At 32.7% G+C, this 288358-nt stretch overlaps 1 long non-coding RNA gene and 1 other non-coding gene across 4 annotated transcripts; both read right to left on the minus strand.

The window, feature by feature from the left end:
* Positions 1-33868: 33868 nt before the first annotated feature.
* On the minus strand, positions 33869-33941 carry TRNAA-GGC (transfer RNA alanine (anticodon GGC)). Its single transcript has one exon. It is a non-coding gene; the product is annotated as a tRNA-Ala (tRNA).
* Positions 33942-44805: 10864 nt separating this feature from the next.
* On the minus strand, positions 44806-173896 carry LOC146993069 (uncharacterized). Of its 3 annotated transcripts, XR_015038472.1 has the most exons (5): positions 173836-173896; positions 172514-172630; positions 170164-170281; positions 47416-47532; positions 44806-45022 (listed from the first exon to the last, which is right to left on the minus strand). It is a non-coding gene; the product is annotated as an uncharacterized LOC146993069 (long non-coding RNA). The 3 variants fall into 3 exon arrangements; XR_015038474.1 differs by lacking the exon at positions 170164-170281; XR_015038473.1 differs by lacking the exons at positions 170164-170281; positions 172514-172630; positions 173836-173896 and adding exons at positions 49792-49909; positions 54544-54656.
* Between the last annotated feature and the right edge of the window lie 114462 nt (positions 173897-288358).

Raw genomic sequence — 288358 nt, forward strand, 5'->3', positions numbered from 1 at the left:
CGATTTGGCAAAAAAATTCGGAGCATAAAAATAATAGCCAAAATATTTTCTGCTAAGTTGATGAAAAATCCAAACGAAAAATAATAGAACAGATATTCATAAATTTAGAAATTTTTATTGTAAATTAAATAACTTCCCAAAGTAGTCGGGGAGAAAAAATCGGTTAACGAAGAAACTGCGAATATCATTTAAAATGTCTGATTGGTTTGGTTTGGTTTATTTAATTACGGCAAAGCACACTAGGGCCATCTGCCTAAGGGGAGGGATGCCTTCGTGAAGGACTTTTTAAGGGAAACTGGCTCGTATACACGTTACTTAATCCCTGATAAGAACTTGGAAACTTACCTAAACGAAATGTGTAGTATTTATTTGTTCGAAGACCACTCAAAGGAATCTCAGAAAAATCCCTATTGAACAGACGCGTAAAGTAAAATAAAGGAATACTTTCTGTGCATTTTAAATTTCGTTTCAAATCATTGTCTTCCCCACAGCACATAGAGAAACAAGCTTAATCGGAAAGAATTCCATTTCATGCCCCTACATTTCTCCTTTCAGCGTCTTCACATTTTCATTCGATCTCGCGAGGCGAAAGCATTTCAAAACACAAATTTCGGTAACGTTGCTTATGGTTCTGTTTTTACGCACCCAATTGAATGGAAGCTTCCAACGATTCCAAGAATTCTTCTCAGCAGGATCGAAAACCAATTTTTTTTTCGCTCATTCTTTGAATAAAAGTCAGACTTTTTCCTAAATAAAAAAAGGTTTTCTGCAAAGTCTTCTTGAATTCTAGGCGTCGTATTTTTAAAATCTCGTAATATGGACTTCTTAAATTAAACCCTGTCTCAACAACACATTGTGGCTTATTCCAGCAATTTTTCTCAAAGAGAAAATATTCGAATATACCAAAGTGCCTGACTGGGTATATCGTTGAGATCTTAACCCATTTTTTATTGATAAAAGAAGTTCAGAAAATTACATCCAAGACAACTGCGTGCCTTCGATAAGGTGAAAATCGGATGAAATACTGGTTTTAATTTCACATTTTCATAGTCTTCCATGGAAAGCCTTAAAATAATGGACAAAATTTATACCTTTACTTTTCTTCCTCTAAAATGATTGAAATAATGAGCAAAATCTTTATATTTACATTTCCCAGCAATGTTAAAGACGCTGAACATAGGTAGTTCGGTCCGATGTTCAAATCCCGCTAACGGACTGGTTGCACGGCGTTTTTGTGGTTTTCTCCATGTGTAACGTGCATACGAGAAAGTTTTCCTTAAAACGTTCTCCAAGCAGTTTCTCACTAGATGAAAGCAAACTGCTTCTATCTGTAAGTAACAAATTACGGCTAATCTTTAGAATATGGTAACAGGTAGTTTGGCGACATTTTGGTAAGGCGACAAAGGTTACTAGGTAGGACTTTAGCAATAATCTGAGAAATACACAGTTCGAATCACAGATTATTTTGTCTCAGAGAAACGAGAGATCATGAGACATGTAATGTGACATTTTCCGGAAAATTCCGATCGTGATTTTAGCTAATAAGCGCTTGGAAACAATTTCGCTGCTAAATTGCAGAATCGCCCATTTATTTGTTTGTTTGGCGCTTTTTACAAAAGTAAGAAGAATTGGATTTTTGTCAATTTTCTTTGACTTTTTAAGTGAAAATAGGTCGATGTGTAAATGGATAAAATCAAGCGTGTGCACAATCCCATTTTTGTGCAATTCTGGGTCTTTTCTTAAGTGAAAATAGGTCGACGTGTACATGGATACCGCGTATGTGCAACTCTTAAAAATGCGCGAAGCAGTGCGTGATTCTGCACTTTCGCCCAATTTCGCACCTAATCTTCGTCATGATTAAGCATTTTTGTTCCATAAAAGTGCTAGTATAAGCGTAATTCGCCTAGCAGATTGTTGGAAAAAAATGTTGAGTAAAAAAAAAAAACATGCCTTTACTTCGTGAAAACAAAATGGAGTCCAAAACAAAACTAGCAGGTTGCTGTAGCAGGGTTGGTCGCCAATTTTCGCCAAGTTACCATAATGTAAAGATTCATCAAGGTTTTTTTTTGGGGGGGGGCTTATTATGTGCTCTGCACTTAGGCACTACACGGAAAGGGAGGGATGACCCGTGGAGGCCTTTTTAAGGTAAACTGGCTTGTATCCACGTTACACATGGGAAAACCACGAAAACGCCCATGCAGCCAGCCCGTTCGCCGGGACTCGAACTACCAGTGTTCAGCGGCTTTCACCGCTCGGCCGCTGGTGGGCCTCTGTTCTAGGTTGCAGTATAATTATTAAAATATAACACAGTATAAAAACAAGAAGTAACTTACATTGTGACGTTAGATGTATTTTTTCTTCCTGCATCGTAATTCACCAATATGTCGATGACTTTTCGAAAAATTACCATTTGTACAGGTGAACAAACTCCAGAAATCATTGCAACACATGTAGCGAATATGATCAAAACTTTGTCCCCGTGGCTTGCATACCTAAACTGAGTAAATAAATATGAAATGTTAATTCGTATATGTTTTTCGCAGCATAAAATAAACAACTGACAACTTCAAAAAGACTAAATATTATTATTATTAAAAAATAAATTGTAAATTATAAACGCATAGTTACACTTCCCTGAATGAATCAAATAATGATGTGGCAATTTTGATCATACAAATACATTTCATTTAAAAAATAGGAAATTTAAACTTCAACAGGATTTTTGGGAAAAAAGTTAAAGGTAGCAATTTATTCCTTACCACGCTAAAGCATCTTTTAGAAGGGGAAATGATCCATCATAGCCAAACTGGCTTTGAAAGAAAATTGTCAAAATTATATGACTTAAACCGCTTTTACCTAACGTGAAGAAAGCGCATTCTGAAGGTGGCATGCATAGCAAAAATGCCCATTTTAAAGTTTGAAATTTATGATATATTTAGCATATATGATATGATATATTTAGCATATATGATATGTTGATATGACTCAAATTTATGAGTACGTGAACTAAATAAAACATAATGCAAATCTTTTGAGAACATGAACTACCTGAATTGAATGCTAATATGACACAATACAAATGACTATCATTGTAAATAAATTCCCATCCATTACAATTATATTAGAGTTAGAAAGCCAGCGTCAGAGCAATGGCTGTCTTCTTTGACCCTTGAAGGTCGAGCTGTTGTTGTTTACTTACATGTAGCAATGGCTGGCCACTGAGCTGAAATACGATGACGCACAAATAAGTCACACCCTATGAGACACAAGGAATATTTATAATTAACTGTACCAATATTCAATCGATACGAAAAAGATTCCTTACCTTGCTGTTGTTGCGTTTTCGACGAATTGAAGAGTATTCAAGTTTTACAAGCACAAATCACAAGTTTCGGAACTTTGAGAAACCAAATGAGATACACTCTTAATCCAATGGGACAAATGGCGAAAAACACAGCACAATACTACATAAAGTCATGCCCAGGAAAACTGTTGTTACTCAAGCACTACTTGTCGCACCCACAAAACATTTGATATCACACGAACCACGAATAATTCCCTGTATCCAAACCCAGGCAGCACGTCTCCAAAAATATACGTATAATTTTGGTGAAATAAGGGTATGGTATTTTTTGCACGTTACTTTTACGAAATTTATACGAATGAAAAAGGCTGAAGTTACTGTTAACTCTTGATCGTTATTTTCCACACGTTATTTTTACGAAAATTATACGAATCCGAATGTACTGATAAAACTACCGCCATGATGGTATATTTTATTCGTCACTTTTACGCATATTATACGAATCCTAATGTTCTGAAAGAAACTACTGCTTTTATGGTATATTTCATTCGTCACTTTTACGGATATTATACGAAGTCTAAAAAGATTGAAAATGAAGTTTATTAATTCAAAATATTTAGTGTATTTCTGGCATTTCACTTTGTTTTCCTCGTCCACGAACATGAAAAAAGGGGCATTCATATATGAGGCTAAAATTTTTCTATAAATTTTAACATGTGAGCTAAATCTTTACGTGCATTTTTGCAAAAAATTATATTTTCTTAATTCAAACATCTTCAAAATAACTTATTTATTTTCTTATATCAAATTTGTTACTTTTATTCATATCAACACTTAATGTAATTTAAGCAATTTCGTTTATTATTTCTTAAACTTTTGCCCAGCAAAAAAATATTATATATATATTTTTTTTTATAATCGCATATTTGAAAATATTAAGCAGTTGTATTTAATGTAATTTAAGCAATTTCGTTTATTATTTCTTAAACTTTTGCCCAGCAAAAAAATATTATATATATATATTTTTTATAATTTGCATTTCTGCTAAGCAGTTGTATTTAATGTAATTTAAACAATTTCATTTAATATTTCTTAAACTTGTGCTCAGCAAAAAAATATTATATTTTGTTTTTCTTATTATTTGCAGGTATCCTGATAGATATCTGAAGGAACAGCGATGAGTAGCCTTCAGGATGGCATCATAAATTCGGTAAGTTCGTTTTTTCTTGTTCTTTCCAGGTTTGGTAGGTCAGAGTTGTTTTCCCTGTCCGATTTCCCTCGGACAGGGAAAACAATTTTGGCCGCCATCTTGGATTTCAAAAACGCGCCTCTTGGCGCGTTTTTGAAATCCAGACAGACAGACAAAGTAGACAGATGTCTTGTTTTGCACCCGCTAAGTCTTTCTGCACCGATGGGCGAAAAATCAAGCATAGGTGCGAAGGAAAGGTATATAGAAAGAGGGCAATTTCGAGATTTAGAGGATAGTAAAAAGGAACTTCGTATTGTTTTATACGAGTTCAAAAGGCCCGAAAGAAAAGTTGGGACAAAATAAATTAAAAAATAAATGGCCCATAGTGAAATCGAGAGGACAGAGATTTATAAAGATATGTATATATATATTTATTAAAAAAAAAGGGCCAATAGAGGAAAAGGAAGAGAAGAAAAACCTAATTTGCTAATACGTATGAGTATGATGACGCTGAAACTATGTGATGAGTGTAGGTAAGAAAATTTGGTAGATATTATTATTTTAAGATAGTTGTGTCCACAGTCAGTGAATGTTTGCATCGAGGAGGCACTAAATATTTAACATATTTAAAAAAAAAAAAAACTGGTGAAAACAAAGTATATTATGCAGTAATAGAGCATGTCGACTTGTGAAGTTTAATAAGTAGTTTAATTTTCACGTTGTATTCTTTCATATATACTGTACAATAGAATATACGGTAGATTCCATCAGGTTGAACGTAGAGGAAGAAAAGCAATTTATAAATAAATAAATATATAGATAAATAAATAAATATATTTTTAAGTATATAAGCAAGTAAATACAGCATATAGTCATGGTAAGGAGAACTTAACAACATAGAATAGTTATATTTAGTTGCGCAAAGAAATTATAGTATCATATAATAACTTCAGTAGGATTGAGTAATTACACATTTGATAGAAATGCAAAAAAGGGGGAAAAATTAATAAAAAGAGAAGAAAAATTTAGACTAATTTTAATTCATAAATATAAGATGAAAGGGTAATTATTGAAAAAAAAAATTGGGGGGGGATAACGTAAAAAGGAAAGTTCTTACAGTTTTGGAGGAGTGTCTCAAACCAATTTCCTTGTTTTGGTTCTTCTTGTGTCGCTAGGCGTCTCGATTTCGATGTCCTGATCGGCTCCCGAGAACTTGACGATGCCAGAGAACTATGACTTTCAGTACACTGGAATCTAGATATCAGTCTAGAATGGTTAGTGCATGGATTTTCAGAAATCTTTGGGACAGAGTCTAAATCCAAGTGGATAAAAGGAATGGACGGAGAATTTTATTTAGTAGGGAAAGGGGGAGATAGAGTGGCCCCTTTCGGGTTATTAGAGAGAAGAGGAATATATAAGGTAAATAATTATAATAGAGAGGAGAGAGACCGGGAAAACGAAGGATGGAAGGTCAGGAAAATTCAGGTAATGTAGCATTAATTTATATATTCGTGCAAACTTGCCCATGTAAGGTGATTGATAAGATTTCTAAGAGTAAGGACAGATATATGTGAAAAGATGTATAGGTAAGTGCATCTTGAGGAGGAATATTTAGAGAGCAGGATTTTGGAGATGGAGGTAATATGGAAGTAGAATGAGGGAGCAGAAGAGCCGGAGATGAAAATGTGCATGACCTATTTCAGAATAGGGAGATAGAGCAGGTGATGAGCTGGCATGGTGAAGTGAAGACATAAATTAGAACAGGAACAGAGACATAAATTTGGATACTTACTTATTTCGGAGGTTTGTCGGTGCTGGTTGTAGGGTATTGGAGGTGGCTAGGAGAAGAGTTTCTCGGTTGAGGAACATTAGTCGAGTAGTATTTTTGTCTCTTACAGAAGTAAGTGCTTTGGACTCTCGGTCTGGTAGTAATGCGTAGTAGGGAGAGAAGAGGAAGAAGAAAGTTGAGTATAGTGGACAGATGTTAATGAAGGAGGAAAGCCAGCAGGCATGTAGAGCTCTAGAAAAGGTTGGTGAAGAAGTAGTGGTTGAGGGAGACAGAGGGCTGGAGGTAGAAGGGATTAAGAGGTGATTTAAAGCATATTTATGAAATTGCAGTCTTTGACGAAGTCTCCTAGGAGTTTGAGGATGGTAGAGGAAGTGGAGTAGAGTGCAGCAAGGATAGAGGGTGATTCAGAAAGTGTAAGAAGATGCGTCTGTAGGAAGTTCCTGGGCACGGAGTAGAGAGAGCAATAAAGTAGGAGGTGTTCGAGGGTGTCAGGGACCTTTCAGAATAGGCAAAGGGGGGAGTCAATTTTATTAAATTTAAATAGTAATTCGCGGGTGAGGATAGCGCCAGTTCTCAGACGGCGCAGGCAAATGTCAACTTTTTTTTGGGGATGAGAAAGTAGCTTATTGGAGAGAGTGATTGAAGAGAGGGGGCGCCAAGGGTTGGCAGAATGATTTTGTAGATAGGAGGTGAAGTCAGTGTTGAGAGAGAGTATAAGAGATTTTTTAGTTTGGAGGGCGGAAGGTGGAAGAGAAATTGGAGTACCTGTGGGAAGTTTAGCGAGACGATCCGCCTCTTCATTTCCAGCAAGGCCAATGTGGGAGGGGATCCATTGAAATTTAACTGATTTATTGAGCGAGATGCAAGTCTTATAAAGGGAATAAATTTCTGAAAGAAGCGTGTGAAGGGAAGTAGTAGAAGGGAGCTTTTGAAGGGCCAGTAGGCCAGATTTGCTATCGGTGAGAATAAAGCTATGGGGATGATTAGAAGAAGAGAACCAAGAGAGTGCCTCACGTATGGCAAGGAGTTCCAGCTCCATAATGGTACATTTGTCTTGAAGGGTGAAGTTTTGTTGAATGCCCAATTTTGGGATAACATATGCTGCACCATTGTGGGTAGGAGTAAGGGAGCCATCAGTAAAAATGAAAATGGAATTAGGAGGAAGATTAGTAAGAGTGTCCAGGCAGAGAGACTGAATAGCTGATGAAGGAAGGGAGGATTTAGAGGGAAGGGAAGGTATATAGCATCGAGAGGGTGCTGGAGAGAAGTCCCAGGGGGCTGGGGAGTTGATAGGAGAGTCAGGGAGGGTTGTAAGAAAGGAAAGATTTGGAATTTTAATTTTGAGGAAATCCATTATATTGCCTGAACGCATAGGTGAGAGTAGCAGAGGAGCTAAGGGATGATTATTTGCTGAGATGCACACTCTGTGAAGAAGATGGAGGAGTTGGTGTTGGGCTTCAAGGAATATGGGTTTTAGTTGGGATTCGATGTACACCTCAGAGGTGGGGGTAAATCGGAGAAGTCCGAGAGCTCTCTTAATAGCCATTTTGTGGGCAATCTCCAGGGGTTTGAGCTTATTTGTGGATATATTACATAGCACGGGGAGGCTGTAAATAGAGATAGAGCGGACAGTAGAGATATAAAGGAGGAGCTGCGAGTGTGGGTTTGGGCCGATAGAAGTGCCCGTACAGGATTTGAGAATGTTAGATGTAGACTTTGTTTTAGAGGTTAGTTGTTTGATATGTGGAATAAAGGATAGTCTGTTGTCAAGAGTGACTCCTAAGAATTTGTGAGAAGAGGTGAGAGGAATGGGGAGGTCATAGATTAAGAGAGTGGGGGGGGCATGGATGTCGTTTTTTGGAAAAGAATAGATGGCGGCATTTCTCTGGGGCTAGGGAGAAACCCCATTCTGTGCAATAGTCACAGACTTGGTCTATTGCATATTGTAAGTTAACATCCTTGTCCAAGATGGACCAAATCGCAATATCATCGGCGAAAATGGCGATGCGGATGTTGCTATTGATGAGGGAGGGGAGGTCATTGAGCATAAGATTAAAGAGAAGGGGAGAAAGTACTCCTCCTTGTGGGGTGCCGTGATCCATGGAGAAAGGGCTGGAAAGATGGGAGCCGAGTTTAATACTGGAATCACGGGGAGAAAGAAAGAATTGGATATATTCATTAATAATTTTACCAAATCCTAGTTTAAGAAATTTGCAGAGGAGTGCTTTTGGGTTTATAGAGTCGAATGCACTTTTGAGGTCGAAGAAGACAACAGAAGTCTCTTTTTTGTGATGAAAAGCATCTTGGATGTCGAGGGTAAGTAGTAGGACGATGTCGATAGTAGATCTATTTGATCTGAATCCATACAGATGAGGATTATAAATATTGAAGTTTTCGAAGGCCCAAGAGAGTCTATTCTTAACAAGTTTTTCAAAGAGTTTTCCGAGACAGGAGCTGAGACAGATGGGACGATAGGAAGAAGGGGATGAGAGGTCTTTCCCCGGTTTAGGGATTGGGATGATGAGAGATTGTTTCCAGGAAGAGGGGAATTTCGAGTTAGTCCACATGAAATTGAAGGTTGAGAGAAGTAGGCTAAGTTTTTTGTGAGGAAAGAGTTTCAGTATTTTATTGGAAATGCCGTCTGGCCCTTCTGAGGAGTTTGTGCGGAGGGTACGAATTGCGGTACGCAGTTCGCAGGGGAGAGTCAAGGGCATGATTGAGAGGAGGTTTATGAAAGAAAATATAGGCCTCAATGAGTTGGAAAGGAAAGGATGGGATAGGATTTATAGGGGGGTTAAATTCTGAGGAGAAGAGGGTGCAGACAGAATTTAGGTCTCGGTTTTCAAGAGCGAGAATGGTATGCCAAGCAGGATTTGGGATAGGCGAGGAGGAGAGAGATTTAATAATTTTCCAAATTTTAGATTTTGGAATTTTGGGATCGAAAGAGAGACTTGCATGTTCCCATTTTTTTTTTTTTTTTGCAAGATATTTGGTTTGTCGGTTAATTTTAGCATTTATCCTACGATATGATATAAGATCTTTAGGATCTTTAGTACGATACGCAATCCTTTTGTATCGCGTTCTGATTGCGCATAATTTGTTAAAAGAGGTAAGGTTTTTCTTCCAAACAGGTACTGTAATTTTATGGGAGCTCTCGCGGGTGACGTTTTGAATGTGAGAGAAAAAAGTCTCACAGTCAGATAGGGAATAGAAGGAAGTGTGGTGAGATAGTTTAGCAAATTTAGAGACAACCTTAGAGTGGTCAAGAATCTTTCTCTTGACCGTCTGAGGAGGAGAGGAAGAGGGAAAGTGAAGATAAATAGGAACATGGTCGCTGCCGTAGGAGTGGGGGTGTGCATGCCATGCAAGACGGTGTGCGAAGTGTGATGAGATTAGAGAAAGGTCTAGAGTGCTGGTAGTGCCTGAGTGGTGAAAGTAAGTGGGAGCAGGATAGTTCGTCAGGGTAAATTGGGACTGGAGAAGAAATTTTTCGAATGAGGCCCCACTAGCCTTTGTGCTAGAGGAACCTCATAAGGGTGAGTGAGCGTTGAAATCACCTTGGATAATAGTAGGGATAGAGGAAAAGGTGCTGAGAGACCAAAGGAAGTTTTCAGAGAGCACATGCTGAGGGGGATTGTAAACTTCAATCAGGAGAAGGGGGTTTTTTTTAAGGTGATTTTAACAGCGATCGCTTCCGTGCGGGAGTCATGCAGGAGGTGGTCTAGGGAGACTTCGCATTGAGGGAGATCTCGGTGAACAAGGATGGCGACTCCGCCTGCGCAAGTATCTCTGTCTCTGCGATAGAAGATGAATTTATTTAGTTTTGGAGATTTTTTCTTTCCCAGTCTTGTTTCGCTTAGGAAGATAGCATGCGCATTTGTGAAAAGGTTGCTATTTCGCATGGCAGTAAGGCGACCGTTGAGTCCATTGCAATTAAAGTGAACGAACATTGTGGCAGGGTAGCTTGCTGGGACACAGTTTTAAGAGATGCTCATCAGGTACTGTAGAAAGGAGGTGGCTGAAAAACAGAATTTACGTGAGAAAAGTCTCAAAGTTGGGTGAGAGGAAGGACCTGGAGAGAGGGAAGTATAGATGATGAAAGGGTGAAGGAAGAATAGGGTGGGAGAGGGAAGTGGAAGAGTCAGGTTGTCAAGGAGACTAGATACGTTAAGGATGGGAGTGTTAGGCAGGGTGGATTGGTAAAGGATAATAACGGATATTTGATATAAGTGAATTTTATAAGAGGAAGTATATAAAAAAATTGTTAATAAGTGTAGTATATAAGATTAATGAGTAGTGTACATTTTGGGAGCATAATCACGCATTTACACGTACATACACACACTTATACATACATAAGTAAATAAGAAGGAAAGAAAGAAAAAAAATAGGAGGGGAAAATTACGGAGAGGGAGGTGAGAGATCAGGATCCAGTGGGTAGGCCGAGATGGGGTGGAACTTCGGAGGTAGTAAAAGCTTGAAAAATGGGATAAAAGCTCGTAACCATATAGAGAGGATAGAAGAATAGATATCCGTGGCATGCTAGATAAGTAAATGTATGTATAAAGACCGAATTTAATGAGTGCATTTCGACATCACTTCCATATCTAGTGATAAGAAAGAAAGAAAAAAAAATTTAACTTCTACTGGTGGAAGGTATACGCAAAGTCAGTCCATGTGTAGAAGAATATGTGGGAGGTGCGGTGGGTGGAGCTGAAAGAGGATTTAAGGGGGTGTGAGAGTGGTATGTAGATGTTTTAGCAAGTTAAGACATGAGAAGAGTTTATCAAGGGCGGAATGGACAGTGAGGTGTCTAGAGGATCGAAACGAAAAGATAGTAAGTGATAATTTATCGCACAGTGTGTGACGAAACCAGCTTTACTGAAGATGTGCCTTGAGAATTTTATTATAGAGAAGCTACGTGAAGGGTGTAGTGTCTGTATGTGTGGAGGATGAGAAATATGGAAGGGGTGGCAGGCCAGCCCAGTGGGCGGAGCGAGCAACACCCACGCATCCGCGGAAGGAGAAGGGAGATTTGGTGTTTTTATATACGGAAATGTAGGACATATGTTTCATAAAGCTGAATTTGATAGCTCAAAGTGATGCGAAGTAAATGTGAAAGGATAATGAAGACATAGGCGTTGTAAGTAGGAATAAATTAAATCTCCTAGTAGCGTTTGTTGTTGAATTTGGCGCATATTTATTATTATTATTATTATTATTATTTTTGGAAGGTAATTTGTATCTTCATTTTAGTGAGAGTATGTAGATTTTGAATAAGACGCATAAGTGCGTGCAATGTAAAAGTCTTAATGTTGAAGGGTAATTAACAGAAGGATGCACATAAATGCGTGATGTATTGGAATTCGTAAGGTAAATATATGTCAGGATCTGAGGGGATATTTAGGAACGTATAGAGTAAGTAGTATTTGGATTTAGGGTAGGACATTTATGTATTCGATAGAATGATCATAATATGTTAAATTTATCCGAGGATTTCAAGAGTGTGAAGGGCGAAGAAATCAGAACATAAATATTTCTGAGTAAGATGAGGAAAATATGGAGGCCAAAAAATAGCCAAGGGCCGGTTACGGAAAATTTCCCTAACTTTCATTTATTTATGAAATTCAAAATTTTTTATTTGCTTAGTGTTTTCCCTAAAAATAATTTAATTTCTTATTTTTGATTTTAGTTTTATAAATTTGCTTTAATATATAATCTTTAACTCAAAGATATTGTGCTATTAAAAAAGGAAACTTTGTGCCATAGAGACACAGGTACTTTGTTCCAAATCTGTGTTCATTTTTTTTATATATATACTGAATTTTTATGCACTTGTAATTACTGAAATATATCCTTTCATGAATAATAAGTAAGTCCTAAGTCCTTTCATGAATGCATTTCTTTTTTGTTTGTTTGATTTTGTTGTTTTAAAAGATCTGCCATAGTTAAAGAAAGAAAATAAAGTAAGAATGCTTTACTTTCAGTTTTGAATAAATTTATTACTATTTACTGCAGCTTCAAGTTTCTCTAAACATAATTTTCGAAGTCAAAACTTGATAGTTATGTTGATTATTAGACTTGCATGAAAAAATTTACTGAAAAATTAGTGTTTGATCTAAAATACCTTAAATTATTTGAATTATATTTTACTAAATCATGTATTTTGATATAACTAGATAGTTAAAAAAATTTTAATTGTAAATGTGCAGAAATGCTTATATAAAACCAAGAAATTGTTTATATTTTTGTTGCTTTTTCCCTTGTAAATTAATTATATATATATATATATTACAGTCTGGGGAGTCAGCACCCTGCTGAATTGTAGTAAACGAGACGTCCAATCTACTAGACCATCAAAGATGCAGATTTGGATTTTCTATTTCATAGTTATTGAAATCATAATGGTATGTTTGTTTAAATTAGTACTGTTTATGAATGTGATAAAAATAAATTCTGATAAGATAAGAAATGATTTATTTTCTATTAATTATGAACTGTAAATAATGTAACCAATTTTCTTCATAGTATTTACTAAACATTTTTTTTTTATAAAAGGGAGGTAGTCTTATTTATACAATTCTTGCAGAGATACCAAGAAATAAAACATTTCAGGAATTTTCACTCAGTATATCTTGATGTGTAAAATCGTGTTGTTCAATGCCATATTACTTTTTCACAGGAAAGTAATTTTATTGATCTAACATCTGCATAAATCAAACTTTTTTAAGAATGATTACAGTTTCTAAGCTTAAAATTTTCAGATTTAGAAAATGTATGTTTAATGTAGCATTAGTTTTCCATGGAATAGAAAAGGTTTTCAAAATGTTCAGTTGTTAGAGGGAAATAATATAAATGAGATTGTCATGATACAGTTTCAGCTGGAAATGAAACTGAATTTTCGGATAATGAAGATTTCATTTAAGATTTCTAATAAAACTGATTAATGAATATCCTCTGCATTTAAAAATTCTAATAAAACTGATTAATGTAAATCCTCTGCATTTAAGAATTCTAATAAAACTGATTAATGTAAATCCTCTGCATTTAAGAATTCTAATGAAACTGAATAATGTAAATCCTATGATTCATGTAGCTATTTTTCTGCTATCAGGAGATTCAGAAATGTGTGTTTATATGCATGCATTTTTAAATGTAGGTGCTCGTGTGTGCATGTGTATATTCTTTATGTATGTATGTGTATACTTATACACATATATGTGCATACATGCATATACACATGCTTGCATATCTACAGTGGAACCCCGAGATACGAGTTTAATTCGTTCCAGCATTCAACTGGTATAGCGAATTTCTCGTATCTAGAAACAAGCTTCCCCATTGAAAATAATGGAAATTCAGTTAACCTGTTCCACACCCCAAAAAATATCAACATTTTAATATCAAGTCAATTTTTCCTAATAAATAACACTGGTAAATAATATAACAATAGTTTAACTTTGTTACCAACATTTTAACTCATTCTCATTAATCCACACCAACAACAGCTTCTCAACATCTAGGAGTACTTTTATGGTGCTTGGAAGCAACGATAATTCCTTGGCTACATCAGGTTTCTTAATTTCTTCCTTCTTCAGAATAGTATAGATTTTCGATGTTGAAAGGCCGCAAGTCTTCGCCAATTCCGTCACCATGCTTATGTTTATCTACGATTTCTTTCTTGATATCAACTTCCATGGCCTTCTTATTTTCCTTTGCAGCACTATCTGAGGCAACAATCTTCTTGCGAGGCATCTTGAAATAATTATTTTCACGTTAAATGTCAAAACAATTAACTTGCAAGTGCACAAACACGTATATAAAAGAACACTGAGTGATCTGACGAGGGGATTCCCCGAGTTGAGCTGGATAGGGAAAAGGCACCACTCATACCAACAGCCTGGCTCATTGCTCGTTACTCAAATTAATGCTCGTATTTTGCTCATACTTTCCTCGTATCTCGAGGTTTCATTGTACATTTCTGAATCCCATCCTAAATAACGGAGGAGTACCTTTGCCAGTATTGCAACAGAGCTAGAATGAATTATTGTGTTAAATATGTGGAAAATGCATGCTTAAAGTACTGTTATTTTCTAAAAATATTATGTATGTCTATTTTTTACAAGAAGAAAAAATAGCTAAAAGCTGTTAATTTACTCGTATTTATTAGTCCAAAGGGGCTTTGTCCCTAAAGAACTATTGTTTTTGTTTTGCATTGGTTCACTATAAATATCTGTTTCACTTTTCAAACTGTTCCTACCAAATGTTAGAGTCCCTAGTGTGGGATTAATACTCTCTATCTTAGTGCCCTCTATAACCTATGTTAGGGTTAACCTGTATAACCTACAAGGATTGCCAGTTTAGGCAAGATATCTAGGTAGTCATCATAATACGTACCTTATTTTTTATTATTTTAAAATTAAATTGAAAGTAATAAACTAATTTTCAAGAATGGAGTTAAACTAGATTTGCATTCAACTCTGGTTTATTGTGTTAATGATGTTTTGCTGTAACAAATATGAATTTTTTGTTTAAGTATAATAATTTAAAATGTTTTTTCTAGAGAATGAAGTACTGCCACTAAGGTAAAGGTGCTAACTTGCAAGGTAATTTTCTATTCTACGTTAACTCAATCTTTATGTCCTGTTACAGATATATTGGCAGAAATAATGAAAACCTGACATTCAAAAAGAAAAATAATAATGTTGCATGTAGTATATTAGATGGTTAACTGAGGTTTGGCAACTCATTAATAATCTTACACATATTGAGTACGAATAACTTTGACAATTACCGGTATTTTCAGTAGTATAAAATTAGGCAAGAAAGCAGTTTTAGCTTAGCACCGAGTACAACTCTCTTACCAATATTGGTTTGACGAAGGTAAAATATAATTGAATTTAATAAGTTGGAAATACTGTCTGTCTTTCCATGAGTTAAAAAATAATTTCAAATAAAATTTCTTTTTTCAGTTTTTCATGTTATTTGTTTAATGTTATTGTAATCTGATTTATCATATTTAGTCACATATTCCATCCCTCTTTGCACTAACTATAGTATATAATTCAAAGGACTTATCAGTTTCAGCAATATTTTTTTTACCAGTATACATTTTTACCAAAACTCTGTTTCTAAATCATATCCTGAAAAATTAAGGAGTAAAGTACACAAAGAAGGAAAATATGCAAATAAATAATGGCATTTAGTGTTGTTTATGTGTCTAATATTTGTACTAGATTGTAAAAGTTATAAAATTCTATTAGCTTTTTTAAATTATTCTTTTTTAAATTGAGGTGCTTCTTTGCACCCAAATGGTTAAAGCCCTAGTGTGACTTTGGTACTTTGATCTTCTATTCCTAATAAATAATCCAGCTGCATACAGTTTACTCAATTTCTGCCATGTGTAAGGTAAACAATATTAGCTTTTTTTAAATATATCTTTTACAACTATTCCATCAGGTAGATTTCTTTCATATTTTGCCTTAATTGAGTTATCCTGCTAATTAAGAATTTATTAAAGTTAATATGTTAAGTTTTTGTGTGTATAATTCATTTTAAGTATGTGCAAGCAAATGCATACATTAACAGTTACATAGAATTATATTTTGGGTATCAAATTCAGAAATTTTGGGGCTGTTTTTAGAAGATTTATTAATGATTTATACTATATTAATATTGGTAAAAAAATTCTGTGGCTTTTATATGAGAGTATATATTTTAAAATAGCTGCATGATATGGTAGAGGTAAAAAGCTTCATGTGGATCATAAATTAATATTATGTGGCAATTTTTCATTTATTTAATAAAGAAAATATTCAAGCCACAACTGAAATTTTTTCACTGGATTATTTGCATACAAAGTTTGCAGCAAATATTTCCTGCAACAGAAGTGACAATTTTTATTTTGCCAAGACAGGAAATTTAGTTAGTGAAAGCAGTAACCCTATTTTGAGATGTTAAACAGGAAGGCAAATTTTTGAATTTAAATTGATTTTTGAAGGAAGACTTCATTTAGTCTTGCTATCATTCTACGTGGCTCTTAACTTTTTATGGTATTTATAATTTTATTGTTATTCAGCATTCTGTTTGCTTAGAATGCACATGAATGTAGACTTGAAATATTTTATATTGCAAACTGATATGCCATTGTTATCATAATTAAAGATTTTTGCTCTGATTTTGGAGAAATTTACTGATAATACTTTTGATTGTGCATTGGTTTCTGGTTTATTGAAATGTGTAAAATAGCCTGTTGATGCATATACGTATGTTAATGATATGTATATGTTTATGGAGTATTCTGTTATATGTATATAGTGTTGTGATTAGTTTTCTGCTTACTCTTTATTTAAGAAAATGTTATCTGTAAGAAAGCGAATATTCTTTACTATATGTAGGAGTAAAATTGAAAATGCTAATGCAATATAATTAATGCAAAATTTTTTTCTCATGTACTTAAATACAAACATAGCCATTAAAGACTTTCTCAACCTTGCAGTTCTAAACAAATCTTAAGTGTTTTTTACTTGAAATTATAGGCATTGTGTAAGGTATATAATTGAAGCTTACTGTGATAGTATGAAATTAAATTTTTAATTACTGAAATGTAAATTTTTAAATATGAAATACTCACTGCATTTTATGTGCATCTTTTAATACTTCAACTATATTTAAACACTGAAAACATCTGAAGTGTGAAATTATTACAAATTTTTCTTTTTCTTGTTTAGGAGCTGTTCTTCAAAACATTGGGTGACAAAGAATTCACTTTTACAAAAATCGAGCAGGATATTAAAGACAGCGAACTATAGAACAAATATGGCGAAGCTGCATGAAGTCTATGTTGAATTTTATTATTGAAAAAAAAATATGCTCTTCAGATTTAATGTTAGTTTTTATTGTTTAACAGTAATTGCAGTTTTTGAATACCTGTAAAATAAACCTAATTCTTAAATTAATTTCATGTGTATTTCTTTTGCAAGTATTACAGTTCATAATACTTCAAACAACTTGAAATTTTATACTTGTTAATTTATGTGGGATATGTTCATAATAATTTTATAATTTAAATAACTCATTGTCATCATATGAGCATAATCTAAAATGCACAGCATTTGACAACAAATTAATAAAAAAATTAGCCAACTTCTAATTGCTTTCTTTTGTCCAGTTGCCTCTTTTTAAATCATTTAATACCATAAAGCTATTTGATGAAAAAAAATAATTGGTATGTCCACATCAACATGCACATTTATAATGATGTTATAGAAAGTCACATGAGATAAATATTAAAAAATTCAATATTCCTAAACAAATTAACTTTTTGAAATTTTATCTGGTATATAAGATAAAATAAAGAACATATTTAGGTAATTTTGAATTTGCATAATTTTATGAACTTATTTATGAAATTAACAGTTACATTGTAAAAGGGAACTTTTTAAAAATACCTCAATAAAGCATTTCTTTTGTAGAGGTTAACTTTTAGTACTGATCTAATATATTTATAAGATTTTAAACCGAGGAAGACAACAATAATAGATTACAATACATTGCAAGATTAACTGATAAATGTAAAATTTTTACATATCATAATTATGTGTGTAATTAAAACAGAAGCTACTCGATTAACTTGCATGCAAATTAATATTTTCTTTAACATGTTTAGGATAAACTGAATTTTAATAAATAAATATGTATATATTTGTGTATTATCTGAAAATATGAATGAAATATTTGTGACATTAAACATTCATCTTCAAGGAAAATAACAGAGTCAACTTGGTAAACTATTGGAAAAGGTAAGTTTTATACAATTTCCTGGTCTATATTTAACAATTTTAAAATTTAGCACACTCATTCAAATAATCTAAACGTATGATGTTTTCTTTTGTGCTACATTCGTTTACTGAATTTGTTAATTAACTATATTGTACTTTAGATAGAAATTAACGTAGATATTCCTTGTATTTTACGGTATAAAAACTTATATATTTGATAATAATTGACCTAAATCTTCCCTATGTTTTCTTTGCATATACAAATGACTTTGGTAAAAATTTAGTCTGATGTCTTCTCCTCTTTACTGTGTATAAGTGCACATTTTTGGTAAAAAATTTGCATAAATCTCCAATTACCTATTTACTGCATTTTTCGTAAAATGTGCTTATTTTAATCTCTTATTTTTTATATAAATCTATGCAAAAATGTTCTGCATATTATGATTAAAAGATAAAATTAATTTAATATCAAATTTTTACATATCCACCTTTTAGGTATGTACAGCAATATGGAATATATATAACTGGAAAATTTAAATGCAAAAAAATTAATTTCTATTCAAAAATTACATAACACTAAAAGGCTGAAAATCACTTTTAATATTTCATTTAAAAGTGACTACAAAATATGCAATAAATTTTGTAAACCTGAGTTCTATGTTTTAAATCAATTAATGCTATCGTTCATTTACATGGCATAAGAAAATGTCCTTCGGAAAAGCAAATAATTTATTTAAAGTGTTATTTAGTAAACAACTGTTTGCTACAGTTTTTTACTAAATTTAAATTTATGAAATGAATTTAGTAAACAAAAATGCAAATGAACGATAGCATTAATAAACACAGAATTGATGTTCATGAAATTTATTGCATATTTTGTAGTCACTTTGAAATGAAATATTAAAAGTCATTTTCAGCCTTTAAGTGTTACGTAATTTTTTAATAGAATTTTTTTTTTTTTGGCATTTACTAGTGCATTTAAATTTTCCAGTTATATATATTCCATATTGCTGTACATAACTAAAAGGCAGATATGTAAGAATTTGATATAAAAATTATTTTACCTTTTAATCATAGCATACAGAAAGTTTTTGCATAGATTTATATAAAAAATATGAGATTAAAATAAGTACATTTTATGAAAAATGCAGTGAAAAGGTAATTGGAGATTTATGCAAATTTTTTACCAAAAAATGTGCATTTATACACAGTAAAGTGGAGAATACATCGGATTAAATTTTTACGTCATTCGCATATGCAAAGAAAACATAGGGAATATTTAGGTCAATTACTATCAAATATATACGTTTTTGTACCGTAAATTACGGGAAATATATACGTTAATTCCTATCAAATATATACGTTTTTGTACCGTAAAATACGGGGAATATCTACCTTAATTTTACCTAATATATACGTTTATATACAGTAAAAAATCGGGAAAATTTACGTAAATTTTTACTAAATATATACGCATACGTGAAGCAAAAAATTGAGATTTACGTATATGCGATAAATATACGTAAATTTTTACTAAAAATATACGTAAATCCCTGAAATTTACGTACATTATACGTAAAAGTAGCGAATGAACAGTAGTCTCGCGTAAATATACCTAAATTTTACGTAAAAGTTACGTATAGTATAACGTAAAAATATACGTAAATATTTAGTAATTGCCACTGGACACTTTTTATGATATTTTTACGTTCAACTTGAACGTTTTTTATACGAAAGGCCATTCGTAAATTGCACGTATTTTTCTCGTGCAATTTACGAATGCATGCTGCCTGGGAAGATATATCACACTTGATGTGGTTTCCTGATACACACTGGTAAAACTGATGATCGAAGAAGTGGTGTAGAATTTCTTCACTTCATTTGTAATTGAGATGAAGCTGTATTTTGAAGACAGCGTGTTGGTAAAACACTTATTCTTTAATAACTCGAGAACCACTTATCGTGCAGGGATAAATTTGATATAACTGCATTTGCCTTTCGATGGCGCAAAGGATGATGTAAACTTTAAAAATCAGGACTTCCGCATTTTAACTTATTCGCCTCGGAATTTCACAAACAACATCCGCAGCATTGCTGAAGCACAAATTTCATCAGAAAAAAGCAAATTTAGACTTATACTTGCGCCATTCACGAGTACTCAGGAGGCAATGGGGTGTTAATAAAACACAGGAAAGGCGTCGCTTCAATTTCTGCCAAAACCCTCGAAAAATGGGTTAGTCTATGTGATGAAGGGAAAACCTCAAGCGTTATCTGCCAAAGAGAAGGGATGCTTACGTGGAGGACTTTCTAAGGAAAAGTGGCTCGTATACACGTTACACATGGGGAAAACACGAAAGCGCCTATGCCGCCAGCCCTTTCGAATAATTCGAACCTCGAAACGAACTAACAGTATTCAGCCAGTTTACTACTCTGCCGCAGGTGGATTGGATTGGATTATTTAGTTACAGCAAAGCACATGAGGGCTATCTGCCTGAAGGGAGGGATACCTTCGTGGAGGACTTTCTAAGGGAAACTGGCTCGTATGCACGTTACACATGGGGAAAACCACGAAAACGCCCATGTAGCCAGCCCGTTTGCGGGATTCGAACCTCGGACCCAACTACCAGTGTTCAGGGTCTTTACCGCTCGGCCGCTGGTGGGCGCCTGCCGCAGGTGGAATTTATCTTTTTTTTTTTTTTTTTTTTTTTTGTCTTTTTCATATTTTATAAATTTTAACGAATGTTTGATTAACATACTCAACGATTTTAAAGCGAGCAATGGAAACACGGTACAAAGAAAGGAAAAAAAAAATATTTTCGTCTCCAGTCGGAGAGACTGTTTATTGGAAATTCAAAAGATATGCTGTTTTCAAGTATTTTTAGTCCAAAGGGGCGTTAGCCCAAATGCTCTCGAAACGTATATTTATGTGTAAATGAAAAAAAAAAAAAAAAGCCGCCTCTTTGAGCGTAATGTAAAATCTAAAACCCTTTTAATTTTTTTTTTATGTGTGTGTGTGTGCAGGAAAATTAACAAATACAAATTATTATGATGATGTTTTATGTCCAAAAATATTTCGTGGCCTTTACTGCATAGTAAATTTCTTAAACAAACTGTTGTTTACGTTTGAAAAGGCCCATAAATATCATCAAAGACCCTTTTTTCAAAGCAAAATATATCTTTATGCAAACATAAAATTTAGGACACACGCATTTTTAAAAGTTAAACTGTGATTTGTCAAGATCTACATTGTAATTGTCACTAGTGAGTTTACGGTTTTCTTAGCTTATAAATCTGCGATTAGAAATCGCTCATAAATTAGGTTTGTTTGTTAGTTATTTAAATATAACCAAACACATGGAGCCTATCAGCCTAAGGGAAAGAATGCCTTCATGGAGGACTATTTGAAGTAAAAGTTACCAGTATTCACGTTGCATACGGGGAAAATTATGCAACTCGTGAGCCTGGGTTGTTTTCCAGCACAAACAATCTGCAGTATTTAACCGCTCTACCACTAGTGAGACCCCTTAAATCAAGAGTCAGGCTGTTAGATTTGTAAAGCATGTTACGCTAATTTCCCAGTTATTATGATTAGTATTTTAACTAATTCTGCTTAAAAATTATGCTGTCATAAGAAAACTTGCAAAACGTTTCTTGCTTTCGAAGTGAAGCAGCGAAAGACTGTGCCGATAACAATACTTACTGTGCCGCCCAGACGGTATAGTGATTAGGGATTGGGATTATTCAACTATGGCAAAGCACACGAGGGCTGTCTGCCTAAAGGGAGGTATGCCTTCGTGGAGAATTTTCTAAGGGAAACTGGCTCGTATACACGTTACACAAGGGGAAAACCACGAAAACGCATATGCAGCCAGCCCGTTCGCGGGATTCAAACCTCGGACCGAACTACCAGTGTTCAGCGTCTTTACCGCTCGGCCGCTGGTGGGCTCGTATAGTGATTAGGGAAGGTAAACCGCTGAGTTGGCTTCCGACCCAGGTATAGATATATCCATGCAGAACTGGTTACCAACTCGGCGGGAGTCAACCACTAGCTACCAGGCCGCCGCCCTGGGCAGCCCCGGCTGAGCAGACGACATTTATAAAATGCAAAAAAGAGATATACATATGCATACAAGGCACTTGAAGAAGAGTACAACAATGTACAAAGAAATATATACATGTGCACACAAGGCACATAAGAGTATGATTAAAACATATGTATATGCATATAAATACAAACTCATATACAGATATATAGTACACATTTACATACATAGATATTCCTAAACAAATAAAAGTATACATACTCTCACTCATATTGATATATACACCCATACATATACGTTATCATGACAGTTAAAGTTTACAAGAAGCATGCCATTGAGGTACGCGTGATCCTTAGTATAAATTAGGTACCATAAATAAAAGATATAAACATGTACAGATACATTACAGCATTCATATACAGTACGAACTTTATGTATGAGAACCTGGCACTGCATTAACACAAAATTACATATTGAACATACATATCACATACTCTGTTGCTGACATATTGAACTAGCTTATATAGACTTTTATGACTACTATCCTCCAGTGTCAGAAGAGTAATTGCTAGTACAGTAGTCAATTATTGTTTTCAGTTTCCGCTGGGCAACTCTATTACTTTGTAGATTCTGGAACCAATTTGGCCAGAATCTGGCTCCTGGTTGCTTGAGGCTGTTAAGTGCTGTGAGTGAGCAGGAGAACACAAAATGATCTGGATGACCCTTCCTCCCCACATTCACAGTTACCATTCTCTCTCAAGCCAAAGCGGCAGAGGTATGAAGGAAAGGGCCCATGACCAGTGAGGAAATACGTCATGTAATTGCTATTAGTTTGGATTGTTGTCTTGACCTTGGGGATGAGATTGTAAACACGTCTCTCTGTGGAGGCTTGATCCCAACGTTCTTGCCATATTCTTAGAAGCTGATGGAATGTCCGACTCTTTAGGTCCCAGACTGGCCTAAGGGTCGGGACTTCTTGCAAAGTGGATGAATCCGCTGCTTCCTTTGCGACAACATCTGCTCTCTCATTTCCTTCTATTCACGTATGAGCGGGCATCCAGATGAGCGAGGGTCTTTGAGAAGCAGGTATGTGTGTTAGAATGCTGCTGACGATAGGACTGCTAATGCTGCTGACGATAGGACTGCGAGAACGAATTCCAGCTATCGCAGCGAGGCTTGAGGCTGAGTCTGTGTAGATGATATTGGGCACTGTGGGATTATTCTTCAGGTGGAGAAGAGTTACTCTGATTGCAATGAGCTTCGCCTGAAAGACAGAGTTTTCAGAAGCGAGTTTTCTTTTCCACTCATACGTTAAAGCTCCTCCAGAAAGTATACAGAATCCGCTTCTTGTGCCCCCTGGAGTTTTAGAGCCATCAGTGAAAACACCATTTGCAATCCCAAGTCCTGTGTTCTATTAAAGTAGATATGTCTACAAGGTTATTTATAGCAGGGTGGCAGGGAGCTTGCGGTATGTGATGCTCATAATCAGTATGGATATAAATTTGTCCCCAGAGACTCATGGTGTGTCGTAGTCTGCTTACGTTAACCACTGCAGCCTCTCGTTCAATTAACAAGTCCAGAGGCGGCGTGCCTGCGATAATTTGTAAGGCTGCCGTGGACGTGGTACGATAAACCTTGAAAATGAGAAGAAGCTGGTGTCGCTGTATAGAGAGTAATGAACGTCTCATTTGGGAAGAGATGTTAGTTCCCCAAATAGCAGCGGAATACAGAATAATTCTTTCTACTACTGTCTTGTACCATATTCTAAGCAAGTGACATCGGATACCCCATCTTAACGAGGTTGTTGATCGCATGGAAGTAGTCAGTCTATTGATTCTTAACTTAAAGAAGAGATGAGTGATTGCCAGGAAAGTCTATTATCTATTACTACTCCTAGGTACTTAAGTTGTTTAACACATTTAATGGAGGACCCCAAGAGTTTAAGACAGGGGTTTCTACGTAATGGAGAGCCTCGACTAATTATGAGTGCTTGTGTTTTAGGCACCGAGAGTTTCAGTTTATGCTCTCTCACCCAGTCAGCAAATAAATTAAGGCTATTCTGAATTCGCGTTTCAAGGTCGCTTCGGCCTGCTACAATGAGTAAAAAGTCGTCTGCGTATGCTAAAAGCCTTACTCCTTCTTTGTTTTCAAAGACTGAAAAAACTGAGTTAGGAACTATGTTCCAAAGAACGGGTGCAAGACAGGAACCTTGCGGACATCCCCTCTTAAGGCCCTTCCTTACCAATTCTCTGTCTAACGTCATTAAAACTTGTCTTTTGTCAAGATAGCTGCGAATCAGGTGTGTTATAGAAGCAGAGCATTTGAGGGAATCCAAACTGTTCATGATGTCGGGCCACCACAGCGAGTCGAAAGCTCCTTGAATATCGAGGTATACGACTGCTGTGTGCCTATCTTCCATTTTGTTAGTGAGTATTATATCCGACAGCTGACTCAATGCGTGCTCCGTGGACATACCTGGTTTGAAACCGAATTGATTCTGATGAAAGCTTTTAGATCGTTCAATGAAGTACACGAGTCTGCCGAGTACAACTCGCTCAAGTAACTTACCCAGAGCAGGCAGGAGACAAACTGGCCTATATGAGGATGGAAGGAAAGAGTCTTTTCCTGGTTTTAGAAAAAGGGCCAGCTCAGCCGTCTTAGTACCAGCGGGAAAAAACCGGAGACGCCAGCATGCAGTCAGAAAAGCCAAGATTAAGACTGGGAATTTTTGGAAGATGATTTTAATCACTTGATTATCGACTCCAGCCGGACCTGGTGCTTTACGGGGTGAGAGTGGGGCCCAGGTTTGAATCCCGAAGAAGGCATGGATTTTTGTAAATGTATAGCGTCTTTGCATCATGGAGGCACTCTAAATATATGGCAAACCGAATGGCCTCTCATGTGGTTTGGTGGTAGAGAAAAGAGGTGGGAGACCCTCGACCCCTCCCTAGGAGCTTTCCTGTCTCAGACCCGGAGCAACGGGTGCTGTCCCTCAAAACTGAGGTGGAAGTAGAAGTCTAACCTACTTGAGGCTCTGGCAACCATTCTTCCATGAAATTCATGGACAAGACAACAACAATTACAGTAGACATGCAAGAAATAAATTATCATGCGATTTCGAAAAAATTAACAGCAAATTTATCATGAATTTACGTAGTTTTGAGAAATATTCAGATTTAATCATAGGCCCTTATTCAAGTTTAGTGATGTATAAGTATTTATTTATTTTTATTCGGTATGACTGGCAGATTTCTTTTAAAAGAATGTTAATACCTAGAATTATTCCCAGCATGAATTAGGTGCAACTATTATTTATCTTGATGATATTTTGGCTTATGAAAGTTTTCCCAATAGCATATTAGTTTCCTACAACGGAATTTGGAAAATTTTGCAAGTTTGTTTGCGAATCTTTTAAAAGTAAATTATAATAAAAAATTGCAACAAACATTAGTACAGTGTTAATGAAACGGCGTTTTTTGCAAATTCTTGGAACTTTTTTTTTTTTTTTTTCATACAAAACAAAATGCAGATTGCAAACTAAATAGCAAATACCCCAGAAGTTATCAAAGTAATTCAACTTATCGGGCAAACAGAGAAACGCTCTTGCAGTACATATGAAAAGATAATAATTCGATCAGTGTATAAATAATTATATCGCCTTTTCCGTGTGGGCTTTCGTGGTGTAATTATTAACACGCCCATCAAGCACTCGGTTGTTTTTTTTTTTCATTTATTACAAAATTAAATTTGCTTTCGATATGTTACAAACAATATAATTCAACCATTAAAAATGAATTTTATAATTAAATTAAAATGAATATTATAATATTGTAAAAATAAAATTTTAAATCTAATACTTTTCACTAAAGACAGAGACTTTATTTTGACGTAGTTTGAAAGTAACTTCCTTTACAAAATACTATTAAGTGCCCTTTATTCCATTAGCACTTCCTTTGCTGAAAGGAAGTCCGGCAACGCTTATTGTTGAAAGCCATACGTTAGAAGTTCAGTAGACGGAAAACACTTTTTAAAGTGGACAACCTAACTGAAAAGTGCATCTCAGGAAGTTAAAAAGGTTTCTTAATAAATAAATACTGAAAGAGATTTTTATCTGTTTGGAAGTTAATTATTGACAAAATTCCACAGTGATGATATAAATCATTAATTCCTCGTTTCGTCCTGTCGTAGGTTATTTGCATTGTATTAAATACACTCATGTCCATAAATTAAGGATAATTCGGAGTTACGCGGAAATCGAACTCTAAAATAAATATATCACCTGTAAAATCACTACACACATCTTCAAGAATCATATGCAAATTTCAGGAACTAACCAGATGACACCGATGGTACGTCACAATGACGAGAGTGTAAGAGAGTGATATATAAGGAATACAGGCAAAGAAGTAAAATTGTTCGCAGGCGCTTTATAAACATTTCAGTGCAATAACCGAATAGTTATGACACAAAGGACGCATTTAGATGATTTTTTACGTGATAGAATTATCGGCCGTCTGGAATGTGGGCGCACCCAACTGGAAGTATAAGACGAACTTGGAATTGCCCAGAGTGTCATCTCCAGACAGGCAACGATTCCAAGATGATGGTAATGTGAGTAGACGTTACAGCACAGATCGCCCCAGAGTTACAAAGCCGAATGAGGACCGGTATTTGGCAGTTACTGCCAAAAGAAACAGGCGGAGCACAGCCTCAGACCTGTCTCGTCAGCTCTCTTCAGCCACTGGTACGACAATTTCAAGGCAGACCGTGTACAGACGCTTAGGGCAGATTGGTCTATATGCTCGTAGACCTGTCAGATGCGTTCCCCTTACTGCAACTCACTGTCGCCTGCGTTTAGCCTGGAGTAGAGAGCATGCATTGTGGACACTGCAACAGTTGGCTTGTGGGATGTTTTCCGACGAGTCCAGGTTTAGCTTGCAGTCTGATTCTTGCTAGACTTTCATATGAAGAGCTCCAGGTACCCGTTACCACCAAGAAAACATCATTGAACGACACCGTTACGGTGGTGCAGGAGTGCTCGTTTGGGGTGGAATTATTCTGGTTTCCAGAACTGACCTGCATGTTCAAATTGGAACCATGACAATCCAAATCTATCGGGACGTCATTCTGGAACAACATGTATGTTTGTTTCGGGGCGGCATGGGCGCACAACTTGTGTTTATGGATGACAACGCCCGTCCTCATCGTGCAAACATCGTAAGCGAATGCCTTCAATCGGAGGATATCAACCGTATGGACTGGCCAGCATTCTCACCGGTCGTAAGCGAATGCCTTCAATCGGAGGATATCACCCGTATGGACTGGCCAGCATTCTCACCAGACTTGAATCCAGTAGAGTACGTGTGGGGACATGCTTGGCCGACGAGTTGCAGCCCGTCAACCTCCTCCTACATGTCTACCGGAACTTCGGAGAGCATTGCTTTTTGAGTGGTGTAATATCCCCCAAGATCAGATCGATAATTTGATACTCAACATGCCTAGGCGTTGTACGGACTGTACTGCATCGTCTGCGAGACATACAATGTAATTATAATCATACCAACCATGTAATATTGCGTTTTTGTAAATAGTTTTTTTTTTTTTTTTTTTGTAATTTGCTCCAGGGAGAAAAAATCGCTAAGTTTTTTAATAATATCAAACATATAGCATCTTTTTTTTGCTCTTTACCTTTTGTTTAATAAATAAGCTTTACAAATAAGTCAAATTTGGTTTGCTTCTAACACTTCCTTTGCCTGATTTTGCATTATCCTTAATTTAAGGACATGAGTGTATTAACTGCAAAATACGTTATATTAATGTAACTATAGAAATTATTGTTAAAAAGTACTCTGCACTATTATAAACTTTTAATCATACTAATGATTTAGGTCCTACATCTCTGAATATAAGAACACTACATCTGCATCATGGAAAACAGTAGCTAGCCTGCATTTTAATTAAGAAATGAAAAAACTACCTTTTTTAAACATTCTGCATTTATCTTATATACAGTTCGTACTAATAAATAAAATCGCATTCTATATCCTTTCAAATACACAGCAATGTTTTGCATATTTATGTTTTTTTTAGCTCAAATGGGTGTTAGGTCAGAAGGGTTATTGGTCCCAAAACAGGATTATGCGTGGAATTACTCTAAACGGCTGTATCAGTTTTCAGATTGTTGCCGACAAACATTAATCGCCCTGTGTTATATTTAAAGAAATTAAATAATGAAGAGCCTGCATGAATGTATGCGTGTTTACGCACTGTGAAAAAAATGACAGCACCTACAGCCATCCAATTTTAAATAACGTAGTCCTGCACCCTAACATGGACACCAGGAAGCCCGAATTTAGAATTAGGAGTTTGTTTTACTGTCTGTTTCATATTTTGGAAAACTTCAACTAATTTTTAGTTAAAGAACTCAACAATTTCGACTCGAGTATTGGCAACAGTGTAGGGTACAAGACAGTTTTATCTTTAGCGCGCCAGTCTGTCTATGGAAAAATATGCTGTTTTCAAATATTTTTAGTCCTATGTGATGTTAGCTCAAATGCTCTCGAAACGTGTATATGTCTGTAAATGAACAAAATGTCCGCTTGGAAATAATATAAAATTTGATTTTTTTTTGTGTGTGTGTGTGTGCATTTTATTTTGCCATTAAAATTTTTTCAGAACTTCATATTTTTTATTCTAATAAAAGTTACCTTATGAACATGCGGTTGGCTCATATATAATCAGCAAGAAACAGGACTTTTTATCAAGAAAACAAATAGCCCGCTAAATAGGCAACTCTATTTTATATTAACATCTATAAATAGGAAAACTTCACTTTAGGTAAAAGCCCCTCACAGTCGCAGTAACCTAAATTCCCACATTACCAATTAGCTAGTAATTTTTCACTATTAATTAAAATTTAGCTACCGGAGATTTCTTTACACTGCTATCACTGAAACTGTTTTACGTCCAGTATGTGGTACTTCGCGAGGGATCCTCATTACTGCTAAAAAATTAAATATTGGAAATATTTTAGGCCAAATAATCCATATATCATTTACATTCTCGGGTTTCAGCTAATATAAATGCCTTTTTACAGCTAAGCACTAACTGTAAAAAGGCATTTATTTCGGTTATAAATTTACAGGCAATGAGAAAGACGCAGCGGGATTAAATATTCAGTGTAGGGACTATCACAGTTAACTAAATATTTAGGCAAATTTATAGCGCACAGAAACCATCGAACAACAAAATCCTGCCACGTACACAGATGAATGACAGTAGGCAGTCTGAAGTCGAGAGGAAAGAGAAGACGGCAGATTTCATTCGTCGGTTGGCTCTCCATTCACCACGTCTAATTTTTTACTTCCTCGTACGAAGGAAATATTGTAATAGCGAAAATTTTCGGGTGCCATATTTCAACGGAAACGGCCATTTTGACCGCTATCGAATGCAATTTAACGATGTTTTTGCGTGACATCTGTATGTAAGAATAGAATAAAAGACTCTTCCAAAACGGTTTGCAAAAAGGATTTATAAGAGATATACATACACGTACGTACGTATGTATGTATCTAGCATAACTCAAAAAGAGTAGCCTCAGAACGCTGAAAATTTCTATATAGGACTGCTATAACATGTAGATGTGCACCTCCTTTTTTGGTTGCAATCGGCCGCATCATCCCAAAAAAGTATATATATATATATATATATAATATACTTTTTGGGGGTTCTCACTCGGTTCCTCGGCTCCGTGAGCTGAGCTTTTTATTCTTATATGGTGGTAAACTGTCCATTTTTTGCTTTAAAAATGTTTGAAGTAAGTTGTTCTTATCTTCCGATTAAGGTTTTTATACTTTAGTTAATCTGCATGCAACAGTTGTAGAATTATCACCAATTTAAAAGTTGTTTAAATGCAGACAAGCCTATTTTTTATCATAACAGCTGCATTTGCTTACAGAAGCTTAGCAGAATAGTGAATAAAGTCAGTTTCTGCACCTTCAATGTCTCTTTTCGCCGAGTGGGACCAAAAGTGAACTTTCAGTTTTGTGCACCGAAATCTCTGCCTTTTTTCCCGTTCTCTGAATTGTTTTTGAGTAGAAGCACTTAATTTGAATTGTAAAAATTGTTTTTTTTTATTATTGTATGTATTTTTGCTTTGTCGGGAACCGAATTAATTTAATGAGAAATACATCTCTAATGAAAACGCGAGGAAATAAGTTTAAATGAATTAGAGGAAAAAACGCGTATAATGTAATATTCCGTACAAGGAACTCGTGTGGCGTACACATCACATTTTTATCTAAGCAACGTAGCGAAGCTACGAGCGATGGAAAGTAGCAGTGTCGTAGAGAAATTACTTGTGTATTTGACTGGAGAACGACATTCCTGATTATATGAACGAGGTTAATTTACGGCCTTTGTTGATTCACGGCCGAGGAAGATACTTAGCGCGGATGATGTACTAAGATCTATATCCAAGGAAGCGGTGTCCAGTCCACACCATCTTCGCAAAGATCGATCGGCAAATATGGACGATGAGACTCTTGGTAGCAGTTGGGTCTGATGTAGGGTTACTGCGCAGTGTGCTCAAACCTGAAACGGAAGAACACACACAAGTACTACAACGATATGTTAATCCAGTGTGGTCCAACCTTTAGTTACCCGAGGGCCAATTAAACGTTAGTATAGGAGAGTGAGGGCCAGAGACAATAAAAAAAGAAAATGAATTACATATTATTCTTATTATGATATGTTCACTAGCTACTTCACTAGTTTAACATATCACTTTATTTGACAGTCCAAAAATTAATGTGATGATTGGCACTGCTTTTTTGATACAAGTTTATCAATGTCCACTGCAATTTCAGTAAGGCAAAGTCTCAGACTCGATTCCAGTGAAGTACTTTCAATGCGATTTCTCGTTTTTTATTTAATTTGTTTGAGAGCAAATAAAGCACTTTCACACGCATATGTACTGCCAAACGGCGATCACATTTGCAAAGAGAATTTATTTGGGAAAACGTTCTTTAAAAATCAGTTTTCAGAAATGTTGAGTGACATCACCCTTTTTAGTCTGGTAGAATGTAGAATGGATCAGCCTGAAGGTCACAGATTTCCATTTGAAGGTCGCTAGGCTTTTCACTTATTTCAATCTCCACGGGGTTGTTTAATAATGAAAGATTTTTTAGGGAATTTCTTGATATCAGTAGTTATTTCATGAAACACACTAAAATTTGTGTCAATTTCTTCTTTCAGCTGTTGACAAAATGGAAAAATGCGCGGTATTGTTTGCATTCAATGCAATTTACATTACATTAAGTTTTTTTGCGAAAGCCTTCAATATGCCCATAAAGCTGAGATAAATTTTGTTTTCTGCCTTTTAGTTTCAAGTGTCAGAAAAGCAAGATTATTTAAAAACTTGATTTCTTGTAATTTTTCTTGATACTCATGCCCAGTGTTTTCTTTTTTGAGGAAAGCAAGAACTTTATTCCTCAACCCAAAAAACTGTTGCAGACAATTTCCAGCACTTAGCCAGCGCACAGTACAATGAAATGTCCCCAAATTCAGCATCCAAATTGTCCAAAAATGAAATGCTCTGCACCTCTGGGTTTTGCCTCCCCTTATTAAATTTACAGTACTTACAACAGTTTTCATTGTCTGAGTTTCATTGTCTGAGTTTTCATTTCTGTCCTTATAATTTTTATTACTTAATTATTATATTTAATATAATTATTTATATTTATTACTTAAAGAAGTAAGAAGGGTCTTTTGTTTTTCCAAATGTTTAACTAACATTTGTTTTCAGTAAAGAAGGGCAAGTGCCAGCAAAATGAATAAGAGAACCGCGGGTTGGCACACGCTATGTTAATCCTTCGCGGAAGCGAGTACAACGTAACTGTATAGTCCGCTCACAATGGTAAGGAAAGTTGTGCATGCCTGAAACATGCTGCTATGCACGCAATGTACAACTTCCAGCCGAAGACAAGTATCGACATTGATTCTATGTCACATACTAAAAGTTTGACGCTACCTGGAATAAGGCACAATTCTTAGAATTTTTATTTATTTATTTATTTCTTAACTATTTCCCCTTCGCTACTTTGCACTAATATATAAAATCATTCTTACATAATAAACTTTTTCAAGTTATATGGTTTGAAATCCTGGAAGACTCTGAAAGAAATGTATAAAGACACTGGTAAAATCTTAAAAAATATAAATTTGCGTCTAAAAGACAGAAGCAAAAATTCAGTTTACAGAAACTACAATTTGGATTAAAAAATTTATTACTCGTAGAAGCTGCACTGCTTAGTCATTATGGCAAACGATATTGTGCTAATTAAAAGACTTATTTAATTTTAGAGCATTTAATTAACATTATTTTTTAATCGGTTTCTTTTTCGTGTATTCTGCTCTCTTTACGTAAGCAGCAAAACCTGCCGAATATGAACACGAAAACTGAAAAACATCCCAATAATGCCAAATATATATACCGCAGGCACTAGCTAGTTTAGGCTTTGGCCAATACTGAGGCCAAGGAGCGACGGCCATATTATTATGGAGGCATCTAAGACACGCGCCACCGCTACCTCCTATGGCGCGCCACCTATGACCACGTCTCCTATGACGCGCCAACGTTACTCCCTATGATGCGCCACCTATGATTACTCTCGTTATGACCTCCTATGACCATGTCTCCTATGACGCGCCACCGTTACCTCCAGAAAATTACATCCCTGTCGTCTCCGGGATTCGAACCCGGATCCTTGGCCATCGCAAAAAGCTCCCCTAACCACTCGATCGTCTGGACAGCACTCATTATAATATATAAGTTATAACCAGACTATACTGTATGATAATAAAATATCTATCAAAATGGGTACATCATAAAATAACAATAATAACAAGGATTTTTCTTTTTTGTCAGAATATAGTTCGGAATAATGACTAGTAGAGGAGAGTTCGTTGAGCTGGTAGAGGAATTATCGTCAGAGAGAAGCAGCCCACTCGCGTAAATCATTATTCCCAGGGAGGATTCTGAGTGGCACGCATCATTCAGGAATGCGGAGTTCGTCGACATGAATTTTACCAATGGGACTGCGGAAAGAAGAGGAGCAACTGCTCAAAGAATGTACAAAGAACGTTTCTCGAGTAGACAACCGCCGAAATGCCAAATGTTCTAACGAAATAATCGTAAGATTTGCAAGCATATATCCCTCCGTGTTTGAGAGCGGGATGTGGGCAAGGGGATATATCACAGATCTCGTACGGTTGAAGAAGCTGTAATGTGTATATTTGATGATTATACCGCTACAAATAAGAAATGTCTTTGAATAAGAGCCAACCAATCGTTTGAAAACTTTAAACGAAAAAAATACGCTTCCATGTCATTTGCAGAATGCAGGCATAGCAAACGGATGACCATCCTCTGTTTTTAACGACTTATTTTAAATATATGAGTTTATGTTGTAGAGACATTAGGTATTTTTTGGAGGCAGGCAAGATGAAACATCAGCAATAGCCTGCGCCGGACCTCTGGAATACCGGCCCAGCGTGCAGAACCATTACATCACGGAGGCACGCTAGGAAGGCAAGAGAAATACCTTATATACTCCTCTTTTTAAAGGGCTCCTGGGGAGTTTAGGGGACCCAATCGCCAAATTCTGGGTGAGGAGAATAATCATCCAACACCCTTTTATTTCGGACGCCACTGTACAGACATTAGAATTTTTTTCGAAGCCAGAGAGATGAAAAATAAGCAATCGCCTTCGCCGGGAATCGAACCACGGACCTCTGAAAGGCCGGTTCAGTGTGCTGACCACTACACCACGAAGGCACGCTAGGAAGGCGAGAGAAGTACCTTATATACTCCCCTTTTTAATGAGCGACTGGGGTTTTTAGGGGACCCAATCTCCAAATCCTAGGTGTGGAGAATCCTGACCCAACACGCCACTGTAGAGACATTAGGTTTTTTGGAAAAGCCGTAGAGATTGAAAAATGAGCAATCGCCTTTGCTAGGAATCGAACCACGAACCTCTGGAATTCCGGCCCAGCGTGCAGAACCACTACACCACAAAGGCGGGAGAAATACCTTATAATGTATCTTCATAGCTGAGATTATATTGTATTCCTGGATATTAATTTATTTTTAAATTAATAAACTAATCGTAAATCTTAAAATTAGTAAAGGAGCAACCTTGTATCTGGAGTAGCTTTAGGCAAAAACACTCAATCGATTTCGACGGCAAACCGGTCCCTCTTCATCAGTAGCAAAGGAATCTGCAAGACTGGAATGCAGCGGCTGTAAAAGCTCCTTTTTATACCCTACTACAGTAAAGCGGGCAGGAAAGTAGCACCGTCTGCCGGCAAAATTAGTAGCTAAAATTGAAAAATTATGTTAATTGAATTTTAAAAACGTCAGGAAGGTTTGCCCTTGAAATCGATTGAGTTTCTATTCTAAATCTATGCCAAATACAAGGTTGTTTCTTTACTATTTTTAAGTTTCACTTTGACGTGTTTCTCTTCTGATTTCCAATCTTATGCGTTGAATTACGTATTGAGATCAGAGTTAATAATTTTTATATTTTCTATATTTTTAAATAATTGTTTTACCTTTTCGAAACTTCAACGGTAAATTCTTTCGAGATGTTAAACTGAAATCTGAAATTTTCAAGCGACATTTTAGTTAATTATTTATGTAGTCTAGTCATTGTTTTATTTTTCAGTAAAGATCAGATTTCTTATTTAATTCCTTAGCTTTGAATGTATAGAATTTCTTATAACTGGTTAAAAATGCGTCTTAAAATAACATATGCAAAACGTGTTGCCATTGCGTGAATAGAAAGGTAAACCAATTCTTCAAATGGATATAACTCGCTTTGCTATTGTGCTCATTTTCTGGGTTAGTGATATTGTCTGGTGTCTTTATTTTTGCAGACAATTTTTGCCTTACACCTTTTGATAGAAGAAATTCATTCAGACAAACTGGAGTTGATCTACGGGAGGGTTCGGATTCTTCTAAGACTTTTTCGCCTCCTTGTTCTTGTTATCTGCTTCGAAACATCAGGTTTGTGGGGCTCACGGGAATATAGACCTTTTCTTCTTACGCAAAGCAAACAAGTAACTGCACAGTTGCAGTTCGATGGAAGAGGTGTTCTTTTCGATACTTCCTAGTTCAATATATCCGCAGAGATTACGTCAACTTCTTGATCCCTTTATTCCAGTCTACCAGAAATCACCTAAGTTTGAAATTAGGGAAGCAGAAGTTACAGCTGAAGAACTAAAATAAATTGAGCTATGTGTGTGTGTGTGTGTGTGTGTGTGTGTGTGTGTGTGTGTGTGTGTGTGTGTGTGTGTGATTATGGCAAAGCCTCGAGGGCTATCTGCCTACTAAATTAAATTGAGTGACTGGCTAAATGAAAAGTTTGGACGATGTGTCATTTTACGGTCACATAAAATGTAATAAGGCAAGCCATGGAAATTGTATGGTTTAAAGAAAGGGTGTTTAAATCCGAATGGAATGAATTCGTATCACCTGTATCGCTGTTGAATAATTTAATAAACACGTAAGGATTATGTTAATTTTATTAACAGTTAAATTTTGAATTAAAGTTCCTTTCCTGTCGATTCTTAACTTCAACTCACTACTTCCGGCCAGAACATAGTTTTAGAATCACGTCTGAATACATAATGAGGAAGAACGGTATTTAACCGCGAAGTTCTTCGGTCTTAGTGACAGAGATATCAGGTATTCTGTCTGCACGCGTCCGCGTTTTTTAGGCCACTCTCTCGTAAGCTATTATCACGCTCGGCCGTACTTTAGGCCCTTGGTAGCTTCGCAGTCTATTAACGTTAAGGGGCCAACTCTGTTAGAAATTTTGTTACCTTCGGCTATACCTCTTTAGTTTAGATTATTTAGTATTATTCTTAGCCTCTTAAGTTCAAAACCAAAGGGTCGGCTTTATTGTACACTCCAAGACGGAAAACCTTAGTTGGAATAATAAAGGGTTAGTTTACCCTTCTATCTTGTTGTTTCCTGTCACACGAACTCAAGCGATTATTCGCTTATCAGTTCTTAAGATTCTTCACTTCCAACAGTAGCTTAGAATTTACAAAGTGAGGAACTCTACAAACATATTAAACTGGTCACTTGTTGAACAAATCAAAATGATATTAAAAATAATGAATGAAATAATTCTTTTTGATTCCGACTAGTATTCAAACATAATGGAAAATATTCCATTATGTTTTGGTTCCAACATATTCCAACATTTTATTCGATAAATTAAAATGACATTAAAAATTAAAAAAATCAAATAATTCTTTTTGATTCCGACTAATATTCAAACTATAATGGAAAATATTCCATTATGGTTTGGTTCCAACATTTTATTGGATAAATTAAATTGATATTGAAAATAATAAATCAAATAATTCTTTTTGATTCCGAGTGATATTCAAACATTTTTAGTTCCAACATATTCCAACACTTTATTGGATAAATTAAAATGATATTGAATATAATAAATCAAATAATTCCTTTTAATTCCAAATACCATTCAAACATAATCGAAAACATTTTATTATGCCACTCCGTTTACTTTCATTAAAGGTTAACAGTTAAGTAAATTACACTATTCTCTAACAATTTTAGACGATTGCGGTAGTTTCATGTTTGCGACTGCAGTTGAGAAAAAGAGTGAAAATGCAGAATTCTTAAAACAGAACTGATCATTCGAAACGAAAGGTAAATAGGAAACAAAAATTAAAAGAATTCGCACTGAAAACGACGATCAGTTCTTAGCTAACAGTGTTAAAGGATTTTTTTAATAAATGGAAACTAAAATGAAGTTACAATGTATAATTCAATCGTCCTATCATCGAGAATGCTTTAACTGTACGAGGGTTGTCTGAAACGTTTCCGACCTCAATACGTAGGTGGCAACTCAAATGGGGGGAACTTGTTTGGGCATCACGTGATAACTACCAATGAAAATGTCGGCTATTTTGAATGCGAATTTTTTGTTTGGCAATTACTTTTATGAGCTGATGTGACCGTTTTTGCAAAAATGGAAAACTCCAGTATCATGCTGTCATTAGATACCTGTTTTTAAAGGTAATGCGCCTACTCAGATTAAACAGGATCTGGACACAATAGGACTCTGCCCCATCATTTACTACTGTAAAATTTTGGGCATCTAAATTTAAACGTAGGCGTACCAGCTTGGATGGCGATGAACATTCAGGACGGCCAAAAACTGCAACCACTGAAGTAAACATCGATAACATCTACAAAATGGTGCTGACGACCATCGAATCAAGGTTAAAGAGATAGTACAGGCATATCCAGAGGACGCGTTCGCCTGGAGAAGACATGGATGTTTGAAAATGTGTAGTATCTGTGCGGAATCTGTTGTCACTCAAATATGCGGCGAGCCGAACGTCCTCCGTGAGGTTGATGGTAGGGGAAGAGGTGTGAAAGAGCCTGGACCTGTTCTTCCCAGGAGTGATCTCCATCAAAATTAGGGGGGCGGAATTGAGCTAAATCGTACTGTCACCTGTAACGTGCTCAAGGCTGTTACCGAACACAGGAGTATCTTGCGCTCCTTGCCAAGAGGAATTTGGTGGACTTCGGCTGATTATAGATCAGACAAGTGAGCATTAGTCAACAAAAAAAGCAATGAATTATTTCATAACAAAAGTGCTTTCCGAAATCCTTAAAATTCTTTCAATCCAGTTTGCTGAAATGTTGCCATTATTTTCCAGCTAAATCTTCCCCATCCTGTCTTTTTTAGTTCTTCCTAAAGGTAATTTTACTTTTAAAATTTCATAAAAAGTCAGAACAATTTCAAACAGGAAGAGGAAGTTAAATAAGAAGCCCTTTTGATTTACTTTACCCATTTTATTCATAATTAAATTCAATACAGAGTCTCCCAGTGCTTCAGTTATGATTAATTAATTTCAGTTTCTACCTCGTTAACATGTTCTTAAGTTCAATGAATAAGAAATATGAAAAGCTTTATGTACATCAAAATGTTTATGCGAAAATCAGAATGGATACATTAAAAACCAAACTAACATATATCTAATATAGGCACAGGGTTTGAAATTTCCATTATTTGATTACATAAGGAATATGAAAAATACAAACAATAATGTCAGCAAAAACATATAAGCTATATTTTTCTTAAAATAATAATACGATTCAAAATATTATTATTAAAAAATGCGTATATTATCAATGCGAATATTTTAAATTTTGTATAACTAATTAAACCGCTAAAATTTATCAAGTCAATTACAAATATTTTCTGACACGAAATGGCGAAACTTTTCAAAACTGACAATTTGCTAGACCACGTGGTTACTGCAGGTAGACGATCCGATAACGCGAAACAAAGAGAAAGAGTTGTAGACTTTCATAACATCAAAATCGAACATTTAATCAAGTATTTCATATATCTAAGGTTGGGTTTATTTGATTATGGCAAAGCACTTGAGGGTTATCTGCCTAAAGGGAGGGGTCCAGCAGTGGCGGAGCTGCTGAACATTGGTAGTTCGGTCCGAGGTTGGAACCAAGAGAAAGGGCTGACTGTATTGGCATTTTCGTTGATGTAACATGTATACGAGGCAGGTTCCTCTAGAAAGTCCTCCACGAAGGCATTCCCTCAGGGCGATAAACCTCGAGTGCTTTGCCATATTCAAATACACACCACACGCCTAAAGGGAGGAATGCCTTCTTGGGAAATATACATATTTACCATGCTTAATATACTATACTACAAAAGCAATAAAATGGGATGAAATGGATTATGCGCATGAATTTAACGAAGAAGAAATAAAAATTATCTTTAATAAACTTTCAGCTATCTCATCAAATCCTTTATCAGGAACTCTAAGTAATTTACCCATAACTAGGATTGGCATGAAAGTTTGGTTTGTTTTTTATGTGATTATGGCATAAAAGTATGTTCTTCCAAATAGCTTCTGAAATCCCTTCATTGGGTATATCGTTGTTGAGCTATTCACAAAACAATGCATTAGTCATATCCAATATACTTTGCAAATTTAAAGAACTGTTCCTGTGTAAGCAAGCACATAAACAGTGTGTAGGTGTTCTTTTTTTAATCTTAAAATGCATTTCTCAGAAGTGGTCGCCCAGCCGGCATAGTGGTTAGTGACCCCGACTATCGTAGCGATTGGCCCGGGTTCGAATCCTGTAGAAGGCACGGTTGTAATTCTCTCAATCACAATGGAATTTCGACTACTCTAAAATAATGATATAGCTTGTATGTGTGACATACGCTAAAAGGGGCGTTTTGTTAATTTATACATGTATACGCGTTCCGAAATTATCGGAGTTAAGTCCTTTTTGGGCTAAAATGACTTAAAATCAGGCCCGCGAACTGGCTGTGTGCATGAACATTTTCGTAGTTTTCCAATGTGTAACGTGTATAGGAGACAGTTTCCCTTAGAATGTCCTCCACCAAGGCATCCCTTTTCTTAGGCAGATAGCCCTCGAGACTTTGCAATATTCACGTAAACCAAACCTGATCTACCCTAAAGAGTTTCTGTTTCTCGTAAACAGAAATAGTATTTTCGCAATTAATGAACTGTTTAATTTATGTTGGAGTATGCGAGTTTTATTAATCTTAAAGGTGGTAGGGCTTCGTGGAGGACTTTCTATGGAAAACGACTCGTAATAATTAAGACGAGGAGAAACCCTTGTTTTCCGACGTTTTTTCGTAAATCTAAACAGTAACTATTACTGATCTTACTGTTCGTCTTCTGGTCAACCTGGATGAATCTTGCAAAAAGGGGAAGAAATTCGAAGCCCCTCACAGTATGTTTTTCTCAGCCGAAGGCCGACACCTGTAGAATAGCTGAGAGCTTGGAGACTCTCAATGAACTTGTTTCTCAGATCTACCCCTAATGAGGTTTTGTACTCCCCTGTAAACTGAAGCAGTGAAGCAGTATTTTTGCAGTTCACGAACTATCTGATTTATGTTGGAGCATGCGATTTATGTTAGGGTATCACAATTCCAGAACTATTTGATTTATGAGCATTAAATAAATGTGGAACTATGCAGTAAAATGGAAAAGTAATTTTAGACAATTACCTTCCTCTACTATAAGACTTAAACTATACATCGCAAATTTAATAACGCACAAAAGCAAATCAAATCTAGACTACATTTTTTAAAATTAATTCTGGAAAGTAATTAATATAATATATGAGATACAAAATGAATATAAGATAGAGAGATTATTAATTTTAAAGTATTTCTTTAAGTTTCACTAAGAACAGAAGTATTCAATCGTTAAGTTTAAACCATCAAGCAAACAAATTTTCTCTTTACTAGGATGTGAAATTCTAGAGTAATGTTTTCAGAAATCTTTAATAGTTTGGAGTGATAAAATTTAACATGGGAGAAATGTACTAAAGAATGGTATTTTCAATAGCATTAAACTCGGTCCGACAATCTAACAAAAGCCATATAATAACAAGAGTTGCAAAAAGATTTAAAATATTACTTGTGAAATTCCAATATGAATTGGAGTAATATATTATACGCGAAATTGCGCGTATAATAAATACGTATATTACTTCGATTCATATTGGAACATATTCATTTTTGAACGTATCAAGAGTCAATCACGCGTATCTTTCCTAATTGCATATGTACTATATGTGCATTGTGCATTGCATATATACTGTTCTCTAATTGCGTATGTATCACCTTTGAATTATATGAAAAAGCGTGAAAATAAGAAACATCGCATTAAAACAATAAGAATTTCCCATAACTGTCAAATAATCCCTTCATGCACGGATAAAAAGTTAATGAACTTGGCGAAAATCAAACACGTAAAATTTCTTAAACAGAGCCAGTAAATGCTCTTAATATTCAAATTAAAATCACAAAAGCACTAAATCATGCGTTTTCAACACCTCGGTTTAATTTCACGAATTATAAACTGTCAATGTCAAATGTAAACATACCTGTCAGCTTAGGCTTAGTGGCTCCAGCAAACAAGAGAACTCAAAATTCACATTACACTTTTTATAATGTCTAATTCTTTTATAAATCAGCATTGAAATACATACAAGAACACATTTGAACACCAAAATTCACTCACACGGTCTTTTCTACCGAAATATTTCATAAAAATTAAAAGCTCATAAAACACACAAACATCATGGCGCCGAGCATGCGCAGAACTCCCCCAAAAATTGATATCGGAAAATTTTCTTCAATATCGAGTATGTGCCCACCAGCGGCCGAGCGTAAAGTCGATGAACACTGGTAATTCGGTTCGAGGCTCGACTCCCGCAAACGGGCTGGCTGCATGGGCGTTTTCGTGTTTTTCTCTATGTGTAACATATAGCTACCTAAGAGGAGGGATGCCTTCGCGGTAGACAAAAGTACCAGTGTTTATCGACTTCACCGCTGGGCCCACTGAGTATTGAGACTAATACAAATGTTTTAGAAGAGCTCGTCTTCATGATCAGCTTATTCTCGTTGCATTTAACATAATTCTAAGAACCTATTTTAGGCTTATAAATACAATGTTTAGTTCTCGATCACATACATGTTTTAAATACCACCTCTGAGAAGTCATAGATTGTCTTATAATTTATTTTTTTACGAAAATCTGTTCAAAGCTTCACTTAAAGCATGACTTCCTTTTTTTGAATTTTAGCCAAAATCCAGTACGTTGTTCTCATTGATATAAAATCTTAAATACCAGAATTTGAAAGGTTTTGTATTATATTTTAATACAGTTATTCATTAAAAACTGTTTTGTGCATCAAGTAAAGTACCACTTCTGGTTGTTCATTAAAGACTGTTCCCACATAGCACAAAAACATCCCTGGGATATCCCGAGGATGTTGCTCGCGGGATATGCGCACATCCTCAGGACATCCCGGAATATCCCGCAAACCTCCTCCCGAGTGCTTAATGTCACATCCCAGGATATCCTCAGGACATCCCACAAACATCCTAAACACCTCCCATTATATCCTAAAAACATCCTATCTATGTCCCATCGACAGCCTAGTGGATGTTATTAGGATTTAAAGTCCTACTTACTACATCCTCAGGACATCCCGTAATATCCCAATTTCCTCCTAAACTCATCCTCCTGAGTGCTTAATGTCACATCCTAGTATATCCTTAGGACATCCTATCTAGGTTCCACCGACAGCGTATGGGATGTTATCAGGATTTGAAATACTAGTTACAATATCCCTTTAACCTCTTAAATACATACTCTCAACTGCTTAGTGTCACATCCCAGTATATCCTTAGAACATCCTATCTAGGTTCCACCGACAGCGTATGGGATGTTATCAGGATTTGAAATACTAGTTACAATATCCCTTTAACCTCTTAAATACATACTCTCAACTGCTTAGTGTCACATCCCAGTATATATACAGAGGAAACTTCCAGTGAAAGTATGTAATGGTGTGATGATTTAAAACCTATTTATTTTACACAGATAGTCTCAAATCCTTCTCCTATGGTTACTATGGAAAAATCAGAAATGTTGAAAATATTTATAGAACTTATTTTGTTTTTAAATCTGAATTTGTGAATATATTAAAAATGAGCAAGGAAATTAAAATGAATTATTAATACAAAAAATTAAAACTGAAAATTTTGTTTTTATTTTTAAGATATTAAAAATCTTTCAATCATTTTTAAACATCTAATAGCCCCCAAATTGAATTATTCATAATTAAATTATTTTACAAAATCAGTTTCTAATTTCAATTAATTTGTATTAAAAATTCAGTAATAAAATTAGCAATTTAATAATCTTTACATAAATGAATCATCTTTCTTTAAAACATGTAAGGAATTTATAGTGTTTTGATGACACTTGGGAAATTGTTAAAAGGAATAAATTGTATTTTTAAAACTAAATCAATTCCTAGCCTCAGAATAAATAAATATGTTTTCGTAACATGAGAATGCTGCAGGCTTTTTTATATATTTAATATTTAGTTGTAAAAATTTGACATTATGTTAACAATTCTTTATATCATTCAAAAAGTAACTCAAGAAGCTCTTCTAAAATTCTATCTTTCTGATCATAGAATTAAAAAAAAAAAAAAAAATCTGAAAGCCCTCAGGTTTTAGCAGTCACTCAAAAGGGCTCAAAGTTTATGAGTGCATAGATTATCAGTACATTAAAATGAGCAATTATCATATATCAGAGCAGTCAATTTTTGCTTTCGTTTCGAGTCATTAGGATTTTTTTAGGGGCAGAAAAGAATAAAAATAGCAAACGCCTTCGCCGGGAATCGAACAACGGACCTCTGAAATACCGGCCCCGCGTGCAGAACCACTACACCATGAAGGATGCTAGGAAAGTGGGAGAAATACCTTATATACTCCCCTTTAGCAAAACATTTTATAAGATACTGACACCAGAAAGTTAAATATCTTCTATATATTTGAAAAAGTGATGATGAACTATATCATGTAATTATATAAAAATATTAAATGTTTTCAATTAGATATATCATGAATTAAATGCATTTTAAATCAATCAGATTATAAAGTAAAAAAATACATTGTTAAGAACTGTGTGTATTGCTTTTAAATAGCTTGGCTTGTTAATCTATAAGAGATTAAGATTTTAAAGGTAAACATGTTAAATTTTGCCAAATGGCAAGACTTGAATGAAAAGCGAAACAAGTTCACGATTGACAATATGAAGTCACATTTCGAGACTAATCACCCTTTTGGATTAAAAAAAAAAGTTCTGAAAATAATTTGCAATGGTTCATTGGTATTATTTTATGTAAAATTCAGTAAAATGAAATATACTAGTTGAAATCAGCACCAAATTAAACTTTGTAAATTCTAGCACATGTTAAAGGTTATCTCATCCATAATTTTATTACTAACCATTCATTTCTGAGCAAAATAAAACAGTAATTGCCATTTATATGACAATCAATATCAAAAATTTAAATCTGCATTTTACGCAACATAGAAAAACTCCAAAAGATCTACTGTTTACCATGCAATTAAGGCACTTTATTCTGCAATCAACTCTACCAGTTATTAATACTTCTAAGTATATTCAGTTTAGTCTTTCTGCTCAATATATGCTATGTAAAATTTTCCATACATTTAATAATTCATTTTACTTTGAGGTGAGCTTTTATTCAACTCTCAATGTCAACGAGAATATTTAGTTCATTTTTTATTCGGTCTCAAAAGAGAAACTAAAATACGTGGATTTATGAATCAAAATACATGAGAAATCACAGTGAGAAAAGCACTGCTACCTTAAACTGTGATTATATATAACAAATGCAGTGAATTATAGTTAAAAAATAGTGAAAATATTTATATTTCTGAACTATTTCATATATAACATTTTCAGTTTTGCAATTTAAGAACTTTTTTACGTATAGCAATTTTTTGAAATGTCTACAAATTTTTGTATTTTCAAGGAAAGCTTATTCTTTCACCTTTAGTATATAAGTAATGGTAATTTACCAGATAAAAATACTTAATGGGGAATACAGAAAAATATCTTACCTTTGCATACTTACCTTTGTGACTTCATCTGCAGAGAGACTAAAAAAAGTAGTTCAGCTAAATTTGCTATAATAAATATTCATAATAATGCTAAATCCTGCAATATCTATTAATATGACAAATTTTTGTAAACCTATTTATTTGGATGAAAAATAAACACATTCAGAAATTTATGGCACTATATTATGATTAACAGACGAAAAACACTTTTAAAAATTCAAAATAGTTTTTATTAATTCAAGTTATCACATTTTATTTGAATTCCTGAAAAACAATCTTATATCCGTGTATTCTTATGTATATAAGACATCTTGATAAACTGGATCTCTGCCATTGCCTTTCACAACACCTAAAATAAAAAAAAAAAAAACACTCACAATTACTATATGTGAATATAATCCATAATTAAATTTAAACAAATGACTATTAGAATGCAAATTAAAGGAAGCATTTAAAATATTTTAACATTTAGTACCTATAAACAGAGTAGCAATTATTTGATTATTCAATTATAGTAAAATAAACATGGGGGATGGCTTTCAAAATTTTTATGTCAGAAAATAAACTCAAACCACCAGCTGAACATATGAGCAGTTTTATCAATCAGCCACTGGTAGGTAACCTGGATGCCGAATCAATATATAAAGTTGCCAAAATAAAGAGAGAAACAAAATTATGATAATCACATCTTACCTAATCATAAAACAATTTTAAATTTAATGTGTAGGCAAGTCCAAAAAGAGTGAGAATGAATTTATTTTGCAACACAAAGTAAAGTTGTCTTGCAGAAGCAAAAAAAAAACTTGTCTCATGAGATTGGCAAGTAAAAAACAATTAACTGCATCTGGTAGCATTTATCTGACAACACATAAGTAATTGTTAGCTAAAATCTGATCATGATAAGCAATATGCAATTTTAAACTTTTGAATTTAAATGCAGAAATCTATCTAAGAAGTATATTTTATGTTGTAACAGTAGTAAATGAAAATGTGGCTAATCTTTACTGTACGGTACACTATACATATATACTTTTATATTTTTTTAGAAAGGGCTCAAAAAGACCATTCTAAAAACAGATTTCGAAGAACATGTTGGAAACAAAAGTCATAAACCATAAAAGAAATATTTCATTCAGAATTTTAATGTAAGAACCGTTTCTATTTTTAAGTTCTTTACTTAGGTACCCTTATCCATGAGAGAGGAACGCTTAGTCCAATGTACAATAAATTATCCTGAAATATTACGTCACTTTAATGAAATTATAGCAATATTTCACTCACGGAAAGAACATATTGTCTAGCTGCCGGGTTCGAGCCTAGCTTTAACACAGCAAGCCAAAAGACATCAAATGCCATTGAATGATACAGCATTTTGAAATGAAGCAAAACATTTAAATGCAATTTCGTGGAAGCACTATTGTAATTACCTACATACTAAAATTTTGAGCAAAAATTAAAGAAAACTAAGATACTCTTTTTCTTTAGAAGGAATCAAAGTCATATACTAATGTACGGATGCTCAACATATTGTACTATAAAACCTAAACATAGGAATAAAATTTTGTCAGCTATGTGAGATGTCCAATAAAGAGGAATTCCGTAAATTGTAGAATAGAACCTACGCCTGAAACCAGATGAACGGTAAAACATAATTCAAATACTTTACTTTTAGCACTGAAGAAGGTATTCTACATTAAACTGTCTTAATTCACATACAGGATTAGTAATATAATAGCTCAAAATATTGTAAGAACCAAACACGCATCACATAAACATTAAAAAAAATCTATATACATTTATTAGTGTAACGAGGGTTTATTATGAAATATTATAAGGTCACTTTCAATAAAATGATAGATATATTCACTCAGAGAAGGGACATTCTGTCTGGCTGCCTAGGTTACATCCCAGCTTTTGTTACAAAAGTTTCATAGAAGAAATTTAAAAATCCAGAAACGAAACTTATAAAGATATTATTGAACATACCTGGTTTTATGATTTAGCCATTCTTATATACATAATAACTAAATCTTTAATTTGAGGGGGAGGAGAGAACTAAACTCAAGTCTTTGAATTAAAGGTATTACATATTCATTTTAAATCAAATTAATTTTGTGAAAATATTACACAAATATAAGGAATATACATTTTTACCATAATGTAATGTACGTTTTGCCACTTTGAAAATCTCGAGAACTAAAGCGTGAAATATAAGAAAACTGAAACAAAAATTTGGAAAATCTCATCGAGCTTAAGCTAGTTTCTAAATTAGATGTTTTGAGTATATTTAAAATTAGGCCAACTACTTCATTCACTTCAAACCCATTACATAATACTAGTATTTAAGAAAAATGGTAAAAGATTGCAAATATGTTAAATAACAATTCTACTGATCTAGAAATGGAAGTAACTGATTTTCATCCTAATTAAGATCAAGAATATCACAAAAAGCCATTTGAATAGTCCTAGATCAGAAAATTCATGACCTGTTAAATTTGTAAAAAGACAAATTTCTGCTTTTGATCTACCAAAAGATGTGAAAGAGGATTTTCAACAACGAACTTGTTAAAAATCAATGTTCAGATACAGGATAACAAACATACATTCGAACAACTGCATGGATTTAGCCATAACATCACATGTACCAGAGGGAAAGAAAAACTCGCAGAAGAAATGCAGTGTACAAATTATAACATTCAAGCATTTCTAGTGGAAATAAAGTTAATATAAAACAAGAATTACCAGCCACAGATGCTTTTCACTCTGCACTCTTTCTCCATTCTTTTCATTCTCGTTCTTTTTCTTTCATGATATCATGTTCTGCAATCCAAGAGTGCACAAAAATGATGACAAATTACACTAGAAGAGGCCGGGGGGGCGGAAGGAATCATTAGATTTTAACTACTTTGAAATTAAAGAATAATTATACACAAACAGAAATATCTAATATTGTTTCTTAATATATAAAACTTCAAAAGTGGCCTTCTTTGTTTTAAATTCCAGCAATGTGCTACATTGTTACTAAAATCACGACTGCAGTCGATAGAAAAGCAATGATTTTCCTAATACGACAGAAGTACAAGAAGCGAAGGGGGGTTTTAATGTATGAGTACAACATGAACAATGAAAGAAAAAAAATTAGACAGTTATTACGGATACACAGAATAAAAAGGATAATGATCTTCGAGAAGAGTAAATAATTTCAGCGCTGGTAAAAGGTTGGTACCAAAAGACAATAAGCAGTTAATTTTAAATGACAAACAAACAAAATAAACTTTACTGTTAGCTTTGAAGCAGGTGTTATATATTAAACAATCTTAATTCACACACAGAATTAGTGACATAACAGATCAAAAAAGAGTAAGAATCAAATTCGCAATATATTAACATTAAAAGAGCTATACATGTATACTTTTATAGATTTTTTTTTTTAGAAAGGGCTCAAAAACACCATTCTAAAAACAAATTTCAAAGAACATCTTGGAAAAAAAAGTCATAAACCATAAAAGAAATATTTCATTCAGAATTTTAACGTAAGAACCGTTTCTATTTTTAAGTTCTTTACTTAGGTAGTCTTATCCAGGAGAGAGGAATGCTTAGTCCAAGGTACAAGAAATTATCCTGAAATATTACGCACTTTAATGAAATTATAGCAATATTTCACTCAGGGAAACAACATATTGTCTGGCTGCCCGGGTTCGAGCCCAGCTTTAATACAGCAAGTCAACACACATCAAATGCCAGTGAATGATACAGCATTTTGAAATGATGCAAAAAATTTAAATGCAATTTCGTGGAAGCACTATTGTAATTACCTACGTACTAAAATTTTGACCAAAAATTAAAGAAAAGTAAGATACTCTTTTTCTTTAGAAGGAAACATAGTCATATACTAATTTACATATGCTCAACGTATTGTACTATAAAACCTAAACACAGGAATGAAATTTTGTCAGCTATGTGAGATGTCCAATAAAGAGAAATTCCATAAATTGTAGAATAGAGCCTACGTCTGTAAACAGATGAACGGTAAAACATAATTCAAACACTTTACTTTTAGCACTGAAGCAGGTATTCTACATTAGACTGTTTTAATTCACATACAGGATTAGATATATAATAGCTCAAAATATTGTAAGAACCAAACACGCATCACATAAACATTAAAAAAAATCTATATATATTTATTAGTGTCATGAGGATTTATTCTGAAATATTATAAGGTCACTTTCAATGAAATGATAGAAATATTCACTCAGGGAAGGGACATTTTGTCTGGCTGCCTAGGTTCCATCCCAGCTTTTGTTACAAAAGTTTAATAGAAGCCAGAAACGAAACTTATGAAAAAATTATTGAACATACCCGGTTTTATGATTTAGCCATTCTTACACACATAATAACTAAATCTTTAATTTGAGGGGGAGGAGAGAACTAAACTCAAGTCTTTGAATTAAAGGTATTATAAATTCATTTTAAATCAAATTAATTTTGTGAAAATATTACACAAATATAAGGAATATGCATTTTTACCATAATGTAATGTACGTTTTGCCACTTTGAAAATCTCGAGAACTAAAGCGTGAAATATAAGAAAACTGAAACAGACATTTGGAAAATCTCATCGAGCTTAAGTTAGTTTCTAAATTAGATGTTTTGAGTGTATTTAAAATTAGGCCAACTACTTCATTCACTTCAAACCCATTACATAATACTAGTATTTAAGAAAAATGGTAAAAGATTGATAATATGTTAAATAAGAATTCTACTGATCTAGAAATGGAAGTGACTGATTTTCATCCTAATTAAGATCAAGAATATCACAAAAAGCCATTTGAATTGTCCTAGATCAGAAAAATCATGACCTGTTAAACTTCTAAAAAGATAAATTTCTGCTTTCGATCTACCAAAAGATGTAAAAGAGAATATTCAACAAGAGACTTGTTAAAAATAAATGTTCATATACAGGATAACAAACAAACATTCGAACGACTGCATGGATTTAGCCATAACATCGCATGTACCAGAGGGAAAGAAAAACTCGCAGAAGAAATGCATTGTACAAATTATAACATTCAAGCATTTCTAGTGGAAATAAAGTTAATTTAAAACAAGAATTACCAGCCACAGATGTCTTTTTGCTCTGCACTATTTCTCTATTCTTTTCATCCTCGTGCTTTTTCTTTCATGATATCATGTTCTGCAATCCAAGAGTGCACAGAAATGATGACAAATTACACTAGAAGAGGCCAAGGACGGGAAAGGTATCATTAGATTTTAACTACTTTGAAATTAAAGAATAATTATACACAAACAGAAATATATAATATTGTTTCTTAATATATAAAACTTCAAAGGTAGCCTTCTTTGTTTCCAATTCCAGCAACGTGCTACATTGTTAATAAAATCATGACTGCAGTTGAGAGAAAAGCAAATGATTTTCCTAATACGACAGAAGTACAGTAAGCGAAGAGGGTTTTTAATGTATGGGTACAACATGAACAATGAAAGAAAAAAATTAGACAGTTATTACGGATACACAGAATAAAAGGGATAATGATCTTCGTGAAGAGTAAATAATTTCAGCGCTGGAAAAAAGATGGCACCAAAAGACAAGAAGCAGGTAATTTTAAATGACAAATAAACAAAATGAAATTTACTGTTAGCTTTGAAGCAGGTGATATATATTAAACTATCTTAATTCACACAGAGAATTAGTGACATAACAGATCAAACTCGCAATATATTAACATTAAAAGAGCTATACATATATACTTTTATAGATTTTTTTCTTTTAGAAAGGGCTCAAAAACACCATTCTAAAAACAAATTTCAAAGAACATCTTGGAAACAAAAGTCATAAACCATAAAAGAAATATTTCATTCAGAATTTTAACGTAAGAACCGTTTCTATTTTTAAGTTCTTTACTTAGGTAGTCTTATCCACGAGAGAGGAATGCTTAGTCCAATGTACAATAAATTATCCTGAAATATTACGCCACTTTAATGAAATTATAGCAAAATTTCACTCACGGAAAGAACATATTGTCTGGCTGCCCGGGTTCGAGCCCAGCTTTAATACAGAAGGCCAAAACACATCAAATTCCTTTGAATGATACAGCATTTTGAAATGATGCAAAAAATTTAAATGCAATTTCGTGGAAGCACTATTGTAATTACCTACATACTAAAATTTTGACCAAAAATTAAAGAAAAGTAAGATACTCTTTTTCTTTAGAAGGAAACATAGTCATATACTAATTTACATATGCTCAACGTACTGTACTATAAAACCTAAACATATTAATGAAATTTTGTCAGCTATGTGAAATGTCCAATAAAGAGAAATTCCGTAAATTGTAGAACAGAGCCTACGTCTGTAAACAGATGAACGGTAAAACATAATTCAAATACTTTACTTTTTGCACTGAAGCAGGTATTCTACATAAAACTGTCTTAATTCACATACAGAATTAGATATATAATAGCTCAATATATTGTAAGAACCAAACACGCATTACATAAACATTAAAAAAAATCTATATACATTTATTAGTGTCACGAGGATTTATTCTGAAATATTATAAGGTCACTTTCAATGAAATGATAGAAATATTCACTCAGGGAAGGGACATTCTGTCTGGCTGCCTAGGTTCCATCCCAGCTTTTGTTACAAAAGTTTAATAGAAGAATTTTAAAAATCCAGAAACGAAACTTATGAAAAAATTATTGAACATACCTGGTTTTATGATTTAGCCATTCTTACATACATAATACTTAAATCTTTAATTTGAGGGGGAGGAGAGAACTAAACTCAAGTCTTTGAATTAAAGGTATTATAAATTCATTTTAAATCAAATTAATTTTGTAAAAATATTACACAAATATAAGGAATATACATTTTTACCATAATGTAATGTACGTTTTGCCACTTTGAAAATCTCGAGAGCTAAAGCGTGAAATATAAGAAAACTGAAACAAACATTTGGAAAATCTCATCGAGCTTAAGTTAGTTTCTAAATTAGATGTTTTGAGTGTATTTAAAATTAGGCCAACTACTTCATTCACTTCAAACCCATTACATAATACTAGTATTTAAGAAAAATGGTAAAAGATTGCAAATATGTTAAATAACAATTCTACTGATCTAGAAATGGAAGTAACTGATTTTCATCCTAATTAAGATCAAGAATATCACAAAAAGCCATTTGAATAGTCCTAGATCAGAAAATTCATGACCTGTTAACTTCTAAAAAGATAAATTTCTGCTTTCGATCTACTAAAAGATGTGAAAGAGGATTTTCAACAAGGAACTTGTTAAAAATCAATGTTCATATACAGGATAACAAACAAACATTCGAACGACTGCATTGATTTAGCCATAACATCGCATGTACCAGAGGGAAAGAAAAACTCGCAGAAGAAATGCATTGTACAAATTATAACCTTCAAGCATTTCTAGTGGAAATAAAGTTAATTTAAAACAAGAATTACCAGCCACAGATGTCTTTTTGCTCTGCACTATTTCTCCATTCTTTTCATCCTCATGCCTTTTCTTTCATGATATCATGTTCTGCAATCCAAGAGTGCACAGAAATGATGACAAATTACACTAGAAGAGGCCAAGGGGGGGGGAAGGAAGGTATCATTAGATTTTAACTACTTTGAAATTAAAGAATAATTATACACAAACAGAAATATATAATATTGTTTCTTAATATATAAAACTTCAAAGGTAGCCTTCTTTGTTTTCAATTCCAGCAACGTGCTACATTGTTAATAAAATCATGACTGCAGTCGATAGAAAAGCAAATGATTTTCCTAATACGACAGAAGTACAGTAAGCGAAGAGGGTTTTTAATGTATGGGTACAACATGAACAATGAAAGAAAAAAATTAGACAGTTATTACAGATACACAGAATAAAAGGGATAATGATCTTCGAGATGAGTAAATAATTTCAGCGCTGGTAAAAAGATGGCACCAAAAGACAAGAAGCAGGTAATTTTAAATGACAAATAAACAAAATAAACTTTACTGTTAGCTTTGAAGCAGGTGATATATATTAAACTATCTTAATTCACACAGAGAATTAGTGACATAACAGATCAAACTCGCAATATATTAACATTAAAAGAGCTATACATATATACTTTTATAGATTTTTTTCTTTTAGAAAGGGCTCAAAAACACCATTCTAAAAACAAATTTCAAAGAACATCTTGGAAACAAAAGTCATAAACCATAAAAGAAATATTTCATTCAGAATTTTAACGTAAGAACCGTTTCTATTTTTAAGTTCTTTACTTAGGTAGTATTATCCACGAGAGAGGAATGCTTAGTCCAATATACAAGAAATTATCCTGAAATATTACGCCACTTTAATAAAATTATAGCAAAATTTCACTCACGGAAAGAACATATTGTCTGGCTGCCCGGGTTCAAGCCCAGCTTTAATACAGAAGGCCAAAACACATCAAATTCCATTGAATGATACAGCATTTTGAAATGATGCAAAAAATTTAAATGCAATTTCGTGGAAGCACTATTGTAATTACCTACGTACTAAAATTTTGACCAAAAATTAAAGAAAAGTAAGATACTCTTTTTCTTTAGAAGGAAACATAGTCATATACTAATTTACATATGCTCAACGTATTGTACTATAAAACCTAAACATAGGAATGAAATTTTGTCAGCTATGTGAGATGTCCAATAAAGAGAAATTCCGTAAATTGTAGAACAGAGCCTACGTCTGTAAACAGATGAACGGTAAAACATAATTCAAATACTTTACTTTTAGCACTGAAGCAGGTATTCTACATTAAACTGTCTTAATTCACATACAGAATTAGATATATAATAGCTCAATATATTGTAAGAACCAGACACGCATTACATAAACATTAAAAAAAATCTATATACATTTATTAGTGTCACGAGGATTTATTCTGAAATATTATAAGGTCACTTTCAATGAAATGATCGAAATATTCACTCAGGGAAGGGACATTCTGTCTGGCTGCCTAGGTTCCATCCCAGCTTTTGTTACAAAAGTTTAATAGAAGAATTTTAAAAATCCAGAAACGAAACTTATGAAAAAATTATTGAACATACCTGGTTTTATGATTTAGCCATTCTTACATACATAATACTTAAATCTTTAATTTGAGGGGGAGGAGAGAACTAAACTGAAGTCTTTGAATTAAAGGTATTATAAATTCATTTTAAATCAAATTAATTTTGTAAAAATATTACACAAATATAAGGAATATACATTTTTACCATAATGTAATGTACGTTTTGCCACTTCGAAAATCTCGAGAACTAAAGCGTGAAATATAAGAAAACTGAAACAAACATTTGGAAAATCTCATCGAGCTTAACTTAGTTTCTAAATTAGATGTTTTGAGTGTATTTAAAATTAGGCCAACTACTTCATTCACTTCAAACCCATTACATAATACTAGAATTTAAGAAAAATGGTAAAAGATTGCAAATATGTTAAATAACAATTCTACTGATCTAGAAATGGAAGTAACTGATTTTCATCCTAATTAAGATCAAGAATATCACAAAAAGCCATTTGAATAGTCCTAGATCAGAAAATTCATGACCTGTTAAACTAATAAAAAGATAAATTTCTGCTTTCGATCTACCAAAAGATGTGAAAGAGGATTTTCAACAAGGAACTTGTTAAAAATCAATGTTCATATACAGGATAAGAAACAAACATTCGAACGACTGCATTGATTTAGCCATAACATGGCATGTACCAGAGGGAAAGAAAAACTCGCAGAAGAAATGCAGTGTACAAATTATAACATTCAAGCATTTCTAGTGGAAATAAAGTTAATTTAAAACAAGAATTACCAGCCACAGATGTCTTTTTGCTCTGCACTATTTCTCTATTCTTTTCATCCTCGTGCTTTTTCTTTCATGATATCATGTTCTGCAATCCAAGAGTGCACAGAAATGATGACAAATTACACTAGAAGAGGCCAAGGACGGGAAAGGTATCATTAGATTTTAACTACTTTGAAATTAAAGAATAATTATACACAAACAGAAATATATAATATTGTTTCTTAATATATAAAACTTCAAAGGTAGCCTTCTTTGTTTTCAATTCCAGCAACGTGCTACATTGTTAATAAAATCATGACTGCAGTCGATAGAAAAGCAAATGATTTTCCTAATACGACAGAAGTACAGTAAGCGAAGAGGGTTTTTAATGTATGGGTACAACATGAACAATGAAAGAAAAAAATTAGACAGTTATTACAGATACACAGAATAAAAGGGATAATGATCTTCGAGATGAGTAAATAATTTCAGCGCTGGTAAAAAGATGGCACCAAAAGACAAGAAGCAGGTAATTTTAAATGACAAATAAACAAAATAAACTTTACTGTTAGCTTTGAAGCACGTGATATATATTAAACTATCTTAATTCACACAGAGAATTAGTGACATAACAGATCAAACTTGCAATATATTAACATTAAAAGAGCTATACATATATACTTTTATAGATTTTTTTTCTTTTAGAAAGGGCTCAAGAACACCATTCTAAAAACAAATTTCAAAGAACATCTTGGAAACAAAAGTCATAAACCATAAAAGAAATATTTCATTCAGAATTTTAACGTAAGAACCGTTTCTATTTTTAAGTTCTTTACTTAGGTAGTCTTATCCACGAGAGAGGAATGCTTAGTCCAATGTACAAGAAATTATCCTGAAATATTACGCCACTTTAATGAAATTATAGCAAAATTTCACTCACGGAAAGAACATATTGTCTGGCTGCCCGGGTTCGAGCCCAGCTTTAATACAGAAGGCCAAAACACATCAAATTCCATTGAATGATACAGCATTTTGAAATGATGCAAAAAATTTAAATGCAATTTCGTGGAAGCACTATTGTAATTACCTACGTACTAAAATTTTGACCAAAAATTAAAGAAAAGTAAGATACTCTTTTTCTTTAGAAGGAAACATAGTCATATACTAATTTACATATTCTCAACGTATTGTACTATAAAACCTAAACATAGGAATGAAATTTTGTCAGCTATGTGAGATGTCCAATAAAGAGAAATTCCGTAAATTGTAGAACAGAGCCTACGTCTGTAAACAGATGAACGGTAAAACATAATTCAAATACTTTACTTTTCGCACTGAATCAGGTATTCTACATTAGACTGTTTTAATTCACATTCAGGATCAGATATATAATAGCTCAATATATTGTAAGAACCAAACACGCATTACATAAACATTAAAAAAAATCTATATACATTTATTAGTGTCACGAGGATTTATTCTGAAATATTATAAGGTCACTTTCAATGAAATGATCGAAATATTCACTCAGGGAAGGGACATTCTGTCTGGCTGCCTAGGTTCCATCCTAGCTTTTGTTACAAAAGTTTCATAGAAGAATTTTAAAAATCCAGAAACGAAACTTATAAAGAAATTATTGAACATACCTGGTTTTATGATTGAGACATTCTTACATACATAATAACTAAATCTTAAACTTGAGGGGGAGGAGAGAACTAAACTCAAGTCTTTGAATTAAAGGTATTATAGATTCATTTTAAATCAAATTAATTTTGTGAAAATATTACACAAATATAAGGAACATACATTTTTACCATAATGTAATGTACGTTTTGCCACTTTGAAAATCTCGAGAACTAAAGCGTGAAAGATAAGAAAACTGAAACAAACATTTGGAAAATCTCATCGAGCTTAACTTAAGTTTCTAAATTAGATGTTTTGAGTGTATTTAAAATTAGGCCAACTATTCATTCACTTCAAACCCATTACATAATACTAGAATTTAAGAAAAATGGTAAAAGATTGCAAATATGTTAAATAACAATTCTACTGATCTAGAAATGGAAGTAACTGATTTTCATCCTAATTAAGATCAAGAATATCACAAAAAGCCATTTAAATAGTCCTAGATCAGAAAATTCATCACCTGTTAAACTTCTAAAAAGATAAATTTCTGCTTTCGATCTACCAAAAGATGTGAAAGAGGATTTTCAACAAGGAACTTGTTAAAAATCAATGTTCATATACAGGATAAGAAACAAACATTCGAACGACTGCATGGATTTAGTCATAACATCGCATGTACCAGAGGGAAAGAAAAACTCGCAGAAGAAATGCAGTGTACAAATTATAACATTCAAGCATTTCTAGTGGAAATAAAGTTAATTTAAAACAAGAATTACCAGCCACAGATGTCTTTTTGCTCTGCACTATTTCTCCATTCTTTTCATCCTCGTGCTTTTTCTTTCATGATATCATGTTCTGCAATCCAAGAGTGCACAGAAATGATGACAAATTACACTAGAAGAGGCCAAGGGGGGGAAGGTATCATTAGATTTTAACTACTTTAAAATTAAAGAATAATTATACACAAACAGAAATATATAATATTGTTTCTTAATATATAAAACTTCAAAGGTAGCCTTCTTTGTTTTCAATTCCAGCAACGTGCTACATTGTTAATAAAATCATGACTGCAGTCGATAGAAAAGCAAATGATTTTCCTAATACGACAGAAGTACAGTAAGCGAAGAGGGTTTTTAATGTATGGGTACAACATGAACAATGAAAGAAAAAAATTAGACAGTTATTACGGATACACAGAATAAAAGGGATAATGATCTTCGAGATGAGTAAATAATTTCAGCGCTGGTAAAAAGATGGCACCAAAAGACAAGAAGCAGGTAATTTTAAATGACAAATAAACAAAATAAACTTTACTGTTAGCTTTGAAGCAGGTGATATATATTTAACTATCTTAATTCACACAGAGAATTAGTGACATAACAGATCAAACTCGCAATATATTAACATTAAAAGAGCTATACATATATACTTTTATAGATTTTTTTCTTTTAGAAAGGGCTCAAAAACACCATTCTAAAAACAAATTTCAAAGAACATCTTGGAAACAAAAGTCATAAACCATAAAAGAAATATTTCATTCAGAATTTTAACGTAAGAACCGTTTCTATTTTTAAGTTCTTACTTAGGTAGTCTTATCCACGAGAGAGGAATGCTTAGTCCAATGTACAAGAAATTATCCTGAAATATTACGCCACTTTAATGAAATTATAGCAAAATTTCACTCACGGAAAGAACATATTGTCTGGCTGCCCGGGTTCGAGCCCAGCTTTAATACAGAAGGCCAAAACACATCAAATTCCATTGAATGATACAGCATTTTGAAATGATGCAAAAAATTTAAATGCAATTTCGTGGAAGCACTATTGTAATTACCTACGTACTAAAATTTTGACCAAAAATTAAAGAAAAGTAAGATACTCTTTTTCTTTAGAAGGAAACATAGTCATATACTAATTTACATATGCTCAACGTATTGTACTATAAAACCTAAACATAGGAATGAAATTTTGTCAGCTATGTGAGATGTCCAATAAAGAGAAATTCCGTAAATTGTAGAACAGAGCCTACGTCTGTAAACAGATGAATGGTAAAACATAATTCAAATACTTTACTTTTAGCACTGAAGCAGGTATTCTACATTAAACTGTCTTAATTCACATACAGAATTAGATATATAATAGCTCAATATATTGTAAGAACCAGACACGCATTACATAAACATTAAAAAAAATCTATATACATTTATTAGTGTCACGAGGATTTATTCTGAAATATTATAAGGTCACTTTCAATGAAATGATCGAAATATTCACTCAGGGAAGGGACATTCTGTCTGGCTGCCTAGGTTCCATCCCAGCTTTTGTTACAAAAGTTTAATAGAAGAATTTTAAAAATCCAGAAACGAAACTTATGAAAAAATTATTGAACATACCTGGTTTTATGATTTAGCCATTCTTACATACATAATACTTAAATCTTTAATTTGAGGGGGAGGAGAGAACTAAACTGAAGTCTTTGAATTAAAGGTATTATAAATTCATTTTAAATCAAATTAATTTTGTAAAAATATTACACAAATATAAGGAATATACATTTTTACCATAATGTAATGTACGTTTTGCCACTTTGAAAATCTCGAGAACTAAAGCGTGAAATATAAGAAAACTGAAACAAACATTTGGAAAATCTCATCGAGCTTAACTTAGTTTCTAAATTAGATGTTTTGAGTGTATTTAAAATTAGGCCAACTACTTCATTCACTTCAAACCCATTACATAATACTAGAATTTAAGAAAAATGGTAAAAGATTGCAAATATGTTAAATAACAATTCTACTGATCTAGAAATGGAAGTAACTGATTTTCATCCTAATTAAGATCAAGAATATCACAAAAAGCCATTTGAATAGTCCTAGATCAGAAAATTCATGACCTGTTAAACTAATAAAAAGATAAATTTCTGCTTTCGATCTACCAAAAGATGTGAAAGAGGATTTTCAACAAGGAACTTGTTAAAAATCAATGTTCATATACAGGATAAGAAACAAACATTCGAACGACTGCATTGATTTAGCCATAACATCGCATGTACCAGAGGTAAAGAAAAACTCGCAGAAGAAATGCAGTGTACAAATTATAACATTCAAGCATTTCTAGTGGAAATAAAGTTAATTTAAAACAAGAATTACCAGCCACAGATGTCTTTTTGCTCTGCACTATTTCTCTATTCTTTTCATCCTCGTGCTTTTTCTTTCATGATATCATGTTCTGCAATCCAAGAGTGCACAGAAATGATGACAAATTACACTAGAAGAGGCCAAGGACGGGAAAGGTATCATTAGATTTTAACTACTTTGAAATTAAAGAATAATTATACACAAACAGAAATATATAATATTGTTTCTTAATATATAAAACTTCAAAGGTAGCCTTCTTTGTTTTCAATTCCAGCAACGTGCTACATTGTTAATAAAATCATGACTGCAGTCGATAGAAAAGCAAATGATTTTCCTAATACGACAGAAGTACAGTAAGCGAAGAGGGTTTTTAATGTATGGGTACAACATGAACAATGAAAGAAAAAAATTAGACAGTTATTACAGATACACAGAATAAAAGGGATAATGATCTTCGAGATGAGTAAATAATTTCAGCGCTGGTAAAAAGATGGCACCAAAAGACAAGAAGCAGGTAATTTTAAATGACAAATAAACAAAATAAACTTTACTGTTAGCTTTGAAGCACGTGATATATATTAAACTATCTTAATTCACACAGAGAATTAGTGACATAACAGATCAAACTCGCAATATATTAACATTAAAAGAGCTATACATATATACTTTTATAGATTTTTTTTCTTTTAGAAAGGGCTCAAGAACACCATTCTAAAAACAAATTTCAAAGAACATCTTGGAAACAAAAGTCATAAACCATAAAAGAAATATTTCATTCAGAATTTTAACGTAAGAACCGTTTCTATTTTTAAGTTCTTTACTTAGGTAGTCTTATCCACGAGAGAGGAATGCTTAGTCCAATGTACAAGAAATTATCCTGAAATATTACGCCACTTTAATGAAATTATAGCAAAATTTCACTCACGGAAAGAACATATTGTCTGGCTGCCCGGGTTCGAGCCCAGCTTTAATACAGAAGGCCAAAACACATCAAATTCCATTGAATGATACAGCATTTTGAAATGATGCAAAAAATTTAAATGCAATTTCGTGGAAGCACTATTGTAATTACCTACGTACTAAAATTTTGACCAAAAATTAAAGAAAAGTAAGATACTCTTTTTCTTTAGAAGGAAACATAGTCATATACTAATTTACATATGCTCAACGTATTGTACTATAAAACCTAAACATAGGAATGAAATTTTGTCAGCTATGTGAGATGTCCAATAAAGAGAAATTCCGTAAATTGTAGAACAGAGCCTACGTCTGTAAACAGATGAACGGTAAAACATAATTCAAATACTTTACTTTTAGCACTGAAGCAGGTATTCTACATTAAACTGTCTTAATTCACATACAGAATTAGATATATAATAGCTCAATATATTGTAAGAACCAGACACGCATTACATAAACATTAAAAAAAATCTATATACATTTATTAGTGTCACGAGGATTTATTCTGAAATATTATAAGGTCACTTTCAATGAAATGATCGAAATATTCACTCAGGGAAGGGACATTCTGTCTGGCTGCCTAGGTTCCATCCCAGCTTTTGTTACAAAAGTTTAATAGAAGAATTTTAAAAATCCAGAAACGAAACTTATGAAAAAATTATTGAACATACCTGGTTTTATGATTTAGCCATTCTTACATACATAATACTTAAATCTTTAATTTGAGGGGGAGGAGAGAACTAAACTGAAGTCTTTGAATTAAAGGTATTATAAATTCATTTTAAATCAAATTAATTTTGTAAAAATATTACACAAATATAAGGAATATACATTTTTACCATAATGTAATGTACGTTTTGCCACTTCGAAAATCTCGAGAACTAAAGCGTGAAATATAAGAAAACTGAAACAAACATTTGGAAAATCTCATCGAGCTTAACTTAGTTTCTAAATTAGATGTTTTGAGTGTATTTAAAATTAGGCCAACTACTTCATTCACTTCAAACCCATTACATAATACTAGAATTTAAGAAAAATGGTAAAAGATTGCAAATATGTTAAATAACAATTCTACTGATCTAGAAATGGAAGTAACTGATTTTCATCCTAATTAAGATCAAGAATATCACAAAAAGCCATTTGAATAGTCCTAGATCAGAAAATTCATGACCTGTTAAACTAATAAAAAGATAAATTTCTGCTTTCGATCTACCAAAAGATGTGAAAGAGGATTTTCAACAAGGAACTTGTTAAAAATCAATGTTCATATACAGGATAAGAAACAAACATTCGAACGACTGCATTGATTTAGCCATAACATGGCATGTACCAGAGGGAAAGAAAAACTCGCAGAAGAAATGCAGTGTACAAATTATAACATTCAAGCATTTCTAGTGGAAATAAAGTTAATTTAAAACAAGAATTACCAGCCACAGATGTCTTTTTGCTCTGCACTATTTCTCTATTCTTTTCATCCTCGTGCTTTTTCTTTCATGATATCATGTTCTGCAATCCAAGAGTGCACAGAAATGATGACAAATTACACTAGAAGAGGCCAAGGACGGGAAAGGTATCATTAGATTTTAACTACTTTGAAATTAAAGAATAATTATACACAAACAGAAATATATAATATTGTTTCTTAATATATAAAACTTCAAAGGTAGCCTTCTTTGTTTTCAATTCCAGCAACGTGCTACATTGTTAATAAAATCATGACTGCAGTCGATAGAAAAGCAAATGATTTTCCTAATACGACAGAAGTACAGTAAGCGAAGAGGGTTTTTAATGTATGGGTACAACATGAACAATGAAAGAAAAAAATTAGACAGTTATTACAGATACACAGAATAAAAGGGATAATGATCTTCGAGATGAGTAAATAATTTCAGCGCTGGTAAAAAGATGGCACCAAAAGACAAGAAGCAGGTAATTTTAAATGACAAATAAACAAAATAAACTTTACTGTTAGCTTTGAAGCACGTGATATATATTAAACTATCTTAATTCACACAGAGAATTAGTGACATAACAGATCAAACTCGCAATATATTAACATTAAAAGAGCTATACATATATACTTTTATAGATTTTTTTTCTTTTAGAAAGGGCTCAAGAACACCATTCTAAAAACAAATTTCAAAGAACATCTTGGAAACAAAAGTCATAAACCATAAAAGAAATATTTCATTCAGAATTTTAACGTAAGAACCGTTTCTATTTTTAAGTTCTTTACTTAGGTAGTCTTATCCACGAGAGAGGAATGCTTAGTCCAATGTACAAGAAATTATCCTGAAATATTACGCCACTTTAATGAAATTATAGCAAAATTTCACTCACGGAAAGAACATATTGTCTGGCTGCCCGGGTTCGAGCCCAGCTTTAATACAGAAGGCCAAAACACATCAAATTCCATTGAATGATACAGCATTTTGAAATGATGCAAAAAATTTAAATGCAATTTCGTGGAAGCACTATTGTAATTACCTACGTACTAAAATTTTGACCAAAAATTAAAGAAAAGTAAGATACTCTTTTTCTTTAGAAGGAAACATAGTCATATACTAATTTACATATTCTCAACGTATTGTACTATAAAACCTAAACATAGGAATGAAATTTTGTCAGCTATGTGAGATGTCCAATAAAGAGAAATTCCGTAAATTGTAGAACAGAGCCTACGTCTGTAAACAGATGAACGGTAAAACATAATTCAAATACTTTACTTTTCGCACTGAATCAGGTATTCTACATTAGACTGTTTTAATTCACATTCAGGATCAGATATATAATAGCTCAATATATTGTAAGAACCAAACACGCATTACATAAACATTAAAAAAAATCTATATACATTTATTAGTGTCACGAGGATTTATTCTGAAATATTATAAGGTCACTTTCAATGAAATGATCGAAATATTCACTCAGGGAAGGGACATTCTGTCTGGCTGCCTAGGTTCCATCCCAGCTTTTGTTACAAAAGTTTAATAGAAGAATTTTAAAAATCCAGAAACGAAACTTATGAAAAAATTATTGAACATACCTGGTTTTATGATTTAGCCATTCTTACATACATAATACTTAAATCTTTAATTTGAGGGGGAGGAGAGAACTAAACTGAAGTCTTTGAATTAAAGGTATTATAAATTCATTTTAAATCAAATTAATTTTGTAAAAATATTACACAAATATAAGGAATATACATTTTTACCATAATGTAATGTACGTTTTGCCACTTTGAAAATCTCGAGAACTAAAGCGTGAAATATAAGAAAACTGAAACAAACATTTGGAAAATCTCATCGAGCTTAACTTAGTTTCTAAATTAGATGTTTTGAGTGTATTTAAAATTAGGCCAACTACTTCATTCACTTCAAACCCATTACATAATACTAGAATTTAAGAAAAATGGTAAAAGATTGCAAATATGTTAAATAACAATTCTACTGATCTAGAAATGGAAGTAACTGATTTTCATCCTAATTAAGATCAAGAATATCACAAAAAGCCATTTGAATAGTCCTAGATCAGAAAATTCATGACCTGTTAAACTAATAAAAAGATAAATTTCTGCTTTCGATCTACCAAAAGATGTGAAAGAGGATTTTCAACAACGAACTTGTTAAAAATCAATGTTCATATACAGGATAAGAAACAAACATTCGAACGACTGCATTGATTTAGCCATAACATCGCATGTACCAGAGGTAAAGAAAAACTCGCAGAAGAAATGCAGTGTACAAATTATAACATTCAAGCATTTCTAGTGGAAATAAAGTTAATTTAAAACAAGAATTACCAGCCACAGATGTCTTTTTGCTCTGCACTATTTCTCTATTCTTTTCATCCTCGTGCTTTTTCTTTCATGATATCATGTTCTGCAATCCAAGAGTGCACAGAAATGATGACAAATTACACTAGAAGAGGCCAAGGACGGGAAAGGTATCATTAGATTTTAACTACTTTGAAATTAAAGAATAATTATACACAAACAGAAATATATAATATTGTTTCTTAATATATAAAACTTCAAAGGTAGCCTTCTTTGTTTTCAATTCCAGCAACGTGCTACATTGTTAATAAAATCATGACTGCAGTCGATAGAAAAGCAAATGATTTTCCTAATACGACAGAAGTACAGTAAGCGAAGAGGGTTTTTAATGTATGGGTACAACATGAACAATGAAAGAAAAAAATTAGACAGTTATTACAGATACACAGAATAAAAGGGATAATGATCTTCGAGATGAGTAAATAATTTCAGCGCTGGTAAAAAGATGGCACCAAAAGACAAGAAGCAGGTAATTTTAAATGACAAATAAACAAAATAAACTTTACTGTTAGCTTTGAAGCACGTGATATATATTAAACTATCTTAATTCACACAGAGAATTAGTGACATAACAGATCAAACTCGCAATATATTAACATTAAAAGAGCTATACATATATACTTTTATAGATTTTTTTTCTTTTAGAAAGGGCTCAAGAACACCATTCTAAAAACAAATTTCAAAGAACATCTTGGAAACAAAAGTCATAAACCATAAAAGAAATATTTCATTCAGAATTTTAACGTAAGAACCGTTTCTATTTTTAAGTTCTTTACTTAGGTAGTCTTATCCACGAGAGAGGAATGCTTAGTCCAATGTACAAGAAATTATCCTGAAATATTACGCCACTTTAATGAAATTATAGCAAAATTTCACTCACGGAAAGAACATATTGTCTGGCTGCCCGGGTTCGAGCCCAGCTTTAATACAGAAGGCCAAAACACATCAAATTCCATTGAATGATACAGCATTTTGAAATGATGCAAAAAATTTAAATGCAATTTCGTGGAAGCACTATTGTAATTACCTACGTACTAAAATTTTGACCAAAAATTAAAGAAAAGTAAGATACTCTTTTTCTTTAGAAGGAAACATAGTCATATACTAATTTACATATGCTCAACGTATTGTACTATAAAACCTAAACATAGGAATGAAATTTTGTCAGCTATGTGAGATGTCCAATAAAGAGAAATTCCGTAAATTGTAGAACAGAGCCTACGTCTGTAAACAGATGAACGGTAAAACATAATTCAAATACTTTACTTTTAGCACTGAAGCAGGTATTCTACATTAAACTGTCTTAATTCACATACAGAATTAGATATATAATAGCTCAATATATTGTAAGAACCAGACACGCATTACATAAACATTAAAAAAAATCTATATACATTTATTAGTGTCACGAGGATTTATTCTGAAATATTATAAGGTCACTTTCAATGAAATGATCGAAATATTCACTCAGGGAAGGGACATTCTGTCTGGCTGCCTAGGTTCCATCCCAGCTTTTGTTACAAAAGTTTAATAGAAGAATTTTAAAAATCCAGAAACGAAACTTATGAAAAAATTATTGAACATACCTGGTTTTATGATTTAGCCATTCTTACATACATAATACTTAAATCTTTAATTTGAGGGGGAGGAGAGAACTAAACTGAAGTCTTTGAATTAAAGGTATTATAAATTCATTTTAAATCAAATTAATTTTGTAAAAATATTACACAAATATAAGGAATATACATTTTTACCATAATGTAATGTACGTTTTGCCACTTCGAAAATCTCGAGAACTAAAGCGTGAAATATAAGAAAACTGAAACAAACATTTGGAAAATCTCATCGAGCTTAACTTAGTTTCTAAATTAGATGTTTTGAGTGTATTTAAAATTAGGCCAACTACTTCATTCACTTCAAACCCATTACATAATACTAGAATTTAAGAAAAATGGTAAAAGATTGCAAATATGTTAAATAACAATTCTACTGATCTAGAAATGGAAGTAACTGATTTTCATCCTAATTAAGATCAAGAATATCACAAAAAGCCATTTGAATAGTCCTAGATCAGAAAATTCATGACCTGTTAAACTAATAAAAAGATAAATTTCTGCTTTCGATCTACCAAAAGATGTGAAAGAGGATTTTCAACAAGGAACTTGTTAAAAATCAATGTTCATATACAGGATAAGAAACAAACATTCGAACGACTGCATTGATTTAGCCATAACATGGCATGTACCAGAGGGAAAGAAAAACTCGCAGAAGAAATGCAGTGTACAAATTATAACATTCAAGCATTTCTAGTGGAAATAAAGTTAATTTAAAACAAGAATTACCAGCCACAGATGTCTTTTTGCTCTGCACTATTTCTCTATTCTTTTCATCCTCGTGCTTTTTCTTTCATGATATCATGTTCTGCAATCCAAGAGTGCACAGAAATGATGACAAATTACACTAGAAGAGGCCAAGGACGGGAAAGGTATCATTAGATTTTAACTACTTTGAAATTAAAGAATAATTATACACAAACAGAAATATATAATATTGTTTCTTAATATATAAAACTTCAAAGGTAGCCTTCTTTGTTTTCAATTCCAGCAACGTGCTACATTGTTAATAAAATCATGACTGCAGTCGATAGAAAAGCAAATGATTTTCCTAATACGACAGAAGTACAGTAAGCGAAGAGGGTTTTTAATGTATGGGTACAACATGAACAATGAAAGAAAAAAATTAGACAGTTATTACAGATACACAGAATAAAAGGGATAATGATCTTCGAGATGAGTAAATAATTTCAGCGCTGGTAAAAAGATGGCACCAAAAGACAAGAAGCAGGTAATTTTAAATGACAAATAAACAAAATAAACTTTACTGTTAGCTTTGAAGCACGTGATATATATTAAACTATCTTAATTCACACAGAGAATTAGTGACATAACAGATCAAACTCGCAATATATTAACATTAAAAGAGCTATACATATATACTTTTATAGATTTTTTTTCTTTTAGAAAGGGCTCAAGAACACCATTCTAAAAACAAATTTCAAAGAACATCTTGGAAACAAAAGTCATAAACCATAAAAGAAATATTTCATTCAGAATTTTAACGTAAGAACCGTTTCTATTTTTAAGTTCTTTACTTAGGTAGTCTTATCCACGAGAGAGGAATGCTTAGTCCAATGTACAAGAAATTATCCTGAAATATTACGCCACTTTAATGAAATTATAGCAAAATTTCACTCACGGAAAGAACATATTGTCTGGCTGCCCGGGTTCGAGCCCAGCTTTAATACAGAAGGCCAAAACACATCAAATTCCATTGAATGATACAGCATTTTGAAATGATGCAAAAAATTTAAATGCAATTTCGTGGAAGCACTATTGTAATTACCTACGTACTAAAATTTTGACCAAAAATTAAAGAAAAGTAAGATACTCTTTTTCTTTAGAAGGAAACATAGTCATATACTAATTTACATATTCTCAACGTATTGTACTATAAAACCTAAACATAGGAATGAAATTTTGTCAGCTATGTGAGATGTCCAATAAAGAGAAATTCCGTAAATTGTAGAACAGAGCCTACGTCTGTAAACAGATGAACGGTAAAACATAATTCAAATACTTTACTTTTCGCACTGAATCAGGTATTCTACATTAGACTGTTTTAATTCACATTCAGGATCAGATATATAATAGCTCAATATATTGTAAGAACCAAACACGCATTACATAAACATTAAAAAAAATCTATATACATTTATTAGTGTCACGAGGATTTATTCTGAAATATTATAAGGTCACTTTCAATGAAATGATCGAAATATTCACTCAGGGAAGGGACATTCTGTCTGGCTGCCTAGGTTCCATCCTAGCTTTTGTTACAAAAGTTTCATAGAAGAATTTTAAAAATCCAGAAACGAAACTTATAAAGAAATTATTGAACATACCTGGTTTTATGATTGAGACATTCTTACATACATAATAACTAAATCTTAAACTTGAGGGGGAGGAGAGAACTAAACTCAAGTCTTTGAATTAAAGGTATTATAGATTCATTTTAAATCAAATTAATTTTGTGAAAATATTACACAAATATAAGGAACATACATTTTTACCATAATGTAATGTACGTTTTGCCACTTTGAAAATCTCGAGAACTAAAGCGTGAAAGATAAGAAAACTGAAACAAACATTTGGAAAATCTCATCGAGCTTAACTTAGTTTCTAAATTAGATGTTTTGAGTGTATTTAAAATTAGGCCAACTATTCATTCACTTCAAACCCATTACATAATACTAGAATTTAAGAAAAATGGTAAAAGATTGCAAATATGTTAAATAACAATTCTACTGATCTAGAAATGGAAGTAACTGATTTTCATCCTAATTAAGATCAAGAATATCACAAAAAGCCATTTAAATAGTCCTAGATCAGAAAATTCATCACCTGTTAAACTTCTAAAAAGATAAATTTCTGCTTTCGATCTACCAAAAGATGTGAAAGAGGATTTTCAACAAGGAACTTGTTAAAAATCAATGTTCATATACAGGATAAGAAACAAACATTCGAACGACTGCATGGATTTAGTCATAACATCGCATGTACCAGAGGGAAAGAAAAACTCGCAGAAGAAATGCAGTGTACAAATTATAACATTCAAGCATTTCTAGTGGAAATAAAGTTAATTTAAAACAAGAATTACCAGCCACAGATGTCTTTTTGCTCTGCACTATTTCTCCATTCTTTTCATCCTCGTGCTTTTTCTTTCATGATATCATGTTCTGCAATCCAAGAGTGCACAGAAATGATGACAAATTACACTAGAAGAGGCCAAGGGGGGGAAGGTATCATTAGATTTTAACTACTTTAAAATTAAAGAATAATTATACACAAACAGAAATATATAATATTGTTTCTTAATATATAAAACTTCAAAGGTAGCCTTCTTTGTTTTCAATTCCAGCAACGTGCTACATTGTTAATAAAATCATGACTGCAGTCGATAGAAAAGCAAATGATTTTCCTAATACGACAGAAGTACAGTAAGCGAAGAGGGTTTTTAATGTATGGGTACAACATGAACAATGAAAGAAAAAAATTAGACAGTTATTACGGATACACAGAATAAAAGGGATAATGATCTTCGAGATGAGTAAATAATTTCAGCGCTGGTAAAAAGATGGCACCAAAAGACAAGAAGCAGGTAATTTTAAATGACAAATAAACAAAATAAACTTTACTGTTAGCTTTGAAGCAGGTGATATATATTTAACTATCTTAATTCACACAGAGAATTAGTGACATAACAGATCAAACTCGCAATATATTAACATTAAAAGAGCTATACATATATACTTTTATAGATTTTTTTCTTTTAGAAAGGGCTCAAAAACACCATTCTAAAAACAAATTTCAAAGAACATCTTGGAAACAAAAGTCATAAACCATAAAAGAAATATTTCATTCAGAATTTTAACGTAAGAACCGTTTCTATTTTTAAGTTCTTACTTAGGTAGTCTTATCCACGAGAGAGGAATGCTTAGTCCAATGTACAAGAAATTATCCTGAAATATTACGCCACTTTAATGAAATTATAGCAAAATTTCACTCACGGAAAGAACATATTGTCTGGCTGCCCGGGTTCGAGCCCAGCTTTAATACAGAAGGCCAAAACACATCAAATTCCATTGAATGATACAGCATTTTGAAATGATGCAAAAAATTTAAATGCAATTTCGTGGAAGCACTATTGTAATTACCTACGTACTAAAATTTTGACCAAAAATTAAAGAAAAGTAAGATACTCTTTTTCTTTAGAAGGAAACATAGTCATATACTAATTTACATATGCTCAACGTATTGTACTATAAAACCTAAACATAGGAATGAAATTTTGTCAGCTATGTGAGATGTCCAATAAAGAGAAATTCCGTAAATTGTAGAACAGAGCCTACGTCTGTAAACAGATGAATGGTAAAACATAATTCAAATACTTTACTTTTAGCACTGAAGCAGGTATTCTACATTAAACTGTCTTAATTCACATACAGAATTAGATATATAATAGCTCAATATATTGTAAGAACCAGACACGCATTACATAAACATTAAAAAAAATCTATATACATTTATTAGTGTCACGAGGATTTATTCTGAAATATTATAAGGTCACTTTCAATGAAATGATCGAAATATTCACTCAGGGAAGGGACATTCTGTCTGGCTGCCTAGGTTCCATCCCAGCTTTTGTTACAAAAGTTTAATAGAAGAATTTTAAAAATCCAGAAACGAAACTTATGAAAAAATTATTGAACATACCTGGTTTTATGATTTAGCCATTCTTACATACATAATACTTAAATCTTTAATTTGAGGGGGAGGAGAGAACTAAACTGAAGTCTTTGAATTAAAGGTATTATAAATTCATTTTAAATCAAATTAATTTTGTAAAAATATTACACAAATATAAGGAATATACATTTTTACCATAATGTAATGTACGTTTTGCCACTTTGAAAATCTCGAGAACTAAAGCGTGAAATATAAGAAAACTGAAACAAACATTTGGAAAATCTCATCGAGCTTAACTTAGTTTCTAAATTAGATGTTTTGAGTGTATTTAAAATTAGGCCAACTACTTCATTCACTTCAAACCCATTACATAATACTAGAATTTAAGAAAAATGGTAAAAGATTGCAAATATGTTAAATAACAATTCTACTGATCTAGAAATGGAAGTAACAGATTTTCATCCTAATTAAGATCAAGAATATCACAAAAAGCCATTTGAATAGTCCTAGATCAGAAAATTCATGACCTGTTAAACTAATAAAAAGATAAATTTCTGCTTTCGATCTACCAAAAGATGTGAAAGAGGATTTTCAACAAGGAACTTGTTAAAAATCAATGTTCATATACAGGATAAGAAACAAACATTCGAACGACTGCATTGATTTAGCCATAACATCGCATGTACCAGAGGTAAAGAAAAACTCGCAGAAGAAATGCAGTGTACAAATTATAACATTCAAGCATTTCTAGTGGAAATAAAGTTAATTTAAAACAAGAATTACCAGCCACAGATGTCTTTTTGCTCTGCACTATTTCTCTATTCTTTTCATCCTCGTGCTTTTTCTTTCATGATATCATGTTCTGCAATCCAAGAGTGCACAGAAATGATGACAAATTACACTAGAAGAGGCCAAGGACGGGAAAGGTATCATTAGATTTTAACTACTTTGAAATTAAAGAATAATTATACACAAACAGAAATATATAATATTGTTTCTTAATATATAAAACTTCAAAGGTAGCCTTCTTTGTTTTCAATTCCAGCAACGTGCTACATTGTTAATAAAATCATGACTGCAGTCGATAGAAAAGCAAATGATTTTCCTAATACGACAGAAGTACAGTAAGCGAAGAGGGTTTTTAATGTATGGGTACAACATGAACAATGAAAGAAAAAAATTAGACAGTTATTACAGATACACAGAATAAAAGGGATAATGATCTTCGAGATGAGTAAATAATTTCAGCGCTGGTAAAAAGATGGCACCAAAAGACAAGAAGCAGGTAATTTTAAATGACAAATAAACAAAATAAACTTTACTGTTAGCTTTGAAGCACGTGATATATATTAAACTATCTTAATTCACACAGAGAATTAGTGACATAACAGATCAAACTCGCAATATATTAACATTAAAAGAGCTATACATATATACTTTTATAGATTTTTTTTCTTTTAGAAAGGGCTCAAGAACACCATTCTAAAAACAAATTTCAAAGAACATCTTGGAAACAAAAGTCATAAACCATAAAAGAAATATTTCATTCAGAATTTTAACGTAAGAACCGTTTCTATTTTTAAGTTCTTTACTTAGGTAGTCTTATCCACGAGAGAGGAATGCTTAGTCCAATGTACAAGAAATTATCCTGAAATATTACGCCACTTTAATGAAATTATAGCAAAATTTCACTCACGGAAAGAACATATTGTCTGGCTGCCCGGGTTCGAGCCCAGCTTTAATACAGAAGGCCAAAACACATCAAATTCCATTGAATGATACAGCATTTTGAAATGATGCAAAAAATTTAAATGCAATTTCGTGGAAGCACTATTGTAATTACCTACGTACTAAAATTTTGACCAAAAATTAAAGAAAAGTAAGATACTCTTTTTCTTTAGAAGGAAACATAGTCATATACTAATTTACATATTCTCAACGTATTGTACTATAAAACCTAAACATAGGAATGAAATTTTGTCAGCTATGTGAGATGTCCAATAAAGAGAAATTCCGTAAATTGTAGAACAGAGCCTACGTCTGTAAACAGATGAACGGTAAAACATAATTCAAATACTTTACTTTTCGCACTGAATCAGGTATTCTACATTAGACTGTTTTAATTCACATTCAGGATTAGATATATAATAGCTCAATATATTGTAAGAACCAAACACGCATTACATAAACATTAAAAAAAATCTATATACATTTATTAGTGTCACGAGGATTTATTCTGAAATATTATAAGGTCACTTTCAATGAAATGATCGAAATATTCACTCAGGGAAGGATCATTCTGTCTGGCTGCCTAGGTTCCATCCTAGCTTTTGTTACAAAAGTTTCATAGAAGAATTTTAAAAATCCAGAAACGAAACTTATAAAGAAATTATTGAACATACCTGGTTTTATGATTTAGACATTCTTACATACATAATAACTAAATCTTAAACTTGAGGGGGAGGAGAGAACTAAACTCAAGTCTTTGAATTAAAGGTATTATAGATTCATTTTAAATCAAATTAATTTTGTGAAAATATTACACAAATATAAGGAACATACATTTTTACCATAATGTAATGTACGTTTTGCCACTTTGAAAATCTCGAGAACTAAAGCGTGAAAGATAAGAAAACTGAAACAAACATTTGGAAAATCTCATCGAGCTTAACTTAGTTTCTAAATTAGATGTTTTGAGTGTATTTAAAATTAGGCCAACTACTCATTCACTTCAAACCCATTACATAATACTAGAATTTAAGAAAAATGGTAAAAGATTGCAAATATGTTAAATAACAATTCTACTGATCTAGAAATGGAAGTAACTGATTTTCATCCTAATTAAGATCAAGAATATCACAAAAAGCCATTTAAATAGTCCTAGATCAGAAAATTCATCACCTGTTAAACTTCTAAAAAGATAAATTTCTGCTTTCGATCTACCAAAAGATGTGAAAGAGGATTTTCAACAAGGAACTTGTTAAAAATCAATGTTCATATACAGGATAAGAAACAAACATTCGAACGACTGCATGGATTTAGTCATAACATCGCATGTACCAGAGGGAAAGAAAAACTCGCAGAAGAAATGCAGTGTACAAATTATAACATTCAAGCATTTCTAGTGGAAATAAAGTTAATTTAAAACAAGAATTACCAGCCACAGATGTCTTTTTGCTCTGCACTATTTCTCCATTCTTTTCATCCTCGTGCTTTTTCTTTCATGATATCATGTTCTGCAATCCAAGAGTGCACAGAAATGATGACAAATTACACTAGAAGAGGCCAAGGGGGGGAAGGTATCATTAGATTTTAACTACTTTAAAATTAAAGAATAATTATACACAAACAGAAATATATAATATTGTTTCTTAATATATAAAACTTCAAAGGTAGCCTTCTTTGTTTTCAATTCCAGCAACGTGCTACATTGTTAATAAAATCATGACTGCAGTCGATAGAAAAGCAAATGATTTTCCTAATACGACAGAAGTACAGTAAGCGAAGAGGGTTTTTAATGTATGGGTACAACATGAACAATGAAAGAAAAAAATTAGACAGTTATTACGGATACACAGAATAAAAGGGATAATGATCTTCGAGATGAGTAAATAATTTCAGCGCTGGTAAAAAGATGGCACCGAAAGACAAGAAGCAGGTAATTTTAAATGACAAATAAACAAAATAAACTTTACTGTTAGCTTTGAAGCAGGTGATATATATTAAACTATCTTAATTTACACAGAGAATTAGTGACATAACAGATCAAACTCGCAATATATTAACATTAAAAGAGCTATACATATATACTTTTATAGATTTTTTTCTTTTAGAAAGGGCTCAAAAACACCATTCTAAAAACAAATTTCAAAGAACATATTGGAAACAAAAGTCATAAACCATAAAAGAAATATTTCATTCAGAATTTTAACGTAAGAACCGTTTCTATTTTTAAGTTCTTTACTTAGGTAGTCTTATCCACGAGAGAGGAATGCTTACAATAAATTATCCTGAAATATTACGCCACTTTAATGAAATTATAGCAAAATTTCACTCAAGGAAAGAACATATTGTCTGGCTGCCCGGGTTCGAGCCCAGCTTTAATACAGAAGGCCAAAAAACATCAAATTCCTTTGAATGATACAGCATTTTGAAATGATGCAAAAAATTTAAATGCAATTTCGTGGAAGCACTATTGTAATTACCTACGTACTAAAATTTTGACCAAAAATTAAAGAAAAGTAAGATACTCTTTTTCCTTAGAAGGAAACATAGTCATATACTAATTTACATATGCTCAACGTATTGTACTATAAAACCTAAACATAGGAATGAAATTTTGTCAGCTATGTGAGATGTCCAATAAAGAGAAATTCCGTAAATTGTAGAACAGAGCCTACGTCTGTAAACAGATGAACGGTAAAACATAATTCAAATACTTTACTTTTAGCACTGAAGCAGGTATTCTACATTAGACTGTTTTAATTCACGTACAGGATTAGATATATAATAGCTCAAAATATTGTAAGAACCAAACACGCATTACATAAACATTAAAAAAAATCTATATACATTTATTAGTGTCACGAGGATTTATTCTGAAATATTATAAGGTCACTTTCAATGAAATGATCGAAATATTCACTCAGGGAAGGGACATTCTGTCTGGCTGCCTAGGTTCCATCCCAGCTTTTGTTACAAAAGTTTAATAGAAGAATTTTAAAAATCCAGAAACGAAACTTATGAAAAAATTATTGAACATACCTGGTTTTATGATTTAGCCATTCTTACATACATAATACTTAAATCTTTAATTTGAGGGGGAGGAGAGAACTAAAATCAAGTCTTTGAATTAAAGGTATTATAAATTCATTTTAAATCAAATTAATTTTGTAAAAATATTACACAAATATAAGGAATATACATTTTTACCATAATGTAATGTACGTTTTGCCACTTTGAAAATCTCGAGAACTAAAGCGTGAAATATAAGAAAACTGAAACAAACATTTGGAAAATCTCATCGAGCTTAACTTAGTTTCTAAATTAGATGTTTTGAGTGTATTTAAAATTAGGCCAACTACTTCATTCACTTCAAACCCATTACATAATACTAGAATTTAAGAAAAATGGTAAAAGATTGCAAATATGTTAAATAACAATTCTACTGATCTAGAAATGGAAGTAACTGATTTTCATCCTAATTAAGATCAAGAATATCACAAAAAGCCATTTGAATAGTCCTAGATCAGAAAATTCATGACCTGTTAAACTAATAAAAAGATAAATTTCTGCTTTCGATCTACCAAAAGATGTGAAAGAGGATTTTCAACAAGGAACTTGTTAAAAATCAATGTTCATATACAGGATAAGAAACAAACATTCGAACGACTGCATTGATTTAGCCATAACATCGCATGTACCAGAGGGAAAGAAAAACTCGCAGAAGAAATGCAGTGTACAAATTATAACATTCAAGCATTTCTAGTGGAAATAAAGTTAATTTAAAACAAGAATTACCAGCCACAGATGTCTTTTTGCTCTGCACTATTTCTCTATTCTTTTCATCCTCGTGCTTTTTCTTTCATGATATCATGTTCTGCAATCCAAGAGTGCACAGAAATGATGACAAATTACACTAGAAGAGGCCAAGGATGGGAAAGGTATCATTAGATTTTAACTACTTTGAAATTAAAGAATAATTATACACAAACAGAAATATATAATATTGTTTCTTAATATATAAAACTTCAAAGGTAGCCTTCTTTGTTTTCAATTCCAGCAACGTGCTACATTGTTAATAAAATCATGACTGCAGTCGATAGAAAAGCAAATGATTTTCCTAATACGACAGAAGTACAGTAAGCGAAGAGGGTTTTTAATGTATGGGTACAACATGAACAATGAAAGAAAAAAATTAGACAGTTATTACAGATACACAGAATAAAAGGGATAATGATCTTCGAGATGAGTAAATAATTTCAGCGCTGGTAAAAAGATGGCACCAAAAGACAAGAAGCAGGTAATTTTAAATGACAAATAAACAAAATAAACTTTACTGTTAGCTTTGAAGCACGTGATATATATTAAACTATCTTAATTCACACAGAGAATTAGTGACATAACAGATCAAACTCGCAATATATTAACATTAAAAGAGCTATACATATATACTTTTATAGATTTTTTTCTTTTAGAAAGGGCTCAAGAACACCATTCTAAAAACAAATTTCAAAGAACATCTTAGAAACAAAAGTCATAAACCATAAAAGAAATATTTCATTCAGAATTTTAACGTAAGAACCGTTTCTATTTTTAAGTTCTTTACTTAGGTAGTCTTATCCACGAGAGAGGAATGCTTAGTCCAATGTACAAGAAATTATCCTGAAATATTACGCCACTTTAATGAAATTATAGCAAAATTTCACTCACGGAAAGAACATATTGTCTGGCTGCCCGGGTTCGAGCCCAGCTTTAATACAGAAGGCCAAAACACATCAAATTCCATTGAATGATACAGCATTTTGAAATGATGCAAAAAATTTAAATGCAATTTCGTGGAAGCACTATTGTAATTACCTACGTACTAAAATTTTGACCAAAAATTAAAGAAAAGTAAGATACTCTTTTTCTTTAGAAGGAAACATAGTCATATACTAATTTACATATTCTAAACGTATTGTACTATAAAACCTAAACATAGGAATGAAATTTTGTCAGCTATGTGAGATGTCCAATAAAGAGAAATTCCGTAAATTGTAGAACAGAGCCTACGTCTGTAAACAGATGAACGGTAAAACATAATTCAAATACTTTACTTTTCGCACTGAATCAGGTATTCTACATTAAACTGTTTTAATTCACATTCAGGATTAGATATATAATAGCTCAATATATTGTAAGAACCAAACACGCATTACATAAACATTAAAAAAAATCTATATACATTTATTAGTGTCACGAGGATTTATTCTGAAATATTATAAGGTCACTTTCAATGAAATGATCGAAATATTCACTCAGGGAAGGGACATTCTGTCTGGCTGCCTAGGTTCCATCCTAGCTTTTGTTACAAAAGTTTCATAGAAGAATTTTAAAAATCCAGAAACGAAACTTATAAAGAAATTATTGAACATACCTGGTTTTATGATTTAGACATTCTTACATACATAATAACTAAATCTTAAACTTGAGGGGGAGGAGAGAACTAAACTCAAGTCTTTGAATTAAAGGTATTATAGATTCATTTTAAATCAAATTAATTTTGTGAAAATATTACACAAATATAAGGAACATACATTTTTACCATAATGTAATGTACGTTTTGCCACTTTGAAAATCTCGAGAACTAAAGCGTGAAAGATAAGAAAACTGAAACAAACATTTGGAAAATCTCATCGAGCTTAACTTAGTTTCTAAATTAGATGTTTTGAGTGTATTTAAAATTAGGCCAACTACTCATTCACTTCAAACCCATTACATAATACTAGAATTTAAGAAAAATGGTAAAAGATTGCAAATATGTTAAATAACAATTCTACTGATCTAGAAATGGAAGTAACTGATTTTCATCCTAATTAAGATCAAGAATATCACAAAAAGCCATTTAAATAGTCCTAGATCAGAAAATTCATCACCTGTTAAACTTCTAAAAAGATAAATTTCTGCTTTCGATCTACCAAAAGATGTGAAAGAGGATTTTCAACAACGAACTTGTTAAAAATCAATGTTCATATACAGGATAAGAAACAAACATTCGAACGACTGCATGGATTTAGTCATAACATCGCATGTACCAGAGGGAAAGAAAAACTCGCAGAAGAAATGCAGTGTACAAATTATAACATTCAAGCATTTCTAGTGGAAATAAAGTTAATTTAAAACAAGAATTACCAGCCACAGATGTCTTTTTGCTCTGCACTATTTCTCCATTCTTTTCATCCTCGTGCTTTTTCTTTCGTGATATCATGTTCTGCAATCCAAGAGTGCACAGAAATGATGACAAATTACACTAGAAGAGGCCAAGGGGGGGAAGGTATCATTAGATTTTAACTACTTTAAAATTAAAGAATAATTATACACAAACAGAAATATATAATATTGTTTCTTAATATATAAAACTTCAAAGGTAGCCTTCTTTGTTTTCAATTCCAGCAACGTGCTACATTGTTAATAAAATCATGACTGCAGTCGATAGAAAAGCAAATGATTTTCCTAATACGACAGAAGTACAGTAAGCGAAGAGGGTTTTTAATGTATGGGTACAACATGAACAATGAAAGAAAAAAATTAGACAGTTATTACGGATACACAGAATAAAAGGGATAATGATCTTCGAGATGAGTAAATAATTTCAGCGCTGGTAAAAAGATGGCACCAAAAGACAAGAAGCAGGTAATTTTAAATGACAAATAAACAAAATAAACTTTACTGTTAGCTTTGAAGCAGGTGATATATATTAAACTATCTTAATTTACACAGAGAATTAGTGACATAACAGATCAAACTCGCAATATATTAACATTAAAAGAGCTATACATATATACTTTTATAGATTTTTTTCTTTTAGAAAGGGCTCAAAAACACCATTCTAAAAACAAATTTCAAAGAACATATTGGAAACAAAAGTCATAAACCATAAAAGAAATATTTCATTCAGAATTTTAACGTAAGAACCGTTTCTATTTTTAAGTTCTTTACTTAGGTAGTCTTATCCACGAGAGAGGAATGCTTACAATAAATTATCCTGAAATATTACGCCACTTTAATGAAATTATAGCAAAATTTCACTCAAGGAAAGAACATATTGTCTGGCTGCCCGGGTTCGAGCCCAGCTTTAATACAGAAGGCCAAAACACATCAAATTCCTTTGAATGATACAGCATTTTGAAATGATGCAAAAAATTTAAATGCAATTTCGTGGAAGCACTATTGTAATTACCTACATACTAAAATTTTGACCAAAAATTAAAGAAAAGTAAGATACTCTTTTTCTTTAGAAGGAAACATAGTCATATACTAATTTACATATGCTCAACGTATTGTACTATAAAACCTAAACATAGGAATGAAATTTTGTCAGCTATGTGAGATGTCCAATAAAGAGAAATTCCGTAAATTGTAGAACAGAGCCTACGTCTGTAAACAGATGAACGGTAAAACATAATTCAAATACTTTACTTTTCGCACTGAAGCAGGTATTCTACATTAGACTGTTTTAATTCACATTCAGGATTAGATATATAATAGCTCAAAATATTGTAAGAACCAAACACGCATCACATAAACATTAAAAAAAATCTATATACATTTATTAGTGTCACGAGGGTTTATTCTGAAATATTATAAGGTCACTTTCAATGAAATGATAGAAATATTCACTCAGGGAAGGGACATTCTGTCTGGCTGCCTAGGTTACATCCCAGCTTTTGTTACAAAAGTTTCATAGAAGAATTTTAAAAATCCAGAAACGAAACTTATAAAGAAATTATTGAACATACGCGGTTTTATGATTTAGACATTCTTACATACATAATAACTAAATCTTAAACTTGAGGGGGAGGAGAGAACTAAACTCAAGTCTTTGAATTAAAGGTATTATAGATTCATTTTAAATCAAATTAATTTTGTGAAAATATTACACAAATATAAGGAACATACATTTTTACCATAATGTAATGTACGTTTTGCCACTTTGAAAATCTCGAGAACTAAAGCGTGAAAGATAAGAAAACTGAAACAAACATTTGGAAAATCTCATCGAGCTTAACTTAGTTTCTAAATTAGATGTTTTGAGTGTATTTAAAATTAGGCCAACTACTTCATTCACTTCAAACCCATTACATAATACTAGAATTTAAGAAAAATGGTAAAAGATTGCAAATATGTTAAATAACAATTCTACTGATCTAGAAATGGAAGTAACTGATTTTCATCCTAATTAAGATCAAGAATATCACAAAAAGCCATTTGAATAGTCCTAGATCAGAAAATTCATCACCTGTTAAACTTCTAAAAAGATAAATTTCTGCTTTCGATCTACCAAAAGATGTGAAAGAGGATTTTCAACAAGGAACTTGTTAAAAATCAATGTTCATATACAGGATAAGAAACAAACATTCGAACGACTGCATGGATTTAGTCATAACATCGCATGTACCAGAGGGAAAGAAAAACTCGCAGAAGAAATGCAGTGTACAAATTATAACATTCAAGCATTTCTAGTGGAAATAAAGTTAATTTAAAACAAGAATTACCAGCCACAGATGTCTTTTTGCTCTGCACTATTTCTCCATTCTTTTCATCCTCGTGCTTTTTCTTTCATGATATCATGTTCTGCAATCCAAGAGTGCACAGAAATGATGACAAATTACACTAGAAGAGGCAAAGGGGGGGAAGGTATCATTAGATTTTAACTACTTTAAAATTAAAGAATAATTATACACAAACAGAAATATATAATATTGTTTCTTAATATATAAAACTTCAAAGGTAGCCTTCTTTGTTTTCAATTCCAGCAACGTGCTACATTGTTAATAAAATCATGACTGCAGTCGATAGAAAAGCAAATGATTTTCCTAATACGACAGAAGTACAGTAAGCGAAGAGGGTTTTTAATGTATGGGTACAACATGAACAATGAAAGAAAAAAATTAGACAGTTATTACGGATACACAGAATAAAAGGGATAATGATCTTCGAGATGAGTAAATAATTTCAGCGCTGGTAAAAAGATGGCACCAAAAGACAAGAAGCAGGTAATTTTAAATGACAAATAAACAAAATAAACTTTACTGTTAGCTTTGAAGCAGGTGATATATATTTAACTATCTTAATTCACACAGAGAATTAGTGACATAACAGATCAAACTCGCAATATATTAACATTAAAAGAGCTATACATATATACTTTTATAGATTTTTTTCTTTTAGAAAGGGCTCAAAAACACCATTCTAAAAACAAATTTCAAAGAACATCTTGGAAACAAAAGTCATAAACCATAAAAGAAATATTTCATTCAGAATTTTAACGTAAGAACCGTTTCTATTTTTAAGTTCTTTACTTAGGTAGTCTTATCCACGAGAGAGGAATGCTTAGTCCAATATACAAGAAATTATCCTGAAATATTACGCCACTTTAATAAAATTATAGCAAAATTTCACTCACGGAAAGAACATATTGTCTGGCTGCCCGGGTTCAAGCCCAGCTTTAATACAGAAGGCCAAAACACATCAAATTCCATTGAATGATACAGCATTTTGAAATGATGCAAAAAATTTAAATGCAATTTCGTGGAAGCACTATTGTAATTACCTACGTACTAAAATTTTGACCAAAAATTAAAGAAAAGTAAGATACTCTTTTTCTTTAGAAGGAAACATAGTCATATACTAATTTACATATGCTCAACGTATTGTACTATAAAACCTAAACATAGGAATGAAATTTTGTCAGCTATGTGAGATGTCCAATAAAGAGAAATTCCGTAAATTGTAGAACAGAGCCTACGTCTGTAAACAGATGAACGGTAAAACATAATTCAAATACTTTACTTTTAGCACTGAAGCAGGTATTCTACATTAGACTGTTTTAATTCACGTACAGGATTAGATATATAATAGCTCAAAATATTGTAAGAACCAAACACGCATCACATAAACATTAAAAAAAATCTATATACATTTATTAGTGTCACGAGGGTTTATTCTGAAATATTATAAGGTCACTTTCAATGAAATGATAGAAATATTCACTCAGGGAAGGGACATTCTGTCTGGCTGCCTAGGTTACATCCCAGCTCTTGTTACAAAAGTTTCATAGAAGAATTTTAAAAATCCAGAAACGAAACTTATAAAGAAATTATTGAACATACCTGGTTTTATGATTTAGACATTCTTACATACATAATAACTAAATCTTAAACTTCAGGGGGAGGAGAGAACTAAACTCAAGTCTTTGAATTAAAGGTATTATAGATTCATTTTAAATCAAATTAATTTTGTGAAAATATTACACAAATATAAGGAACATACATTTTTACCATAATGTAATGTACGTTTTGCCACTTTGAAAATCTCGAGAACTAAAGCGTGAAAGATAAGAAAACTGAAACAAACATTTGGAAAATCTCATCGAGCTTAACTTAGTTTCTAAATTAGATGTTTTGAGTGTATTTAAAATTAGGCCAACTACTTCATTCACTTCAAACCCATTACATAATACTAGAATTTAAGAAAAATGGTAAAAGATTGCAAATATGTTAAATAACAATTCTACTGATCTAGAAATGGAAGTAACTGATTTTCATCCTAATTAAGATCAAGAATATCACAAAAAGCCATTTGAATAGTCCTAGATCAGAAAATTCATCACCTGTTAAACTTCTAAAAAGATAAATTTCTGCTTTCGATCTACCAAAAGATGTGAAAGAGGATTTTCAACAAGGAACTTGTTAAAAATCAATGTTCATATACAGGATAAGAAACAAACATTCGAACGACTGCATGGATTTAGTCATAACATCGCATGTACCAGAGGGAAAGAAAAACTCGCAGAAGAAATGCAGTGTACAAATTATAACATTCAAGCATTTCTAGTGGAAATAAAGTTAATTTAAAACAAGAATTACCAGCCACAGATGTCTTTTTGCTCTGCACTATTTCTCCATTCTTTTCATCCTCGTGCTTTTTCTTTCATGATATCATGTTCTGCAATCCAAGAGTGCACAGAAATGATGACAAATTACACTAGAAGAGGCCAAGGGGGGGAAGGTATCATTAGATTTTAACTACTTTAAAATTAAAGAATAATTATACACAAACAGAAATATATAATATTGTTTCTTAATATATAAAACTTCAAAGGTAGCCTTCTTTGTTTTCAATTCCAGCAACGTGCTACATTGTTAATAAAATCATGACTGCAGTCGATAGAAAAGCAAATGATTTTCCTAATACGACAGAAGTACAGTAAGCGAAGAGGGTTTTTAATGTATGGGTACAACATGAACAATGAAAGAAAAAAATTAGACAGTTATTACGGATACACAGAATAAAAGGGATAATGATCTTCGAGATGAGTAAATAATTTCAGCGCTGGTAAAAAGATGGCACCAAAAGACAAGAAGCAGGTAATTTTAAATGACAAATAAACAAAATAAACTTTACTGTTAGCTTTGAAGCAGGTGATATATATTTAACTATCTTAATTCACACAGAGAATTAGTGACATAACAGATCAAACTCGCAATATATTAACATTAAAAGAGCTATACATATATACTTTTATAGATTTTTTTCTTTTAGAAAGGGCTCAAAAACACCATTCTAAAAACAAATTTCAAAGAACATCTTGGAAACAAAAGTCATAAACCATAAAAGAAATATTTCATTCAGAATTTTAACGTAAGAACCGTTTCTATTTTTAAGTTCTTTACTTAGGTAGTCTTATCCACGAGAGAGGAATGCTTAGTCCAATATACAAGAAATTATCCTGAAATATTACGCCACTTTAATAAAATTATAGCAAAATTTCACTCACGGAAAGAACATATTGTCTGGCTGCCCGGGTTCAAGCCCAGCTTTAATACAGAAGGCCAAAACACATCAAATTCCATTGAATGATACAGCATTTTGAAATGATGCAAAAAATTTAAATGCAATTTCGTGGAAGCACTATTGTAATTACCTACGTACTAAAATTTTGACCAAAAATTAAAGAAAAGTAAGATACTCTTTTTCTTTAGAAGGAAACATAGTCATATACTAATTTACATATGCTCAACGTATTGTACTATAAAACCTAAACATAGGAATGAAATTTTGTCAGCTATGTGAGATGTCCAATAAAGAGAAATTCCGTAAATTGTAGAACAGAGCCTACGTCTGTAAACAGATGAACGGTAAAACATAATTCAAATACTTTACTTTTAGCACTGAAGCAGGTATTCTACATTAGACTGTTTTAATTCACGTACAGGATTAGATATATAATAGCTCAAAATATTGTAAGAACCAAACACGCATCACATAAACATTAAAAAAAATCTATATACATTTATTAGTGTCACGAGGGTTTATTCTGAAATATTATAAGGTCACTTTCAATGAAATGATAGAAATATTCACTCAGGGAAGGGACATTCTGTCTGGCTGCCTAGGTTACATCCCAGCTCTTGTTACAAAAGTTTCATAGAAGAATTTTAAAAATCCAGAAACGAAACTTATAAAGAAATTATTGAACATACCTGGTTTTATGATTTAGACATTCTTACATACATAATAACTAAATCTTAAACTTCAGGGGGAGGAGAGAACTAAACTCAAGTCTTTGAATTAAAGGTATTATAGATTCATTTTAAATCAAATTAATTTTGTGAAAATATTACACAAATATAAGGAACATACATTTTTACCATAATGTAATGTACGTTTTGCCACTTTGAAAATCTCGAGAACTAAAGCGTGAAATATAAGAAAACTGAAACAAACATTTGGAAAATCTCATCGAGCTTAACTTAGTTTCTAAATTAGATGTTTTGAGTGTATTTAAAATTAGGCCAACTACTTCATTCACTTCAAACCCATTACATAATACTAGAATTTAAGAAAAATGGTAAAAGATTGCAAATATGTTAAATAACAATTCTACTGATCTAGAAATGGAAGTAACTGATTTTCATCCTAATTAAGATCAAGAATATCACAAAAAGCCATTTGAATAGTCCTAGATCAGAAAATTCATCAGCTGTTAAACTTCTAAAAAGATAAATTTCTGCTTTCGATCTACCAAAAGATGTGAAAGAGGATTTTCAACAAGGAACTTGTTAAAAATCAATGTTCATATACAGGATAAGAAACAAACATTCGAACGACTGCATGGATTTAGCCATAACATCGCATGTACCAGAGGGAAAGAAAAACTCGCAGAAGAAATGCAGTGTACAAATTATAACATTCAAGCATTTCTAGTGGAAATAAAGTTAATTTAAAACAAGAATTACCAGCCACAGATGTCTTTTTGCTCTGCACTATTTCTCCATTCTTTTCATCCTCGTGCTTTTTCTTTCATGATATCATGTTCTGCAATCCAAGAGTGCACAGAAATGATGACAAATTACACTAGAAGAGGCCAAGGGGGGGAAGGTATCATTAGATTTTAACTACTTTAAAATTAAAGAATAATTATACACAAACAGAAATATATAATATTGTTTCTTAATATATAAAACTTCAAAGGTAGCCTTCTTTGTTTTCAATTCCAGCAACGTGCTACATTGTTAATAAAATCATGACTGCAGTCGATAGAAAAGCAAATGATTTTCCTAATACGACAGAAGTACAGTAAGCGAAGAGGGTTTTTAATGTATGGGTACAACATGAACAATGAAAGAAAAAAATTAGACAGTTATTACGGATACACAGAATAAAAGGGATAATGATCTTCGAGATGAGTAAATAATTTCAGCGCTGGTAAAAAGATGGCACCAAAAGACAAGAAGCAGGTAATTTTAAATGACAAATAAACAAAATAAACTTTACTGTCAGCTTTGAAGCAGGTGATATATATTAAACTATCTTAATTCACACAGAGAATTAGTGACATAACAGATCAAACTCGCAATATATTAACATTAAAAGAGCTATACATATATACTTTTATAGATTTTTTTCTTTTAGAAAGGGCTCAAAAACACCATTCTAAAAACAAATTTCAAAGAACATCTTGGAAACAAAAGTCATTAACCATAAAAGAAATATTTCATTCAGAATTTTAACGTAAGAACCGTTTCTATTTTTAAGTTCTTTACTTAGGTAGTCTTATCCACGAGAGAGGAATGCTTAGTCCAATGTACAAGAAATTATCCTGAAATATTTTACGCCACTTTAATGAAATTATAGCAAAATTTCACTCACGGAAAGAACATATTGTCTGGCTGCCCGGGTTCAAGCCCAGCTTTAATACAGAAGGCCAAAACACATCAAATTCCATTGAATGATACACCATTTTGAAATGATGCAAAAAATTTAAATGCAATTTCGTGGAAGCACTATTGTAATTACCTACGTACTAAAATTTTGACCAAAAATTAAAGAAAAGTAAGATACTCTTTTTCTTTAGAAGGAAACATAGTCATATACTAATTTACACATGCTGAACGTATTGTACTATAAAACCTAAACATAGGAATGAAATTTTGTCAGCTATGTGAGATGTCCAATAAAGAGAAATTCCGTAAATTGTAGAACAGAGCCTACGTCTGTAAACAGATGAACGGTAAAACATAATTCAAATACTTTACTTTTCGCACTGAAGCAGGTATTCTACATTAGACTGTTTTAATTCACATTCAGGATTAGATATATAATAGCTCAAAATATTGTAAGAACCAAACACGCATCACATAAACATTAAAAAAAATCTATATACATTTATTAGTGTCACGAGGGTTTATTCTGAAATATTATAAGGTCACTTTCAATGAAATGATAGAAATATTCACTCAGGGAAGGGACATTCTGTCTGGCTGCCTAGGTTACATCCCAGCTTTTGTTACAAAAGTTTCATAGAAGAATTTTAAAAATCCAGAAACGAAACTTATAAAGAAATTATTGAACATACCTGGTTTTATGATTTAGACATTCTTACATACATAATAACTAAATCTTAAACTTCAGGGGGAGGAGAGAACTAAACTCAAGTCTTTGAATTAAAGGTATTATAAATTCATTTTAAATCAAATTAATTTTGTGAAAATATTACAAAATATGAGGAACATACATTTTTACCATAATGTAATGTACGTTTTGACACTTTGAAAATCTCGAGAACTAAAGCGTGAAATATAAGAAAACTGAAACAAACATTTGGAAAATCTCATCGAGCTTAACTTAGTTTCTAAATTAGATGTTTTGAGTGTATTTAAAATTAGGCCAACTACTTCATTCACTTCAAACCCATTACATAATACTAGAATTTAAGGAAAATGGTAAAAGATTGCAAATATGTTAAATAACAATTCTACTGATCTAGAAATGAAAGTAACTGATTTTCATCCTAATTAAGATCAAGAATATCACAAAAAGCCATTTGAATAGTCCTAGATCAGAAAATTCATCACCTGTTAAACTTCTAAAAAGATAAATTTCTGCTTTCGATCTACCAAAAGATGTGAAAGAGGATTTTCAACAACGAACTTGTTAAAAATCAATGTTCATATACAGGATAAGAAACAAACATTCGAACGACTGCATGGATTTAGCCATAACTTCACATGTACCAGAGGGAAAGAAAAACTCGCAGAAGAAATGCAGTGTACAAATTATAACATTCAAGCATTTCTAGTGGAAATAAAGTTAATTTAAAACAAGAATTACCAGCCACAGATGTCTTTTTGCTCTGCACTATTTCTCCATTCTTTTCATCCTCGTGCTTTTTCTTTCATGATATCATGTTCTGCAATCCAAGAGTGCACAGAAATGATGACAAATTACACTAGAAGAGGCCAAGGGGGGGAAGGTATCATTAGATTTTAACTACTTTAAAATTATAGAATAATTATACACAAACAGAAATATATAATATTGTTTCTTAATATATAAAACTTCAAAGGTAGCTTTCTTTGTTTTCAATTCCAGCAACGTGCTACATTGTTAATAAAATCATGACTGCAGTTGATAGAAAAGCAAATGATTTTCCTAATACGACAGAAGTACAGTAAGCGAAGAGGGTTCTTAATGTATGGGTACAACATGAACAATGAAAGAAAAAAATTAGACAGTTATTACGGATACACAGAATAAAAGGGATAATGATCTTCGAGATGAGTAAATAATTTCAGCGCTGGTAAAAAGATGGCACCAAAAGACAAGAAGCAGGAAATTTTAAATGACAAATAAACAAAATAAACTTTACTGTCAGCTTTGAAGCAGGTGATATATATTAAACTATCTTAATTCACACAGAGAATTAGTGACATAACAAATCAAACTCGCAATATATTAACATTAAAAGAGCTATACATATATACTTTTATAGATTTTTTTCTTTTAGAAAGGGCTCAAAAACACCATTCTAAAAACAAATTTCAAAGAACATCTTGGAAACAAAAGTCATTAACCATAAAAGAAATATTTCATTCAGAATTTTAACGTAAGAACCGTTTCTATTTTTAAGTTCTTTACTTAGGTAGTCTTATCCACGAGAGAGGAATGCTTAGTCCAATGTACAAGAAATTATCCTGAAATATTTTACGCCACTTTAATGAAATTATAGCAAAATTTCACTCACGGAAAGAACATATTGTCTGGCTGCCCGGGTTCAAGCCCAGCTTTAATACAGAAGGCCAAAACACATTAAATTCCATTGAATGATACAGCATTTTGAAATGATGCAAAAAATTTAAATGCAATTTCGTGGAAGCACTATTGTAATTACCTACGTACTAAAATTTTGACCAAAAATTAAAGAAAAGTAAGATACTCTTTTTCTTTAGAAGGAAACATAGTCATATACTAATTTACATATGCTCAACGTATTGTACTATAAAACCTAAACATAGGAATGAAATTTTGTCAGCTATGTGAGATGTCCAATAAAGAAAAATTCCGTAAATTGTAGAACAGAGCCTACGTCTGTAAACAGATGAACGGTAAAACATAATTCAAATACTTTACTTTTCGCACTGAAGCAGGTATTCTACATTAGACTGTTTTAATTCACATTCAGGATTAGATATATAATAGCTCAAAATATTGTAAGAACCAAACACGCATCACATAAACATTAAAAAAAATCTATATACATTTATTAGTGTCACGAGGGTTTATTCTGAAATATTATAAGGTCACTTTCAATGAAATGATAGAAATATTCACTCAGGGAAGGGACATTCTGTCTGGCTGCCTAGGTTACATCCCAGCTTTTGTTACAAAAGTTTCATAGAAGAATTTTAAAAATCCAGAAACGAAACTTATAAAGAAATTATTGAACATACCTGGTTTTATGATTTAGACATTCTTACATACATAATAACTAAATCTTAAACTTCAGGGGGAGGAGAGAACTAAACTCAAGTCTTTGAAATAAAGGTATTATAAATTCATTTTAAATCAAATTAATTTTGTGAAAATATTACACAAATATGAGGAACATACATTTTTACCATAATGTAATGTACGTTTTGACACTTTGAAAATCTCGAGAACTAAAGCGTGAAATATAAGAAAACTGAAACAAACATTTGGAAAATCTCATCGAGCTTAACTTAGTTTCTAAATTAGATGTTTTGAGTGTATTTAAAATTAGGCCAACTACTTCATTCACTTCAAACCCATTACATAATACTAGAATTTAAGAAAAATGGTAAAAGATTGCAAATATGTTAAATAACAATTCTACTGATCTAGAAATGGAAGTAACTGATTTTCATCCTAATTAAGATCAAGAATATCACAAAAAGCCATTTGAATAGTCCTAGATCTGAAAATTCATCACCTGTTAAACTTCTAAAAAGATAAATTTCTGCTTTCGATCTACCAAAAGATGTGAAAGAGGATTTTCAACAACGAAATTGTTAAAAATCAATGTTCATATACAGGATAAGAAACAAACATTCGAACGACTGCATGGATTTAGCCATAACTTCGCATGTACCAGAGGGAAAGAAAAACTCGCAGAAGAAATGCAGTGTACAAATTATAACATTCAAGCATTTCTAGTGGAAATAAAGTTAATATAAAACAAGAATTACCAGCCACAGATGTCTTTTTGCTCTGCACTATTTCTCCATTCTTTTCATCCTCGTGCTTTTTCTTTCATGATATCATGTTCTGCAATCCAAGAGTGCACAGAAATGAAGACAAATTACACTAGAAGAGGCCAAGGGGGGGAAGGTATCATTAGATTTTAACTACTTTAAAATTAAAGAATAATTATACACAAACAGAAATATATAATATTGTTTCTTAATATATAAAACTTCAAAGGTAGCCTTCTTTGTTTTCAATTCCAGCAACGTGCTACATTGTTAATAAAATCATGACTGCAGTCGATAGAAAAGCAAATGATTTTCCTAATACGACAGAAGTACAGTAAGCGAAGAGGGTTTTTAATGTATGGGTACAACATGAACAATGAAAGAAAAAAATTAGACAGTTATTACGGATACACAGAATAAAAGGGATAATGATCTTCGAGATGAGTAAATAATTTCAGCGCTGGTAAAAAGATGGCACCAAAAGACAAGAAGCAGGTAATTTTAAATGACAAATAAACAAAATAAACTTTACTGTCAGCTTTGAAGCAGGTGATATATATTAAACTATCTTAATTCACACAGAGAATAAGTGACATAACAGATCAAACTCGCAATATATTAACATTAAAAGAGCTATACATATATACTTTTATAGATTTTTTTCTTTTAGAAAGGGCTCAAAAACACCATTCTAAAAACAAATTTCAAAGAACATCTTGGAAACAAAAGTCATTAACCATAAAAGAAATATTTCATTCAGAATTTTAACGTAAGAACCGTTTCTATTTTTAAGTTGTTTACTTAGGTAGTCTTATCCACGAGAGAGGAATGCTTAGTCCAATGTACAAGAAATTATCCTGAAATATTTTACGCCACTTTAATGAAATTATAGCAAAATTTCACTCACGGAAAGAACATATTGTCTGGCTGCCCGGGTTCAAGCCCAGCTTTAATACAGAAGGCCAAAACACATCAAATTCCATTGAATGATACAGCATTTTGAAATGATGCAAAAAATTTAAATGCAATTTCGTGGAAGCACTATTGTAATTACCTACGTACTAAAATTTTGACCAAAAATTAAAGAAAAGTAAGATACTCTTTTTCTTTAGAAGGAAACATAGTCATATACTAATTTACATATGCTCAACGTATTGTACTATAAAACCTAAACATAGGAATGAAATTTTGTCAGCTATGTGAGATGTCCAATAAAGAGAAATTCCGTAAATTGTAGAACAGAGCCTACGTCTGTAAACAGATGAACGGTAAAACATAATTCAAATACTTTACTTTTCGCACTGAAGCAGGTATTCTACATTAGACTGTTTTAATTCACATTCAGGATTAGATATATAATAGCTCAAAATATTGTAAGAACCAAACACGCATCACATAAACATTAAAAAAAATCTATATACATTTATTAGTGTCACGAGGGTTTATTCTGAAATATTATAAGGTCACTTTCAATGAAATGATAGAAATATTCACTCAGGGAAGGGACATTCTGTCTGGCTGCCTAGGTTACATCCCAGCTTTTGTTACAAAAGTTTCATAGAAGAATTTTAAAAATCCAGAAACGAAACTTATAAAGAAATTATTGAACATACCTGGTTTTATGATTTAGACATTCTTACATACATAATAACTAAATCTTAAACTTCAGGGGGAGGAGAGAACTAAACTCAAGTCTTTGAATTAAAGGTATTATAAATTCATTTTAAATCAAATTAATTTTGTGAAAATATTACACAAATATGAGGAACATACATTTTTACCATAATGTAATGTACGTTTTGACACTTTGGAAATCTCAAGAACTAAAGCGTGAAATATAAGAAAACTGAAACAAACATTTGGAAAATCTCATCGAGCTTAACTTAGTTTCTAAATTAGATGTTTTGAGTGTATTTAAAATTAGGCCAACTACTTCATTCACTTCAAACCCATTACATAATACTAGAATTTAAGAAAAATGGTAAAAGATTGCAAATATGTCAAATAACAATTCTACTGATCTAGAAATGGAAGTAACTGGTTTTCATCCTAATTAAGATCAAGAATATCACAAAAAGCCATTTGAATAGTCCTAGATCAGAAAATTCATCACCTGTTAAACTTCTAAAAAGATAAATTTCTGCTTTCGATCTACCAAAAGATGTGAAAGAGGATTTTCAACAAGGAACTTGTTAAAAATCAATGTTCATATACAGGATAAGAAACAAACATTCGAACGACGGCATGGATTTAGCCATAACATCGCATGTACCAGAGGGAAAGAAAAACTCGCAGAAGAAATGCAGTGTACAAATTATAACATTCAAGCATTTCTAGTGGAAATAAAGTTAATATAAAACAAGAATTACCAGCCACAGATGTCTTTTTGCTCTGCACTATTTCTCCATTCTTTTCATCCTCGTGCTTTTTCTTTCATGATATCATGTTCTGCAATCCAAGAGTGCACAGAAATGATGACAAATTACACTAGAAGAGGCCAAGGGGGAGGAAGGTATCATTAGATTTTAACTACTTTGAAATTAAAGAATAATTATACACAAACAAAAATATATAATATTGTTTCTTAATATATAAAACTTCAAAGGTAGCCTTCTTTGTTTTCAATTCCAGCAACGTGCTACATTGTTAATAAAATCATGACTGCAGTCGATAGAAAAGCAAATGATTTTCCTAATACGACAGAATACAGTAAGCGAAGAGGGTTTTTAATATATGGGTACAACATGAACAATGAAAGAAAAAAATTAGACAGTTATTACGGATACACAGAATAAAAGGGATAATGATCTTTGAGAAGAGTAAATAATTTCAGGGCTGGTAAAAAGATGGCACCAAAAGACAAGAAGCAGGTAATTTTAAATGACAAATAAACTTTACTGTTAGCTTTGAAGCAGGTGATATATATTAAACTATCTTAATTCACACAGAGAATTAGTGACATAACAGATCAAACTCGCAATATATTAACATTAAAAGTGCTATACATATATACATTTATAGATTTTTTTTTTTTTAGAAAGGGCTCAAAACCACCATTCTAAAAACAAATTTCAAAGAACATCTTGAAAACAAAAGTCATAAACCATAAAAGAAATATTTCATTCAGAATTTTAATGTAAGAACCGTTTCTATTTTTAAGTTCTTTACTTAGGTAGTCTTATCCACGAGACAGGATTGCTTAGTCCAATGTACAAGAAATTATCCTGAAATATTACGCCACTTTAATGAAATTATAGCAATATTTCACTCACGGAAAGAACATATTGTCTGGCTGCCCGGGTTCGAGCCCAGCTTTAATACAGAAGGCCAAAACACATCAAATTCGATAGAATTATACAGCATTTTGAAATGATGCAAAAAATTTAAATGCAATTTCGTGGAAGCACTATTGTAATTACCTACGTACTAAAATTTTGACAAAAAATTAAAGTAAAGTAAAATACTCTTTTCCTTTCGAAGGAAACATAGTCATATACTAATTTAAATATGCTCAACGTATTGTACTATAAAACCTAAACATAGGAATGAAATTTTGTCAGCTATGTGAGATGTCCAATAAAGAGAAATTCCGTAAATTGTAGAATAGAGCCTATGTCTGTAAACAGATGAACGGTAAAACATAATTCAAATACTTTACTTTTAGCACTGAAGCAGGTATTCTACATTAGATTGATTTAATTCACATACAGGATTAGATATATCATATCTCAAAATATTGTAAGAACCAAACACAAATCACATAAACATTAAAAAAAATCTATATACATTTATTAGTGTCACGAGGGTTTATTCTGAAATATTATAAGGTCACTTTCAATGAAATGATAGAAATATTCACTCAGGGAAGGGACATTCTGTCTGGCTGCCTAGGTTACAACCCAGCTTTTGTTACAAATGTTTCATAGAAGAATTTTAAAAATCCAGAAACGAAACTTATAAAGAAATTATTGAACATACCTGGTTTTATGATTTAGACACTTACATACATAAAAACTAAATCTTAAACTTGAGGGGGAGGACAGAACTAAACTCAAGTCTTTGAATTAAAGGTATTATAAATTCATTTTAAATCAAAAATATTACACAAATATAAGGAATATACATTTTTACCATAATGTAATGTACATTTTGCCACTTTGAAAATCTCGAGAACTAAAGCGTGAAATATAAGAAAACTTAAACAAACATTTGGAAAATCTCATCGAGCTTAACTTAGTTTCTAAATTAGATGTTTTGAGTGTATTTAAAATTAGGCCAACTACTTCATTCACTTCAAACCCATTACATAATACTAGTATTTAAGAAAAATAGTAAAAGATTGCAAATATGTCAAATAACAATTCTACTGATATAGAAATGGAAGTAACTGATTTTCATCCTAATTAAGATCAAGAATATCACAAAAAGCCATTTGAATAGTCCTAGATCAGAAAATTCATGACCTGTTAAATTTGTAAAAAGATAAATTTCTGCTTTTGATCTACCAAAAGATGTGAAAGAGGATTTTCAACAACGAACTTGTTAAAAATCAATGTTCAGATACAGGATAACAAACATACATTCGAACAACTGCATGGATTTAGCCATAACATCGCATGTACCAGAGGGAAAGAAAAACTCGCAGAAGAAATGCAGTGTACAAATTATAACATTCAAGCATTTCTAGTGGAAATAAAGTTAATATAAAACAAGAATTACCAGCCACAGATGTCTTTTTGCTCTGCACTATTTCTCCATTCTTTTCATCCTCGTGCTTTTTCTTTCATGATATCATGTTCTGCAATCCAAGAGTGCACAGAAATGATGACAAATTACACTAGAAGAGGCCAAGGGGGAGGAAGGTATCATTAGATTTTAACTACTTTGAAATTAAAGAATAATTATACACAAACAGAAATATATAATATTGTTTCTTAATATATAAAACTTCAAAGGTAGCCTTCTTTGTTTTCAATTCCAGCAACGTGCTACATTGTTAATAAAATCATGACTGCAGTCGATAGAAAAGCAAATGATTTTCCTAATACGACAGAATACAGTAAGCGAAGAGGGTTTTTAATATATGGGTACAACATGAACAATGAAAGAAAAAAATTAGACAGTTATTACGGATACACAGAATAAAAGGGATAATGATCTTTGAGAAGAGTAAATAATTTCAGGGCTGGTAAAAAGATGGCACCAAAAGACAAGAAGCAGGTAATTTTAAATGACAAATAAACTTTACTGTTAGCTTTGAAGCAGGTGATATATATTAAACTATCTTAATTCACACAGAGAATTAGTGACATAACAGATCAAACTCGCAATATATTAACATTAAAAGTGCTATACATATATACTTTTATAGATTTTTTTTTTTTTAGAAAGGGCTCAAAACCACCATTCTAAAAACAAATTTCAAAGAACATCTTGGAAACAAAAGTCATAAACCATAAAAGAAATATTTCATTCAGAATTTTAATGTAAGAACCGTTTCTATTTTTAAGTTCTTTACTTAGGTAGTCTTATCCACGAGACAGGATTGCTTAGTCCAATGTACAAGAAATTATCCTGAAATATTACGCCACTTTAATGAAATTATAGCAATATTTCACTCACGGAAAGAACATATTGTCTGGCTGCCCGGGTTCGAGCCCAGCTTTAATACAGAAGGCCAAAACACATCAAATTCGATAGAATTATACAGCATTTTGAAATGATGCAAAAAATTTAAATGCAATTTCGTGGAAGCACTATTGTAATTACCTACGTACTAAAATTTTGACAAAAAATTAAAGTAAAGTAAGATACTCTTTTCCTTTCGAAGGAAACATAGTCATATACTAATTTAAATATGCTCAACGTATTGTACTATAAAACCTAAACATAGGAATGAAATTTTGTCAGCTATGTGAGATGTCCAATAAAGAGAAATTCCGTAAATTGTAGAATAGAGCCTATGTCTGTAAACAGATGAACGGTAAAACATAATTCAAATACTTTACTTTTAGCACTGAAGCAGGTATTCTACATTAGATTGATTTAATTCACATACAGGATTAGATATATCATATCTCAAAATATTGTAAGAACCAAACACAAATCACATAAACATTAAAAAAAATCTATATACATTTATTAGTGTCACGAGGGTTTATTCTGAAATATTATAAGGTCACTTTCAATGAAATGATAGAAATATTCACTCAGGGAAGGGACATTCTGTCTGGCTGCCTAGGTTACAACCCAGCTTTTGTTACAAATGTTTCATAGAAGAATTTTAAAAATCCAGAAACGAAACTTATAAAGAAATTATTGAACATACCTGGTTTTATGATTTAGACACTTACATACATAAAAACTAAATCTTAAACTTGAGGGGGAGGACAGAACTAAACTCAAGTCTTTGAATTAAAGGTATTATAAATTCATTTTAAATCAAAAATATTACACAAATATAAGGAATATACATTTTTACCATAATGTAATGTACATTTTGCCACTTTGAAAATCTCGAGAACTAAAGCGTGAAATATAAGAAAACTTAAACAAACATTTGGAAAATCTCATCGAGCTTAACTTAGTTTCTAAATTAGATGTTTTGAGTGTATTTAAAATTAGGCCAACTACTTCATTCACTTCAAACCCATTACATAATACTAGTATTTAAGAAAAATAGTAAAAGATTGCAAATATGTCAAATAACAATTCTACTGATATAGAAATGGAAGTAACTGATTTTCATCCTAATTAAGATCAAGAATATCACAAAAAGCCATTTGAATAGTCCTAGATCAGAAAATTCATGACCTGTTAAATTTGTAAAAAGATAAATTTCTGCTTTTGATCTACCAAAAGATGTGAAAGAGGATTTTCAACAACGAACTTGTTAAAAATCAATGTTCAGATACAGGATAACAAACATACATTCGAACAACTGCATGGATTTAGCCATAACATCGCATGTACCAGAGGGAAAGAAAAACTCGCAGAAGAAATGCAGTGTACAAATTATAACATTCAAGCATTTCTAGTGGAAATAAAGTTAATATAAAACAAGAATTACCAGCCACAGATGTCTTTTTGCTCTGCACTATTTCTCCATTCTTTTCATCCTCGTGCTTTTTCTTTCATGATATCATGTTCTGCAATCCAAGAGTGCACAGAAATGATGACAAATTACACTAGAAGAGGCCAAGGGGGAGGAAGGTATCATTAGATTTTAACTACTTTGAAATTAAAGAATAATTATACACAAACAGAAATATATAATATTGTTTCTTAATATATAAAACTTCAAAGGTAGCCTTCTTTGTTTTCAATTCCAGCAACGTGCTACATTGTTAATAAAATCATGACTGCAGTCGATAGAAAAGCAAATGATTTTCCTAATACGACAGAATACAGTAAGCGAAGAGGGTTTTTAATATATGGGTACAACATGAACAATGAAAGAAAAAAATTAGACAGTTATTACGGATACACAGAATAAAAGGGATAATGATCTTTGAGAAGAGTAAATAATTTCAGGGCTGGTAAAAAGATGGCACCAAAAGACAAGAAGCAGGTAATTTTAAATGACAAATAAACTTTACTGTTAGCTTTGAAGCAGGTGATATATATTAAACTATCTTAATTCACACAGAGAATTAGTGACATAACAGATCAAACTCACAATATATTAACATTAAAAGAGCTATACATATATACTTTTATAGGTTTTTTTTTTTTTTTTTTTTTTTTAGAAAGGGCTCAAAAACATCATTCTAAAAACAAATTTCAAAGAACATCTTGGAAACAAAAGTCATGAACCATAAAAGAAATATTTCATTCAGAATTTTAACGTAAGAACCGTTTCTATTTTTAAGTTCTTTACTTAGGTAGTCTTATCCATGAGAGAGGAATGCTTAGTCCAATGTACAAGAAATTATCCTGAAATATTATGCCACTTTAATGAAATTATAGCAATATTTCACTCACGGAAAGAACATATTGTCTGGCTGCCCGGGTTCGAGCTCAGCTTTAATACAGAAGGCCAAAACACATCAAATTCCATTGAATGATACAGCATTTTGAAATGATGCAAAAAATTTAAATGCAATTTCGTGGAAGCACTATTGTAATTACCTACGTACTAAAATTTTGACCAAAAATTAAAGAAAAGTAAGATACTCTTTTCCTTTAGAAGGAAACATAGTCATATACTAATTTACATATGCTCAACATATTGTACTATAAAACCTAAACATAGGAATGAAATTTTGTCAGCTATGTGAGATGTCCAATAAAGAGAAATTCCGTAAATTGTAGAATAGAGCCTACGTCTGTAAACAGATGAACGGTAAAACATAATTCAAATACTTTACTTTTAGCACTGAAGCAGGTATTCTACATTAGACTGTTTTAATTCACATACAGGATTAGATATATAATAGCTCAAAATATTGTAAGAACCAAACACGCATCACATAAACATTAAAAAAAATCTATATACATTTATTAGTGTCACGAGGGTATATTCTAAAATATTATAAGGTCACTTTCAATGAAATGATAGAAATATTCACTCAGGGAAGGCACATTCTGTCTGGCTGCCTAGGTTACATCCCAGCTTTTGTTACAAAAGTTTCATAGAAGAATTTTAAAAATCCAGAAACGAAACTTATAAAGAAATTATTGAACATACCTGGTTTTATGATTTAGACACTTACATACATAAAAACTAAATCTTAACCTTGAGAGGGAGGAGAGAACTAAACTCAAGTCTTTGAATTAAAGGTATTATAAATTCATTTTAAATCAAATTAATTTTGTGAAAATATTACACAAATATAAGGAATATACATTTTTACCATAATGTAATGTACGTTTTGCCACTTTGAAAATCTCGAGAACTAAAGCGTGAAATATAAGAAAACTTAAACAAACATTTGGAAAATCTCATCGAGCTTAACTTAGTTTCTAAATTAGATGTTTTGAGTGTATTTAAAATTAGGCCAACTACTTCATTCACTTCAAACCCATTACATAATACTAGTATTTAAGAAAAATAGTAAAAGATTGCAAATATGTCAAAAAACAATTCTACTGATATAGAAATGGAAGTAACTGATTTTCATCCTAATTAAGATCAAGAATATCACAAAAAGCCATTTGAATAGTCCTAGATCAGAAAATTCATGACCTGTTAAATTTGTAAAAAGATAAATTTCTGCTTTCGATTTACCAAAAGATGTGAAAGAGGATTTTCAACAACGAACTTGTTAAAAATCAATGTTCAGATACAGGATAACAAACATACATTCGAACAACTGCATGGATTTAGCCATAACATCGCATGTACCAGAGGGAAAGAAAAACTCGCAGAAGAAATGCAGTGTACAAATTATAACATTCAAGCATTTCTAGTGGAAATAAAGTTAATATAAAACAAGAATTACCAGCCACAGATGTCTTTTTGCTCTGCACTATTTCTCCATTCTTTTCATCCTCGTGCTTTTTCTTTCATGATATCATGTTCTGCAATCCAAGAGTGCACAGAAATGATGACAAATTACACTAGAAGAGGCCAAGGGGGAGGAAGGTATCATTAGATTTTAACTACTTTGAAATTAAAGAATAATTATACACAAACAGAAATATATAATATTGTTTCTTAATATATAAAACTTCAAAGGTAGCCTTCTTTGTTTTCAATTCCAGCAACGTGCTACATTGTTAATAAAATCATGACTGCAGTCGATAGAAAAGCAAATGATTTTCCTAATACTACAGAATACAGTAAGCGAAGAGGGTTTTTAATGTATGGGTACAACATGAACAATGAAAGAAAAAAATTAGACAGTTATTACGGATACACTGAATAAAAGGGATAATGATCTTTGAGAAGAGTAAATAATTTCAGGGCTGGTAAAAAGATGGCACCAAAAGACAAGAAGCAGGTAATTTTAAATGACAAATAAACTTTACTGTTAGCTTTGAAGCAGGTGATATATATTAAACTATCTTAATTCACACAGAGAATTAGTGACATAACAGATCAAACTCGCAATATATTAACATTAAAAGTGCTATACATATATACTTTTATAGATTTTTTTTTTTTTTAGAAAGGGCTCAAAACCACCATTCTAAAAACAAATTTCAAAGAACATCTTGGAAACAAAAGTCATAAACCATAAAAGAAATATTTCATTCAGAATTTTAATGTAAGAACCGTTTCTATTTTTAAGTTCTTTACTTAGGTAGTCTTATCCACGAGACAGGATTGCTTAGTCCAATGTACAAGAAATTATCCTGAAATATTACGCCACTTTAATGAAATTATAGCAATATTTCACTCACGGAAAGAACATATTGTCTGGCTGCCCGGGTTCGAGCCCAGCTTTAATACAGAAGGCCAAAACACATCAAATTCGATAGAATTATACAGCATTTTGAAATGATGCAAAAAATTTAAATGCAATTTCGTGGAAGCACTATTGTAATTACCTACGTACTAAAATTTTGACAAAAAATTAAAGTAAAGTAAGATACTCTTTTCCTTTCGAAGGAAACATAGTCATATACTAATTTAAATATGCTCAACGTATTGTACTATAAAACCTAAACATAGGAATGAAATTTTGTCAGCTATGAGAGATGTCGAATATAGAGAAATTCCGTAAATTGTAGAATAGAGCCTACGTCTGTAAACAGATGAACGGTAAAACATAATTCAAATACTTTACTTTTAGCACTGAAGCAGGTATTCTACATTAGACTGTTTTAATTCACATACAGGATTAGATATATAATAGCTCAAAATATTGTAAGAACCAAACACGCATCACATAAACATTAAAAAAAATCTATATACATTTATTAGTGTCACGAGGGTATATTCTAAAATATTATAAGGTCACTTTCAATGAAATGATAGAAATATTCACTCAGGGAAGGCACATTCTGTCTGGCTGCCTAGGTTACATCCCAGCTTTTGTTACAAAAGTTTCATAGAAGAATTTTAAAAATCCAGAAACGAAAATTATAAAGAAATTATTGAACATACCTGGTTTTATGATTTAGACACTTACATACATAAAAACTAAATCTTAAACTTGAGAGGGAGGAGAGAACTAAACTCAAGTCTTTGAATTAAAGGTATTATAAATTCATTTTAAATCAAATTAATTTTGTGAAAATATTACACAAATATAAGGAATATACATTTTTACCATAATGTAATGTACGTTTTGCCACTTTGAAAATCTCGAGAACTAAAGCGTGAAATATAAGAAAACTTAAACAAACATTTGGAAAATCTCATCGAGCTTAACTTAGTTTCTAAATTAGATGTTTTGAGTGTATTTAAAATTAGGCCAACTACTTCATTCACTTCAAACCCATTACATAATACTAGTATTTAAGAAAAATAGTAAAAGATTGCAAATATGTCAAATAACAATTCTACTGATATAGAAATGGAAGTAACTGATTTTCATCCTAATTAAGATCAAGAATATCACAAAAAGCCATTTGAATAGTCCTAGATCAGAAAATTCATGACCTGTTAAATTTGTAAAAAGATAAATTTCTGCTTTCGATCTACCAAAAGATGTGAAAGAGGATTTTCAACAACGAACTTGTTAAAAATCAATGTTCAGATACAGGATAACAAACATACATTCGAACAACTGCATGGATTTAGCCATAACATCGCATGTACCAGAGGGAAAGAAAAACTCGCAGAAGAAATGCAGTGTACAAATTATAACATTCAAGCATTTCTAGTGGAAATAAAGTTAATATAAAACAAGAATTACCAGCCACAGATTTCTTTTTGCTCTGCACTATTTCTCCATTCTTTTCATCCTCGTGCTTTTTCTTTCATGATATCATGTTCTGCAATCCAAGAGTGCACAGAAATGATGACAAATTACACTAGAAGAGGCCAAGGGGGGGGGGGAAAGGTATCATTAGATTTTAACTACTTTGAAATTAAAGAATAATTATACACAAACAGAAATACATAATATTGTTTCTTAATATATAAAACTTCAAAGGTAGCCTTCTTTGTTTTCAATTCCAGCAACGTGCTACATTGTTAATAAAATCATGACTGCAGTCGATAGAAAAGCAAATGATTTTCCTAATACGACAGAATACAGTAAGCGAAGAGGGTTTTTAATATATGGGTACAACATGAACAATGAAAGAAAAAAATTAGACAGTTATTACGGATACACAGAATAAAAGGGATAATGATCTTTGAGAAGAGTAAATAATTTCAGGGCTGGTAAAAAGATGGCACCAAAAGACAAGAAGCAGGTAATTTTAAATGACAAATAAACTTTACTGTTAGCTTTGAAGCAGGTGATATATATTAAACTATCTTAATTCACACAGAGAATTAGTGACATAACAGATCAAACTCGCAATATATTAACATTAAAAGTGCTATACATATATACTTTTATAGATTTTTTTTTTTTTAGAAAGGGCTCAAAACCACCATTCTAAAAACAAATTTCAAAGAACATCTTGGAAACAAAAGTCATAAACCATAAAAGAAATATTTCATTCAGAATTTTAATGTAAGAACCGTTTCTATTTTTAAGTTCTTTACTTAGGTAGTCTTATCCACGAGACAGGATTGCTTAGTCCAATGTACAAGAAATTATCCTGAAATATTACGCCACTTTAATGAAATTATAGCAATATTTCACTCACGGAAAGAACATATTGTCTGGCTGCCCGGGTTCGAGCCCAGCTTTAATACAGAAGGCCAAAACACATCAAATTCGATAGAATTATACAGCATTTTGAAATGATGCAAAAAATTTAAATGCAATTTCGTGGAAGCACTATTGTAATTACCTACGTACTAAAATTTTGACAAAAAATTAAAGTAAAGTAAGATACTCTTTTCCTTTCGAAGGAAACATAGTCATATACTAATTTAAATATGATCAACGTATTGTACTATAAAACTTAAACATAGGAATGAAATTTTGTCAGCTATGTGAGATGTCCAATAAAGAGAAATTCCGTAAATTGTAGAATAGAGCCTATGTCTGTAAACAGATGAACGGTAAAACATAATTCAAATACTTTACTTTTAGCACTGAAGCAGGTATTCTACATTAGATTGTTTTAATTCACATACAGGATTAGATATATCATATCTCAAAATATTGTAAGAACCAAACACAAATCACATAAACATTAAAAAAAATCTATATACATTTATTAGTGTCACGAGGGTTTATTCTGAAATATTATAAGGTCACTTCAATGAAATGATAGAAATATTCACTCAGGGAAGGGACATTCTGTCTGGCTGCCTAGGTTACAACCCAGCTTTTGTTACAAATGTTTCATAGAAGAATTTTAAAAATCCAGAAACGAAACTTATAAAGAAATTATTGAACATACCTGGTTTTATGATTTAGACACTTACATACATAAAAACTAAATCTTAAACTTGAGGGGGAGGACAGAACTAAACTCAAGTCTTTGAATTAAAGGTATTATAAATTCATTTTAAATCAAAAATATTACACAAATATAAGGAATATACATTTTTACCATAATGTAATGTACATTTTGCCACTTTGAAAATCTCGAGAACTAAAGCGTGAAATATAAGAAAACTTAAACAAACATTTGGAAAATCTCATCGAGCTTAACTTAGTTTCTAAATTAGATGTTTTGAGTGTATTTAAAATTAGACCAACTACTTCATTCACTTCAAACCCATTACATAATACTAGTATTTAAGAAAAATGGTAAAAGATTGCAAATATGTTAAATAACAATTCTACTGATCTAGAAATGGAAGTAACTGATTTTCATCCTAATTAAGATCAAGAATATCACAAAAAGCCATTTGAATAGTCCTAGATCAGAAAATTCATGACATGTTAAATTTGTAAAAAGATAAATTTCTGCTTTCGATCTACCAAAAGATGTGAAATTGATTAGCCATAACATCGCATGTACCAGACGGAAAGAAAAACTCGCAGAAGAAATGCAGTGTACAAATTATAACATTAAAGTATTTCTAGTGGAAATAAAGTTAATTTAAAACAAGAATTACCAGCCACAGATTTCTTTTTGCTCTGCACTATTTCTCCATTCTTTTCATCCTCGTGCTTTTTCTTTCATGATATCATGTTCTGCAATCCAAGAGTGCACAGAAATGATGACAAATTACACTAGAAGAGGCCAAGGGGGGGGGGGGAAAGGTATCATTAGATTTTAACTACTTTGAAATTAAAGAATAATTATACACAAACAGAAATACATAATATTGTTTCTTAATATATAAAACTTCAAAGGTAGCCTTCTTTGTTTTCAATTCCAGCAACGTGCTACATTGTTAATAAAATCATGACTGCAGTCGATAGAAAAGCAAATGATTTTCCTAATACGACAGAATACAGTAAGCGAAGAGGGTTTTTAATATATGGGTACAACATGAACAATGAAAGAAAAAAATTAGACAGTTATTACGGATACACAGAATAAAAGGGATAATGATCTTTGAGAAGAGTAAATAATTTCAGGGCTGGTAAAAAGATGGCACCAAAAGACAAGAAGCAGGTAATTTTAAATGACAAAATAAACTTTACTGTTAGCTTTGAAGCAGGTGATATATATTAAACTATCTTAATTCACACAGAGAATTAGTGACATAACAGATCAAACTCGCAATATATTAACATTAAAAGTGCTATACATATATACTTTTATAGATTTTTTTTTTTTTAGAAAGGGCTCAAAACCACCATTCTAAAAACAAATTTCAAAGAACATCTTGGAAACAAAAGTCATAAACCATAAAAGAAATATTTCATTCAGAATTTTAATGTAAGAACCGTTTCTATTTTTAAGTTCTTTACTTAGGTAGTCTTATCCACGAGACAGGATTGCTTAGTCCAATGTACAAGAAATTATCCTGAAATATTACGCCACTTTAATGAAATTATAGCAATATTTCACTCACGGAAAGAACATATTGTCTGGCTGCCCGGGTTCGAGCCCAGCTTTAATACAGAAGGCCAAAACACATCAAATTCGATAGAATTATACAGCATTTTGAAATGATGCAAAAAATTTAAATGCAATTTCGTGGAAGCACTATTGTAATTACCTACGTACTAAAATTTTGACAAAAAATTAAAGTAAAGTAAGATACTCTTTTCCTTTCGAAGGAAACATAGTCATATACTAATTTAAATATGATCAACGTATTGTACTATAAAACTTAAACATAGGAATGAAATTTTGTCAGCTATGTGAGATGTCCAATAAAGAGAAATTCCGTAAATTGTAGAATAGAGCCTATGTCTGTAAACAGATGAACGGTAAAACATAATTCAAATACTTTACTTTTAGCACTGAAGCAGGTATTCTACATTAGATTGTTTTAATTCACATACAGGATTAGATATATCATATCTCAAAATATTGTAAGAACCAAACACAAATCACATAAACATTAAAAAAAATCTATATACATTTATTAGTGTCACGAGGGTTTATTCTGAAATATTATAAGGTCACTTCAATGAAATGATAGAAATATTCACTCAGGGAAGGGACATTCTGTCTGGCTGCCTAGGTTACAACCCAGCTTTTGTTACAAATGTTTCATAGAAGAATTTTAAAAATCCAGAAACGAAACTTATAAAGAAATTATTGAACATACCTGGTTTTATGATTTAGACACTTACATACATAAAAACTAAATCTTAAACTTGAGGGGGAGGACAGAACTAAACTCAAGTCTTTGAATTAAAGGTATTATAAATTCATTTTAAATCAAAAATATTACACAAATATAAGGAATATACATTTTTACCATAATGTAATGTACATTTTGCCACTTTGAAAATCTCGAGAACTAAAGCGTGAAATATAAGAAAACTTAAACAAACATTTGGAAAATCTCATCGAGCTTAACTTAGTTTCTAAATTAGATGTTTTGAGTGTATTTAAAATTAGACCAACTACTTCATTCACTTCAAACCCATTACATAATACTAGTATTTAAGAAAAATGGTAAAAGATTGCAAATATGTTAAATAACAATTCTACTGATCTAGAAATGGAAGTAACTGATTTTCATCCTAATTAAGATCAAGAATATCACAAAAAGCCATTTGAATAGTCCTAGATCAGAAAATTCATGACATGTTAAATTTGTAAAAAGATAAATTTCTGCTTTCGATCTACCAAAAGATGTAAAATTGATTAGCCATAACATCGCATGTACCAGACGGAAAGAAAAACTCGCAGAAGAAATGCAGTGTACAAATTATAACATTAAAGTATTTCTAGTGGAAATAAAGTTAATTTAAAACAAGAATTACCAGCCACAGATTTCTTTTTGCTCTGCACTATTTCTCCATTCTTTTCATCCTCGTGCTTTTTCTTTCATGATATCATGTTCTGCAATCCAAGAGTGCACAGAAATGATGACAAATTACACTAGAAGAGGCCAAGGGGGGGGGGAAAGGTATCATTAGATTTTAACTACTTTGAAATTAAAGAATAATTATACACAAACAGAAATACATAATATTGTTTCTTAATATATAAAACTTCAAAGGTAGCCTTCTTTGTTTTCAATTCCAGCAACGTGCTACATTGTTAATAAAATCATGACTGCAGTCGATAGAAAAGCAAATGATTTTCCTAATACGACAGAAGTACAGTAAGCGAAGAGGGTTTTTAATGTATGGGTACAACATGAACAATGAAAGAAAAAAATTAGACAGTTATTACAGATACACAGAATAAAAGGGATAATGATCTTTGAGAAGAGTAAATAATTTCAGGCCTGGTAAAAAGATGGCACCAAAAGACAAGAAGCAGGTAATTTTAAATGACAAATAAACTTTACTGTTAGCTTTGAAGCAGGTGATATATATTAAACTATCTTAATTCACACAGAGAATTAGTGACATAACAGATCAAACTCACAATATATTAACATTAAAAGAGCTATACATATATACTTTTATAGGTTTTTTTTTTTTTTTTTTTTTTTTTTTAGAAAGGGCTCAAAAACATCATTCTAAAAACAAATTTCAAAGAACATCTTGGAAACAAAAGTCATGAACCATAAAAGAAATATTTCATTCAGAATTTTAACGTAAGAACCGTTTCTATTTTTAAGTTCTTTACTTAGGTAGTCTTATCCATGAGAGAGGAATGCTTAGTCCAATGTACAAGAAATTATCCTGAAATATTATGCCACTTTAATGAAATTATAGCAATATTTCACTCACGGAAAGAACATATTGTCTGGCTGCCCGGGTTCGAGCCCAGCTTTAATACAGAAGGCCAAAACACATCAAATTCGATAGAATTATACAGCATTTTGAAATGATGCAAAAAATTTAAATGCAATTTCGTGGAAGCACTATTGTAATTACCTACGTACTAAAATTTTGACAAAAAATTAAAGTAAAGTAAGATACTCTTTTCCTTTCGAAGGAAACATAGTCATATACTAATTTAAATATGATCAACGTATTGTACTATAAAACTTAAACATAGGAATGAAATTTTGTCAGCTATGTGAGATGTCCAATAAAGAGAAATTCCGTAAATTGTAGAATAGAGCCTATGTCTGTAAACAGATGAACGGTAAAACATAATTCAAATACTTTACTTTTAGCACTGAAGCAGGTATTCTACATTAGATTGTTTTAATTCACATACAGGATTAGATATATCATATCTCAAAATATTGTAAGAACCAAACACAAATCACATAAACATTAAAAAAAATCTATATACATTTATTAGTGTCACGAGGGTTTATTCTGAAATATTATAAGGTCACTTCAATGAAATGATAGAAATATTCACTCAGGGAAGGGACATTCTGTCTGGCTGCCTAGGTTACAACCCAGCTTTTGTTACAAATGTTTCATAGAAGAATTTTAAAAATCCAGAAACGAAACTTATAAAGAAATTATTGAACATACCTGGTTTTATGATTTAGACACTTACATACATAAAAACTAAATCTTAAACTTGAGGGGGAGGACAGAACTAAACTCAAGTCTTTGAATTAAAGGTATTATAAATTCATTTTAAATCAAAAATATTACACAAATATAAGGAATATACATTTTTACCATAATGTAATGTACATTTTGCCACTTTGAAAATCTCGAGAACTAAAGCGTGAAATATAAGAAAACTTAAACAAACATTTGGAAAATCTCATCGAGCTTAACTTAGTTTCTAAATTAGATGTTTTGAGTGTATTTAAAATTAGACCAACTACTTCATTCACTTCAAACCCATTACATAATACTAGTATTTAAGAAAAATGGTAAAAGATTGCAAATATGTTAAATAACAATTCTACTGATCTAGAAATGGAAGTAACTGATTTTCATCCTAATTAAGATCAAGAATATCACAAAAAGCCATTTGAATAGTCCTAGATCAGAAAATTCATGACATGTTAAATTTGTAAAAAGATAAATTTCTGCTTTCGATCTACCAAAAGATGTGAAATTGATTAGCCATAACATCGCATGTACCAGACGGAAAGAAAAACTCGCAGAAGAAATGCAGTGTACAAATTATAACATTAAAGTATTTCTAGTGGAAATAAAGTTAATTTAAAACAAGAATTACCAGCCACAGATTTCTTTTTGCTCTGCACTATTTCTCCATTCTTTTCATCCTCGTGCTTTTTCTTTCATGATATCATGTTCTGCAATCCAAGAGTGCACAGAAATGATGACAAATTACACTAGAAGAGGCCAAGGGGGGGGAAAGGTATCATTAGATTTTAACTACTTTGAAATTAAAGAATAATTATACACAAACAGAAATACATAATATTGTTTCTTAATATATAAAACTTCAAAGGTAGCCTTCTTTGTTTTCAATTCCAGCAACGTGCTACATTGTTAATAAAATCATGACTGCAGTCGATAGAAAAGCAAATGATTTTCCTAATACGACAGAAGTACAGTAAGCGAAGAGGGTTTTTAATGTATGGGTACAACATGAACAATGAAAGAAAAAAATTAGACAGTTATTACAGATACACAGAATAAAAGGGATAATGATCTTTGAGAAGAGTAAATAATTTCAGGGCTGGTAAAAAGATGGCACCAAAAGACAAGAAGCAGGTAATTTTAAATGACAAATAAACTTTACTGTTAGCTTTGAAGCAGGTGATATATATTAAACTATCTTAATTCACACAGAGAATTAGTGACATAACAGATCAAACTCACAATATATTAACATTAAAAGAGCTATACATATATACTTTTATAGGTTTTTTTTTTTTTTTTTTTTTTTTTAGAAAGGGCTCAAAAACATCATTCTAAAAACAAATTTCAAAGAACATCTTGGAAACAAAAGTCATGAACCATAAAAGAAATATTTCATTCAGAATTTTAACGTAAGAACCGTTTCTATTTTTAAGTTCTTTACTTAGGTAGTCTTATCCATGAGAGAGGAATGCTTAGTCCAATGTACAAGAAATTATCCTGAAATATTATGCCACTTTAATGAAATTATAGCAATATTTCACTCACGGAAAGAACATATTGTCTGGCTGCCCGGGTTCGAGCTCAGCTTTAATACAGAAGGCCAAAACACATCAAATTCCATTGAATGATACAGCATTTTGAAATGATGCAAAAAATTTAAATGCAATTTCGTGGAAGCACTATTGTAATTACCTACGTACTAAAATTTTGACCAAAAATTAAAGAAAAGTAAGATACTCTTTTCCTTTAGAAGGAAACATAGTCATATACTAATTTACATATGCTCAACATATTGTACTATAAAACCTAAACATAGGAATGAAATTTTGTCAGCTATGTGAGATGTCCAATAAAGAGAAATTCCGTAAATTGTAGAATAGAGCCTACGTCTGTAAACAGATGAACGGTAAAACATAATTCAAATACTTTACTTTTAGCACTGAAGCAGGTATTCTACATTAGACTGTTTTAATTCACATACAGGATTAGATATATAATAGCTCAAAATATTGTAAGAACCAAACACGCATCACATAAACATTAAAAAAAATCTATATACATTTATTAGTGTCACGAGGGTATATTCTAAAATATTATAAGGTCACTTTCAATGAAATGATAGAAATATTCACTCAGGGAAGGCACATTCTGTCTGGCTGCCTAGGTTACATCCCAGCTTTTGTTACAAAAGTTTCATAGAAGAATTTTAAAAATCCAGAAACGAAACTTATAAAGAAATTATTGAACATACCTGGTTTTATGATTTAGACACTTACATACATAAAAACTAAATCTTAACCTTGAGAGGGAGGAGAGAACTAAACTCAAGTCTTTGAATTAAAGGTATTATAAATTCATTTTAAATCAAATTAATTTTGTGAAAATATTACACAAATATAAGGAATATACATTTTTACCATAATGTAATGTACGTTTTGCCACTTTGAAAATCTCGAGAACTAAAGCGTGAAATATAAGAAAACTTAAACAAACATTTGGAAAATCTCATCGAGCTTAACTTAGTTTCTAAATTAGATGTTTTGAGTGTATTTAAAATTAGGCCAACTACTTCATTCACATCAAACCCATTACATAATACTAGTATTTAAGAAAAATAGTAAAAGATTGCAAATATGTCAAAAAACAATTCTACTGATATAGAAATGGAAGTAACTGATTTTCATCCTAATTAAGATCAAGAATATCACAAAAAGCCATTTGAATAGTCCTAGATCAGAAAATTCATGACCTGTTAAATTTGTAAAAAGATAAATTTCTGCTTTCGATTTACCAAAAGATGTGAAAGAGGATTTTCAACAACGAACTTGTTAAAAATCAATGTTCAGATACAGGATAACAAACATACATTCGAACAACTGCATGGATTTAGCCATAACATCGCATGTACCAGAGGGAAAGAAAAACTCGCAGAAGAAATGCAGTGTACAAATTATAACATTCAAGCATTTCTAGTGGAAATAAAGTTAATATAAAACAAGAATTACCAGCCACAGATGTCTTTTTGCTCTGCACTATTTCTCCATTCTTTTCATCCTCGTGCTTTTTCTTTCATGATATCATGTTCTGCAATCCAAGAGTGCACAGAAATGATGACAAATTACACTAGAAGAGGCCAAGGGGGAGGAAGGTATCATTAGATTTTAACTACTTTGAAATTAAAGAATAATTATACACAAACAGAAATATATAATATTGTTTCTTAATATATAAAACTTCAAAGGTAGCCTTCTTTGTTTTCAATTCCAGCAACGTGCTACATTGTTAATAAAATCATGACTGCAGTCGATAGAAAAGCAAATGATTTTCCTAATACGACAGAATACAGTAAGCGAAGAGGGTTTTTAATGTATGGGTACAACATGAACAATGAAAGAAAAAAATTAGACAGTTATTACGGATACACTGAATAAAAGGGATAATGATCTTTGAGAAGAGTAAATAATTTCAGGGCTGGTAAAAAGATGGCACCAAAAGACAAGAAGCAGGTAATTTTAAATGACAAATAAACTTTACTGTTAGCTTTGAAGCAGGTGATATATATTAAACTATCTTAATTCACACAGAGAATTAGTGACATAACAGATCAAACTCGCAATATATTAACATTAAAAGTGCTATACATATATACTTTTATAGATTTTTTTTTTTTTTAGAAAGGGCTCAAAACCACCATTCTAAAAACAAATTTCAAAGAACATCTTGGAAACAAAAGTCATAAACCATAAAAGAAATATTTCATTCAGAATTTTAATGTAAGAACCGTTTCTATTTTTAAGTTCTTTACTTAGGTAGTCTTATCCACGAGACAGGATTGCTTAGTCCAATGTACAAGAAATTATCCTGAAATATTACGCCACTTTAATGAAATTATAGCAATATTTCACTCACGGAAAGAACATATTGTCTGGCTGCCCGGGTTCGAGCCCAGCTTTAATACAGAAGGCCAAAACACATCAAATTCGATAGAATTATACAGCATTTTGAAATGATGCAAAAAATTTAAATGCAATTTCGTGGAAGCACTATTGTAATTACCTACGTACTAAAATTTTGACAAAAAATTAAAGTAAAGTAAGATACTCTTTTCCTTTCGAAGGAAACATAGTCATATACTAATTTAAATATGCTCAACGTATTGTACTATAAAACCTAAACATAGGAATGAAATTTTGTCAGCTATGAGAGATGTCGAATATAGAGAAATTCCGTAAATTGTAGAATAGAGCCTACGTCTGTAAACAGATGAACGGTAAAACATAATTCAAATACTTTACTTTTAGCACTGAAGCAGGTATTCTACATTAGACTGTTTTAATTCACATACAGGATTAGATATATAATAGCTCAAAATATTGTAAGAACCAAACACGCATCACATAAACATTAAAAAAAATCTATATACATTTATTAGTGTCACGAGGGTATATTCTAAAATATTATAAGGTCACTTTCAATGAAATGATAGAAATATTCACTCAGGGAAGGCACATTCTGTCTGGCTGCCTAGGTTACATCCCAGCTTTTGTTACAAAAGTTTCATAGAAGAATTTTAAAAATCCAGAAACGAAAATTATAAAGAAATTATTGAACATACCTGGTTTTATGATTTAGACACTTACATACATAAAAACTAAATCTTAAACTTGAGAGGGAGGAGAGAACTAAACTCAAGTCTTTGAATTAAAGGTATTATAAATTCATTTTAAATCAAATTAATTTTGTGAAAATATTACACAAATATAAGGAATATACATTTTTACCATAATGTAATGTACGTTTTGCCACTTTGAAAATCTCGAGAACTAAAGCGTGAAATATAAGAAAACTTAAACAAACATTTGGAAAATCTCATCGAGCTTAACTTAGTTTCTAAATTAGATGTTTTGAGTGTATTTAAAATTAGGCCAACTACTTCATTCACTTCAAACCCATTACATAATACTAGTATTTAAGAAAAATAGTAAAAGATTGCAAATATGTCAAATAACAATTCTACTGATATAGAAATGGAAGTAACTGATTTTCATCCTAATTAAGATCAAGAATATCACAAAAAGCCATTTGAATAGTCCTAGATCAGAAAATTCATGACCTGTTAAATTTGTAAAAAGATAAATTTCTGCTTTCGATCTACCAAAAGATGTGAAAGAGGATTTTCAACAACGAACTTGTTAAAAATCAATGTTCAGATACAGGATAACAAACATACATTCGAACAACTGCATGGATTTAGCCATAACATCGCATGTACCAGAGGGAAAGAAAAACTCGCAGAAGAAATGCAGTGTACAAATTATAACATTCAAGCATTTCTAGTGGAAATAAAGTTAATATAAAACAAGAATTACCAGCCACAGATTTCTTTTTGCTCTGCACTATTTCTCCATTCTTTTCATCCTCGTGCTTTTTCTTTCATGATATCATGTTCTGCAATCCAAGAGTGCACAGAAATGATGACAAATTACACTAGAAGAGGCCAAGGGGGGGGGGGAAAGGTATCATTAGATTTTAACTACTTTGAAATTAAAGAATAATTATACACAAACAGAAATACATAATATTGTTTCTTAATATATAAAACTTCAAAGGTAGCCTTCTTTGTTTTCAATTCCAGCAACGTGCTACATTGTTAATAAAATCATGACTGCAGTCGATAGAAAAGCAAATGATTTTCCTAATACGACAGAAGTACAGTAAGCGAAGAGGGTTTTTAATGTATGGGTACAACATGAACAATGAAAGAAAAAAATTAGACAGTTATTACGGATACACAGAATAAAAGGGATAATGATCATTGAGAAGAGTAAATAATTTCAGGGCTGGTAAAAAGATGGCACCAAAAGACAAGAAGCAGGTAATTTTAAATGACAAATAAACTTTACTGTTAGCTTTGAAGCAGGTGATATATATTAAATTATCTTAATTCACACAGAGAATTAGTGACATAACAGATCAAACTCACAATATATTAACATTAAAAGAGCTATAGATATATACTTTTATAGGTTTTTTTTTTTTTTTTTTTTTTGAAAGGGCTCAAAAACATCATTCTAAAAACAAATTTCAAAGAACATCTTGGAAATAAAAGTCATGAACCATAAAAGAAATATTTCATTCAGAATTTTAACGTAAGAACCGTTTCTATTTTTAAGTTCTTTACTTAGGTAGTCTTATCCATGAGAGAGGAATGCTTAGTCCAATGTACAAGAAATTATCCTGAAATATTATGCCACTTTAATGAAATTATAGCAATATTTCACTCACGGAAAGAACATATTGTCTGGCTGCCCGGGTTCGAGCCCAGCTTTAATACAGAAGGCCAAAACACATCAAATTCCATTGAATTATACAGCATTTTGAAATGATGCAAAAAATTTAAATGCAATTTCGTGGAAGCACTATTGTAATTACCTACGTACTAAAATTTTGACCAAAAATTAAAGAAAAGTAAGATACTCTTTTCCTTTAGAAGGAAACATAGTCATATACTAATTTACATATGCTCAACATATTGTACTATAAAACCTAAACATAGGAATGAAATTTTGTCAGCTACGTGAGATGTCCAATAAAGAGAAATTCCGTAAATTGTAGAATAGAGCCTACGTCTGTAAACAGATGAACGGTAAAACATAATTCAAATACTTTACTTTTAGTACTGAAGCAGGTATTCTACATTAGACTGTTTTAATTCACATACAGGATTAGATATATAATAGCTCAAAATATTGTAAGAACCAAACACGCATCACATAAACATTAAAAAAAATCTATATACATTTATTAGTGTCACGAGGGTATATTCTAAAATATTATAAGGTCACTTTCAATGAAATGATAGAAATATTCACTCAGGGAAGGCACATTCTGTCTGGCTGCCTAGGTTACATCCCAGCTTTTGTTACAAAAGTTTCATAGAAGAATTTTAAAAATCCAGAAACGAAACTTATAAAGAAATTATTGAACATACCTGGTTTTATGATTTAGACACTTACATACATAAAAACTAAATCTTAAACTTGAGAGGGAGGAGAGAACTAAACTCAAGTCTTTGAATTAAAGGTATTATAAATTCATTTTAAATCAAATTAATTTTGTGAAAATATTACACAAATATAAGGAATATACATTTTTACCATAATCTAATGTACGTTTTGCCACTTTGAAAATCTCGAGAACTAAAGCGTGAAATATAAGAAAACTTAAACAAACATTTGGAAAATCTCATCGAGCTTAACTTAGTTTCTAAATTAGATGTTTTGAGTGTATTTAAAATTAGGCCAACTACTTCATTCACTTCAAACCCATTACATAATACTAGTATTTAAGAAAAATTGTAAAAGATTGCAAATATGTCAAATAACAATTCTACTGATATAGAAATGGAAGTAACTGATTTTCACCCTAATTAAGATCAGAATATCACAAAAAGCCATTTGAATAGTCCTAGATCAGAAAATTCATGACCTGTTAAATTTGTAAAAAGATAAATTTCTGCTTTCGATCTACCAAAAGATGTGAAAGAGGATTTTCAACAACGAACATGTTAAAAATCAATGTTCAGATACAGGATAACAAACATACATTCGAACAACTGCATGGATTTAGCCAAACATCGTATGTACCAGAGGGAAAGAAAAACTCGCAGAAGAAATGCAGTGTACAAATTATAACATTCAAGCATTTCTAGTGGAAATAAAGTTAATATAAAACAAGAATTACCAGCCACAGATGTCTTTTTGCTCTGCACTATTTCTCCATTCTTTTCATCCTCGTGCTTTTTCTTTCATGATATCATGTTCTGCAATCCAAGAGTGCACAGAAATGATGACAAATTACACTAGAAGAGGCCAAGGGGGAGGAAGGTATCATTAGATTTTAACTACTTTGAAATTAAAGAATAATTATACACAAACAGAAATATATAATATTGTTTCTTAATATATAAAACTTCAAAGGTAGCCTTCTTTGTTTTCAATTCCAGCAACGTGCTACATTGTTAATAAAATCATGACTGCAGTCGATAGAAAAGCAAATGATTTTCCTAATACGACAGAAGTACAGTAAGCGAAGAGGGTTTTTAATGTATGGGTACAACATGAACAATGAAAGAAAAAAATTAGACAGTTATTACGGATACACAGAATAAAAGGGATAATGATCTTCGAGATGAGTAAATAATTTCAGCGCTGGTAAAAAGGTGGCACAAAAAGACAAGAAGCAGGTAATTTTAAATGACAAATAAACAAAATAAACTTTACTGTTAGCTTTGAAGCAGGTGATATATATTAAACTATCTTAATTCACACACAGAATTAGTGACATAACAGATCAAACTCGCAAAATATTAACACTAAAAGTGCTATACATATATACTTTTATAGATTTTTTTTTTTTTTAGAAAGGGCTCAAAAACACCATTCTAAAAACAAATTTCAAAGAACATCTTGGAAACAAAAGTCATGAACCATAAAAGAAATATTTCATTCAGAATTTTAACGTAAGAACCGTTTCTATTTTTAAGTTCTTTACTTAGGTAGTCTTATCCATGAGAGAGGAATGCTTAGTCCAATGTACAAGAAATTATCCTGAAATATTATGCCACTTTAATGAAATTATAGCAATATTTCACTCACGGAAAGAACATATTGTCTGGCTGCCCGGGTTCGAGCTCAGCTTTAATACAGAAGGCCAAAACACATCAAATTCCATTGAATGATACAGCATTTTGAAATGATGCAAAAAATTTAAATGCAATTTCGTGGAAGCACTATTGTAATTACCTACGTACTAAAATTTTGACCAAAAATTAAAGTAAAGTAAGATACTCTTTTCCTTTCGAAGGAAACATAGTCATATACTAATTTAAATATGCTCAACGTATTGTACTATAAAACCTAAACATAGGAATGAAATTTTGTCAGCTATGAGAGATGTCGAATATAGAGAAATTCCGTAAATTGTAGAATAGAGCCTACGTCTGTAAACAGATGAACGGTAAAACATAATTCAAATACTTTACTTTTAGCACTGAAGCAGGTATTCTACATTAGACTGTTTTAATTCACATACAGGATTAGATATATAATAGCTCAAAATATTGTAAGAACCAAACACGCATCACATAAACATTAAAAAAAATCTATATACATTTATTAGTGTCACGAGGGTATATTCTAAAATATTATAAGGTCACTTTCAATGAAATGATAGAAATATTCACTCAGGGAAGGCACATTCTGTCTGGCTGCCTAGGTTACATCCCAGCTTTTGTTACAAAAGTTTCATAGAAGAATTTTAAAAATCCAGAAACGAAACTTATAAAGAAATTATTGAACATACCTGGTTTTATGATTTAGACACTTACATACATAAAAACTAAATCTTAAACTTGAGAGGGAGGAGAGAACTAAACTCAAGTCTTTGAATTAAAGGTATTATAAATTCATTTTAAATCAAATTAATTTTGTGAAAATATTACACAAATATAAGGAATATACATTTTTACCATAATGTAATGTACGTTTTGCCACTTTGAAAATCTCGAGAACTAAAGCGTGAAATATAAGAAAACTTAAACAAACATTTGGAAAATCTCATCGAGCTTAACTTAGTTTCTAAATTAGATGTTTTGAGTGTATTTAAAATTAGGCCAACTACTTCATTCACTTCAAACCCATTACATAATACTAGTATTTAAGAAAAATAGTAAAAGATTGCAAATATGTCAAATAACAATTCTACTGATATAGAAATGGAAGTAACTGATTTTCATCCTAATTAAGATCAAGAATATCACAAAAAGCCATTTGAATAGTCCTAGATCAGAAAATTCATGACCTGTTAAATTTGTAAAAAGATAAATTTCTGCTTTCGATCTACCAAAAGATGTGAAAGAGGATTTTCAACAACGAACTTGTTAAAAATCAATGTTCAGATACAGGATAACAAACATACATTTGAACAACTGCATGGATTTAGCCATAACATCGCATGTACCAGAGGGAAAGAAAAACTCGCAGAAGAAATGCAGTGTACAAATTATAACATTCAAGCATTTCTAGAGGAAATAAAGTTAATATAAAACAAGAATTACCAGCCACAGATGTCTTTTTGCTCTGCACTATTTCTCCATTCTTTTCATCCTCGTGCTTTTTCTTTCATGATATCATGTTCTGCAATCCAAGAGTGCACAGAAATGATGACAAATTACACTAGAACAGGCCAAGGGGGAGGAAGGTATCATTAGATTTTAACTACTTTGAAATTAAAGAATAATTATACACAAACAGAAATATATAATATTGTTTCTTAATATATAAAACTTCAAAGGTAGACTTCTTTGTTTTCAATTCCAGCAACGTGCTACATTGTTAATAAAATCATGACTGCAGTCAATAGAAAAGCAAATGATTTTCCTAATACGACAGAAGTACAGTAAGCGAAGAGGGTTTTTAATGTATGGGTACAACATGAACAATGAAAGAAAAAAATTAGACAGTTATTATGGATACACAGAATAAAAGGGATAATGATCTTCGAGATGAGTAAATAATTTCAGCGCTGGTAAAAAGGTGGCACAAAAAGACAAGAAGCAGGTAATTTTAAATGACAAATAAACAAAATAAACTTTACTGTTAGCTTTGAAGCAGGTGATATATATTAAACTATCTTAATTCACACACAGAATTAGTGACATAACAGATCAAACTCGCAATATATTAACATTAAAAGTGCTATACATATATACTTTTATAGATTTTTTTTTTTTTAGAAAGGGCTCAAAAACACCATTCTAAAAACAAATTTCAAAGAACATCTTGGAAACAAAAGTCATAAACCATAAAAGAAATATTTCATTCAGAATTTTAATGTAAGAACCGTTTCTATTTTTATGTTCTTTACTTAGGTAGTCTTATCCATGAGAGAGGAATGCTTAGTCCAATGTACAAGAAATTATCCTGAAATATTATGCCACTTTAATGAAATTATAGCAATATTTCACTCACGGAAAGAACATATTGTCTGGCTGCCCGGGTTCGAGCCCAGCTTTAATACAGAAGGCCAAAACACATCAAATTCCATTGAATTATACAGCATTTTGAAATGATGCAAAAAATTTAAATGCAATTTCGTGGAAGCACTATTGTAATTACCTACGTACTAAAATTTTGACCAAAAATTAAAGAAAAGTAAGATACTCTTTTCCTTTAGAAGGAAACATAGTCATATACTAATTTACATATGCTCAACGTATTGTACTATAAAACCTAAACATAGGAATGAAATTTTGTCAGCTACGTGAGATGTCCAATAAAGAGAAATTCCGTAAATTGTAGAATAGAGCCTATGTCTGTAAACAGATGAACGGTAAAACATAATTCAAATACTTTACTTTTAGCACTGAAGCAGGTATTCTACATTAGACTGTTTTAATTCACATTCAGGATTAGATATATAATAGCTCAAAATATTGTAAGAACCAAACACGCATCACATAAACATTAAAAAAAATCTATATACATTTATTAGTGTCACGAGGGTATATTCTAAAATATTATAAGGTCACTTTCAATGAAATGATAGAAATATTCACTCAGGGAAGGGACATTCTGTCTGGCTGCCTAGGTTACATCCCAGCTTTTGTTACAAAAGTTTCATAGAAGAATTTTAAAAATCCAGAAACGAAACTTATAAAGAAATTATTGAACATACCTGGTTTTATGATTTAGACACTTACATACATAAAAACTAAATCTTAAACTTGAGAGGGAGGAGAGAACTAAACTCAAGTCTTTGAATTAAAGGTATTATAAATTCATTTTAAATCAAATTAATTTTGTGAAAATATTACACAAATATAAGGAATATACATTTTTACCATAATCTAATGTACGTTTTGCCACTTTGAAAATCTCGAGAACTAAAGCGTGAAATATAAGAAAACTTAAACAAACATTTGGAAAATCTCATCGAGCTTAACTTAGTTTCTAAATTAGATGTTTTGAGTGTATTTAAAATTAGGCCAACTACTTCATTCACTTCAAACACATTACATAATACTAGTATTTAAGAAAAATTGTAAAAGATTGCAAATATGTGAAATAACAATTCTACTGATATAGAAATGGAAGTAACTGATTTTCACCCTAATTAAGATCAGAATATCACAAAAAGCCATTTGAATAGTCCTAGATCAGAAAATTCATGACCTGTTAAATTTGTAAAAAGATAAATTTCTGCTTTCGATCTACCAAAAGATGTGAAAGAGGATTTTCAACAACGAACTTGTTAAAAATCAATGTTCAGATACAGGATAACAAACATACATTCGAACAACTGCATGGATTTAGCCATAACATCGCATGTACCAGAGGGAAAGAAAAACTCGCAGAAGAAATGCAGTGTACAAATTATAACATTCAAGCATTTCTAGTGGAAATAAAGTTAATATAAAACAAGAATTACCAGCCACAGATGTCTTTTTGCTCTGCACTATTTCTCCATTCTTTTCATCCTCGTTCTTTTTCTTTCATGATATCATGTTCTGCAATCCAAGAGTGCACAGAAATGATGACAAATTACACTAGAAGAGGCCAAGGGGGAAGGAGGTATCATTAGATTTTAACTACTTTGATATTAAAGAATAATTATACACAAACAGAAATATATAATATTGTTTCTTAATATATAAAACTTCAAAGGTAGCCTTCTTTGTTTTCAATTCCAGCAACGTGCTACATTGTTAATAAAATCATGACTGCAGTCGATAGAAAAGCAAATGATTTTCCTAATACGACAGAAGTACAGTAAGCGAAGAGGGTTTTTAATGTATGGGTACAACATGAACAATGAAAGAAAAAAATTAGACAAGTATTACGGATACACAGAATAAAAGGGATAATGATCTTCGAGATGAGTAAATAATTTCAGCGCTGGTAAAAAGGTGGCACAAAAAGACAAATAAACAAAATAAACTTTACTGTTAGCTTTGAAGCAGGTGATATATATTAAACTATCTTAATTCACACAGAGAATTAGTGACGTAACAGATCAAACTCGCAATATATTAACATTAAAAGAGCTATACATATATACTTTTATAGGTTTTTTTTTTTTTTTTTTTTTAGAAAGGGCTCAAAAACATCATTCTAAAAACAAATTTCAAAGAACACCTTGGAAACAAAAGTCATGAACCATAAAAGAAATATTTCATTCAGAATTTTAACGTAAGAACCGTTTCTATTTTTACGTTCTTTACTTAGGTAGTCTTATCCATGAGAGAGGAATGCTTAGTCCAATGTACAAGAAATTATCCTGAAATATTATGCCACTTTAATGAAATTATAGCAATATTTCACTCACGGAAAGAACATATTGTCTGGCTGCCCGGGTTCGAGCTCAGCTTTAATACAGAAGGCCAAAACACATCAAATTCCATTGAATTATACAGCATTTTGAAATGATGCAAAAAATTTAAATGCAATTTCGTGGAAGCACTATTGTAATTACCTACGTACTAAAATTTTGACCAAAAATTAAAGAAAAGTAAGATACTCTTTTCCTTTAGAAGGAAACATAGTCATATACTAATTTACATATGCTCAACGTATTGTACTATAAAACCTAAACATAGGAATGAAATTTTGTCAGCTACGTGAGATGTCCAATAAAGAGAAATTCCGTAAATTGTAGAATAGAGCCTATGTCTGTAAACAGATGAACGGTAAAACATAATTCAAATACTTTACTTTTAGCACTGAAGCAGGTATTCTACATTAGACTGTTTTAATTCACATACAGGATTAGATATATAATAGCTCAAAATATTGTAAGAACCAAACACGCATCACATAAACATTAAAAAAAATCTATATACATTTATTAGTGTCACGAGGGTATATTCTAAAATATTATAAGGTCACTTTCAATGAAATGATAGAAATATTCACTCAGGGAAGGGACATTCTGTCTGGCTGCCTAGGTTACATCCCAGCTTTTGTTACAAAAGTTTCATAGAAGAATTTTAAAAATCCAGAAACGAAACTTATAAAGAAATTATTGAACATACCTGGTTTTATGATTTAGACACTTACATACATAAAAACTAAATCTTAAACTTGAGAGGGAGGAGAGAACTAAACTCAAGTCTTTGAATTAAAGGTATTATAAATTCATTTTAAATCAAATTAATTTTGTGAAAATATTACACAAATATAAGGAATATACATTTTTACCATAATCTAATGTACGTTTTGCCACTTTGAAAATCTCGAGAACTAAAGCGTGAAATATAAGAAAACTTAAACAAACATTTGGAAAATCTCATCGAGCTTAACTTAGTTTCTAAATTAGATGTTTTGAGTGTATTTAAAATTAGGCCAACTACTTCATTCACTTCAAACCCATTACATAATACTAGTATTTAAGAAAAATAGTAAAAGATTGCAAATATGTCAAATAACAATTCTACTGATATAGAAATGGAAGTAACTGATTTTCATCCTAATTAAGATCAAGAATATCACAAAAAGCCATTTGAATAGTCCTAGATCAGAAAATTCATGACCTGTTAAATTTGTAAAAAGATAAATTTCTGCTTTCGATCTACCAAAAGATGTGAAAGAGGATTTTCAACAACGAACTTGTTAAAAATCAATGTTCAGATACAGGATAACAAACATACATTTGAACAACTGCATGGATTTAGCCATAACATCGCATGTACCAGAGGGAAAGAAAAACTCGCAGAAGAAATGCAGTGTACAAATTATAACATTCAAGCATTTCTAGTGGAAATAAAGTTAATATAAAACAAGAATTACCAGCCACAGATGTCTTTTTGCTCTGCACTATTTCTCCATTCTTTTCATCCTCGTGCTTTTTCTTTCATGATATCATGTTCTGCAATCCAAGAGTGCACAGAAATGATGACAAATTACACTAGAAGAGGCCAAGGGGGAGGAAGGTATCATTAGATTTTAACTACTTTGAAATTAAAGAATAATTATACACAAACAGAAATATATAATATTGTTTCTTAATATATAAAACTTCAAAGGTAGACTTCTTTGTTTTCAATTCCAGCAACGTGCTACATTGTTAATAAAATCATGACTGCAGTCAATAGAAAAGCAAATGATTTTCCTAATACGACAGAAGTACAGTAAGCGAAGAGGGTTTTTAATGTATGGGTACAACATGAACAATGAAAGAAAAAAATTAGACAGCTATTATGGATACACAGAATAAAAGGGATAATGATCTTCGAGATGAGTAAATAATTTCAGCGCTGCTAAAAAGGTGGCACAAAAAGACAAGAAGCAGGTAATTTTAAATGACAAATAAACAAAATAAACTTTACTGTTAGCTTTGAAGCAGGTGATATATATTAAACTATCTTAATTCACACACAGAATTAGTGACATAACAGATCAAACTCGCAATATATTAACATTAAAAGTGCTATACATATATACTTTTATAGATTTTTTTTTTTTTAGAAAGGGCTCAAAAACACCATTCTAAAAACAAATTTCAAAGAACATCTTGGAAACAAAAGTCATAAACCATAAAAGAAATATTTCATTCAGAATTTTAATGTAAGAACCGTTTCTATTTTTATGTTCTTTACTTAGGTAGTCTTATCCATGAGAGAGGAATGCTTAGTCCAATGTACAAGAAATTATCCTGAAATATTATGCCACTTTAATGAAATTATAGCAATATTTCACTCACGGAAAGAACATATTGTCTGGCTGCCCGGGTTCGAGCCCAGCTTTAATACAGAAGGCCAAAACACATCAAATTCCATTGAATTATACAGCATTTTGAAATGATGCAAAAAATTTAAATGCAATTTCGTGGAAGCACTATTGTAATTACCTACGTACTAAAATTTTGACCAAAAATTAAAGAAAAGTAAGATACTCTTTTCCTTTAGAAGGAAACATAGTCATATACTAATTTACATATGCTCAACGTATTGTACTATAAAACCTAAACATAGGAATGAAATTTTGTCAGCTACGTGAGATGTCCAATAAAGAGAAATTCCGTAAATTGTAGAATAGAGCCTATGTCTGTAAACAGATGAACGGTAAAACATAATTCAAATACTTTACTTTTAGCACTGAAGCAGGTATTCTACATTAGACTGTTTTAATTCACATACAGGATTAGATATATAATAGCTCAAAATATTGTAAGAACCAAACACGCATCACATAAACATTAAAAAAAATCTATATACATTTATTAGTGTCACGAGGGTATATTCTAAAATATTATAAGGTCACTTTCAATGAAATGATAGAAATATTCACTCAGGGAAGGGACATTCTGTCTGGCTGCCTAGGTTACATCCCAGCTTTTGTTACAAAAGTTTCATAGAAGAATTTTAAAAATCCAGAAACGAAACTTATAAAGAAATTATTGAACATACCTGGTTTTATGATTTAGACACTTACATACATAAAAACTAAATCTTAAACTTGAGAGGGAGGAGAGAACTAAACTCAAGTCTTTGAATTAAAGGTATTATAAATTCATTTTAAATCAAATTAATTTTGTGAAAATATTACACAAATATAAGGAATATACATTTTTACCATAATCTAATGTACGTTTTGCCACTTTGAAAATCTCGAGAACTAAAGCGTGAAATATAAGAAAACTTAAACAAACATTTGGAAAATCTCATCGAGCTTAACTTAGTTTCTAAATTAGATGTTTTGAGTGTATTTAAAATTAGGCCAACTACTTCATTCACTTCAAACACATTACATAATACTAGTATTTAAGAAAAATTGTAAAAGATTGCAAATATGTGAAATAACAATTCTACTGATATAGAAATGGAAGTAACTGATTTTCACCCTAATTAAGATCAGAATATCACAAAAAGCCATTTGAATAGTCCTAGATCAGAAAATTCATGACCTGTTAAATTTGTAAAAAGATAAATTTCTGCTTTCGATCTACCAAAAGATGTGAAAGAGGATTTTCAACAACGAACTTGTTAAAAATCAATGTTCAGATACAGGATAACAAACATACATTCGAACAACTGCATGGATTTAGCCATAACATCGCATGTACCAGAGGGAAAGAAAAACTCGCAGAAGAAATGCAGTGTACAAATTATAACATTCAAGCATTTCTAGTGGAAATAAAGTTAATATAAAACAAGAATTACCAGCCACAGATGTCTTTTTGCTCTGCACTATTTCTCCATTCTTTTCATCCTCGTTCTTTTTCTTTCATGATATCATGTTCTGCAATCCAAGAGTGCACAGAAATGATGACAAATTACACTAGAAGAGGCCAAGGGGGGGGAGGTATCATTAGATTTTAACTACTTTGATATTAAAGAATAATTATACACAAACAGAAATATATAATATTGTTTCTTAATATATAAAACTTCAAAGGTAGCCTTCTTTGTTTTCAATTCCAGCAACGTGCTACATTGTTAATAAAATCATGACTGCAGTCGATAGAAAAGCAAATGATTTTCCTAATACGACAGAAGTACAGTAAGCGAAGAGGGTTTTTAATGTATGGGTACAACATGAACAATGAAAGAAAAAAATTAGACAAGTATTACGGATACACAGAATAAAAGGGATAATGATCTTCGAGATGAGTAAATAATTTCAGCGCTGGTAAAAAGGTGGCACAAAAAGACAAATAAACAAAATAAACTTTACTGTTAGCTTTGAAGCAGGTGATATATATTAAACTATCTTAATTCACACAGAGAATTAGTGACGTAACAGATCAAACTCGCAATATATTAACATTAAAAGAGCTATACATATATACTTTTATAGGTTTTTTTTTTTTTTTTTTTAGAAAGGGCTCAAAAACATCATTCTAAAAACAAATTTCAAAGAACACCTTGGAAACAAAACTCATGAACCATAAAAGAAATATTTCATTCAGAATTTTAACGTAAGAACCGTTTCTATTTTTACGTTCTTTACTTAGGTAGTCTTATCCATGAGAGAGGAATGCTTAGTCCAATGTACAAGAAATTATCCTGAAATATTATGCCACTTTAATGAAATTATAGCAATATTTCACTCACGGAAAGAACATATTGTCTGGCTGCCCGGGTTCGAGCTCAGCTTTAATACAGAAGGCCAAAACACATCAAATTCCATTGAATTATACAGCATTTTGAAATGATGCAAAAAATTTAAATGCAATTTCGTGGAAGCACTATTGTAATTACCTACGTACTAAAATTTTGACCAAAAATTAAAGAAAAGTAAGATACTCTTTTCCTTTAGAAGGAAACATAGTCATATACTAATTTACATATGCTCAACGTATTGTACTATAAAACCTAAACATAGGAATGAAATTTTGTCAGCTACGTGAGATGTCCAATAAAGAGAAATTCCGTAAATTGTAGAATAGAGCCTATGTCTGTAAACAGATGAACGGTAAAACATAATTCAAATACTTTACTTTTAGCACTGAAGCAGGTATTCTACATTAGACTGTTTTAATTCACATACAGGATTAGATATATAATAGCTCAAAATATTGTAAGAACCAAACACGCATCACATAAACATTAAAAAAAATCTATATACATTTATTAGTGTCACGAGGGTATATTCTAAAATATTATAAGGTCACTTTCAATGAAATGATAGAAATATTGACTCAGGGAAGGGACATTCTGTCTGGCTGCCTAGGTTACATCCCAGCTTTTGTTACAAAAGTTTCATAGAAGAATTTTAAAAATCCAGAAACGAAACTTATAAAGAAATTATTGAACATACCTGGTTTTATGATTTAGACACTTACATACATAAAAACTAAATCTTAAACTTGAGAGGGAGGAGAGAACTAAACTCAAGTCTTTGAATTAAAGGTATTATAAATTCATTTTAAATCAAATTAATTTTGTGAAAATATTACACAAATATAAGGAATATACATTTTTACCATAATCTAATGTACGTTTTGCCACTTTGAAAATCTCGAGAACTAATGCGTGAAACATAAGAAAACTTAAACAAACATTTGGAAAATCTCATCGAGCTTAACTTAGTTTCTAAATTAGATGTTTTGAGTGTATTTAAAATTAGGCCAACTACTTCATTCACTTCAAACCCATTACATAATACTAGTATTTAAGAAAAATTGTAAAAGATTGCAAATATGTCAAATAACAATTCTACTGATATAGAAATGGAAGTAACTGATTTTCATCCTAATTAAAATCAAGAATATCACAAAAAGCCATTTGAATAGTCCTAGATCAGAAAATTCATGACCTGTTAAATTTGTAAAAAGATAAATTTCTGCTTTCGATCTACCAAAAGATGTGAAAGAGGATTTTCAACAACGAACTTGTTAAAAATCAATGTTCAGATACAGGATAACAAACATACATTCGAACAACTGCATGGATTTAGCCATAACATCGCATGTACCAGAGGGAAAGAAAAACTTGCAGAAGAAATGCAGTGTACAAATTATAACATTCAAGCATTTCTAGTGGAAATAAAGTTAAAATAAAACAAGAATTACCAGCCACAGATGTCTTTTTGCTCTGCACTATTTCTCCATTCTTTTCATCCTCGTGCTTTTTCTTTCATGATATCATGTTCTGCAATCCAAGAGTGCACAGAAATGATGACAAATTACACTAGAAGAGGCCAAGGGGGAGGAAGGTATCATTAGATTTTAACTAGTTTGAAATTAAAGAATAATTATACACAAACAGAAATATATAATATTGTTTCTTAATATATAAGACTTCAAAGGTAGCCTTCTTTGTTTTCAATTCCAGCAACGTGCTACATTGTTAATAAAATCATGACTGCAGTCGATAGAAAAGCAAATGATTTTCCTAATACGACAGAAGTACAGTAAGCGAAGAGGGTTTTTAATGTATGGGTACAACATGAACAATGAAAGAAAAAAATTAGACAGTTATTACGGATACACAGAATAAAAGGGATAATGATCTTCGAGATGAGTAAATAATTTCAGCGCTGGTAAAAAGGTGGCACAAAAAGACAAGAAGCAGGTAATTTTAAATGACAAATAAACAAAATAAACTTTACTGTTAGCTTTGAAGCAGGTGATATATATTAAACTATCTTAATTCACACACAGAATTAGTGACATAAAGAATCAAACTCGCAATATATTAACATTAAAAGTGCTATACATATATACTTTTATAGATTTTTTTTTTTTTAGAAAGGGCTCAAAAACACCATTCTAAAAACAAATTTCAAAGAACATCTTGGAAACAAAAGTCATAAACCATAAAAGAAATATTTCATTCAGAATTTTAATGTAAGAACCGTTTCTATTTTTAAGTTCTTTACTTAGGTAGTCTTATCCATGAGAGAGGAATGCTTAGTCCAATGTACAAGAAATTATCCTGAAATATTATGCCACTTTAATGAAATTATAGCAATATTTCACTCACGGAAAGAACATATTGTCTGGCTGCCCGGGTTCGAGCCCAGCTTTAATACAGAAGGCCAAAACACATCAAATTAAATTGAATTATACAGCATTTTGAAATAATGCAAAAAATTTAAATGCAATTTCGTGGAAGCACTATTGTAATTACCTACGTACTAAAATTTTGACCAAAAATTAAAGAAAAGTAAGATACTCTTTTCCTTTAGAAGGAAACATAGTCATATACTAATTTACATATGCTCAACGTATTGTACTATAAAACCTAAACATAGGAATGAAATTTTGTCAGCTACGTGAGATGTCCAATAAAGAGAAATTCCGTAAATTGTAGAATAGAGCCTATGTCTGTAAACAGATGAACGGTAAAACATAATTCAAATACTTTACTTTTAGCACTGAAGCAGGTATTCTACATTAGACTGTTTTAATTCACATACAGGATTAGATATATAATAGCTCAAAATATTGTAAGAACCAAACACGCATCACATAAACATTAAAAAAAATCTATATACATTTATTAGTGTCACGAGGGTTTATTCTGAAATATTATAAGGTCACTTTCAATGAAATGATAGAAATATTCACTCAGGGAAGGGACATTCTGTCTGGCTGCCTAGGTTACATCCCAGCTTTTGTTACAAAAGTTTCATAGAAGAATTTTAAAAATCCAGAAACGAAACTTATAAAGAAATTATTGAACATACCTGGTTTTATGATTTAGACACTTACATACATAAAAACTAAATCTTAAACTTGAGAGGGAGGAGAGAACTAAACTCAAGTCTTTGAATTAAAGGTATTATAAATTCATTTTAAATCAAATTAATTTTGTGAAAATATTACACAAATATAAGGAATATACATTTTTACCATAATCTAATGTACGTTTTGCCACTTTGAAAATCTCGAGAACTAATGCGTGAAACATAAGAAAACTTAAACAAACATTTGGAAAATCTCATCGAGCTTAACTTAGTTTCTAAATTAGATGTTTTGAGTGTATTTAAAATTAGGCCAACTACTTCATTCACTTCAAACCCATTACATAATACTAGTATTTAAGAAAAATTGTAAAAGATTGCAAATATGTCAAATAACAATTCTACTGATATAGAAATGGAAGTAACTGATTTTCATCCTAATTAAAATCAAGAATATCACAAAAAGCCATTTGAATAGTCCTAGATCAGAAAATTCATGACCTGTTAAATTTGTAAAAAGATAAATTTCTGCTTTCGATCTACCAAAAGATGTGAAAGAGGATTTTCAACAACGAACTTGTTAAAAATCAATGTTCAGATACAGGATAACAAACATACATTCGAACAACTGCATGGATTTAGCCATAACATCGCATGTACCAGAGGGAAAGAAAAACTTGCAGAAGAAATGCAGTGTACAAATTATAACATTCAAGCATTTCTAGTGGAAATAAAGTTAAAATAAAACAAGAATTACCAGCCACAGATGTCTTTTTGCTCTGCACTATTTCTCCATTCTTTTCATCCTCGTGCTTTTTCTTTCATGATATCATGTTCTGCAATCCAAGAGTGCACAGAAATGATGACAAATTACACTAGAAGAGGCCAAGGGGGAGGAAGGTATCATTAGATTTTAACTAGTTTGAAATTAAAGAATAATTATACACAAACAGAAATATATAATATTGTTTCTTAATATATAAGACTTCAAAGGTAGCCTTCTTTGTTTTCAATTCCAGCAACGTGCTACATTGTTAATAAAATCATGACTGCAGTCGATAGAAAAGCAAATGATTTTCCTAATACGACAGAAGTACAGTAAGCGAAGAGGGTTTTTAATGTATGGGTACAACATGAACAATGAAAGAAAAAAATTAGACAGTTATTACGGATACACAGAATAAAAGGGATAATGATCTTCGAGATGAGTAAATAATTTCAGCGCTGGTAAAAAGGTGGCACAAAAAGACAAGAAGCAGGTAATTTTAAATGACAAATAAACAAAATAAACTTTACTGTTAGCTTTGAAGCAGGTGATATATATTAAACTATCTTAATTCACACACAGAATTAGTGACATAAAGAATCAAACTCGCAATATATTAACATTAAAAGTGCTATACATATATACTTTTATAGATTTTTTTTTTTTTAGAAAGGGCTCAAAAACACCATTCTAAAAACAAATTTCAAAGAACATCTTGGAAACAAAAGTCATAAACCATAAAAGAAATATTTCATTCAGAATTTTAATGTAAGAACCGTTTCTATTTTTAAGTTCTTTACTTAGGTAGTCTTATCCATGAGAGAGGAATGCTTAGTCCAATGTACAAGAAATTATCCTGAAATATTATGCCACTTTAATGAAATTATAGCAATATTTCACTCACGGAAAGAACATATTGTCTGGCTGCCCGGGTTCGAGCCCAGCTTTAATACAGAAGGCCAAAACACATCAAATTCCATTGAATTATACAGCATTTTGAAATGATGCAAAAAATTTAAATGCAATTTCGTGGAAGCACTATTGTAATTACCTACGTACTAAAATTTTGACCAAAAATTAAAGAAAAGTAAGATACTCTTTTCCTTTAGAAGGAAACATAGTCATATACTAATTTACATATGCTCAACGTATTGTACTATAAAACCTAAACATAGGAATGAAATTTTGTCAGCTACGTGAGATGTCCAATAAAGAGAAATTCCGTAAATTGTAGAATAGAGCCTATGTCTGTAAACAGATGAACGGTAAAACATAATTCAAATACTTTACTTTTAGCACTGAAGCAGGTATTCTACATTAGACTGTTTTAATTCACATTCAGGATTAGATATATAATAGCTCAAAATATTGTAAGAACCAAACACGCATCACATAAACATTAAAAAAAATCTATATACATTTATTAGTGTCACGAGGGTATATTCTAAAATATTATAAGGTCACTTTCAATGAAATGATAGAAATATTCACTCAGGGAAGGGACATTCTGTCTGGCTGCCTAGGTTACATCCCAGCTTTTGTTACAAAAGTTTCATAGAAGAATTTTAAAAATCCAGAAACGAAACTTATAAAGAAATTATTGAACATACCTGGTTTTATGATTTAGACACTTACATACATAAAAACTAAATCTTAAACTTGAGAGGGAGGAGAGAACTAAACTCAAGTCTTTGAATTAAAGGTATTATAAATTCATTTTAAATCAAATTAATTTTGTGAAAATATTACACAAATATAAGGAATATACATTTTTACCATAATCTAATGTACGTTTTGCCACTTTGAAAATCTCGAGAACTAAAGCATGAAATATAAGAAAACTTAAACAAACATTTGGAAAATCTCATCGAGCTTAACTTAGTTTCTAAATTAGATGTTTTGAGTGTATTTAAAATTAGGCCAACTACTTCATTCACTTCAAACCCATTACATAATACTAGTATTTAAGAAAAATTGTAAAAGATTGCAAATATGTCAAATAACAATTCTACTGATATAGAAATGGAAGTAACTGATTTTCACCCTAATTAAGATCAGAATATCACAAAAAGCCATTTGAATAGTCCTAGATCAGAAAATTCATGACCTGTTAAATTTGTAAAAAGATAAATTTCTGCTTTCGATCTACCAAAAGATGTGAAAGAGGATTTTCAACAACGAACATGTTAAAAATCAATGTTCAGATACAGGATAACAAACATACATTCGAGCAACTGCATGGATTTAGCCAAACATCGTATGTACCAGAGGGAAAGAAAAACTCGCAGAAGAAATGCAGTGTACAAATTATAACATTCAAGCATTTCTAGTGGAAATAAAGTTAATATAAAACAAGAATTACCAGCCACAGATGTCTTTTTGCTCTGCACTATTTCTCCATTCTTTTCATCCTCGTGCTTTTTCTTTCATGATATCATGTTCTGCAATCCAAGAGTGCACAGAAAAGATGACAAATTACACTAGAAGAGGCCAAGGGGGAGGAAGGTATCATTAGATTTTAACTACTTTGAAATTAAAGAATAATTATACACAAACAGAAATATATAATATTGTTTCTTAATATATAAAACTTCAAAGGTAGCCTTCTTTGTTTTCAATTCCAGCAACGTGCTACATTGTTAATAAAATCATGACTGCAGTCGATAGAAAAGCAAATGATTTTCCTAATACGACAGAAGTACAGTAAGCGAAGAGGGTTTTTAATGTATGGGTACAACATGAACAATGAAAGAAAAAAATTAGACAGTTATTACGGATACACAGAATAAAAGGGATAATGATCTTCGAGATGAGTAAATAATTTCAGCGCTGGTAAAAAGGTGGCACAAAAAGACAAGAAGCAGGTAATTTTAAATGACAAATAAACAAAATAAACTTTACTGTTAGCTTTGAAGCAGGTGATATATATTAAACTATCTTAATTCACACACAGAATTAGTGACATAACAGATCAAACTCGCAAAATATTAACATTAAAAGTGCTATACATATATACTTTTATAGATTTTTTTTTTTTTTAGAAAGGGCTCAAAAACACCATTCTAAAAACAAATTTCAAAGAACATCTTGGAAACAAAAGTCATGAACCATAAAAGAAATATTTCATTCAGAATTTTAACGTAAGAACCGTTTCTATTTTTAAGTTCTTTACTTAGGTAGTCTTATCCATGAGAGAGGAATGCTTAGTCCAATGTACAAGAAATTATCCTGAAATATTATGCCACTTTAATGAAATTATAGCAATATTTCACTCACGGAAAGAACATATTGTCTGGCTGCCCGGGTTCGAGCTCAGCTTTAATACAGAAGGCCAAAACACATCAAATTCCATTGAATGATACAGCATTTTGAAATGATGCAAAAAATTTAAATGCAATTTCGTGGAAGCACTATTGTAATTACCTACGTACTAAAATTTTGACCAAAAATTAAAGTAAAGTAAGATACTCTTTTCCTTTCGAAGGAAACATAGTCATATACTAATTTAAATATGCTCAACGTATTGTACTATAAAACCTAAACATAGGAATGAAATTTTGTCAGCTATGAGAGATGTCGAATATAGAGAAATTCCGTAAATTGTAGAATAGAGCCTACGTCTGTAAACAGATGAACGGTAAAACATAATTCAAATACTTTACTTTTAGCACTGAAGCAGGTATTCTACATTAGACTGTTTTAATTCACATACAGGATTAGATATATAATAGCTCAAAATATTGTAAGAACCAAACACGCATCACATAAACATTAAAAAAAATCTATATACATTTATTAGTGTCACGAGGGTATATTCTAAAATATTATAAGGTCACTTTCAATGAAATGATAGAAATATTCACTCAGGGAAGGCACATTCTGTCTGGCTGCCTAGGTTACATCCCAGCTTTTGTTACAAAAGTTTCATAGAAGAATTTTAAAAATCCAGAAACGAAACTTATAAAGAAATTATTGAACATACCTGGTTTTATGATTTAGACACTTACATACATAAAAACTAAATCTTAAACTTGAGAGGGAGGAGAGAACTAAACTCAAGTCTTTGAATTAAAGGTATTATAAATTCATTTTAAATCAAATTAATTTTGTGAAAATATTACACAAATATAAGGAATATACATTTTTACCATAATGTAATGTACGTTTTGCCACTTTGAAAATCTCGAGAACTAAAGCGTGAAATATAAGAAAACTTAAACAAACATTTGGAAAATCTCATCGAGCTTAACTTAGTTTCTAAATTAGATGTTTTGAGTGTATTTAAAATTAGGCCAACTACTTCATTCACTTCAAACCCATTACATAATACTAGTATTTAAGAAAAATAGTAAAAGATTGCAAATATGTCAAATAACAATTCTACTGATATAGAAATGGAAGTAACTGATTTTCATCCTAATTAAGATCAAGAATATCACAAAAAGCCATTTGAATAGTCCTAGATCAGAAAATTCATGACCTGTTAAATTTGTAAAAAGATAAATTTCTGCTTTCGATCTACCAAAAGATGTGAAAGAGGATTTTCAACAACGAACTTGTTAAAAATCAATGTTCAGATACAGGATAACAAACATACATTTGAACAACTGCATGGATTTAGCCATAACATCGCATGTACCAGAGGGAAAGAAAAACTCGCAGAAGAAATGCAGTGTACAAATTATAACATTCAAGCATTTCTAGTGGAAATAAAGTTAATATAAAACAAGAATTACCAGCCACAGATGTCTTTTTGCTCTGCACTATTTCTCCATTCTTTTCATCCTCGTGCTTTTTCTTTCATGATATCATGTTCTGCAATCCAAGAGTGCACAGAAATGATGACAAATTACACTAGAACAGGCCAAGGGGGAGGAAGGTATCATTAGATTTTAACTACTTTGAAATTAAAGAATAATTATACACAAACAGAAATATATAATATTGTTTCTTAATATATAAAACTTCAAAGGTAGACTTCTTTGTTTTCAATTCCAGCAACGTGCTACATTGTTAATAAAATCATGACTGCAGTCAATAGAAAAGCAAATGATTTTCCTAATACGACAGAAGTACAGTAAGCGAAGAGGGTTTTTAATGTATGGGTACAACATGAACAATGAAAGAAAAAAATTAGACAGTTATTATGGATACACAGAATAAAAGGGATAATGATCTTCGAGATGAGTAAATAATTTCAGCGCTGGTAAAAAGGTGGCACAAAAAGACAAGAAGCAGGTAATTTTAAATGACAAATAAACAAAATAAACTTTACTGTTAGCTTTGAAGCAGGTGATATATATTAAACTATCTTAATTCACACACAGAATTAGTGACATAACAGATCAAACTCGCAATATATTAACATTAAAAGTGCTATACATATATACTTTTATAGATTTTTTTTTTTTTAGAAAGGGCTCAAAAACACCATTCTAAAAACAAATTTCAAAGAACATCTTGGAAACAAAAGTCATAAACCATAAAAGAAATATTTCATTCAGAATTTTAATGTAAGAACCGTTTCTATTTTTATGTTCTTTACTTAGGTAGTCTTATCCATGAGAGAGGAATGCTTAGTCCAATGTACAAGAAATTATCCTGAAATATTATGCCACTTTAATGAAATTATAGCAATATTTCACTCACGGAAAGAACATATTGTCTGGCTGCCCGGGTTCGAGCCCAGCTTTAATACAGAAGGCCAAAACACATCAAATTCCATTGAATTATACAGCATTTTGAAATGATGCAAAAAATTTAAATGCAATTTCGTGGAAGCACTATTGTAATTACCTACGTACTAAAATTTTGACCAAAAATTAAAGAAAAGTAAGATACTCTTTTCCTTTAGAAGGAAACATAGTCATATACTAATTTACATATGCTCAACGTATTGTACTATAAAACCTAAACATAGGAATGAAATTTTGTCAGCTACGTGAGATGTCCAATAAAGAGAAATTCCGTAAATTGTAGAATAGAGCCTATGTCTGTAAACAGATGAACGGTAAAACATAATTCAAATACTTTACTTTTAGCACTGAAGCAGGTATTCTACATTAGACTGTTTTAATTCACATTCAGGATTAGATATATAATAGCTCAAAATATTGTAAGAACCAAACACGCATCACATAAACATTAAAAAAAATCTATATACATTTATTAGTGTCACGAGGGTATATTCTAAAATATTATAAGGTCACTTTCAATGAAATGATAGAAATATTCACTCAGGGAAGGGACATTCTGTCTGGCTGCCTAGGTTACATCCCAGCTTTTGTTACAAAAGTTTCATAGAAGAATTTTAAAAATCCAGAAACGAAACTTATAAAGAAATTATTGAACATACCTGGTTTTATGATTTAGACACTTACATACATAAAAACTAAATCTTAAACTTGAGAGGGAGGAGAGAACTAAACTCAAGTCTTTGAATTAAAGGTATTATAAATTCATTTTAAATCAAATTAATTTTGTGAAAATATTACACAAATATAAGGAATATACATTTTTACCATAATCTAATGTACGTTTTGCCACTTTGAAAATCTCGAGAACTAAAGCGTGAAATATAAGAAAACTTAAACAAACATTTGGAAAATCTCATCGAGCTTAACTTAGTTTCTAAATTAGATGTTTTGAGTGTATTTAAAATTAGGCCAACTACTTCATTCACTTCAAACACATTACATAATACTAGTATTTAAGAAAAATTGTAAAAGATTGCAAATATGTGAAATAACAATTCTACTGATATAGAAATGGAAGTAACTGATTTTCACCCTAATTAAGATCAGAATATCACAAAAAGCCATTTGAATAGTCCTAGATCAGAAAATTCATGACCTGTTAAATTTGTAAAAAGATAAATTTCTGCTTTCGATCTACCAAAAGATGTGAAAGAGGATTTTCAACAACGAACTTGTTAAAAATCAATGTTCAGATACAGGATAACAAACATACATTCGAACAACTGCATGGATTTAGCCATAACATCGCATGTACCAGAGGGAAAGAAAAACTCGCAGAAGAAATGCAGTGTACAAATTATAACATTCAAGCATTTCTAGTGGAAATAAAGTTAATATAAAACAAGAATTACCAGCCACAGATGTCTTTTTGCTCTGCACTATTTCTCCATTCTTTTCATCCTCGTTCTTTTTCTTTCATGATATCATGTTCTGCAATCCAAGAGTGCACAGAAATGATGACAAATTACACTAGAAGAGGCCAAGGGGGAAGGAGGTATCATTAGATTTTAACTACTTTGATATTAAAGAATAATTATACACAAACAGAAATATATAATATTGTTTCTTAATATATAAAACTTCAAAGGTAGCCTTCTTTGTTTTCAATTCCAGCAACGTGCTACATTGTTAATAAAATCATGACTGCAGTCGATAGAAAAGCAAATGATTTTCCTAATACGACAGAAGTACAGTAAGCGAAGAGGGTTTTTAATGTATGGGTACAACATGAACAATGAAAGAAAAAAATTAGACAAGTATTACGGATACACAGAATAAAAGGGATAATGATCTTCGAGATGAGTAAATAATTTCAGCGCTGGTAAAAAGGTGGCACAAAAAGACAAATAAACAAAATAAACTTTACTGTTAGCTTTGAAGCAGGTGATATATATTAAACTATCTTAATTCACACAGAGAATTAGTGACGTAACAGATCAAACTCGCAATATATTAACATTAAAAGAGCTATACATATATACTTTTATAGGTTTTTTTTTTTTTTTTTTTTTAGAAAGGGCTCAAAAACATCATTCTAAAAACAAATTTCAAAGAACACCTTGGAAACAAAAGTCATGAACCATAAAAGAAATATTTCATTCAGAATTTTAACGTAAGAACCGTTTCTATTTTTACGTTCTTTACTTAGGTAGTCTTATCCATGAGAGAGGAATGCTTAGTCCAATGTACAAGAAATTATCCTGAAATATTATGCCACTTTAATGAAATTATAGCAATATTTCACTCACGGAAAGAACATATTGTCTGGCTGCCCGGGTTCGAGCTCAGCTTTAATACAGAAGGCCAAAACACATCAAATTCCATTGAATTATACAGCATTTTGAAATGATGCAAAAAATTTAAATGCAATTTCGTGGAAGCACTATTGTAATTACCTACGTACTAAAATTTTGACCAAAAATTAAAGAAAAGTAAGATACTCTTTTCCTTTAGAAGGAAACATAGTCATATACTAATTTACATATGCTCAACGTATTGTACTATAAAACCTAAACATAGGAATGAAATTTTGTCAGCTACGTGAGATGTCCAATAAAGAGAAATTCCGTAAATTGTAGAATAGAGCCTATGTCTGTAAACAGATGAACGGTAAAACATAATTCAAATACTTTACTTTTAGCACTGAAGCAGGTATTCTACATTAGACTGTTTTAATTCACATACAGGATTAGATATATAATAGCTCAAAATATTGTAAGAACCAAACACGCATCACATAAACATTAAAAAAAATCTATATACATTTATTAGTGTCACGAGGGTATATTCTAAAATATTATAAGGTCACTTTCAATGAAATGATAGAAATATTCACTCAGGGAAGGGACATTCTGTCTGGCTGCCTAGGTTACATCCCAGCTTTTGTTACAAAAGTTTCATAGAAGAATTTTAAAAATCCAGAAACGAAACTTATAAAGAAATTATTGAACATACCTGGTTTTATGATTTAGACACTTACATACATAAAAACTAAATCTTAAACTTGAGAGGGAGGAGAGAACTAAACTCAAGTCTTTGAATTAAAGGTATTATAAATTCATTTTAAATCAAATTAATTTTGTGAAAATATTACACAAATATAAGGAATATACATTTTTACCATAATCTAATGTACGTTTTGCCACTTTGAAAATCTCGAGAACTAAAGCGTGAAATATAAGAAAACTTAAACAAACATTTGGAAAATCTCATCGAGCTTAACTTAGTTTCTAAATTAGATGTTTTGAGTGTATTTAAAATTAGGCCAACTACTTCATTCACTTCAAACCCATTACATAATACTAGTATTTAAGAAAAATAGTAAAAGATTGCAAATATGTCAAATAACAATTCTACTGATATAGAAATGGAAGTAACTGATTTTCATCCTAATTAAGATCAAGAATATCACAAAAAGCCATTTGAATAGTCCTAGATCAGAAAATTCATGACCTGTTAAATTTGTAAAAAGATAAATTTCTGCTTTCGATCTACCAAAAGATGTGAAAGAGGATTTTCAACAACGAACTTGTTAAAAATCAATGTTCAGATACAGGATAACAAACATACATTTGAACAACTGCATGGATTTAGCCATAACATCGCATGTACCAGAGGGAAAGAAAAACTCGCAGAAGAAATGCAGTGTACAAATTATAACATTCAAGCATTTCTAGTGGAAATAAAGTTAATATAAAACAAGAATTACCAGCCACAGATGTCTTTTTGCTCTGCACTATTTCTCCATTCTTTTCATCCTCGTGCTTTTTCTTTCATGATATCATGTTCTGCAATCCAAGAGTGCACAGAAATGATGACAAATTACACTAGAACAGGCCAAGGGGGAGGAAGGTATCATTAGATTTTAACTACTTTGAAATTAAAGAATAATTATACACAAACAGAAATATATAATATTGTTTCTTAATATATAAAACTTCAAAGGTAGACTTCTTTGTTTTCAATTCCAGCAACGTGCTACATTGTTAATAAAATCATGACTGCAGTCAATAGAAAAGCAAATGATTTTCCTAATACGACAGAAGTACAGTAAGCGAAGAGGGTTTTTAATGTATGGGTACAACATGAACAATGAAAGAAAAAAATTAGACAGTTATTATGGATACACAGAATAAAAGGGATAATGATCTTCGAGATGAGTAAATAATTTCAGCGCTGGTAAAAAGGTGGCACAAAAAGACAAGAAGCAGGTAATTTTAAATGACAAATAAACAAAATAAACTTTACTGTTAGCTTTGAAGCAGGTGATATATATTAAACTATCTTAATTCACACACAGAATTAGTGACATAACAGATCAAACTCGCAATATATTAACATTAAAAGTGCTATACATATATACTTTTATAGATTTTTTTTTTTTTAGAAAGGGCTCAAAAACACCATTCTAAAAACAAATTTCAAAGAACATCTTGGAAACAAAAGTCATAAACCATAAAAGAAATATTTCATTCAGAATTTTAATGTAAGAACCGTTTCTATTTTTATGTTCTTTACTTAGGTAGTCTTATCCATGAGAGAGGAATGCTTAGTCCAATGTACAAGAAATTATCCTGAAATATTATGCCACTTTAATGAAATTATAGCAATATTTCACTCACAGAAAGAACATATTGTCTGGCTGCCCGGGTTCGAGCCCAGCTTTAATACAGAAGGCCAAAACACATCAAATTCCATTGAATTATACAGCATTTTGAAATGATGCAAAAAATTTAAATGCAATTTCGTGGAAGCACTATTGTAATTACCTACGTACTAAAATTTTGACCAAAAATTAAAGAAAAGTAAGATACTCTTTTCCTTTAGAAGGAAACATAGTCATATACTAATTTACATATGCTCAACGTATTGTACTATAAAACCTAAACATAGGAATGAAATTTTGTCAGCTACGTGAGATGTCCAATAAAGAGAAATTCCGTAAATTGTAGAATAGAGCCTATGTCTGTAAACAGATGAACGGTAAAACATAATTCAAATACTTTACTTTTAGCACTGAAGCAGGTATTCTACATTAGACTGTTTTAATTCACATTCAGGATTAGATATATAATAGCTCAAAATATTGTAAGAACCAAACACGCATCACATAAACATTAAAAAAAATCTATATACATTTATTAGTGTCACGAGGGTATATTCTAAAATATTATAAGGTCACTTTCAATGAAATAATAGAAATATTCACTCAGGGAAGGGACATTCTGTCTGGCTGCCTAGGTTACATCCCAGCTTTTGTTACAAAAGTTTCATAGAAGAATTTTAAAAATCCAGAAACGAAACTTATAAAGAAATTATTGAACATACCTGGTTTTATGATTTAGACACTTACATACATAAAAACTAAATCTTAAACTTGAGAGGGAGGAGAGAACTAAACTCAAGTCTTTGAATTAAAGGTATTATAAATTCATTTTAAATCAAATTAATTTTGTGAAAATATTACACAAATATAAGGAATATACATTTTTACCATAATCTAATGTACGTTTTGCCACTTTGAAAATCTCGAGAACTAAAGCGTGAAATATAAGAAAACTTAAACAAACATTTGGAAAATCTCATCGAGCTTAACTTAGTTTCTAAATTAGATGTTTTGAGTGTATTTAAAATTAGGCCAACTACTTCATTCACTTCAAACACATTACATAATACTAGTATTTAAGAAAAATTGTAAAAGATTGCAAATATGTGAAATAACAATTCTACTGATATAGAAATGGAAGTAACTGATTTTCACCCTAATTAAGATCAGAATATCACAAAAAGCCATTTGAATAGTCCTAGATCAGAAAATTCATGACCTGTTAAATTTGTAAAAAGATAAATTTCTGCTTTCGATCTACCAAAAGATGTGAAAGAGGATTTTCAACAACGAACTTGTTAAAAATCAATGTTCAGATACAGGATAACAAACATACATTCGAACAACTGCATGGATTTAGCCATAACATCGCATGTACCAGAGGGAAAGAAAAACTCGCAGAAGAAATGCAGTGTACAAATTATAACATTCAAGCATTTCTAGTGGAAATAAAGTTAATATAAAACAAGAATTACCAGCCACAGATGTCTTTTTGCTCTGCACTATTTCTCCATTCTTTTCATCCTCGTTCTTTTTCTTTCATGATATCATGTTCTGCAATCCAAGAGTGCACAGAAATGATGACAAATTACACTAGAAGAGGCCAAGGGGGGGGGAGGTATCATTAGATTTTAACTACTTTGATATTAAAGAATAATTATACACAAACAGAAATATATAATATTGTTTCTTAATATATAAAACTTCAAAGGTAGCCTTCTTTGTTTTCAATTCCAGCAACGTGCTACATTGTTAATAAAATCATGACTGCAGTCGATAGAAAAGCAAATGATTTTCCTAATACGACAGAAGTACAGTAAGCGAAGAGGGTTTTTAATGTATGGGTACAACATGAACAATGAAAGAAAAAAATTAGACAAGTATTACGGATACACAGAATAAAAGGGATAATGATCTTCGAGATGAGTAAATAATTTCAGCGCTGGTAAAAAGGTGGCACAAAAAGACAAATAAACAAAATAAACTTTACTGTTAGCTTTGAAGCAGGTGATATATATTAAACTATCTTAATTCACACAGAGAATTAGTGACGTAACAGATCAAACTCGCAATATATTAACATTAAAAGAGCTATACATATATACTTTTATAGGTTTTTTTTTTTTTTTTTTTTTAGAAAGGGCTCAAAAACATCATTCTAAAAACAAATTTCAAAGAACACCTTGGAAACAAAAGTCATGAACCATAAAAGAAATATTTCATTCAGAATTTTAACGTAAGAACCGTTTCTATTTTTACGTTCTTTACTTAGGTAGTCTTATCCATGAGAGAGGAATGCTTAGTCCAATGTACAAGAAATTATCCTGAAATATTATGCCACTTTAATGAAATTATAGCAATATTTCACTCACGGAAAGAACATATTGTCTGGCTGCCCGGGTTCGAGCTCAGCTTTAATACAGAAGGCCAAAACACATCAAATTCCATTGAATTATACAGCATTTTGAAATGATGCAAAAAATTTAAATGCAATTTCGTGGAAGCACTATTGTAATTACCTACGTACTAAAATTTTGACCAAAAATTAAAGAAAAGTAAGATACTCTTTTCCTTTAGAAGGAAACATAGTCATATACTAATTTACATATGCTCAACGTATTGTACTATAAAACCTAAACATAGGAATGAAATTTTGTCAGCTACGTGAGATGTCCAATAAAGAGAAATTCCGTAAATTGTAGAATAGAGCCTATGTCTGTAAACAGATGAACGGTAAAACATAATTCAAATACTTTACTTTTAGCACTGAAGCAGGTATTCTACATTAGACTGTTTTAATTCACATTCAGGATTAGATATATAATAGCTCAAAATATTGTAAGAACCAAACACGCATCACATAAACATTAAAAAAAATCTATATACATTTATTAGTGTCACGAGGGTATATTCTAAAATATTATAAGGTCACTTTCAATGAAATGATAGAAATATTCACTCAGGGAAGGGACATTCTGTCTGGCTGCCTAGGTTACATCCCAGCTTTTGTTACAAAAGTTTCATAGAAGAATTTTAAAAATCCAGAAACGAAACTTATAAAGAAATTATTGAACATACCTGGTTTTATGATTTAGACACTTACATACATAAAAACTAAATCTTAAACTTGAGAGGGAGGAGAGAACTAAACTCAAGTCTTTGAATTAAAGGTATTATAAATTCATTTTAAATCAAATTAATTTTGTGAAAATATTACACAAATATAAGGAATATACATTTTTACCATAATCTAATGTACGTTTTGCCACTTTGAAAATCTCGAGAACTAAAGCGTGAAATATAAGAAAACTTAAACAAACATTTGGAAAATCTCATCGAGCTTAACTTAGTTTCTAAATTAGATGTTTTGAGTGTATTTAAAATTAGGCCAACTACTTCATTCACTTCAAACCCATTACATAATACTAGTATTTAAGAAAAATAGTAAAAGATTGCAAATATGTCAAATAACAATTCTACTGATATAGAAATGGAAGTAACTGATTTTCATCCTAATTAAGATCAAGAATATCACAAAAAGCCATTTGAATAGTCCTAGATCAGAAAATTCATGACCTGTTAAATTTGTAAAAAGATAAATTTCTGCTTTCGATCTACCAAAAGATGTGAAAGAGGATTTTCAACAACGAACTTGTTAAAAATCAATGTTCAGATACAGGATAACAAACATACATTTGAACAACTGCATGGATTTAGCCATAACATCGCATGTACCAGAGGGAAAGAAAAACTCGCAGAAGAAATGCAGTGTACAAATTATAACATTCAAGCATTTCTAGTGGAAATAAAGTTAATATAAAACAAGAATTACCAGCCACAGATGTCTTTTTGCTCTGCACTATTTCTCCATTCTTTTCATCCTCGTGCTTTTTCTTTCATGATATCATGTTCTGCAATCCAAGAGTGCACAGAAATGATGACAAATTACACTAGAAGAGGCCAAGGGGGAGGAAGGTATCATTAGATTTTAACTACTTTGAAATTAAAGAATAATTATACACAAACAGAAATATATAATATTGTTTCTTAATATATAAAACTTCAAAGGTAGACTTCTTTGTTTTCAATTCCAGCAATGTGCTACATTGTTAATAAAATCATGACTGCAGTCAATAGAAAAGCAAATGATTTTCCTAATACGACAGAAGTACAGTAAGCGAAGAGGGTTTTTAATGTATGGGTACAACATGAACAATGAAAGAAAAAAATTAGACAGCTATTATGGATACACAGAATAAAAGGGATAATGATCTTCGAGATGAGTAAATAATTTCAGCGCTGGTAAAAAGGTGGCACAAAAAGACAAGAAGCAGGTAATTTTAAATGACAAATAAACAAAATAAACTTTACTGTTAGCTTTGAAGCAGGTGATATATATTAAACTATCTTAATTCACACACAGAATTAGTGACATAACAGATCAAACTCGCAATATATTAACATTAAAAGTGCTATACATATATACTTTTATAGATTTTTTTTTTTTTAGAAAGGGCTCAAAAACACCATTCTAAAAACAAATTTCAAAGAACATCTTGGAAACAAAAGTCATAAACCATAAAAGAAATATTTCATTCAGAATTTTAATGTAAGAACCGTTTCTATTTTTATGTTCTTTACTTAGGTAGTCTTATCCATGAGAGAGGAATGCTTAGTCCAATGTACAAGAAATTATCCTGAAATATTATGCCACTTTAATGAAATTATAGCAATATTTCACTCACGGAAAGAACATATTGTCTGGCTGCCCGGGTTCGAGCCCAGCTTTAATACAGAAGGCCAAAACACATCAAATTCCATTGAATTATACAGCATTTTGAAATGATGCAAAAAATTTAAATGCAATTTCGTGGAAGCACTATTGTAATTACCTACGTACTAAAATTTTGACCAAAAATTAAAGAAAAGTAAGATACTCTTTTCCTTTAGAAGGAAACATAGTCATATACTAATTTACATATGCTCAACGTATTGTACTATAAAACCTAAACATAGGAATGAAATTTTGTCAGCTACGTGAGATGTCCAATAAAGAGAAATTCCGTAAATTGTAGAATAGAGCCTATGTCTGTAAACAGATGAACGGTAAAACATAATTCAAATACTTTACTTTTAGCACTGAAGCAGGTATTCTACATTAGACTGTTTTAATTCACATACAGGATTAGATATATAATAGCTCAAAATATTGTAAGAACCAAACACGCATCACATAAACATTAAAAAAAATCTATATACATTTATTAGTGTCACGAGGGTATATTCTAAAATATTATAAGGTCACTTTCAATGAAATGATAGAAATATTCACTCAGGGAAGGGACATTCTGTCTGGCTGCCTAGGTTACATCCCAGCTTTTGTTACAAAAGTTTCATAGAAGAATTTTAAAAATCCAGAAACGAAACTTATAAAGAAATTATTGAACATACCTGGTTTTATGATTTAGACACTTACATACATAAAAACTAAATCTTAAACTTGAGAGGGAGGAGAGAACTAAACTCAAGTCTTTGAATTAAAGGTATTATAAATTCATTTTAAATCAAATTAATTTTGTGAAAATATTACACAAATATAAGGAATATACATTTTTACCATAATCTAATGTACGTTTTGCCACTTTGAAAATCTCGAGAACTAAAGCGTGAAATATAAGAAAACTTAAACAAACATTTGGAAAATCTCATCGAGCTTAACTTAGTTTCTAAATTAGATGTTTTGAGTGTATTTAAAATTAGGCCAACTACTTCATTCACTTCAAACACATTACATAATACTAGTATTTAAGAAAAATTGTAAAAGATTGCAAATATGTGAAATAACAATTCTACTGATATAGAAATGGAAGTAACTGATTTTCACCCTAATTAAGATCAGAATATCACAAAAAGCCATTTGAATAGTCCTAGATCAGAAAATTCATGACCTGTTAAATTTGTAAAAAGATAAATTTCTGCTTTCGATCTACCAAAAGATGTGAAAGAGGATTTTCAACAACGAACTTGTTAAAAATCAATGTTCAGATACAGGATAACAAACATACATTCGAACAACTGCATGGATTTAGCCATAACATCGCATGTACCAGAGGGAAAGAAAAACTCGCAGAAGAAATGCAGTGTACAAATTATAACATTCAAGCATTTCTAGTGGAAATAAAGTTAATATAAAACAAGAATTACCAGCCACAGATGTCTTTTTGCTCTGCACTATTTCTCCATTCTTTTCATCCTCGTTCTTTTTCTTTCATGATATCATGTTCTGCAATCCAAGAGTGCACAGAAATGATGACAAATTACACTAGAAGAGGCCAAGGGGGGGGAGGTATCATTAGATTTTAACTACTTTGATATTAAAGAATAATTATACACAAACAGAAATATATAATATTGTTTCTTAATATATAAAACTTCAAAGGTAGCCTTCTTTGTTTTCAATTCCAGCAACGTGCTACATTGTTAATAAAATCATGACTGCAGTCGATAGAAAAGCAAATGATTTTCCTAATACGACAGAAGTACAGTAAGCGAAGAGGGTTTTTAATGTATGGGTACAACATGAACAATGAAAGAAAAAAATTAGACAAGTATTACGGATACACAGAATAAAAGGGATAATGATCTTCGAGATGAGTAAATAATTTCAGCGCTGGTAAAAAGGTGGCACAAAAAGACAAGAAGCAGGTAATTTTAAATGACAAATAAACAAAATAAACTTTACTGTTAGCTTTGAAGCAGGTGATATATATTAAACTATCTTAATTCACACACAGAATTAGTGACATAAAGAATCAAACTCGCAATATATTAACATTAAAAGTGCTATACATATATACTTTTATAGATTTTTTTTTTTTTAGAAAGGGCTCAAAAACACCATTCTAAAAACAAATTTCAAAGAACATCTTGGAAACAAAAGTCATAAACCATAAAAGAAATATTTCATTCAGAATTTTAATGTAAGAACCGTTTCTATTTTTAAGTTCTTTACTTAGGTAGTCTTATCCATGAGAGAGGAATGCTTAGTCCAATGTACAAGAAATTATCCTGAAATATTATGCCACTTTAATGAAATTATAGCAATATTTCACTCACGGAAAGAACATATTGTCTGGCTGCCCGGGTTCGAGCCCAGCTTTAATACAGAAGGCCAAAACACATCAAATTAAATTGAATTATACAGCATTTTGAAATAATGCAAAAAATTTAAATGCAATTTCGTGGAAGCACTATTGTAATTACCTACGTACTAAAATTTTGACCAAAAATTAAAGAAAAGTAAGATACTCTTTTCCTTTAGAAGGAAACATAGTCATATACTAATTTACATATGCTCAACGTATTGTACTATAAAACCTAAACATAGGAATGAAATTTTGTCAGCTACGTGAGATGTCCAATAAAGAGAAATTCCGTAAATTGTAGAATAGAGCCTATGTCTGTAAACAGATGAACGGTAAAATATAATTCAAAAACTTTACTTTTAGCACTGAAGCAGGTATTCTACATTAGACTGTTTTAATTCACATACAGGATTAGATATATAATAGCTCAAAATATTGTAAGAACCAAACACGCATCACATAAACATTAAAAAAAATCTATATACATTTATTAGTGTCACGAGGGTTTATTCTGAAATATTATAAGGTCACTTTCAATGAAATGATAGAAATATTCACTCAGGGAAGGGACATTCTGTCTGGCTGCCTAGGTTACATCCCAGCTTTTGTTACAAAAGTTTCATAGAAGAATTTTAAAAATCCAGAAACGAAACTTATGAAAAAATTATTGAACATACCTGGTTTTATGATTTAGACATTCTCACATACATAAAAACTAAATCTTAAACTTGAGAGGGAGGAGAGAACTAAACTCAAGTCTTTGAATTAAAGGTATTATAAATTCATTTTAAATCAAATTAATTTTGTGAAAATATTACACAAATATAAGGAATATACATTTTTACCATAATGTAATGTACGTTTTGCCACTTTGAAAATCTCGAGAACTAAAGCGTGAAATATAAGAAAACTTAAACAAACATTTGGAAAATCTCATTGAGCTTAACTTAGTTTCTAAATTAGATGTTTTGAGTGTATTTAAAATTAGGCCAACTACTTCATTCACTTCAAACCCATTACATAATACTAGTATTTAAGAAAAATTGTAAAAGATTGCAAATATGTCAAATAACAATTCTACTGATATAGAAATGGAAGTAACTGATTTTCACCCTAATTAAGATCAGAATATCACAAAAAGCCATTTGAATAGTCCTAGATCAGAAAATTCATGACCTGTTAAATTTGTAAAAAGATAAATTTCTGCTTTCGATCTACCAAAAGATGTGAAAGAGGATTTTCAACAACGAACTTGTTAAAAATCAATGTTCAGATACAGGATAACAAACATACATTCGAACAACTGCATGGATTTAGCCATAACATCGCATGTACCAGAGGGAAAGAAAAACTCGCAGAAGAAATGCAGTGTACAAATTATAACATTCAAGCATTTCTAGTGGAAATAAAGTTAATATAAAACAAGAATTACCAGCCACAGATGTCTTTTTGCTCTGCACTATTTCTCCATTCTTTTCATCCTCGTGCTTTTTCTTTCATGATATCATGTTCTGCAATCCAAGAGTGCACAGAAATGATGACAAATTACACTAGAAGAGGCCAAGGGGGAGGAAGGTATCATTAGATTTTAACTAGTTTGAAATTAAAGAATAATTATACACAAACAGAAATATATAATATTGTTTCTTAATATATAAAACTTCAAAGGTAGCCTTCTTTGTTTTCAATTCCAGCAACGTGCTACATTGTTAATAAAATCATGACTGCAGTCGATAGAAAAGCAAATGATTTTCCTAATACGACAGAAGTACAGTAAGCGAAGAGGGTTTTTAATGTATGGGTACAACATGAACAATGAAAGAAAAAAATTAGACAGTTATTACGGATACACAGAATAAAAGGGATAATGATCTTCGAGATGAGTAAATAATTTCAGCGCTGGTAAAAAGGTGGCACAAAGAGACAAGAAGCAGGTAATTTTAAATGACAAATAAACAAAATAAACTTTACTGTTAGCTTTGAAGCAGGTGATATATATTAAACTATCTTAATTCACACACAGAATTAGTGACATAACAGATCAAACTCGCAATATATTAACATTAAAAGTGCTATACATATATACTTTTATAGATTTTTTTTTTTTTTTAGAAAGGGCTCAAAAACACCATTCTAAAAACAAATTTCAAAGAACATCTTGGAAACAAAAGTCATAACCCTTAAAGAAATATTTCATTCAGAATTTTAATGTAAGAATTGTTTCTATTTTTAAGTTCTTTACTTAGGTAGTCTTATCCATGAGAGAGGAATGCTTAGTCCAATGTACAAGAAATTATCCTGAAATATTATGCCACTTTAATGAAATTATAGCAATATTTCACTCACGGAAAGAACATATTGTCTGGCTGCCCGGGTTCGAGCCCAGCTTTAATACAGAAGGCCAAAACACATCAAATTCCATTGAATTATACAGCATTTTGAAATGATGCAAAAAATTTAAATGCAATTTCGTGGAAGCACTATTGTAATTACCTACGTCCTAAAATTTTGACCAAAAATTAAAGTAAAGTAAGATACTCTTTTCCTTTAGAGGGAAACATAGTCATATACTAATTTACATATGCTCAACGTATTGTACTATAAAACCTAAACATAGGAATGAAATTTTGTCAGCTACGTGAGATGTCCAATAAAGAGAAATTCCGTAAATTGTAGAATAGAGCCTATGTCTGTAAACAGATGAACGGTAAAACATAATTCAAATACTTTACTTTTAGCACTGAAGCAGGTATTCTACATTAGACTGTTTTAATTCACATACAGGATTAGATATATAATAGCTCAAAATATTGTAAGAACCAAACACGCATCACATAAACATTAAAAAAAATCTATATACATTTATTAGTGTCACGAGGGTTTTTTCTAAAATATTATAAGGTCACTTTCAATGAAATGATAGAAATATTCACTCAGGGAAGGGACATTCTGTCTGGCTGCCTAGGTTACATCCCAGCTTTTGTTACAAAAGTTTCATAGAAGAATTTTAAAAATCCAGAAACGAAGCTTATGAAAAAATTATTGAACATACCTGGTTTTATGATTTAGACATTCTTACATACATAATAACTAAATCTTAAACTTGAGGGGGAGGAGAGAACTAAACTCAAGTAATTGAATTAAAGGTATTATAAATTCATTTTAAATCGAAAATATTACACAAATATAAGGAATATACATTTTTACCATAATGTAATGTACGTTTTGCCACTTTGAAAATCTCGAGAACTAAAGCGTGAAATATAAGAAAACTGAAACAGACATTTGGAAAATCTCATCGAGCTTAAGTTAGTTTCTAAATTAGATGTTTTGAGTGTATTTAAAATTAGGCCAACTACTTCATTCACTTCAAACCCATTACATAATACTAGTATTTAAGAAAAATGGTAAAAGATTGCAAATATGTTAAATAACAATTCTACTAATCTAGAAATGGAAGTAACTGATTTTCATCCTAATTAAGATCAAGAATATCACAAAAAGCCATTTGAATAGTCCTAGATCAGAAAATTCATGACCTGTTAAATTTGTAAAAAGATAAATTTCTGCTTTCAATCTACCAAAAGATGTGAAAGAGGATTTTCAACAACGAACTTATTAAAAATCAATGTTCAGATACAGGATAACAAACATACATTCGAACGACTGCATGGATTTAGCCATAACATCGCACGTACCAGAGGGAAAGAAAAACTCGCAGAAGAAATGCAGTGTACAAATTATAACATTCAAGCATTTCTAGTGGAAATAAAGTTAATTTAAAACAAGAATTACCAGCCACAGATGTCTTTTTGCTCTGCACTATTTCTCCATTCTTTTCATCCTCGTGCTTTTTCTTTCATGATATCATGTTCTGCAATCCAAGAGTGCACAGAAATGATGACAAATTACACTAGAAGAGGCCAAGGGGGGGGGGAAAGGTATCATTAGATTTTAACTACTTTGAAATTAAAGAATAATTATACACAAACAGAAGTATATAATATTGTTTCTTAATATATAAAACTTCAAAGGTAGCCTTCTTTGTTTTCAATTCCAGCAACGTGCTACATTGTTAATAAAATCATGACTGCAGTCGATAGAAAAGCAAATGAATTTTTCCTAATACGACAGAAGTACAGTAAGCGAAGAGGGTTTTTAATGTATGGGTACAACATGAACAATGAAAGAAAAAAATTAGACAGTTATTACGGATACACAGAATAAAAGGGATAATGATCTTCGAGATGAGTAAATAATTTCAGCGCTGGTAAAAAGGTGGCACAAAAAGACAAATAAACAAAATAAACTTTACTGTTAGCTTTGAAGCAGGTGATATATATTAAACTATCTTAATTCACACAGAGAATTAGTGACATAACAGATCAAACTCGCAATATATTAACATTAAAAGAGCTATACATATATACTTTTATAGGTTTTTTTTTTTTTAGAAAGGGCTCAAAAACACCATTCTAAAAACAAATTTCAAAGAACATCTTGGAAACAAAAGTCATAACCCTTAAAGAAATATTTCATTCAGAATTTTAATGTAAGAATTGTTTCTATTTTTAAGTTCTTTACTTAGGTAGTCTTATCCATGAGAGAGGAATGCTTAGTCCAATGTACAAGAAATTATCCTGAAATATTATGCCACTTTAATGAAATTATAGCAATATTTCACTCACGGAAAGAACATATTGTCTGGCTGCCCGGGTTCGAGCCCAGCTTTAATACAGAAGGCCAAAACACATCAAATTCCATTGAATTATACAGCATTTTGAAATGATGCAAAAAATTTAAATGCAATTTCGTGGAAGCACTATTGTAATTACCTACGTCCTAAAATTTTGACCAAAAATTAAAGTAAAGTAAGATACTCTTTTCCTTTAGAAGGAAACATAGTCATATACTAATTTCCATATGCTCAACGTATTGTACTATAAAACCTAAACATAGGAATGAAATTTTGTCAGCTACGTGAGATGTCCAATAAAGAGAAATTCCGTAAATTGTAGAATAGAGCCTATGTCTGTAAACAGATGAACGGTAAAACATAATTCAAATACTTTACTTTTAGCACTGAAGCAGGTATTCTACATTAGACTGTTTTAATTCACATACAGGATTAGATATATAATAGCTCAAAATATTGTAAGAACCAAACACGCATCACATAAACATTAAAAAAAATCTATATACATTTATTAGTGTCACGAGGGTTTATTCTAAAATATTATAAGGTCACTTTCAATGAAATGATAGAAATATTCACTCAGGGAAGGGACATTCTGTCTGGCTGCCTAGGTTACATCCCAGCTTTTGTTACAAAAGTTTCATAGAAGAATTTTAAAAATCCAGAAACGAAGCTTATGAAAAAATTATTGAACATACCTGGTTTTATGATTTAGACATTCTTACATACATAATAACTAAATCTTAAACTTGAGGGGGAGGAGAGAACTAAACTCAAGTAATTGAATTAAAGGTATTATAAATTCATTTTAAATCGAAAATATTACACAAATATAAGGAATATACATTTTTACCATAATGTAATGTACGTTTTGCCACTTTGAAAATCTCGAGAACTAAAGCGTGAAATATAAGAAAACTGAAACAGACATTTGGAAAATCTCATCGAGCTTAAGTTAGTTTCTAAATTAGATGTTTTGAGTGTATTTAAAATTAGGCCAACTACTTCATTCACTTCAAACCCATTACATAATACTAGTATTTAAGAAAAATGGTAAAAGGTTGCAAATATGTTAAATAACAATTCTACTAATCTAGAAATGGAAGTAACTGATTTTCATCCTAATTAAGATCAAGAATATCACAAAAAGCCATTTGAATAGTCCTAGATCAGAAAATTCATGACCTGTTAAATTTGTAAAAAGATAAATTTCTGCTTTCAATCTACCAAAAGATGTGAAAGAGGATTTTCAACAACGAACTTATTAAAAATCAATGTTCAGATACAGGATAACAAACATACATTCGAACGACTGCATGGATTTAGCCATAACATCGCACGTACCAGAGGGAAAGAAAAACTCGCAGAAGAAATGCAGTGTACAAATTATAACATTCAAGCATTTCTAGTGGAAATAAAGTTAATTTAAAACAAGAATTACCAGCCACAGATGTCTTTTTGCTCTGCACTATTTCTCCATTCTTTTCATCCTCGTGCTTTTTCTTTCATGATATCATGTTCTGCAATCCAAGAGTGCACAGAAATGATGACAAATTACACTAGAAGAGGCCAAGGGGGGGGGGAAAGGTATCATTAGATTTTAACTACTTTGAAATTAAAGAATAATTATACACAAACAGAAATATATAATATTGTTTCTTAATATATAAAACTTCAAAGGTAGCCTTCTTTGTTTTCAATTCCAGCAACGTGCTACATTGTTAATAAAATCATGACTGCAGTCGATAGAAAAGCAAATGATTTTCCTAATACGACAGAAGTACAGTAAGCGAAGAGGGTTTTTAATGTATGGGTACAACATGAACAATGAAAGAAAAAAATTAGACAGTTATTACGGATACACAGAATAAAAGGGATAATGATCTTCGAGATGAGTAAATAATTTCAGCGCTGGTAAAAAGGTGGCACAAAAAGACAAATAAACAAAATAAACTTTACTGTTAGCTTTGAAGCAGGTGATATATATTAAACTATCTTAATTCACACAGAGAATTAGTGACATAACAGATCAAACTCGCAATATATTAACATTAAAAGAGCTATACATATATACTTTTATAGGTTTTTTTTTTTTTAGAAAGGGCTCAAAAACACCATTCTAAAAACAAATTTCAAAGAACATCTTGGAAACAAAAGTCATAACCCTTAAAGAAATATTTCATTCAGAATTTTAATGTAAGAATTGTTTCTATTTTTAAGTTCTTTACTTAGGTAGTCTTATCCATGAGAGAGGAATGCTTAGTCCAATGTACAAGAAATTATCCTGAAATATTATGCCACTTTAATGAAATTATAGCAATATTTCACTCACGGAAAGAACATATTGTCTGGCTGCCCAGGTTCGAGCCCAGCTTTAATACAGAAGGCCAAAACACATCAAATTCCATTGAATTATACAGCATTTTGAAATGATGCAAAAAATTTAAATGCAATTTCGTGGAAGCACTATTGTAATTACCTACGTCCTAAAATTTTGACCAAAAATTAAAGTAAAGTAAGATACACTTTTCCTTTAGAAGGAAACATAGTCATATACTAATTTACATATGCTCAACGTATTGTACTATAAAACCTAAACATAGGAATGAAATTTTGTCAGCTACGTGAGATGTCCAATAAAGAGAAATTCCGTAAATTGTAGAATAGAGCCTATGTCTGTAAACAGATGAACGGTAAAACATAATTCAAATACTTTACTTTTAGCACTGAAGCAGGTATTCTACATTAGACTGTTTTAATTCACATACAGGATTAGATATATAATAGCTCAAAATATTGTAAGAACCAAACACGCATCACATAAACATTAAAAAAAATCTATATACATTTATTAGTGTCACGAGGGTTTATTCTAAAATATTATAAGGTCACTTTCAATGAAATGATAGAAATATTCACTCAGGGAAGGGACATTCTGTCTGGCTGCCTAGGTTACATCCCAGCTTTTGTTACAAAAGTTTCATAGAAGAATTTTAAAAATCCAGAAACGAAGCTTATGAAAAAATTATTGAACATACCTGGTTTTATGATTTAGACATTCTTACATACATAATAACTAAATCTTAAACTTGAGGGGGAGGAGAGAACTAAACTCAAGTAATTGAATTAAAGGTATTATAAATTCATTTTAAATCGAAAATATTACACAAATATAAGGAATATACATTTTTACCATAATGTAATGTACGTTTTGCCACTTTGAAAATCTCGAGAACTAAAGCGTGAAATATAAGAAAACTGAAACAGACATTTGGAAAATCTCATCGAGCTTAAGTTAGTTTCTAAATTAGATGTTTTGAGTGTATTTAAAATTAGGCCAACTACTTCATTCACTTCAAACCCATTACATAATACTAGTATTTAAGAAAAATGGTAAAAGATTGCAAATATGTTAAATAACAATTCTACTAATCTAGAAATGGAAGTAACTGATTTTCATCCTAATTAAGATCAAGAATATCACAAAAAGCCATTTGAATAGTCCTAGATCAGAAAATTCATGACCTGTTAAATTTGTAAAAAGATAAATTTCTGCTTTCAATCTACCAAAAGATGTGAAAGAGGATTTTCAACAACGAACTTATTAAAAATCAATGTTCAGATACAGGATAACAAACATACATTCGAACGACTGCATGGATTTAGCCATAACATCGCACGTACCAGAGGGAAAGAAAAACTCGCAGAAGAAATGCAGTGTACAAATTATAACATTCAAGCATTTCTAGTGGAAATAAAGTTAATTTAAAACAAGAATTACCAGCCACAGATGTCTTTTTGCTCTGCACTATTTCTCCATTCTTTTCATCCTCGTGCTTTTTCTTTCATGATATCATGTTCTGCAATCCAAGAGTGCACAGAAATGATGACAAATTTACACTAGAAGAGGCCAAGGGGGGGGGAAAGGTATCATTAGATTTTAACTACTTTGAAATTAAAGAATAATTATACACAAACAGAAGTATATAATATTGTTTCTTAATATATAAAACTTCAAAGGTAGCCTTCTTTGTTTTCAATTCCAGCAACGTGCTACATTGTTAATAAAATCATGACTGCAGTCGATAGAAAAGCAAATGAATTTTTCCTAATACGACAGAAGTACAGTAAGCGAAGAGGGTTTTTAATGTATGGGTACAACATGAACAATGAAAGAAAAAAATTAGACAGTTATTACGGATACACAGAATAAAAGGGATAATGATCTTCGAGATGAGTAAATAATTTCAGCGCTGGTAAAAAGGTGGCACAAAAAGACAAATAAACAAAATAAACTTTACTGTTAGCTTTGAAGCAGGTGATATATATTAAACTATCTTAATTCACACAGAGAATTAGTGACATAACAGATCAAACTCGCAATATATTAACATTAAAAGAGCTATACATATATACTTTTATAGGTTTTTTTTTTTTTTAGAAAGGGCTCAAAAACACCATTCTAAAAACAAATTTTAAAGAACATCTTGGAAACAAAAGTCATAACCCTTAAAGAAATATTTCATTCAGAATTTTAATGTAAGAATTGTTTCTATTTTTAAGTTCTTTACTTAGGTAGTCTTATCCATGAGAGAGGAATGCTTAGTCCAATGTACAAGAAATTATCCTGAAATATTATGCCACTTTAATGAAATTATAGCAATATTTCACTCACGGAAAGAACATATTGTCTGGCTGCCCGGGTTCGAGCCCAGCTTTAATACAGAAGGCCAAAACACATCAAATTCCATTGAATTATACAGCATTTTCAAATGATGCAAAAAATTTAAATGCAATTTCGTGGAAGCACTATTGTAATTACCTACGTACTAAAATTTTGACCAAAAATTAAAGAAAAGTAAGATACTCTTTTCCTTTAGAAGGAAACATAGTCATATACTAATTTACATATGCTCAACCTATTGTACTATAAAACCTAAACATAGGAAGGAAATTTTGTCAGCTACGTGAGATGTCCAATAAAGAGAAATTCCGTAAATTGTAGAACAGAGCCTATGTCTGTAAACAGATGAACGGTAAAACATAATTCAAATACTTTACTTTTAGCACTGAAGCAGGTATTCTACATTAGACTGTTTTAATTCACATACAGGATTAGATATATAATAGCTCAAAATATTGTAAGAACCAAACACGCATCACATAAACATTAAAAAAAATCTATATACATTTATTAGTGTCACGAGGGTTTATTCTGAAATATTATAAGGTCACTTTCAATGAAATGATAGAAATATTCACTCAGGGAAGGGACATTCTGTCTGGCTGTCTAGGTTACATCCCAGCTTTTGTAACAAAAGTTTCATAGAAGAATTTTAAAAATCCAGAAACGAAGCTTATGAAAAAATTATTGAACATACCTGGTTTTATGATTTAGACATTCTTACATACATAATAACTAAATCTTAAACTTGAGGGGGAGGAGAGAACTAAACTCAAGTAATTGAATTAAAGGTATTATAAATTCATTTTAAATCGAAAATATTACACAAATATAAGGAATATACATTTTTACCATAATGTAATGTACGTTTTGCCACTTTGAAAATCTCGAGAACTAAAGCGTGAAATATAAGAAAACTGAAACAGACATTTGGAAAATCTCATCGAGCTTAAGTTAGTTTCTAAATTAGATGTTTTGAGTGTATTTAAAATTAGGCCAACTACTTCATTCACTTCAAACCCATTACATAATACTAGTATTTAAGAAAAATGGTAAAAGATTGCAAATATGTTAAATAACAATTCTACTAATCTAGAAATGGAAGTAACTGATTTTCATCCTAATTAAGATCAAGAATATCACAAAAAGCCATTTGAATAGTCCTAGATCAGAAAATTCATGACCTGTTAAATTTGTAAAAAGATAAATTTCTGCTTTCAATCTACCAAAAGATGTGAAAGAGGATTTTCAACAACGAACTTATTAAAAATCAATGTTCAGATACAGGATAACAAACATACATTCGAACGACTGCATGGATTTAGCCATAACATCGCACGTACCAGAGGGAAAGAAAAACTCGCAGAAGAAATGCAGTGTACAAATTATAACATTCAAGCATTTCTAGTGGAAATAAAGTTAATTTAAAACAAGAATTACCAGCCACAGATGTCTTTTTGCTCTGCACTATTTCTCCATTCTTTTCATCCTCGTGCTTTTTCTTTCATGATATCATGTTCTGCAATCCAAGAGTGCACAGAAATGATGACAAATTACACTAGAAGAGGCCAAGGGGGGGAAGGTATCATTAGATTTTAACTACTTTGAAATTAAAGAATAATTATACACAAACAGAAATATATAATATTGTTTCTTAATATATAAAACTTCAAAGGTAGCCTTCTTTGTTTTCAATTCCAGCAACGTGCTACATTGTTAATAAAATCATGACTGCAGTCGATAGAAAAGCAAATGAATTTTTCCTAATACGACAGAAGTACAGTAAGCGAAGAGGGTTTTTAATGTATGGGTACAACATGAACAATGAAAGAAAAAAATTAGACAGTTATTACGGATACACAGAATAAAAGGGATAATGATCTTCGAGATGAGTAAATAATTTCAGCGCTGGTAAAAAGGTGGCACAAAAAGACAAATAAACAAAATAAACTTTACTGTTAGCTTTGAAGCAGGTGATATATATTAAACTATCTTAATTCACACAGAGAATTAGTGACATAACAGATCAAACTCGCAATATATTAACATTAAAAGAGCTATACATATATACTTTTATAGGTTTTTTTTTTTTTAGAAAGGGCTCAAAAACACCATTCTAAAAACAAATTTCAAAGAACATCTTGGAAACAAAAGTCATAACCCTTAAAGAAATATTTCATTCAGAATTTTAATGTAAGAATTGTTTCTATTTTTAAGTTCTTTACTTAGGTAGTCTTATCCATGAGAGAGGAATGCTTAGTCCAATGTACAAGAAATTATCCTGAAATATTATGCCACTTTAATGAAATTATAGCAATATTTCACTCACGGAAAGAACATATTGTCTGGCTGCCCGGGTTCGAGCCCAGCTTTAATACAGAAGGCCAAAACACATCAAATTCCATTGAATTATACAGCATTTTGAAATGATGCAAAAAATTTAAATGCAATTTTGTGGAAGCACTATTGTAATTACCTACGTCCTAAAATTTTGACCAAAAATTAAAGTAAAGTAAGATACTCTTTTCCTTTAGAAGGAAACATAGTCATATACTAATTTACATATGCTCAACGTATTGTACTATAAAACCTAAACATAGGAACGAAATTTTGTCAGCTACGTGAGATGTCCAATAAAGAGAAATTCCGTAAATTGTAGAATAGAGCCTATGTCTGTAAACAGATGAACGGTAAAACATAATTCAAATACTTTACTTTTAGCACTGAAGCAGGTATTCTACATTAGACTGTTTTAATTCACATACAGGATTAGATATATAATAGCTCAAAATATTGTAAGAACCAAACACGCATCACATAAACATTAAAAAAAATCTATATACATTTATTAGTGTCACGAGGGTTTATTCTAAAATATTATAAGGTCACTTTCAATGAAATGATAGAAATATTCACTCAGGGAAGGGACATTCTGTCTGGCTGCCTAGGTTACATCCCAGCTTTTGTTACAAAAGTTTCATAGAAGAATTTTAAAAATCCAGAAACGAAGCTTATGAAAAAATTATTGAACATACCTGGTTTTATGATTTAGACATTCTTACATACATAATAACTAAATCTTAAACTTGAGGGGGAGGAGAGAACTAAACTCAAGTAATTGAATTAAAGGTATTATAAATTCATTTTAAATCGAAAATATTACACAAATATAAGGAATATACATTTTTACCATAATGTAATGTACGTTTTGCCACTTTGAAAATCTCGAGAACTAAAGCGTGAAATATAAGAAAACTGAAACAGACATTTGGAAAATCTCATCGAGCTTAAGTTAGTTTCTAAATTAGATGTTTTGAGTGTATTTAAAATTAGGCCAACTACTTCATTCACTTCAAACCCATTACATAATACTAGTATTTAAGAAAAATGGTAAAAGATTGCAAATATGTTAAATAACAATTCTACTAATCTAGAAATGGAAGTAACTGATTTTCATCCTAATTAAGATCAAGAATATCACAAAAAGCCATTTGAATAGTCCTAGATCAGAAAATTCATGACCTGTTAAATTTGTAAAAAGATAAATTTCTGCTTTCAATCTACCAAAAGATGTGAAAGAGGATTTTCAACAACGAACTTATTAAAAATCAATGTTCAGATACAGGATAACAAACATACATTCGAACGACTGCATGGATTTAGCCATAACATCGCACGTACCAGAGGGAAAGAAAAACTCGCAGAAGAAATGCAGTGTACAAATTATAACATTCAAGCATTTCTAGTGGAAATAAAGTTAATTTAAAACAAGAATTACCAGCCACAGATGTCTTTTTGCTCTGCACTATTTCTCCATTCTTTTCATCCTCGTGCTTTTTCTTTCATGATATCATGTTCTGCAATCCAAGAGTGCACAGAAATGATGACAAATTACACTAGAAGAGGCCAAGGGGGGGAAGGTATCATTAGATTTTAACTACTTTGAAATTAAAGAATAATTATACACAAACAGAAATATATAATATTGTTTCTTAATATATAAAACTTCAAAGGTAGCCTTCTTTGTTTTCAATTCCAGCAACGTGCTACATTGTTAATAAAATCATGACTGCAGTCGATAGAAAAGCAAATGAATTTTTCCTAATACGACAGAAGTACAGTAAGCGAAGAGGGTTTTTAATGTATGGGTACAACATGAACAATGAAAGAAAAAAATTAGACAGTTATTACGGATACACAGAATAAAAGGGATAATGATCTTCGAGATGAGTAAATAATTTCAGCGCTGGTAAAAAGGTGGCACAAAAAGACAAATAAACAAAATAAACTTTACTGTTAGCTTTGAAGCAGGTGATATATATTAAACTATCTTAATTCACACAGAGAATTAGTGACATAACAGATCAAACTCGCAATATATTAACATTAAAAGAGCTATACATATATACTTTTATAGGTTTTTTTTTTTTTTAGAAAGGGCTCAAAAACACCATTCTAAAAACAAATTTCAAAGAACATCTTGGAAACAAAAGTCATAACCCTTAAAGAAATATTTCATTCAGAATTTTAATGTAAGAATTGTTTCTATTTTTAAGTTCTTTACTTAGGTAGTCTTATCCATGAGAGAGGAATGCTTAGTCCAATGTACAAGAAATTATCCTGAAATATTATGCCACTTTAATGAAATTATAGCAATATTTCACTCACGGAAAGAACATATTGTCTGGCTGCCCGGGTTCGAGCCCAGCTTTAATACAGAAGGCCAAAACACATCAAATTCCATTGAATTATACAGCATTTTGAAATGATGCAAAAAATTTAAATGCAATTTCGTGGAAGCACTATTGTAATTACCTACGTCCTAAAATTTTGACCAAAAATTAAAGTAAAGTAAGATACTCTTTTCCTTTAGAAGGAAACATAGTCATATACTAATTTACATATGCTCAACGTATTGTACTATAAAACCTAAACATAGGAATGAAATTTTGTCAGCTACGTGAGATGTCCAATAAAGAGAAATTCCGTAAATTGTAGAATAGAGCCTATGTCTGTAAACAGATGAACGGTAAAACATAATTCAAATACTTTACTTTTAGCACTGAAGCAGGTATTCTACATTAGACTGTTTTAATTCACATACAGGATTAGATATATAATAGCTCAAAATATTGTAAGAACCAAACACGCATCACATAAACATTAAAAAAAATCTATATACATTTATTAGTGTCACGAGGGTTTATTCTAAAATATTATAAGGTCACTTTCAATGAAATGATAGAAATATTCACTCAGGGAAGGGACATTCTGTCTGGCTGCCTAGGTTACATCCCAGCTTTTGTTACAAAAGTTTCATAGAAGAATTTTAAAAATCCAGAAACGAAGCTTATGAAAAAATTATTGAACATACCTGGTTTTATGATTTAGACATTCTTACATACATAATAACTAAATCTTAAACTTGAGGGGGAGGAGAGAACTAAACTCAAGTAATTGAATTAAAGGTATTATAAATTCATTTTAAATCGAAAATATTACACAAATATAAGGAATATACATTTTTACCATAATGTAATGTACGTTTTGCCACTTTGAAAATCTCGAGAACTAAAGCGTGAAATATAAGAAAACTGAAACAGACATTTGGAAAATCTCATCGAGCTTAAGTTAGTTTCTAAATTAGATGTTTTGAGTGTATTTAAAATTAGGCCAACTACTTCATTCACTTCAAACCCATTACATAATACTAGTATTTAAGAAAAATGGTAAAAGATTGCAAATATGTTAAATAACAATTCTACTAATCTAGAAATGGAAGTAACTGATTTTCATCCTAATTAAGATCAAGAATATCACAAAAAGCCATTTGAATAGTCCTAGATCAGAAAATTCATGACCTGTTAAATTTGTAAAAAGATAAATTTCTGCTTTCAATCTACCAAAAGATGTGAAAGAGGATTTTCAACAACGAACTTATTAAAAATCAATGTTCAGATACAGGATAACAAACATACATTCGAACGACTGCATGGATTTAGCCATAACATCGCACGTACCAGAGGGAAAGAAAAACTCGCAGAAGAAATGCAGTGTACAAATTATAACATTCAAGCATTTCTAGTGGAAATAAAGTTAATTTAAAACAAGAATTACCAGCCACAGATGTCTTTTTGCTCTGCACTATTTCTCCATTCTTTTCATCCTCGTGCTTTTTCTTTCATGATATCATGTTCTGCAATCCAAGAGTGCACAGAAATGATGACAAATTACACTAGAAGAGGCCAAGGGGGGGGAAAGGTATCATTAGATTTTAACTACTTTGAAATTAAAGAATAATTATACACAAACAGAAATATATAATATTGTTTCTTAATATATAAAACTTCAAAGGTAGCCTTCTTTGTTTTCAATTCCAGCAACGTGCTACATTGTTAATAAAATCATGACTGCAGTCGATACAAAAGCAAATGATTTTCCTAATACGACAGAAGTACAGTAAGCGAAGAGGGTTTTTAATGTATGGGTACAACATGAACAATGAAAGAAAAAAATTAGACAGTTATTACGGATACACAGAATAAAAGGGATAATGATCTTCGAGATGAGTAAATAATTTCAGCGCTGGTAAAAAGGTGGCACAAAAAGACAAATAAACAAAATAAACTTTACTGTTAGCTTTGAAGCAGGTGATATATATTAAACTATCTTAATTCACACAGAGAATTAGTGACATAACAGATCAAACTCGCAATATATTAACATTAAAAGAGCTATACATATATACTTTTATAGGTTTTTTTTTTTTTTTTTTTAGAAAGGGCTCAAAAACATCATTCTAAAAACAAATTTCAAAGAACATCTTGGAAACAAAAGTCATGAACCATAAAAGAAATATTTCATTCAGAATTTTAACGTAAGAACCGTTTCTATTTTTAAGTTCTTTACTTAGGTAGTCTTATCCATGAGAGAGGAATGCTTAGTCCAATGTACAAGAAATTATCCTGAAATATTATGCCACTTTAATGAAATTATAGCAAAATTTCACTCACGGAAAGGACATATTGTCTGGCTGCCCGCGTTCGAGCCCAGCTTTAATACAGAAGGCCAAAACACATCAAATTCCATTGAATTATACAGCATTTTCAAATGATGCAAAAAATTTAAATGCAATTTCGTGGAAGCACTATTGTAATTACCTACGTCCTAAAATTTTGACCAAAAATTAAAGTAAAGTAAGATACTCTTTTCCTTTAGAAGGAAACATAGTCATATACTAATTTACATATGCTCAACATATTGTACTATAAAACCTAAACATAGGAATGAAATTTTGTCAGCTACGTGAGATGTCCAATAAAGAGAAATTCCGTAAATTGTAGAATAGAGCCTATGTCTGTAAACAGATGAACGGTAAAACATAATTCAAATACTTTACTTTTAGCACTGAAGCAGGTATTCTACATTAGACTGTTTTAATTCACATACAGGATTAGATATATAATAGCTCAAAATATTGTAAGAACCAAACACGCATCACATAAACATTAAAAAAAATCTATATACATTTATTAGTGTCACGAGGGTTTATTCTAAAATATTATAAGGTCACTTTCAATGAAATGATAGAAATATTCACTCAGGGAAGGGACATTCTGTCTGGCTGCCTAGGTTACATCCCAGCTTTTGTTACAAAAGTTTCATAGAAGAATTTTAAAAATCCAGAAACGAAGCTTATAAAGAAATTATTGAACATACCTGGTTTTATGATTTAGACATTCTTACATACATAATAACTAAATCTTAAACTTGAGGGGGAGGAGAGAACTAAACTCAAGTAATTGAATTAAAGGTATTATAAATTCATTTTAAATCGAAAATATTACACAAATATAAGGAATATACATTTTTACCATAATGTAATGTACGTTTTGCCACTTTGAAAATCTCGAGAACTAAAGCGTGAAATATAAGAAAACTGAAACAGACATTTGGAAAATCTCATCGAGCTTAAGTTAGTTTCTAAATTAGATGTTTTGAGTGTATTTAAAATTAGGCCAACTACTTCATTCACTTCAAACCCATTACATAATACTAGTATTTAAGAAAAATGGTAAAAGATTGCAAATATGTTAAATAACAATTCTACTAATCTAGAAATGGAAGTAACTGATTTTCATCCTAATTAAGATCAAGAATATCACAAAAAGCCATTTGAATAGTCCTAGATCAGAAAATTCATGACCTGTTAAATTTGTAAAAAGATAAATTTCTGCTTTCAATCTACCAAAAGATGTGAAAGAGGATTTTCAACAACGACCTTATTAAAAATCAATGTTCAGATACAGGATAACAAACATACATTCGAACGACTGCATGGATTTAGCCATAACATCGCACGTACCAGAGGGAAAGAAAAACTCGCAGAAGAAATGCAGTGTACAAATTATAACATTCAAGCATTTCTAGTGGAAATAAAGTTAATTTAAAACAAGAATTACCAGCCACAGATGTCTTTTTGCTCTGCACTATTTCTCCATTCTTTTCATCCTCGTGCTTTTTCTTTCATGATATCATGTTCTGCAATCCAAGAGTGCACAGAAATGATGACAAATTACACTAGAAGAGGCCAAGGGGGGGGGGGGGGGGGAAAGGTATCATTACATTTTAACTACTTTGAAATTAAAGAATAATTATACACAAACAGAAATATATAATATTGTTTCTTAATATATAAAACTTCAAAGGTAGCCTTCTTTGTTTTCAATTCCAGCAACGTGCTACATTGTTAATAAAATCATGACTGCAGTCGATAGAAAAGCAAATGAATTTTTCCTAATACGACAGAAGTACAGTAAGCGAAGAGGGTTTTTAATGTATGGGTACAACATGAACAATGAAAGAAAAAAATTAGACAGTTATTACGGATACACAGAATAAAAGGGATAATGATCTTCGAGATGAGTAAATAATTTCAGCGCTGGTAAAAAGGTGGCACAAAAAGACAAATAAACAAAATAAACTTTACTGTTAGCTTTGAAGCAGGTGATATATATTAAACTATCTTAATTCACACAGAGAATTAGTGACATAACAGATCAAACTCGCAATATATTAACATTAAAAGAGCTATACATATATACTTTTATAGGTTTTTTTTTTTTTTAGAAAGGGCTCAAAAACACCATTCTAAAAACAAATTTCAAAGAACATCTTGGAAACAAAAGTCATAACCCTTAAAGAAATATTTCATTCAGAATTTTAATGTAAGAATTGTTTCTATTTTTAAGTTCTTTACTTAGGTAGTCTTATCCATGAGAGAGGAATGCTTAGTCCAATGTACAAGAAATTATCCTGAAATATTATGCCACTTTAATGAAATTATAGCAATATTTCACTCACGGAAAGAACATATTGTCTGGCTGCCCGGGTTCGAGCCCAGCTTTAATACAGAAGGCCAAAACACATCAAATTCCATTGAATTATACAGCATTTTGAAATGATGCAAAAAATTTAAATGCAATTTCGTGGAAGCACTATTGTAATTACCTACGTCCTAAAATTTTGACCAAAAATTAAAGAAAAGTAAGATACTCTTTTCCTTTAGAAGGAAACATAGTCATATACTAATTTACATATGCTCAACCTATTGTACTATAAAACCTAAACATAGGAAGGAAATTTTGTCAGCTACGTGAGATGTCCAATAAAGAGAAATTCCGTAAATTGTAGAATAGAGCCTATGTCTGTAAACAGATGAACGGTAAAACATAATTCAAATACTTTACTTTTAGCACTGAAGCAGGTATTCTACATTAGACTGTTTTAATTCACATACAGGATTAGATATATAATAGCTCAAAATATTGTAAGAACCAAACACGCATCACATAAACATTAAAAAAAATCTATATACATTTATTAGTGTCACGAGGGTTTATTCTGAAATATTATAAGGTCACTTTCAATGAAATGATAGAAATATTCACTCAGGGAAGGGACATTCTGTCTGGCTGCCTAGGTTACATCCCAGCTTTTGTTACAAAAGTTTCATAGAAGAATTTTAAAAATCCAGAAACGAAACTTATAAAGAAATTATTGAACATACCTGGTTTTATGATTTAGACACTTACATACATAATAACTAAATCTTAAACTTGAGGGGGAGGAGAGAACTAAACTCAAGTAATTGAATTAAAGGTATTATAAATTCATTTTAAATCGAAAATATTACACAAATATAAGGAATATACATTTTTACCATAATGTAATGTACGTTTTGCCACTTTGAAAATCTCGAGAACTAAAGCGTGAAATATAAGAAAACTAACAAACAGTTGGAAAATCTCATCGAGCTTAAGTTAGTTTCTAAATTAGATGTTTTGAGTGTATTTAAAATTAGGCCAACTACTTCATTCACTTCAAACCCATTACATAATACTAGTATTTGAGAAAAATTGTAAAAGATTGCAAATATGTCAAATAACAATTCTACTGATATAGAAATGGAAGTAACTGATTTTCATCCTAATTAAGATCAAGAATATCACAAAAAGCCATTTGAATAGTCCTAGATCAGAAAATTCATGACCTGTTAAATTTGTAAAAAGATAAATTTCTGCTTTTGATCTACCAAAAGATGTGAAAGAGGATTTTCAACAACGAACTTGTTAAAAATCAATGTTCAGATACAGGATAACAAACATACATTCGAACAACTGCATGGATTTAGCCATAACATCACATGTACCAGAGGGAAAGAAAAACTCGCAGAAGAAATGCAGTGTACAAATTATAACATTCAAGCATTTCTAGTGGAAATAAAGTTAATATAAAACAAGAATTACCAGCCACAGATGTCTTTTTGCTCTGCACTATTTCTCCATTCTTTTCATCCTCGTGCTTTTTCTTTCATGATATCATGTTCTGCAATCCAAGAGTGCACAGAAATGATGACAAATTACACTAGAAGAGGCCAAGGGGGAGGAAGGTATCATTAGATTTTAACTACTTTGAAATTAAAGAATAATTATACACAAACAGAAATATATAATATTGTTTCTTAATATATAAAACTTCAAAGGTAGCCTTCTTTGTTTTCAATTCCAGCAACGTGCTACATTGTTAATAAAATCATGACTGCAGTCGATAGAAAAGCAAATGATTTTCCTAATACGACAGAAGTACAGTAAGCGAAGAGGGTTTTTAATGTATGGGTACAACATGAACAATGAAAGAAAAAAATTAGACAGTTATTACGGATACACAGAATAAAAGGGATAATGATCTTCGAGATGAGTAAATAATTTCAGCGCTGGTAAAAAGGTGGCACAAAAAGACAAATAAACAAAATAAACTTTACTGTTAGCTTTTAAGCAGGTGATATATATTAAAACTATCTTAATTCACACAGAGAATTAGTGACATAACAGATCAAACTCACAATATATTAACATTAAAAGAGCTATACATATATACTTTTATAGGTTTTTTTTTTTTTTTTTTAGAAAGGGCTCAAAAACATCATTCTAAAAACAAATTTCAAAGAACATCTTGGAAACAAAAGTCATGAACCATAAAAGAAATATTTCATTCAGAATTTTAACGTAAGAACAGTTTCTATTTTTAAGTTCTTTACTTAGGTAGTCTTATCCATGAGAGAGGAATGCTTAGTCCAATGTACAAGAAATTATCCTGAAATATTATGCCACTTTAATGAAATTATAGCAATATTTCACTCACGGAAAGAACATATTGTCTGGCTGCCCGGGTTCGAGCCCAGCTTTAATACAGAAGGCCAAAACACATCAAATTCCTTTGAATGATACAGCATTTTGAAATGATGCAAAAAATTTAAATGCAATTTCGTGGAAGCACTATTGTAATTACCTACGTACTAAAATTTTGACCAAAAATTAAAGTAAAGTAAGATACTCTTTTCCTTTAGAAGGAAACATAGTCATATACTAATTTACATATGCTCAACGTATTGTACTATAAAACCTAAACATAGGAATGAAATTTTGTCAGCTATGTGAGATGTCCAATATAGAGAAATTCCGTAAATTGTAGAATAGAGCCTACGTCTGTAAACAGATGAACGGTAAAACATAATTCAAATACTTTACTTTTAGCACTGAAGCAGGTATTCTACATTAGACTGTTTTAATTCACATACAGGATTAGATATATAATAGCTCAAAATATTGTAAGAACCAAACACGCATCACATAAACATTAAAAAAAATCTATATACATTTATTAGTGTCACGAGGGTTTATTCTAAAATATTATAAGGTCACTTTCAATGAAATGATAGAAATATTCACTCAGGGAAGGGACATTCTGTCTGGCTGCCTAGGTTACATCCCAGCTTTTGTTACAAAAGTTTCATAGAAGAATTTTAAAAATCCAGAAACGAAACTTATGAAAAAATTATTGAACATACCTGGTTTTATGATTTAGACATTCTTACATACATAATAACTAAATCTTAAACTTGAGGGGGAGGAGAGAACTAAACTCAAGTCTTTGAATTAAAGGTATTATAAATTCATTTTAAATCAAATTAATTTTGTGAAAATATTACACAAATATAAGGAATATACATTTTTACCATAATGTAATGTACGTTTTGCCACTTTGAAAATCTCGAGAACTAAAGCGTGAAATATAAGAAAACTAACAAACAGTTGGAAAATCTCATCGAGCTTAAGTTAGTTTCTAAATTAAGATGTTTTGAGTGTATTTAAAATTAGGCCAACTACTTCATTCACTTCAAACCCATTACATAATACTAGTATTTAAGAAAAATTGTAAAAGATTGCAAATATGTCAAATAACAATTCTACTGATATAGAAATGGAAGTAACTGATTTTCATCCTAATTAAGATCAAGAATATCACAAAAAGCCATTTGAATAGTCCTAGATCAGAAAATTCATGACCTGTTAAATTTGTAAAAAGATAAATTTCTGCTTTCGATCTACCAAAAGATGTGAAAGAGGATTTTCAACAACGAACTTGTTAAAAATCAATGTTCAGATACAGGATAACAAACATACATTCGAACAACTGCATGGATTTAGCCATAACATCGCATGTACCAGAGGGAAAGAAAAACTCGCAGAAGAAATGCAGTGTACAAATTATAACATTCAAGCATTTCTAGTGGAAATAAAGTTAATATAAAACAAGAATTACCAGCCACAGGTGTCTTTTTGCTCTGCACTATTTCTCCATTCTTTTCATCCTCGTGCTTTTTCTTTCATGATATCATGTTCTGCAATCCAAGAGTGCACAGAAATGATGACAAATTACACTAGAAGAGGACAAGGGGGAGGAAGGTATCATTAGATTTTAACTACTTTGAAATTAAAGAATAATTATACACAAACAGAAATATATAATATTGTTTCTTAATATATAAAACTTCAAAGGTAGCCTTCTTTGTTTTCAATTCCAGCAACGTGCTACATTGTTAATAAAATCATGACTGCAGTCGATAGAAAAGCAAATGAATTTTTCCTAATACGACAGAAGTACAGTAAGCGAAGAGGGTTTTTAATGTATGGGTACAACATGAACAATGAAAGAAAAAAATTAGACAGTTATTACGGATACACAGAATAAAAGGGATAATGATCTTCGAGATGAGTAAATAATTTCAGCGCTGGTAAAAAGGTGGCACAAAAAGACAAATAAACAAAATAAACTTTACTGTTAGCTTTGAAGCAGGTGATATATATTAAACTATCTTAATTCACACAGAGAATTAGTGACATAACAGATCAAACTCGCAATATATTAACATTAAAAGAGCTATACATATATACTTTTATAGGTTTTTTTTTTTTTTAGAAAGGGCTCAAAAACACCATTCTAAAAACAAATTTCAAAGAACATCTTGGAAACAAAAGTCATAACCCTTAAAGAAATATTTCATTCAGAATTTTAATGTAAGAATTGTTTCTATTTTTAAGTTCTTTACTTAGGTAGTCTTATCCATGAGAGAGGAATGCTTAGTCCAATGTACAAGAAATTATCCTGAAATATTATGCCACTTTAATGAAATTATAGCAATATTTCACTCACGGAAAGAACATATTGTCTGGCTGCCCGGGTTCGAGCCCAGCTTTAATACAGAAGGCCAAAACACATCAAATTCCATTGAATTATACAGCATTTTGAAATGATGCAAAAAATTTAAATGCAATTTCGTGGAAGCACTATTGTAATTACCTACGTACTAAAATTTTGACCAAAAATTAAAGAAAAGTAAGATACTCTTTTCCTTTAGAAGGAAACATAGTCATATACTAATTTACATATGCTCAACGTATTGTACTATAAAACCTAAACATAGGAATGAAATCTTGTCAGCTATGTGAGATGTCCAATAAAGAGAAATTCCGTAAATTGTAGAACAGAGCCTACGTCTGTAAACAGATGAACGGTAAAACATAATTGAAAAACTTTACTTTTAGCACTGAAGCAGGTATTCTACATTAGACTGTTTTAATTCACATACAGGATTAGATATATAATAGCTCAAAATATCGTAAGAACCAAACACGCATAACATAAACATTAAAAAAATCTATATACATTTATTAGTGTCACGAGGGTTTATTCTGAAATATTATAAGGTCACTTTCAATGAAATGATAGAAATATTCACTCAGGGAAGGGACATTCTGTCTGGCTGCCTAGGTTCCATCCCAGCTTTTGTTACAAAAGTTTCATAGAAGAATTTTAAAAATCCAGAAACGAAACTTATAAAGAAATTATTGAACATACCTGGTTTTATGATTTAGACACTTACATACATAAAAACTAAATCTTAAACTTGAGAGGGAGGAGAGAACTAAACTCAAGTCTTTGAATTAAAGGTATTATAAATTCATTTTAAATCAAATTAATTTTGTGAAAATATTACACAAATATAAGGAATATACATTTTTACCATAATGTAATGTACGTTTTGCCATTTTGAAAATCTCGAGAACTAAAGCGTGAAATATAAGAAAACTTAAACAAACATTTGGAAAATCTCATCGAGCTTAACTTAGTTTCTAAATTAGATGTTTTGAGTGTATTTAAAATTAGGCCAACTACTTCATTCACTTCAAACCCATTACATAATACTAGTATTTAAGAAAAATTGTAAAAGATTGCAAATATGTCAAATAACAATTCTACTGATATAGAAATGGAAGTAACTGATTTTCATCCTAATTAAGATCAAGAATATCACAAAAAGCCATTTGAATAGTCCTAAATCAGAAATTTCATGACCTGTTAAATTTGTAAAAAGATAAATTTCTGCTTTCGATCTACCAAAAGATGTGAAAGAGGATTTTCAACAACGAACTTGTTAAAAATCAATGTTCAGATACAGGATAACAAACAGACATTCGAACAACTGCATGGATTTAGCCATAACATCGCACGTACCAGAGGGAAAGAAAAACTCGCAGAAGAAATGCAGTGTACAAATTATAACATTCAAGCATTTCTAGTGGAAATAAAGTTAATATAAAACAAGAATTACCAGCCACAGATGCTTTTCGCTCTGCAATATTTCTCCATTCTTTTCATCCTCGTTCTTTTTCTTTCATGATATCATGTTCTGCAATCCAAGAGTGCACAGAAATGATGACAAATTACACTAGAAGAGGCCAAGGGGGGAAGGTATCATTAGATTTTAACTACTTTGAAATTAAAGAATAATTACACACGAACAGAAATATATAATATTGTTTCTTAATATATAAAACTTCAAAGGTATGATTTCAATTCCAGCAACGTGCTACATTGTTATTAAAATCATGACTGCAGTCGATAGAAAAGCAAATGATTTTTCTAATACGAGAGAAGTACAGTAAGCGAAGGAGGTTTTTAATGTATAGGTACAACATGAACAATGAAAGAAAAAAATTAGACAGTTATTAGGGATACACAGAATAAAAGGGATAATGCTCTTCGAGAAGAGTAAATAATTTCAGCGCTGGTAAAAAGATGGCACGAAAAGACAAGAAGCAGGTAATTTTAAATGACAAATAAACAAAATAAACTTTACTTTTAGTTTTGAAGCAGGTGATATATATTAAACTATCTTAATTCACACACAGAATTAGTGACATAACAGATCAAACTCGCAATATATTAACATTAAAAGAGTTATAGATCTTATAGATTTATATATATATATATTTTTTTTTTAGAAAGTGCTCAAAAACACCATTCTAAAAACAAATTTTCAAGAACATCTTGGAAACAAAAGTAATAAACCATAAAAGAAATATTTCATTCAGAATTTCAGAATATTTTTAAAATACAAAATATTATCATTGATGACGATGTGAAAATTGAGTGTGTAGAGTAAAATCTCGCTTTCCTGAAGCCCATTATCTCTCAAAATGATGCGATTTTCGTCACAAAACATAAAATTAAAAAAATTCGAATTTGAATTTTAAAAAAATTGCTTCGAGGTGCACTGGCTCTTGTCTAAATGCACCTATGTACCAAATTTCGTAGCCGTGGGTCTATTAGCTTACGCGCAGCGCGCGAACGAAAGACACACACAAACACAAAGACAGACTCTTTCTTTTATTATATGTAGAAATTATATCTCGCTGTTTCTTTTGTTATATGTAGAAATTATATCTGTGTGTGCTTTCAGTGCTTTGCGCCACTATGTTTGAAGTTCATCGGAAGTCATACAGCATGCACAGTAAAACTGTGTTGCATAATAATTTGCAGACAACAATAAACTTTTATTGATTTTAATTTGAACGCCTTTAGAAACATTAATAGATTTCCGAGTTGGTGACATATGAGGAGAAGTCAAAAGCGGGCCACAATGGACCTAACCTTCACAGAAGAATATCTCCACACTGTAGCTCCAATGTCTCTCTTAGAGACCCAGTGTCGAGCTGTTCAGCTCGTGCAGGCGCACTACCTCGGATCAGCCTGGCTGCCATCTAGGGTTATGAAATACTGTTTAGAGCAGCGTTTCTTAAACTGTAGGTCGCCAAAAAATTTAGCAGTTTTGATATTTCTTTAACTTGTAGCGTTGCGTGCCTCCAACTTGCACGCAACCAAGAGGTGACTGTGAAAACTGGATAAAAGACAGAGTCTTGTTAAGGGTTTAAGTCCCTTTTTATTCAACGTAATAAATTACAAGTGCGTGCTCTTGACGCTCACAAACTGCGCCAACTCGGCGGTCAAATAAAAATAATAACCTGAAAAGAAACTAAAGACAAGACTCTAACTACGAGGCTCTCTAAAAGTTACTAACTCACCGCGTTTTACAATACCGCTGCTAATTCAGCAAACTTGAAGATCACTTGAACGATTAACACTACTTCCAGGCAAGCACACAGGCCGAAACGCGGGGTTCTTCAATTTCTGGCCAACTACCTCCGCGCTCGTGAAGTAAGAATATCACACCTCGAACTCGTTTCCTTTCTATTTACATCAGAATACTTCCGCTGATAATTTGAATCCTTGCGCGTTCTACTAAAATTTACATACTCTGGCATTGGCAGTTCCAGGGGAAAGTAAGGCTTGACAGGAAAGATAGTTTAAACTTAAAATAAATGTTAGTTAAAATAAATATAAACCCTACATACTTCTAACAATCTTAAAATTACAAAATATTTTCACACAATATATCTGAAAGAGATAAATATAAGACAATACAGACAAAGGAAAAAAAAAAGTGTCGACACATTCTTTTTATAATAGAAACATTCATTTTACATGACGCTGTCATTTCGTCTGTTACTTGTTTAAAATTTTCACATTGTTCTATATCTTAAAATTAGAAATTAAAGTTAATGACCCAAACTGCAATATTATATTACAGCACAAGTGAAAAAATTGACAGTTTCACACACGCGTGTGTCGGATTTGCGCAATGCTTATGGGGTCCCAGAAAATTTTCGTAAATATTATGGGGTCCTGAGGGTCGCGAAAGAATCTCGTTGATAAAAGGGGTCGTGACCGAAAAAAGTTTAAGAAATCCTGGTCTAGAGTTCATTCCAAATGCATTTAGCCTGACTGCACAAAGAAAAGCTGCGTAGAAGTTTTCATTTGATCTTTACATTATGGTAACTTGGCGTTTTTTTGGCGAAAATTTGGCGACCAACTCTTTTACAACAACCCTCTATTTTTTTTCCCGCCGCCATTTTGTCTTCACGAAGTAAAGACATGTTTCTTTTCTTTTTATCTACTGAACACTTCTTCCAACAATCTACTAGCCGAATTACACTTATGCTAGAAATTTTATCTAACAAAACTGCTTAATCATGACAAATATTCACTGCAAAATTGGGAAAAAGTGCACAATACCATACTCCTTACGCGTTTTTCAAAATAACACATACACATAAACCATGTACACGCCGACTTATTTTTACTTAAAAAACATCCCAGAATTGCACAAAAATGGCATTGCTCACACTCTTCACTACATCCATGTACACTGCTTTTTTCTCATAAATTAGAAAAATTTCACGAAAATACATGACAATTTTCTCAATCTTTAAACCCGGTAAAAAGAACATATATGAAATTACCTGATCGCGAAAAAGTATTTACCCTTTCCAAATGTCAACATTTCCACATATATAAAAAAAATATCCAAAAACTTTTACCTTTAAATCATCTATTACATATACACGTCACCAACGAATTCATACCGCAAGCATTACAAATACTTAGTATCAAATATTTAAATTATTTCCATGCACGTTTACTTCAACTTAAACGTATACCAAATTCCTACAAACAAAATTCACAAAATAACTATCATTTAATTAAAATATCACTAAACCATGTACACGCCGACTTATTTTTACTTAAAAAAACATCCCAGAATTGCACAAAAATGGCATTGCGCACACTCTTCACTATATCCATGTACACTGCTTTTTTCTCATAAATTAGAAAAATTTCACAAAAATACATGACAATTTTCTCAATCTTTAAACCCGGTAAAAAGAACATATATGAAATTACCTGATCGCGAAAAAGTATTTACCCTTTCCAAATATGAACATTTCCACATATAAAATAAATAAAATATCCAAAAACTTTTACCTCTAAATCATCTATTACATTATACACATCACCAACGAATTCATACCGCAACCATTACAAATACTTAGTGTCAGATATTTAAATTATTTCCATGCACGTTTACTTCAACTAAAACGTATACCAAATTCCTACAAACATAAAATTCACAAAATAACTATCATTTAATTAAAATATAATTAAATTCAAAAACACTACTTAAAATATAAATGAGCACATACATTAAATTAATACATACATAAATACCCATTTCGAATTCACTTTAGTTACGGCCATGGGATCCAAAAATTCAAGAACACTGTTTCACACAACACAGAATAAAGCCAAATACAAAATTTCCAGATTTTTTCCCGATTTCCCCCCCTTTTCCGATTAAAGAACCGTAATTCGTCCATTAATATCACATGACATATCCCATGATCTCTCATTTCCCTCGCACAAAATAATGCGTAATCGGAACTGAGTACTGCTCACATTATTACCAAAGTCCCAGGTAGTAACCTTTATCGCCTCCAAAATGTCGCCAAACTACCAGTTACCATATTGTAAAGATCAACCAAGTTTTCTTTCATACTGCAGTGTAAGGTATTCAAACAGGGGCATAGCCAGAGTTTCCAATGCCCAGGGACAACTGAAGAATTTGTGCCCCTTTCTGTGTGCCAAGAATGGAAAACATTTCATTAAAAAATTCCGTAGCATCAATTTGGCGCCCCTTGGGTGCTGCGCCCGGAAACACATGTCCCCCCTTGCCCCACCTTAGCTACGCCACTGTATTCAAATTATGAATTTGAGGCAAATGTCCAAGACTTCAAAATACTTTTTAGTTGTATATCGATAACGTGGTAACAGTCCACTGTATTTAATTTGCATCCAGGCCAAAAAACATTATTAACAGGCTATTTTTTATGATTAGATCTTCATGATAAGTTATTTGATTCAAGTCAAAAACCGAGTCCCCCCCCCAAAAAAAAGAAAAAAGAATTAGATATTCTTAATGTAACCAATATTGATTTTCTGTAAACGTACAGCCAATTAACTATTTAGCATGACTGCACAAAGAGAAGCTGCATAGAAATTTTCTTTTGTACTGCGGCGTAAGGTATTTAAAATGTGAATTTGAGAAAAATGTCCAAGACTTATAAATACTTTTTACTTAGGTATTGATAATGTGGCAACAATCCACTGCATCTAGACCCTCCCCCCCCGAAAAAAAAACCAGAACTATTTTTTATGATTAGATCTCCATGATAAGTTCTCTGATTCAAGTCAAAACCGTGTTCAGAATCGCCGAATTCAAAGAAACAGACTTTTCTATATCTCCAACCATAAGTCACGCGTTTCATGTTCTCAAATGTGCGACTTCAGAAATGTGCCCTTCATCTTATAAAATCTAAATTTCCTTGTATCTTGACAGCAGCCTTCTGAATTTTAATTAAATTACTGTATGTTATATACCTTACAGGATGCATTTTACCGAGTTCTTTTGTTTGCTAATTTATCCTTGTGTTCTGAAATATAAGGTTATTCATGATTTTTGGCAATTTTATATTAATTCATGGAATGAGGAGCTGCTGTTAGCGTTATATCATCAACGAAATATTTTAGAACAATAAACATAAGAAATAAACTGAGTGGGATTCGAACGGCGAATCTTCCAGTTGGTAGCTGGACGTGGGAACCAGTTGAACTTATAAGGCAGTGCACTGGAAAAGACTATAGTTCTTTGCCGACTGGTACCTAAAAATGGAGCTTTTTCAGTTAACAAGTTATTAATTTTTTCGCACTTCGCCTGCTTTTGAGCACCATAATATTCTTTCTTTCTAATATACAAATCTGTGCGATTAAAGAATTCTCATAATTAAAAAAAAAAAAAAAATCAATGTGCGTTTCTCAGTTACAAGTTTCACATTGTAGAAATGCAAATCTGTGTGTGCTTTCAAAGATTTCAAACCGTCAAATTGTAGGCTTTTGTGTTACTTATGCTTCTGACATTTCACGTTAGATTTCAGTATATAAATTAATGCAAGCAAATTTTCAGCCAGATTATAATGTAATAATATCATGTATATAATGCTAAATATATATCTGCGTGATAATATGTACCAATAAAGTACGTGGATTGAATTCTAAATGAGTCCCTGGCTGTTTTAGGGCTGATAGTGTGGAATGAATGAAGGATTTATTTTTTGCGAGTTCTAGAGATCATAGTGGGGTGGTAGTGTTTTGGGATAGGTAGTATATGAAAACAACACCTGCTTCACCATTTCCGTAAATAATTGCTGTCTCCTGTACGTCTACCTTTTACTTCCAGTATATGCTCAGAGTAGCACCACCCACAGTGAATACAGGCACAAGAAAGGAGTGGTGATGGCAAAGATACTGAAACCAAACATCCCTGTCAAGAATGGTGCTGTACATCTCATTGAGAGTCCTCTCATGATCATAGACATCACCATCTGGCAGTTCCTTCAGAATGAAAAGAAAGGGAGATTGTCGTAAGTACCATTCATACTGAAGTTTCCAAATTTGCATTTTTCAATGTTTCTTCGTACGAAGGTTGCTATTTCTTTTTCTGGCCTTGGCAATAGTAAGTATTGTTAAGCGCAGACAATTCCAATCGAAAGATTGATATTTTTAACTATAACTTCTTCAGAATGTTTTGCCATTTTTGCGTGATTTGTGTTGTTTACAGTAAATTGAAAATTCATCTCTGGCAAAAAAATGGAATGGACTCGTGTACATTATCGTGTCATTATTTTTCATAACTTTTGACGTGGATTATCTAGACAAGAGAGCTTCGATGAACTTAATTCTTCATACAGCTATAAAGCACTATCCTACAGCACTGTAAAACACTGCATGCATTTAAAGTCAGGCAAAAAAACAAGCTTATTAAATGCATCACTTAAATATACAGCAGGTAGATATTTTTACACACATACAACATTTATCAGAATGACATGTGTACAAAATTTTATGGCTGGCAACATGAGATACTGATATAGTTCTTTATCAAGAATAATGTATGCATGAAATATAATTACTGAATTTCATGTGATAACTCAGCACAAAGTTTACATGAAATGTAGGATACAATTTTACAAACAGCATAAACTATGCGATAATAAAAGAAACATCACAAACAGTATTGGCGATAATTTTACTGCACAAACACATGCACATTCCGCAATTCATTTTGTATTTATACAATCAGTTGATCGTCAATAAGTGACAGTGAAATAAAAATACACATTCTGAAGAAATACGAAGAGTAATTTTTCTAACATTCTATGAAAAAATACGAAGCTGAACTTACCTCACCAACAACACTCTCCTGGGCCCGGAATTTATTAATCTTGACAATAATTAATTATCCATTGTCTATATTGTATGTAAATCGAACGCATTGCTTCGATGACACGCTTCAGCTAAAACTGACGCAAAACCTTCCGCCATGTTTATTGCCGGAAATATAATCATCTGTTTATTTAACACGAAGGGTCAGACCTGTCCTTACTTTAACAGCCGTCTCATCAATTTAACGGTCAAATTTAACGCTAGCTTTGATGAGAATACCAATACTTGCGATTTAACTTCTTGTGATGTCAGAGTACCACGTGATTCCGTAAAAATCACTTAACGCTGTGGTTAAAAATGTCATGAATCGGGCCCTAAAGCTGTGTTTCCCAAACATTTATATTTACAGCCCGCTTTTAGAACCGCAAAGAAACGCATTTTTACAGAAAATATATAAGCATATAAAACAGCAATAATGGGATTGGATTACTTGTATGTTAATGAAATTAGCAGCAATTGCACTGTCATTTAGCTAACTGAATAATAAAACATAAATAAGGACGTGTGTTTCCGGTCATCCGTAAAGCTTTCTGCAAAGCATAAGATAATATTTATTTTTCAAATGGAATCATTTAGCTCGGGGGTATAAAAGAAGTCTGTTGCAAATCGCAATATATTTGTCACCCAACTTTTGCAAACAAGTTATTTAAGTTATTTAAAAGAAATGCATTGCCACTAGCCAAATTAAATATTTACGCTGACCACGCAGCAGATTTTTCTCATTCAACAAAGCGCAGGAATTTTAATTTTCCTTTCAAATTAATTCTTATATTTTTCACAAACTAAGCGATTTAGAAAAAAGCCGAAATTCATATAAATTATCTGAAGATATGAAATAACACTAACCGAATTTATTAGAATCATCTGTACATATAAAAATCTGTGCCCGTTTTCCTTTGTTGTGTAATTTGTACAAATGTACACTTTTATTCCGATCTGGATGAAATTGTGCGCTCTTGACCATCAAAATAAGAAAGCCACCGTCTACACATAAGATTTGGAAAACTCGCCATACCGCGTCACCATACTATTGCTCTCACATCACCTGTCTCAAGTTCGCGTTGCCATAGTTGCGCTCCTGTTGAACGCCATACCTATTAAGTAAGTTCTAGTTGCTTTTTTACAAAAATAGGTATTCACATTTCTACACAGCCTTAATTTTTAAGCGACGCCACTAATATTAACACCAGTGTTGGATTCCCGCTGCCAGTTCCTATTAAAACATTTATCAGAACTACTATTTCGCCTAATTGATTTGGCACACATGTGAGTGTTCCGAGTAGAACAATGAGTTTACTTTAAACTATGTGTTTTGAAATTGTAGAAGATATGACACAGATAGGAAGGGTACAATTACAATTTATTTTCCCCAGTTTACTGCTATTCCGGTATTTCGGGATACAAACTAATTGACTGCAATGCCTATTCCACGAGAAGAAGCGAGTTTAGTTATTATAATATTTTTACGTGTTCAAAGGATGTATGCCTAACGGAAGGATGGTATGCCTAAAAAATTGCCCCAACTGAGTGCAAAAAAAATTGCTCCAACTGGGGTGGAAAAAAAATTGACCCAACTAGGTTGGGACAGAAATTGCCCCAACTGGGGTGAAAAAAATTTGCCCCAACTGGGGTGGGAAAAAATTGCCTCAACTGGGGTGGGATTTCTTTGTTCTGTAATTTGTACAAATGTACACTTTTATTCCGATCTGGATGAAATTGTGCGCTCTTGACCATCCAAATAAGAAGAAACCCACCGTCTACACATAAGATTTGGAAAACTCACCATACCGCGTCACCATACTATTGCTCTCACATCACCTGTTTCAAGTACGCGTTGCCATAGTTGCGCTCCCGCTATGAGTGAACGCCATACCTATTAAGTAAGTTCTAGTTGCTTTTTTACAAAAATAGGTATTCACATTTCTACACAGCCTTAACTTTTAAGTGACGCCACTAATATTAACACCAGTGTTGCATTCCCGCTGCCAGTTCCTATTAAAACATTTATCAGAACTACTATTTCACCTAATTGATTTGGCACACATGTGAGTGTTCCGAGTAGAACAATGAGTTTACTTTAAACTATGTTCTTTGAAATTGTAGAAGATATGACACAGATAGGAAGGGTACAATTACAATTTATTTTCCCCAGTTTACTGCTATTCCGGAATTTCGGGATACAAACTAATTGACTGCAATGCCTATTGCAGAAGACCAAGCGAGTTTAGTCATTATAATATTTTTACGTGTTCAAAGGATGTATGCCTAACGGAAGGATGGTATGCCTAAAAAATTGCCCCTACTGAGTGCAAAAAAATTGCTCCAACTGGGGTGGGAAAAAATTGACCCAACTGGGGTGGGAAAAAAATTGCCTCAACTGGGGTGGGAAGAAATTGCCCCAACTGGGGTGGAAAAAAATTGCCTCAACTGGGGTGAAAAAAAAATGCCCCAACTGGGGTGGGAAAAAATTGCCCCAACTGGGGTGGAGAAAAAAATTGCCCCAACTGGGGTGGGGAAGCATTGCTCCAACTGGGGGAGGAAATTGCCCATTCGCGATTATGGTGAAGAGTCGCTAATCGTAAAAATAGTTTAATCCTAATGAAGCATCAAAGTAAGCACACGGATATAAAATGTACAATAATTTTAAAAACTCTTTAAATTTATGTTATTTCAGTTTTTTCATGTCATCCAATATTTCGACGAGAATAGAAATTAGAATTTTTAAAAAATTAAGGATCTTCGATAACAATTATATGGTTGCTCTGTACAAGCATTAGTTTCTTTTGAAGCAGAATTGAAAATGCTTTTAGTCTTCTAAGCAATTTTGAGACTGGGCTCAAAAATACATGCAGAATTAAATGATTTCCTTTCGAATCTTTGCATTACGGGTTTGTGGATTTGGAGTAATTGATGAAGAATTGAAACACAATTTATTGGCCAGTAAGCGCTATTACACAGGACAGTTCCAAAGACACGTTTACAAAACTACTACGAACACACGGAAACAATCAGCAACGCACCCTTGAGGTTATAACAGTGAAGACAGCTTCACGGCAAAGACCTAAAATACAACTTTCGACTCCGTCGTTGCTCTCTAGCCAATCTCTGACCTTCAAGACACTACTATCTTCTTGTATAGGCAGGGTATATAGAGTTTTAACCTACCTTTCAAAATATTCCCTAAAAAAACCGCTAAAATTTAGTTCCAGAATGTTCTCGTTCCGTCTATGGCATATCGCTAAATGGGCGATTTCTCGCCAAATCTGGGTACCTTGACTTTCCTTACACATTCTGGAAAACCTAACACCCCTTTGTGACGGGCATGTCAGCAGCCGTGTTGGTTGAATGGTTTGGTGTTTCGAGAATGTTTATAATTTTGTGCATTTTGCTTTTGTGCTTCTGAAAGTGTGTTATTATAATTTATTTTGTGCTTCGCTTTCGAAAAATGTGCTTTCTGTATCAGGATTGTGGTTGTTTTTGAAGATACGAATGATTGAAAATTTCTACGACACGGAACGCCCCATTTGCATGCACGGGTAAGTTTTATGTTGATTTTTTGATAAATATACCGTGCAAATTTATTTCTTTTGAAGAGATGTATTTGGAATTGTGATTTCTACTTGTATTTTTAAAAGCACGATCCCAACTTGCATGGTTTATATGTTATGAATACTTAAACTTTTTGAAATATGTCCTACCTTTATTATAAGTGTAAAATATTTAATACTTGATATACTGCATGAAGTTTATTTTATTCTCAAACTTATTAATAATTATGTTAATTAATGTTTAGTAGTAGTGCATATTACTTAGGAATCTATTTTATTTTTAGGATGATATTACAAGAGTGAAATTCAGGCATAGAATAATATTTTTAATTGAAATTATTCTGTTCCCATTTGCTTATAGATCCTTAATGTTTTTCATTAATTTCATTTCTGCACACGGAAATTAAGTCCTTAAAAGTACTTAATTTCCGTATGCAGAAATGTGTACGAACCCTGTATACCATTGAATTTCAGTAATATATTTTTGTATTGTATTCATTACGTTTGCTTGTAATAAGTCTAAGAATGAATCAATTTGATGTCAACGAGGTAAGTAAGAGTGGCTATACCCTACTTTATAGTGCATCACGTACGGGTTGTATAGAGATAGTAAGAAATTTACTGAAAGATCAACGTATTCACGTCAATGAAAAGAATAATTACGGGTGGACCCCACTTCATTGGGCAGCACGGAATGGTCATGCAGGAATAGTTAAACTATTACTGAATAATTCTAATATTCAGGTAAATACAAAAAATAATTGTGGTTGGACCCCACTTCATTGGGCAAAACAGAATGGTCATGTGGAAGTAGTCAAAGCATTGTTGGAAGCTCCAAATATTAAATCCAATGAAATAAATAATTTTTATTAATCTCTTTTTTCCCGTGAATACTCACGAGAAATTTTTATCCTCCTTAGTGCGTGCCTTCGTAGTATAGTTGGAAGTATATCTCGAGTTCGAATCCCCGCGAACGATAACAGATTTTTCTTCTTACCTGTTCAGAAATAAGTCTAGTGACTCTGAGCCGCGAACTAAATTAACGTGGACGGTAATTCGTCACCACTTGTGTCCTCCTCCTTCCCATTCGTCCTTTAACGGGGGGGGAGAATGTAAGGAACTATTCTTCCCCGCCTGCCTTCATGGTGTAACTGGAGGCAAATCCGGCTAGTAACTAGAAGGTCCGGAGTTCAGACACAGCTCCTCTTTCTTGAATCGAAATAAATGTAATGTCTGTAACCAAATTAAAAGTTGGTGGACGATAATTCGTCACGGCCTTGATTTGGCAATAGGGTTACTTTCACCCTGGTCATCCCGTAAGTGGGGGAGAATGTAACGAATTTTCTCCCTCCCGATTGCGTGCTTTCGTGATGTCATTGGAGGCAGGGAATTTTACTGTTTTCTGGTTCGAAATGACTCTACATGCTGAACTGACAAAGTGAGAAAGGGGGGATGTTTTTCGTGCAAAAAGCAACACCCGGATACCATATTTCCTCTCGCATCCCCCCCCAAAGTTTTTTACGCCATGTTCTGAAAATTTTAGAAATATTCGCGTCATTTTCCCCTTTCCCAGTGCGTTCAGAGAATGAGCTCCCCTAAATTTTATAAGGGATTCGCCCACTTAGTGATAGTTTTCGTCTTACTAACAAAGACCAACCCTTGCAAATTACCTGCGAAGGTCACGCCCAACCTTCGCCTTCTAACTGTCGAGTTTCTTGTCAGCTACCCATCACAGCAAATCAAGCAGGGACTGGCATGTAGTCTACATTTCGACGAGACGGCATAATTACTTCTAGAGATTTGAGGCATAATTACTTATGGAGACGACGGTAAGACCGGGCGACTATTCAAGTTACAAGTAATTAGAAATGAAGATATTTTATTAGATATGTTAATATTACTATGGTTCTTATCGGAATGTAGGTTTCTTTTAAAGAGACAATCTTGGGATAGTTACCCGGAGTTAATCCACGACTGCTTTTCATTTGTTACGTTCTCATTGCAAACGCGTCCTTCGGAAATTAAATGATCCGCCTAATTCTCCCCTCTCGATTTTAAGACGATAAAATTTGAAAAGAAAGGGGGGATACGCGAGTTAATACGGTATTATTTTTATTCCCTGAAGTATTTCTGGAAAAGGTAAAGGTATAAAATATTCGGACTGCTAAAGAATATGATAATTAGTTAATTAGATAATGGAACTTCTCCTTTGCGTGTGGAAGATAATTAATTCATCACTACTTGTCTGAACTTGGTCGACCGGATCTCTTACCGCTTTCCAATTGCGCTTTAGTAGGGGCAGTGGCGTAGCTAGGGTGGGGCAAAGGGTCCTGGGCGCAGCATCCAGGGGGCGCCTAATTGATGGTAGGAAATTTTAGAATGAAGTGTTTTCCATTCGTGGCGCACAGAGAGGGGCACAAAATCTTGAGTTGCCTCTGGGCGCTGAAAACCCTAGCTACGCCCCCGAGTAGGGAAGAATGTAATCCTTTCTTTGTGATGTGAGTATATTACCGTGAAAGACCGAAATTGGAGAATGTCGACTTTCACCGGAGAATGTCAACATTCACCAAATGCGTTGGTGAAAGATCGAATATTGCATTACATTCTTGTACATTCGGACCCTCACCGGTGTATGTCGACAATCACGGATATGCTCTGGTATAGGTCGAAAAAAGAGGAGTATATGTACTTGCTGTCATTGCAAAAGGAAGTGTTCAACAAATAAATGCAGTTGTAAAAGCAAGGACCTCTTTTGCACAAAGTGTCTTAATAGTTTAAGTTGTTGCAGTAATTAAGATTTGAATCACATAATTTAGTAAGTTTTTAACTTCTATTATTTTCCTTTCTCATTTTGAATGTACTGTGTGTTTTCAGTTCTTATTTTAAGTCTCAAATGCATTTTTTCGAGACTGAATTACGGAGAAGAAAATATAATAGTCTTATATGTTCAACATTCACCATTAGCACATGGTGAATGTCGACATTTACCGGTGTAAGACAGAAATAAGAGTATTTGGAAAATATTTCGGACATGCACCAAGCGACTGTGTGAAGTCTCTGTGTTGACATTCACCGGTGAAAGTCGACATTCTCCAGATTTCGGTGTTTCACACCTTAACAAGTATATAGCTCGTAGTTTAAAAGTCTTTGGTTCGCATCCTGGACATGGATCATTTAATACTGGTAGTTTGAATAGAGTTCAAATCCAGGCTAACGGATCTGTTTTCTAAACATTTTCGTGGTTTTTCGTATGTGTAGCAAGTAATATATGAGCCGAGCCAGTTTTCTTTAGAAAATTTTCCGCAAAGGCATCCCTCCTTTTAGGCAGCTGCTCCACCAGTGGCTGAGTGTCAGGACCACTGCATTATGAAAGTTCGACTCGGAGTCGATCCCAGGCAAACGGGTTGATTGCAGAGTTATTCTTAGTAGTCTTTCCCATCATAAGTAACGTGAATACGAGCTAGAATTGAACTTCAATGACTTTCATTTTCAGCAGAGCTTAAATTGCGCCAGAGCCCACCGGTGCTAGGCTTTGGTATAAATCATAATTCTAGTCGGAGCGCACCGGAGCCCTAAATCAGAAGGCTCCGGCGCTTCTTTTTTGTAACTGAACAACAATTTCAGTAGAAATTTGATCTCGAAAATTTTATTTTTTGTAATAAAATTATATTACAAATCGCTTATTAAATTTTAATTTATCTCTTTACATTTTATTTAATTATTTATTAACTATTTTAGTAATAATAATAAATTAATTTTATTTAATTATATAATAATTGTCAAATACTAATTATTAAAATTAATTAAATAATAATTAATTTCATAATAATTAACTATTTAATATTTAAATTATTAATGATTTTAGTAGTCATTTTATTTATTTATTTACTTTTGTTCCTCTTTGTTAACGGTCTTCCATAGAGCTCCGGCACTTCTAATTTTAGAAATTAAGCCCTGATTTTCAGTGAAGTAAACTTTCAATGAAATATAAGGTATTTCTCTCGCCTTCGTATTCCAGAGCTCCGAGGTTCTAATCCCGGCAATTGCGCCCACCAGCGGTTGAGCGGTAAAGTCGCTTGAACACTGGTAGTTCGGTCCGAGGTTCGAATCCCGGTAACAGGCTGGCTGCATGGGCGTTTTCGTGGTTCCCCATGTGTAACGTGTATACGAGCCAGTTTCCCTTAGAAAGTCCTCCACGAAGGCATCCCTCAGGCAGGTAGCCCTACTGTGCTTTGCCGTAATTAAATAAATCAAACCCGGCAATGGCATTGCTCATTTTTCATGTCTCCTGCTTCGAAATAAGCTAATTTCTCTACACTATTAGTAAACTTTCAGTAACTTTTATTTTCAGTGAGGTGACCATTCAGTGAATTTTCAGTCAACTTTTAGAGAACTTTCAGTGAACCTTAGTGAACATTCAATAACTTGTATTATCCGAGACTTTGAAGTTGAACAATCGTTGAACTTACACTAGACTGACTGTAAACAGTTTCTACGAAAATAATTTCAGATAAGCTTATAATATTTCTTTTGTTAACCAGTTTAGTTTAGTTTTCACTGACAGTGCTGATATATTCTCAGATTTTTAATTTACATTTTGTTTTAAATAAGTTAATGATTCTGTATTTAAATTTTTGTAATTACTTGAAATTTTAAATAAATGCCACTGATCTCCGGGCCCATTCGGATGTGTCTAGCGGATAGTAGATATTTCCACAAAATGAACAATCAGTTGGTAGTCTAAAAAGGTGGTACAACTGTTCATTTTGTGGTGACCTGTCCCATTTACCTTAGAAAGTCTGTCACGAAGGCATCCCCAAAGGCGGGTTGCCCACGCCCATATCGAAAACCTAATGTACATAACCTAATCCTTTAGGAGATAACTTTTACGTGCTTTGCATAATTCTAATCATTTGTTCAATTAATTAATCGTAAAAGCAAACGATCTCACGAATTTGCTTGGTTTATGTGATTACGGCAAAGCCTCGAGGGATATCTTCCTAAGGAGAGGGATACCTTCGTGGAGGTCTTTATAATGGAAACTGGCTCGTATATACTTTATACATAGAGAAAAACACGAAAACGCCCATGCAGCCAGCCCGTTCCCGGGATTCGAACCTCGGACCGAATTACCGGTGTTCAGCGACTACATTACCGCTCGGCCGCTGGTGGGCCCAAACATTAAGTCTCATGAGCGAGAACAAATCTAAGAAGAAATATTATCCAATTACAAACGGAGAACCGTACAAATCTGTAATATGAGGGGGGGGCAACAAAGGGTAGAAAGCCAATTATTCACTGCAAGCATGAAGTAGTTACTAAATACTAAAAAGGGAAACGCATTCAAATTTTATTTACTTGTAATTGCCATTTCTTTAACAACATTAGCTTCAAAAAGTTGGAATTTCAGTTGAATCATATTATTGCCTAGACGGCAATTTTAAAATATTTTGGTAATTGCGTAAGCAAAATTTTAGTGGACATTTTTCTAACTTTGAATAAAACTAGCAAGGTATTTATTCAAGGTAACAAATTGTTGATTAAAAGATTTCAAAGAAGCAATGGCAACACTGTACAAACAAATCATTAAAATAAAAAAAAACATTTTTATCTCCAGCGCGCGAGACTGTATCGGAGAAATTAACCCGGAGAAATTAGACAGTACACTCACCTCATATTTATTGCACGGCATTTGACTATCATTGTCCTTCAGGTATTGATTTCATTATAAATTTAAAAAGGCATTTCTCATAAAGTAAAAATATCTGTCATGTAAAATATTTTGTCCATAGTGTTTGAGAACTCTTCGAAAGAAAAGTGTTAATTTATAAAATGTGTAATATACAGTACATCGTCTGCAAAACTTCTAATCTTATTAATACTTTATGATTATCGCTAATATTTATAACTATTAACTTTGCATCATAATATTTTTGATGTACATTATAAGTGATCTACATTTTATAGATTAAAAAAATACGTAATTTTTATTTTCTGTTAGAACTAGCAATGTTTTTACAGTTATGAAAATATGTATTTAAGAAATGCAGTGTGTTATTTGCACATGTCGTAAGAACAGCACGTTTCCCGTTCGCAGGATGACATAATAAAACTTGTTCAAACATCTTAAAAATGTATTGCATTTTGAAAGAAGAGGAGACAGAAATTCAATAAATACAAATTCAGATAATTCTTCCAAACGAAAACTCGCATTTACAAAAATTGCAAAACAATCAGACAAAGATGCATTCTCTGGAAACACGTTTTCAATACATAATATCCCTTAATGTTTGCAATACATAATATACACGTTCCACGACGATATTTTAATTATCGACTATCGGTCAATGGTTTTCCCGATTCTCCTGGAAAAAAAAAAAAAATTGTAAAACTATCTCTAAATTCAAGGACAAATTTAAAAAATTTAAGGATCGCCCAAAAGGGTTCATTTGGTTTTTTTACGCTCTCGCTGACTTCGAAGTTTACGAATTTGCTATTACGCTCACTACTACTAACCCATTGTTTTTTGTCTTTTTAGCTTTATTATTAAACATCATTTTCTTAGTATTTACGCCATGTGCAATTCAACAGCAAAAGTACAAAAATTTCAAAAGCAGCATAGCAGTACATGTTTGATTTCACAATGCGGCGTTAAAGTACTGGCATACATTTATCTGTTTTTTTTTTTTCAGTCTTTTCTCACTTAATCATATCAATTCAGCTTTACAAAATTTTTTTGTCCTTTTATTATTAAAGTTCTGTGTTATTCAGCTTATTTATTAAATATCACGTTCTCGGCGCGTCCGCCGCATAAAATTCCATTCAACAGCAAAATCACAAAATATTTAAAAACAGCACATCTTTAGGATTTCCGATAAGCATTCTCGTCTGCTGCAGATAAAAATGTGGTATTCCGTACAGTGTTGCAACTGCTCGCTTTGAAGTCGTCGAGTTTGCTAGTAAATAATTCATTATTAAAGTTTTACACAGTATGAAATACTAGATAATGAAACAAATTAAGACATTCAGATTTTGGGCCTCCAGGTGTCCATATTCGGATAAAGGACTACGTTACTCAAAAGTAGATGGTTCTAGGCACCGTTGTTTTTTCACAGTGCGAAAAACATGGACACATTCATGCAGATTCTTCATTAATTAATTTCTTTAACAAGGGCGATAATATTTGGCGGCAATAACTCAGACTTATGATGAAAATATTAGCACTGCCATTTCAGTGTGAATTAAGTGTAGCGTACCGAACTGAATGCATAAAGTAATTCAAAATAAATATGGCGTCGTTTACGGCTTTGTTTACTATTTAAAACTATGATTGTTATTAACTTATCAAAATATTCTCACTCAATAAGTGTAATTCGACTAGTTTTGATAATGAGAAATTAAGGCCAACAGCCGGTTTCATAACTGATATTCTAACTCATGCTGAATTTTTTCCACTAATATTTATGTTATAAAAAGAGACTTGATGGTATAATTAATGTAGACTCGGGTGAATACTCGTAGTTCGATTTAAGCTGGATTCTATTGCAGGCAAACGGGCTAGCTGGGATTAGGCAAACGGACTAGTTGGGAAACCCATTTGAACAGCAAAATGGCTAAACAGTTAAAAGTAGCACATGTTTAAGAATTCCCTATATACAGTCTCCATGGCTGGGAATAAATATATTTTATTCCATTCTTTAAAAATACAGATACTTAAACCACGCATCTTTGTTATGTCTCCATTTCTAGTTCTCTGCAAATGAATCTTGACAGTTTCATTGTTGTCTATGGTAAATCTTAGGCCTCAATTCAATCAGAGAAGGTGAATGTGCAGCTCACTCGGCCAAGTTGTAGACGGAATGTCAGTTTGTGTTCGCTTCCCAGGAAAATAAAAATCACACACTGTTTAAACTATACAATTTAGATCTCTTATAAAATGTACAATAAAAGAATTATAATATAAGACAACATGTTTTTATACATTCAGCTTATAATACCATTTTTTCTTACGTCTTGCATTCAAACAATTAGCGTATTTCCTCGCGTAAATCCCTTTTCTCCCTTGCGTATATTTCCTCTCTGATCTTAAGCGCCAGGTTCTGAAATTTTTAAAAATATTCGAGTGATTTTTCTCCTTGCTCAGAAAGCTGCGTTCAGAAAACGAACTGCCTTAAATAAATTTGTTCATATAGTGATTGTTTTCATCTTACTAACAGACAAACTCTCGCAAAATACTTGCGAAAGTCCCGCCGAAACATTCCCTTCTAACTGTTGAATTTTATGTTAGTCTAATTCAATAACCGACAAGTCAGAGCGAAGTAAACACCAACTGACATTCAGTCTACCATTTCGCTGAGCCAGCTGCATATTTACCTTCTCTTATTCTTTATAGATATTTTGAGAAATAACGACGTGGAGATCTATGCTACAGGCATGTAGACATGAAGATATCATATTAGTTAAACTAATGTTAATATTACTACTCATTCTTGTTGGAATAAAGATTACTTTAAAAATAATATTGTGATAAGGTCATTCAAATGGCCTTTTTGAATGACCTTTATGGTCATTCTTTGGCCAGTGACGTGACCTTTATGGTCATTCAAAGAATACTTTTCTTTTCTTATGTTCTTGCTGTAACCACGTCCTTTGGAAATTAAGGTATTCGCATAATTTTTCCCTCTCGATTTACTTACGAAAAATTTACTACGAAAATGGGGGGAAGTGCGTGAGGAAATACGGTGTTCCCTTTAACGGCTGACATCTCTCAGTTTCATATCTTCTAGCCCACCAGCGGCCGAGCGGTAAAATCGCTGAACACTGGTAGTTCGATCCGAGGTTCGAATCCCGCGAACGGACAGGCTGCATTGGCGTTTTCGATGTTATTCCCGTTTGTAACGTGTATACGAGCCAGTTTCCCTTCGAAAGTCCTCTTAGGCAGATAGCCCTCTAGGCTTTGCCATAATCACACACATATATCTTCTTCTAAACAAGGGTTTAATTTGCTACCAGAAAACGTTTTGACTGAATGAACACTGAAGTTAAACTCTGAAACTTTAAGCTTGGCTTAGAGCATTTTTCATTCCATTTCAATACCTCATAATTTTATTCAGACTCTTAGGAACAGATTGACCACGTTGTACTATATATAAATTTTTACTTTAGCTTTCTTCTCATTGCATGAATCATTACTCATATTGATCGCATAAATAGTATGAGTTTTATGTGTGAATCATAAATAGTATTAGTTTTATGTATGAGATATAATTTTGGGCCAAAGCGTATTTTGTTTGCCTATCACATTTCTATCATTATTGTGGTTTACTGCCCTCTAGAACATCGGTACATTTTCAGTTCAGACATTAAAGCCTGTGTTAGCAGAAAATGATATATTTCTTTGCAACAAAAATGGTCAACATACACACACACACACACACACATACACACACACACACACACACACACACACACACACACACACACACACACACACACATATATATATATATATATATATAATTCTAAAGACAAAACAACCTAACTATCTATAAAATTTTGCCACAATTATATGCCTCTTATAATACAATATTAATAAAATGTAGAAAAATTTGGTTTGTTTGGTTACTGCAAAATATACAAGGGCTGTCTACATGAGGGAGGTCTTTCTAAGGAAAATTACTCGTATACAAATTACACATGGGGAAAACTACAAAAACGAACATGCAGCCACCCCGTTAGCCGACATTCGTACTCTGGAGCGAACTACCAGCGTTCAGCGATTTTGCAGAATGGCCGCTGGTAGCCTCCCAAAAGAAGTAAGTAGTAGAATGAAAAGGTACTACTTGAGGTAAATTTGATATGAAAGAATAATAAACATTGCCAGAAGTAACAAAAGAATCTGAAAGATTTCAGGTTTAAAATGTTTAGTTTACAGACGCATACATGTTTCGAGAGCATTTAGGCTAACGGCATACCTTAAAATTTCCGATACACAGTCTCTCGCGCTGAAGATAAAAATGTTTTATTTTTTATAGTGCTGCGATTGCCAGCTTTGAAATCGTCGAATTTGTTAATGAACATTTGTTAAAGTTTTACAAAATAAGAAAAAGACAATAAAACAAATTCCGAATTCAGCTTCCAAGTGCCCATTGTTCGGTTCGAGAATTACGTTATTCAAAATTGGATGACTCTGGGTACCGTCGTTTTTTCACAATTCACAATGCGAGAAACATACATACGTTCAAGTAGATCCTTTTTTATTTAATTTCTTTAAATATAATAGAGAGCGATTATGTTGGGTGGAAAGAATTTGGATAGTAATTCAGACTTTTGCTGTGATGCAACGGAAAATCCTGTTTTGAGACTAAATAGCCCTTCTTAGCTAACGCCATTTGGGCTAATATTTCATACTTTTTTAAAGAAAAGTGTAAAATATAAGAGAAAACAGAATTTTAAAATCCTGTCTTTTATATTCTCAGAGAAATCGGCATGGAACAGAACAGTTATAAGCAAGTGAACCTTAAAATATCTTTTGAAGATTATTTCAGCCTCGAAGTATCTTCATCATTTTGTCTCTTCCACCACGATTCTCGAGATTTTTATTTAGTTAGTTATAGAGTATTTTTTCCCTCCTTTCTGCATGCCTTCGTGGTGTAACGCTAGCATGCGTGGCATTCGAGAGAGCACTGGTTATTTTTCATGTCTTCTGCTTCTAAATAACCTAATGTCTATAGAGTGGCTCCCCAACGAAAAGGTGCAGGATGATGATTCTTCATCACCAGAATTTGGCGATTGGGTCCGCTAATCAAATTTTATGGTTTAAGTGCGAAGAACACGATATTCAATAAATAAAAGTAACACACAAAATTAAAAAAAAAACGCCCCTTTGGAAGTAATTTAAAATCTGGAAACTTTCGAATATTCTTAATTTCTTTAAATATAACAGAGGGAGATAATTTAAATAAACTCTCTCATACATGAAGTGTATTGCGAAGTAATTCGACTGGTTTTGATATTGAGAAATTAAGGCCGATAGCCTGTTTTACAACTGATAGTCTAAAACATGCTGAATTTTTTACTATTAATATTTATGTTATAAAAAGTGACATATCACTTGATGCTATAATTGGTGTGGACTCCTTAATCAAGGGGAAGTTCGAATAAGCGAAAATCGTGCGTACGTTTTATAAATTTTTGCATCTGTGCATTATTTTCTTGCGAATAAACTATGAAAGATTTGGGAAAAAAAAAAAAAAAAGGTTTAAATTTTATCAGTATTTCTAGCGCGAAATGGGACAAGTTTAACGTTTCAATCCTCCACTCGGAAACCTTTCTTTTACCAATGAAGCCTTCCGCCCCCTCACAAAACGATGCAACACATGTTTATCCCGCCCATGGCTATAAATTTCCAGGGTCGTGAAAGACATTCAGCCGGGAGGCATATTTCACAAGTGCACATCAGCGTAGCTACTGAGGGAGGAGTTTCGAAAATGGACCAATGAGCTGCTATTGCTCTTGTGACGCTAAATCTTCGTGCATGTGAGCGTTTTAATTTGCATTTGTTTCGCAGCTATAAATTATATGGCCTCGTAGTGCTTTCGTTTTCTGAGTTTGATTAATCTCTGACATTTCACTTTCGCTATTTTTGTCATGTATTAATGTTACGATTGGGCATATTATGTGGATTAAGAGAACTCAAGTGTATGTTTTTTTCTTTTTTTTTAAATAGAGCTGATTTTAAAGGGTGAGATTCAGAATATATATCTGATCTGATTATATCCATGGTTAACATTAAAAATTATATGTGAATAATTTGAATATGCTCGTTGTGAACACAATAAATTCACTCTGTTCCATGAGTATTTCTTGTGTAGACAGTACATTTAAGAGTGAGCAGTTATTAAATGTGAAATTTAACACACTAAATGTATTCGATTGCAAATTAGTAAAGTTCACTTTGAATAAAATACTGCATTGGTTATTATTATAGAACATCTTTTTCATATAGACTGCAATAAAAAGTGCTGACTTCTATTTACATATATAACTGGTGTAAATATTTTTCTCATACGCATAATTTTATGTAAAGATTGCATTCGGGCTCAGATCTTTATCACATATTTCTTTCTTCATCTTATTTACCACTTTTTAAGTAATATTTCACACCGATATTTTTGCGAAGTATCCAACATGTGTATTTATTTCAACCAAGTAGTAAAATCTTCAAAATTTCCTATAATTGATTTAACTTCGCAATGAAAAGTTTCAGAAGCAATCGACGATGCTTTAATTATTTTTCACATAAAATTGCGTGGCAGAATATTTTCAACCCTTTTGCTTAAATCTTAAAGCACGCGAAACGTCATGTGACATGACAGAAATATTACTGGATGCTCATTGGTTCATTCTAGAAGCCACTCCTTCGGTAGCTACACAGATGTGCACTTGTGAAATATGCAGCCGGGAGAACCCCAGAAGGAGCTTGTGGGCGAATTCCTCGGTGAAAACGAATTTACCGCTCTCTCGCTTTTAATTGCTAGGCAACAACTGATAATTTATTTATAATTTAACACTTTAATGGATTTTTAACACACTTAAAGATTGATTTGATTAACACACTCAGCGCAACACTATTCCAAATAAAGTATTTTTCCAGAGCGCCAGAATCTCTAGAGCTCTAGACATTTGTCATTCAAAAAAAATATGTAAGATAATTATCTTTCGATCTGTGCTAACAAATTCGACTGTATGAAAGCAAAGTGTTGCAGCGGCCGGAATTAAATATTTTTATCTTCCACGTGCCAGCGTGTTGCCATTCAGTAAAGTTTAAGATACTTTCAAATTTGTTCAGGAAGGTTATCGAGTAATAAATGAAGCGGTTTAAAAGCAATTAACAGAGTTCTTAAGAACAGTTTTGTGTACTTTTTAATGTGATTGAATTAAATACGTTTTAAAATCTTGACATGTCTAATTAGAAATATTCAATATTTGTATAAAATTACACTTCACCGACTCATTAAAATCATCATATACTTTTTTTATGATTACTGTTTTAGGCTGCTGGTTACATGAGTGGTTAGTTTTTAAAGAAATGATCTAGCGAATATAATAATCTGCATTGTGCAAATGTAATATAGTGCTAACACTCTATCAGAAAACTTAGATATGCTGTTTTAATGTATTCTCTTCCTATAGAAATTTTAATGGCAATTTGCAGTATTTGAAACTGGCTAAAATGACCTGCACCAGGTAAGCCTTTAGTTTTTACATATAAATATAAACTCACGTATTTACCATCAGCTTCCAATAAACCAAATTCCAGATCCGGGCTTTCAGGTGCTAAGCTTCCGGTGGAAGACTACGTTATACAAAATTTGATGCCTTTAGATACTGTTGTTTTTTCTGAATGCCAGAAACACGTGGTGGAAACAATTTAAAAAATGTAAAACACATGCAGTGATTTTGTTCGTGATTTTACGCAAATTTTACGCCCTTTTTATTTCATTTACAGACACATACATGTTCTGAGAGCATTTGGGCAACTGTTCCTTTGTGTTGAGACATTTAAAAACAGCATATCTTTAAAATATTCGATAGACAGCCACCCAGCTGGAGATTTGTTTTTCGTACAGTGTTACCACTGCTCGCTTTGGAAGCATTGAGTTTGTTATTCCAAAATTCATTAAAGTTTTACAAAATATTAAATAGACTATAAAACAGATTCCAAATTCTAGCTACCACAGCAACCGTAATTGAATCATGATAGGTAGCCAACTATTGTTGCCAAGACACACTAGAAATTTGTTTGGTAACAAAAAATACTAAACAAACTGTTTTAGCGATTTTACATTTTTTAGTGAATTTTTAGGCGTGTTTTTAATTTACGCAAACATAAGCATTTCAGTCCCTTTGGGCTAAAAACATTCAAAAACAGCATATGTTCACAATTTCGGATAAAGTGTCTCCGCCCGCTTTTGAATCCTTGAGTCTGTCAATCAAAAATTCTTTCGTAAGCTTTACAAAATATGAAATACACAATAAATCAAATTGCACAGCCGAGCTGGACGACGATATACGATATTCAAAATTTGATGACTTTAGCAATCGTTGTATTTTCACAATGCGAGAAACACAAGCTGGTCACATTATCCTCATACAGTAGTACCTCGGTATACTTCATTATTCAATTTGGGGTGTATACGGCCAACTAGCGGCTGAGCGGTGAAGTCGCTGAACACTGGTAGTTCGGTCTCAGATTTGAATCCCGTGAACATGCTAACTGCATGGTCGTTTTCGGGGTTTTCACCTTGCGTAACGTGTATACGAGCCATTTCCCTTTGGAAAGTCCTCCACGAAGGCATCCTTCTCCTGAGGAAGGAGGATTACCAAAGGAAATTTTCCAAGAACAAATAAAAGCAAAATAATGTGCCAAGCGGTCTAATTATTTTGCCAATAATAGTGAATTAAAGTAAAATTCCAAAACAAAATTAATATTTCTTCTGGCAAATTACCCCTTTTGAATAATTTTGTTAGCGATTATAGACGCTTTTTACAAGAAATATAGTGGACTGTATTTTAAAAATTAGCGATTTTTTTATTTAATTTTATTTACCTTCATTTAGAAAACAATCACTGCACTTTTTTAACTCTATTCTCTTAAACCGTTAGATTGCAGAATCTAAAAAGAAAAAGTCATCTGCGATTTCCATGCCAACTTAAATCGTTTTTATTTATTTTTTATGGCGCTGTCACAATACAGAGGTGCAACTAAAATATGTCACAAAACGGCATATTTTCCCCCAAAAATGTGTTTTTATATTTATGTACGATTTTCGTATATCTCGCCCAGGAACAGTTTTAAATATTAATGCAAATTTTGTATCAAATCATAAAATAAATACGTAGCCGGTATATTTATATATCTTTTGAAATGTTCTATCTTGTTTTAAATAGCATTTTCATATAACAAATAAAATTGCTCGTTTTTAACCTTGGAGTTAGAATCACGTCCGGCTACAAATCGGAATCGGAAAGTCTCGTGTTCATATTCCGAAGAAAACACACTTAATAGTCCTATTTCCTTCACTGAAACAACTTAGTGATTCAAAAACTATAAATGTAATTTCCGTCATGTTTTTTATATCTGAAATGACTGTATTTGATGGCTGTTTTCCTACTGAACTGCTAATTTCCAAGTACAAACAGAAACAAATTATTCCAAGGCGTAAATACATATTTTCATAACTATAAAAACATTGCTAATTCTTACAGAAGTGCCTTTATCCTTAAAATTTCTGATGAAAGCTCGAATTTTGAATTTCGAATTTGTTTTATTATCTGTTTAAAATTTTGTGAAACTTTACCGAATTTTTGAATAACAAACTCACCGATTTCAAAGCGAGCAGTGGAGAACACTGTACGGAAAAAATACATTTTAATCTCCAAACATATGCAGTTTTAAAATATTTTCTGATATTGCTGTTGAGTTGAATTTCGTGTGGTTTAAGTGATATTTAAACAATAAAAATAACACGTAACGTTAAAAAGACGGCATAACATAAAATATAAAAGATTTGAGATTTTTTTTTTTTTTTTTTTTTTTTTTTGTTGTATTTTTTGTGAATGCGAGTTTTGGTTTGGAAGAGTTATTTGTATTATTGGTATCTTATATTCTTTCAAAATTCAATTAATTTTTAAGTTGTTTGAACAATTTTTATTATGTTTTCCTGCAAATGCTAAATGCGCTGTTCTTATGACAAGTGCAATTACCACATAGTATTTCATAAAGGCATGTTTTCAGAAGTATAAAAACATTGCTAATTCTTACGGAAAAAAATTATGTATTATTTAAGGTATGAAATTTAGATTTCTTATAAAGTACAACAAAACTATCGCAATGTTAGTCATTAAGTTATCGTAAGTTAGTTATTATAAATAGTAGCGGTAATTATGAAGTAAAGCTTAGAAATTTTGCAGACGATATGCTGTTAATTACACGCTTAATAAAATAACACTTTTCTTTCGAAATGTTCTTCACTATGGACAAAGTATTTAGATGGCAGACACTTTTACTTCGATGAGCAATGCGCTTTTATAATTTAAAATGTAATCAATACCTAGAGGAGAAATACAGTAAAATGCCGTGCAATATGAGGTCAGTCTATTGTCAAATTTCTCTGGGTTTTTCTTTGCTTTTTTGTTTTACTTAAACAGTTATAAACATATTTTATTTCAGACACCTTTTCGCACTTCCCAGATTGTAACACACGCTGAGAAGCATTTCGATTTCTTCGATTTCAGCACGGGAATTATAATTAGTAAACAGAAACGAGACAAAAGAAATTCGGGAATCTTCTGTACAATTGGAGATTTAGTTCTGAAATCTGTATTTGCTTAAATGGCTGCCTCAATCTCTGAATAAATGTTGATTATGATCACGTTTCGCTGTGTTGCCCAGATAATTGCTCGTTTTATAGCATCAGCTCGCCTCCGAACACACTGTTATATTCCCGCAGGTGGCTTTCCAATATTTTCTCTTCATGTTCTGAAATTAGAATAACATAAGCACTCCCGACATTGTTGTTTATTTTCGACTCGTCCCTACAAGGCCATGGGGTAATTGTTCGTTTGTTTGTTTGTATGATTATGGCAAAGCCTCGAGGGCTGTCTGGCTAAGGCGAAGGAAGCCTTCTAGAGGACTTCCCAAGGGAAACCGATTTGTATACACGTTATACATTGGGAACATCACGAAAACGCTCATGCCCGTTCTCGGGATTCGAACCTCGGAAAGAACTACCAGCGTTCGGCGACCTTACCGCTCGGCCGCTGGCGAGTCATTGTGTACTCGATTAACGCATTAATGTTTGGTTCTGCGCATGCTCGGCGCCATTGCTGTCTCTGGTTCTGCGAGCTCTTCAATTTATCAATATTTTTTGGTAATTACGTAGTGTATCTGAAATTTTGCGTTATATTTTACATTAAAATGTGATCTGAAGTTGTTTGAGATGTAATGTGCATTTATAGCACTTATTTGGAGAGCTACGAGCATATTCAGCGGGTTTAGCATAAGCGGAATGAATTGTTTATGTTTTGATTCGAAGTTATTTGGCCTAAAAACTGTGCGTGTTGGTTCACCTCGAAGCGATTCGGTATGTATTTGGTTTTGCTTCGTTATTTTGCACATTAAACTGATTTATATAAATTTCACAGGAATTCGTAAATAATTTTGTTTCGTAGCAGATGATAGTGAGAAATTGCACATTACTCAATGTTTTGAAGTGATATTGATGAATGCGAGTGTAAACTGTGTTATCAAATCTTTCTTGAATAATGTTCTTTCTATTTATGTGCGTTATTTGGAGGAAAACATGATATTAACTTATATCTGATATGTATACATGAGTACGATTGAGTACTGAAATTATTACCGTACTTTTAAAGAACGAATATTTATTTGTGTTTTAACAGTGCTTAAACTTATTTTGGCTAATATATATATATGCCAATCTCTTAAAAACAGTGACATAAGAAATACGATGAAAAATTGTTGCCAAACCCATATTTCTAAAAGAATGAAACTAGTCAAAATGATGCGATTTCATCAAAAATCTATCAACAACAACAAGACGGGAAAATTGTTGCCAAAATAACATTTTTAAAGATGTGAGATGTGAGAAGTATATTCGAAAGCTTCATTTAAATTTAAAAAAAAAAATACAACACATACAGCTAGCACTATGCTTGTCGATAATCAGTTGTTTCATATACCAGTATAGGTAAAATTTCAATATCGGGCAGATAGTAATCTCTCGTCGCATGGGCCATACAATTTCTAAAATCCTCAGCGCGATAGGATTTTAACGGTCGAGAGTGTCAAGAGCATACCGAGAATACACGGATGGTGGGAAAAAGAAGTAGCGACTCTGCAAAGTGCAAAGCACATTTAACTTAGAACAATCGTGCTGTGAGACGTCTCAGCCGTATTGTACATGGTCAATGAAGCCAAATATTAGCTCAAATTACCACCTAGCTAGCTATTGGTTCGTTTTCCACTTTCACTTTTATCCCCAAAAATAGCAAAAATCAGAGATATTAATTAAAGTTATTAAAACGCTAATTTTCGCCCTCATTTTTCCGAATGGCAACAGTGCTGATATCATCAACAATGGCGACAGTGATACAACAGCAATAATGGTTGCGTGCCATTATTGCTGATGTAATGAGAGAGAATTACCGATTTTATCAAAAAAATGAATAAAACAAAAATAAAAAAATAAAATTTAAAAAGTCATTCGAATTTTGGAAACCTCGTTTCGAGGCGTACTGGCTCTTGTCTAGATGCACCTATGTAGCAAAATTCGTAGGCCTGGGTCTATCAGCTTACACGCAGACCGAACGAAAGACAGACTCATAGAATTTTCCCTCTATTGTGAGTAGAGTTATATATCAGAATACCTTTCATTGTTACATATTCAAAGAATCCTTTTAATAACGTTCGGAACAATGAATTTACCAATAATTGTTTTAGGCTTTGTTGAATTAAAACAAAGTTAATGTATACATTTTTAACAATGCTTATAAACCATAATCATTAGAGATATCAAATCTAGTGGTGCTAAAATCTTACGTGTGGAGCTTATTTGCTTGTTATTTTTAATGCTGAAATCGCATTCGAACCATTTTTAGAAATGGAGTTCTTTTTTTTTTTGACAATATTGTGTTACGTTTTTATACCAACACCCTTTATCGACAGCCTATTAGGCATACTTATTTGTTTTGCGACTGCCTTCCTTTTGTTTTCTCGAAGAGAAGAGAGAATTCGGGAAAATAATGATGAAAACTCTATTAACCGCAATGAACACAAGTTTAATGCCGGAAACAAGGTACGTAATTTAGATTTCCTTGATTCATATGCTGATATTAATGAATTTAATGATGATTCGTTTGATCTGGACATAGACAGTGACACCGATCTCCTCGAAGTTAATAACGAAGCTTTTGAATATTGATAGTGATACTGACCACATCGGCCAATTTGCCAAAGATTTCGATAATAACTCTTATGATGTGCACAATATCAGCGATGAAAAGCAATTTAATTACCTCCAACATGAAACAGAAAAGGATTTTGATTTTCCAAAACCTGATAACTCAGGTAATCAAATAGGCACGAATAGCAGTATAACCATCTTGAACCAGGAAGAATTCAGTTTGAATGGCTCTATTGAATCATTGGATGCTGAATGCATTGTATCGCATAGCGATCTTGGAGCACAAAGAGACATCGATTCTGGTAATCTCCTTAACACAAATAATGAACCAAAAATGAATGGCAAACTGGATCAAGTAGACAGAACAGAACTGAAACCAACTGAAGATTCTGAAGAACAGCTCGTTGATCTCGTCGTTGGTACCGACCCTGTTATCTGCTTTGATGACGAGTACACTCAACATCCTTCTTCGAATCATAGCAAGCGTTTCAAAATTTCAAACATAAGGAAAACATTACTGAAATATTTCTGCTTTAAAAAATTAAAAATAAACAAAGGACTTAAAACATATTATATAGATCTTAGATAAGTTTACACAGTTTCAGTTTGTATTTGTGATAAATTTGTTTGCCATGACACCAATCTCGACTGACCAGTACTTGCCTAAAAATTGGACATTGACTGACCAGTGACTGACTAAATGACGATCTCATTGACTAAAAGTAGGACATTGTCGGATCAGTGACTGACTAAAAATTAGACATTTTCTGACCAGTCACTAACTGACGATCACATTGACTGACCAGGGCCTGCCTAAAAATTGGACATTGACTGACTATGTGACGGTCTCCTTGATTGCCCGTTGACTGACTAAAAATTGGACATTGTCTGACCAGTGACTTACTAAATGACAATCTCATTGAGTGACTAAAAGTAGGACATTGTCTCACCAGTGACTGACTAACTGACTATCTCATTGACAGACCGGAGACTGACTAAATTTTACATTGACTGAGCAGTGACTGAGTGACGATCTCATTGATTGAGCACTGACAGACTAAAATTTGGACATTCACTGAACAGGAACTGAGAAAGTGAAGATCTCCTTGCCTGACCAGTGACTGAATAAAAATTGAACATTAACTGACCAATGACTGACTAAGTGACGTCCTTATTGACTGAGCATTGGATTTGGACGGAAGAAATTGCCTTTTTCGATAAGAGAGAGGAAAGATATTTTCAGTCCAATCGATTGCGCTACAGCTGAAATGGAAAAAGAAAATCATTTTAAAATTCTTTTCTAGAGCTACATTTCAGAACTGCAAAATTTAAATGAAATTATATGGTAACCTGAAATTAAAATATTATATGCAGTTAAATGCCGTTGCTAAATTTGTTTTTCTTGTGCTCTTAAATTAATTTACTAGTTTACACACCATATTCAGTTATGATTTACCAATATGCTCTATTTTAACTATAACTTCTCATTGAATTAAGTTAAGCTGTAGCAATTATTGAAATTTTTCTTAGGCATATTTTCCCTTGTTGTCTGTGCTCCCAATTCGAAGTGACCGTCAGCTACTTCCTTTTTGTTTTTCCTATGTGATTTGTCGGCATTTCGTATAAAAAACCTCCAGATTATCATTAAAACACGAATAAGGATGTAATTTTGTATTTTAGATTTTTTTCTCTCTGTGGCCTTAATGTCAAAACTTACTAGAAATAATAAATGACAAAATATTGCTTTCTTTTCAAACAAAGTATTTTCAATATGTGTCCAATAGCAATATGCCCTGTGTTTAAGAATGCTAAGAGTTTTACCCTGTTTGATTCCCCGCCAACGTGCTGGCTGCATGGTTGGCTTCTGCAGTTTTCCTTATCTCGATGTATATTAGACGATTTCCCATAGAACGTTCTCCGCTAAGCCATCCCTCGCGCCAGGTAGGTAACCATCCTTTTCTTTGCCCTTTTCAAATAACCTAACTTTTACTCAAACAAATCAGTCATGACATGAAATTTAGAAGAAATTAATTTAAATAACTTTTATAAAATTGTCTCGATTGGATATATACTAGAAGTTAAAGAATTTACACCCCACAGATACACCCAAAACAAATATTAAACTGAAAGCTTTCAGACTTTGTATTGCGCCCAAAGGGATCATTTTTTCATTTGCAGACATAAACGTTTGGACAGAATTCGGGCTAATGTCCCTCTGGGTTAAAAATATTTAAAAAAAGAGTATTTTATAAATTAGAAAATGAACCTTTCATATACTTTCATATATTTGAATAAATATTTATGAGGCATTATTAATAAAAATGAGAATAAACGAAACCCTATGAATAATCCTGAAACGTTTAGTCTGAAATTTAAAATTCAACGTAACTATCGCAAATGACTGAGTGCAGGGGGTGTTCAGGTATCCTTTTAAGGATTTTGCAAAGAATTATATATATAAACAAACGTTATAATTTCATTTTCTAATATATTCCGTCTGAGAGCCCTTTTGTTGAACCATCATATTACATCTTGATTTGTAAGAGAAAAGCCTTTTCCTGAAAACATCAAGGTTGATTTTATGCCACTTTTCCATCCCAATGTTCCACAGTCTTTCCAATGTTTGGGGATGCCACGTATAAAGAGCTTGTTTTAAAAGTACAAATGCACATTAATCCATAGGAGACACATCAGGAGATTTGGTGGATATGCATCTAGAGGGAATAGCTTCAACTGTGGTTTCATATCTCACTTTTTTCAAAACATAAAGCAGTAGATTTAGAGGTATGGTTTGTAGCCTTATCCTGATGGAACTTAATACAGTCAATATTGTTTGGATAAAGAGATGGAATTTCGTCTTTTAATATAGGTGTTTAAAGTTATTTCTGATTGTAATCCGAATTGAGTTTGATATTTTTTTCTACTTTCCTTATTTTAAGTTTCCCCTTATAAAAGAATCCAGTAAGAACAATAAAACCTTTAGAAAAAAAAATTTTTTTTCTCTGAACCAATATATTAAGTCTTTTGCTCCTCTTTCTCGGCAGTAAATTCAGGCAGTGATTATGAAGAAAATTTTTCACCAGTAGCGAAACACACTACAATTCGAGTTTTCTTAGCATATCATCATATAATAATGCCAAGGTACATCAACTAGATGTTAAAACAGCTTTTTTGAATGGCAAGTTAAATGAAGAAATATATATGGAACAACCAGACAGATTTGTAGTTCCAGAAGAAAGACATAAAGTTTATAAATGGCAGAAGTCGATTTATGCTCTGAAATAAACAGCTAGGAGCTAGAATGCAGAAATTCAAATTACATTGAAGAATCTTGGGTTCAGTCAAACTAAAGCAGATCTGTGTCTTTTCACAAAAGAGGATCGTCACCGAAGAATCAATTGAATTGTACATCTTGATGATATCCTAATAAGTTCTACAGAAGAAGCGCTAATTCTTCAAGTAATTAACGATTTAATGAAACGTTATCAAATAACACATCTTGGTGAAGCTAAATATTTCTTAGGCATGGAAATAAATCGAAAGGAAGATGGAAGTTATCTCTTATCTCCGGAAAACAAAATAAATCAACTAGTCAAGCAATTTCAACTTGAAGAAGCGAAACTCACTGTAGTACACCAATGGAAACAAATTATTATAGTCTAAACCGGGAAGAAAATCTCCTAATTTCAAATGATAAATTCAAGCTTATTGGGAGTCTTTTTGTATATATCGTCTTTCACAAGACCAAATATCACAGTTTCAACTCGCATACTTAGCAGAAAGTGTAATAATCTACGTCAAAAAGACTAGAATGCTGTAAAAAGAATCATTAGCTGTTTAAACACGACAAAGCATTTATCTCTGCAAATTTCGTCGAGTGAAGAACCTAACCTTACAGTTTATTCAGATGCTGATTGGAGACCAGATACTGAAGATAGAAAACATCCCCATCAGGAAGTGCAAATTTGTTAGGCAAAAATTGTATTTCGTGGTTTAAAAAAAAAAATGCGTCTCATTATCCTCGGCAGAAGCTGAATATGTTGCACTATCGCAAGAATTACTATGGCTATTAAAATTAACAGAAGATTTTAATCTACCCCAAACTCTTAAAGTTTTCCAAAGATAATGAATCAACAATAAAATTGTAGAATCTGAAAAATTTAGTATTGATACAAAATTTCATCATATATGCGGCTTGCATAACAAAGGAATAGTAAAATTTTATCTTTCAACATAGCAATTTCAACAGAGCATTTTTCAGTTGTATTTAATTATTAAATACAATAATTTTAATAATTAATACAACAATTTTAATGGTTAAATACCATATTCTTTGCTTGTAATAATTTGCTTCAGCCAGAAGTATATTTTGCTAATTCATGTTACAGAGATTTATCTTAAGTTAAATAATTCTCCTGCAAATAAAATTCAGAAAATATTTATAAAATTTATTTTTTTAAAGGAATTCTGCAAACTTACTATTTTTAGGAGAGCAAATGGATCTTGCATTGCATTGAAATTCTGAAAAAAGAAATGTGAAAAGGTAAAAACAATTATTTTTATTCTTTTATTCTTAAGGAATATTAAAATCATATTTTAAGAAAAGAAAAAAATCTGAAAGCTTCTTTCAGATTTTACATTACGCGCAGAGGGGCCTTTTTTTAATGTTTTATGTGTTGCCTTTATTTACTAGATATCATGTTCTTTGCGCTTAAAAGATGAAATTCAGTTCAATAGTAATATCGCAAAATAAGTTTAAAATGAGCCTATCTTTAGAATTTCCGATACACAGTCTCGGGCGCTGGAGATTTTTTTTCCGTGTAGTGTTTCCATTCCTCGATTCCTCACTTTGAAATCATAGAGTTTCTTAATCAAAAATTTTTAATGTCTGGCAAAATATAAAAGAGATAATAAAACACATTCCGAATAAGGGCTTCCAGATGCCCATATTCGCTCGAGGATTACGTTAGTCAGAATTTTATGGTTCTAGATACCGTCGTTTTACTACAATGTGAGAAACACATATACCTTTATCTAGATGCTTCATTATTTAATTTCTTTAAATATAATATAGGGCTGTAATATTTGGTGGCAACAGTTTGAAAAGTGAATTAACGCAGTGAGTGAATTGACGCAAAATAACAAAACGAAATAATTAGTCCTTCTGGGTTAACACCTTTCGGGCTAAACATTACGAAATTTTGTTTTGTTTTCTGTTGAGTAAAAATAATTCTTGCTTAAAATTTCAAATATTTTATGCGTGGTTGTTGTTACTAATTTCACTTTTCTTGAAATCAAAGCACGCCCACGAAATTCAAGGTGGTTAGGAGTCAAGATTTGCGCCTGTTGGCAAAAGCCTTGGTCACAAGTGGTTATATTCTCTGATGCTTCATGAAAAGCTTTTGGAGCGGTTGCATACTTTAGGTACAAGACATCGCATGGCACTTTTAAAACTAGCTTCATAGTTTCTAAACCACGAGTTGCGCCAATTAAAAACGTGACGTTGCCCCGACTGGAATTAATGGGTGCAGAAATTACAGCAAGAATAGCCAAATATTGTAAAAATCTTTTTTTTTTAATTTACAAAGATTATTCTATGGAGTGATTCAACAATTGGGCTACACTGGATAAAAGGCACGGCATCTAAGTGGACGCAATTTGTTTCAAACAGAGTATTGGAAATTCAAGAAACTACAGATTCCACTGCATGGAGACATTGTATAGGTAAAGATAACCCTGCGGACTTGTTAACAGGAAAATTAACTAGTAAAGATTTGCTAACTTAAAAAAATGGTGGCAGGGCCCAAAATGGTTATTGTACCAGTAGAATACTTGGCCCCAGCCGAAGAGATTTGAATATGACTCAATAGACCAGGAGATTGAAGCTGAATATATAGCTTGTGCTGTAATTAGTTCCGCAATTGTTTCCAAACAGATAATTGATGTTAATAAGTTAATTACTTACGCAAACTACTGAAGGTGACTTCTTGGGTATTACGGTTTGTTGATGTTCTTTGAAGGAAAACTAGTACAATGGGTCTTCTTACTACTAAAGAACATAATCGCACTGAACAGTTTTGGGTAAAAGCTATTCCACGTTTTCCCTCCTAAACGAAAGAATAAAAACAAGCAATATATTCTATTGATAACCTGTGCTGTTACAAGAAGTGTTCATCTGGAACTAGTTAGTAATATGACATCAGATTAATTTTTTGCTTGCCTTTCGACGTTTTGTATCTAGAAGAGGGCTTGCAAAGTAAAAACAGAGTCATCGGTTATCAGGCGTCCTGTACAACTTTTGCACAGTTTAGAACTTCAGAACTAAAGTTTCATCTTCAGTGTTAATTTACAAATATGTATTGTGAGTGCATCTTTTGTGAGTATTCTCTTAGGGGGTCATTGAATAATCTTCTGAAAAAGGTGAATATTGCTTTTTTGAATTTGGATAACGTTTTTTTTTTTTAAATTTCCTAATGTTCCATTTAAATTTTCTCTTGTGTCTGGAACTCGAGTGTTTTTGTTGTACGCGTGTATACTGTTTATATACAAGTTTGATGAACGCCTGTGGTTCATGAGGGGGAAGGGGGAAGTTGTTAAAAATAAAGTGATCATGTAATCAGACGGCGTGATTAACGGTTGTCTGAATTCTTTCCCGGAAAGCCTTGACGTAAATGTTTATGTAAACGAATCTTTAGAATTCTATGTAACGTATTTTTTGGCTTTACTAGGCTAGCTTTTTATTTCTTGTTTCTCGGATTAATTGCACTTGGATTTTTCTGTATAATATGTTTTTGTATGTGATGTCAATAAAAAAAATAAGGAAAAAACTGAACAACATGTTCTTCGTGCAAGAATTTCGTTTAATTTACTAGTGATATTTTTTTAACCAGTACACGGAATCTAGTTCAGATAATTTTAAGAAGTTTTTGGTTGCTGTTAAGGAATTTTGTTTGGCAGAAGACACGTAAATAAGGTAAGTGGATATTTCCTTCATGTAGTGCTAAGATGAATTTCCTTTTTTTATGTTATTTCATTGTAGGGTGTAAAATGTAGTTTATTGAGATTATATATTTTTTGTTGGCTGGTCCTTTGACTTTTTAAGTGAATATAAATCGATGTGTACATAGACGAAGTCAACGTGTGCGCAATGCTCTGATGTTTTTTCAGTGAAAATAGGTTGATTTGTACATGGATACAAAGTTTGTGCAATTCTTCGACTTGTTATTTTGGATTTGTGTAGCAGCGATTTTTGGGGCAAAAATTGCCGCTATACAAATCCAAAATAACAAGTCGTCCAAGAATTGCACAAACTCGGTGTCCATGTTCCGCCAAAAATCGCCAATTATCGCTAAGGGGCACCCGTAAATATATTTTTAACTTTTATATATAATAATGTATCTCAAAGATAATGTAATGTAGAAGATGATAATGTATACATTGATAATGTTTACCGATTTATGATCATTATGGATTTTTTTCGGATTTTTCTATAAATAAGGTGTGAAAACCACGAACTTTCACCCCATGTGTGTTACTTTCTTATGTGTAAAAAAAATCTCCAAATTGCGCCAAGGTGGTTGCGTTAATATTCAAGTTCCGAACGTGCTATGTATGAGTTTAGAGTGAAAAATTTACATCAAGTAAAATACAATTTAATATAATTTATTTCTACGTAAGTTCTGAGTTTTATATTTGAAAATTAATAACTAGATCATCTCAATAGATTTTTCTTCCTACCGTCATGCAACGATCTAGATTTAAAATTTTTTAATGTTTATTCATAGAAAAGATTGAGAAGCCAATCATTGGGTGTGAAAATTTATAAACTTAAAATCTAGGACTCGTAATATAGAATAGTACTTATTTAAAAAATTTTTAACAGTTAAGTTATTGTCCGTTTATAGCCATGAATTATTTATACTGCTTTCGTTAAATTGTAAATAGTTTTATACGTATATTAGATATCGAATAAAATAAAAACTATTACTAGAATAATTATATATATTGTTTTGTGGGATTATTTCCCGAATTACAGTAAGAATCTGGACATGGATGTCTGAATTAACTAATAAAATCTTGTCTAATCCTTTAACGTATTTAAATATAAACTAAAACTGAATCTTTTAACAAATGGGCAGTTTTAGCAAAATAAGAGATCTCAATTTTTAGTTTTTATTTTAAATTATTGGAATGTAGAACTTGTAACTGAAGTAAAAACAAATGAATAAGAAAAACACACTATCAATAATTTATAAATTTATTTCATGTGTAACATTCCTAGAGAAATATAAAGTTATAACATTCGAATTTAATATGACAACTAATCCAGACAACTGCATTGCCTTTTGAATAGGAAAAATAAGTGCTTATTGAATGTAAGTGAAGGAACTTAATGTTTTTGTTTACATACTATTTACAAATTATAGCAAGTAAGTTCGTGCGGTTTTTAAGAACAGTTACTTGCGGTGCTTAGTGTGATCAAACTGATTCTGATGACGTCATACGTTTATATTCCTTTCAAATCTTATTTAGTAGAGATTCAGTGTATCGAACGTTTCGCTATCGGTTTTGTAGGAATTTCAGTCTTCGAAAAAATACGTCGGTGGGAAAGGAGATTTTGAAGCCTATTTTGCTTTACAAGTACAAATTAGGAAATAAAGCTGCAGAGGCCGTTAAAAGAATATGCTGTGTGCTTGGAGAGACATCAGTGAGAGAATAGACTGCTCAAAAGGGATTCAGTTGATTTTCATCCGGAGACGAGAGTCTTGAAGACAAACTTTGCGTTGGTCGTCCATTCACCTTCGGTAAAGTCCAGCTGGAGGAGGAAATCAAGCAGAATGCCAATTAAAAATGCCCAGGAACAAATACAGGTTTGTAGTTTGTTTGTTTGAATACAGGTTTGTAGTATCTGACGAAACCATTCGACCATATCTTTATAGACTTGAGATAATATGGGAACTGGGCAAGTGGCTTCCTCATGTCCTGTCCGAGGAAAACAACGACTGAAAATCTGCTTGTCGTTGCTGTCGTGTGCTTCACAAATCTTGACAAGTGATAAAAAATGGATCATGTATGATAACCGGAAGGTGAAAATCATTGGTCGACTTCTGAATCACCGGTCTATGATTGGCTCCTAAACCGGACATTCACCAAAAGAATGCTGTGTGTTTGGTGGACTAGCCCTAGCGTAGTCCACTATGAACATCTGGAAAGCGGATAAACCATAACAGCCGAGGTCTACTCTTCACAACTGCAAAGAGTTTTTAGCTGCACTGTGCCAGAAACAGCCAGCTTTGGTCAACAGAAGAGGAGTTCTCCTTCTCCAGGTTGATAACAGACCTCACATTGCATAAGCGACCAAGCAGGTCATCAAAACACTGGGCTAGGAAGTTTTACCTCAGGCACTTTATTTCCCGGGCATCGCCCCATAGGATAGACTGTTTTGGGCCATGGATTTTGGCTGTAGAAACAGCAATTTCGAAAACGCGAAAATGTCACAACGCCTGTGTCACAATTTCTGGACTCCAGAAAAAATAAAATTTTCAAAAAGGGCATTTTTGAGCTTCTGTCTCGTTAGGAACATGTAATTGAAGCCAATTGTGATTATCCGAAGAATGAAATGGGCGTTTAAAATTTTTGTGGGCTGTTTTTAATGCGTGAGGAAAACCGTACGAATCAGTAATGTAAATTTAATCATTAATGTAAATTCGAAGCAAATTTGCCTTTCATGTTAAATAATGTAAGAAAATTAGTTTTGTATAAGTATGTGCCTAAAATCAAACACATATCCATGTTCTTATTTTTACTGAATAAAAACAATAAAACTAATGTTATTTGCATAAATTAAAACGCCTTAAATCTATTTTGTAATCAACCGAAGGCTCAGGCGCGAAGCACATGGAGAACAGGCGCCTGTGCTAAAAGCCACATCTTCTGTCTAACGCATGGAGAAATGACATGATTTTCGTACCATAACATTAAGGAAAGTTGGCTGAGAATTCTAAAAATAGGATTCTCGATGTTGCGATGAGATGAGCCTTGCGTATAACACCTTCAGGAGGTACTCCGACTAACAGACAGTAAAAACTGCGCTGGTCGAAGAAGGTCGAATGCGAAAAATTGAAAGGTGAGTTCTGGGAATAACTGCGGGAATTTTCTGTGTTCCTTTTGGTCCGTCATAGGGAGAGCGCTAAATCTTTACTAATCTTCAGATTCTGCGAAATTAATAAGTAACATAGCTGCTTGAAAGCCTGTTTGTAATTTTTTTGCTGGATTCTTTGCTGCTCTGATTTTATTAATGCGTGAGATGATTCGAATTTGGGAAAACGTTAATTTTTTCATCTTGAATCCGTTTAATAGCATCGTTCGTGTCTTTCGGTGGCGGGGTGATTTTCCCTTTCACTTTCTCGCTGTAAGTGGCTTGAAGGGGATTTTTCTGGGCAGGGATCGAGGTAGCCTTTGAGCAAGGTAAGTGTTCCTCGGAGAGTATGGAAACTTTAGGCTGGGGTGGGCTGCTTTGCTTTTCTTTTCAAATCTTTTCTTATACTCGCTGGAACCTCTATAGCTGCTCACGTGACAGAGTCATCAGAACATACATTAAAGCTTATCTTCGGGTTTCATGGCGCATTGATTGCTTCGACGTTGGTCACACTTCACGCAACTAATGGGATTACTGCAACAAAATTGAGAATGACCGAATTTCTGGCAGCGGTAGCCTTGGACTGTTCTTTTTCTTTGGGTTGAATTTTTCTATGGTGACGTTGAAACTGAACATATTATTGAGCTGGTGAATCTTACTTCCTTCAGGGGTTCTTCTTAGTTCCAGAAGGTAGATGGGAAGTTTAATTTTTTGTTCTTCATGATTTTTGGAAAATTGCTTAACGTTTCAATTGATAGTTCCTGCGGTTAAGGTCTTGGTGTATGGCATCTTCTTAGATGATCATCAGCTTCTTGATGTATGGTATCTTCTTTGAGGTTCTTCATGACGATCCGAATCGGGTTTTCGTATTCTAACTGGTAGGAATGGAAAGGAATCTTTTTTTCGAGTTCATTCATTGCGCTGTAATCTTTGGAGTTTCTTGGTGTATACGAAAGGGGATTTTCCTCTTATTTGGCATTCGTGGGGATCTGTACAATTTAGCGTGAACATTTCATCAACAGTCATCCAATCGATTTCATCTTGTCAGGCACTAATGTTTGTTGCAATTGCATTATAATATAATTAAGGTCAAGAGAGTATATTGCGTATTAAAAACTTTTGTACATTTACAGTTTGTAATAAATACATGACTTTGTAGAGTCGTTAGTCTTTTTTGTAGCAAGAGACGTGAAAAATGTGCAATGCCCTTGCCAAGAGCTGCCTTATTTAATAAAGATAAAATCATGGGTACTTACGCACAAGTCAAACTGTTTTACTTCACCCTCGATGCACTGGAAGAGAGAAAATAAGAATAAAATGGATTTAAAGCCAGAATCAGAACAAGTTTGAATTATTTGTTTGATTACTTTATTTAATTTAAACAAAGCCCCAAACTGCATGGCTAAGTTCCATCCATGAAAATCTACCATTCCAGCTTTCCTTATGGTCGATATTTACGTAGACTATGCTAATCAACATATTTTTAGTACTTTTGAGAAATAAATCTGCATAATCTACCAAGACTGCATGGTCACAGACTTCCCTTATGTAACTGGCGGTGAAGTCCCTGAACACTGGTAGTTCGGTCCGAGGTTCGAACCCCGCAAACGGGCTGGCTGCATGGGCGTTTTCGTGGTTTTTCCCATGTGTAACGTGTATACGAGCCAGTTTTCTTTAGAAAGTCCTCCACGAAGGCATCCCTCCTTTAGACAGATAGCCCTCGAAGCTTTGCCATAATCATACACACACACCTTATGTAACTGTTCCAATCGATGTGCAGGCCCACTAGCGACGAGCGGTAAAATCACTGAACACTGGTAGTTGAACTTGGTTTCGTTTTGGGGCAAATGGGCTGGGCGTTTGCATGGGCGCTTTAGTGGTATTCGCGATGTGTAATGTGTATACCAGCCAGTCTGCCTTAAAAAGTCCTCCACGAAGGCAGTCCTCCCCTTAAAGTGCGCTTTGCTATCTCCCAAACCAAACCAGCCAACCAATTGACGTGCAGTGATTGATATCAAGTTAATTCTAAATACCATGCATAAATGAAACGAATTGCCATTAAAAAACTGATTCTCGATCCTTAAAACCAATTTTGAGAAAGTAATTTTTTTCCCCATTTGTACGGAATATCTTCACATATTCATTTTGGTGTTTCGTTTAAATTGAAGTAGATCTTCATTTCATGGCTTTTCGTGCATTTTCTTTCAGCGTGAATAATTCCTCGTTCCTGAAGCCAATTGTACGGAAGATGTTTCATCATTAGGTAAGTCCCAAATGTTTAAATCCATGTTTTCGTAAATATAATAACACAAGAGTTACCGCTACTCTTTTACAATTTATACTGTCGTTGCCAATTTTGAAAAAGCATTCTTTTTCCTTTTTAAAAAGTCAACATTCTAACAAATTTAACCGGTACGTGTTCTGCCCTTTTCTTCGTATATCGCGAAGCATGTCACACTGCTTTATCTTGAAAATTTTGCAAGAGATTCCGTGCTTCTAAAGTTAGATATTAGACGGTAAGGTTATTTTATATCTACGTTATATTATGCTTCCATAGTGACTGATAAATGGAAAAGGCTGCCGTGTTACTTTGTTCGGTAATATCATTTTAAGAATTCCTCGATGGCTATTGGAAGATCATTTGAAGGTAAAAGAAATTAAAATGTTTTAGAAAGAAACGGCATTTATTAGCTAAGTTACTTAAGGTTAATAACGAATTTGCATAATAACGATCAAGAAAAGTTGATTTGTAACGTAATAGGTTAAACAGTAGTTTAAGTTAAAATCGTGTAACTTAACGATTACGTAATAGTTTTTAACTTAAAATTTGTAACTAAATACTTAAATGCGTGTTAGTGGCCTACGTATTATTTCTGACAAGTTTTGGTACTTATGAACATTTTCTAGAGTTTTCCTTCTTTAATTTATAAAATACATTAAAAAGTAACCTAACTTAAAATAAATGTATATGTGCTTTTCAAGTATGAGAAGGGGAAGTATAATCGTCTAAACAATTGTAAAAAAAGGTGCAGGAAGCAAAAAAAAAAAAAAAAAAAAAAAGGGGGGTTGTGGGTTGTGAACTACTGTTATATACGATTCTACTCATCCCAAACTGTTGAGTAATAAAAAGAAGAATTGCCAATTTGGTGTAGGTAATCAAACCAATTTTTAAATCTGAGTTTTTTTATCGCCAGTGGTGAACTTTTTGACGAAATTTTAAATCTTTGTGAAATATAGTAGATCTGTGTATATTTAAACAATTCTGATTGGTGGAACTGATTATATTCTGATCTATTCTATTCTGCTCTGATCTATTTTATTCTGATCAATTCTATTCTGATTTTTTCTATTCTATTCTGATATTGACTGTATTAAAACTTATTTAGATTAACTAATTTTTTATGATATTACGTACTTCTAAATAAACAAGTATTTTCGGATTTTTGCGAATTGCTGATTTCCAGTAATATTCACGTTTAACCAGTTTTCCAATAGAATTACAATTTGCATTTGATTGAACTTTAACTGGATTTAAGGAAAAATCTACTTGATTCTACACCCAAAAGAAAGCTATAACATTAATTGCTGAATTATTAGAACTCTAACAAATATTAAAGAAGAAAACAGAAAGAAGTGATTTTTTTTTTTTTTTTTTTTTTTTTTGTCAACAAAAAATTTTTTGTAAGAATTTTTTGTAAGAATTTGCTGTGAAAAATATAAAAATATACATTTTATATTATTAAAAATATTTTTCTGTAGAACGCTATATTTCCAAACTTTCCAGAAGTAAATTATAAGTAGAATTTTATTACTCGAATGATTAATATTTTTTTTTTTAGTTTCGTAACCTTGTCAGGCCAACAGAATATTTTCACAACATTCGCATTGCGAAGCATTTCACCCTGTTCTTTGATGCAAATTACAATGAAATTCTTCATATTTTATTTGTATTAACTTGTATTTATTCCCTTAAAGTGATGCCTATTTTTTTAATGTTTTTATGTTCACAAGCTGGGAATAACTTTATTTTAATATTCGGTTAGCTCAATAATTTGTTTAAAAATTAAAAAATTAAAATTTTTAAAAGTTTACGCCGATTCTCAATGTTTGACTTTGTTTTTGATAGAGGAACATTATTTTAGACTGTGTTTATTTAGTGGTATAAAAACCGTACAGCAAAAATATGATATTAACAGATTTTAACCAATATACCGTATTTGCCAGCGTATAAGACACACTTTTTTTCTTTAAAAATAGGTCTGAAACACGTGCTGCGTCTTATACGCCCATACTCAGTTTTTGATTACATTCATTACTAAAATTTCCTCTATTCAGAGTTATGCGATTTTGAATGGGCCACAGCTTCACGGGATGCTGTAAAACAATGACAGTTGTTAAATCGTTTAAGAAGTGTGGCATTAGTAATGCACTGGATGGTACAGAGGACAATTTGTTGTATGAGGACTCAGATGCTCAAGTGACTCTTCATTTAGCTCTAATGATGAGTGTCTGGATTTTGACGAAGAAGATTAAAAGGTTTTCTTTCTCAGATTGGGTATTTGCAGAAAGTATTACTTTGTATTACTTTATATTTAAAAATTAGTCATAATGAACAGTAATAAAATTTTATCCTTCAAAAATGTGTATAAACAAGGGGGTGCATTTTATACGCCGGTAAATACGGTATATTAGAAAGAGAAATCTTATTTCTGAGACTTAAAAAGAATATGACAGTCTAAGGGGAACTGCAGTTGACAAAGCTATAGGACCCATTTACGCCAAATCAACCGGAGAGACTGGTTCTGAAAATAAATCGAGTGGCAAATTTAAAAGGGAATCAGCAGTTGTTTTGCTGAATTTGGGGAAAAATGTCTAAAAGGCCTTTAGATTTTATATTACGTCCGAAGGGGCTTTTCTTCATTTACATACACCTATACGTTTGGGCTAATAATATTTAAAAGGAGGATATCTATAGAATTTCGGTTAGACAGGGCCCACCAGAGGCCGAGCGGTAAAGTCTCTGAACACTGGTAGTTCCGTCCGAGGTTCGAATCCCGCGAACGGTCTGGCTGCATGGGCGTTTTTGTGGTTTTCCCCATGTGTAACGGGTATACGAGCCAATTTCTCTTAGAAAGTCCTCCACGAAGGCATCCCTCCCCTTTGGCAGATAGCCCTAGTGTGCTTTGCCGTAATTAAATAAACCAAACCAAACCATTAGACAGTCTCGCGCACTGAACACAAAAATGTTTTATTCCGTAGTGTTGCCACTGCTCGTATAAAATTGTTGACTTTTTTAATCAAATATTCTTTACAAAATATAAAATAGATTATAAAACAAACTCGAAATTCAAAAAATAACTTGGGTATCCAGGTGCCCATGTTCGGGTGGAGGACTACGCTATTCAAAACTGAAAGGCTCTAGGTATCTTTTTCTTTTCCCAATGCAAGAAACATACGTACATTCATGCAGATTGTTCATTATTTAATTTCTTTAAGTACAATACCAGACAGTAATATTTGGTGGCAACAATAGGAAAAGTGATTCAACGCTTTTGGTGATTCTACGCAAAATACCGTTTGAAGATTAAGAGCTCTTTTGGGCTAAAAACATAAAAGCCTTAATCCTGTATCACGCGATTATAAGGGGAAAAGTCGTGAGATTCTGAGACGTAATAAAATAAACTATTTAAAAAATTCAAATTGTAGCTTGCAATATGTTAAAAATAAAATTAAATAAGTGAAAAAATTGTAGCCTTTTGAAAAAATACTTCTTAAGGGAGATGGCTAATATTTTCATTACTCACCGGGCAAAATATGCACGACGTACATTAGGATTTGAACCCACATCAAATGTCTCTCACTGCGAAACATAAAAATGTCTCGACTGCCGGTGGCGTTGAGTTTTGAGACTTTTGTAATTTCATTCAGTTCACTAACTACCAACCGGTGCAAGACAGATTGCTATTTTCATAATTTTTTTACTGCATTTTCTTTTGAGCTATACATTCAATCCGTTATTAGAATATTTATTATTACGAATCGTAGTAGTAGTGCTAAAATGACAAAATATGAGTCATTTTGTCATTTTCCACAGTAAAATAATTCCAGATTTTCTAGTATATTGATTTAATTTTTCAAGGATTAAATTTTCATCACTTCTATTAAATCTATTATTTTGAATGAACTGACCGCCAAAATAAATCTGTTTTTTAGTCCAACGGGGCAATTTGCCCTGAAAGACTATTAACTTCGTTTTGGCATTTCGCGTCGAAAACTTTAAAAGGTGTATCACTTTTCAAATCGTTGCCACCATATATTATCACCCTGTCTTATATGTAAAGAAATGAAATAATGAAGAATCTGCATAAGTGGATGTATGTTTCTCGCACTGTGATAAAACAAATTTGAGTAACGTAATCTTCCATAGAATGTGGGCATGTGGAACAAATTTCAAATTTGAATTTGAAATTTGTTTTATTATCGATTTGAGATTTTGTAACCTTTCCAACGAGTTTTCGATTAAAAAAACTAAACGATTTCAAAGCGAGCAATGACATTACTGAACGAAAAATAAAATTTTTCGTACAGTTTGCCATTGCTCCAGCGCGCGAGACTCTGCATCGAAAATTCTAAAGATATGCTCATTTTTAAAATTAAATTGCGATATTGCTGTTGAACTGAATTTTATATTTTGAGTACGTAGATTACGATATTTGATAAATAAAGGTAAGGCACAAACGTTAAAAAAAGCTTTTTTGGACGTAATTTAAAATCTGAAACCCTTCAGTTTTTTTTGGGGGGGATGATTTTTGAAACTACGTTTTGAAAGTTTTAAAATTTGCTGGAAGAGAATAAAATATAAGAGCGCAGAGTCTTCAAATCTCGTTATTCTTTGCAATTTTTTGTTTATCATTAGAGTATTAGCAGTTAGTTTTTTCTACTGTTACGTAATTTTAAATGTTATATTCATAAGTATTTTTTCAGAAAAATTCAGAAAACAAGATTGGAAGATCTTCCTTGTTAGAAATTACTTCGTAATATCAGCGCGTAAACTACGCGGTACCACGACTAAATATTTTAAATTCATTATACCTGTCATGTGTAAGTACTTTTTATACAATTTGTAACATGTATGTACTTCATGAAATTTTTAATTTGGGGGCGACAATCTTCGGAAAGTTCGCGGGCAGACAATGGCCTAGGGACGGCCCTGCCACTACCGATACCACCAGACTGGGGAGCCTCCTTTATCCAACCGTGTAAAACAGGGTTTCTTATGCGAGTCGCCCAAAATTTTAGCAGTTTTGATATTTCTTTAACTTATTATGATAATTTTACAATTACCAAATATTTTGACACAGCGTATCTGAAAATAAGTAAAGACAGCACAGACAAAGGGGAAAAAAAAAAAAAAAAAAAAAAAAAAAAAAAACGCTTCGACGCATTCTTTTTATAAACGTTCCTTTTACTTTCTTTGCATCTGATGTCGTCATTTCGTCGGTTACTTATTTAAAATGTTCACATTGTTCTATGTCTTAAAATTAGAAATTAAAGTGAATGACCTAAAACTGCAATAGTATATTACAGTACAAGAGAAAAAATTGACAGTTTCACTCACGCGTGTGTCGGATTTGCGCAATACTTATGGGGTCCCTGAAAATGGGTCGCGAAAAAATCTCTGTGATAAAAAGGGGTCGCGACTGAAAAAAAAGTTTAAGAAAGAAAGCCTCGTATAAAACGATCTTCCTCCAGTGTTCTGTAATCACCAGGTTCGTAATTATTATTTCCCGAGAGTGCTACAGTTGTGATAAGATACCTTGTCAGTATTTTATAGGTATCTAGCACCCATAGCGAATAGGTTCTTAGGTTTAAAAAATTATACAGTGGGTACAAAAAGTATTTGCACACATACATTTTTGTTCACAATTTATAAGAAAATGCATTAAGAAAAAAAAAATTTGGCATTTAAAAAATAGAATAAGCTTATTAATTTAAATTAATTACAAAAATACAATAATATTAATAAAAAACATTTTTTGCAACAATATTAAAATAGCTTATGTCAAAAAAGTATTTGCACACTCAACTCAACTTTAACAAATTTGCATTTTTATGCTATTATTTGACAGTCATCCCGCAGTAAATAACATACGTAATATACTATAAAAGGAGGTGTTGTCGAAACGTTATCAGTTGATTGTCGATTCAAATTGTAATGGCACCTAAGAAATCTGAATTGCCGATTTCGTTGCGAGAAAAAATTTTTTCTCTACGTGAAAATGGACTAAGTTATCAAGAAATAGGTAAATGTTTGCTTCTGTACTATTTGGTATGTTATAAAATGTTATAAAGAAAGAGGATCTACATCAAATAACTTGCGCTCTGGAGGCCCAAAGAAACTTTCACTGCGAATGAAGCGAAAAATCATAAGAGAAGCATCAAAAAATCCATTTGTTAGTGCAATTACTTTAGCCAATGATGTCGCTTCAAAATCTGGAGTTCAAATCTGTGCCCAAAGTGTTCGAAATGTCCTTCACGATGCACACATTTATGGGAGATCACCAAGGAAAAAACCTTTCATAACTGAACGAAACAGACTGAAGAGACTTGAATTCGCTAAGGAATATATCAATAAGCCAATTGATTTCTGGAAAAATGTCATATTCTCCGACGAGAGTAAGTTCAATATCTTTAAATCAGATGGCAGTAAATTAGTTTGGAGAAAACCTTGTACTACTTTTCATACCAAAAATGTGTTACCTACAGTTAAACATGGAGGACGTTCTGTTATGATTTGGGGGTGCATGGCTAGCAAAGGAGTTGGTAATTTGTGTTTCATTGATGGGAATATGACAGCTCGAACCTATATAGATGTGTTGCGAGATAATTTGCCACAAAGTGCAATAAAATTGGGTATCAGTAATTCGTACTATTTTCAGCAAGACAATGATCCTAAGCACACTGCCGGTATAAAACGTATGTGGTTGCTTTATTATGTACCCAGAAAACTTGCCACTCCATCACAATCACCAGACTTAAATCCTTTGGAAAATTTGTGGAATTCTTTGGATTTAAAAATAAGAAAAAGGAAGATTTCAAATAAATCTGCCCTTAAACAAGCCCTTATTGAAGCGTTCTTGAATACTGCTCCTACTGTTACAGAAAATTTAATTAAATCAATGCCAGCAAGATTACAAACAGTAATAGATGCTAAAGGCATGCATACTAAATATTAGTTATTTGAAATTTGCTTATATATTTTATTTCTTTTGTATTCATGCTGGTGTGCAAATACTTTTTTTGATACGAGATATTTTAATTTTGTTACAAAAAAGCATTGTTATTTATATTGTAATTTTTCTGTTTGTTTTGGATGTTTAAACTTATTCTGATTTGGCAATACCAATTTTTTCATTTCTTAATGCTTCTTTTTATGAATTGCAAACAAAAATGTAGGTGTGCAAATACTTTTTTTACCCACAGTATATAAAAAAAAATCCATGCTTCGGTTACGGAATTTCAGTGCCTTACAGAATGACGCGCATCTTTTCCATCCAGAAATTTTCCGCGATTTTAAATTTCAAAAGTAGTTGTATTTTTATAGCGAAAAATATAGGTTTTATGTGAAAATGAAACATGTGTCATTTTTTTTCGTACTAGTCTTAAGTCTAGTTTTCTGAGTTAATGCAAAAATATTCATTATGCAACGTTTTTCGTTGCACAGATAGCCTGATGTCTATTATTAAGGTTAAACCTATTCGCCTGAAACCCAGTTACAAAACCCGAATTATTTCCTTCACTGTTTCATCTCTCTCACTTTTTGCAACTTGCAGTCCCATAAAGAAAATAGCTGTGCTATAACGCTTAAGCTGCTAATGTGCGTCTTTTGGAGGAGGAAAACGATATGAAGATACGGTAATCGTCGGGCTCTAAATAGAATATTGATTCGTCTATGAAGCGAACTGATGCCACTTTACTACGTATAACATATAGAATCTTTACTGGCCCGGTTTCCTTCTTTAAAAAAATGTACGTCTACATGTATACAAATGGCGATTTTGTAAAATTTCATTTAGCATTGAATCTCCTTTTTCAGGTTTTCTTGCTTTGCTTCAATGTGCCGAATTCAGATCGATGTCTGGGCCCACCAGCGGCCGAGTGGTAAAGTAGCTGAACACTGGTAGTTGGGTTCGAGGTTCTAATCCCGCGAACGGGCTGGCTGCATAGGCGTTTTCTTGGATTTTACCATGTGTAACGTGTAAATACGAGCTAACTCCCTTAGAAAATACACCACGAATGCAAATACTTTCAGTCACGCCAAACGAATTCGTTACTTGCTTGTATGATTCATGAGTTTCCAGATTTCGCCAATCATGGATCCTTGTAAACCAAGAAGCTGATGTAAATTAGGTTAGGTTAATTGATTAAGAGAAAGCCATTCGAGGGTTATCGCTGTCTGGGCTGGAGTACCTTCGTGCAGGTATGTTTTAAGTGAAACTAGCTCTTATCTACATTAATACAGGAGAACAACCACGAAACCTTCCATGCAACGAGCCCGTTCGCTAGGATTTAAACGTGGATCGAACTACCAGTTTTCGTTGACTTTAACGCTCTGTCACTAGGGAGCCAAGAGGCTGAGGTAGAGTTCCAACTTCTTCTGCAATTACGACGTCGTTAAGAGACGCGGAGAGAAGCAAAAGCATATAAAATGGGATTATAATTTTAAACTCCGATATTATAACTCCGATATAATTTTAAACTCCGATATCCAGAATCATAATTTTAAACTCCGATATTTAACGTATTATGAGATCACTGATGTTATATCTAGGGAAAAAAAACCTATTTTTGATTACTTTGAGACTTCATATTCAGTAACTGTGATTTGTTTGTAAAAAGAGGGCGATCCTTTAATTTTTTTGTTAGTAGTGTACGTCGCTACTCAATGGGACTTAGCAGTACCTCAAACTGGTTTCTTTCACTTGCAGGTTTATGTAGTGCATTTTCCCATTATAATTTGAGACGCAAAGAAAGTATCACCAGAATTAAATAAGTCTGCAGTGTTTCAGAAAACCTTTAAGTTGAAAATTCACGTACAAATATATCTTCTAAACACAAAGAATTTTTTTAGATAATTGCGGAAGAAAATACTGTGGCGTTGTGCTGCAGAAAATAGTACAGTGTTTAGTTGGCACAGTAATTCTTGAAACAGTGTATCTGAAGTAATAGTATTGCCGAGTATTTATAGCAAAAAGTGCGTTAAGTAAAAATTTGCTTTCTCGTACTTCTGCTACAGATTTTGCAAGAGTCGGTAATTGAAACTTGAATGATTTCACAGCCGCTGCCATAGGAGGCGGAAGTGAGTTCATTACATCTTCCATATCTTTCGATGAATCGAATTGACCCTTAGAGCCTAAAGTAAAAGATTAGTTTGATAAGCTACATAACAGTTAAAATAAAATTGCTATTAAGAAATCTGCCTTGAGGGAGGGATGCCTTCGTGGAGGACTATTTAAGGGAAACTGGCTAGTAAACACGTTACACATGGGGAAAACCACGAAAACACCCATGCAGCCAGCCCGTTCGCGGGATTCGAACCTCGGACCGAACTACCAGTGTTCAGCGACGTTACCGTTCGGCCGCTGGTGGGCAATTTCCAGGAATAACCAGGGCTATTATTAATATCTAGCTCTTCCGTGAGAATTTGCTTACTCAATGATTCATGCTGTTGTTTATATCAGGCACGCCCATCATATATCCCATCGTTTCCTTTAAGAGTTAGCACCTTACTAGAACAGTATAATATGACTATTACAAATACACAGCTGGAGAATCCCTTTGAGATGTCATTATGGGAAAACAGGAAAATTCAGTCTTTAGCTACCTTCCAACACTGCGATAAATCTAGTACAAGTGATGTCACTGACAGGCAGATCTTTGCGTAACATAAACAGTAATACAGAAATTATATCCTTCTCTATACAGATGGCTCAAACTGCCGAGATCACGTTAGTGCAGCCTTTGTAGTAGAAAAAAAAACTATTCTTGGGGTTTCGATTATATCCGGCTTGCTCTGTCTTTACCTATAAACTTCTACACTTTATCAGTATCTTTAACGTTTCTGTCAGAACATCGTTACAAGAATTTCATTATCTATACGCATTCCTTGAGTGTCCTAACTTCCTTCAAAGAGCCTAAATATAACTCATATCCCAACATTATCAGGATTCTGAAGCTTAACCAGACTTTAAAATATTGGGGATATCAGGTTCTTTATTCCTGGATCCCTGGCCACCTTGGCATAAAAGGGAATGAACTAGCAGACGTTACAGCTAAAACTGCTATTAAGTATCTAATCCCGAGATTCCACTTGCAGATATTAGTACGATGATCAAACATAAAATTCTTAATAAATGGCAGAGGCATTGGGACGATCAAACGAATAACAAGCTCCGAAATATTAAAATCACAACTGAATGCTGGCCGACCACGGCCAAGTTATTTTGACTCGGTTGAGAATAGGTCATTGTAGACCAACTCACGAGCATTTGCTGAAAGGCGAGAGAAATCCTCGCTGCACAAACTGTCATGAAGATCTGACAGTCCGCCATATTTTATTATAATGTCGTAGTTTTAATTATCTTCTCCAAAAACATTTTAAATGATTAAAATTGGATTTAAACCAAAATAGAGAAAAGCCATCATCACAAATTGTTCCAGTTTTTAAAGGGCACTGACTTATATAAATTTATAAACTGTGATCTGTTCTTACCTCACCTCAAATGTATAGTGATTGTTCGTCCGAAACTTATAACTACCTTGTATTCATTGTTCTTACCTTTTGTTTGGCGCAGATAACCTCGTTGGGTTTTGTGCCAGGAACTAAAATCAATCGATCAACCAATCGTGAGAATTTGCGCACTTATTTAGAATTTCCGAGAAATTTCTATGTCAACATCTGAGGGTGTATGTTGTTTCTAATCGGCTGTCATTCATTGGAATTATAAAACACTAATTGAATTTTAAAAAGGATTTGGCGAAATTCCTGTCAGGAGTTGCGAAAAGCGAAATGAAGACAGGGCTGAGGATTAAACAGAAAATAATAAACTAAAATAACTAATTTACGAAATACCAAAATTAACGAAGAATTAGCTATAAAATAGATCTGATGCGTCAATAAATGCAGTTACATTTACGAGTGCTTAATGAATACAAACAAAGGTAGATGGCGATGATGTGGTTGGCGAAAATTCATAAAGATCTGGTAAGGGAAAAACGCTCTGATTCAGCACTGTGAAGAGTGGTTCCATCCGTTCTGGGCATTTGGATAAACTTCAAGTAAGGTTTGTCCAAAAATGTATCAGGTACCTCCTTCGATTGTTGCTGAATAAAGCGTTTTACTGGTTCGTGCCGAAAGGCTGCATGCAATGGCGATCTCTGTGTGCTTAAGAATTGAAATATTTCCTTAAATAAAATTTAAAAATTGAGTTGTGCCTAAATTTTCGCTTACAACCTGATATTATTAATTTGTCCATTTTATAAAACCGAGTTACAGCTTTTAGAGCAGTTCCTGCACCCTATATTGAAAGCAGACTAATATAATAAGATGCTTTTCGCACAATTTTAGACGATTTTCATTGTAATTACAAAAATATTTTGCCCAACATTTTTGTTTTATATGTTTTGTTACATAATACTTATTCTTCGCTATCTTTGTACACAGTAATTTCCGAGACAATAAAGCCTTTTGTAGTATCGGTTAAATCCAAAAGCACAAAAATACATTGGTGATAGATTAGGAGATTTAGTACGGATAGGAGTGAAGGGATTTGGCCTTGATACCCATTTCTTGTTCCATTGTTTTCCCAAGAAATCAGCACTAGAATTTGACATTTGTTAAACATAGAAAATGCCGTGGTTCGCAAAGCAAATATTTATTACTGAGATATGCAAAGTAATACGCAGAGTTACATGCAAGCAGAGATAAGCATAAGCAGAGTAATACAAGCACTAGCACAGATAGATAAGTACAGGCAGAATAATACTAAGGCAAGCAGAATAATACTAAGCCGCGATAAGTCTTTGTCTTTTGAATGGTTAGGAGGCAATTAGCAGCCTCTGCTGCTTTAACCTCCGCTTTTGAAAAAGATGCCCTTAGGCGTTGGTATATATAATTGAAAAAATGGGCGTGTAACGCCGCGCCTACTAGGCGAAGCTGAAGCAAATACAAAGGTATGTAGAGTGAAAAAGCATCTGGGAGCTGTTCGAGCTGTGACAAAAGATATAACTAGCTGAAAAGTATGCTTAATAAAGCATTTGAAAAAATAAACATTAAGTAATTTAAATTAAGTATGCTTTTGAAACAGGTTCAGAATGAAATGGATCGTAATTATACTGGTGGGAGTGGCTCAAATGAGGAATAAGTCAACAGTAACATATTTCTGGTGAATTTCAAGAGTTCTCGTACGAGAAATGTTAAAGTCATATAAATTAACAGTATTCACAAACAGTTCACACTGTACAAAGTTCTGGAATAAACACACTTTTTAAGAAACACTTATAATTTTAAAAGACACAATATTTCAGCATAAGTCACAGTTTAGAAGGCGGGATGGTGAAACACACATAATTAATTCAGTTTGTGTGTCCCTAACAAAGTCTTTTTATAGGAACACTAATAAAATATAAAATTCTTGAAAATAATGATATAAAGTAATAATCCACTGAGCTTTTTTAAGTCCTAAATAAGTTGAAAAAAAAAAAACACAAAAGTCTCTAGTGGGGAAATATTTACAGTATGTACAGCTATTTACAAGTTTCACCACCTTGGATTATGAAAAATGCTCCTAAAACGCTTAGCAGCATTTTCAAGTGTTGGATCATAATTGATTAGTTCCTTAATATGATCATATTGAGACTGTTCAATTTTACTATAAAAGTTGTGGCAGGTTGAAATAATTTGGTCAGCAATTGGTCTGATTTTTAATTCTTTGTGTATTTGCAAATTTCGAACGAACCAAGGAGAATTAACTATTTCTCTTAGAATCTTGTTTTGAAAGACTTGTAACTTGTGTCTGTACGTTTTGAACACTGTAGCCCATATGGGAATTGCATAAAGTAGTGTCGGTCTAATCAGCATCATGCAAACTCTTTTCTTTAATTGAATGTTTAATTTTGAGTCTCTTTTGATGAGGGGGTACAGAGCCATTTTTGCGGATGTAGCTTTCCGTAAGGCATATGCAGTCTGTTCCTTGAAGAGGAGTTGTGAATCGAAAATGACACCCAGGTATTTAGTACTATTGACGACGGAGAGTGGCTGATCTTCTATCTTTATATTTACGTTTACTGGAGTAAATTTTCTATACCTTCTAAAGAGCAGAATTTGACATTTAGTCGGATTGACTTTAAGTTTCCAAGATTTGAGGTAATGTGCGATGATGTTAACTGCTTCTTCTAATTTGTCTACTGCAAACTGTGATTTTAAAGATTTTGTAAAAATAGCGGTGTCATCTGCATATTTCACAAGTTTTGAATTTAGTGGGATTGGCATATCATTAGTAAAGATATTAAAGAGAATTGGCCCCAAAACACTTCCCTGGGCGACGCCGCTTTTGATTCTTTTTCTTGAGGATAAAGTATTATTGATTTTGACATGAAAATTGCGATTTTTTAGATAACTTTGCATTAGTTTGATAAAATTTATAGGCAGATGAGCAAGGTGTAGCTTAAAGAGGAGTCCCTCATGCCACACCTTGTCAAGTGCCTTTTCTAAATCTAGGAAACAGCTTGCAATAGTATTCTTTTTGGAAAAGGAATCGGCAATAAATTCAGTAACATTGAGAAGTTGATGTACTGTGCTATGCTGTGGGCGAAAACCAAACTGTTCATTTTGAATTATCCCTCTATCTTCCAAGTGTCTGGTCAGCCGTTTCTGTAGAACTCGCTCAAAAACTTTGCTAAGACTTGGAAGCAGGCTAATTGGGCGATAAGAGTTAACATTTTTTGGATCTTTGCCAGGTTTAACAAAAGTAATGATATGTGCCATTTTCCACTGCTGCGGAAAATAGTTAAGCCTTATGCAGGCATTAATTATGTTGGTAATTAGGACAATATATCCCTTGGGGAGAATTTTGAGCACTTTATTTGTTATCCCGTCGTAGCCGGGGGCCTTTCTATTTTTCAGATTTTTTATAATGTTTTGAATTTCAATGGGCGAGGTGTAACCAATATGCTGTCCATTTGTTCTATCAGGAAGGTGAATAATGAAATTAAAAACTTCCTCTTCTGTATCTTCATCTTGTGAGTTATTTGTCGTGAAAGTTTTTTCAAGATGTGTTGCAAGAACTTCTGCCATATTTTTTTCAGAATATGCGATTCCAGTATCGGTGTGCAACGGTCCAATGCTGTCGCTATGAGTTTTTCTGAGCGCTTTCCCAATACGCCACACTGTATCAGGGTTGAAGTCCATTGAGTCTAATAAATTATTCCAACTATCAGATCTGTATTCACTTAGAAGATTTTTAATATTCCTATTTTTTCTGTTAAGAATTCTTTTGATATTAGGATCAGCAGTACGGCGCCAAATTTTAGCGGTGCGATTTTTGTCCTTAATTTTGTCAATAATGTTATCCGGAAGTTTTTCTTTTTTATGTTCTTCATATTTAGTAGATTTGTCAAGAGCACTTTTTATACAATTATTGACCTTAGTGATTTGATACTCAATGTCAGTAATATCGGCTAAAGCAGGATGCGCTGGTAGTTTTTCCAGAGAATGAATGAATTTATCCCAGTTTGTGATTTTTTTCAAAGCCGTAATAAGTAAATCTGACAGGCAGATGATCGGAAGTTAGCTGGTGTGAAACTTGTAGGAAGGGAATTTGTGCAATATTTTTTGTGATAACAATATCAAGAACTTCAGCACTGCCAGTATGGCTGTATCTGGTGGGATCCGTTGGTCCAAAGATACTTAAATCATTTGTAAGGGCATAATTATGAAGGAAGTTCCCGTTTGCATTTGCACGTCGAGAGTTCCAGGAGTGATGCTTCGCGTTTAAGTCTCCGGCTAGTATTGTGGGAAACATAATGCCGCTAAAGATGCTCATGTCACTGTTGCTGATATTATGTCCCGGGGGATTATAAGCAGAAATAATCACAATAGGTTCATTAGTGCGAGAGTGAGCTATGATGGCAGTAGTTTCAATATTACTAGAACTTAGGAGATTAAAGTAGTTGGCCTGCAAGTGTCTTCTGATGAGAATCAGGGTGCCACCGCCCCTGTTATTTTCTCTGTCTTTTCTAAAGGTTCTATAACCTTGGATGTTAAATTTATCACTAGCTCGAAGATGTGTCTCGTTAATTAAGAAAATATCAATGTCATGGCAATTAAGAAAGTTTATGATCTCAGTGTTCTTGCCGCGAACTCCGTTGGCATTAAAGAAGGCGAAATTTAAACTGCTGGAGGCAGTAAGTTGGATGCTTGCATAGTTATTTACAATATTAACATTCATAATTTAAATTTGCTAAAAGTTCAAAGGCTTCCCACCCTATTTGGAGCTTTTCCATTATTGACTTGGCTTTAAAAAAGCGTTCAAATAGCGCTTTGCCTTGAGTAAATAGATTTTTGATCCATTTCAGGAAATACGGGGCGGAGCCTAATTGTTCTCTGTCATGAGCTTCATTCTGGTTGGCTGATGAGGAACTGGCTTCATTAACATTTTCGTTAGTGTTTCTCCTACTCGGTAATGGGGGGAAGTTCTCTAAGTTGTTTTCTGGAGGATTTGTTCTTGTCTTTCTCCAGGCATCTCTTTGATTTTCTTTTTCAGCAATCTTACGTTTAATATTGTAAGGGTACATTTCGCAACCCCTGTAGGAACTGACGTGGGGTCCCCCACAAAGGCAACACTTTCCTGGAAGATTTCTATCTTTTGTACAGCTAGTGGTGATGTGGTTTAATCCGCACTTTAAGCATCTTGGTTTATGTTTGCAGTGGGAGCGACTATGTCCATATCTCTGACAGTTATGGCACTGTTTGTGTCCTGGGGTTGGTTGGAAAGAGGTAATTTTGACCGCAAGGTCCAAGATATGTGTTACCTGAAATATCGTTTTTCCTTCAACAGTCCGTGGGACTTCTACAAGGAAAGTTGGCAATTTGACAATTTCATTGTCAATCTTTTTGGTTATCTGTCTAACCGTTTTAACTGGAATTTTTAATTGTTGGAGTTCTTCTAATATTTCTTCAGGTTTAGTATGCACTGAAAGCTTCTTTATTACTACTCTAATGGTCTTATCCCTTGGTAGGGGAAATGTGTGATAAGGTATTTCCTTATTATCCAAAAATTTTGTGACTGAGCGATAGTCATCGTCAGATTTGACTTTTATGTGGATGTCTCCACATTTTTGTACGCACTCCATAGCTGTGGTAAATTTTTTAATTTCATCTCTAAGGGGCTTCCAAGACGTAACATCAGATATTATAATCGGCGGTACACGGTTTGCAGTTTTTCTAGGGGCTATGAATTCGCCTTCTTCTGATTGGTCCATATCCTGAGGGTTTGTGTTGGGCGTTTGATTGACTTCCATGCCGTCATCTATTCTAAGGGTAGAATATCTATTTTTTATTGTTGTAACAGATGAGTTACTGCTATCACTTAAAGTACGCTTGTGCGTTTTTTTGGGTTTCATCCAAGTTTCGCCCTGCTTAAGAGAGTTATTGTCTTGCACATTGACATTATTCACGTTTTGATGGGTCAGAATCTGACCAATTCCTACAATCTCATCAATTTCCTTTGAAAATTTAACATTTTTTAATTGCCGTTTACTGAAGAGTTTGGCTACCATAACCTGAAACAATTTTTCAACTTCTGGATCAACTATTTTTTGACCGCTAACAATAAGATTTTTTTGGATTTGCAAATAGGTAGATATAGCATCTAATTCCTCTTCTGAACCACTTTCAATAAAATTTTCAATAACATTTTTATCATTAATTAAGTTTAAAGTCTGAATGTACTCTAAGTTGGGATTCATTGCAACAGTCCAAAAAACCTACCGTCCCTAACGGAAAGGCAAGTCCATCATGAAAACACTTGGAAAAATCAAAAACCAAACTCGAAAACTACTTACGCGCACGATCGATCAGGAACACTTCACCAAGCGACCAGCTCGCAGTAACTCCAAAGCTCGAATGCGAGAGTAGCAGCGATACGAGGCCGCGATAAGTGGTTACAAAGGTTATATATATAACTTTATAACAGATCATGGTTTAACAAATCATAAACAAGACACAATAACTAACCAATCAAAAGTAACATACAGAATGAGATTTAAGTTTCAGAATAACTCGGACCTGGCTGAAAGCTAATGAATGTTTCGGACGTGACAGAAAGCTATACTTCCTTTTAACCAGTAAGAATGCGATTACAAATATCTCAACACTCCCTTAATCGCATGTTATACAAAACATAAAAGAATTACACAATTTTCAAACAGCTCAGTGATAACAGTTCATAGAATTTTGTTTTGGACAAAGCCTTAGTTAACATATCTGATTTGTAAACCTGATTGCACATATTCAATTCTAATATCTTACGAGTGAACTTTAATTTTATATCTATATGTTTCAACCTACCTGAAAAGTTTTCATTAACAATACTTTTGATACATGACTGGTTATCCTCAAAAATATAAACATTTTGAACAGTGGAAATTTCATTTACTACATTTTTTATCCATAAAACATCTTGAATACCTTTACATAAAGCAATTATTTCAGCTTCTGTTGATGAAAGTGCAATACACTTTTGCTTGTTACAGCACCACATAATAGGGCAATTTGAAAACATTATAAAGTAACCAGTAATTGATTTCCTATCTTGAGTATCCCCCCCCCCCAATCTGCATCTACATACAAACACAAGTTTGCCCTTTCCAAATCACCCTTTTTGTATATCAATTTTAAATTTAAGGTACCTAAGAATTCTTTTTAGAGCACACCAGGCAAAATCAGTAGGATGCTCCTGCAGTTGGCTCAAGCAATTTACTGCAAAAATAATATCTGGCCTTGTGATATATGCTAAGTAAAGTAAAGATCCAATTAATTCTTTGTATGGGCCATGAAATGCATTTCCTTTCTGAAAATCAGCTGCTGTAGATTTTGGTTGAATGGGAGTTTGGGCTGTTTTACAATCAGACATTTTAAATTTATCAAGTAATTTTTCAATATATGGTTTCTGATCTAAATACAAACAACCAGACTCAAATTTCAGTCTAATACCCAAAAATTCCGAGACACTTTCAAATTTTGACATTTTAAATTCATTTGATAACGATGATATTATAATATTTGTTTCTTTTACATCTGAACCTGCAATTAATAAGTCATCTACATAAAGAGCCATAATTACTCTCTTACAATTTAAATTTCTGATAAAAATACATGGTTCAGAGTCCAATTGCTTAAAATCTAATTTAATAACAAAATTAAGAAATTTCTGATACCATTGTCGAGGAGACTGTTTAAGACCATATAAACTCTTTTTAAGTTATCAGGTTCAATGTTCCGTCTTACTTTCTTCGGGAACATGCAAGGACCTGACTCGGAACAGAGAGCTTACTAAAGCTATGTTCAATAACTGTGGGAAGTAGACAGGATACACAAGAAGGGTATACAAAACCCTTTATTTTTCTCTATTTACAATAACTTCCGTACTTCGGAATACAAAGACCCACTACTTGTGGTCTAAACGTAAAAATATAAAAATAAAACTAAACTCTAATTTAACTTTAAAATAATAAACGTGGAAGATTGGCCTTATATTAACAGAAAGCCGTATGTAGTACAGAGAACTGTGAACACTACAATACGTTTAAAGTTATCAAGAGGATTAAACCTCTGGCCTGGAAGGCAACCAGCAACTGAGTAAAACTTCTAAGGCAAGCGGCCTGCTTCGACTAACTGCTTCCTCTCTCTCGCTTGGCAAAAAGCCACAACTTAAATACTTGGCGTTCGCCAGACAAACTTTGCATAAATACATTAACGCTTATAATTCTGGCCGGAAGTACAAAATAAGAAGTGATAGTAAAGATTTAAAATAAAATAAACGTTAGTAAAACTTAAGATCCTTACAAAGTTTACATTTCTTACCACTCATATCATCATATCCTTTTGGCTGGTCCATGTAGATGATTTCATCTAACTTACCGTTCAAGAAAGCTGTCTTGACATCTAAAGTAAAAGTTTGCAGACCTTCATTATTGATAATTACCAGGATTAAACGTAAAGAGCACATACGAATCACTGGAGAAAACGTTTCTGTATAATCTATGCCTTCTTTTTGCATAAAACCACGAGCAACAAGCCTCGCTTTGTAAGTTCCATCTCGTTTTTTACGTAGAACCCATTTGCAGGAAATGGCTCTTTTATCAGGGGGTAAACTTTGTAAGTCCCAGACGTCGTTATCTTCCATAGATTTCATTTCTTCGTCCATAGCTCTTTTCCATGGTTCTTGTTCTACTTGTTTGCAATATCTTCAAATGTCAGAGTGTCTTGTGCAAACATTACTTGGTAAATCTCAGGATCAGGATACCTAACTGGCTGTTTCTTTTCTCTTGAAGATTTTCTTTGTTCCTCCTTCTTATTATTTGCATCATTTAATTCGCCGTTATCAGTGTCTGAAATTGATTTGTCTTCATTTTTAATGTCATCATTGTCATTTTCACTCAAATCAGAACTATATCGCAAATATATTTTTGATTTTCTACTTTCTTCTTTTCTTCATTAAATTTAACATTTCTGGAAACAATGATGCGTCTTGTTTCTGGAATCATTAAACGATATCCCATTGTGGAATAACCTACAAATATCATTCTGACAGAATTTTCATCTAATTTCTTTCTTTGCGATGGTGGCACTAGAGTATAAGCATCACAGCCAAATACACGCATGTTTTTTAAATCAGGATTTTCACCATACTTCAGAAAATAAGGAACATGATTGTCAATTGAACTATTTGGGAGTCGATTATTTATGTAAGCAGCCGTAAGTACTGCTTCACCCCAAAGGAATTTTGGTAATTTTGCCTCAAGTATCATTGCTCTAGCTTTTTCCAGTACAGTTCTATTTGCTCGTTCAGCAACACCATTTAGAAAAGGTGTATAGGGAGGTGCAGGATCTATTTTTACACCTGCTCTTTTAGCAACTTCATGCAATTCTCCACTGACATATTCTTTGGCATTGTCGCAGCGCAGTTTTGCAACAGTTGGATTCAATTTAAAGAATAGCTTGAGTTCATCAGCAATGTCACTTTTTCTTTGGAGCAGTCTGATTTCCATAAATCTCGAATAGTCATCAATTATAGTCATGAAATACCTTTCCCCATGGAGTGTTTGAGGTTCTATTGGACCACATATATCAGTGTGTATATATCAGTGTGTATATCAGTGTAGTTATAAGCGGTTTGGATTCTTTTATGCGAGGAGCCTTTCCTATAGGCAAAGCACTTTGTTTGGCACGAACACATACTTCACAAAAGGATTCTTTTGCAGGAAGATTCATCAGTTTTAATTTTTGATCACAGCAGTATCCTAACCTTCTGTGCCATAAATCATCATTCTTTACTGCTAAAGCTGTAAATAAATTTCGTGAAAAATCACTAAAATATTGTCCGCATTTATCCAAGTATCCAAATCTAAAACGCTTGTTTTTGTTTTCAATATAAACTATTTCATTTTTAAAAATTACGCTCAAACCTGCTGCTTCAATATTTTTAACAGAAATTAATTGTCCGTTTAATTTTGGAACGTAAAGAACATCTTTTAACATTATTTCAACACCATTCTTAGTTTTACCGCAAATATCACCAATTCCTTCCACTTCTAAAACCGCCGACTTAGACGCGCACTTAACAGTTCCAGTCTTAGGCTTAATTGAGGTGAACCATTCCTTGTGAGAAGAGATATGAGAAGTTGCACCAGAATCAATAAAAAATTGATCATGAACAAGATTTCCAGCCATAAAAGATATTGCAGGGAAAGCATACTTATTACTATTTGAATTTGCCTGCTTTTTAGAATTATCAAAACATTCACTTTTGAAATGACCACTTTTCCCACAGTTATGTCAGACACAGTTCTTTTTCCTACAGAATTTAACAGAATGTCCTTTTCTTTTACAATAAGTACAAAACAATTCTTTACGAGCACTAATAAAAACAGAGTTATCTGTATTTGGTTTAGAATACTTATTTTCATTTTTATAATCAAATATAAGAGATTCACAGTCAATAAGTCTACTTGTAACGAAATCTAAACTCAAATTATTGCTTGGCTGATTCTCTAGACATGCCTTAATATTTTCATATTCCTTTGGCAAAGACATTAAAATGTAAATAATAATATCAAAATCGCTTACTTCAGAGCCAGAGACGCGTAAACTACTAACCATGTTCATTATGCTGTCGATATGCTGTCTCATTGACACATCCTTGGATTTCCTTATGGTAGCTAGACGTTTACGCGTTAAAATTTGACTCACTGCACCTTTAGCGCTATACGTAGCTTGTAGTTTCTTCCATATTTTACATGCAGTGTCTTCACGTTGAAGAGAAGCAATAACATTGTCACTTAGAAGGGCAAGTATTAAGGCATAAGCCTTCTTTGATTTCAAAACATCTGCAACTCTGTCCGCAACTGCTTCTGTTTCCAAAAACGTATCCAATTATCTTGCCGTAAATACTGCTCGAACTCTTCGACACCAAACAGTAAAGTTATTAACACCGTCAAATGGCGCTACACCAAAAGCTTCCCTTTCACCTCCGGAAAAAGCCATCATTCACAATATACCAAATCAAAATCACGCGAACGATAAATTATTACACTGAAGGTTCAATTAGGGAACTATCAGCGAATTCTAACTTTTGAAGGAACCACACTCTGCTGTTAAACATAGAAAATGCCGTGGTTCGCAAAACAAATATTTATTACTGAGATATGTAGAGTAATACGCAGAGTTACATGCAAGCAGAATAATACTAAGCAAGCAGAATAACAGAATAATACTAAGTGGCGATTTCAGTTCAGTTCAGTTCAGTTATCTGATTTAGACAGCATTTAGCAGCCCACTGCTTTAACTGCCTGTCATGGTATTGCCCTAAGGCTTGGAAAAATGAGAATAAGGCGGTAACCGCCGCGCCTCTATAGGCGGAGCTAGAATAGTACATGAGTACACAATGAAATTTAGAAGTGCATCTGGGAAACTGTTAGAGCTGGCAACAAAATATGAAAATATATTAAGTTATGTAGTAAACTAGTGATGAACAATCATAATTAAATCACTAATACTTTGAATTTCATAATTTAAATCAAATGGCACTTGCCAGGCTGAATTGCAATGAGTTCTACCCAGTGGGTGTGGCTTGAAACGTCGTAGGTCGGCGGCAGTTACGACAGGAGTCACCCTCCCGTAAACTGACCTCGGCCAATGTTTCTTGAAAGTTCACACTCCGGTGGAAAAAGAAATCAGTACTTGCAGGTAAGCACAGTCAAATAATAAAGTGAAAATGAAGAATTCACACTTGAAGACACACAATACTTGTAAAGCATAGTAAATTAAATGTATACACAATGAAACAGCAAGAGAACACTTGATCAACCAACAGACAGTGGTTTTAGTCTTGTACTCTGTAGCTGTTATTCTCAAAACGCGAAGTGGTGAATTTCTCTATATACACAATATGTACACAAAAGCAGATACCTATGAGCTAAGCCATTACCCATTTGGGTGTCGCAAAGTCAATCATAAGTAGTAGAAAACAAATTGAACATAAAAAATATAAAAAGCTACCAAAGAGCAATGCCATTATCCATTAGGATGTCGCAATGTTCATCTGAGGTAGTTGAAAATACGAAGAATAAGTGAGCTTTAATCCAAAGTCCGATGCTGTGGGATATTGTACAGTCTCATATAATAAAATTTTTTATATACACTATTTACTTCACCACTTCACATTATGGAAGATGCTTCTGGGCCTTTTTGCAGCACATTCCAGGGTAGGATCATAATTAATTAGCTCCCTTATATGGTCATATCTTGAGTTATCTATTTTTTGAAAGACATTGTGGCTTGTAGTGAGTATCTCATCAGGAACGGGCCGGATCTTCAATTCTTTATGAATCTGTAAGTTTCTGACAAACCACGGCGCATTGATGATATCGCGTAGAATTTTATTTTGAAAAATTTGTAGTCTTCTTCTGTAGGTTTTATAAACGGTGGCCCAAACAGGGATAGCGTACAGAAGTATCGGACGAATAAGTGTAATATATATTTTCTTTTTAATTCTCACATTTAACTTGGATTTTCTGCCAATCAAGGGTTGAAGAGCAATTTTTGCGACAGTCGCTTTTCTGAGTGCATATTCGGAATGTTCTTTAAAGAGCAATTGTGAATCAAAATAGATACCTAAATATTTAGTGCTGTTAACCACAGGAACTTCTTGATTATTAATTTTAATGTTCACTTCAACTGGGGTGAATTTTCGATGTCGGCGAAAAAGTAGAATGTTGCTTTTAGAGGGATTAATGCTGAGTCTCCATGATTTAAGGTAATGCACAACGTGATTCACTGCAATTTCAAGCTTATCAACAGCAAGTTGTGGTTTCATTGATCTGGTCAATATCGCTGTATCATCAGCAAACTTAATTATTTTTGAATTAAGTGGGACGGGCATGTCATTTGTATAAATGCAAAAAAGACTGGGTCCAAGAACACTTCCTTGTGGAATTCCGCTTTTGATATATTTCTTCGTAGAATAAGTGTTGTTAATTTTTACTTGAAAGGTACGGTTTCTCAGATAACTTTTTAGAAGTTTAATGAAGTTAATTGGCAGATGAGCAAGGTGTAGCTTGTAAATTAAACCATCATGCCACACCTTGTCAAATGCTTTTTCTAAGTCCAAAAAACAACTTGCAATTGTATTCTTTTTAACGAATGAATCAGCGATATACTCTGTTACATTAAGCAGTTGATGAACAGTACTGTGTCCAGTTCTGAAGCCGAATTGTTCACTATTTATGCGAACGGGCTGGCTGCATGGGTGTTTTCGTGGTTTTCCCCATGTGTAACGTGTATACGAGCCAGTTTCCCTTAAAAAGACCTCCACGAAGGCATCCCTCCCCTTAGGCAGATAGCCCTCAAGTCTTTGCCGTAATTAAATAACCTAACCTAACCTGTTCACTATTTATGATATTTTTATCTTGAAGGTGCTTTGTAAGTCTTCTTTGTATGACCCTTTCGAAAACTTTGCCCAGCCCAGGAAGCAGACTAATTGGACGGTATGAGTTAAGCTCTCTTGGATTTTTCCCCGGTTTAAGGAAAGTAACAATATTTGCATGTTTCGGAAAATAGTTTAACCTGAGACACGCATTTATGATATTAGTTGTTAGGACAATGTAGCTTTTAGGCAGAATTTTTAGAATTTTATTTGAAATCCCGTCGAAACCCGGAGCTTTTCTGATTTTTAGATTTTTGATTATGTCATAAATTTCATTAGGTGAGGTGGGATTAATATGCTCATTACCAATACGGTCCGAGAGGTGAATATTAAAATTATAAACATCGTCTTCTATTTCCTCATTGTAATAATTGTTGTTAGTAAAAGTATTTTCCAGATGGGCGGCAAGAGCTTCTGCAATATCTTTTTCAGAGTAGGCGATGCCATAATTAGTGTTAATAGGACCAATATTATAGTCTTGATTTTTGCGGAGTGTTTTTGCAATTTTCCAGACAGTTCCTGGGTTAAAGTCCATGGAATCAAGGAGATCATCCCAAGAGTTTGACCTATATTCAGAGATAGCTTCTTGAATTTCACGGATTTTTCTATTTAATTCGTTTTTAATAGTAGGATCAGCCGTCCTTCTCCATTGCTTGGCAGTCCTATTTTTGTCTTTAATTTTATCAATTAAGTAGTCAGGTAATTTGGGCTTCTGATATTCTTTAAAAGTAGTAGAATTGATAATAGCAGTGTTAATTCTTCTGTTAATTTTAGTGATTTGTTCTTCGATGTGTGAAATATCAGCTAAAACCGGATGTGCAGGTAGTGTTTCAAGGATTTCCTTAAATTTAGTCCAGTTAGTGATGGTTTTGAGAGGGAGTGACCTTTCATATCCATAAAATGTGAAATCTCATTTCATTATTCACTTTAAGATATGGAATTTGAAGAATATTTTTCGTAATGATAATGTCAAGAACATCAGCTGTACCTGTATGGTGGTAACGGGTAGGGTCAGTAGGGCCATAAATTCTGAGATCGTTATTTAGTGCGAAATTATAGAGTATGTTACCATTAGTGTTCCTGATTCTTGAGTTCCATGAATTATGTTTGGCATTAAGGTCGCCGGCTATGACAACCGGAAAAGCGATGTTGCTAAAGCTGATGAGATCGTGACCACTGATGGTGTTCCTTGGTCGATTGTAGGCAGAGATAAAAACCACTGGTTCGTTGGTACGAGAGTGCACAATGATAGCTGTGTGTTCGATGCTGGTATTGCCGCTGAGGCTAAATGGAGTGGAGCGAAGATAATTTTTAACAAAAATCAAAGTCCCGCCTCCTCTATTATGAGAGCGGTCAGAACGATAAGTTCTAAATCCTTGTATTTTAAATTTGTCACATGCTCTGAGATGAGTTTCGTTAGCGAGAAAAATATCAATATCATGACGATTAATGTAATTAAGTATCTCGGTATTTTTATTTTTTATACCATTTGCGTTAAAATATGCGACATTTAAACTACTCGAGGCAGTGATATGATAACTAGTAACATTAATATAAGGATTAGAATTCATAGTTCATATTGCTTAAGAGTTCAAATGCTTCAAATCTGATTTGGATTTTGTCAATTAGTGATTTTGCTGTCATAAATTTTTGGAAAAGTAATTTGCCTTGGTTGAATAAGTTTTTTAGCCATAATATGAATCCGGGGGCGGAGTTTTGTGCTTCTCCTGAACTTTGTGTGTTCCAATTGGTTTGACTTGTATTATTTTCGTTGTTATTATTTTCAACATTTTGGGTTTGATTTTGAGTAGGAAGCGGCGGAAAATTTTCTAAGTCCCTTTTAGGTGGGGTGGGTTATTTCTTCTGGTATTACGATTTTCTTCTCTTGATTTCTGCTGGGCTATCTTCTCTTTTATATTATCAGGGTGCATTTCACACCCACGATAAGAACTTATATGCGGACCTCCGCAAAGGACACAGGTACCAGGTGGATTTTTATCTTTAGTACAAGTATACGTAGCATGATTTTGGCCACATTTTAGGCAGCGCGTTTTATGCTTGCAGTGCATTTTACTATGACCGTACCTTTGACAGTTGTGACACTGTGTCGGACCTGGCGTAGTTTTGAAGCTAACAACTTTAATTCCTAAATCTAGGATATGTGTAATTTTATAAATATTTTCCCTTCGATGCTTCTTTTTACTTCCACTAAGAAGGTGGGCATTTTGACAATTTCGCCATTAATTTTCTTGGTGAACTGGTTAACAGCTTTAACTGGGATTCATTTTTCAGTTAACTCTTCAAAGATGTCTTCTGTTTTAGTGTGTGCTGAGAGTTTTTTAATCACAGCGCGTATGGGTTTTTCAGTTGGAAGAGGAAATGTGTGATACGAGATAGTTTTATCATCTAAGAATTTAGTGATTAATCTGTAATCATCTGAACTTTTAACTTTGATGTGTATATCAGTGCCTTTAAAGTTGCATTCCATTTGGGAAGTTAGTTTCTTAATTTCATCGCGGAGTTTTTTTCCAATCGTTTACGTCCGAAATGATTATAGGAGGTATTCTATTAGCGGTTTTTCTGGGTTTAACGAATCCTTCGCTATCTTGAGAATTCTGAGAACTGATGACTTGAACATCCATATCGTCTTCGTTAGGGAGAGCGGAATATTTATTTTTAACAGATGTGGTTGAATGATTGCTATCTTCGATAAGATTACGTTTGTGGGTTTTTTTGGGATAGATCCATTCCTCTTTCTGTTTATCAGCAGTAGCCTTCTGAATATTATCGGGAGGTATTATTATGCTTTGCATATTTTGAGAATCAGTTGGTTTACTAGTACTAGGCTTACTAACAGAAGATTCATTATCAATGGGAAAATTTTTATTAAGTTCATCAACATTTTTGAACATTTTCATGCCTAAGTTAAAGACTTCAGTGAGTTTACAAATTTCATCAAGAATATCAGGAGCAACAGTAACCTTTCCATTTAGAATTTGATTACGATGCGTATTTAAGTTAATCCATAACTTATACTTATCCTCCGGAGTGCCATTATCAATAATATCATGAATTAAATCCCTATTCCTAAGAAAATCTAAATCCATAACAAAACCTAAACTTTACGAGATCCTTAACGTAACTCGAAGCAAGGCATTTTTCATCAAAAGAAAACAATCGCTAAGAACAAAGCTTGAAAATGCTTACCAAGAATCCGGATGCGTGAAAGACAACCAGCTCGAAGCAAATCCAAACCAAAAGTGTCTGTGCGTGGCGATAAGTGGTTACAAAGGTTATATATATAACTTTATAACAGATCATGGCTTAACAAATCATAAACAAGACACAATAAATAACCAATCAAAAGAAATATACAGAATGGGATTTAGTTTCAGAATAACTCGGACCTGGCTGAAATCTAATGAATGTTTCGGACTTGACAGAAAGCTATACTTCCTTTTAACCAGTAAGAATGCGATTACAAATATCTCAACATTAAATAACAAGATGTTACAACCTCTCCCCCCTCCAGATAAACTTTAATTTATATTTTTATAAATTAAAGTTTACGGGTTTTTTTTTTCAAAACAACAATATCAGCACAATACAGAATTGAAATACAAGATATAACATAATAAGATACACTGAAGAAGAGAGGAAGGAACAAAATATTTTTTTATCTATATAGAGAAACAAATTATTTAATCAGGCCAGGGAGTACGACTTAATGCGTCTACATTTTTATGGTTTTTACCACTTCAATGAACGATCGTGTAATTGTAGGGTTGTAGTGCCATCTCATAAGTCGTGGATTTAGACTCACATTATTTTTGAGCCAAACTAAGGGATTATGATTGGTCATGATGAGGAATTTAGTATGCCCGTCTAAATAACATTGAAGTTTCTTTACAGCAAATATTATGGCGGCGCATTCCTTTTCTGTGGTACAGTACTTTTTTCAGTTTCTGTAAACTTCTTACTGAGGTATAATATTGGATGTTCATTGTCTCGTTCACCTTTTTGAGCTACAATGACACCCATACCAGAGTCTGAAACATCAGTTTGCAAAATAAACTCCTTATTGAAATCAGGTGAGTGTGACAGAGGCTTTTGTGGCGTTTCTTTTTTCAACAACTTGCTCTTGTCTGATTAGTTTCTTTAAAAACTTCTCCTTGACTTGCATCTCAACTCCAGAACTTGGCAATTCATCTGGAACTTTTAACTGAGAATCGTTTAATTTTGTCAGTTCTTTCTTTTCAGATAGATTTTGCTTGTTGCGAGATGAACCTTTGTTCTTATCTGTTACTTGCATTCTCATTGAATGTGGCAACTTTGAGTATCCTCTATCATGTTTATGCCTCTTTGCTAAGTTTTCTGACGCGAGCTTATATTCTGAATGTATTTTTAATTTCTCAGCTTTAGAAGCACCTTCATGAGTTCTTTTATAAGAATTTCTTTGATCTGCTGCTAACGAACTGCCAAACACATCTTTACTTTTTGGAGGAGGAACTGGGGAACTTGTAGAGGAATAATCACACATGATCCATAGAAGATGAATCACCAGGTATATAAGGTGAGTCAACTTCCAGATAAATAACTTCAGTTTTCTCATCAAGAGATGAACGCTTAGATTGTTTGTCAGATTTCTGTGAAGCATTGACAGGAGCTTGACTTTTAGGAGGGTGAGTATTTACCAAATTACCCTGAGTTTTAGCACTATTATTAGTTTGGTTCTGCATCAAAGTTGTGTAGTTCTGCATTTTATCCCTATATTTTTCAGGAATAACAATTACTTCATTTTCATTTCCATTTTTATCTAATTTCTTTTTCATCAACAGCTCGCTCTCCTCTACTTTGAAATCATTTCCGAAATTTTCACTTTTAGCTTCGCTAAACAATGAGGCTAGACCTCTGCTTTGATGCTGAGATTCAATTAATTCCTTTGAATTAGCATTAATTATTTTCTTAATTTCCTTGTCTTTCTCATCAGCTTGCGGTAAAATATCTTTGTCAGACTCAATAACAAACAGTTCTTTTTTCCCCATTTCGGTGTCTCTACTTCGATCTCCTTCTCGAGATCGTTTTACTTGAGATCGGGTCGAAACCGCATTTATACTTTCTAAATTTAAGAATTGTTTCTTTTTGAACAACTGAGCAGTTTTGTTACCCAATACATATCTGCCAGGATCATTTGTAACAACAGCTGCCTTTGTCTTTATATGACCAAGTTCGCAATTAATTTCAACTTCCGCTAACCGTAGACACACTAAATGGTCATTTAAAAGATATTGTACCCAGACATGTTCTCCAGTCATTTTTGCGTTATCTATGTATTTCCGAGAAATAACATCAACAGTGGCTCCTGTGTCTCGAAAAATAGGCATTTCATGCCCATTAACTAAACCGTTAATTGTATATGTCTCTAACAAATCATCATTCGAAGATACGCAATTCACCTTTTCATTTGGTTTTAAGCGAGGACACTGAGGCTTAAAATGTTCGTATGATCATTACTCGAAACAACGTGGTCGATACCTTTTGTCATAAATTTTCTTGGTTCTTGTTTTGAAATTGACTTCTTTGTCGGTGATCTTTCTGGTATTTTGAATCGTCCCATTTATCAGAATGCTTAAAATGAGGCGGATGCTCTATTTTTTTTTCACAAAATTATCATAACGCGGTTAAAATGATCCTTTGTTAATTTTCTCAGTCTGATTGACAGAAAATTTCGGTTTTATTGTTTTCCTCACATCTTCAAAATCTTCAATTTTCTTAACTATTTCAGTAGGTGAAATGATGGTTGTCCATTGATCCATAAAATGTTCTTTGAAATGAGGAGAGGTACGCTTTTTTATTTGATCAACCAGCATGAGATCTTTTAGCTGTTCAAAAGTTTTAATGTTTAATCCGTTAAGCCATTCTTCTAAATAATTCTTTAATTCATAGTAGAAATCATACCAAGTACTTTCAGTAGATTTTTGGTGTTTATTAAATAGTTGTCGAAATTTTTCCGCACTTAATTTAAATCGTTGTAACAGTAAAGGTTTTACATATTCATACTTTTTCGCGTCCTCTTCTGGTTCTCTAGCAATAAGCTGAACAATGTCGGGAGGCAGCAATGAAATAAGTTGAGTCACTTGATTTTCAGCAGGTATATTCATTATTTTAGCTTGACGCTCAAATAACACCAGAAATAAACTTATTTCATCTTCTTTAGGGTTGAAACGTGGCATGACATCGTGAATTCTCATTTTTAAAGGCTGCTCAGGTAACTGCGTAATTTCACCCGGCTGTGCTGTGGCAGCCATTGCTTCCAGTTGAAGCTTCTGTAGCTCAAAGGCTCTAATTCGCTCTTCTTTTCTTTCTTCTCTTTCGCGTTCTTCTCTTCTTTCTCTTTCTTCTCTTTCGCGTTCTTTTTCTCTTTCTTCTCTTTCGCGTTCTTTTTCTCTTTCTTCTCTTTCGCGTTCCTTTTGTCTTTCTCTTTCTTCTCTTTCGCATTCTTCTTTTCGTTCCCTTTCTTCTCTAATTGCAGCCAGTAGTTCTCGAGTAAACTCCTCATCATAATCGGGACATTCAGTAATCAGTTTATGCAATTGAGCAATCTTAAATTCAGGTTCCTTTTCATTAACATTTTTAGTATCCATTAACTTTTGTTCTAAAACTCTACAATGCTTTAAAATTTCTTTGTCACTCCAGTTTTTTAAATTAGGTATATACTGAATTGAAGTAAATGTAATGTTCTTTTAATTGACTGAATATTTCAATAATTGAAGAAATAGCAGTGTCTAATATTATATTGCAATATTCAACCTTAAATTTTTGTCGCGGATTTTTGATTGATTTTTTCATCTTGAAGTAGTTTCTTTTTAAACCAGTTTCGACTTAAAACCTGTTTCGAAAAAAAAAACCTGTTTTGTTTCGACTTAAAAGCCGTTTTTTTAAACCTGTTTCGAAAGTCAGTATCCACCCCCCAAACCATCAGCAACGATACTTGCATCGGCAATTGCGTATTCATACGCTTCATCAGGTCTACGATTATTGAGTTCTGATCTAAGATTTTGTAAATTGTCAGTCACGATTTGTAAATCACATTTAGAGTTTTGCATTATATCATTTACCACATTTACTAAATTTAAAACATCGCACCAGATCTTAATGGAACAAATGAATTTAAACGTCAAACCATCTAAATCAACTCTTTTGCTTGAGTTCTTAATTCTATGTCTCTTGTTTGATCTTCTTGAATATTTATGAGCACTCACAAATTTCCCTTCAAATCGTTTTCTTCGATCTTCCGTAGCGTCTTAAGCTCAAGCCCAAAGCCTGAATTCTACATTTCATCTGGTGTTGGACAGTGGAATTAAAGTAATATAAGTTTCCTCCTGCTGCTTCTCCTCCTCCGGCTGCTCCTCATTCTGCTCCTCCTCCAACGGCTCCTCCTCATGCTGCTCCTCCTCCTCCCGCGGCTCCTCCTCATGCTGCTCCTCCTCGTGCTGCTCCTCCTCATTCTGCTCCTCCTCATTCTGCTCCTCCTCATACTGCTCCTCCTCATACTGCTCCTCCTCCAACGGCTCCTCCTCATGCTGCTCCTCCTCCTCCCGCGGCTCCTCCTCATGCTGCTCCTCCTCATTCTGCTCCTCCTCATTCTGCTCCTCCTCATACTGCTCCTCCTCCGGCTGCTCCTCTTTCCGCGGCTCCTCCTCCCGCATGAGGAGGAGCAGCGGGAGGAGGAGCAGTATGAGGAGGAGCCGCGGGAGGAGGAGGAGCAGAATGAGGAGCAGCCGGAGGAGGAGCCGCGGGAGGAAGACGAGCAGAATGAGGAGCAGCCACAGGAGGAGTAGCATGAGGAGGAGCCGCGGGCGGATGAGGAGCAGGAGGAGGAGCCGCAGGAGGAGGAGCCGCAGGAGGAGGAAGAGCAGAAGGAGGAGCAGCCGGAGGAGGAGCAGCAGGAGTATCAGCTGGAGGAGGAGCAGCAAGAGGAGGAGCAGCAGGAGGGATGAGCAGCATGAAGAGGAGCAGCTGGAGGATGTGCAGCAGGAGAAGAAGTAGCAGGAGGGATGAGCAGCATGAAGAGGAGCAGCTGGAGGATGTGCAGCAGGAGAAGAAGTAGCAGGAGGAGGAGCAGCAGGAGGAAACATATTAAAACCACTGTCCAACAGTAGAATTCAGGCTTTGAGCTTCAGTTTAAGACGCAACGGGAGATCGAAGAAAACGATTTGAAGGGAAATTTGTGTGTGTGTGATTATGGCAAAGCCTCGAGGGAGCGATGGCTTCGTGGAAGACTTTCTAAGGGAAAATGGCTCATATGCACGTTACACATGGAGAAAACCACGAAAACTCCCATGCAGCCAGCCCGTTCGCGGGATTGGAACCTCGGACCGAACTACCAGTGTTCAGCGATTTTTACCGCTCGGCCGCTGGTGGGCGAAGTGAAATTTGAGAGCGTTAATAAATATTCAAGAAGATCAAACAAGAGACGTAGAATTAAGAACTCAAGCAAAAGAGTTGATTCAGATGGTTTGACGTTTAAATTCATTTGTTCCATTAACATCTGGCGTGATGTTATAAATTTAGTAAACGTGGTAAATGAAATAAAGTGATTTACAAATCGTGACTGACAATTTACAAAATCTTAGATCAGAACTCAATAATCGTAGACCTGATGAAGCGTGTGAACACGCAATTGCCAATGCAAGTATCGTTGCTGATGGTTTGGGGTGGATACTGAGTTTCGAAATAGGTTTAAAAAAACGGCTTTTAAGTCGAAACAAAACAAGCTTTTTTTCGAAACGGGTTTTAAGTCGAAACTGGTTTAAAAAGAAACTACTTCAAGATGAACAAACCAATCAAAAATCTGAAACAAAAATTTAAGGTTGAATATTACAATATAATATTAGACACTACTATTTCTTCAATTATTGAAATATTCAGTTGATTACATTTACTTCAATTCAGTATATACCTAATTTAAAAAACTGGAGTGACAAAGAAATTTTAAAGCATTGTAGAGGATTAGAACAAAAGTTAATGGATACTAAAAATGTTAATGGAAAGGATACTGACGGATTAAATTTGTTTGAAGAAATAAAATCTTTGCGCGTTTTGCCAAAGAGGATTTGTCACATATTGATGTTTTAAATTATATTTATTAAAACAATCTTACCGATACATTTCCAAATATTGCAATATATTTTACGGATTTTTTTAACCCTGAGAGTTTCGGTGGCTACTGGAGAACGAAATTTTTCAAAACTTAAAAGTATAAAAAACTACATGTGATCTACGATGGCGCCGGAGAAATTATCGGACTGGTCGTGTGTCCAAAGAGAGCCAAATTTTGGATAAATTAAATATAAAGGAATTGATAAGCGCGTTTGTAGCTGCTAAAGCTAGGGGAATCAATATTTGAATATATTTTTCTAATTTTTATATTTTACTTAAAAAATGTTTTATCACTATTTAGTTTTTAAAATTTAAGAAATAATAAAATACACTAGGACAAACACGTGTTTTAATATTATAATTCTAAAGCTTTTCAGTTCGAATATCAAATTTTGAATATTATAAAAGAGTATTTCACACATAATTTGCAGCACTTTGTATGAGTGCAACAGAACCCCATAAAGGGCGCCAACTTTGAATTTGAACAAGGCGGCTCTGGGAGTAGCTAGTAAACTGGACGACTGGCTTTTGCGAAATAGAACTGCATTTGATTGATTGTGACTTATCTCACTTGTCTCACAGTAACATCAGAACAATCCCATGAAATACCTCGTGGCAAGGAGCGTAAGTGACACCAGCGCCTTGAGCACCTTTATAGGTGACACTGAGATTTAGCTCAGGTCGTGACATTATACTTCAAGTGTCGTACTAATGAAAGTACATTACTTGACCTGATATCATCCATAAGGATTTAACCCTCCAGGCGGCAAGGCCGTATATATGCGTTCGAAAATAATGGGTCTCATAGCGGCAAGGCAGCATATATGTGTCCAAATATTTTGGTCCTTATGGCGGCAAGGCAGCATATATACGTAACCTTAAATTTTGGCACGAAACGGCAAAGCAGCATATATACGGCCTGTCTCAGAGTGCCCTCCCCTCTCTGCTCTTAATGTAAATTGACAGGTGATAATTTTTCTCTGCGGGAGGTAATTGAGGAGAGGAAACTATCTATTCGCTAGGGGCAAATGGGTTTTATCGTTAGGTTTTGAATAATAGCTCGTTCAAAACTTCCAGCTGTTCTGTGCTTATACCAGCTATAGTAAACTTAAATGTTTATGTTCGTAAAGAGAATTTTCATTTTCCAGCCTAATTATTCTCCAAATTTTAGATGCAGTTTGGCAAAATGTAATTGGAATTAAAATTAAAATTGCAAGAAACTGCAACAATATTTTGAAATATGTGATTTCAGTTATATTGCAATTGTAATTAGCTTCGCAATTACAATTAGAAAGTAAGTACTTTTTAAATGCAACAATAATGTATGTAATTGCATTTTAATTCTTAAGTCTTACAATTACAATGCAATGATAATCACAAACATTATAATTATAAATCTAATTACAATTACAAATTTTATTGCATCTAATCACAACTACGGTAATATTAGCTAATTGCAACGTAATTTTAACTGCAATTGCAATAGGTAATTATAACTACGTAATTAGGAAAGTAATTGTCTCTGATAATTAGAATTACTTAACATAGTGAAATTATGATCATAATTGTAATTCTAAGTGTAGTATGCAATTGTAATAAAATTATGCAATTACTAAGTAGTTATAGTTAAAAACTAGCTGTTTTTTAATTACAATTACAATTTACGTAATTTCATTTAAATTACAATTACTCTATATTTGTGAAATCCAATTTCATATTCAATGCAACTGCAATCATGTAATCTAATTACAATTACACTGTCATTGTAACTCCAGTAAGTAATTATAATAATGTAATTAGGATAGCAATTGTTTCTGATAAAAGCAGTTACGTAGCCCAGGAAAATCATGATCTTAATTGCAAATGTAATTGCAGAATGCAATTGAAAACACATAGTAATTGGAATAATATTATGCAATTATCTTGTAATTACAATGTAACAATTTTTAATTACATATACAATTTACTCAAATGCATTTTAATTATAATTGCATTTTAATTGAGAAATCTAATTGAATAAACAGTACAACTGTAATTATATAATCTAATAAAAATTACAATGCAATGGTAATGACCTCTTAATTAAAATTGCGCAGCAGATGATTGTAACTATTTAATCAGAAAAACAAGTGCCCCTTATAATTTCAGTTACATAGGCTAAGGAAATCGTGATAATATTTGAAAATTGCCAGTCAATAATATTATATTCGAAATGTTTCTGCATTTTGGATAATGAGTTTTTAAATAATACAACGGGATAATCACCTATAAGAAAAATATTAATATTTTCTGTCATGTCTTCTGAATCATCTTACATATATTGTAGTTTGTGGTACCAGGATAAATAGGAGTTTATTTAAAGGAAATATTTTACATAGACCGAAATACACATAACGTTAGTAAGCCAATATGTATGTTTATGATCTTCGATATACATGTGAACTTAAATTACAAGATTAAGGGAAAGCAAGCAAAGAGTTTATGCCAGTGCAAAGGGATGTTTTCGCAAAGGATTTGTTACGGGACGCTTGTCTTGTTTACACTACACAATAAATAAATCATAAAAGTTACATTTATCATTTTCTTTTCAGAAAGGAGATCATCAAGGACTAAACTAAGTCTCATAATTTTATCCAACCTATTGCTTTAGCTGGTAAAAAAGGATTCTGATCAGCAATCAGTATGCTTAATTGCTGTGTGTATTAGACATTTTACTAAATCCATTTATTATGAATTACCGCCCAGACAGTAAAGCGGTTCGTGACTCTGGTTGCCGTACCGAAGAGCCTGGGTTCGAATCCCGGATCGGGCATGAATGCAATTTGTTCGTCCTCTTCATAGGTGGCAACGGTGGCCCACGTATTAATTCCCTCCTTAATAACATGACCGGCCTTAGTAGTGATCAATGTCTATAAACGTCTACTACCTGCCATTGGAAAAAAAAAATTACGAATTGGTCTTTTATTCAACATAACACACATTTTCCATAAATAGTTAAAATGCATTATTCAGTTACAAGTGAAAGTACTTGCATGAACTATTTTCCATCATTGTTTTAGGTAAGAACAAATAAAAGTACAATTTTCTTATGCACCTGTGATTGTCATATTATTTGGATTACGGTAAAGACTGCAAAGATGCTTCTGTGGAGGACTTTCTAAGGGAAACTGGCTCATGTTCACATCACCCGTTAATAAAAGCAGGAAAAGATCTTTATTTAATTGAATGCAACGAAATGTTAAGAAGAATGATGTACTCATAGAGAACTTTCTAAAATAAAATGATTTGTATTCATGTTACACATAAGGAAATCCACGGAGCTATCTAAGCATTTAGATTGTTTGCCAAAATGGGCATCCGATTTGAACTAGTAGTATTCAAAAGACGACTTATTACTCTGCTAAGCGAAAAATCTAATTGCTTTCGAAGTTATATTGTAATTCGAACAATCATTGTATTACAATTATTATTATTATTATTATTTATTTTTATTTTTTCCCAATGGCAGATTGGAAACAATTACAGTGCAACACAGTCCACTAGTCTATACAAAGCTAGAAGTTGCAGTCACTTTATTATGGAGGCATCTAATATGTGGGCCACTATCGCCTCCTATGAAAGGACGAACAGTTAAAGCCATGTCTTCTCCGGGATTCGAACCCAGGCCCTTCGGTATCGCAGTCAGGCTTCCCTAACAACTATAGCATCTGGGCGGCACAATTACAATTATAACTGCATTAGTTGTAGTTTTAACTACAAAGTAACTACAATGAATTACCAGCTTTTCTCAGTCTATAACAGATAGCTTAAATTTTAAAGATAAATGGAAGGTATTATAATTTGTCGAATGGCAATATTCTAAGAAAGTGTAGTCTCCAGGATGGTCGAAGTTTAATTACAGTCTTACATTTCGCATACTCGCAGCACTTGCCCAAAGGCTGTTCCAAGATTATTTCTGTTCACCTCATCCATTAATTTTGGAGACAGAATCATGTCTAGAGACATTTTTTTTTTTTTTTTTTTTTTTTTTTTTCTGAGGACAGTATTTTATATAATAGGAAAAAAAATAATGCGTCTCCCTCAAGGTGCAGGAAACAACGAGTACTGATAAATTTAATTGAAATTACAATTATAATTCTAGTTAATACAAATACAATGTTACTTTAATGGTTAGAATTACATTATAGTTCTAATGGCAAAAATATCAAATGAGTAGATTAGTATACTTTTACTTATCACAATAATTAAACTTTTAATACCGTTTTATTTTATTTAGCTTATCACAATATTGAGCTTTTTAATACCGTCGGTACTGAAAAAATGTTTTACTACTGTCATGAAATGTATATTCGATAATAGTTTCTCATTGATGTTTTTCTTATATATTTTTCTGCATAATTCATAAATGTTTGCAATGTAAATAATTCTGAGGCTTTTATAATACTTCTAAATTTTCATGAAATAAAGTTCCATTAAGGTTTACTTGAAGGAGACTCTCAGTGCAAGCACGCGAAAAGAAGTTATGCTACATTTACATATTATGAAATGGTTGAATATACAGTATTTACTTGTAACAGCGGTGCTCAATATATTGCGTTTTCTGAAAGAATGCATGTGTTGCCTAAAATCGAATTTAAATCACTATAATCAGAATAATTGGCTAAAGTATTAAATTGTAATTTTTACAGTATCAATCGAATTAGTGGATTTTATTGAAGATAAAAATATGTTGATATTGACAAGCTATATTAGTTTTTGTACTATAATGAATGCTAGCTAGTAGCTATATGAATATAATGAATGTACTATAATGAATGCTAGCTAGTAGCTATATGAATATAATGAATGTACACTGCTCAAAAAAAAAAAAAAAAAAAAAAAAAAATGGGACAGTCCTATATCTCCCGATCTACTGGGCCGATTGACAAAATTCAAATTGCGTTCTTCATGTCTCGAAAGCGCGACTTAGGATATATATTAGATTTATATATAGCACTATTCTAACATAGGTATTTTGACACAAAATCGGACTTTTTCTGAAATAACATACCAATTTTTTTACATATTTCGATTCTACGACTCAAATTACGCCTAAATATGAAATTTTGTAAAATTTGGAGCGAAATTTAAGGAGAAATTCACAAATTTATGTTGGCACTTTTTTGTCAGTTTGTGCCAAGAATACTTCACTTGGCGAACTTCTTAATATATGGAAACCTAGTTTCCTTTCCCGTGAGAGGAAAAAAAGTCACCATCGTTCCTTTTTTCCAAATAATATTCTTTATATTATATTTTTAATTACAACTGATTATTTTAAGTAATTTTTTCTTTTTCGAATTTCATTTTAATTGTTTAAGTTCCACTTTTTTTTTTTTTTTTTTTCGAATAACTGTTTTAAAAATTTCTATTTACCTATTCGAACTGCGTAAATAAAGGTGCGTCGTTTATTTTTTATCAAATAGTTTTCTTTATATATTTTTTGTCATAGTTATTATTTTAGGTAATTTTTAAATTTTTATACTTTTATTGTAATTGTTTGTGTTGCATTGTCTCTTCAGATAATTTTTTTAAAATTTTCTATGTATTCCTTCGAACTGAGCATTTTAAATATATTTATTAATATCAATTTTCCAGAATTTGATTTTATTTATATGAACTGCGTTTCTTTCGGAAGAATACTTTGTAACCCAGACTACGATGAGTTTGAAAACTGCATACTATATTAAAAGACAAAATACAGTAAAGCACAGTTTTACACGCCTTTCAATGTTCCGTTCAGAAAAGATATATATAAATAAGAGAGATGTATAACCGACATTTTAACTTAGGATGACTTGCATACACTGCTTTAAACAGTTTTATCATTGTGCCCATTGCTTTACACAATTTTATCCTACATTTGGTTTCTTAAAATGTTATTCATATTTTAGTCAAATATTTTATTTTTGAAATCGCAAGAATCAAATATCATAAGATTGAAAAGTTTTAAATTAAAAAAATACAAATACCAAATTTTACGAAAAAATTTATTTTTTTTTTCCTCTTTTTCTTTAAACATTCTGAAAGTATATTAAAAGGTATCCAACTTTTCGAAACATTTTGGTATTTCTGACAATCATTTTAAATAAAGTTATCGCCTTCCATTTCATAAAGGCCCACAAACGGCCGAGCGGTAAAGACGCTGATCACTGGTAGTTCGGTCCAAGGTTCGAATCCCGCGAACGGGCTGTTTGCATGGGTGTTTTCGTGGTTTTCCCGATGTGTAACGTGTATACGAGCCAGTTTCCATTAGAAAGTCCTCCACGGAGGCATCACATCCCTCCCCTTAGGCAGATAGCCCTAGTGTGCTTTGCCATAATTAAATAATCCAATCCAATCCTTAATTAAATATAATTGATTTGTAACTTCTACTAGAACTGACGTTAAGAATTGAAGTGCAAATAAATAATTTCGTGTGCAATCTTGATTAATATAAAATTTAAAATATTTGCGCAGAAAAATATTTGCATTCAGACAGAAAGTTTTTTGATATATTTGCAATTACTTTATAAGAATGATTTATTAATAACCGTAATAATTACTTATTATATTACTGATGATTTGGAATCAGTTCTTGACAATTACATTCTAAATTAGAATTTTAAGAATTATTAGAATTTTAAATTAGAATAATGAAAATACGCTACGCACCAAAATACATTTTAGGATAAAAAATTAGTTGAGTTTTTGTTTTAAAACTTCTTGAATTCATTTAATAAACATCGTATCCTCGTTGTTAATTGAGTTCAGAATGTTGGGTGTCGTTTATATAATTATTCTTACTTGTCCACGGAATCTGCTGACTTATCCAGCGATTAAGTAGCTGCAGATCATTTCTACATAACGATTGAACTTCCATTAATTCAGTCTCTAGAGGGTTGTATGTTTATATCATAATTTGACTTTTATAAAAATGATTATTCTAAATCTCATGTTTCTATAAAAATATACTGTGCTTTAAAAATATGGATGATAGTACCAGCCGCTCTTTCAGCCACTTCAAAAGCATCAGTTTGTTTAGAAATAAATTGTGCAGTTAATGTCATAAAATTCAAATAAACATCAAACGAAAACTCTCAGTTTTAGACAATTCGATTTAAACGAAGTAAAGTAGCAGACGATAAAACGCCGAAGGTAAAAATTTACTCTTATTTTAAAATAATAATAATAATAATAATAATAATAATAATAACAATAATAATAATAATAATAATAAAAGATAGAGAGAAATTTTAAAAAATATTAAAAAATTTATTTAAAAAAATAGCTTTTCATATAGTATTAATAAATATTTATTACCCATCATTGAGGGAAAAAATGTCATATAATTAATTATTCGTAAAATTTTACTTGAAATTTAAGGTTAAAAATAGCTGTGGCAATACAGTGTAACAAAAATCCATAGACCACATTTGGCGTTATTATCGCTCAAAAAAAAGATGCCAAATTTCAAAACGCGAAAATATGTAAATTTGTGTATATCTTAGAAAATAATGAATAAAAAAGTCTAATTTTTTGCAGATATGCTTAAAAATATACCTACTTTAAGATGATGGTAAAATTTTTATAGGTTATAATATATATTTTATAGGTTTTTCGAAAAATTTATAAAAATTATTTAAAAATAGAAATTTAAAAAATAAAACACAAAAAATGGGTAAATTTTATTTGGAATGAACCTAAATTTCGAAATGTGAGAGAAAAAATCAAAAAGGTTTAATGAAAAAAGAGATATAAATAAATATTTGCCAAATTCAATTAACATTGAGGAGCTAAAACTTTGAGAGCTAATATTTTAAAAACTACTCGTACGATTTTTACAAAACTTGGTATTCTGGCATAATTTGAGTCGTAGAATCGAAATATGTAAAAAAATTGGTATGTTATTTCAGAAAAAGTCCGATTTTGTGTCAAAATACCTATGTTAGAATAGTGCTATATATAATTCTAATATATATCCTAAGTCGCGCTTTCGAGACATGAAGAACGCAATTTGAATTTCGTGAATCGCCCCAGTAGAACGGGAGATATAGCACTGTCCCATTTTTTTTTTGAGCAGTGTACTATAATGAATGCTACCTAGTAGCTACTCTAGCTAATAGCTAGAGTAAAACTCAGGATATGGTAACATTAAATAAATAAATAAATAAAATTTTAAAAAAAGAAGAAGCAGAAAACGAAAGCGAAAAGGAACTGAATACATTCGGAAAGAGAAGGCTTACTATGGTGAAACATTAGAAACGTGTAGACAAAACTATATGTGAGAAAATACTAAGGACAAATTGAAATACATCATAGCTACGTTTGGTGCTTTCTATATTATTTGTATCAATATTAATATAAGTACTGAAAAATACTTAAAAAATAGGTATTTTCGAAAATTTAAAGGAACAAAATTGCAGTCTGAAAATTTATAGCAGCGGAACTTTTGAAGTAATTTGATGCCTTCTGAAGGTCGCCATTAACATAACAATTTATAACTGTCAGCTTTTACAACTAGGAATCAGATAAACTCTATTGTTTGGTAAACCGGATTGTCTAGTAATGTTTTCGGTACTGTCTAGTTTCTGGGAATGGCGATGTATGCAAGCTTTTTCCTCTTTCTGCCCTAAGAATAAACAGCTCATAGGGGAATTCTGAAAAATATATAACCCTTTCATATATGTACTCATACCCTGATATTCACAATAGCGTTTCTTTATTTAGATAGCTTTGAGCATGCAAATTCAGTAAAAATCAGAAAACAAGTACCATACTTATAACAAAGCAGGTTATCTCAGTAAATGAAGGGAATTAAATACCGGCGATGGCAAGATTTTCCCATGCTTTGAAGACTAAGTAATTTACTCCTTTCAGAAAATTTTCTCGAAAAGGAAATCATCACTTACGGATAGAAGAATGTTCTAAGAACTACGGGATAAATTTATAATGGGAATAAAAGAATGAAAGAAATCGGAAACTCTTTTCTAGTAATCATTTTACTCCTCGAAAGTTGGTTTCAGTATCACCTTTTTAAGGAAATGACACATGAAATGGATTTCAGAAACTGAATCTCGAAATCATCAATAACTATCCAATATTCTGCATTTGTAAATATTTATTTAATTTGCATTTCAACCAAATGTTGAAAACAAAGCGGAAAAAATCTCCTTACAAAAGGGGAAAAAAAAAGATTCCCATTCTTTTACAGTGATATTCCATTAAATTATATCAGAAAATCATATCACTGTTGGATGCAATAAATACTAATTTCAGACATGTTGCCTGTTTATGTTGTTAACTCTCTTTTGCAACTGAACACTGGTAGTTTTGCCTAAGTTTGAATTCCGGCGAATGCGTTCGTTGCTTGGTATTTTGGTGAATTTTAGGTTGAATATACCAAACCAGTTTCCCTGAAAAAGTCATCTACAAACGCATCCTTTTCCTCAAGCAGGTGTCCATCGCATGCTGCCTGACGAATGTGCAAGAATTTTTCTTCTTTTACACAGCTTTCATAATCACATATTACCCACCAGCGGCCGAGCGGTAAAGACACTGAACACTGGTAGTTCGGTCCGAGGTTTGAATGCCGCGTACGGGCTGGCTGCATGGTCGTTTTCGTGGTTTTCCCCATGTGTAACGTGTATAGTAGCCAGTTTCCCTTAGAAAGTCCTCCACGAAGGCATCCCCCCATTTAGGCAGATAACCCTCGTTTCTTTGGCTCGAATAGTACTGCCATACCAATAATACCATAATCACATATTATATTATAGAGCATTTTTAATTTGCAAAACTATAAGTTATGGAAAACTCAATGACATATTTATTTAGATTAATAAAAAGATATAAATTAAATGCGTCATCGGCATAATTTTTTAGTAATATCATTATATAATCTATTGTACTTTTTTTTTTTTTTTTTTTTAGTGTACTGGGGAATTAAAGAAAATTTCTCAAAAGTATCATCATGTTTTCGTAAACTGATAGTGTTAAATTATTATATTAAATTTCACTTTATTATAGCAGAAATCGTAAATAGCTGCATTATGTATAACTCTTGCTTCACTGAGCTTTCGGAAGTTAATCTGCGTCCATCCGCATAATCGAGAAGCAGGTCGATTTGTTTCTCAGTGCAATCGCTGTGGGATCTTAATTCTACTGATACACAGTCGCAATTCTACTGACCGATGTTCTATAAATTTAAAATATTTTGCCCTGCCTAAATTCTGTAGCTCTCTACATTCTAAAACTTTTGCCGTTGTCAAGTGCCAAATTCTTAGAATTTCGCCATCCCTAAATTTTCTTGTTCGATGCCTCTTTAAAATATAAGAATTTTTCAGCCATTAATCTGCCTCCTGGCCAGACGTGTTTTTCGATGCCACATATGTCACTGAAAAAGGTTGAAAAATCGGAATTTTAAAAGCAAACTTCCTACTTTTCATCAAATAAATTTTATCGATTAGCAGTGCTATGGAAGCATTAAAACATTTATGTAATAAATACACAAATACTTTAGAAAAATTTTTTTCTCTCTACTGAAGAAAGGCCTATCTCTGACTACCTGCGAATTTGATTAAGTTTTATTCAAAATCTGCGTCAAAGCGTTTCTTTTTGGCCTAATATTAAATTTTACATTGGCATGTTCCTGTCTCTGCTTGATGTTGACAAGATTTATTCAAAACTTACTGTTCTTATTTTTTATTTTAAAACAAACAATTTAAATGGAAATCCTCAGCTTGCTTTTATTTATTTAAATAATAACATTTGATAATGTGAATTGAGATCTCTAAGTAATTTGCGTATTTGAACCCAAAAAAATGTTAAACACCAATTTTGAAGCTTTTGTTTTGGTTTTCTTTATATTTCCTTCAAAGCACGCGAGAGCTATCTGCCTAAAGGGAGGAATGCCTCTGTGGAGGACATTCTAAGAAAAACTTACTCGCGCCCACATTATGCACAGAGAAAACCACAAAAATTCCACTTGGAAAGGTAAGTGTCTAATTTTTTTAGAGCGAGATTTTCCTAACAATGAATTTTAGCAATTTAATACAAGTGCTATATTTAATTAAGAATTAAAACAATGTTCTTTTATGATTTACATAAGGTAACTCTTTCTGTCAAAAATAATCATATGAAAATGCACCGAATTTCAGTACCATGTAATTTAGTTCGGAAACTGAGAGGTATCTGTGACATCTTGTCTATATGTAGAAAATTTTTATAAGGTTATTATGACTGAAATTTGTTTCAAAATATTCAGTATTTCATAACTTCTATCAACCAATAAATGCGATAAAGGTAAACTCCCCTTTTATAAATATGAAACAAGATAAACGAAATAAATTTGTGGTAAAATGAATTACAAACATTATGTCGAAATGACTGACACTGAGCATGTGTTTGTTATTTTAATAGTAATTTAATTATCAATTACATGTAGCTTTCAATAGGAATTAGGTATTTTAAGCCTCTTATAAATTTTTTCTTAGCGTTAAAGCTCGATAACATGAATCAAAAGCAGAAAATTAGTTAAAGTACACTGTCTCACTAGTCGTAAGATTATATTACTGAAATATGCATATAAAAACAAATTAACATTCTATAAACGTACATTAAAATACCGAAACGCAATAAAAATCAATAACATTTATACTTAAAAAGCAACAAAGCCGGGTTCATGTGAATCACTAGAAGAGGCGCCAAATTGGCTATACGAAATCGAAAATTACTTTAATTATTAGGGAAATAGGCTTCGTCAAACTTAAATCAATAAAGCAAACCAAAAAAATTGCAAGAAAACCTGGAAATTAATGCAATATGCATTTCAGTGTTATTTCTTATTTATCAAAAACGAATTTTTTAACGTTTTCATTTGAAAATTATAAATAATTGGCTACATTATTTCTCTGAATTTATAAAACTACGATTAAAAAATACTTTAAGAATTATGGTATAATTATGCTATAAGAGTTATGACATTTTGATTTAATACAATTACTTTTGCTTGATACAAGTGTAGCTATTTTTATATTTATATGGACGCGCATTGAGGTTTCTGCCTCAGGTAAAAAAATATCTTGGCACGGCTCTGATAAGCAATTAAGATTAGAAATATGCACAAAATTAGTAACAAGGCAATACAAAACTTCCTTTTCTGTTTTGGATTTCCAGAAAAATATATCTTTTTTCGTCTAACCAAAGCATGGACACAAAACGTGTTCCTTTCTCCGTAAGGGCAAAAGCAGCCCATCTACTTAATCGCCTCTAGGCGGTAATCAAAGGACAGTAGGAAACCATCACTTAAGTGAAACGACTTGTTGATCGCCCTACAAGGAGGGGGGAAGAAAATCTAACAAAGGCCGTTTACAGGACAATTTTGGTTCACTCTAAATGAAAAAAAAATTGTAAACATGGTTAAATTTTACTGAAGTTTTCGAGACGTAAAGAGATTTGAATGCGAGCCGCCCGGTGAGCTAATACAATAGGTGCAGATTGAGGAGCTGCACAATGCTTCTGGTTATAGAAGAGCGGTTATCTAATACAATAGGTGCAAGTTGAGGAGCTGCACAATGTTTCTGGTTATAGAGGAGCCTCTATCTAATACAATAGGTCAAGGTTGAGGAGCTGCACAATGCTTTAGTTACAGAGGAGAGCCTATCTGATACAATAGGTGCAAGTTGATTCGCTGCACAATGTTTCTGGTTATAGAGGAGCGTCTGTCTATTACATAATGTGCAAGTTGAGGAGCGCCATAATATTTCTGGTTATAGAGGCGTGCTTATCTAATACAATAGGTGCACGTAGAGGAGCTGCACCATGCTTCTGGTTATAGAGGAGCGTCTATATAATAAAATAGGTGCAAGTTGAGGAGCTGCCGAATTTTCTGGTTATAGAGGAGACCCTATCTATTACAATATGTGCGAGTTGAGGAGCTGCACAATGTTTCTGGTTATAGAGGGGTGTCTGTCTAATACATTATGTGCAAGTTGAGGAGCGGCACAATATATCTGGTTATAGAGCAGTGCTTATCTAATACAATAGGTGGAAGTTGAGGAGCTGCACCATGCTTCTGGTTATAGAGGATCGTCTGTCTAATGCAATATGTGCAAGTTGAGGAGCTGCAAAATGTTTTGTGGTCACAGAGGAGAGTTTTTCTAATACAATAGGTGCAAGTTGAGGAGCTGCACAATGTGTCTGGTTACAGAGGAGCGTGTATATAATACAATGGGCGCACGTTGAGGAGCTGCAGAATATTTCTGGTTATAGAGGACCGCCTATCTTATACATTAAGTGCAAGTTGAGGAGCGTCTATATAATACAATAGGTGCAAGTTGAAGAGCTGCACAATGCTTCTGGTTATAGAGGAGCGTCTATCTAATACAATAGGTGCAAGTTGAGGAGCTGCACAATGCTTCTGTTTATAGACGAGCGTCTACATAATACAATAAATGCAATTTGAGGAGATGCACAATGCTTCTGGTGACAGAGGAGGGCCTATCTTATACAATAGATGCAAGTTGAGGAGCTGCACAATGTTTCTGGTTACAGAGGAGCGTCTATATAATACAATAGGTGCAAGTTGAGTAGCACAATGCTTCTTGTTACAGAGGAGCGCCTATATAATACAATAGGCGCAAGTTGAGGAGCTGCACAATGCTTCTTTTTATAGAGGATCGTCTATCCAATACAATAGGTACAAGATGAGCTGCACAATGCTTCTTGTTATAGAGCAGCGCCTATATAATAGAATAGGCGCAAGTTGAGGAGCTGCACAATTCTTCTTGTTATAGAGAAGCGCCTATATAATAGAATAGGCGCAAGTTGAGGAGCTGCACAATGTTTCTGGTTACTGAGGAGCGTCTATATAATGCAATAGGCGAAAGTTGAGGAGTTGCACAATGCTTCTGGTTATAGAGGAACGTCTATCTAATACAATAGGTGCAATTTGAGGAGCTGCACAATGCTTTTTGTTATAGTGGAGCGTCTATATAATACAATACGTGCAAGTTAAGGAGCTGCACAATGCTTCTGTTTATAGACGAGCGTCTACATAATACAATAGGTGCAATTTGAGGAGCTGCACAATGCTTCTGGTTACAGAGCAGGGCCTATCTTATACAATAGATGCAAGTTCAGGAGCTGCACAATGTTTCTGGTAACAGAGGAGCGTCTATATAATACAATAGGCGCAAGCTGAGGAGTAGCACAATGCTTCTGGTTATAGAGGATCGTCTATCCAATACAATAGGTACAAGATGAGGAGCTGCACAATGCTTCTGTTTATAGAGGAGCGTTTATATAATACAATAGGTGCAAGTTGAGGAGCTGCAAATTTCTTCTGGTCATAGAGGAGCGTCTATCTAATACAATACGTACAAGTTGAGGAGCTGCACAAGGCGTCTGGTTATAAAGGTGCATGTTGAGGAGCTTCCGTTTATAGAGGAGTGCCTATCTAATACAATATGTACAAGTTAAGGAGCTGCACAATGCTTCTGGTTATAAATGAGCGCTTATCTAATACAATAGGTGCAACTTGAGGAGCTGCACAGTGCTTCAAGTTATAGACGATCATGTGTCTAATAGAATATGTGCAAGTTGAGGAGCTGCACAATGTTTCTGGTTATAGAGGAGCCTCTATCTAATACAATAGGTGAAGGTTGAGGAGCTGCACAATGCTTTAGTTACAGAGGAGAGCTTATCTGATACAATAGGTGCAAGTTGAGGAGCTGCCGAATTTTCTGGTTATAGAGGAGACCCTATCTATTACAATATGTGCAAGTTGAGGTGCTGCACAATATTTCTGGTTATAGAGGAACGTCTGTCTAATATATTATGTGCAAGTTGAGGAGCGGCACAATATTTCTGTTTATAGAGGAGCGTCTGTCTAATACATTATGTGCAAGTTGAGGACCGGCACAATATTTCTGGTTATAGAGGAGGGCTTATCTAACACAATAGGTGCAAGTTGAGGAGCTGTACCATGACTCTGGTTATAGAGGAGCGTCTGTATAATACAATAGGTGCAAGTTGAGAAGCTGCAGAATATTGCTGGTTATAGATGAGCGCCTATCTAATACAATACGTGCAAGTTGAGGAGGTGAATTATATTTCTTATTATAGAGGAGCGTCTATCTGATACACTAGGTGCAAGTTGACGAGTTGCACAATGCTTCTGGTTATAGAGGAGCGTCTATATAATACAACGGGCGCACGTTGAGGAGCTGCAGAATATTTCTGGTTACAGAGGAGCGTCTATATAATACAATGGACGCACGTTGAGGAGCTGCACAATGCTTCTGGTTGTAGAGAAGCGTCTATATAATATATGTGCGCACGTTGAGGAGCTGCAGACTATTTCTGGTTATAGAGGAGCGTCTATATGATACTATGCGCGCACGTTAAAGAGCTGCACAATGCTTTTGGTTATAGTGGAGCGTTTGTCTAATACAATAGATACAAAGTGAGGAGCTGCACAATGCTTCAGGTTATAGAGGATCGTCTGTCTAATAAGTGCAAGTTGAGGAGCTGCACAATGTTTCTGGGTATAGAGGAGCGTATGTCTAATACAATAGTTGCAAGTTGAGGAACTGCACAATACTTCTTGTTTTAAAGCATCGTCTATCTAATACAATAGGTACAATTTGAGGAGCTGCACAATGCATCTCTTTATAGAGGGGCATTGGAGTAAAAATATTACTTAAAAAGTTTTATTTTTACATACTGAAGAATTTTTTAAATTATTAAATAACTGTTTTTAGGAAATCTTAAACAATAAAAGTTTAAATAATGCAGATTTTGATCTCTGTGCAGTATTTGCATTGCAGATATTCAAAGACATTTTAAAATGATTAGGCCAAAAAAGAAAAAAGAAAGTCTTACTGTGGCATAGATTTTGAATGAAACTCAAACCCAAAGTTGCTTTTTTGACTAATTTTAATATTACGCAGGTGTGTTTCTCTTCACTTTCATTTGAATTCTAAATATCATTAATGTTAACATTAAGAAACTAGTAATTGAATTAAGTGCATTGCAGCAATTTACATTTTCAGTGTTAGAGAAACTATCTTTTCAAATGAAAGTTTTCAAATGAAAATAATGAAATTTTTGATAAAGCTATTGATCAAATCAATCTGTTTATTATAAATAAAAGAGACACAGACATCCTAAAATATATTTTAACAGCACACAAAAAATAATAACTCTCATAATCACAATATATACTTAAGAAAACTTTCAGTTCTGTATATCAAGGATATAATTTGAAAACTTGCAATGGCTGAATATAAATAACATATCCATCATACTGCCCACAATGCTAAGTAGAATGAGGAATATACACAATTTTAGATATATATGCATTTAAAGTTAGGCAAAAAAAAACAAGCTTATTAAATGCATCACTTAAATATACAGCAGGTAGACATTTTTACACACATACAACATTTATCAGAATGACATGTGTACAAAATTTTATGGCTGGCAACGTGAGATACTGATATAGTTCTTTATCAAGAATAATGTATACATGAAATATAATTACTGAATTTCATGTGATAACTCAGCACAAAGTTTACATGAAATGTAGGATACAATTTTACAAACAGCATAAACTATGCGATAATAAAAGAAACATCACAAACAGTATTGGCGATAATTTTACTGCACAAACACATGCACATTCCGCAATTCATTTTGTATTTATACAATCAGTTGATCGTCAATAAGTGACAGTGAAATAAAAATACACATTCTGAAGAAATACGAAGAGTAATTTTTCTAACATTCTATGAAAAAATACGAAGCTGAACTTACCTCACCAACAACACTCTCCTGGGCCCGGAATTCATTAATCTTGACAATAATTAATTATCTATTGTCTATATTGTATGCAAATCGAACGCATTGCTTCGATGACATACGCTTCAGCTAAACTGACGCAAAACCTTCCGCCATGTTTATTGCCGGAAATATAATCATCTGTTTATTTAACACGAAGGGTCAGACCTGTCCTTACTTTAACAGCCGTCTCATCAATTTAACGGTCAAATTTAACGCTAGCTTTGATGAGAATACCAATACTTGCGATTTAACTTCTTGTGATGTCAGAGTACCACGTGATTCCGTAAAAATCACTTAACGCTGTGGTTAAAAATGTCATGAATCGGGCCCTAAAGCTGTGTTTCCCAAACATTTATGTTTACAGCCCGCTTTTAGAAACGCAAAGAAATACTTTACATAAAATATATAAGCATATAAAACAGCAATAATGGGGTTGGATTACTTGTATGTTAATGAAATTAGCAGTAATTGCACTGTCATTTTAGCTAAATGAATAATAAAACATAAATAAGGACGTGTGTTTCCGGTCATCCGTAAAGCTTTTTCTGTGACCGGACGTGTGTTTCCGGTCATCCGTAAAGCATTCTGCAAAGCATAAGATAATATTTATTTTTCAAATGGAATCATTTAGCTCGGGCGTATAAAAGAAGTCTGTTGCAAATCGCAATATATTTGTCACCCAACTTTTGCAAACAAGTTATTTAAAAGAAATGCATTGCCACTAGCCAAATTAAATATTTACGCTGACCACGCAGCAGATTTTTTCATTCAACAAAGCGCAGGAATTTTAATTTTCCTTTCAAATTAATTCTTATATTTTTCACAAACTAAGCGATTTAGAAAAAAGCCAAAATTCATATAAATTATCTGAAGTTATGAAATAATACTAACCGAATTTATTAGAATCATCTGTACATATAAAAATCTGTGCCCGTTTTTCTTTTTTGTGTAATTTGTACAAATGTACACTTTTATTCCGATCTGGATGAAATTGTGCGCTCATGACCATCAAAATAAGAAAGCCACCGTCTACACACAAGATTTGGAAAACTCGCCATACCGCGTCACCATACTATTGCTCTCACATCACCTGTCTCAAGCTCGCGTTGCCATAGTTGCGCTCCTGTTGAACGCCATACCTATTAAGTAAGTTCTAGTTGCTTTTTTACAAAAATAGGTATTCACATTTCTACACAGCCTTAATTTTTAAGCGACGCCACTAATATTAACACCAGTGTTGGATTCCCGCTGACAGTTCCTATTAAGACATTTATCAGAACTACTATTTCGCCTAATTGATTTGGCACACATGTGAGTGTTCCGAGTAGAACAATGAGTTTACTTTTAACTATGTTCTTTGAAATTGTAGAAGATGTGACACAGATAGGAAGGGTACAATTACAATTTATTTTCCACAGTTTACTGCTATTCCGGTATTTCGGGATACAAACTAATTGACTGCAAAGCCTATTCCAGGAGACCAAGCGAGTTTAGTTATTATAATATTTTTACGTGTTCAAAGGATGTATGCCTAACGGAAGGATAGTATGCCTAAAAATTGCCCCAACTGGGGTGGAAAAAAAATTGCCCCAACTGGGGTGGGAAAAATTGCCCCAACTGGGGTGGGGAAAAAAATTGCCCCAACTGGAGTGGGAAAAAATTGCCCCAACTTCGGTGGAAAAAATTGCCCCAACTGGGGGGGGGGAATTTCCCAGTCGCTATTATGGTGAAGAGTCGCTAATCGTAAAAATAGTTTAATCCTAATGAAGCATCAAAGTAAGCACACGGATATAAAATGTACAATAATTTTAAAAACTCTTTAAATTTATGTTATTTCAGTTTATTCATGTCATACAATATTTCGACGAGAATAGAAATAGGAATTTTTAAAAAATTAAGGATCTTCGATAACAATTATATGGTTGCTCTGTACAAGCATTAGTTTCTTTTGAAGCAGAATTGAAAATGCTTTTAGTCTTCTAAGCAATTTTGAGACTGGGCTCAAAAATACATGCAGAATTAAATGATTTCCTTTCGAATCTTTGCATTACGGGTTTGTGGATTTGGAGTAATTGATGAAGAATTGAAACACAATTTGTTGGCCAGTAAGCGCTATTACACAGGACAGTTCCAAAGACACGCTTACAAAACTACTACGAACACACGGAAACAATCAGCAACGCACCCTTGAGGTTATAACAGTGAAGAAAGCTTCACGGCAAAGACCTAAAATACAACTTTCGACTCTGTCGTTGCTCTCTAGCCAATCTCTGACCTTCAAGACACTATTATCTTCTTGTATAGGCAGGGTATATAGAGTTTTAACCTACCTTTCGAAATATTCCCTAAAAAAACCGCTAAAATTTAGATCCAGAATGTTCTCGTTCCGTCTATGGCATATCGCTAAATGGGCGATTTCGCGCCAAATCTGGGTACCTTGTCTTTCCTTACACATTCTGGCAAACCTAACAGAACTTTCCGATGGGCGTGTCAGCAGCCGTGTTGGTTGAATGGTTTGGTGTTTCGAGAATCTTTATAATTTTGTGCATTTTGCTTTTGTGCTTCTGAAAGTGTGTTGTTATAATTTATTTTGTGCTTCGGTTTCGAAAAATGTGCTTTCTGTATCAAGATTGTGGTTGTTTTTGAAGATACGAATGATTGAAAATTTCTACGACACGGAACGCCCCATTTGCATGCACGGGTAAGTTTTATGTTGATTTTTTGATAAATATACCGTGCAAATTTATTTCTTTTGAAGAGATGTATTTATAATTGTGATTTCTACTTGTATTTTTAAAAGCACGATCTCAACTTGCATGGTTTATATGTTATGAATACTAAAACCTTTAGAGTGAGCTAAGACTAAAGAGGCTGACATTTGTTTATATTTGAAGATATAAAAGTTTAATTGCAGCAAGGCCAACTTATACTCAAGGCCTGCCAGTGTGAAAATATTCTTTTGTGTTTTCGGTTGCCTGCGTGATATTCCTACTGACCGCAAGATGGCGCTACAATTCTGCTACACTTTGCGATGTTTACAAAAAAAGTACCAAAAACGAATTCTATCTTGTTATATGCAAAGTTTAAAAACGATTAATCCATAGTAGTCAGAAATTGTTGATTTCTTATTAGTAAAAATAATTTAATAAAAAGAAAGCATGGAATTTTAAGCTATCTCACCTTTTTTTTTTTCACAGCTCTTTGATCTCGCTTTTAATTCCTGCTTTCATATAGACATACGCTATTCTGGAATGTATGCATTACAACTATTTATTCTAATTTAAAGGTAATTCAGAGTATACACCTTATTTTTTAATTATTTATATAGTAAGAAGTTAACAGATAGCTTCAGATCATGTACTATTTCAGTGAAAAATTTTCAAAATATTTCTATCGGCTGTACTGGGCCAAAAAATAATTTAGTATCCCCTATCAAAGATGTAATTAACATAGTAATACACCGTGATCTAAAATTTTTATATCTCTTTCCACGGCATTGGAGTAAAAATATTACTTAAAGAGATTAAATTTTACATACTGAAGAATTTTTAAATTCTTAAATAACTGTTTTTAGTATATTTTAAACAATAAAAGTTTAAATAATGCAGATTTTGATCTCTGTGCAGTATTTGCATTGCAGATATTCAAAGACATTCTAAAATGATTAGGCCAAAAAAAAAGAAAAAAAAAAAAGTCTTACTGTGGCATAGATTTTGAATGAAACTCAAACCCAAAGTTGTTTTTTTGATTAATTTTAATATTACGCAGGTGTGTTTCTCTTCACTTTCATTTGAATTCTAAATTTCATTAATGTTAACATTAAGAAACTAGTAATTGAATTAAGTGCATTGCAGCAATTTACATTTTCAGTGTTAGAGAAACTTCAATTTTTCAAATGGAAATAATGAAATTTTTGATAAAGCTATTGATCAAATCAATCTGTTTATTATAAATAAAAGAGACACAGACATCCTAAAATATATTTTAACAGCACACAAAAAATAACTCTCATAATCACAATATATACTTAAGAAAACTTTCAGTTCTGTATATCAAGGATAAAATTTGAAAACTTGTAATGGCTGAATATAAATAATATATCCGTCATACGTGCCCACAATGCTAAGTAGAATGAGGAATATACACAATTTTAGATATATATGCATTTAAAGTTAGGCAAAAAGAAACAAGCTTATTAAATGCATCACTTAAATATACAGCAGGTAGACATTTTTACACACATACAACATTTATCAGAATGACGTGTACAAAATTTTATGGCTGGCAATGTGAGATACTGATATAGTTCTTTATCAAGAATAATGTATACATGAAATATAATAACTGAATTTCATGTGATAACTCAGCACAAAGTTTACATGAAATGTAGGATACAATTTTACAAACAGCATAAACTATGCGATAATAAAAGAAACATCACAAACATTATTGGCGATAATTTTACTGCACAAACACATGCACATTCCGCAATTCATTTTGTATTTATACAATCAGTTGATCGTCAATAAGTGACAGTGAAATAAAAATACACATTCTGAAGAAATACGAAGAGTAATTTTTCTAACATTCTATGAAAAATTACGAAGCTGAACTTACCTCACCAACAACACTCTCCTGGGCCCGGAATTCATTAATCTTGACAATAATTAATTATCTATTGTCTATATTGTATGCAAATCGAACGCATTGCTTCGATGACATACGCTTCAGCTACAACTGACGCAAAACCTTCCGCCATGTTTATTGCCGGAAATATAATTATCTGTTTATTTAACACGAAGGGTCAGACCTGTCCTTACTTTAACAGCCGTCTCATTAATTTAACGGTCAAATTTAACGCTAGCTTTGATGAGAAAACCAATACTTGCGATTTAACTTCTTGTGATGTCAGAGTACCACGTGATTCCGTAAAAATCACTTAATGCTGTGGTTAAAAATGTCATGAATCGGGCCCTAAAGCTGTGTTTCCCAAACATTTATGTTTACAGCCCGCTTTTAGAAACGAAAAGAAATATTTTACAGAAAATATATAAGCATATAAAACAGCAATAATGGGGTTGGATTACTTGTATGTTAATGAAATTAGCAGTAATTGCACTGTCATTTTAGCTAAATGAATAATAAAACATAAATAAGGACGTGTGTTTCCGGTCATCCGTAAAGCTTTTTTTGTGACCGGACGTGTGTTTCCGGTCATCCGTAAAGCATTCTGCAAAGCATAAGATAATATTTATTTTTCATATGGAATCATTTAGCTCGGGGGTATAAAAGAAGTCTGTTGCAAATCGCAATATATTTGTCACTCAACTTTTGCGAACAAGTTATTTAAAAGAAATGCATTGCCACTAGCCAAATTAAATATTTACGCTGACCACGCAGCAGATTTTTTCATTTAACAAAGCGCAGGAATTTTAATTTTCCTTTCAAATTAATTCTTATATTTTTCACAAACTAAGCGATTTAGAAAAAAGCCAAAATTCATATAAATTATCTGAAGTTATAAAATAACACTAACCGAATTTATTAGAATCATCTGTACATATAAAAATCTGTGCCCGTTTTTCTTTTTTGTGTAATTTGTACAAATGTACACTTTTATTCCGATCTGGATGAAATTGTGCGCTCATGACCATCAAAATAAGAAAGCCACCGTCTAGACATAAGATTTGGAAAACTCGCCATACCGCGTCACCATACTATTGCTCTCACATCACCTGTCTCAAGTTCGCGTTGCCATAGTTGCGCTCCTGTTGAACGCCATACCTATTAAGTAAGTTCTAGTTGCTTTTTTACAAAAATAGGTATTCACATTTCTACACAGCCTTAATTTTTAAGCGACGCCACTAATATTAACACCAGTGTTGGATTCCCGCTGACAGTTCCTATTAAAACATTTATCAGAACTACTATTTCGCCTAATTGATTTGGCACACATGTGAGTGTTCCGAGTAGAACAATGAGTTTACTTTTAACTATGTTCTTTGAAATTGTAGAAGATGTGACACAGATAGGAAGGGTACAATTACAATTTATTTTCCACAGTTTACTGCTATTCCGGTATTTCGGGATACAAACTAATTGACTGCAATGCCTATTCCAGGAGACCAAGCGAGTTTAGTTATTATAATATTTTTACGTGTTCAAAGGATGTATGCCTAACGGAAGGATGGTATGCCTAAAAATTGCCCTACTGAGTGCAAAAAAAATTGCCCCAACTGGGGTGGGAAAAAATTGCCCCAACTGGGGTGGGAAAAAATTTGCCCCAACTGGGGTGGGAAAAAATTTGCCCCAACTGGGGGGGGGGAATTGCCCATTCGCGATTATGGTGAAGAGTCGCTAATCGTAAAAATAGTTTAATCCTAATGAAGCATCAAAGTAAGCACACGGATATAAAATGTACAATAATTTTAAAAACTCTTTAAATTTATGTTATTTCAGTTTTTTCATGTCATCCAATATTTCGACGAGAATAGAAATTGGAATTTTTAATAAATTAAGGATCTTCGATAACAATTATATGGTTGCTCTGTACAAGCATTAGTTTCTTTTGAAGCAGAATTGAAAATGCTTTTAGTCTTCTAAGCAATTTTGATACTGGGCTCTAAAATACATGCAGAATTAAATGATTTCCTTTCGAATCTTTGCATTACGGGTTTGTGGATTTGGAGTAATTGATGAAGAATTGAAACACAATTTATTAGCCAATAAGCGCTATTACACAGGACAGTTCCAAAGACACGTTTACAAAACTACTAAGAACACACGGAAACAATCAGCAACGCACCCTTGAGGTTATAACAGTGAAGACAGCTTCACGGCAAAGACCTAAAATACAACTTTCGACTCTGTCGTTGGTCTCTAGCCAAGCTCTGACCTTCAAGACACTACTATCTTGTTGTATAGGCAGGGTATATAGAGTTTTAACCTACCTTTCGAAATATTCCCTAAAAAAACCGCTAAAATTTAGTTCCGGAATGTTCTCGTTCGGTCTATGGCATATCCCTAAATGGGCGATTTCGCGCCAAATCTGGGTACCTTGACTTTCCTTACACATTCTGGAAAACCTAACACCCCTTTGCGACGGGCATGTCAGCAGCCGTGTTTTTTGAATGGTTTGGTGTTTCGAGAATCTTTATAATTTTGTGCATTTTGCTTTTGTGCTTCTAAAAGTGTGTTATTATAATTTATTTTGTGCTTCGGTTTCGAAAAATGTGCTTTCTGTATCAAGATTGTGGTTGTTTTTGAAGATACGAATGATTGAAAATTTCTACGTCACGGAACGCCCCATTTGCATGCACGGGTAAGTTTTATGTTGATTTTTTGATAAATATACCGTGCAAATTTATTTCTTTTGAAGAGATGTATTTGGAATTGTGATTTCTACTTGTATTTTTAAAAGCACGATCCCAACTTGCATGGTTTATATGTTATGAATACTTAAACTTTTAGAGTGAGCTAAGACTAACGAGGCTGACATTTGTTTATATTTGAAGATATGAAAGTTTAATTGCAGCAAGGCCAACTTATACTCAAGTTGCCAGTGTGAAAATATTCTTTTGTGTTTTCGGTTGCCTGCGTGATATTCCTACTGACCGCAAGATGGCGCTACAATTCTGCTACACTTTGGGATGTTTACAAAAAAAGTACCATAAACGAATTCTATCTTGTTATATGCAAAGTTTAAAAGCGATTAATCCACAGTAGTCAGAAATTGTTGATTTCTTATTAGTAAAAATATTTTAATTAGAAGGAAAGCATGGAATTTTAAGCTATCTGACCTTTTTTTTTTTTTTTTTTTTTTTTTCCACAGCTATTTGATCTCGATTTTAATTCCTGCTTTCATATAGACATACGCTATTCTGGAATGTACGCATTACAACTATTTATTCTAGTTTAAAGGTAATTCAGAGTATACACCTTATTTTTTAATTATTTATATAGTAAGAAGTTAACAGATAGCTTCAGATCATGTACTGTTTCAGTGAAAAATTTTCAAAATATTTCTATCGGCTGTACTGGGCAAAAAAATAATTTAGTATCCCCTATCAGAGATGTAATTAACATAGTAATACACCGTGATCTAAAATTTGTATATCTCTTTCCACGGCATTGGAGTAAAAATATTACTTAAAGAGATTAAATTTTACATACTGAAGAATTTTTTAAATTATTAAATAACTGTTTTTAGGAAATCTTAAACAATAAAAGTTTAAATAATGCAGATTTTGATCTCTGTGCAGTATTTGCATTGCAGATATTCAAAGACATTCTAAAATCATTAGGGCAAAAAATAAAAAAAAAAAAAGTCTTACTGTGGCATAGATTTTGAATGAAACTCAAAATTAAAGTTGCTTTTTTGACTAATTTTAATATTACACAAGTGTGTTTCTCTTCACTTTCATTTGTATTCTAAATTTCATTGGAGTTAACATTAAGAAACTAGTAATTGAATTAAGTGCATTGCAGCAATTTACATTTTCAGTGTTAGAGAAACTTCAATTTTTCAAATGAAAATAATGAAATTTTTGATAAAGCTATTGATCAAATCAATCTGTTTATTATAAATAAAAGAGACACAGACATCCTAAAATATATTTTAACAGCACACAAAAAATAATAACTCTTATATTCACAATATATACTTAAGAAAACTTTCAGTTCTGTATATTAAGGATAAAATTTGAAAATTTGCAATGGGTGAATATAAATAATATATCCATCATACGTGCCCACAATGCTAATTAGAATGAGGAATATACACAATTTTAGATATATATGCATTTAAAGTTAGGCAAAAAAAACAAGCTTATTAAATGCATCACTTAAATATACAGCAGGTAGATATTTTTACACACATACAACATTTATCAGAAGGATATGTGTACAAAATTTTATGGCTGGCAACGTGAGATACTGATATAGTTCTTTATCAAGAATAATGTATGCATGAAATATAATTACTGAATTTAGAAAAGTTTACATGAAATGTAGGATACAATTTTACAAACAGCATAAACTATGCGATAATAAAAGAAACATCACAAACAGTATTGGCGATAATTTTACTGCACAAACACATGCACATTCCGCAATTCATTTTGTATTTATACAATCAGTTGATCGTCAATAAGTGACAGTGAAATAAAAATACACATGGTGACCATTCAGTGAATTTTCAGTCAACTTTTAGAGAACTTTCAGTGAACCTTAGTGAACATTCAATAACTTGTATTATCCGAGACTTTGAAGTTGAACAATCGTTGAACTTACACTAGACTGACTGTAAACAATTTCTACGAAAATAATTTCAGATAAGCTTATAATATTTCTTTTGTTAACCAGTTTAGTTTAGTTTTCACTGACAGTGCTGATATATTCTCAGATTTTTAATTTACATTTTGTTTTAAATAAGTTAATGATTCTGTATTTAAATTTTTGTAATTACTTGAAATTTTAAATAAATGCCACTGATCTCCGGGCCCATTCGGATGTGTCTAGCGGATAGTAGATATTTCCACAAAATGAACAATCAGTTGGTAGTCTAAAAAGGTGGTACAACTGTTCATTTTGTGGTGACCTGTCCCATTTACCTTAGAAAGTCTGTCACGAAGGCATCCCCAAAGGCGGGTTGCCCACGCCCATATTTAAAACCTAATGTACACTGCTCAAAAAAAAAAAAAAAAAAAAAAAAAAAAAATGGAACAGTCCTATATCTCCCGATCTACTGGGCCGATTGACAAAATTCAAATTGCGTTCTTCATGTCTCGAAAGCGCGACTTAGGATATATATTAGATTTATATATAGCACTATTCTAACATAGGTATTTTGACACAAAATCGGACTTTTTCTGAAATAACATACCAATTTTTTTACATATTTCGATTCTACGACTCAAATTACGCCTAACTATGAAATTTTGTAAAATTTGGAGCGAAATTTACGGAGAAATTCACAAATTTATGTTGGCACTTTTTTGTCAGTTTGCGCCAAGAATACTTCACTTGGCAAACTTCTTAATATATAGCAACCTAGTTTCCTTAGGAAAAAAAGTCACCATCGTTCCTTTTTTCCAAATAATATTCTTTATATTATATTTTTAATTATAACTTATTATTTTAAGTAATTTTTTCTTTTTCGAATTTCATTTTAATTGTTTAAGTTGCACGTTTGTTTTTTTTTTTTTTTTTTTTCGAATAACTGTTTTAAAAATTTCTATTTACCTATTCGAACTGCGTAAATAAAGGTGCAGCCTTTATTTTATTTTATTTTTTTTTCAAATAGTTTTCTTTATATATATTTTTCGTCATAGCTATTATTTTAGGTCATTTTTAAATTTTTATACTTTTATTTTAATTGTTTGTGTTGCATTGTCTCTTCAGATAATTGTTTTAAAATTTTCTATTTATTCCTTCGAACTGTGCATTTTAAATATATTTATTAATATCAATTTTCCAGAATTTGATTTTATTTATTTGAACTGCATTTTTTTCGGAAGAATACTTTGTAACCCAGACTACGATGCGTTTGAAAACTGCATACTGTACGTTGACAGAAATGATACACTGAGAATGAAAATTGTGTATCAGTGTGAACGATGACAATGGCTACACATATTCGTGTATTACCTTACTTGGCTATACATTTATATTAGTACAAATGGTACACTTAAACACTTATACATTAATGGAAATGAAATACTGAAAATGGCACTTATACATTAATGGAAATGAAATACTGAAAATGGCACTTATACATTAATGGAAATGAAATACTGCAAATGGCATTTGTACATTATACGATAGATGAAGAATAATGGTAACACGTAATCGTGTATCCTCTTAAGTGGCTATACATACAGTAATCGAAATGATACACTTATACATTAATATACATTTATAACATGGTAAATGATGCATTTATACATTAATAGAAATGGTACACATGTGAAAACCGTGGCTTGGTCAGATGAGTCACGATTTCAGTTGGTAAGAGCTGATGGTAGGCATCGAGTGTGGCGCAGACACCACGAAGCCATGGACCCAAGTTGTCAACAAGGCACTGTTCAAGCTGGTGGTGGTTCCATAATGGTCTGGGCTGTTTTTACATGGCATGGACTCTGTTCTCTGGTGCAACTGAACCGATCATTGACTGGAAATGGATACCTTCAGCTACTTGGAGATCACTTACAGCCATTCATGGACTTCACGTACTCAAACAACGTTGGGATTTTTATGGATGACAATGCGTCATGTCACCGGGCCACAATTGCTCGCGATTGGTTAGAAGAACATTCTGGACAATTCCAGCGAATGATTTGGCCACCTAGATCGCCCTACATGAATTCCATCGAACATTTATGGGACAGCATCGAGAGGTCAGTTCGTGCCCAAAACCCTGCGCCGTCAACACTTTCACAATTATGGATGTCTATAGAGGCAGCATGGCTCAATATTCCTGCAGGGGACTTCCAACGACTGACTTCTTGAGTCCATGCCACGTCGAGTTGCTGCACTTCGCCGGGCAAAAGGAGGACCGACAAAATATTAGGAGGTATCCCATTACTTTTGTCACTTCAGTTTGTAAGTAGAAGCTTCATACGCTGTATTGCTGCTTGCTGTAAAGGTTGGTTAGGGTTAGGTTAGCTTGATTGATCAAGGCAAAACAACTCGAGGCCTATCTGCGTACGAGGAGGAATGCCTTCTTGGAGAACTTGAGCCACCTATCAAAGTGCAGAGTTTGAACGCCAACACCTACTTATAAATTGATCGAAGATTTTGTGTGCCACTTTCAATGAAGGGTTTTTCACATGCGTCGTGACATAAAGTAGTTTTATCACAGGCCAATGATTCACTGAAGGCAGTAGAAATTTACTGTTTAATAAAACCAAAGAATTTTATAATTATGTTTTTATTGTTTCGTTTCACTTTTATAAAATCATGGATTAATGTTTTTTTTTCATACAATATTATGGTTGTGTAACAGAAAAAATACAAATTTTCAGTAGTTTAAATATTTGATCCGTAAAATTTATTGCCGGACTAAGAATAATTTCAAACCTATAATTAAAAAGAAAAAATACTGAAAGCTTTGAACTTTTACATTACGCGCAAAGGGACTTTTTTTAACGTTTTGTGTGTTACCTTTATTTATTAAATATCATATTCTTCGCCCTTAAACCATAAAATTCAGTTGAACGGTAATATCGCAAAATAATTTTAAAATGAGCCTATCTTTGGAATTTCCGATACACAGTCTCGCGCGCTAGAGATAAAAATGTTGTTTTTTTCGTACATTGTTGCCATTGCTCGCTTTGAAATCGTCGAGTTCGTTAATCAAAAATCCGTTGAAGTGTTACAAAATATGAAATTAATAATAAAACAAATTTCAAATTCCAAGTTAGGGCTTCCAGATGACCCTGTTCGGTGGAAGATTACGTTATTCAAAATTGGATGGCTCTAGATACCGTTGTTTTATCACAATGCGAGAAAAGTGTACATTTATGCAGATTCTTCATTATTTAATTTTAATATAACACAGGGCTCTAATATTTGGTGGCAACAGTTTGAAAAGTGAACCGACATTTACAGTGAAACAACGCAAAATGCGAAAATATCCCTTCTGAGCCAACGTTCCTTTGGCCTAATAATGTCGGTTCACATTATTAGACGAAAGGATTAATTATAAGGATTATAATTATTATAAGGATTATAATAAGGCCATTATTAGGCCTCATTATTAAGTCAAAATTTTATTTAAATATATTAAAAGGTGTATTGTTTTGTTACTAACGTTTCAAATGAATGACAAGAAATTAAAAATACTCCAGTGTGGGGCCTTTTTCGAAACAATCCGGAGCATATAACATTTTGAATTTCAACTCTGTTTCACTGTGTGTCTTTGCTAAAACTTAACAAATCTTTGCTGGTTTTTGTTTTGATGGCGTTTAAGCAATATGTTTTGACAAATAACCCCAATTTCGTTTTTCAATCTCTCTCTGGTGTGTCTCCAATGAGTATCTGATAATACTGCAACAACTGAAAATCAATTTTAGAACAATAACTCTCCACGTAGAATAGTAACTAGACTATAAGAGCAAAAAGTATTGTAACGTAAGCTTATTACTGTCTATTTTTGCATGTACTTGTTAAAAATAATGTAGTAAAGCAGTTAAAAAATGACACAAAAAATCCAGTCAATGCGTAACTGGATTACGAGTTTGCTTTGATTAATTTAGTTAAAGTGCTGTAAACATGAAATCAGATAATGTTTAAATGTGCACATAACTGTCATGATTATATCTAACTATCTCATGTAACTTATACAATACAATATCTGTAATTAACCTTTAAAAGAAGGGTGGCCTAAATATCGGCCAGAGTTGCAGTGTCTCAAAAAGACGGCTGTGGCCGAAATATCGGCTAGCGAATTCCTCTTCCCCCAGCCTTCAGGGTGCGGAGATAGTCATTGTCTGAATAACCTCCCTTGCCACTTATGCCAGATGACCTTCGCGCCTCCCAACTGTGGGGTTTCGTAAATTCCCTTTCGTTTCCCTCAGCAGTGAAATCTTAGCAATTTGACATTAGTATTAATTTCACCAACTTTTCAGTGTCATTAAAAATGTATTTTCTTTATATTTCCCCTTTTTATTGTAATTTTTGTATTTAATATTGCTAAGACACAATAACACGCCGAATAAATACTAATTCAGAAGTCAAACAACAAAAATCAGCGTTATATTTTCAAAATTTTCACAGGACTAGTTTCGATGGTTTTGCAGCTGAGGATGATGGTTCGTTAAAACCATTCAAACTAGTCATGTGAAAATTTTGAAAATATAACGCTGATTTTTGTTGTTTGACTTCTGAATTAGTTTAATATTGCTGTTTGAAAAATGCAAAATGCAATGGAGTGCATTGCAATGAAAATATAATCAATAAAATCTGTTTTTAAAGTAAAGGAAAATAATTTTAAAAAATGCTTAAGGATAAAAAAAGCTTTTATCACAAAACTGCAAGAAAGGACAATGAACAGTAATGTAGTTGAAAGATGAAATAACTTACGATACAATGGGGGAGGAATAAATTAAACTGAATAAGAAAGACTACTAATGAAAAAGGTAAACTAAACTAATATAAGAAAAATACAACGGGATTTGTTTGATACATAAATAAATATAAGCTTTTACACAATGATTGGAAACAAATCAAAGCGAACTGCCGATTTATACGAGAAACAAATAGTTAAACATCATTTTTTAGTATAAATTAAAAATGTTAATTAGTACATGTAATTCTAAACTAAATTCAGTTTGGAAACAAATAAAAACGGAATAAACTATAGGCGTGCATTTGCTGCTAAGGAATAAATTATAGGCGTGCATTTGCTGCTAAGGCGTATTTTTGTTATGACGCAATGTCAAAAGTTAATATTCCAACATACGACAATTATTTAGCTACGAAATCTCATTATAATATGTTTCTCTAGTTTAAGGAAAAGAAAAAGCAGAAAAGAGAACAAATTCAACAAATTCTTTTATATTATTCCCTAGTCCCTTATCTGAAGATTAACAAAGCGACCCCCAAAGGCGACCTACAGGAAAAGTTGCAAAAGAGTAGTAGTTTCCCTTTACAATGGCAGCTAAAAGGGGGTGGAAATGGATTCGGATTTCCCGTCTTTTTAAGTGAAACCTTTCCAAACTGCCCCGTCTCTTAAAGGTTAACATATGTTATAAAGGTATTTCTTCGCCTTCCTAGCGTGCCTTCGTGGAGTAGTGGTTCTGCACGCTGGGCCGGTATTCCAGAGATCCGTGGTTCGATTCTCGGCGAAGGCGTTTGCTCATATTTCATCTCTCTGGCTTCGAAAAAAATCCTACTGACTCTACATTGGCGCCAGAAGTAAAAGGGTGTTGGTTGAGGATTCTCCACCCTCAGGATTTGGCGAGTGGATCCCCTGAAAACCCCAGTTGCCCTTTAAAAAGGGGAGTGTATAAGGTATTTCTCCCGCTTTCCTAGCGTGCCTTCGTGGTGTAGTTGTTCTGCATGCTGGGCCGTTATTCCAGAGGTCCGTGGTTCGATTCCCGGCGAAGGCGGTTGCTATTTTTCAATTCTCCTGCTACCGAAAATATACCTAGTGTCCCTGTTCGGGTGCCACTGTCAGGACTTGTATGTCTTTTGAGTTGTTTCAGGAATATTGCGTGTCCTGAATAACTCAAGCTATGTTCATAGATTTGTGGAATGGGCGACACAAGCAGGAAGGCCCACCAGCGGCCGAGCGGTAAAGTCGCTGAACACTGGTAGTTCGGTCCGAGGTTCGAATCCCGCGAATGGGCTGGCTGCATGGGCGTTTTCGTGGTTTTCCCCATGTGTAACGTGTATACGAGCCAGTTTCCCTTAGAAAGTCCTCCACAAAGGCATCCCTCCTCTTAGGCAGATAGCCCTCGAGGCTTTGCCATATTCACACACACACACACTAACTTCACAAGCAGGAAGGGTTACTTTTACTCTTTACTGTCCACGATAATACAGGTGCTCCCGCACTTCGGGATACGAAGACCAACCACCTGTGGTCTGAACGTAAAAATATAGAAACTATAACTAACTAAAAATAGGAGCTAACTTCGGGTGCTTTACACAATGGACTAACGCTAAGATTGGCCTTTTAAATTATTACGTATGTAGTAGGCAAACTGCCGAAACTACAATACGTTTTAAATATCGAGAGGACTAAACCTCTGGCCTCAAAGGCGGACGGCAGCTGATTGAAAACTCGTGCGGAATACTGTGGCAAGGCGGCTGAATTTCCCTCTATCTCTCTAACTCTTGGCTGAAAACCACAACTTAAATATTGAATTACAAGTACAATTTTCATTGCAAGTACAAGTGCATAACTTGCAAGTACAATTGCATAAATTGCAAATACAATTTGCATAAACAAGTTAAAGCATTTAATTCTGGCCGGTAGTGAAAAATAAGAGAGGATAGTAAAGTTATTACGTAATTAATCAACTACTGTTGATCGAGGTTGTCAGAATCCACTGACGTATGCAGGTTATATTTATATAACTGATTAAAAATCAAGAACTAAATTCATTTACCTTTTCTGATGTATCGTTGAATCTGACGCGATGTTTCAGCTGGCAGTCTTCTTTGCAGAAAAACCACAATTCTATTTCTTGACATCACATTTTATTTACATAAAACATTCAAAAGGAAAAAATTAATATTTAAGTACATTTTCTTGTACAGCCTCTCTTTTTATCTTATGGCTGTACGAAACAAATTATCCGTCCATCACACGGATTCGAAACCGAACTATCTACTGTTTACAAAAAAGAATAAAAAAACAAAGTTTTAATTTCTCTCACTAATGGAACTTATAGCGCCCTCTAGTTAGGAAAAGACACTTTAGATGAACATTTAACAAAAGTTTTAAAATAAAATAAATGTTTGTAAAACTTGAGATCCTTACAATGTAACCTTATACACAGGTTTGTATGCCCATGCAATATTTATATTTTTGCATGGAAGAAATAATCCCTTCTGCCAGGATCACTATTAACACTGTATGACTTTTACGACAAAGTCAGGTCGGTGGGGTATCTGTGCTAATCTGTTAGAATTTGATTGTGCAGTTTTCAGTACTAATACTAATCCTGCAATATGTCTAGTTTATATTCACTTTCATAAATCTGTTGCAACTGTTCCTAACAGTAAAAGTGTGTGTGTGTGTGATTATGGCAAAGCCTCGAGGGCTACAGTGGATGGACAAAAATATGGAAACACCTTGTGAAATGCATGTTTGAAAAGAAAGATTGATTTTAATGTAATATGTAGGTGGCGCTGGCGTTTTTGACTACTGACGCCACCTATACAACTTCGTAAATGTGATAAACAGTTCAGTTGTTGTCGGAGTACTGTTATGTGAGGTTGTCATTGCATTATGTCAGAGTTAACAGACTTCGAACGTGGGCAAATTGTTGGAGCACGTATGGTAGGTGCTTCCGTAAGCAAGGTAGCCGAGGTGTTTAGTGTTTCTAGAGGTACTGTATCGAAGATTTATTCCGCATATTTGAAAAGCGGAAAAACATCATCTGCTAAATCACGGCGCGGACGAAAGTGTGTCCTGAGTGATCGTGACAGACGATCATTAAGGGCAATTGTGACGAATAATAAGAAGACCACCGCTGCAAAAGTTACTGCTGAAATGAATGTTGTGTTACCGAACCCTGTGAGTACCTAAACAATTAGAAGGGAGCTTCATAAACAATGAATTGCTGGCCGTGCAGCAATTGAGAAGCCACTCATCAGTGATGCTAATGCCCGTAACAGGAAAAGGTGGTGTTTAAGTCATAAAGCCTGGACTATCGAGCAGTGGAAGCGAGAAATATGGTCTGACGAGTCTTCTTTCACATTGTTTCCCACTTCTGGCCGAGTTTACGTCTGGAGAACGCCATCTCAAGCCTATAATACAGACTGCTTGTTGCCAAGAGTGAAACATGACGGGGGTTCTGTTATGGTTTGGGCAGCCATATCGTGGTTCTCTGCAAGCCCCATGATAACTGTGTCAGGGCACATGACTGCCAAGACTTATGTGAACATTTTGGCCGATCAAGTTCATCCCACGGTACAAACTTTGTTCCCCGATGGTGATGGTGTCTTTCAAGACGACAAAGCCCCTGTTCACACAGCTCACGTTGTCCAGGACTGGTTTTATGAGCACGAGGATGAGTTGTTCCATCTCCCCTGGCCACCACAGTCACCAGACCTGAATATTATCGAACCTTTGTGGTCTACATTGGAACGGTAAGTGCGTTCTCGTTATCCACCGCCAACATCGTTATCTGAACTTGCCACCGTTTTGCAGGAAGAAGGGTATAATATTCCCTTGGCAAACATACAGGAACTGTATTTATCCATTCCGAGAAGACTGCAAGCTGTTTTTGGAAGCCAAGGGTTTCCTACACCATATTAAGCAAAGAAACATGTTTTTTAAAAGGTGTTTCCATATTTTTGTCCAACCCCTGTATCTGCCTAAAGGGAGGGATGCCTTCGTGGAGGACTTTCTAAGGGAACTGGCGCTCGTATGCACGTTACACATGGGGAAAACCACGAAAACGTCCATGCAGCCAGCCCGTTCGCGGGGTTCGGACCTCGGACCAAACTACCAGTGTTCAGCGACTTTACCGCTCGGCAGCTGGTGGGCCCTAACAGTAAAAGATCAGCTCTTACACTTCAACTGTAACAAACAATAACGTAAAAGCAGTCACGTGTCCGATACTAGGCTCTCATTCTAGACACAGAAAACGCATCATGCGTCTGATACGTGTGTTTACCACTTTTGGCCGGAGGACGTCTCCCACATTTTGTTTTAAGGCAAAAAGGCAACCGATTTTGCGGATACGTGTTGATAGCTATTCCCATACCTCCACTCATCGGAACCATGGTGGTGTAACTTTTGAACAGATTTTGTTCGAATTATAATCTACTCGACAGCTGTAGCTAGTAGCTGCATTTGTCTGCCGCCTAAATATCCAAATATTTATTTATTAATCCAAAGGGACTATTGTTTTCGTTTTAGCATTTAGCATTGAAATCTTTAAACGCCTGTATCACTTTTCAAATTGTTGCCACAAAATATTATCGCCCTGTATTATATTTAAGGAAACTAAATAATGAAGAATCTGCATTAATGTATGTATGTTTCTCTCGTTGTGATAAAACTACGCTACCAACAGATATCCAGTTTTGAATGACGTAATCCTACTGCGAATATGGGCATCTGGAAGCCCAAATTTCAAATTTGTTTTATTATTGATTTCATATTTTGTTAAACATTAAGGGGTATCAGAAACCCCTATACCGACAATGTTAAATTGGCCAATTTGGATGTACCTTTTCTCAAATTCTGCTGTAGATACAAGCTTGAAATTTTTTCTGTAATTAAAGTATACCTATCTGATTATACTGAAATGAGCTTTTGAAGTATTTTGAATTTTAGAGTAAATTACAGGATATTTTGTTAGGCATAGTAAAATTTAGCACTTTTCTCACACAAAAAATTAAAAAAAAATTTTTTCTCTAAGTTTATTACAAAAAGCTCATTTCAGTAAATATTTGGGAACCTAATAAATAAGCCATAAAAAGTTTAGATACCTGTGAGCAGTAGTTCCTGAGAAAAGGTACATCGAGTATAAAAAAATCACGTTTGGAGAAAAACGCGTTTTTATGTAAAAATCCTCATTGATCAAAACAGTAGATATCAAATTAAAACTAGAATTTTTTACAGTTCTAATTTTCATAGAGATTAAATAATGGTATTTTTAGAAAGATAAAAGTGTAGAGAATTTGAAAATGCAAAAATCGGAAATCACAATTTTTTGAAGATTTTGGGGTTCCAACATCCCTTAACGAATTTTTGAATAACAATCTCAATAATTCCAAAGCTAGCTATGGTAACGTAGTACAGAAAAGAACATTTTTATCTCCAGCGCGTGAGAGTCTGCATCGGAAATTCTCAAGATAAGCTCAATTTAAAATTATTTTGCGGTATTGCTCTTAAACTGAATTTTAGGATTCAACTGCGAAGAACACGATATTTAATAAATAAAAGTAACCACAAAAAATGTTAAAAAAACGCCCCCTTTGGAAGCAATTCAAAATCTGAAACCTTTCGGATTTTCTTTATTTACTTATTTAAGCATTGGAATGTAATTTTCTGCATTAGGTTATAAATTTGAGTTTTATCTTGTTTTACAACATGCATTAAGTGAGGCTACAACTTTCCTAGCCACCCAACCGGTATAGTAGTTATCGTCGCTGAGTGTTGTGCAGAAGAGCCGTGGTTCGAGTCCTGGAGAAGTCATCGATGTTTGTAAATGTATAGTGTCGGTGTGACATGGCGGAACTCTAAATATGCGGCGAGCCGAAAGTCCTCTCGTGTGCTTTGCAAGGGAGAGGTGTGGGAGACCCTTGGATCCGTTGGTCTCCATCCAAATTGGGGCCGGAACTGAGCTAAATCGCACTGACACCTGTAATCTGCGAAGGCTGTTGCCAACGGCAGGCGTAATCTTGCGTTCCTCGCCACAAGGAATTTCCTAGGCTTGGGCTGACTACATCACACAAGTGAGCATAAGGAACACCAAAAATATAACTCTCCTAATCTTAGAACTACAGGGGTTGGACAAAAATATGGAAACACCTTTAAAAAAACATGTTTCTTTGCTTAATGTGGTGTAGGAAACCCGTTGGCATCCAAAACAGCTTGCAGTCTTCTCGGAATAGATAAATACAGTTCCTGTATGTTTGCCAAGGGAATATTATACCATTCTTCCTGCAAAACGGTGGCAAGTTCAGATAACGATGCTGGCGGTAGATAACGAGAACGCACTTTCCGTTCCAATGTAGACCACAAAGGTTCGATAATATTCAGGTCTGGTGACTGTGGTGGCCAGCGGAGATGGGACAACTCATCCTCGTGCTCAGAAAACCAGTCCTGGACAATATGAGCTGTGTGAACAGGGGCTTTGTCGTCTTGGAAGATACCATCACCATCGGGGAACAAAGTTTGTACCATGGGATGAACTTGATCGGCCAAAATGTTCACATAAGTCTTGGCAGTCATGTGCCCTGACACAGTTATCATGGGGCTAGCAGAGAACCATGATATGGTTGCCCAAACCATAACAGAACCCCCGCCAAGTTTCACTCTTGGCAACAAGCAGTCTGTATTATAGGTTTGAGATGGCGTTCTCCAGACGTAAACTCGGCCAGAAGTGGGAAACAATGTGAAAGAAGACTCGTCAGACCATATTACTCGCTTCCACTGCTCTATAGTCCAGGCTTTATGACTTAAACACCACCTTTTCCTGTTACGGACATTAGCATCACTGATGAGTAGCTTCTCCATTGCAGCACGGCCAGCAATTCCCTGTTTATGAAGCTCCCTTCTAATTGTTTTGGTACTCACAGGGTAAGCAGTAACTTTTGCAGCTGTGGTCTTCTTATTTTTCGTCACAATTGCCCTTAATGATTGTCTGTCACGATCACTCAGGACACATTTTCGTCCGCGCTGTGATTTAGCAGATGATGTTTTTCCGCTTTTCAAATATGCGGAATAAATCTTCGAAACAGTACCTCTTGAAACACTAAACACCTCGGCTATCTTGCTTACGGAAGCACCTACCATATGTGCTCCAACGATTTGCCCACGTTCGAAGTCTGTTAACTCTGACATAATGCAATGACAACCTCACATAACAGTACTCCGACAACAACTGAACTGTTTAGCACATTTACGAAGTTGTATAGGCGGCGTCAGTAGTCAAAAACGCCAGCGCCACTTACATATTTCATTAAAATCAATCTTTCTTTTCAAACATGCATTTCACAAGGTTTCCATATTTTTGTCCATCCACTGTAACTACTAATGGTTAGTGACATGAGCAAAGTCATACTGTCACCCGTATGGTGCCGAAGTCGTCTGCCAACGACAGGCGCAATCTTGCGTCCCTCCTACGATGAATCTCGTGGGCTTCTCTTATATTAGACAAGCTACATTAATAACAACAACGCATTTTTAGTAGTTAGGTATCTTTAAATATTACAACATTCTTAATCGAAGAAACGTGAAACTACCTGAGTGTTAACTTCAGCAATAAATCAAACAAAAAAAAATCTGATGTGTACACCACATGACTTCCTTGTACCGAATATTAAATTATACGCATTTTTTCTTGCATTCCATTTAAACTTATTGGATTGAATTAAATCTACTTCGGCGAGAGCGCATAAACCACAGTAGAATGAACGCACTCTTTAAAATTTACTCTGTTTGTTTACCATAGCGACACTCTGGCGCTAGGTTCACTTAACAGCGTTATATTTCGTTCATATTATAGGCCCACCAGCGGCCGAGTGATAAAGTCGCTGATCACTGGTAGTACGGTCCGTGGTTCGAATACCGCGAACGGCCTGGCTGCATGGGCGTTTTCGTGGTTTTCCCTATGTGTAACGTGTATACGAGCCAGTTTCCCTTAGAAAGTCCTCCCCCGAAGGCATCCCCCCTTAGGCAGATAGCCCTCGAGGCTTCGCCATAATCACACACACGTTCATATTATAACTCAGAATGCACAACATTTATATCATTTGAAGAATTATCGAATCGTTGCTACATGTTCTATTCAAATACTATAATAAATGTAAAACGATGTATAAAAGAAATTAAGCAAACAAAACAAAAAAGAACAGATTTTCAAGGACGATTCACTATTTCTCATGCAGTTAATTCAGATCTTGTTTAGCAGCCGAGCGGTAACATCGCTAAACACTAGTAGTTTCGACCTATTTTCGATTCCTAGTGAACGAGCTGCCTGCATGAGCGTTTTCGTAATTTTCCCCATGTGTAACGTACATACGAGCCAGTTTCCTTTAGAAAGTGCTCTACGAAGTTATCTCTTCCATTAAGCAGATAGCCCTAGTGTGCTTTGTCTTAATAAACTAAACCAAAACCATTTTCCTCCAAGATGCTTTTTAGTGGATCAAACAGGCACTTCTAGTGTTATTGTTACAGAGTACTAATTCGGATTTACACCCACTCTTCCACCTGAATCAAATTATGGAGATCGTACCAGTTAGTTTGTATCCTCCTTGTTGGGATGAAGGCACGATTCTACCAAAATGTGTCGCCCTCTGGCACTTCCACACGTACTTTTTGATCTTCAATCCTGGCCGTCTTTTCAACAAACCTCGGAGGTATTCGAAACGTCATTAGTGATTCTGGATCCACCTGAATCAAATTATGGAGATCGTACCAATTAGTTTGTATCCTCCTTGTTGGGATGAAGGCAGGATTCTACCAAAATGTGTCGCACTCTGGGACTTTAACACGTACTTCATGGATCTTCAATTCTGGCCGTCTTTTCAACAAACCTCGGAGGTATTCGAAACGTCATTAGTGATTCTGGACCGTCACACTCGGGCAGATGTTCCAAGTTACACTTATGCCGAGATTATCAAGCATTCTGCTTGATGTGTTCCGGCTGTCATCAGATGTTTGCTCTTTGGGCGCTGAAAAGAGAATAAGTTCGAAGTGTGAGTCCAGAAGGGCAGGAGCGAATGGCGAAGGGGCGTGACCAGTTGTCACGTGGGCTGCAAGCTGACTTATCATTGGTTGCGAGTCTTCTGAGGAATACCTCGCTAAAATTGCAATTAAATAAGTACAAAACATATATGAAAGTAGAAATAGTAAAATTAATTATATAAACCAGTCTTCTAAATTATTTACATATGCATGATCCCGGCTTTTGTTTTTATACCTCCGGTGCCGAGAGGGTGTTATTAGCACAGCAAATGTTCCATATGAATACCTCTATCCTTTGCGCTGTCTCAGTCTGAATTAAGATGCCTACCTCTAGACTAGAAGAGAAACACGCTAATGTGACAATCAAAATCGTAAAACCAACCTTGTATTTAGCGTAAGTATATTGATACATTCAAGGGTTGGACAAAAATATGGAAACACCTTTAAAAAACATGTTTCTTTGCTTAATATGGTGTAGGAAACCCGTTGGCATCCAAAACAGCTTGCAGTCTTCTCGGAATGGATAAATGCAGTTCCTGTATGTTTGCCAAGGGAATATTATACCATTCTTCCTGCAAAATGGTGGCAAGTTCAGATGTTGGCGGTGGATAACGAGAACGCACTTTCCATTCCAATGTAGACCACAAAGGTTCGATAATATTCAGGTCTGGTGACTGTGGTGGCCAGGGGAGATGGGACAACTCATCCTCGTGCTCAGAAAACCTGTCCTGGACAATGTGAGCTGTGTGAACAGGGGCTTTGTCGTCTTGGAAGACACCATCACCATCGGGGAACAAAGTTTGTACCATGGGATGAACTTGATTGGCCAAAATGTTCACATAAGTCTTGGCAGTCATGTGCCCTGAAACAGTTATCACGGG

Source organism: Stegodyphus dumicola, chromosome X1 (genome assembly GCF_044657685.1).
Source record: "Stegodyphus dumicola isolate Sdum_Otavi_A_Nest chromosome X1, ASM4465768v1".
Classification (NCBI taxonomy): Eukaryota; Metazoa; Arthropoda; class Arachnida; order Araneae; family Eresidae; genus Stegodyphus; species Stegodyphus dumicola.